A 288358-nucleotide genomic window follows, 5' to 3' on the forward strand; every position below is an offset into this window, starting at 1 on the left:
CTCAACACACACCATCAGCACCAAAGGCCCCCAAGGATGTGTTGTCTCTCTGCTCCTCTTCTCTCTCCACACAAACAGCTCCACCTCATCGCTCTCAGCTGTCAAACTCTTGAAATTGGCAGACAATTCCACAGTCATCGGCCTCATGAACAATGGGGACAAGCCTGCATCTTGACACAAAGTCGAGCGGCTCAGACTTTGGTGTGGCCAACAAAGACTTGTAGAGATGATTGTGAACTTCAGGTGACATCCTTCAGTCGGGTGGCATCCTAAGCTCCCATTAACGCTGTGCAAATGCCCTGTGCCAATCGTTGAGACCTTAAAGGTCCTGGGAATTACTGTCTCTCAGGAACTGAAGTGGGAGACTAACATCAACTCTATCTTGAAAAAGACACTGCAGAGGATGTACTTCTTGCAACTGTTGAGGAAGTATGGTCTGCCATAAGGCATGACAAAGAATTAGTCCTGAGCGTGTGTTAAAGACAGTTTTCCATTCATCTCCCTTTCTGATTTGAACCAGGTAATAAGCTTTTATCCCGTCTATCCATCCATCTATTGATTTACGAAAAAACGCTATTTTAAAGGTGGCCTCCCTGGTGAGGTGTTCTGGGCATGCCCTACTGGCAAGAGGCCCCGAGAATGACCCAGAACACGTTGACAAAGAATTACAGGCATAAACTTACAGTTCCTCTTTTCTGACAAAAATAAATCTAAACAGACAAGATTGTACACACAGTGATACACACATGAACCTATTCATCCATCTCAATATTCAAAGGTTTAGATACTTGAGTGGCTTTTTAATTCTGGGGAAATGTGTCTCCGGATAGATATCATCGATGTAAGGCTTTTTATCCACTTTTTCATAACTGCAGCATGAGTGAAAAGGGTTCATTTTACCTGAGACATGTCCTGCTCATTCTATGAAGAAAGCCTCCGCATGGCTCAAGGTTATGCTCTATTACCAGGAGAAATCATTGGAGGGAGACAAGGAGACACATCGATGGAGCCAAGTCCCTATTCCCCAACATCAAAGTCAATCTTTTTATTAGCTTTCCAAACAAGAGCAAATGGGTGTTTTCACAGCAAAGCAAGCCACCCCCCCCCAAAAAAAATAAAAAAAATAAAACAGCATCCCTCATTGACCAATCAGCTGTTCAACACAATTGGAGCACCTTTCAAAAATATGCTCGACAGTGCCCAAAAGTGCCCATTCCTGCATTGATGCACGACACATTGTTAAAGACGTATGTCCATCAAAATATTCCAAAGCATAACATCTAACAATAAAAATCAATATTTCTCTTCTTAAATGAAAAATGATCGAGGTCGTGTGTGCATGGGACATTATCAAATTTCACCTAATTGGCCCAAAAAGTATTTATTTATGACAAACAATGCATTTTTTTTTCATCGATCTATGTGTTTGTACTTTTGGAGACATTTTTGTTTGGTGGCGTGAAGTGAAATTTTACCAACTTCAAATGTATGCCTCGGCTCAATAAGGTTTGGAAATCAGTGAGAGGGATGGATGGATGGATGGATAGATAGATAGATGCAGTCATCTGATTGGTTGCCCTCTATATCAATCAAATAACGGGATTGATGAGAGGCTTACGAGCTTAGCGCCATTGTTTGCGCATGAGCGGTGATGCAGTCATCTGATTGGTTACCCTCTATGTCAATTAAGTAACGGGAACGATGATAGGCTGACGTAGTACGTTCTGTGTAGTTAGCGCCTTGTTTGAATGGCATCACCACTGCCGAGACGTTTTCGACGCTTGTCACGTGAAAGTCCGGAAGCCGCATTGAACCAGCCAAAGAGCCGCATGCAGCTCGCAAGCCGTGGGTTGGCCACACCTGTTATACAGTATATTTAATTCATTTGAAGTGCGTTCACTGCACTGGATAGGTTTTCTTGAATAGAATCATGAGAGCTGGGAGTTGAAAGGGCACAAATAAACTGCTCACCAAGATAGTTGTTGTTATGAATTGTTTTTTCTCGTGAAGAAAAAACATTCTCTTCACATAGAAGCAGGACTGGGAAAGCAGAAGCTTTCAATCACAATTTTGTGGTCCTTGAAACAAGTTGAATTTGTAGTAGCTTTCTCTATGTTAGGCATGTGCTGGAATTTTGAAGTAGAGATTAAATTCCTGATCATTTGGAATTTTTCTTAAATTTTATTAATCAATATGTGGTTGTTTTATTGCAGGCACGCAAGCCTCTCTTGTTTCAGAGAGGGAGCAGTCTGGTCCACATGACCTGAACTGCAAAGGGCTTTTTTGTTCACTGAAAAAATATGGAAATGTATATGCTGTATTTCCCGAAATAAAAGACAGATTGCTTGGGACAAGAATTATTTTTTTTTAATTTTCATCTGTGACATAAACAACTCTGATCTCTCTTTGGCAACTTCCTTGAATGTCTCCTGGCCACTGGCCACAATGAGTGCCTGCAACAAGATGTTCTAACTAGATTTGACTTTATGTTACGACTTTGTCTGTGTGAATTTTTGTATATTAAACCCTTTTGCTACGGAGACCTTGTTTGGTGTCTGCACTTCTGGGATCCAAACTTTATTTCGGCTTGTCCGAACGTGACAGAATACTCCAGCCAACATGTATCCCGCAGACCTCAACAAGATTATGACCGGCTTGACCAGCCAAGGACAACTGGTGGGTCAGCAGGAACAAGCGCTCGCGGAACTCCGGGGCACGGTCTCCCTGCTGGCCAATCGACTCGAAATTTTGGGTTCACCGGTGGAGCGGGAACCCGATATCGCACACCCACCGCGTTATGGTGGTAAACTTGGGCTCGGTGAACAATTTCTTCACCAATGCTCGTTGGTATTCGACCAACAACCCTACAGGTATGCCAAGGATAAAACCAAGGTGGCGTTCCTAATGAGTCTATTGACTGGTCAGGCGGCGTCATGGGCGTTGGAAGTGAGCAATGCTAAACCCGGCCTTCGGTCTTCCTTCCCTGATTTTGTGGCAGAGTTTCGACGGGTCTTCCACCATCCAGTGATGGGAAGAGAGGCCGAAGGTCGGTTACTAGAGTATCGGCAAGGAAAGCAATCAGTGGCCGAATACTCTATTTCGTTTCGCATTTTGGCAGCCCGTAGCGGTTACGGGGACCGCGCGCTGTGTGGTTTGTTTCGCCGCGGGTTAAGTGTTGCTTTAAAGGATGAACTGGCTACCCGCGATGATAGCACCAACCTGGAGGAGCTCATCAGTCTGGCCCTCGTCGTGGACAACCGCTTGCGGGAGCGTGAGAGGGAACGCATTCACGAACAAGGAACTACCCGTTTTCAACCCCGACGGGCGGGTAGTCGGCCTGCTGAACACGAGTCCAGGCGACCATCCGGACCCGAGCGTTATTCGTGTTCCAGCCCAGCCGACGCAGAGGAGGAGCCCCTGCAGCTGGTAGGAGGACGTGTGGGTCTCGAGGAGTCCAGGGCAGGACGTCCCAAGAGACTCGAGTTGGACGGTACTCTTTATGGTCTATCACTGGCTCTTCCGGTTCGGGCATTGGTGGATTCGGGGGTGGAGGGCTTCGAATAGCCGCCACCGCGGAAAGGCCTTCTCCCGCCAACCGGCTGAGCAATGTGGACAAGAAGTGGCTGGAGAGATGTCAGGTTTTTGCTGAGCTGGAAGCTGAAGGGAAGCCCGCGGCAGGAAACCAGGAGCGATGTCAGCCATTTTGTGGCGCGGGAAAATCTGAAGTGGTTTTTGCCCGCAAGCTCAATGAGGTCTTCGTTGTTCGCTACTATCACGCACGCATTTTATTTCACGATCACCCTTTAAAAACGTCTAAGGAACCATGTTAAACATGGCGGAATATGTCCCAAAGTGCATCTAATAGTTTAGACTAAAGCTTTTGGCCCTTTTATGGGTCGCTACGACGAGGTGAAAGTGTTGCTCAAAAGATGGGAACAGAGATTTGTCAAGGAGCACAAGAGGAAGCCATGCAAGGAAGACGTTGATCAAGCTTCAGAGCATACCAGGAATCTATACAAAGAGTACTATAGTTTGAAACTGGCCAAAGAGAAAAGCAGCATCAGCAGCAAAAGTAACGTTGCAAACAGAAATAACTGTGAACAATCTGATTCTGCCCTTCAGAAGGCCTGCTGGGGTTCTCATCTGAATCGCAGCACTTTTCCGGCGTCTTCGCCCAGACCGCTTAGTGCCCTGGACAGAGATGCTCTGAAGGCCTCTGCGCAATATTACGGCTTCAAGCTCAAGAAGAACCTGACAACGCTGACTCACAAGGAGAAACCCCTCTCATTGAAAAAACCCGGACGTGTGCCTGTGAACTCCTTAAAAAAAGATGCTCCAAGTGTTCAGAAAGATAACAGTCACCACAACCCCTGATGCGGAATCCAGCCCCCCCCAGGCGGGTGGAGCTGAACCCTGAAGAACCTCTCGAGCCATTTCAGCACATTCCAGAACCGGCCAAAGGTTCTGTGAGTCCTGGACTAAATGGAGTCGTGGACGCAATCGTCAGCCCCGTCTCCGTCAAGCTCCGGTTGCCGCCCACCATGAAGGTCCACCCAGTCTTCCACGTCTCCCTGCTTAAGCCGGTGGCCGCCAGTCCCTTGGCTCCGCCTCCCACCTCGCCTCTTCCTCCACGGATTATCGATGGTGACCCGGTGTACACGGTGCGGGAAATGTTCGACTCTCGGGGCAGGGGTAAGGGGTTCCAGTACCTGGTCGACTGGGAGGGCTACGGCCCGGAGGATCGGCAATGGGTACCCCGCTCCTGGATCTTGGACCCGTCCGTCCCTTCTCCGCGCTTTCCACGCTGCGCACCCATCGAAGCCGGGTGGCCCGCCAGGAGGCGTCCGTTGAGGGGGGGGGGGGGGGTACTGTCACGGTTATGTTTCAGTCTGGCCAGCAGGTGGCATTAGCGGACTTCTGTGCACACCTTCTGCCAATCTATGATTAGTCTCACTCTGTATTTAAGGAGCCCTCTGATATGCACATGTCGCTGGAGTATTGAATTTTGCCTTGCCACTTCCTTGCTTATTGAGTGCTATTGCTACAGACCTCGTCGTGTTTCGCTTTTTGAACTCTCGGTGCTCAGTATTTTGTAAGTATGGTTCTTAGTTTGTGATTTGGCTCTCGCTTGCGTGTGGTGGATACATTGTTTTTGGTTTGCCTTCGCGATTCTTATTTTCCCCCCTTGCCTTTTGTGCAAGCGCTTTTTGTTATTCGTTTTTGGGCCCTCTGGTCCTTGTTTTGACCAGCACTTTATGTTACGACTTTGTCGGTGTGAATTTTTGTATATTAAACCCTTTTGCTACGGAGACCTTGTTTGGTGTCTGCACTTCTGGGATCCAAACTTTATTTCGGCTTGTCCGAACGTGACAGAATACTCCAGCCAACATGTATCCCGCAGACCTCAACAAGATTATGACCGGCTTGACCAGCCAAGGACAACTGGTGGGTCAGCAGGAACAAGCGCTCGCGGAACTCCGGGGCACGGTCTCCCTGCTGGCCAATCGACTCGAAATTTTGGGTTCACCGGTGGAGCGGGAACCCGATATCGCACACCCACCGCGTTATGGTGGTAAACTTGGGCTCGGTGAACAATTTCTTCACCAATGCTCGTTGGTATTCTACCAACAACCCTACAGGTATGCCAAGGATAAAACCAAGGTGGCGTTCCTAATGAGTCTATTGACTGGTCAGGCGGCGTCATGGGCGTTGGAAGTGAGCAATGCTAAACCCGGCCTTCGGTCTTCCTTCCCTGATTTTGTGGCAGAGTTTCGACGGGTCTTCCACCATCCAGTGATGGGAAGAGAGGCCGAAGGTCGGTTACTAGAGTATCGGCAAGGAAAGCAATCAGTGGCCGAATACTCTATTTCGTTTCGCATTTTGGCAGCCCGTAGCGGTTACGGGGACCACGCGCTGTGTGGTTTGTTTCGCCGCGGGTTAAGTGTTGCTTTAAAGGATGAACTGGCTACCCGCGATGATAGCACCAACCTGGAGGAGCTCATCAGTCTGGCCCTCGTCGTGGACAACCGCTTGCGGGAGCGTGAGAGGGAACGCATGCACGAACAAGGAACTACCCGTTTTCAACCCCGACGGGCGGGTAGTCGGCCTGCTGAACACGAGTCCAGGCGACCATCCGGACCCGAGCGTTATTCGTGTTCCAGCCCAGCCGACGCAGAGGAGGAGCCCCTGCAGCTGGTAGGAGGATGTGTGGGTCTCGAGGAGTCCAGGGCAGGACGTCCCAAGAGACTCGAGTTGGACGGTACTCTTTATGGTCTATCACTGGCTCTTCCGGTTCGGGCATTGGTGGATTCGGGGGTGGAGGGCTTCGAATAGCCGCCACCGCGGAAAGGCCTTCTCCCGCCAACCGGCTGAGCAATGTGGACAAGAAGTGGCTGGAGAGATGTCAGGTTTTTGCTGAGCTGGAAGCTGAAGGGAAGCCCGCGGCAGGAAACCAGGAGCGATGTCAGCCATTTTGTGGCGCGGGAAAATCTGAAGTGGTTTTTGCCCGCAAGCTCAATGAGGTCTTCGTTGTTCGCTACTATCACGCACGCATTTTATTTCACGATCACCCTTTAAAAACGTCTAAGGAACCATGTTAAACATGGCGGAATATGTCCCAAAGTGCATCTAATAGTTTAGACTAAAGCTTTTGGCCCTTTTATGGGTCGCTACGACGAGGTGAAAGTGTTGCTCAAAAGATGGGAACAGAGATTTGTCAAGGAGCACAAGAGGAAGCCATGCAAGGAAGACGTTGATCAAGCTTCAGAGCATACCAGGAATCTATACAAAGAGTACTATAGTTTGAAACTGGCCAAAGAGAAAAGCAGCATCAGCAGCAAAAGTAACGTTGCAAACAGAAATAACTGTGAACAATCTGATTCTGCCCTTCAGAAGGCCTGCTGGGGTTCTCATCTGAATCGCAGCACTTTTCCGGCGTCTTCGCCCAGACCGCTTAGTGCCCTGAACAGAGATGCTCTGAAGGCCTCTGCGCAATATTACGGCTTCAAGCTCAAGAAGAACCTGACAACGCTGACTCACAAGGAGAAACCCCTCTCATTGAAAAAACCCGGACGTGTGCCTGTGAACTCCTTAAAAAAAGATGCTCCAAGTGTTCAGAAAGATAACAGTCACCACAACCCCTGATGCGGAATCCAGCCCCCCCCAGGCGGGTGGAGCTGAACCCTGAAGAACCTCTCGAGCCATTTCAGCACATTCCAGAACCGGCCAAAGGTTCTGTGAGTCCTGGACTAAATGGAGTCGTGGACGCAATCGTCAGCCCCGTCTCCGTCAAGCTCCGGTTGCCGCCCACCATGAAGGTCCACCCAGTCTTCCACGTCTCCCTGCTTAAGCCGGTGGCCGTCAGTCCCTTGGCTCCGCCTCCCACCTCGCCTCTTCCTCCACGGATTATCGATGGTGACCCGGTGTACACGGTGCGGGAAATGTTCGACTCTCGGGGCAGGGGTAAGGGATTCCAGTACCTGGTCGACTGGGAGGGCTACGGCCCGGAGGATCGGCAATGGGTACCCCGCTCCTGGATCTTGGACCCGTCCGTCCCTTCTCCGCGCTTTCCACGCTGCGCACCCATCGAAGCCGGGTGGCCCGCCAGGAGGCGTCCGTTGGGGGGGGGGGGGGGGGGGGGTACTGTCACGGTTATGTTTCAGTCTGGCCAGCAGGTGGCATTAGCGGACTTCTGTGCACACCTTCTGCCAATCTATGATTAGTCTCACTCTGTATTTAAGGAGCCCTCTGATATGCACATGTCGCTGGAGTATTGAATTTTGCCTTGCCACTTCCTTGCTTATTGAGTGCTATTGCTACAGACCTCGTCGTGTTTCGCTTTTTGAACTCTCGGTGCTCAGTATTTTGTAAGTATGGTTCTTAGTTTGTGATTTGGCTCTCGCTTGCGTGTGGTGGATACATTGTTTTTGGTTTGCCTTCGCGATTCTTATTTTCCCCCCTTGCCTTTTGTGCAAGCGCTTTTTGTTATTCGTTTTTGGGCCCTCTGGTCCTTGTTTTGACCAGCACTTTATGTTACGACTTTGTCGGTGTGAATTTTTGTATATTAAACCCTTTTGCTACGGAGACCTTGTTTGGTGTCTGCACTTCTGGGATCCAAACTTTATTTCGGCTTGTCCGAACGTGACAGAATACTCCAGCCAACATGTATCCCGCAGACCTCAACAAGATTATGACCGGCTTGACCAGCCAAGGACAACTGGTGGGTCAGCAGGAACAAGCGCTCGCGGAACTCCGGGGCACGGTCTCCCTGCTGGCCAATCGACTCGAAATTTTGGGTTCACCGGTGGAGCGGGAACCCGATATCGCACACCCACCGCGTTATGGTGGTAAACTTGGGCTCGGTGAACAATTTCTTCACCAATGCTCGTTGGTATTCTACCAACAACCCTACAGGTATGCCAAGGATAAAACCAAGGGGCGTTCCTAATGAGTCTATTGACTGGTCAGGCGGCGTCATGGGCGTTGGAAGTGAGCAATGCTAAACCCGGCCTTCGGTCTTCCTTCCCTGATTTTGTGGCAGAGTTTCGACGGGTCTTCCACCATCCAGTGATGGGAAGAGAGGCCGAAGGTCGGTTACTAGAGTATCGGCAAGGAAAGCAATCAGTGGCCGAATACTCTATTTCGTTTCGCATTTTGGCAGCCCGTAGCGGTTACGGGGACCACGCGCTGTGTGGTTTGTTTCGCCGCGGGTTAAGTGTTGCTTTAAAGGATGAACTGGCTACCCGCGATGATAGCACCAACCTGGAGGAGCTCATCAGTCTGGCCCTCGTCGTGGACAACCGCTTGCGGGAGCGTGAGAGGGAACGCATGCACGAACAAGGAACTACCCGTTTTCAACCCCGACGGGCGGGTAGTCGGCCTGCTGAACACGAGTCCAGGCGACCATCCGGACCCGAGCGTTATTCGTGTTCCAGCCCAGCCGACGCAGAGGAGGAGCCCCTGCAGCTGGTAGGAGGATGTGTGGGTCTCGAGGAGTCCAGGGCAGGACGTCCCAAGAGACTCGAGTTGGACGGTACTCTTTATGGTCTATCACTGGCTCTTCCGGTTCGGGCATTGGTGGATTCGGGGGTGGAGGGCTTCGAATAGCCGCCACCGCGGAAAGGCCTTCTCCCGCCAACCGGCTGAGCAATGTGGACAAGAAGTGGCTGGAGAGATGTCAGGTTTTTGCTGAGCTGGAAGCTGAAGGGAAGCCCGCGGCAGGAAACCAGGAGCGATGTCAGCCATTTTGTGGCGCGGGAAAATCTGAAGTGGTTTTTGCCCGCAAGCTCAATGAGGTCTTCGTTGTTCGCTACTATCACGCACGCATTTTATTTCACGATCACCCTTTAAAAACGTCTAAGGAACCATGTTAAACATGGCGGAATATGTCCCAAAGTGCATCTAATAGTTTAGACTAAAGCTTTTGGCCCTTTTATGGGTCGCTACGACGAGGTGAAAGTGTTGCTCAAAAGATGGGAACAGAGATTTGTCAAGGAGCACAAGAGGAAGCCATGCAAGGAAGACGTTGATCAAGCTTCAGAGCATACCAGGAATCTATACAAAGAGTACTATAGTTTGAAACTGGCCAAAGAGAAAAGCAGCATCAGCAGCAAAAGTAACGTTGCAAACAGAAATAACTGTGAACAATCTGATTCTGCCCTTCAGAAGGCCTGCTGGGGTTCTCATCTGAATCGCAGCACTTTTCCGGCGTCTTCGCCCAGACCGCTTAGTGCCCTGGACAGAGATGCTCTGAAGGCCTCTGCGCAATATTACGGCTTCAAGCTCAAGAAGAACCTGACAACGCTGACTCACAAGGAGAAACCCCTCTCATTGAAAAAACCCGGACGTGTGCCTGTGAACTCCTTAAAAAAAGATGCTCCAAGTGTTCAGAAAGATAACAGTCACCACAACCCCTGATGCGGAATCCAGCCCCCCCCCCCCCAGGCGGGTGGAGCTGAACCCTGAAGAACCTCTCGAGCCATTTCAGCACATTCCAGAACCGGCCAAAGGTTCTGTGAGTCCTGGACTAAATGGAGTCGTGGACGCAATCGTCAGCCCCGTCTCCGTCAAGCTCCGGTTGCCGCCCACCATGAAGGTCCACCCAGTCTTCCACGTCTCCCTGCTTAAGCCGGTGGCCGTCAGTCCCTTGGCTCCGCCTCCCACCTCGCCTCTTCCTCCACGGATTATCGATGGTGACCCGGTGTACACGGTGCGGGAAATGTTCGACTCTCGGGGCAGGGGTAAGGGGTTCCAGTACCTGGTCGACTGGGAGGGCTACGGCCCGGAGGATCGGCAATGGGTCCCCCGCTCCTGGATCTTGGACCCGTCCGTCCCTTCTCCGCGCTTTCCACGCTGCGCACCCATCGAAGCCGGGTGGCCCGCCAGGAGGCGTCCGTTGAGGGGGGGGGGGGGGGTACTGTCACGGTTATGTTTCAGTCTGGCCAGCAGGTGGCATTAGCGGACTTCTGTGCACACCTTCTGCCAATCTATGATTAGTCTCACTCTGTATTTAAGGAGCCCTCCGATATGCACATGTCGCTGGAGTATTGAATTTTGCCTTGCCACTTCCTTGCTTATTGAGTGCTATTGCTACAGACCTCGTCGTGTTTCGCTTTTTGAACTCTCGGTGCTCAGTATTTTGTAAGTATGGTTCTTAGTTTGTGATTTGGCTCTCGCTTGCGTGTGGTGGATACATTGTTTTTGGTTTGCCTTCGCGATTCTTATTTTCCCCCCTTGCCTTTTGTGCAAGCGCTTTTTGTTATTCGTTTTTGGGCCCTCTGGTCCTTGTTTTGACCAGCACTTTATGTTACGACTTTGTCGGTGTGAATTTTTGTATATTAAACCCTTTTGCTACGGAGACCTTGTTTGGTGTCTGCACTTCTGGGATCCAAACTTTATTTCGGCTTGTCCGAACGTGACAGAATACTCCAGCCAACATGTATCCCGCAGACCTCAACAAGATTATGACCGGCTTGACCAGCCAAGGACAACTGGTGGGTCAGCAGGAACAAGCGCTCGCGGAACTCCGGGGCACGGTCTCCCTGCTGGCCAATCGACTCGAAATTTTGGGTTCACCGGTGGAGCGGGAACCCGATATCGCACACCCACCGCGTTATGGTGGTAAACTTGGGCTCGGTGAACAATTTCTTCACCAATGCTCGTTGGTATTCTACCAACAACCCTACAGGTATGCCAAGGATAAAACCAAGGTGGCGTTCCTAATGAGTCTATTGACTGGTCAGGCGGCGTCATGGGCGTTGGAAGTGAGCAATGCTAAACCCGGCCTTCGGTCTTCCTTCCCTGATTTTGTGGCAGAGTTTCGACGGGTCTTCCACCATCCAGTGATGGGAAGAGAGGCCGAAGGTCGGTTACTAGAGTATCGGCAAGGAAAGCAATCAGTGGCCGAATACTCTATTTCGTTTCGCATTTTGGCAGCCCGTAGCGGTTACGGGGACCACGCGCTGTGTGGTTTGTTTCGCCGCGGGTTAAGTGTTGCTTTAAAGGATGAACTGGCTACCCGCGATGATAGCACCAACCTGGAGGAGCTCATCAGTCTGGCCCTCGTCGTGGACAACCGCTTGCGGGAGCGTGAGAGGGAACGCATGCACGAACAAGGAACTACCCGTTTTCAACCCCGACGGGCGGGTAGTCGGCCTGCTGAACACGAGTCCAGGCGACCATCCGGACCCGAGCGTTATTCGTGTTCCAGCCCAGTTGACGCAGAGGAGGAGCCCCTGCAGCTGGTAGGAGGATGTGTGGGTCTCGAGGAGTCCAGGGCAGGACGTCCCAAGAGACTCGAGTTGGACGGTACTCTTTATGGTCTATCACTGGCTCTTCCGGTTCCGGCATTGGTGGATTCGGGGGTGGAGGGCTTCGAATAGCCGCCACCGCGGAAAGGCCTTCTCCCGCCAACCGGCTGAGCAATGTGGACAAGAAGTGGCTGGAGAGATGTCAGGTTTTTGCTGAGCTGGAAGCTGAAGGGAAGCCCGCGGCAGGAAACCAGGAGCGATGTCAGCCATTTTGTGGCGCGGGAAAATCTGAAGTGGTTTTTGCCCGCAAGCTCAATGAGGTCTTCGTTGTTCGCTACTATCACGCACGCATTTTATTTCACGATCACCCTTTAAAAACGTCTAAGGAACCATGTTAAACATGGCGGAATATGTCCCAAAGTGCATCTAATAGTTTAGACTAAAGCTTTTGGCCCTTTTATGGGTCGCTACGACGAGGTGAAAGTGTTGCTCAAAAGATGGGAACAGAGATTTGTCAAGGAGCACAAGAGGAAGCCATGCAAGGAAGACGTTGATCAAGCTTCAGAGCATACCAGGAATCTATACAAAGAGTACTATAGTTTGAAACTGGCCAAAGAGAAAAGCAGCATCAGCAGCAAAAGTAACGTTGCAAACAGAAATAACTGTGAACAATCTGATTCTGCCCTTCAGAAGGCCTGCTGGGGTTCTCATCTGAATCGCAGCACTTTTCCGGCGTCTTCGCCCAGACCGCTTAGTGCCCTGGACAGAGATGCTCTGAAGGCCTCTGCGCAATATTACGGCTTCAAGCTCAAGAAGAACCTGACAACGCTGACTCACAAGGAGAAACCCCTCTCGTTGAAAAAACCCGGACGTGTGCCTGTGAACTCCTTAAAAAAAGATGCTCCAAGTTTTCAGAAAGATAACACTGTCACCACAACCCCTGATGCAGAATCGAGCCCCCCCAGGCGGGTGGAGCCGAACCCTGAAGAACCTCTCGAGCCATTTTAGCACATTCCAGAACCGGCCAAAGGTTCTGTGAGTCCTGGACTAAATGGAGTCGTGGACGCGATCGTCAGCCCCGTCTCCGTCAAGCTCCGGTTGCCGCCCACCATGAAGGTCCACCCAGTCTTCCACGTCTCCCTGCTTAAGCCGGTGGCCACCAGTCCCTTGGCTCCGCCTCCCACCTCGCGTCCTCCTCCACGGATTATCGATGGTGACCCGGTGTACACGGTGCGGGAAATGTTGGACTCTCGGCGCAGGGGTAAGGGGTTCCAGTACCTGGTCGACTGGGAGGGCTAAGGCCCGGAGGATCGGCAATGGGTCCCCCGCTCCTGGATCTTGGACCCGTCCGTCCCTTCTCCGCGCTTTCCACGCTGCGCACCCATCGAAGCCGGGTGGCCCGCCAGGAGGCGTCCGTTGAGGGGGGGGGGTACTGTCACGGTTATGTTTCAGTCTGGCCAGCAGGTGGCATTAGCGGACTTCTGTGCACACCTTCTGCCAATCTATGATTAGTCTCACTCTGTATTTAAGGAGCCCTCCGATATGCACATGTCGCTGGAGTATTGAATTTTGCCTTGCCACTTCCTTGCTTATTGAGTGCTATTGCTACAGACCTCGTCGTGTTTCGCTTTTTGAACTCTCGGTGCTCAGTATTTTGTAAGTATGGTTCTTAGTTTGTGATTTGGCTCTCGCTTGCGTGTGGTGGATACATTGTTTTTGGTTTGCCTTCGCGATTCTTATTTTCCCCCCTTGCCTTTTGTGCAAGCGCTTTTTGTTATTCGTTTTTGGGCCCTCTGGTCCTTGTTTTGACCAGCACTTTATGTTACGACTTTGTCGGTGTGAATTTTTGTATATGAAACCCTTTTGCTACGGAGACCTTGTTTGGTGTCTGCACTTCTGGGATCCAAACTTTATTTCGGCTTGTCCGAACGTGACAGAATACTCCAGCCAACATGTATCCCGCAGACCTCAACAAGATTATGACCGGCTTGACCAGCCAAGGACAACTGGTGGGTCAGCAGGAACAAGCGCTCGCGGAACTCCGGGGCACGGTCTCCCTGCTGGCCAATCGACTCGAAATTTTGGGTTCACCGGTGGAGCGGGAACCCGATATCGCACACCCACCGCGTTATGGTGGTAAACTTGGGCTCGGTGAACAATTTCTTCACCAATGCTCGTTGGTATTCTACCAACAACCCTACAGGTATGCCAAGGATAAAACCAAGGTGGCGTTCCTAATGAGTCTATTGACTGGTCAGGCGGCGTCATGGGCGTTGGAAGTGAGCAATGCTAAACCCGGCCTTCGGTCTTCCTTCGCTGATTTTGTGGCAGAGTTTCGACGGGTCTTCCACCATCCAGTGATGGGAAGAGAGGCCGAAGGTCGGTTACTAGAGTATCGGCAAGGAAAGCAATCAGTGGCCGAATACTCTATTTCGTTTCGCATTTTGGCAGCCCGTAGCGGTTACGGGGACCGCGCGCTGTGTGGTTTGTTTCGCCGCGGGTTAAGTGTTGCTTTAAAGGATGAACTGGCTACCCGCGATGATGGCACCAACCTGGAGGAGCTCATCAGTCTGGCCCTCGTCGTGGACAACCGCTTGCGGGAGCGTGAGAGGGAACGCATGCACGAACAAGGAACTACCCGTTTTCAACCCCGACGGGCGGGTAGTTGGCCTGCTGAACACGAGTCCAGGCGGCCATCCGGACCCGAGCGTTATTCGTGTTCCAGCCCAGCCGACGCAGAGGAGGAGCCCCTGCAGCTGGTAGGAGGATGTGTGGGTCTCGAGGAGTCCAGGGCAGGACGTCCCAAGAGACTCGAGTTGGACGGTACTCTTTATGGTCTATCACTGGCTCTTCCGGTTCGGGCATTGGTGGATTCGGGGGTGGAGGGCTTCGAATAGCCGCCACCGCGGGAAGGCCTTCTCCCGCCAACCGGCTGAGCAATGTGGACAAGAAGTGGCTGGAGAGATGTCAGGTTTTTGCTGAGCTGGAAGCTGAAGGGAAGCCCGCGGCAGGAAACCAGGAGCGATGTCAGCCATTTTGTGGCGCGGGAAAATCTGAAGTGGTTTGTGCCCGCAAGCTCAATGAGGTCTTCGTTGTTCGCTACTATGACGCACGCATTTTATTTCACGATCACCCTTTAAAAACGTCTATTGAACCGTGTTAAACATCGCGGAATATGTCCCAAAGTGCATCTAATAGTTTAGACTAAAGCTTTTGGTCCGATTATGGGTCGCTACGACGAGGTGAAAGTGTTGCTCAAAAGATGGGAACAGAGATTTGTCAAGGAGCACAAGAGGAAGCCCTGCAAGGAAGACGTTGATCAAGCTTCAGAGCATACCAGGAATCTATACAAAGAGTACTATAGTTTGAAACTGGCCAAAGAGAAAAGCAGCAGCAGCAGCACAAGTAACGTTGCAAACAGACATAACTGTGAACAATATGATTCTGCCCTTCAGAAGGCCTGCTAGGGTTCTCATCTGAATCGCAGCACTTTTCCGGCGTCTTCGCCCAGACCGCTTAGTGCCCTGGACAGAGATGCTCTGAAGGCCTCGACGCAATATTACGGCTTCAAGCTCAAGAACAACCTGACAACGCTGACTCACAAGGAGAAACCCCTCTCGTTGAAAAAACCCGGATGTGTGCCTGTGAACTCCTTAAAAAAAGATGCTCCAAGTTTTCAGAAAGATAACACTGTCACCACAACCCCTGATGCGGAATCGAGCCCCCCCAGGCGGGTGGAGCCGAACCCTGAAGAACCTCTCGAGCCATTTTAGCACATTCCAGAACCGGCCAAAGGTTCTGTGAGTCCTGGACTAAATGGAGTCGTGGACGCGATCGTCAGCCCCGTCTCCGTCAAGCTCCGGTTGCCGCCCACCATGAAGGTCCACCCAGTCTTCCACGTCTCCCTGCTTAAGCCGGTGGCCACCAGTCCCTTGGCTCCGCCTCCCACCTCGCCTCCTCCTCCACGGATTATCGATGGTGACCCGGTGTACACGGTGCGGGAAATGTTGGACTCTCGGCGCAGGGGTAAGGGGTTCCAGTACCTGGTCGACTGGGAGGGCTAATGCCCGGAGGATCGGCAATGGGTCCCCCGCTCCTGGATCTTGGACCCGTCCGTCCCTTCTCCGCGCTTTCCACGCTGCGCACCCATCGAAGCCGGGTGGCCCGCCAGGAGGCGTCCGTTGAGGGGGGGGGGGGGGGGGGTACTGTCACGGTTATGTTTCAGTCTGGCCAGCAGGTGGCATTAGCGGACTTCTGTGCACACCTTCTGCCAATCTATGATTAGTCTCACTCTGTATTTAAGGAGCCCTCTGATATGCACATGTCGCTGGAGTATTGAATTTTGCCTTGCCACTTCCTTGCTTATTGAGTGCTATTGCTACAGACCTCGTCGTGTTTCGCTTTTTGAACTCTCGGTGCTCAGTATTTTGTAAGTATGGTTCTTAGTTTGTGATTTGGCTCTCGCTTGCGTGTGGTGGATACATTGTTTTTGGTTTGCCTTCGCGATTCTTATTTTCCCCCCTTGCCTTTTGTGCAAGCGCTTTTTGTTATTCGTTTTTGGGCCTTCTGGTCCTTGTTTTGACCAGCACTTTATGTTACGACTTTGTCGGTGTGAATTTTTGTATATTAAACCCTTTTGCTACGGAGACCTTGTTTGGTGTCTGCACTTCTGGGATCCAAACTTTATTTCGGCTTGTCCGAACGTGACAGAATACTCCAGCCAACATGTATCCCGCAGACCTCAACAAGATTATGACCGGCTTGACCACCCAAGGACAACTGGTGGGTCAGCAGGAACAAGCGCTCGCGGAACTCCGGGGCACGGTCTCCCTGCTGGCCAATCGACTCGAAATTTTGGGTTCACCGGTGGAGCGGGAACCCGATATCCCACACGATATCAGTAAGGACCGAGCTCAGTCTCTGGTACGATTGTGCCATCAACTTGCTCGCTAACACCCCCCTTCCGAGTTCTCGCTTGTATCAAGTTTCACACAAGGAACAAGAAGCATTGAGGGAGTACATCGACAGCTCCCTCTCCGCTGGCCTTATTAGACCATCTAGATCTCCTTTGGGGGCCGGGTTCTTTTTTATAGAAAAGAAAGACAAGTCACTACGTCCTTGTGTAGACTATCGGGGGCTTAACAAAATCACCATAAAGAATAAATATCCAATTCCACTATTAGATTCTGCGTTTGCCCCTCTCCAATCTGCAACCATCTTCACTAAACTGGATCTACGTAGCGCCTACCATTTAGTCCGCATATGGGAGGGGGATGAATGGAAAACTGCATTCAAGACCCCACTGGGACATTTTGAGTATCTAGTCATGCCTTTTGGGTTGACCAACGCCCCCGCCGTTTTTCAGAGCCTTATTAATGACGTGTTGAGAGATTTATTGAATGTATTTTGCTTTGTGTACCTGGACGACATAATGATTTTTTCTCGTACGCCCCAAGAGCATCAACGCCACATCAGGCTCGTCTTGCAGCGTCTCTTGGAGAATTGACTATTCGTTAAAGCAGAGAAATGCGAGTTTCATGTGGAGTCAGTTTCGTTTCTTGGTTTTGTCATAGAGAAGGGTCAGCTGAGAGCAGATTCCGCCAAGACTAAGGCGGTGGTAGAGTGGCCTACACCCACCACTAGGAAACGGCTACAACGTATCTTGGGTTTCGCCAATTTCTACCGACGATTCATCAGGAACTATAGTCAGAGAGCCCTTCCGTTAACCTGGGTGGAATATGCCCATAACACTCTCGTCTCGTCAGCCACAGGTCGCTCTCCTTTCATGTCTGCCTATGGCTATCAGCCGCCGCTTTTTCCGTCACAAGAAGGGCAGGTGGAGGTCCCGTCAGTGCAGCGTCATCTGAGACGGGCTCATCGCATGTGGAAAGAGACCAGGGCCGCGTTGTCTCGCACCGCCTCCAGGAACCGGATGATCACAGATCGTCGTCGTCGCCCGGCGCCAGCCTATCAGGTGGGCCAGGAGGTGTGGCTGTCGACGAGGGATCTTCGTCTGGCCGGCACTTCGAGCAAGTTGGGGCCCCGCTTCACGGGACCGTTCGTGGTGGACGCGATCGTCAGCCCCGTCTCCGTCAAGCTCCGGTTGACGCCCACCATGAACCATGAAGGTCCACCCAGTCTTCCACGTCTCCCTGCTTAAGCCGGTGGCCACCAGTCCCTTGGCTCCGCCTCCCACCTCGCCTCCTCCACGGATTATCGATGGTGACCCGGTGTACACGGTGCGGGAAATGTTGGACTCTCGCCGCAGGGGTAAGGGGTTCCAGTACCTGGTCGACTGGGAGGGCTACGGCCCGGAGGATCGGCAATGGGTCCCCCGCTCCTGGATCTTGGACCCTTGTGCGCGCTTTCCACGCTGCGCACCCATCAAAGCCGGGTGGTCCGCCAGGAGGCGTCCGTTGAGCCTTGAAAACTTGATGTCATGCACTTGCACCATCAATTCCCAGCGCCTTTCACTTGATAGGCCAAGGCCTTCTTCGTCCTTCATTCCAGCAGAGAATTGCTGACGAGCAAAGGTCTTTAAAGCCAAACTGATTTATTCCCGGACTAATGGAATGGCAGGTGTTTGAAGTACACTTATGATAACCAAATGATAAGAGCAAAACTAATTATAGATGTAAGGGAGAAATTGGCACACCGAGTTGAGTCTGTTTGGAAAGTAGACTTCCCATCGAAACCTCCACAGCATTTGTGTTGGATTTATTATTTTTTAGTAATCATACATTCGCGTATTATTCGATCGTCAATTTATGCTCGCAAAGAAGAATGCTTCTGCCTGTCGTGATAGTTTAATTTTGCTTGCAAAGAAGAACGCTTATGCTTGCAATCATTAGTTGGCTTTGCCTGCAATGAAGAATGCTTATGCTTTCAATAAAGATATATCCTTTATTATTTACTCACATCTATAATCATTATATATTCTTCATTATACGATCACTTTTGCTTGCTGTACTGTGTGAAAGGTTAGGGTCGCAACGACCTTTCCGAGGACGTGGTTGGGAAGAGATAACTGTTAAGACTAAACAGTGAGCAAGGGTGAACATTGAATGGAGACATCAACACCAGCTGCAACGTGATGTTTATGTGACATTTGCACACATGTACGTAAATTGCACTCACATACACACACATAGTCAAACAAGTTCAGTGTGTGTTCAACAGCCCCCACCCTTTAGGTTGGACACACCTATGTAGTAGCTTTCCCAATAAATGAGGAGGTGAAGGGGGAGATCGTTAGGGTTACGTGCCGAGAACTGAAACCGAATGCTTCTCCTCATTCCCTCCTGGTACCAGAATCGAGTCTCCTGTCTCCTCCTTTTGGTTATTCCTGAGTGTCAAATTGGACCAACCTGACAATTTGTGTCCCACTTGACATCCTTGCACGTTGCTCCTGCACCACAATAATCCACCCCCAAATTGGAAAGTTTGAAATGGCAGCAATAAACAGGGGGAGGAAAACCAAAAAGAATGGGAAAACAAAAATTGAAAGAGTTGCTATCCGGCCAAGTGGCACCGGTGCTGCTGCACAGATGAAGGTGCCAAAGCCTGTCAAACACAAGGCACCCGCCCAATCCAGTGGCTGAGGGTAGACCTGACTGCCACTCATCCAAACCTACAGAGGAGAGACACAAAAAGGACCAACAATCACCACTGTGTACTGTAGAGGTGTACGCATTCCTAAAAATGTCCAATGCGCCACAAACTGGCTTTGAAGTGACGTGAACAGCACAAATAAATGGTCGTTTGTCAACTTTTTCAATTATAGGGGTGTATTTGGCTGAGGATACGCGCTAGCATTTTTAATAATTTTTCGACGAAGAGGCATTAATTCACCAAACCATATACGATTAAACGAGATGTTCTTCCCTATGTTACTTCTATTGCACCATATAGATCACTTTAAACATAGTTGTAAATGGAAAACGGAACAAACTGAAGACAAACACTCACACACTGATGTGTCGGCCCGGAGCCAGACCCCCACGCCTTCTCCCAGGGACCAGGGGCGCGCCGAGGCGTTCCCGGGCGTCAGCTGAAGGATCCAGTGGGCCGACACCAAAGAGGCGAGAATCAAAAGGTTTCTTAATCAATCCGCAGCTAAGAGGACACACCAGAAGTTTCAAAGTGCTTGAAGCCGAGATCGTTCGAAGTCCAAAAATAAACTAAGTCCAGAGGCCAAGGTGCAGGCTGGTCACAAACGAGTTTATTCAATCAAACTCGGAGAGGTACAGATGTGCACATCGGAAGAGCTCTCAAAAACTCCCCGGAACATACACAGGTTTTATAGCGATATGAGGGCAACCCCTCTAGCGATATGAGGGGCTGTCACGTCGCGTGTCCGCCAGCAGGTGGCGGGTTTTCTCCTCCGCCATCGGCACACCTGCCCGTAATTTCGGGGTGATTACCCCCCTTTATTTAGAGACTCCGGCAGTCATCTCACTGCCGGAGAATTCCACGCCGTGCCATATTGCTCTCGCGCTCGATTTCGCTATTTGTCGTTCGACCTGTTGCCTTTTTGCCTTACGGCCGATTACTCTTGTTATTCGCGTTTCGCTTCTAAATTTTGTATTCATTGTATTTCCGCCAATTCAGGCCCCCCTCGCGTCGTCTTGTTTTCCGCGAGCGTTTTCAGTTGTAGTTTCCTTCTTGTTATTCCTGGTCCTTATTTGACCAGCGTTTTGTGTTACCGTTTTTTCCCTGTCGGGCTCTTTCTGTTTTTGTCATTAAAGACACTCTTTTCGTTGACAAAGATTCTTTCGTTGTCTGTTTTCCGGGGATCCAACCCTTTATTTCCCTGTTCTGCACGGAGCGATCGTTATCGCTTCGGGCAGAACGTGACAGAATTCTCCGGCCACCATGGATCCCGCAGACTTCGAAAAAATTTTGTCCGCTCTTTCCCGACAAGAGCAACAGATGAGTCAGCAGGGCCAAGCCATTAAGGAACTCCGCGGCATGGTCTCCATGCTGGCTCATCGGTACTATGATTTAGAACCTCGGTTGGTCCGGGTGGAGGAGCGGGGACCATCTCCCCCCGGGGTTCGTTCTATCATTCCTGAAGCGCCCTCCTCATATCCCATTATGACGAGGGAGCCATCGCTTCCACACCCCCCTCGCTACGGGGGCGAGCACGGGCAGTGTGGACACTTCCTCCACCAGTGCTCTCTCATATTTGACCAACAGCCGTCTGCCTATGCTAATGACGCCGCCAAGGTGGCATTTGTCATGAGTCTGTTGACAGGTCCGGCGGCGTCGTGGGCGATTGCGACCAGTGACGCTAAGCCGAATCTCCGTACTTCGTTCCCCGATTTCGTGGCAGCGTTCCGCCGGGTGTTCCACCATCCCGTGCGGGGCAGAGAGGCAGAGGGCCGGTTACTCGCCCTCCACCAGGGAGAGCGATCGGTAGCAGACTACTCCATCGAGTTCCGGATCCTGGCCGCCCAGAGTGGATATGGTGATCGGCCGTTGTGTGGTCTGTTTCGCCGCGGACTAAACCCTCAACTCAAAGACGAGCTGGCGACCCGCGACCACAGCACCGACCTGGAGGAGTTAATCGACCTCTCCCTCCTCTTGGACAACCGCCTGAGGGAGCGAAGCCGGGAGCGTGGAGGTGATCGGTCCCAGTTCCGACGAACACCCACGGAGGAACAGATGCAGCTGGGAGGCAAGGACGTTGGTGCGGAGGAAAGAAAGCGTCGTTTCAGCGATCGAGCAACGACTGACGGCGTTCCACCATCTCCTCACGCCGCAACCAGCCATCCGGGGTCGTCACCCCCTGCCCACCATGAGTACTGTGAGTCACGACCTCGCGCGCCCCCCTTCGAGTCTAGGCGAGTCGACTCGCGGCCTGGACACCCCAACAGACTTGAGCTCGAGGGGGAGATATTTGGGGGGTCCCGGTCGTGGCGGGTTCGGGCTCTGGTAGACTCGGGGGCAGATGACTGTATTATGGACACCGATCTCGCATCCGAGCTGGGTTGTTCCGTGGAGAAGTTGATAGATAGGAAGCGGGTTTGTGATCTTGATGGGCGCCTCCTGGCGGTAGTTACGCATAGGACGGAGCCGTTGAAACTTCTACTGTGCGGCAACCATGTCGAACACCGCCGTTTTTACTTGATGCGGTCTCGCAACGCCCCGATCGTTCTCGGATTACCCTGGCTTAAGACACACAATCCCGTGATTTCCTGGGCGCGCCCAGCGATAGACAGCTGGAGCCAGTATTGTTACCAGCACTGTCTACAATCGGCCGTCGGGAAGCATGAACGTGTCACACCCCCCGAGGAGATCTGCCTTGACGGAGTGCCGGACTGCTATCGGGATCTTAAGGAGGTGTTCAGCGAGGATCGTGCCCGCTCTTTGCCTCCACACCGCCCCTACGATTGCGCTATAGACCTGCAGGCGGGCGCTCCGTTGCCGACCTCGCGGCTGTATCAGGTGTCCCAACCCGAGCGCGAGGCGTTGACGGAGTACATCAACAGCTCGCTCGCTGCAGGTCTTATTAGACCATCGCGTTCACCGTTAGGGGCGGGTTTTTTCTTCGTAGGGAAAAAAGACAAGACCCTGCGACCCTGCGTAGACTATCGGGGGTTAAACGAGATTACTATTAAGAATAGATACCCGCTACCCTTGCTGGACTCCGCCTTCGCCCCATTACAGTCAGCCACCATTTTCTCAAAATTAGACTTACGCAGCGCTTACCACTTGGTTTGCATCCGGGAGGGTGACGAGTGGAAGACGGCTTTTAAGACCCCTCTGGGTCATTTTGAATACTTGGTTATGCCTTTTGGGCTGACCAACGCTCCTGCCGTTTTCCAAAACCTAATCAATGACGTGTTAAGGGACATGATTAACATCTTTTGTTTCGTTTATCTTGACGATATTTTAATTTTTTCCCGGTCATTACACGAGCACCAGCAACACGTTAGGCTGGTGCTACAACGTCTACTGGAGAACCGGCTCTTCGTCAAGGCAGAAAAGTGTGAATTCCATGTCCCCGTCATCTCCTTCCTGGGGTTCATTATTGAACAGGGCAGGTTAAGGGCGGACCCCATTCAGACGCGTGCAGTCACTAACTGGCCGGTTCCTACCAATCGCAAGGAACTGCAGCGCTTTCTGGGGTTCGCCAACTTCTACCGACGCTTCATCCGCGGTTACAGTCAGAAGGCGCTCCCCTTAACCCGCCTTACGTCCATTAAAACCCCGTTTAAGTGGGATCCGACCGCGGATGCGGCGTTCGCAAACCTGAAGGCGGCGTTCACCAGTCCCCCCGTACTACAGCACCCTGATCCTGATATCCCCTTTATCGTGGAGGTGGACGCCTCGGATTCGGGGGTGGGGGCTGTGCTGTCCCAGCGCTCTCCGGTCGACCAGAAGCTACACCCCTGCGCCTTCTTCTCCCGTCGACTCAGTGCCGCCGAGTCCAATTACGACGTGGGCAACCGTGAACTGTTGGCAGTTGTGACCGCCTTGCAGGAGTGGCGGCACTGGCTCGAGGGGGCAAAGGAACCTTTTACGGTCTACACAGATCATAAGAACCTCGCCTACCTCCGCTACGCCAAAAGATTAAACGCCCGTCAGGCCCGGTGGGCCCTCTTCCTCACCAGGTTCGACTTCATCCTCACCTACTCCCCCGGGTCTAAGAACACTAAGCCCGACGCCCTTTCCCGTCTCCACGAGCCTGCGGGGAGGGATCGATCCCCGGAGACCATCCTCCCGACCCGGTGCATCGTGGGGGCCGTCCAGTGGGAGGTTGAGCAGCGGATCCAGGCAGCCCTGGAGGGGGTTCAGGTGCCGACGGAGTGCCCAGCAGGGAGGCTATTCGTACCTCCTTCCCTACGATCTGAGGTTCTGAAGTGGGGACATGGGTCCAAGGTGGCGTGTCATCCCGGGGTGAACCGGACTGTGCAACTAGTCGCCCAGCGTTTCTGGTGGCCGGAGCTCCGCAGCGACGTGACGGAGTTCATCAAGGCCTGCACCTCCTGCGCCTGCGGCAAGTCGTCCCATCAACCTCCGGCGGGACTGCTCCAGCTGTTGCCCATTCCTCCTCGCCCGTGGTCCCACATCGCCCTGGACTTCGTCACGGGTCTCCCGCCTTCCCGGGGTCGAACTGTCGTGCTCACGATCGTGGACCGCTTCTCCAAGGCGGCTCATTTTGTGCCTTTGTCCAGGTTGCCGTCGGCGCTGGAGATCGCCGACCTCCTCGTCGAACACGTCTTCCGTCTCCACGGCATTCCACTGGACATTGTCTCGGACCGGGGGCCCCAGTTCGTATCCCGCGTCTGGAAGCGGTTCTGCCGGTCCCTCGGGGCCACGGCCAGTCTGACCTCGGGGTACCACCCCCAGTCCAATGGACAAGCCGAGCGTGCCAACCAGGATCTGGGGGCGGCCCTCCGCTGTGTGTGCCTTCACCGTCCCTCATCCTGGGTCGACCACTTACCCTGGGTGGAGTACGCGCACAACACCCTCATCTCTTCTGCCACTGGTAGGTCCCCCTTCATGGCCGCCTACGGGTACCAGCCGCCGCTGTTCCCGTCCCAGGAGGGGCAGGTTGAGGTCCCCTCTGTGCAGCACCACCTCAAGCGGGCCCATCGCGTGTGGAAGGAGGCCCGGGCTGCGTTGTCCCGCACGGCGGCCAGGAACCAGCGGATCGCGGATCGTCGCCGGCGCCCGGCTCCTTCATACGTGGTGGGACAGAAGGTGTGGCTGGCAACGAGGGATCTTCGCCTGGCCGGCACGTCTGCGAAACTGGGACCCCGATTTACTGGACCATTCGAGGTCGAGGCCGTCATCAGTCCAGCTGCAGTCAGGCTCCGGCTGCCACCCACCATGAAGGTTCACCCCGTCTTCCACGTCTCCCTGCTCAAACCCGTGTCTTCCAGTGTCTTGGCTCCTCCTCCCACGCCGCCGCCCCCTCCGCGGGTCGTCGACGGTGACCCGGTGTACACGGTTCGTGCCATCCTGGACTCTCGGCGCAGGGGAAAGGGGTTCCAGTATCTGGTCGACTGGGAGGGCTACGGGCCTGAGGAGCGGCAGTGGGTGCCTCGCTCCTGGATCCTTGATCCGTCCCTTTTGCGCGACTTCCACACTGCACATCCATCCAAACCGGGTAGTCCGCCGGGAGGCGTCCATTGAGGGGGGGGTACTGTCACGTCGCGTGTCCGCCAGCAGGTGGCGGGTTTTCTCCTCCGCCATCGGCACACCTGCCCGTAATTTCGGGCTGATTACCCCCCTTTATTTAGAGACTCCGGCAGTCATCTCACTGCCGGAGAATTCCACGCCGTGCCATATTGCTCTCGCGCTCGATTTCGCTATTTGTCGTTCGACCTGTTGCCTTTTTGCCTTACGGCCGATTACTCTTGTTATTCGCGTTTCGCTTCTAAATTTTGTATTCATTGTATTTCCGCCAATTCAGGCCCCCCTCGCGTCGTCTTGTTTTCCGCGAGCGTTTTCAGTTGTAGTTTCCTTCTTGTTATTCCTGGTCCTTATTTGACCAGCGTTTTGTGTTACCGTTTTTTCCCTGTCGGGCTCTTTCTGTTTTTGTCATTAAAGACACTCTTTTCGTTGACAAAGATTCTTTCTTGTCTGTTTTCCGGGGGATCCAACCCTTTATTTCCCTGTTCTGCACGGAGCGATCGTTATCGCTTCGGGCAGAACGTGACAGGGGCAACCACTCTCTTTCCATTGGTTAGTTTCTAAGATCGTTTGTTAACTTAATGGTGTCATATTGCGTTGTGTATTCTGATTGGCTGTGGCTTTTCTTGTTATGTAGATTTTAATGGTATCTATAATTATTCCATAACTTACTTTGTAGATTATAATGGTAACACAGTTGTTCTGTTTATTAAAATATAATAGGAGCCCCTACTGGGCCTTTTTATGATTGCTTATGGTTTTTACCATGTCTGTGTGGCTGCCTAGTATTGATTCTTCCTGAGTAGACAATGACCGTTTTTTTTGTTTGCTGATCTCAGCAATGGCTTGTCGGGGTGATCTACGTGTTTTCGCCATGTTTTGCTTATCTTGTGCAGATGGTGCCTATAGATTTCCTCAGATGACGGACAACTTGTTTTTCTTTAAGGACGGGTACTATGCTTTGCTAGGTTCTGTTTTTTTCTTAACAATGACCTTTTAGGGGCGACCATCCTGTTTTGCTCTTGACAACCATACTTATTTTCCACTTGCTTCGTAGGAAAATGCAAGGTTTGCATTCTTCACTCACACCGTTTAACATAGGACGCATATTCTTATGTCCTTGCACTTCACCTTTTGCTAAGTAAGCCAAAGTCTCTGAAGATATTAAGAGAGTATTATGCCGGGAAAGGAAAACCACAGATAATAACTCTGTACACCACGCTCACATCGCTTCAAAAGAGGAACGATGAAAGCGTTACAGATTACATTATCAGAGCTGAGACCGCCATCACAGCACTGCGGAATGCAGGCGAGACTATGGGCGATGGACTACTTGTTGCCATGGTTTTAAAAGGACTACCAGAGAGTTTTAAACCATTCGCAATACATGTGACACATTCAGATGACCAAATCAAGTTTGCAGATTTCAAGAATAAATTACGAAGTTATGAAGCAACCGAGAAATTAAACACAGAGTCAGGTGACGGTGTGATGAAAACACAGGCCCAGGGTCGAAATGGGCGGCGACACACAAAGAACGGATCAAGGATGACATAGATATGATTTGTTTCAAGGGTGGAATCAAAGGCCACAGAGCAAAAGAATGTCGACAGAAAACTTGGTGCAGTCATTGTAAAAGCGACACACACAAAGATGACACATGTAGACGCAGGGACAAGGATAATAAGAACAGACGAGATGACGCCAGTAAAGCTTCAGAAGATGGTGACACCGACAACGAGTTCAAGATGAGAAACAGCGTGTCAGGTTGTAGATAGTACACACATCACTTCAATCCCCAAAACAAACCCAAATAAAAAAAGTTGTGCTCTTTTCTACCACTCATGGTGTGTTCACTTCTCCATTTTTATTTTTTATTTTCATAATGAGATCGACTACATCGATTGTAAATATAAATACTTTTGCCGCCAAAACAAAAAAAGTATACAACAATTTGTGCCGAAATGTGTTTTTCATTTCACTTCCCTAGATCATCTAGATCACAGGTGTCAAAGTCGAAATGCCCAAATTCTATATGAATAATGTCGAGATTTTGTGATAATTTTGATACCTGTTAAAACAATCAACAAAACAATAATCGAACAAAATATGACTGGCTTCAGAATTGGCAGAATTCATCCATATGTAGTTGTTAGCAAATAATTTCATCATTGTATTTCTGATATATCCACTCCATGTACATATCTTTGTATACAGCGATGGTTGATTCAAGTTGCTCTATAAACACAGTTGAGTTGTACCATTAATAAAATATAACCATTTAATCAAATTTCTCCGTCGTACCGGCCCATCGAAGGAAGGTGTAACCCCAAAGCAGCCTCGAAGATGAGTTTGACACCCCTGGTCTAGATCTATTCGCAAAATGTAGGTTATTATTAAAAAAATACATTCCCATTCACATGTGCTAAAGGAGAGCACAAATACCATATAAAAAAGAAGAACAGTCGACCATGTGTTGGTGTGATCATATAACAGGAAATGACATGCCACCACTGATATTCTAGCATGTCGACAGAAACACCCTAAATGAGTGCAAAGGTGTCTTGAAACTTCTTCCGCCGGTCGTTTGATGTTCCCAGTAACTAAAATACTGTGCCCATCGCGTCACCGGACTTCGCTCACCTTCCTCAGTGGATGTTTCTGTCGAGATTACCTTTTTACAATGTCCATCAAACGGTGTGGTCATCAACACTTCAAAGAAACACAATGTTTGTTTTTCATGTTTCGAATCAGAGCAATGTCTGCTGGAACCTGCTGTGAAAAAGCACAATCGTCCTACGGCAATCTCAATTCCTTTTTTTTTTTTTTCTAAACGTTCTCACATGTTGTCAACCGAATCAGCTTCATTTCCTTGTTCACAATTTTGTAGAAATTATCAATAATATATATAGTCTCCCAAACAATATTTCAAACAAAGAAGAAAACACCATTCTCGTAATAGTAACATATAAGTCAATTCAATTTATTTAATTGAATTTTAACCATATACCGTACTTTCAGACTTGCTACCAATCCTGCAGATTGTGGATGGCAGGAGCAATAGTGTCTCAAATAAAATGTGAAACATGCATTCCATTTTATCAATTTTCGACCCATTTTGGAAAAGCCTCAACCAAACCCCGGCAATATGGCATCCCCTCATTAATTCAACGAAAACCATCTACATTATCTGAAATGGAGATGTAGTTCAAAATGTACCGTATTCCAACATTGGTTAAAACCATAGGTTGTATCATGTTTCCGAACCAGAGACACCATTCCCCCTGCCAATGCGTGAGATAATCCTTGACACAAAAAAGAAGTTTGGGTTCACTGCCCAATTTGTTGCCGCATATAAAACAGAAGTGAACTGAACCCAAAACGTTAACATGTTGCTGTTAGTCAGCAAGTCCCCCCTAAAAAAAAATAAATCGCTGCCGTGTGAGCCGCGTAAATATCGCAACTTGATACAAAAACGAACAACATTCGTCACACTGAATTAACAATACTTCACGTGTTATACAACATACTCCACTTCAAAAGGCACATTCACAACAACCGCGACCTTAACAAAGAAAGTAAAAAGAAATTTTCTATGTCCTCGTCAAAAAGACCTTCAAGCATTAGAAAGAAAAGCCAAATGAGCTCCTGCTGCAGGCATCGCACGTCAAATCTCGAGTCGCTCGACAGTATGGACCCTGACGACTTGGACATCAAGATGGCCGTTGGCCACCATGCTGACCAGAAAATGTGCGACCCACCCGCTGTGTCCAAAAAGAGGTTCAAAAGCAAACCGCAAAATAACTATACAAATCAGTTTTAAGCCAATAAACTGATGAGATGCCGTAATGTAACGGGGCACCAATTTTGAAAAGCGACGCAAAAATATGCTCCCGTATATGCTCAAACAGTTCGTGCACAAACCGAAAGTCGCACAAACCTACCTAAATATAGCCCGCAAAACGTGCTTGTTTATATCTAGATTCCTCCCTTCGCCCGTTAAACCGAGATGTACCGGTACACAAAAAACGACCCAGTACTATATTAAGCAATTCACTCAATCATCCATTCCCCGATCCGCCGTACCCTCACGACGTTCGCGGGGGTGGGTGGAGCTTATTCCAGCCATCTCCGGGCAGTAGGAGGGGGACAACCTGAACCGGTCGCCAACCAATTACAGGGCACACAGACACAAGCACAACCACCCAAGCCCATGCTCACACCGAGGGACAATTTAGAGTTTCCAATCAGCCCGTCATGCATGTTATTGCAATATTAATATGAAACAAATCAACACACACACAAAACGGGAGATAAGATGAGATGAGTTTGTTGTACTTCCTCCTACAACCTCTCAAATCACTATTACCTGTTTACATTCCAACAAACAAACAAACACCCATCAGGAAGCAATAACAAAGTAGCACGGTTAAGCACTGTGCATTTTTCCAGCGTTAAAGGGGATCGGCATAACAACATAGACACACAAAATAAATGCCATCCAGGCGACAAAAAACGTCATGCTAGTGTGCAACAGCTCATCCCTTTTTTTTTTTCCTAGCACTCTTCCAGCATGCAGAGTTCGCACCATACACTGCTCAAGGCTGCCAAAAGGCTTATCTATGCCACAACTGTCTTTGGTAAACACCACCTAGGGTGCGTGATTCTCAAAAATGCCACTGTTGACCTTAAAACGTGCAGTCATACTAAGTTAACGAAGCCAATTGTAAATTATTCACACGTGACCCTGAAACATGCTGATTAAAGCTGGAAGATTTAGCTCTTGTGACGAACGAAATTAGAACTCCAGCCCGTGTATGCACAAATGAGACATGTCTTAAAATCTGACGTTTTTTTTAATGACTCAAACCAACAAGAATTTGTATGTTCGACGATAGCTTCAACTCTCGTCATTAAATTTCATAATGACGGAAGGCACAATCCACGGATAGTAAAGTTGTAACTGAATTTACAAAATTTCATGAGACAAGACCATAATTTCTCCCACATCAGGAGCCGTGATGGCTCTTCTCATGTTTCAAGAGAAATGTGCATCTTATGAACGTAATCTAAAAAAACATTGGAACATAATCGGAACATTCTGGCAATTAGCAGCATAACAGAAGCATTTATAAAACAAATAAGATAATTGAAACCCACAGACATTAACGTTCACAAATCATCCAGATCAAGGCCTTCACTGTGCATACTTACACATTCTAACTCCTCCCAGAAAGTCAATAACGTTCCACACACGTCCACTGACGACTACTCAACACAAACAAAAAATTGTGTTTACGACTTACAAACAACCATCTAAGCATCTCGTGACCTTATGGCCCTTTTCAACTTAAACACACGGTGACCTCCTCATTCGTAGCATCACTGTGTCAACCCTCACCTACCTGTGCCTTTCTTTATTCTCAACATACTCAACTTCCATCATCACCTTACGTCTCACCATCAATATTTTCACTTGCCTTTCACTCACTATAAGTATCCAAAACTCTCTGTGTCACCACACCCATACTCAACCATTTTATTTCTTTACCTGATTTACACATACTTCATGTAGCGCCGGTTGAAATAATGAAGCTGAAGTGGCGTTAGGAATTATAATAAAAACAGTTACAATTACAAGTAATTATAATAGATGCCATACAAACCTTCTACACTGCAAAAGCCAGAAAACAAAACAAACAAGACTCCATGAGTCGCGCCAAGAGTCACGCTTATCTACACACCCACACGCAAAGACTAATTCAACACATATTCGCAGACACAACCCTACAGACAAACCAAAATATTCACCTTGCTACCGCTCACAACCAAGTTAAGCACATCCAAACTTTAAATTTTGTCATCCGCGAGAAAACGTCGGCGGCCCGGTAGTCCAGTGGTTAGCACGTGGGCTTCACAGTGCAGAGGTACCGGGTTCGATTCCAGCTCCGGCCTCCCTGTGTGGAGTTTGCATGTTCTCCCCGGGGCTGCGTGGGTTTTCTCCGGGTGCTCCGGTTTCCTCCCACATTCCAAAAACATGCGTGGCAGGCTGTTTGAACACTCTAAATTGTCCCTAGGTGTGAGTGTGAGTGCGAATGGTTGTTCGTTTCTGTGTGCCCTGCGATTGGCTGGCAACCGATTCAGGGTGTCCCCCCGCCTACTGCTGAAGACAGCTGGGATAGGCTCCAGCACCCCCCGCGACCCTAGTGGGGATGAAGCGGCTCGGAAGATGAATGAATGAATGAATGAGAAAACGTCACCCCATCCAAATATCGCTATAGTATACACCATCAATTTACTGTCAAACAAGCCGCCATCACTTTCCGTGTTCCTTCAAAAGGAAACTTCCTTCCATCACAAAGTCAACAAGGAAAGTTGCTATCTTTTGCTGAGAAGCAGGAATGTCTTGTCGTGCACTTACAAATTTACTCTTGGGACAGTCACGGGAAATGTGGCCTTCTGCCCCACGACACCAACAAATAAGAATTATTATTAAAAAATAATGGTGGAAAAGGAGATGTCGGAAGATGATGGTGTAACAACAGTATTTGTGGATGCCATCTCCAACGCATTTTCTCTTTCTTCTTTCTGCTCCAATGCATTCTCTCTTTCTACTTTCTGTTTTTCCCCCTGTCAGTATACCTACCGGACCCGATTCATCTTCTTCTTTCCTGTGAAACATAACGTCTCCCTCATTCTTTTCAAACTCACTTACACAATCCCCTCTTTCCACTTTCTCTAAACCCCTCTTTACTTTCACTTTCCGCCTCTTTTCAGCCAAGGACACCCAGAAATCAATGTCTCCAAACCCATCTTTATCCATTTTCGTTTTGTCCTTCTTGCACATTGATCTAATATCATGCTGCAGGCGCATCAACGTTTGTATATTCAGCTGTCCAGCGAATTTGTATTTTTCTATCCACGTATCTAAATGTTTTATTTTCGAAGGACATTGGCTCTCTACGAATTTCCAGTCCTTACATGTTAACTTCTTTTTGGGATCACCTCTCTCCACGGTCTTACTATTATGAACCCCCATTGCGAATTTGGGGGTGGAACTTTGAGAATTTGAGAATTTTTGTTTAGAGTCAGCGATTTACCTAGGGTAACTAGGCTGACTATTCCCTTGAACAGGGTGGCAATTTCTCCGACTGAGGTAATTTCCAACCTTCTACCACCAAGGTGGCGGGAAATTCTTGCATCTGCTTCCTCAGACAGTTGCCACAACAAATGTCCTGTTCAGATGAGGTAGCGACCGTCCACTCACACAGTTACACAGTCATTCATTTATGCGCATTTAATTTGCTTTTATCCGACTACCTTGACCAGAGGTAACGCACTATATACACATTATTTATACCCGGAGTTTAATACACATTATTTACACACGGAGTTTAAGCACGTGCAGGACATCGTCGCCCTCACCAGTTTATGAGTGTCACGTTGAGCCCGAGGCGATGAGAAATCGCCTCGTGCACAACAGAAAAAACGAGGTGGATCCCCGGAGAAGCAGACAACGAAAAGATCTTGTGAGAACAAAGGGGTTTTAATAAAGAACAAAAGGAGCCCGAACAGGGAAAACGGTAACAGAAAACGCTGGTCAAATAAGGACCAGGAAAAAATAAGGAAGACAACCGAAAACGCTCGCGAAACGATAAAGGGCGAGGAACTACCGAGATAACAATCTGATCACAATAAGAAGTACGCGAAGATTGAGGCCGTAAGGCAATAGGGCAGCGAGAAATAGTCGAACGACGAGAATAGCAAATAGAGAGCAATGGCACGGTAAGGAATTCTCCGGCAGTGAGGTGACTGCCGGAGTCGCCTAATAAAGGCAGGTAATCAGCCCGAAATAACGGGCAGGTGTGCCGAACAGGCGGAGGGAAAAACCCGCCACCTGCTGGCGAGCACGCGACGTGACAGTACCCCCCCCTCAATGGACGCCTCCCGGCGGACTACCCGGCTTGGACGGATGAGCAGTGTGGAAGTCGCGCAGAAGGGACGGGTCAAGGATCCAGGAGCGAGGCACCCATTGCCGCTCCTCCGGCCCGTAGCCCTCCCAATCGACCAGGTACTGGAAGCCCTTGCCCCTGCGCCGAGAGTCCAGGATGGCACGAACCGTGTACACCGGGTCCCCGTCGACCACCCGCGGGGGCGGCGGCGGAGCGGGAGGGGGCGCCAAGGCGCTGGAAGACACCGGCTTGAGCAGGGAGACGTGGAACACGGGGTGGACCTTCATGGAGGCCGGCAGCCGGAGCCTGACCGCGACGGGGCTGATGACGGCCTCGACCTCGAACGGGCCAGCGAATCGGGGCCCCAGTTTGGCAGACGAGCCGGCCAGGCGAAGATCCCTCGTAGCCAGCCACACCTTCTCTCCCACCGCATATGAGGGCGCCGGGCGCCGACGACGATCAGCGATCTGCCGGTTCCGGGACGCAGTGCGGGACAACGCAGCCCGGGCCTCCCTCCACACGTGATGGGCCCGCTTAAGGTGGCGCTGCACGGAAGGGACCTCCACCTGCCCCTCCTGGGACGGGAACAGCGGTGGCTGGTAACCGTAGGCCGTCATGAACGGCGACCTGCCAGTAGCGGAGGAGACGAGAGTGTTGTGGGCATATTCCACCCAGGGCAGGTGGTCGGCCCAGGATGCCGGACGGTGGAGACAAACACAGCGGAGGGCCGCCCCCAGATCCTGGTTGGCGCGCTCAGCCTGTCCATTGGACTGAGGGTGGTATCCCGAGGTCAGGCTGGCCGTAGCTCCGAGGGACCGGCAGAACCGCTTCCAGACGCGGGACACAAACTGGGGCCCCCGATCCGAAACGATGTCCGCCGGAATGCCGTGGAGACGGAAGACGTGCTGGATGAGGAGGTTGGCGGTCTCCAGCGCCGACGGCAACCTGGACAAGGGCACAAAGTGAGCGGCCTTGGAGAAGCGGTCCACGATCGTGAGCACGACCGTCCGGCCCCGGGAAGGCGGTAGGCCCGTGACGAAGTCCACAGCGATGTGAGACCACGGGCGGGGAGGAATGGGCAGCGGCTGGAGCAGTCCTGCCGGAGGTTGACGTGACGACTTGCCGCAGGCGCAGGAGGTGCAGGCCTTGACGAACTCTGTCGCGTCGTGGCGGAGCTCCGGCCACCAGAAACGCTGGGCGACGAGCTGCACAGTCCGGTTCACCCCGGGATGACACGCCACCTTGGATCCGTGACCCCACTGCAGGACCTCCGAACGAAGGGCAGGAGGCACGAACAGCCTCCCCGCTGGGCACCCTGCCGGCACCTGCACCCCCACCAGGGCGGACTGGACCCGCTGCTCAACCTCCCACTGGACGGCCCCCACTATGCACTGGGTCGGGAGGATGGTCTCCGGGGAACGGTCCCTTCCCGCAGGTTCGTGGAGCCGGGAAAGGGCGTCAGGCTTAGTGTTTTTAGACCCGGGGGAGTAGGTGAGGACGAAGTCGAACCTGGTGAGGAAGAGGGCGCACCGGGCCTGACGGGCGTTAAGTCTTTTTGCGGAGCGGAGATATGCAAGGTTCTTATGATCGGTGTAAACAGTAAAGGGTTCCTTAGCCCCCTCGAGCCAGTGCCGCCACTCCTGTAAGGCGGTTACCACTGCCAACAGTTCCCGGTTGCCCACGTCGTAGTTGGACTCGGCGGCACTGAGTCGACGGGAGAAGAAGGCGCAGGGGTGCAGCTTCTGGTCGACTGGGGAGCGTTGGGACAGCACCGCACCCACCCCTGAATCCGAGGCGTCCACCTCTACGACGAAAGGGTGGTCAGGGTCAGGATGTTGCAGAACCGGGGGACTAGTGAACGCCGCCTTAAGACGAGCGAACGCCGCATCCGCGGCAGGGTCCCACTTAAAAGGGATCTTGGTCGAAGTAAGGCGGGTTAGGGGAAGCGCCATCTGGCTGTAACCACGGATGAAACGCCTATAGAAGTTGGCGAACCCCAAGAAGCGCTGCAGTTCCTTACGGTTGGACGGGACCGGCCATTCAGTGACCGCACGCGTCTTAATGGGGTCCGCCCGTAGCTTGCCCTGTTCTATAATGAACCCCAGGAAGGAGATGACGGGAACATGGAACTCACACTTTTCTGCCTTGACGAAGAGCCGGTTCTCGAGCAAACGTTGTAGCACCAGCCGAACATGTTGCCGGTGCTCATGCAGAGAACGAGAAAAAATTAAAATGTCGTCAAGATAAACGAAACAGAAGATGTTGATCATGTCCCGGAGCACGTCATTAATGAGGTTCTGAAAGACGGCAGGTGCGTTTGTGAGGCCAAAAGGCATGACGAGATATTCGAAATGGCCCAGGGGGGTCTTAAACGCGGTTTTCCACTCGTCGCCCTCTCGGATGCGAACCAAGTGGTAAGCGCTGCGTAAGTCTAATTTTGAGAATATTGTGGCTGATTGTAATGGAGCGAAGGCGGAGTCCAACAAGGGTAGCGGGTATCTATTTTTAATTGTAATTTCATTTAATCCACGATAGTCTACGCAGGGTCGTAGGGACTTATCCTTCTTCCCCACGAAGAAGAAACCCGCCCCTAACGGTGAGCGTGATGGTCTGATGAGACCTGCAGCGAGCGAGCTGTTAATATATTCCGTTAACGCCTCACGCTCGGGATGGGATACCTGATACAGACGCGAGGTTGGCAACGGAGCGCCCGCCTGCAGGTCTATCGCGCAATCGTAGGGGCGGTGTGGGGGCAAGGAGCGCGCGCGATCCTCGCTAAAGACCTCCCTAAGGTCCCGATAGCACTCCGGCACTCCGTCAAGGCAGATCTCCTCGGGGGGCGTGACGCGTTCGTGCTTCCCGACGGCTGACTGCAGGCAGTGCTGGTAACAATAAGGGCTCCAGCTATCGATAGCGGGGCGCGCCCATGAGATCACCGGGTTATGCGTCTGTAGCCAGGGTAGACCGAGGATGATCGGGGCGTTCCGGGACCGCATAACATAAAAACGGCGATGCTCAATATGATTACCGGATAACGAAAGCTTTAACGGCTCCGTTCGATGCGTTACCACCGCCAGGAGGCGCCCATCCAGATCACGCACCCGCTTCGCCACAACCAACTCCTCTAAAAAGCACCCCAGTTCGGACGCGAGATTAGTGTCCATTAAACAGTCATCTGCTCCCGAATCCACCAGGGCCCGAACCCGTCTTGACCGGGAACCGCCGAATACCTCCGCCTCGAGCTCGAGTCTATTGGGGTGTCCTGGTCGCTTGTCTACTCGCCTAGGCTCGGGGGGCGACGCGCGGGGCCGTGACTCACAGTACTCGGGAGGAGCGTGGAAAAACGATCCCGGATAGCTGGATGCGGCGCGGGGGGATGGTTGGGCGCCGTTTGTTGCAGCATGGTCGCGATGATGGCGCCTTCCTTCCTCCGCACCACCGTCCTTGCCGCCCAGCTGCATCGGCTCGTCCGTGGTTGCTGTCTCCCGGCCCCGGGAGTGATCACCGAACCCACGATGTTCCTCACGGTACGTGGTGCGGCGGGACGGATACCGATCACCTCCACGCTCCCGGCCTCGCTCCCTCAGGCGATTGTCCATAAGGAGGGCGAGGTCGATCAGCTCCTCCAAATCGGTGCTGTGGTCGCGGGTCGCCAGCTCGTCCTTGAGTAGTGAGTTCAGACCACGGCGAAACAGTCCACACAGGGCCCGATCGGCGTACCCGCTCTGCGCGGCCAGGATCCGGAACTTGATGGAGTAGTCAGCGACCGACCGCCCTCCCTGCTGCAGGGCGAGCAGCCGACCCTCCGCCTCTCTGCCCCGCACGGGATGGTGGAACACTCGACGGAAGGCTGCCACGAAGTCAGGATAGGAGGTGCGGAGATTCGGTTTAGCGTCACTGGTCGCGATAGCCCACGACGCTGCCGGACCTGTTAAAAGACTCATGACATAAGCCACCTTGGCGGCGTCAGTAGCGTAGGCGGACGGCTGTTGGTCAAATATTAGCGAGCAATTGTGTAGGAAGTGTCCACACTGCCCGTGCTCACCCCCGTAACGAGGGGGATGTGGAAGCGAGGGCTCCCTCGACATAGTAGGGTACGAAGAGGGAGCCTCCGGGGTGGTAGGACGAAGCCCGGAAGGTGGTCTTCGTTCCTCCACCCGAATAAGGCGAGGTTCGAGATCATCGAACCGATGGGCCAGCATGGAGACCGCGCCGTTGAGTTCCGTAAGGGCTTGGCTGTGCTGACTCATTTGCCGCTCTTGTCGAGCAAGAGCGGACAAGATCTTTTCGGCGTCTGCGGGATCCATGGTGGCCGGAGAATTCTGTCACGTTGAGCCCGAGGCGATGAGAAATCGCCTCGTGCACAACAGAAAAAACGAGGTGGATCCCCGGAGAAGCAGACAACGAAAAGATCTTGTGAGAACAAAGGGGTTTTAATAAAGAACAAAAGGAGCCCGAACAGGGAAAACGGTAACAGAAAACGCTGGTCAAATAAGGACCAGGAAAAAATAAGGAAGACAACCGAAAACGCTCGCGAAACGATAAAGGGCTAGGAACTACCGAGATAACAATCTGATCACAATAAGAAGTACGCGAAGATTGAGGCCGTAAGGCAATAGGGCAGCGAGAAATAGTCGAACGACGAGAATAGCAAATAGAGAGCAATGGCACGGTAAGGAATTCTCCGGCAGTGAGGTGACTGCCGGAGTCGCCTAATAAAGGCAGGTAATCAGCCCGAAATAACGGGCAGGTGTGCCGAACAGGCGGAGGGAAAAACCCGCCACCTGCTGGCGAGCACGCGACGTGACAATGAGACTTGCCGGTCTGTATGCCTGATAGGGACTAGTATGGCTCAGGGCTTTGCGGCTTAAAAAGACCACATCCTTTTTTTGCCGGCGCGCAAACACTCAATCACCGTTGAAAGAGTTCCTTCCCAACAAACACCTCTCAGGCTCAAATAGGTTCTCGAACCAGGTGTAGTCTAGGTATTCGGATGTTGCAGTTTGCGACATCCGAATACCTGTTCTGAGAGGGTTTCAATTAAAAACAGGTTTAAAGACCACCCTGACCTCCGTCTTTACAAACCCGGCGCGCAAACACTCACCTAGAGTGTTGATGCGGAGTTTAAGTACGTACAGGACACCGCCGCCCTACTTACCACCAAGAGTAGTCCTCTCTCCTCTGGGATTCGCTTCAACCCTCAGCCCCCAGACGAGGAGCCGAAACCCAGTCCCAGAAAGGGTGTCTTTGACCGTGGCCACGGTCTTCCTGGCTGTCGACTCAGCGTCTGGAGGCGTCAGGTATGTTGCGATCCCGGACGAGCCCCCAAAAATGTCATGTTGGTCCAAATTGACACTCAGGAATAACCAAAAGGAGGAGACAGGAGACTCGATTCTGGTACCAGGAGGGAACGAGGAGAAGCGTTCGGTTTCAGTTCTCGGCACGTAACCCTAACGATCTTCCCCTTCACCTCCTCATTTATTGGGAAAGCTACTACATAGGTGTGTCCAACCTAAAGGGTGGGGGCTGTTGAACACACACTGAACTTGTTTGACTATGTGTGTGTATGTGAGTGCAATTTATGTACATGTGTGCAAATGTCACATAAACATCACGTTGCAGCTGGTGTTGATGTCTCCATTCACTGTTCACCCTTGCTCACTGTTTAGTCTTAACAGTTATCTCTTCCCAACCACGTCCTCGGAAAGGTGGTTGCGACCCTAACATTTCACACAGTACAGCAAGCAAAAGTGAGCATATAATGAAGAATATATAATGATTATAGATGTGAGTAAATAATAAAGGATATATCTTTATTGAAAGCATAAGCGTTCTTCATTGCAGGCAAAGCCAACTAATGCAAGCAAAATCAAACTATCATGACAGGCAGAAGCATTCTTCTTTCCGAGCATAAATTGACAATCGAATAATACGCGAATGTATGATTACTAAAAAATAATAAATCCAACACAGCGACACCGGGTGCAGAGAGCGGTTGGACGCCGACATCCTGGAGAGAGGGCTGATGGTGGACACAGGGGCCACTTCTCACATCATCACAGACGTGACCATGTTTAAGGATTTCAACAGCACGTTCAGGCCAAAAAACACAGTGTGGAGCTGGCGGACGGCACGCGATGCAGCGGGGTCGCACAGAGGAGGGGGAATGCTGAGGTTTCTCTGATAGACAGCAAAGGACTGAGACACAAAACGACGCTGAGGGATGCTCTATACATTCCTTCATATCCCCAAGATATTTTCTCCGTGAAGAAGGCGACCACCAGCGGAGCTACAGTTGTATTCAAAGAAGGCAAAGATGGATTACAAAAGGAGGTACAAAATATGATATTCATGTGTATGGCAAGTTGTATTATTTGCATACTGAGAATGAGCCTAATGACAAATTAAAAAATACATGTCACAACATTCAGAAAAGGCACGAGATATTAGGCCACTGCAATTATGATGATATCCTTAAATTAAATATATGGCTCTAGCTTCAACAATACAAGAGTGCCTGTATCTAGAACAGTTGCTAGAGGCTATTGACAACTACCAATACACAAAAACAACGGTGTACGAGGACAACCAGGGGACAATTGCCTTTGCTAAAAATCCTGTTCATAGACAGAGGTGTAAGCATGTGGACATAAATTACCACTTTATCAGGTCCACAGTTAATGAGGGTAAAATAAATTTGCTGTACTGTCCTACTGAAGCTATGGTTGCTGACATTATGACGAAGCCAGCCACCAAGTCAAAGTTGATTGAGGTTGCACCTATTGTTTTTGGAATCTGAAATGTGTGAGAGGGTCCACATTGTTTTCTATTTTGGTGCATTTAATTTTGTTGACATTACAGCAAACTGAGTATAAGTGGGGGTGTTGGGAAACAATGTCTTGTATCCTCATTTTTGTAATGATGTGATGCGTTCTTTATTTTGAACGGATCTGGCAAGCCAAGACACTACGCCATATCCGGTCTGTACTCGCCGCGAAATACTTTTTTTTCTTCTTCCTGTTCAGTAGCGATGAGAAGCGGCTGCTCTCTGTGCAGACGGCAAATAAAACATGCCACTTGTTTGAACTAAACGAGTAAATTCATCTCTCGTCGTTATTCTCCCAAATACATCTGGAAGAAGCGCACACCTCAACAGACATTTAAAAAATAGTTAAAGTTAATGTTTGGAACACGATTTTGCTCTTACTGTTTGCTGCCTTAGTTCGTTTGAATTATTCGCTGCCTGCATTACATGAAGTACATTTTTTAATATTCACAAGACTGTAACTGTGCATTATAAATAATGTAACATTTGCACTGTGTTTTACTGGATCTCCAACTAAACTAAACTAGGTCCTGGGAGACCTATACTATTTCTGGGAGAGTCCACAGCACCTCCTGCATCACAACCATTCTGCCGGCACACCTTCAGCAGCACTATGTTTCTAACGGGAGCTGGAGGGTGATCAGGAGGCACAACATTTGTCATTTGTGATATGTTTTTAGACTTTTCTCCTCATTACAAAAACTGTATGTTTTGTTAATTTCTTGATATGGTTCTTGTATTTAAATATTTTAACAATCAAATATTTTTCAACTGTGTTTTCGATATGAATTGTATGAAATAAATCAGTGAAGCCCCAATCAAATTTTACTCCATCTAATTTGCTCGATCACACTGCTGTCAACCTGCTGTAAATCATGCCTTCATTCATGATTGTAGAAACCCCAGAACGGTAAACATGTGATTATTTTATTTTAAAATATAAGAAGCCTTTGTTTTTCAATTGTGCTCATTTTCGTTGTATTGCACGACAAATATAATAGATGAGCCGGTTTGGGGACATCATCAACTAAGCTGCTGCTCCAATTGCAATGCGATATATTGTCCTGCTCTCCTAAATTCGCATCTACACCACAAATTATAGCATCCTAACTGATTTAGCAACAACTGAAAATTCACATCATTATTTAGGGAGTTGCAGAACTGTTGCATTATTCATTCATTCATTCATCTTCATTATGCGCATTATACGGCCCCCTATTAATTTTATTTAGCATACATATATAAAAGTGGAAAGATACTGCAGAGCTGTACCATTACTCTTAATCTCTGTGTACATAATAAATAAACATCACCTACAGATACATTGACTGGTAAAAATTGCTTGATTCCTTCTGTATACTGTAGATATTACGCAAATGGTGGTAAATAATTGTGAAAGCTCAGCATCAGGGTTTAAAGGGTTACTTTTTTGCTGGGTGGAGCTCTTATCATGGAGCCAATAGGAGGTGTTCACTTCTGGCACTGTCCTGCCTCCTGATTAGCATTTAGCGTACTAGTGTGACCAGTGAGCCATTAGTGTTTCCCATGTTGTGCAAGTGAACATTTTGCCATCACTAGTTAAATCAAACGACCATTTAACTAGTTGACTAGTGAGTAGGGTGACATCCACTAGTTCCACTAGTGCAACATTTTGACTTCACTAGTTTGACTAGTGAAGTCAAAATGATGCACTAGTGGATATATGGGGCATCACTGGTGAGTAAGTAACATTTTTGGACTCACTAGTTGGATATCAAGGCTTTAACGGTCTTAAACTAGTGCACTATCAATGTTTTACCCTCCACTCGTTAACTAGTGGATATTTCAGCTCCCACTAGTTAACTAGTGCAGGAAATCATAGGCCACTAGTTAACATGTTAGAACAATCCATGTTTCACTAGTTAACATGTTAACACTTTTTAAACCTTACTAGTAAACTAGTAAGACTTTGAACCTCACTAGTTTGGTCTAGTGGGCCACTCGGGCATAAAAAAAGCTGACTAGCTGGGAAGTTCCTTCTGCTTGTGTGCTTCCAGGAGTCACTAGTTAGAATTTTGTCAGCACTAGTTGGACAAAAGTGGCACTAGTTGCCAACAATGAGTGGCTAGTGAGGATTTCTGTGCAACTAGTTCGACAAAGTGTGTCACTAGTGTGGCTGAGTGTCGAACATGTGCTGAAAGATATCGAACTAGTGTAACACACTCATGTTTGATATCAGGGATTTGGAATAAATGCTCAAATGGCTTGAAAATATGTACTGCAGATGTTGTCCAACTTGTAACAAGAGTCTGCTGGTGAAGACCTCCCCCCTAGCCCCCTCAACCCTCCATACTGGAAAAGTCACAAAATCTACGGAGCCCCTAAGGAGACATGGAAGGGAAAAAAAAACATCGTGAGATCTCGCAAAGAAAGATTGCGAGATCTCGCAAAGTAATGCGAGATCTCGCAATCTTTTCATGCGCGTTGATCTACTTCCGGGTCAGTTTGGCGAATGTTGACTGTCGTGCACAGCTAATTTGAGAGACTACACGACCTCGGAGGAGGAGAGAATCACGTGCGCGGCTCATTTGAGAGTCAACACTACCTCGGGGGAGGAGAGAATCATGGAGGAGGACTTGGAACACTTCTTGCGATCAAGAAAAGTCACTCAGGTGGACATTACACGCATGAAAAGAGACAAGGTGGGCATACAGCCATACACTAACATAATAAGCGTAACAAGAGCAAAATGGACGCTGGCTCCGACACGGTCACTTTCCCTACTGTTAATTTTCTGTTTTGTAAATACGCTACTGTAGTGCAAACCGTTTGATTCTTTTGAGAAGTAAGAAAAGCATTACATAAATTCTATTATTATTATTAATCGTAGTAGTAGTCATCGTAGTAGTAATTGGTCATGCAGACCTCCAAATACAGTGAGAAACTAACTTGGCGGGGAAAGTGAAGCTAGCATTTCTATCTACTCTACCTGTACTGTTGATGTTCTTAGTTCTTACAATAATGACTTTATGTCACACAATTTAAAAAAGACATCACAGTAAGTAAATGTGCTGCTGCTTCCTGATGTATTATTATTATTATATTATGTGATATTGAATACAAATAATGACTGCTCTGTACCATCACTCATGTTACATTTGTTAAAAGTTATTAAGTCAAAATTTCAAGTATTCATTCTCACAATTTATCTTTGCAGGTTGACATGGCAGTAATTTCTCTAATGACTGAAGAGCAAATGGGCAAATATACTTACCACTTATTCTCATGATGGTTTCAGGCAAGATGGGAGTTTTCAGTTTTACCCAAAGGTCTGAAGTTTTATATTCCATTTAAAATGTTGAGATTGATGTTTGTAAGAATTTGTCAATGTGAATAAAATTTGTTCCAAATCATTCTTAACAGTTTTTTTAAACACAACAAACCACCTGCTGACGAAAGTGAGGAGTGATGATTACGTAGTCATCATTTATAGGCAGGTGAAAATTCTATTGGGATGATGTACAATTATGCAGGAATACTCCTCAGCATCCACGTTGATTAAGTATTTGTGTATAAAGTCAGCAACCAAGAAAGAATGTTTATTTACACCAATAATGCTTTGACAAACATTTTATATTGTAGATCAAATATGTTGTCCATATACAGGTAGAAAAACAGCAGATAAACAATGCTTTTAATTATGATGGCTATATATTATTTGTCATCAAAAGTGTTTCAATTATCCTTTGAAGGTGAAGTGATCAAAGAAATGACAATGGTCAAATTCAGGCTTCAGTAAATGTTACCTCTCACACCAGTTGAGGAGCCGTAATATAGTTTGGTCCAAACACCAAGCAATACATAGATGGCTGTAATTTATAAAGTGTATGCAGAAAATTGGTGAAGATTGCACGGCTGTCTGTCCTATGTGTTGTGTTATTTTGACTTCAAAATGGCGCCGCGAGAGTGGCTGCCTTTACAGGCAGCTCCTATATTTTGTATATTTTATATTCTTCCCTTCATAAATTTGCTGCTGTGAATTGGGAATTTCTCCATTGCGAGACTAATAAAGGTTTTCTTATCTTATCTTAAAGAGTAGCGGTGAGGGGCTCTCTGAGGTGTAAATACAAGTTCACAGCCTGAAATGGGTCTTTTGGTGGCATTAGATCATACTGGGCCATTAAAAAAGCACACAATGCAAATACATCTGGATCACAAGGCATGGTCAAACGAAAGACACACTGGCATTTGCACAGTTGAACTTGTTCATTGTCAACTGGGGAGAGGAAGTCCCTTGTACCATAAAGTTCAGGTAACGTATACATCACGTTGGGCCGACCACTGGGGACATTCATGTTCTTTGAGGGCCTGATGAGATGGCTGTTCCAAACTAGGGCCGTGTCATCCAACTCATCCTGTTGAAAATAATATACAGACAGATTAAATAAGAGTTGCACAGTCATATAAGCTATTATGAGCAAGAAATTTTAGCATGAAGCTGCTTTTTTGTCTCACTCCTCCCCTCTCATATGTACCAGATCTCACCACTCCCCACTTTTCCTTCACCTTCACCACACACCATTATCTTCTTGGGTGTTCCTGTCCACTTTCCCATTAACTCACTCTCACATACAAAAATACACATTTAATTAATGAGTCTACCAGAATGTATGAACTCACCTGAATAAGTCCCATGCAACAAAATTGTAGTTGTATGTTTTTGTCCAGAAATCCACCATCAAAGAAGACATTGTCTCTGAGGTCTGTGAAGAGGGATAACCAGAACTCCATGCACTGGCTGCGAAGAAACCGCCACCAATATTCAATTCTTTGATTGGCGGTGCTGGCTCCATCCAAGTAACTGTCAAGAGTGCTGCCTGGTGGTATTGGCACCAGGAAACGCTGGAAGCCTTTAACGTGACCATTTTAAGTCCCAAGATCAGCTCAAACGATACGAGGACAACCCCCCCAAACGGTGCACAACGTTGATGTAGTAACCTCCAATCAACTTCGGGTCACTACTTGTTATGTCGGCATTGAGCCACATTATTTTCCTTGAAAAACCATCAATAGGTCCATTGATACAAATTCCAAATGGTTTCATTTTGTCATAGGAGTCAATGTGCCATATAAAATATGGCCCTTTGGAGGAGTAGTTTCGCCGTCTCAGACGTCTTGCTTGCCTTAACGACACTCCTCTCGGATCCAACTCTTTCAGGACCAGACGAACGTCCTTGTTGGGTGACAATGTATGCCACTGGTATTATTGCTTAATGTTTGGTGCTATTTTGTGTGGAGGGATACCGTGTTATGGGGTGTATATAAATAAAGGGGGTGGAGCTTCCCTGCAGTTCGCTTCTGGCAGTGACGATGCATTGAGGCACGTTGGGTGTTCAGCGACTCAGTGGTAGCGACCACAGAAAAATACGAAACGTCTCCAGTCTTGTGCCTAGAACATCGTGTAGTCACCAGTCATCGAACGTTTTCCGACGAAATAGTCCTCTTTGGTTCAGCACTCGCTTCAAATGTCTTTCACTTATTTGGAAACCGTACTTAACATCAAGAACAGATTTAATGTCTTTGTATTTCAAGCCAATTTCAAAGTAAAATTCTATTAAATTCACGAACGGTTGAACACGCTCCATAACTGTTGTGTGCGCTTACACGTACGATGACCCGGAAGCACGTACGATGACCCGGGAGCACGTCAACGACCATTAAAAATAAATAAAGTATTGTGAGATCTCGCAGTCTTTCTTTGCGAGATCTCGCAATCTTTCTTTGCGAGATCTCGCATTACTTTGCGAGATCTCGCAAAGTTTTTTTTTTCCTTCCATGTCCCCTTAGGGGCTCCGTACAAAATCAGACGCGCAGATGAAGGAAACATTTCTTATCATTAGTGATCGATGTATTCTGCTTATCTAAAATTGTTATAATATGTATCAAATACATAGAGATATAAAATAGATACAGTAGACTACATAGACAGATACACTAATATATATATATATATATATACATATACATTTTTTATATATATACATTTTTTTTTTCATTTTGAGTGGAATTTTTCTAAGGTCTTCTTGGTGGTGATCGTCTGGCGCCTACTGGCCAGCCACCAAACAAAATGCCATATTAGTCCTTGATGCATGGGTTTTGATACATTTGATACTAAGAACTGTTTCAAATTGGAAAAATAAGCAATGCAGATCACTCCTTTAAAATGTATAAATATAATTTTACATCTTTCCCAAGAGTAGAAGATGATGGGGCACTAAATACAAGTGTTATATCTCACAGAAGGAGTTAGTATTTCAACGTACATGGATGGGGAAAAAAAAATGTCACTGACTGATGATTACAGTTTGGTTTGGCTTGAAATAATGACGGACTGACGATGTTGAACAGGTGCCCAGGCCTCTGAGGAATGACACACTTTTGCAACTAGCCCACCTCTGCTACTTACTATTTGTTGCATTAAATACTCAAATACAAGTTCAGTGTGTTTTAATTTCATTGAATACAATACCAATGGTGTGCACGTCGACCTCACAGTTCAGAGGTATCAGGTTCAATTCCAGCTCCAGACTTCCTGTGTGGAGTTTGCATGTTCCCCACCAAGTCTGCATGGGTTTTCTCCCACATTCCAAAAACATGTATGGCAGGCTGATTGGACACTCTAAATTGTCCCTAGGTATGAGTGTGAGTGTGGATGCTTGTTCGTCTCTGTGTGCCCTGCGATTGGCTGACAACCGGTTCAGGGTGTTCCTCGCCTACTGCTCAAAGACAGCTGGGATAGGCTCCAGCACCCTCCGCAACCTTTGTGAGGAGAAGCGGATCAGAAAATGGATGGACAATATCACCTGTAAACATTTTAAGAACCAAGGTGTAGGAATTCCACTTTGGATACTTTTTTCTCTGCCAAGGCAGAAGGGCCTCTCGCCTGGTGGCCTCATCGAGGAATTCCTAACCCCTTTAGAAGCAAATGTTCTCCTTGAACCATCTCTGATGGACAAGACCTTTCTCCATCTGGACCAAAAAAAGCAATTTGGGGTGTTAGGCATCTGTTTGTAGATTACACATCTGTATTATTTGATCACCTTGTCCGAGAGTAAAAATGACTGGCCTCAAATTTTTTCTATTTGTACGTAGCACATTTCCATCGTACCCGTCCACACCGACTATTTGTCCTCTTGACTACTATCTAGCACAGGGCTGCTCATTAGGTAGATCCTGATCTACCGGTAGATCTAAGACAGGTCCGGAGTAGATCTGAAGAGTGTCGAGGAGAAAAAAAAACAAACAACCATTTGTGTGTCTTTGTACATGTTAGTAATATATTTTTTTGTGTCATGTATGCTGCACCCTAATCATCCTATCAGTCTCATTTTGACAAAATAAATATTTAAAAAATAAAATAAAGCAGGTAAATCTTGAATTTACGGTGGCGCCTGATTACATCACCGGAAGTTGTTAGCAGTCTGCAATTGCAGCTTGTGATAAGAGCTGTTGCGCTCTATCTTTTATCGTCATTCTTCTCATTCAGTTTGCTTCGTGTACAATTCACAGAGGGCACGGGCAAAGAATAGGAATCTAGGTTTGTCCAGGGAAGCACTTTAAAATGGTACTTGTGAGCTACGATAGTTAACAGGCTGCAGAAGTGCTTCGCATGCCTCAGTTTCAGGCTGTTTCTCATCATGGCGTGTGTGTGTGTGTGTGTGTGTGCGTGTGCGTGCGTGCGTGTGCGCGCGCACGTCGGTAAGGGTAGATCCCGTGAGGTTAGTCGATCGAAAAGTAGATCGTCGATCCGAAAAGTAGCGATCCGAAAAGTAGCGACTCTGCCTCACGTCGAGTGGAGTGCCTCAGCTCTATGCTGTTTGTTGTACAGTCCACCAAATATCCTTTGTTACTCCCACTTCAATGGGGGTGGATTTGAATATAGGAAGACCAGAAGAAATCTAGGTAAGAGCTGTTTGTATGATATGTACATCATCGCTATGCATTAGATCAGAACCCTTCATTCGTGACAAAAATAATATATGTTTTTTTAGAGCTGTCAGTTTAGCGCGTTTTTATTGGCATTAATTTAAATGAATTTTAACGGGATTACATTTTTCTCGCGAGATTAACGTGGGACACGTCACAAGCGGATGTTACGTTGCTCTATAAATACACCAGAACAAAACAACAAGCGCGCTGCAGAAGTCCACGCCCATGTCTTGCCAGCCATGGCAGCGCGAGACACCGAAAACGGATACTTAAAGAGTTTATGAATGCAAAGTTTACTTTTGAAAAGTTGCCAGATTGCTCCACTGACAAGATCAAAGTTACCTGTTCTTCTCTCTCTGTGTATCATACAGGTATACGGTGTATGCCACTGACGCGATTGTTACTTGTTTGGAACTATTTTGTGTGGAAGGTTACAGCGTTCCGTGTCCATATAAATAGAGCGGGTGGAGCTTCTCTGTGTTCGTCTGACATTGACGGTTCAGCGGTGCTGTGGTAGCGACGTAGCGAAAATAAAACGCTAGGTCGGGCCAAACCATTTTGAAAGAGGGGGGTTTCACTCCCCCTAACAAAGTCAGGCTATGTTGATTATGTTGGTACTTCTTTCGCGGAAGTCTCTCTACGGTTTTTGTGTCTACCTCATTTCGGACCACTGCACTTGGTTCGATGACAACACTGGAGACGTTTTATTTTCGCTAGGTCGCTACCACTGCACCGCTGAACCGTCACTGTCAGACGAACACAGAGAAGCTCCACCCGCTCTATTTATATGGACACGGCAGTTTTGAATACAGCGACACATAACGAACACTGGTGTCCAGGGTCTCGTTATTCTCCAACAAACATACAGAAACAGACTGCTGTCTTAAAAGCAAACTTGAGAAAAACGAAGTATGCAACTATGGTTTAAATCCACTATAGGCTGAGTACTAGTTTACCTTAGATGTGCACTTTATAATGTTATATTGCTTTGTTTTGATTTCATTAAAAAAACTGTTAAAGCAGCTGTTGTGTGACAAAATATTTTTTTCACTGTTGTTGATGGAAAGTAATATTGTATGAGAGATTATGTGTGAACAACTGCTCCAAGTGAAAAATGTTCATGTAAAATTGAAATTATTTCAGTAAATATTTGCATTTGGCACATAGAAAACTGATTCATGATTCCAAGTTGATCAGAATCAGAATCATCTTTATTGGCCAAGTATGTAGAACACACAAGGAATTTGTCTCCGGTATAACACGCTGCACTAGTATCATCGTAAACAACAAATTCATTGAACCATTTTAGAGTATATCAGTAGTTTTGAGATGAGAGCATTAAAATGGGGAAAAATAGGACAAAAAATGTAAAAGGAAATTCAGAAACGATAAAATAATGTGAGTAATCACGATTAATTTTTTAGTTCATTTGTGTTAATTATGACAATTGCATTTTTAATTAGATTAAATATTTTAATTGTTTGACAGCTCTAGTTTTTTTTACAAATTGAAGATCTTAAAAAATGCATTCATTAAACACAGGAAAAAAAGTGAATACATTTTCAAGAGATAAGTATACTTTTATTTTATTTTTTTAATTCTACGACATACTATCCCGACAGCCCCGCGACCCTAGTGAGGATCAAGCGGTTCGGAAGATGAAAAAAAACTGTCCCAACAGTCACACATTGACTCCTATTGATTCATTCATTTTCCGAACCGCTTAATCCTCACTAGGGTCGCGGGGGGTACTGGAGCCTATTCCAGCCGTCTTCGGGCAGTAGGCGGGGGACACCCTGAATTGGTTGCCAGCCGATCGCAGGGCACACAGAGACGAACATCCATGCGCACTCACACTCACACCTAGGGACAATTTAGCGTGTTCAATCAGCCTGCCATGCATGTTTTTTTTGGAATGTGGGAGGAAACCGGAGCACCCGGAGAAAACCCACGCAGGCCCGGGGAAAACATGCAATCTCCACACAGGGAGGCCGGAGCTGGAATCGAACCCGGTACCTCTGCACTGTGAAGCCGACGTGCTAACCACTGGACTACCGGGCCGCCCTCTTTCTTTTACTTACTTTTTAATTTTCCTTCCATAATTTTTGTTTGACTTGTCAATCTGTTATTGTGTGTACTATATATGCTCAATAATCAAACAAACAAACCTCTCTCCACTTTCAAGTCCCATCTAAAAACACACCTGTTCAGGACTGTCTACAACACATAATTCATTTCCTCTGTCTTGTGATTTTATGTCCTGTTTTTATACAATATTTCTCTTATTTATTTTTACATTGTATTGTCTGTACAGTGTCCTTGGGTGGCATGAAAGGCGGTTCTAAATAAAATGTATTATTATTATTTCATCCCACGGTTCAGTTTTTGAGTTAATAAATTCTTCTCTCTACTCTGCTTCCAATGATTCTGTCACGTTACGCACGAAGCAGGAAAAGGAATTGCTTCGTACGTAACAGAGCAAACGAGAATAAGTGGATCCCAGAAAGAGCAGACACCGACAAGGACTTCGTCAAAACAAAAATGTTTATTACAAACAAAACCCCCGCCAAATTAACAACAGAAAGCGCTGGTAAAAAACGAGAACCAGGAAATAAGGAAAACGCGACAACAGAAAACGCTTGCAAAAAACGGCAAGGAAGATATGTTTAATACAAATACTAGTTCACGCGTGCTAATATAATGATTCCCTTGGGATGGCGAAAATACAACTAACAACGAATGGTCTCGATTGATATTTACGATCATGGGCAACAGGAGTGGCATGGCATGCTGTTGAGGTGTGCGCTTCTTCCGGATGTATTTGGGAGAATAACGACGAGAGATGAATTTACTCGTTTAGTTCACACACGTGGCATGTTTGATTTGCCGTCTGCACAGAGAGCAGCCGCCTCTCATCGCTACTGAACAGGAATAAGAAAAGAAAAATATTTCGCGCCGAGTACAGACCGGATATGGCGTAGTGTCTTGGCTTGCCAGATCCGTTCAAAATAAAGAACACATCACATCATTACAAAAATGAGGATACAAGACATTGTTTCCCAACACATGCAATACACCGGCGATGAGTCGACCGCCGGAGCGCTTAGATATAGCAGGTGCAATCACGGACCAAATAGGCAGCAGGTGTGCAGGCGGCAGAAATGAAACACCTGCCACCTGGTGCCAAAAACGGAACATGGCAGATGCAAGGCTTTCTCAAAGTCAATTTATCGCAAAAAAACTATCCAACTTTAGCTGCTTCCTCTGCGATATCTCCGCAATAAACTTTCACAACACGTGTTCGCAACACTTGTTTCATCTTGGCAATCGTCTGCCGATCTCGCCAATCTCGTCTCGCGAGAACAGAAATCTCGTCACACAAGATTACTTAACGTGAGATCAAAACAACAATGGCGGCGATTGTCAAACTGCGATCATTGCTGGAAAAAAAATATTTTTTTGTTTTGATTGAGAAATTTCCTTGCGTTCCAAAATCGCACATTATTTGGAACTGTGCGTCCCGCAGGAAAATGATGCGTCTAGGACGCGGGTCGCAGAGATGGCTGGTCACTAAGCTCTCTTTTCTGGTTATGTGCAAGCTTTACATAACTAGTCCGAAATTCTTACCACGTTCTCTTACAAATGTAAGAAGGAAATCATCCTTACGCCTTTTGGAGTGGGACAAACTAGTGATGGGGGGGGGGGGGGGGTCTCAACCAGTCATTTGCACTTTGCATTTTCATCAATACTAGCTCACTGCTTCATTCCAGAACTGGAAGAACTACGGAGCCCCTAAGGGGACATGGAAGGAAAAAAAAAACTTTGCGAGATCTCGCAAAGTAATGCGAGATCTCGCAATGAAAGATTGCGAGATCTCGCAAAGAAGGATTGCGAGATCTCGCAATACTTTATTTATTTATTTTTAATGGTCGTTGACTTGCTTCCGGGTCATCGTACGTGCTTCCGGGTCATCGTACGTGTAAACACAGACAACAGTTATGGAGCGTGTTCTTTTCCTGCGCGTTGATCTACTTCCGGGTCAGCTTGGCGAATGTTGACTGTCGTGCGCGGCTAATTTGAGCGACTACACACGACATCGGAGGGGGAGAGAATAATGGAGGAGGACTTGGAAAACTTCTTGCGATCAAGAAATGTCGCTCAGGTGGACATTACGCGCATGAAAAGCGACAAGGTGGGCATACACCCATACACTAACATAATAAGCGTAGCAATAGCAAAATGGACACTGGCTCCGACACGCTCACTTTCTCTACTGTTAATTTTCTGTTTTGTAAATACACTACTGTAGTGCAAACCGTTTGATTCTTTTGAGAAGTAAGAAAAGCATTACATAAATTCTATTACTAGTAGTAGTCATCGTAGTAGTAATTTGTCATGCAGGCCTCCAAATACAGTGAGAAACTAACTTGGCAGGGAAAGTGAAGCTAGCATTTCAGGGAAAGTGAAGCTAGCATTTCTATATACTCTACCTGTACTGTTGATGTTCTTAGTTCTTACAATAATGACTTTATGTAACACAATTCTAAAAAGACATCACAGTTAGTAAATGTGCTGCTGCTTCCTGATGTATTATTATTATTATATTATGTAATATTGAATACAAATAATGACGACTGCTCTGTACCATCACTCATGTTACATTTGTTAAAAGTTATTATTAATCAAGTCAAACTTTCAAGTATTCATTCTCACAATTTATCTTTGCAGGTTGACATGGAGGTAATTTCTCTGATGACTGAAGAGCAAATGGGCAAATATATCACTTCCTATGGTGATCGAATAGCTGTCCTTTGCTTTTGTCAACAAAAAATGTCCAGGGGTGATAATGAAATGCTCCTCCAAAGATTGAGAGACAAAATAAGATCGAGGAAAAAAGGTGTACTGGGTGGATCTCCAAGTGTGCTCCAAAACCTTGATGAGAGAATGGCAAGATTTAAAAATTTTATTGGCTCTTGGCACTTTTGAGATGTAAAACATCTGGCATAGTTAACCACGTGAAGGGCAGTCTGCAATTGTTTTCCATTTGTGTATTGTGCATTATTAAAATGCAATCGATTCTGTGTTAGTTCTCCATTCATTCATTCATCTTCCGAGCCGCTTGATCCTCACTAGGGTCGCGGGGGGTGCTGGAGCCTATCCCAGCCGTCTCCGGGCAGTAGGCGGGGGACACCCTGAATCGGTTGCCAACCAATCGCAGGGCACACAGAGACAAACAACCATCCGCGCTCACACTCACACCTAGGGACAATTTAGAGTGTTCAATCAGCCTGCCATGCATATTTTTGGAATGTGGGAGGAAACCGGAGCACCCGGAGAAAACCCACGCAGGCCCGGAGAGAACATGCAAACTCTACACAGGGAGGCCGGAGCTGGAATCGAACCCGGTACCTCTGCACTGTGAAGCCGACGTGCTAACCACTGGACTACCGGGCCGCCGTGTTAGTTCTCCATTCCTTCCATTTTCTGCACCACTTATTCTCATGATGGTTTCAGGCAAGATGGGAGTTTTCAGTTTTACCCAAAGGTCTGAAGTTGTACATTCCATTTAAAATGTTGAGATTAATGTTTGTAAGATTTTGTCAATGTGAATAAAATTTGTTCCAAATCATTCTTAACAGTTTTTTTAAACACAAGAAACCACCTGCTGACGAAAGTGAGGAGTGACATTTACGCAGTCATCATTTACATGCAGGTGAAAATTCAATTGGGATGATGTACAATTGTGTAGGAATACTCCCCAGCATCCACGTTGGTTAAGTATTTGTGAATAAAGTCAGGAACCAAGAAAGAATGTTTATTTACACCAGTAATGCTTTGACAGACAAACATTTTATATTGTAGATCAAATATGTTGTCCTTATACTGTACAGGTAGAAAAACAGCAGATAAACAATGCTTTTAATTATGATGGGTATATATTATTTGTCATCAAAAGTGTTTCAATTATCCTTTGAAGGTGAAGTGATAAAAGAAATGACAATGGTCAAATTCAGGCTTCAATAAATGTTACTTCTCACACCAGTTGAGGAGCCGTAATATAGTTTGGTCCAAACACCAAGCAATACATAGATTGCTGTAATTTATAAAGTGTATGCAGAAAATTGGTGAAGATTGCACGGCTGTCTGTCCTATGTGTTGTGTTATTTTGACTTCAAAATGGCGCAGTGAGAGTGGCTGCCTTTCCAGCAGCCGTGAGAGTGGCCGCCTTTCCAGCAGCTCCTATATTTTGTATATTTTATATTCTTCCTTTCATAAATTTGCTGCTGTGAATTAGGAATTTCTCCATTGCGAGTCTAATAAAGGTTTTCTTATCTTAAAGAGTAGCGGTGAGGGCCTCTCTGAGGTGTAAATACAAGTTCACAGCCTGAAATGGATCTTTTGGTGGCATTAGATCGGACTGGGCCATTAAAAAAGCACACAATGCAAATACATCTGGATCACAAGGCATGGTCAAACGAAACACACACTGGCTTTTGCACAGTTGAACTTGTTCATTGTCAACCGGGGAGAGGAAGTCCGTTGTACCATAAAGTTCAGGTAACGTATACATCACGTTGGGCTGACCACTGGGGACATTCATGTTCTTTGAGGGCCTGATGAGATGGCTGTTCCAAACTAAGGCCGTGTCATCCAACTCATCCTGTTGAAAATAATATACAGCCAGATTAAATAAGAGTTGCACAGTCATATCGGCTTTTATGAGCAAGAACTTTTAGCGTGAAGCTGCTTTTTTGTCTCACTCCTCCCCTCTCATGTGTACCACATCTCCCCAACTTTTCCTTCACCTTCACCACACACCATTATCCTCTTGGGTGTTCCTGTCCACTTTCCCATCAACTCACTCTCACATACAAAAATACACATTTAATTAACGAGTCTATCAGAATGTATGAACTCACCTGAATAAGTCCCATGCAACAAAATTGTAGGATGTTTTTGTCCAGAAATCCACCATCAAAGAAGCCATTGTCTCTGAGGTCTGTGAAGAGGGATAACCAGAACTCCATGCACTGGCTGCGAAGAAACCGCCACCAATATTCAATTCTTTGATTGGCGGTGCTGGCTCCATCCAAGTAACTGTCAAGAGTGCTGCCTGGCGGTATTGGCACGAGGAAACGCTGAAAGCCTTTGACGTGACCATTTTCAGTCCCAAGATCAGCTCGAACGATTCGAGGACAACCCCCCAAACGGTGCACAACGTCGATGTAGTAACCCCCAATCAACTTCGGGTCACTACTAGTTATGTAGGCATTGAGCCACATTATTTTCCTTGAAAAACCATCAATAGCCCCATTGATACAAATTCCAAATGGTTTCAGTTTGTCATAGGAGTCAATGTGCCATATAAAATTGGGCCCTTTGGAGAAGTAGTTTCGCCGTCTCAAACGTCTTGCTTGCCTTAACGACACTCCTCTCGGATCCAACTCTTTCAGGACCAGACGAACGTCCTCTTTCCTGAGAAGAAGTCCATATTCTCTGCACTTACTGTACATCCACCTGTAACCGTGTAGTTGTCCGGAATGCTGCAGTTGGTTGCGAATGAAGTCAACCAGGACTGCCAAGTCATTGAACGTTTTCCGACGAAATAGTCCTCTTTGGTTCAGCACTCGCTTCAAATGTCTTTCACTTATTTGGAAACCGTACTTAACATCAAGAACAGATTTAATGTCTTTGTATTTCAAGCCGATTTCAAAGTAAAATTCTATTAAACTCACGAACGTTTGAACACGCTCCATAACTGTTGTCTGCGTTTACACGTACGATGACCCGGAAGCACGTACGATGACCCGGAAGCAAGTCAACGACCATTAAAAATAAATAAATAAAGTATTGCGAGATCTCGCAATCCTTCTTTGCGAGATCTCGCAAAGTAATGCGAGATCTCGCAATCCTTCTTTGCGAGATCTCGCATTACTTTGCGAGATCTCGCAATCTTTCATTGCGAGATCTCGCATTACTTTGCGAGATCTCGCAAAGAAGGATTGCGAGATCTCGCAAAGTTTTTTTTTTCCTTCCATGTCCCCTTAGGGGCTCCGTAAAGAACTGTACACCGCCTGCAAACACATTTTTTTTTCATCTCCAGAAAAGATTCATAGCTTAGGTCACAACTCACTTGAAAAATGTCATTGTTTTGGCAGGTCTTTTGGATATTTATGAAGAGGTATGTGATGCAAATGTATTCGGTTAATGTTTGTTTGGCGTTATCTCAAACAACCATTGCTCGATGCCCCTCCATTAATAGTCTTTTGTGTGTGTGTGTGTGTTTTATATTAATACTGTGTTAAACCACGTTAATAACCCATAGCTGATAGAGAAAAAACGGGCATACGGTTGTCAAACAGGGGAATTAATGTCAAGCAAGTGCAGAACCCAGGAGCTAATGGTATATTAACGAATTGTATTAGCTACCCGCTTTTGATCTCTTCTAATAGGTTTCATTCGGACAAAACACTCAATGCTGTCACGTCGCGTGCTCGCCAGCAGGTGGCGGGTTCTCCCGCCACCTGTTCGGCACACCTGCCCGTTATTTCGGGCTGATTACGTGCCTTTATTAGGCGACTCCGGCAGTCATCTCACTGCCGGAGAATTCCTTACCGTGCCATTGCTCGCTATTTGCTATTCTCGTCGTTCGACCATTTCTCGCTGCCCTATTGCCTTACGGCCCCAATCTTCGCGTACTTCACATTGTGATCTAATTGTTATCTCGGTAGTTCCTCGCCCTTTATCGTTTCGCGAGCGTTTTCGGTTATCTTCCTTATTTTTTCCTGGTTCTTATTTGACCAGCGCTTTCTGTTACCGTTTTCCCTGTTCGGGCTCCTTTTGTTATTTATTAAAATCCCTTTGTTCTCACAAGATCTTTTCGTTGTCTGCTTCTCCGGGGATCCACCTCGTTTTTTCTGTTGTGCACGAGGCGATTTCTCATCGCCTCGGGCTCAACGTGACAGAATTCTCCGGCCACCATGGATCCCGCAGACGCCGAAAAGATCTTGTCCGCTCTTGCTCGACAAGAGCGGCAAATGAGTCAGCACAGCCAAGCCCTTACGGAACTCAACGGCGCGGTCTCCATGCTGGCTCATCGGTTCGATGATCTCGAACCTCGCCTTATTCGGGTGGAGGAACGAAGACCACCTTCCGGGCTTCGTCCTACCATCCCGGAGGCTCCCTCCTCGTACCCTACTATGTCGAGGGAGCCCTCGCTTCCACATCCCCCTCGTTACGGGGGTGAGCACGGGCAGTGTGGACACTTCTTACACAACTGCTCGCTAGTTTTTGACCAACAGCCGTCCTCCTATGCCACTGACGCCGCCAAGGTGGCTTATGTCATGAGTCTCTTGACAGGTCCGGCGGCATCGTGGGCAATCGCGACCAGCGACGCTAAGCCGAATCTCCGCACCTCCTATCCGGATTTCGTGGCAGCCTTCCGTCGGGTGTTCCACCATCCCGTGCGGGGCAGAGAGGCGGAGGGGCGGCTGCTCGCCCTGCAGCAGGGAAGGCGTTCGGTCGCTGACTACTCCATCGAGTTCCGGATCCTGGCCGCGCAGAGCGGTTACGACGATCGGGCCCTGTGTGGACTGTTTCGCCGTGGCCTGAACTCATTACTCAAGGACGAGCTGGCGACCCGCGACCACAGCACCGATTTGGAGGAGCTGATCGACCTCGCCCTCCTTATGGACAATCGCCTGAGGGAGCGAGGCCGGGAGCGTGGAGGTGATCGGTATCCGTCCCGCCGCACCACGTACCGTGAGGAACATCGTGGGTTCGGTGATCACTCCCGGGACGAGCCGATGCAGCTGGGCGGCAAGGACGGTGGTGCGGAGGAAGAAAGGCGCCGTCATCGCGACCGTGCTACAACAAGCGGCGCCCAACCATCCCCCCGCGCCGCAACCAGCCATCCGGGATCGTCCTTCCACGCTCCTCCCGAGTACTGTGAGTCACGGCCCCGCGCGTCGCCCCCCGAGTCTAGGCGAGTCGATAAGCGACCAGGACATCCTAATAGACTCGAGCTCGAGGCGGAGGTATTCGGCGAGTCCCGGTCAAGACGGGTTCGGGCCCTGGTGGATTCGGGAGCCGATGATTGTTTAATGGACACTAATCTCGCGTCCGAACTGGGGTGCTTTTTAGAGGAGTTGGTTGTGGCGAAGCGGGTGCGTGATCTGGATGGGCGCCTCCTGGCGGTGGTAACGCATCGAACGGAGCCGTTAAAGCTTTCATTATCCGGGAATCATATTGAGCATCGTCGTTTTTATGTTATGCGGTCCCGGAACGCCCCGATCATCCTCGGTTTACCCTGGCTCCAGACGCATAACCAGGTGATCTCATGGGCGCGCCCCGCTATCGATAGCTGGAGCCCTTATTGTTACCAGCACTGCCTGCGGTCAGCCGTCGGGAGGCACGAACGCGTCACGCCCCCCGAGGAGATCTGCCTTGACGGAGTGCCGGAGTGCTATCGGGACCTTGGGGAGGTCTTTAGCGAGGATCGCGCGCGCTCCTTGCCCCCACACCGCCCCTACGATTGCGCGATAGACCTGCAGGCGGGCGCTCCGTTGCCAACCTCGCGTCTGTATCAGGTATCCCATCCCGAGCGTGAGGCGTTAACGGAGTATATTAACAGCTCGCTCGCTGCAGGTCTCATCAGACCATCACGCTCACCGTTAGGGGCGGGTTTCTTCTTCGTGGGGAAGAAGGATAAGTCCCTACGACCCTGCGTAGACTATCGTGGACTAAATGAAATTACAATTAAAAATAGATACCCGCTACCCTTGTTGGACTCCGCCTTCGCCCCATTGCAATCAGCCACCATCTTCTCAAAATTAGACTTACGCAGCGCGTACCACTTGGTTCGCATCCGAGAGGGCGACGAGTGGAAAACCGCGTTTAAGACCCCCCTGGGCCATTTCGAATATCTCGTCATGCCTTTTGGCCTCACAAACGCACCTGCCGTCTTCCAGAACCTCATTAATGACGTGCTCCGGGACATGATCAACATCTTCTGTTTTGTTTATCTTGACGACATTTTAATTTTTTCTCGTTCTCTGCATGAGCACCAGCAACATGTTCGGCTGGTGCTACAACGTTTGCTCGAGAACCGGCTCTTCGTCAAGGCAGAAAAGTGTGAGTTCCATGTTCCCGTCATCTCCTTCCTGGGGTTCATTATAGAACAGGGCAAGCTACGGGCGGACCCCATTAAGACGCGTGCGGTCACTAACTGGCCGGTCCCGTCCAACCGCAAGGAACTGCAGCGTTTCTTGGGGTTCGCCAACTTCTATAGACGCTTTATCCGGGGTTACAGCCAGATGGCGCTTCCCCTAACCCGCCTTACCTCGGTCAAAATCCCTTTTAAGTGGGACCCTGCCGCGGATGCGGCGTTCGCGCGTCTTAAGGCGGCGTTCACTAGTCCCCCGGTTCTGCAACATCCTGACCCTGACCACCCTTTCGTCGTAGAGGTGGACGCCTCGGACTCAGGGGTGGGTGCGGTGCTGTCCCAACGCTCCCCAGTCGACCAGAAGCTGCACCCCTGCGCCTTCTTCTCCCGCCGACTCAGTGCCGCCGAGTCCAACTACGACGTGGGCAACCGGGAACTGTTGGCTGTAGTAACCGCCTTACAGGAGTGGCGGCACTGGCTCGAGGGGGCTAAGGAACCCTTTACTGTTTACACCGACCATAAGAACCTTGCATATCTCCGCTCCGCAAAAAGACTTAACGCCCGTCAGGCCCGGTGGGCCCTCTTCCTCACCAGGTTCGACTTCGTCCTCACCTACTCCCCCGGGTCTAAGAACACTAAGCCTGACGCCCTTTCCCGGCTCCACGAACCTGCGGGGTGGGACCATTCCCCGGAGACCATCCTCCCGACCCAGTGCATAGTGGGGGCCGTCCAGTGGGAGGTTGAACAGCGGGTCCAGTCCGCCCTGGTGGGGGTGCAGGTGCCGGCAGGGTGCCCAGCGGGGAGGCTGTTCGTGCCTCCTGCCCTTCGTTCAGAGGTCCTGCAGTGGGGTCACGGATCCAAGGTGGCGTGTCATCCCGGGGTGAACCGGACTGTGCAGCTCGTCGCCCAGCGTTTCTGGTGGCCGGAGCTCCGCCACGACGCGACGGAGTTCGTCAAGGCCTGCACCTCCTGCGCCTGCGGCAAGTCGTCACATCAACCTCCGGCAGGACTGCTCCAGCCGCTGCCCATTCCTCCCCGCCCGTGGTCTCACATCGCCGTGGACTTCGTCACGGGCCTACCGCCTTCCCGGGGCCGGACGGTCGTGCTCACGATCGTGGACCGCTTCTCCAAGGCCGCTCACTTTGTGCCCTTGTCCAGGTTGCCGTCGGCGCTGGAGACCGCCAACCTCCTCATCCAGCACGTCTTCCGTCTCCACGGCATTCCGGCGGACATCGTATCGGATCGGGGGCCCCAGTTTGTGTCCCGCGTCTGGAAGCGGTTCTGCCGGTCCCTCGGAGCTACGGCCAGCCTGACCTCGGGATACCACCCTCAGTCCAATGGGCAGGCTGAGCGCGCCAACCAGGATCTGGGGGCGGCCCTCCGCTGTGTTTGTCTCCACCGTCCGGCATCCTGGGCCGACCACCTGCCCTGGGTGGAATACGCCCACAACACTCTCGTCTCCTCCGCTACAGGCAGGTCGCCGTTCATGACGGCCTACGGCTACCAGCCACCGCTGTTCCCGTCCCAGGAGGGGCTGGTGGAGGTCCCTTCCGTGCAGCGCCACCTTAAGCGGGCCCATCACGTGTGGAGGGAGGCCCGGGCTGCGTTGTCCCGCACGGCGTCCCGGAACCGGCGGATCGCTGATCGTCGTCGGCGCCCGGCGCCCTCATATGCGGTGGGAGAGAAGGTGTGGCTGGCTACGAGGGATCTTCGCCTGGCCGGCTCGTCTGCCAAACTGGGGCCCCGATTCGCTGGCCCGTTCGAGGTCGAGGCCGTCATCAGCCCCGTCGCGGTCAGGCTCCGGCTGCCGGCCTCCATGAAGGTCCACCCCGTGTTCCACGTCTCCCTGCTCAAGCCTGTGTCTTCCAGCGCCTTGGCGCCCCCTCCCGCTCCGCCGCCGCCCCCGCGGGTGGTCGACGGGGACCCGGTGTACACGGTTCGTGCCATCCTGGACTCTCGGCGCAGGGGCAAGGGCTTCCAGTACCTGGTCGACTGGGAGGGCTACGGGCCGGAGGAGCGGCAATGGGTGCCTCGCTCCTGGATCCTTGACCCGTCCCTTCTGCGCGACTTCCACACTGCTCATCCGTCCAAACCGGGTAGTCCGCCGGGAGGCGTCCATTGAGGGGGGGGTACTGTCACGTCGCGTGCTCGCCAGCAGGTGGCGGGTTCTCCCGCCACCTGTTCGGCACACCTGCCCGTTATTTCGGGCTGATTACGTGCCTTTATTAGGCGACTCCGGCAGTCATCTCACTGCCGGAGAATTCCTTACCGTGCCATTGCTCGCTATTTGCTATTCTCGTCGTTCGACCATTTCTCGCTGCCCTATTGCCTTACGGCCCCAATCTTCGCGTACTTCACATTGTGATCTAATTGTTATCTCGGTAGTTCCTCGCCCTTTATCGTTTCGCGAGCGTTTTCGGTTATCTTCCTTATTTTTTCCTGGTTCTTATTTGACCAGCGCTTTCTGTTACCGTTTTCCCTGTTCGGGCTCCTTTTGTTATTTATTAAAATCCCTTTGTTCTCACAAGATCTTTTCGTTGTCTGCTTCTCCGGGGATCCACCTCGTTTTTTCTGTTGTGCACGAGGCGATTTCTAATCGCCTCGGGCTCAACGTGACAAATGCATTGCTATATCATTTCACCAACGGCTTACTTAGCAAAAGGTGAAGTGCAAGGACATAAGAATATGCGTCCTATGTTAAACGGTGTGAGTGAAGAATGCAAACCTTGCATTTTCCTACGAAGCAAGTGGAAAATAAGTATGGTTGTCAAGAGCAAAACAGGATGGTCGCCCCTAAAAGGTCATTGTTAAGAAAAAAACAGAACCTAGCAAAGCATAGTACCCGTCCTTAAAGAAAAACAAGTTGTCCGTCATCTGAGGAAATCCACAGGCACCATCTGCACAAGATAAGCAAAACATGGCGAAAACAGGTAGATCACCCCGACAAGCTATTGCTGAGATCAGCAAACAAAAAAAACGGTCATTGTCTACTCAGGAAGGATCAATACTAGGCAGCCACACAGACATGGTAAAAACCATAAGCAATCATAAAAAGGCCCAGTAGGGGCTCCTATTATATTTTAATAAACAGAACAACTGTGTTACCATTATAATCTACAAAGTAAGTTATGGAATAATTATAGATACCATTAAAATCTACATAACAAGAAAAGCCACAGCCAATCAGAATACACAACGCAATATGACACCATTAAGTTAACAAACGATCTTGGAAACTAACCAATGGAAAGAGAGGGGTTGCCCCTCATATCGCTAGAGGGGTTGCCCTCATATCGCTATAAAACCTGTGTATGTTCCGGGGAGTTTTTGAGAGCTCTTCCGATGTGCACATCTGTACCTCTCCGAGTTTGATTGAATAAACTCGTTTGTGACCAGCCTGCACCTTGGCCTCTGGACTTAGTTTATTTTTGGACTTCGAACGATCTCGGCTTCAAGCACTTTGAAACTTCTGGTGTGTCCTCTTAGCTGCGGATTGATTAAGAAACCTTTTGATTCTCGCCTCTTTGGTGTCGGCCCACTGGATCCTTCAGCTGACGCCCGGGAACGCCTCGGCGCGCCCCTGGTCCCTGGGAGAAGGCGTGGGGGTCTGGCTCCGGGCCGACACATCAGTGTGTGTGTGTTTGTCTTCAGTTTGTTCCGTTTTCCATTTACAACTATGTTTAAAGTGATCTATATGGTGCAATAGAAGTAACATAGGGAAGAACATCTCGTTTAATCGTATATGGTTTGGTGAATTAATGCCTCTTCGTCGAAAAATTATTAAAAATGCTAGCGCTTATCCTCAGCCAAATACACCCCTATAATTGAAAAAGTTGACAAACGACCATTTATTTGTGCTGTTCAGGTCACTTCAAAGCCAGTTTGTGCCGCATTGGACATTTTTAGGAATGCGTACACCTCTACAGTACACAGTGGTGATTGTTGGTCCTTTTTGTGTCTCTCCTCTGTAGGTTTGGATGAGTGGCAGTCAGGTCTACCCTCAGCCACTGGATTGGGCGGGTGCCTTGTGTTTGACAGGCTTTGGCACCTTCATCTGTGCAGCAGCACCGGTGCCACTTGGCCGGATAGCAACTCTTTCAATTTTTGTTTTCCCATTCTTTTTTGTTTTCCTCCCCCTGTTTATTGCTGCCATTTCAAACTTTCCAATTTGGGGGTGGATTGTTGTGGTGCAGGAGCAACGTGCAAGGATGTCATGTGGGACACAAATTGTTAGGTTGGTCCAATTTGACACTCGGGAATAACCAAAAGGAGGAGACAGGAGACTCGATTCTGGTACCAGGAGGGAACGAGGAAAAGCGTTCGGTTTCAGTTCTCGGCACGTAACCCTAACGATCTCCCCCTTCACCTCCTCATTTATTGGGAAAGCTACTACATAGGTGTGTCCAACCTAAAGGGTGGGGGCTGTTGAACACACACTGAACTTGTTTGACTATGTGTGTGTATGTGAGTGCAATTTACGTACATGTGTGCAAATGTCACATGAACATCACGTTGCAGCTGGTGTTGATGTCTCCATTCACTGTTCACCCTTACTCACTGTTTAGTCTTAACAGTTATCTCTTCCCAACCACGTCCTCGGAAAGGTGGTTGCGACCCTAACCTTTCACACAGTACAGCAAGCAAAAGTGATCATATAATGAAGAATATATAATGATTATAGATGTGAGTAAATAATAAAGGATATATCTTTATTGAAAGCATTAGTTTTGCTCTTATCATTTGGTTATCATAAGTGTACTTCAAACACCTGCCATTCCATTAGTCCGGGAATAAATCAGTTTGGCTTTAAAGTCCTTTGCTCGTCAGCAATTCTCTGTTGGAATGAAGGACGAAGAAGGCCTTGGCCTATCAAGTGAAAGGCGCTGGGAATTGATGGTGCAAGTGCATGACATCAAGTTTTCAAGGCTCAACGGACGCCTCCTGGCGGACCACCCGGCTTCGATGGGTGCGCAGCGTGGAAAGCGCGGACAAGGGACGGGTCCAAGATCCAGGAGCGGGAGACCCATTGCCGATCCTCCGGGCCGTAGCCCTCCCAGTCGACCAGGTACTGGAACCCCTTACCCCTGCACCGCGAGTCCAATATTTCCCGCACCATGTACACCGGGTCACCATCGATAATCCGTGGAGGAGGAGGCGAGGTGGGAGGCGGAGCCAAGGGACTGGTGGCCACCGGCTTAAGCAGGGAGATGTGGAAGACTGGGTGGACCTTCATGGTGGGCGGCAACCGGAGCTTGACGGAGACGGGGCTGACGATCGCGTCCACCACGAACGGTCCCGTGAAGCGGGGCCCTAACTTGCTCGAAGTGCCGGCCAGACGCAGATCCCTCGTCGACAGCCACACCTCCTGGCCCACCTGATAGGCTGGCGCCGGGCGACGACGACGATCTGCGATCATCCGGTTCCTGGAGGCGGTGCGAGACAACGCGGCCCTGGTCTCTTTCCACATGCGATGAGCCCGTCTCAGATGACGCTGCACTGACGGGACCTCCACCTGCCCTTCTTGTGACGGAAAAAGCGGCGGCTGATAGCCACAGGCAGACATGAAAGGAGACCGACCTGTGGCTGACGAGACGAGAGTGTTATGGGCATATTCCACCCAGGTTAACGGAAGGGCTCTCTGACTATAGTTCCTGATGAATCGTCGGTAGAAATTGGCGAAACCCAAGATACGTTGTAGCTGTTTCCTAGTGGTGGGTGCAGGCCACTCTACCACCGCTGACCCTTCTCTATGACAAAACCAAGAAACGAAACTGACTCCACATGAAACTCGCATTTCTCTGCTTTAACGAAGAGTCGATTCTCCAAGAGACGCTGCAAGACGAGCCTGATGTGGCGTTGATGCTCTTGGGGCGTACGAGAAAAAATCATTATGTCGTCCAGGTACACAAAGCAAAATACATTCAATAAATCTCTCAACACGTCATTATAAGGCTCTGAAAAACGGCGGGGGCGTTGGTCAACCCAAAAGGCATGACTAGATACTCAAAATGTGCCAGTGGGGTCTTGAATGCAGTTTTCCATTCATCCCCCTCCCGTATGCGGACTAAATGGTAGGCGCTACGTAGATCCAGTTTAGTGAAGATGGTTGCAGATTGGAGAGGGGCAAACGCAGAATCTAATAGCGGAATTGGATATTTATTCTTTATGGTGATTTTGTTAAGCCCCCGATAGTCTACACAAGGACGTAGTGACTTGTCTTTCTTTTCTATAAAAAAGAACCCGGCCCCCAAAGGAGATCTAGATGGTCTAATAAGGCCAGCGGAGAGGCAGCTGTCGATGTACTCCCTCAATGCTTCTTGTTCCTTGTGTGAAACTTGATACAAGCGAGAACTCGGAAGGGGGGTGTTAGCGAGCAAGTTGATGGCACAATCGTACCAGAGACTGAGCTCGGTCCTTACTGAACACTTGTCGTAAATCATGATAGATACTCGGGACTTTATCGAAACAAATAGATTCCGGCGGGTCGTTACGAGGAAGCCCTCCAAAATCTGCAGGTCCAACTGCTCCAGGTAAAGTCTCTGAATCTTTTTCTACATCTCCACTGGACATAGGTGACACTTGCGTCCTACCAGGACTCACAGAACCTTTGGCCGGTTCTGGAATGTGCCGAAATGGCTCGAGAGGTTCTTCAGGGTTCGGCTCCACCCGCCCGGGGGGGCTGGATTCCGCTTCAGGGGTTGTGGTGACAGTGTTATCTTTCTGAACACTTGGAGCATCTTTTTTTAAGGAGTTCACAGGCACACGTCCGGGTTTTTTCAACGAGAGGGGTTTCTCCTTGTGAGTCAGCGTTGTCAGGTTGCTCTTGAGCTTGAAGCCGTAATATTGCGCAGAGGCCTTCAGAGCATCTCTGTCCAGGGCACTAAGCGGTCTGGGCGAAGACGCCGGAAAAGCACTGCGATTCAAGATGAGAACCCCAGCAGACCTTCTGAAGGGCAGAATCAGATTGTTCACTGTTATGTCTGGTTGCAACGTTACTTGTGCTGCTGCTGCTGCTGCTGCTTTTCTCTTTGGCCAGTTTCAAACTGTAGTACTCTTTGTATAGATTCCTGGTATCCTCTGAAGCTTAATCAACGTCTTCCTTGCAGGGCTTCCTCTTGTGGCGGCCATGTAGGAAAGCGTCTAAATTTGCACCACACAAAAACTCCCTCTGTGATAGACAGTGGTCTTGTCTGCATCAATAAACTTGGCAGCTCCTCTTCATCAACACTCTCCTCATCCTCCAGGAAAGAAAGAAGAGGCATCTGTTCCTTGTGGTCACTTAACTCAGTTGACAGATCTGACGACAGCAAAGACTCATCTTCCTTTAGTTCGAATCTTGGTCGTGAGGGTTCAGATGATGAAGGAGTGATAACCCTATTTTTCAGGTTCTTAGAACGGCGGCGTTTTGCTGGAGAAGATGTGGTTTGCGTCACTGGTAGTTTTTTTCTAAGTCGTCTGGATTCGGCAGCCTCTATGCTCCTCTTCCTGTTCTGAGACCTTGGCATGTCGCATGGTGACTCAACCTCTGATTTCTTATCCTTCCCATCCTCTTCTTCAGAGCGAATGTCACAAATGTTGGGCAGTCGTTCGGTGGACAACCTATGCAAAGGTGTGGATGTACGGAAGGCTTCCGGTGCTTTTCTTGGCCGTCCCATGCATTTTTTGGGGGTGCTTCCGAAGGAACACACAGTGGCCAGACTGTCGGTGTGGAATGCTTCTTGTGGTTTTTTTTGTCCCTCTCGTGCATCTTTTTGGGGTGCGTTGTAAAGAACATTAAGTGGATTGACAGTCGGGGTAGACATCACTGCCTGACACAGGACTCGCTTCTTCTGCAGCCTGGGGGAAATAGGGGATGGGTTCCGTTTTTGTCTTGATGTCATATTCGCTTTCTTTTTTTGTATTTTCCTTGGTCGACCTCTCATTGTTGTTAAACGATGGGGAAAAACTTCAAGCAAGTCGGGCGATCACTGTCACTTGTTGAACCGATTACGTGCCCAAGTGAGCCATAGCAAAACAGAGCCCGTTGGCTCACGTTCGCGAAGCTGGTGATGTCACCACAACGCGGTGGGTGTGGGATATTGGGTTCCCGCTCCACCGGTGAACCCAAAATCTCGAGTCGATGGGCCAGCAGGGAGACCGTGACCCGGAGTTCCGCGAGCGCTTGTTCCTGCTGACCCACCAGTTGTCCTTGGCTGGTCAAGGCGGTCATAACCTTGTTGAGGTCTACGGGTTCCATGTTGGTCGGGATATTCTGTCACGATTCGGTCTAACCGAATCAAGTTTTTGGAACCCAAAAGTGTAGACGCCAGACAAGGTCTCCGAAGCAAAAATATTTAATGTACAAAAATCGCACCGACAAAGTAGAAACATAAAGCGCTGGTCAAAACAAGGACCAGAGAGCACAAACAACGAACAACAAAAAGCGGTTGCACAAAAGGCAAGGGAGGATAATAAGGATGGCGAAGACAAACAAAAACAATGTATCCAAAACACACGTAAGAGAAAGCCAATTCCAAAAAAATAAAATCCAATACTCACAAAACCATTGGTACCGAGAGTTCAAGAGCGAAATACGACGACATCTATAGCATAGTGATGGGTCCAGCGACACCGATGCATTGACACATGCGCCGGGCTCACAGAGCAAACCACGTGTCGATGCATGTGCTGGCTCATTACGTCACGTGATTGACACGTGAACTGCGTTGACACAGTCCAGGCTTCTAATTGACACACCGGCTGCGTTGACACAGTCCAGGCTGCTAATTGACACATCGACTGTGTTGACACAGTCCAGGCTGCTAATTGACACATCGGCTGCGTTGACACAGTCCAGGCTGCTAATTGACACGTGAACTGCACCTGCATCGGCTGCTTGGCACAGTACAGGCTGCGCCACTTAGTCCAGGGGGCGTCGACTCAGTGCAGAGGGCGTTGACGCAGCAAAAGCCCGCCACACAGTGTTTATAAGGAACACCTGCCGAAACAAGCCAGACCTCACTCACGCTCGCTTGTCGAAGCTCGTGTCAGTGCAGACTTCGTGTTCGTGCCTTGCCTTCCTTGCCGATTATGGAGCAGAGACGCAAATCATCCGCCGTGTGGGACCATTTTGATGTCCTGGAGAATAAGGTATTATTTATTTATTTATTCAAATCGCCTTCTGTCGCCGAGAGCCTCTCGGCGAGAGGCACTCGCCGAGTGCCTCTCAGATTATTGACGTGTTGTACCATTCTAATCCGAATACACTTCAAGGTAACTCATAGTTACTTCTTATTCACATTTCATTACAGGTGAAATGTCGAATTTGCCAAGTCAATTCGCCAACAGAAGCACCTCCACCATGCTGAGGCATTATCGGGCCAAGCATGAGAATGAAGTTCGCGATACACCCGGTATTACGCCAGGTATACAAACGTTCACTCATCTTTTCACGGTTGCTATGTTGATGATTAATTGACAATCAGTAATTATTGGTTGACTCTCCACTCCATGTTTGACAATCAAGGTTCCAGGAAGCAGCTGTACTGGAAGGACCAACACACTTCTTTCCCAAACCTCTCCCACCTCGCAAAGGAGTTCCTTTGTACGCCAGCCACATCCATCCCTTGTGAGCGTGTGTTCTTCACAGCAGGAGAAATTGCTTGTAAAAGACTCAACAGGCTGAAGTTTAAAACATTGGAGCATCTTATTTTTCTCAATAAACATGTGAAATCAAAGCCCACAAGCATCCTCATTCAAATGATCTTCACATTATTTGAACACATTGAATGTTGCAAAATGAATGAATGCATGGATGTGAATGATATTGTATACACTTCATCAAATCGATGAATGACCTTATGAAAATGTCTTGGAACAGTTGTAGATGCAAAACCGTGCTGGCAGCTACATAATAGATAATAAAAGAAAAATATCCCAAACCATAGGGATCCTCCCAAAACTAAGGATGTGCTGAATAAGAAATCCTTGTACACACTTTTATTACTTCCATATTTGACCTATTGTGTGGAAATATGGGGAAATGCCAGTAAAACACTGTTCTGATAGCTTTGTATTGTAGTTTTAAAACAATCACTGGCTCCAAATAGACGGAACCCACAAATCCACTGTTTATCAAATTAAACAATGAAATCTCATGACCTGGTTGACTTCAAAATCGCCCAATCAATGTACAAAGCACACAATAACCTCCTTTGCCAAAACATCCAGAAGCTTTTTAAAATTCGAGAAAGTTGTCATAATTTAAGGGGTACTAACCTATACAGAAGAATCCAAAACACGAACAAACATCACGCAAAGGAGTGTATCTGTAATAGGTGTAAATCTGTGGAATGATTCTGAAACGGACCAGTAAAATGAGTAACTCTCTTGCTGAGATTAAAAATGAATTTGAGAGTAGTACAAGACAACTACACAAATCAGAATTAAGCTAATAAATTCGATACACCCATGAAATATAGCAATACATTGATGAGATTATTTAATATATTAATGAAATGTAGCATCCATTATGAATATGAGAAAATCGACATATACTTGTGCTCCAATGAGTATGTACTGTATATACAAACCTAAAGTTGTAAAAATGTATAAGTACAGCATACATAAGGGTAAAAGCATTTGTTGATATGTAGACTTTCTTTTCTATTTTGAAAAATGATCAATTCATATATAAGAAGGGGTAGGACTCTAGGGTTTTTTTTTACTTCTTTCTACTCCTTTGAACACATATTTGTGATGATGACTATTTTCTTTTCCTTTTTTTATATCTTACATTCACTTTTTGCCAATTTATTACCGAATTGTATATTATATTATATGTTCAATATACAAAAAAAATTATCAGTCAGTTCAGTCTGTTGAGTGGGTTGGATGCAGGGATCTTGAAGGTCCAGCAGGTGGCAGTGGTCAGTTACACAGTATCAGCACAGTATCAACACAGTGTGTCAGTGTGTCGACACGCCTCATGAGGCCTCATGGACCCATCACTACTATAGCAAAAAACAGTCTATGGGCAAGGAAGCATCAAGGCATAACAATATCGCGACAACCAGCAGACAGATTGTTGGTTCTTAAATACACAGTTCCTTGATTGAAAGATTGGCAGCAGGTGTGCAGCCAGAAAGTCTGCTCAGTCTGCCACCTGCTGGCCAGGCCAAGGACCGGAACATGACAGATGTTGGGGAATAGGGACTCGGCTCCATCGATGTGTCTCCTTGTCTCCCTCCAATGATTTCTCCTGGTAATAGAGCATAACCTTGAGCCATGTGGAGGCTTTCTTCATAGAATGAGCAGGACATGTCTCAGGTAAAATGAACCCTTTTCACTCATGCTGAAGTTGTCATGAAAAAGTGGATGAAAAACCCTTACATCGATGATATCTATCCGGAGACACATTTCCCCAGAATTAAAAAGCCATTCAAATATCTAAACCTTTGAATATTGAGATGGATTTCCTTCCCGGGAATACCGGTGAATAGGTTCATATGTGTATCACTGTGTGTACAATCTTGTCTGTTTAGATTTATTTTTGACAGAAAAGAGGAACTGTAAGTTTATGCCTGTAATTCTTTGTCAACGTGTTCTGGGTCTTTCTCGGGGCCTCTTGCCAGTAGGGCATGCCCAGAACACTTCACCAGGGAGGCGACCTTTAAAATAGCGTTTTTTTCGTAAATCAATAGATGGATGGATAGACGGGATAAAAGCTTATTACCTGGTTCAAATCAGAAAGGGAGATGAATGGAAAACTGTCTTTAACACACGCTCAGGACAAATTCTTTGTCATGCCTTATGGCAGACCATACTTCCTCAACAGTTGCAAGAAGTACATTCTCTGCTGTCTTTTTCAAGATAGAGTTGATGTTAGTCTCCCACTTCAGTTCCTGAGAGACAGTAATTCCCAGGACCTTTAAGGTCTCAACGATTGGCACAGGGCATTTGCACAGCGTTAGTGGGAGCTGAGGATGCCACCCGACTGAAGGATGTCACCTGAAGTTCACAATCATCTCTACAAGTCTTGAACATGTTCAGCCCTGAGTTGTGTTGGCCACACCAAAGCCTGAGCCGCTCCACTTTGTGTCAAGATGCAGGCTTGTCCCCATCGTTCATGAGGCCGATGACTGTGGAATTGTCTGCCAATTTCAGGAGTTTGACAGCTGAGAGCGATGAGGTGGAGCTGTTTGCGTGGAGAGAGAAGAGGAGCAGAGAGACAACACATCCTTGGGGGCCTTTGGTGCTGATGGTGTGTGTTGAGGATATCGCCCCGCCCACCCCTGCCTCACCTGTTATGTCTTGCCCGTCATGAAGCTGTCCTCCGCTGGCAGATGACAGGATACACACAGAGCCTTTGTCTTGGCGGAATCCGCTCTCAGCTGACCCTTCTCTATGACAAAACCAAGAAACGAAACTGACTCCACATGAAACTCGCATTTCTCTGCTTTAACGAAGAGTCGATTCTCCAAGAGACGCTGCAAGACGAGCCTGATGTGGCGTTGATGCTCTTGGGGCGTACGAGAAAAAAATCAATATGTCGTCCAGGTACACAAAGCAAAATACATTCAATAAATCTCTCAACACGTCATTAATAAGGCTCTGAAAAACGGCGGGGGCGTTGGTCAACCCAAAAGGCATGACTAGATACTCAAAATGTCCCAGTGGGGTCTTGAATGCAGTTTTCCATTCATCCCCCTCCCGTATGCGGACTAAATGGTAGGCGCTACGTAGATCCAGTTTAGTGAAGATGGTTGCAGATTGGAGAGGGGCAAACGCAGAATCTAATAGCGGAATTGGATATTTATTCTTTATGGTGATTTTGTTAAGCCCCCGATAGTCTACACAAGGACGTAGTGACTTGTCTTTCTTTTCTATAAAAAAGAACCCGGCCCCCAAAGGAGATCTAGATGGTCTAATAAGGCCAGCGGAGAGGCAGCTGTCGATGTACTCCCTCAATGCTTCTTGTTCCTTGTGTGAAACTTGATACAAGCGAGAACTCGGAAGGGGGGTGTTAGCGAGCAAGTTGATGGCACAATCGTACCAGAGACTGAGCTCGGTCCTTACTGAACACTTGTCATAAATCATGATAGATACTCGGGACTTTATCGAAACAAATAGATTCCGGCGGGTCGTTACGAGGAAGCCCTCCAAAATCTGCAGGTCCAACTGCTCCAGGTAAAGTCTCTGAATCTTTTTCTACATCTCCACTGGACATAGGTGACACTTGCGTCCTACCAGGACTCACAGAACCTTTGGCCGGTTCTGGAATGTGCCGAAATGGCTCGAGAGGTTCTTCAGGGTTCGGCTCCACCCGCCCGGGGGGGCTGGATTCCGCATCAGGGGTTGTGGTGACAGTGTTATCTTTCTGAACACTTGGAGCATCTTTTTTTAAGGAGTTCACAGGCACACGTCCGGGTTTTTTCAACGAGAGGGGTTTCTCCTTGTGAGTCAGCGTTGTCAGGTTGCTCTTGAGCTTGAAGCCGTAATATTGCGCAGAGGCCTTCAGAGCATCTCTGTCCAGGGCACTAAGCGGTCTGGGCGAAGACGGCGAAAAAGCACTGCGATTCAAGATGAGAACCCCAGCAGGCCTTCTGAAGGGCAGAATCAGATTGTTCACTGTTATGTCTGGTTGCAACGTTACTTGTGCTGCTGCTGCTGCTGCTGCTTTTCTCTTTGGCCAGTTTCAAACTGTAGTACTCTTTGTATAGATTCCTGGTATCCTCTGAAGCTTAATCAACGTCTTCCTTGCAGGGCTTCCTCTTGTGGCGGCCATGTAGGAAAGCGTCTAAATTTGCACCACACAAAAACTCCCTCTGTGATAGACAGTGGTCTTGTCTGCATCAATAAACTTGGCAGCTCCTCTTCATCAACACTCTCCTCATCCTCCAGGAAAGAAAGAAGAGGCATCTGTTCCTTGTGGTCACTTAACTCAGTTGACAGATCTGACGACAGCAAAGACTCATCTTCCTTTAGTTCGAATCTTGGTCGTGAGGGTTCAGATGATGAAGGAGTGATAACCCTATTTTTCAGGTTCTTAGAACGGCGGCGTTTTGCTGGAGAAGATGTGGTTTGCGTCACTGGTAGTTTTTTTCTAAGTCGTCTGGATTCGGCAGCCTCTATGCTCCTCTTCCTGTTCTGAGACCTTGGCGTGTCGCATGGTGACTCAACCTCTGATTTCTTATCCTTCCCATCCTCTTCTTCAGAGCGAATGTCACAAATGTTGGGCAGTCGTTCGGTGGACAACCTATGCAAAGGTGTGGATGTACGGAAGGCTTCCGGTGCTTTTCTTGGCCGTCCCATGCATTTTTTGGGGATGCTTCCGAAGGAACACACAGTGGCCAGACTGTCGGTGTGGAATGCTTCTTGTGGTTTTTTTTTGTCCCTCTCGTGCATCTTTTTGGGGTGCGTTTTTAAAGAACATTAAGTGGATTGACAGTCGGTGTAGACATCACTGCCTGACACAGGACTCGCTTCTTCTGCAGCCTGGGGGAAATAGGGGATGGGTTCCGTTTTTGTCTTGATGTCATATTCGCTTTCTTTTTTTGTATTTTCCTTGGTCGACCTCTCAATGTTGTTAAACGATGGGGAAAAACTTCAAGCAAGTCGGGCGATCACTGTCACTTGTTGAACCGATTACGTGCCCAAGTGAGCCATAGCAAAACAGAGCCCGTTGGCTCACGTTCGCAAAGCTGGGGATGTCACCACAACGCGGTGAATGTGGGATATTGGGTTCCCGCTCCACCGGTGAACCCAAAATCTCGAGTCGATGGGCCAGCAGGGAGACCGTGCCCCGGAGTTCCGCGAGCGCTTGTTCCTGCTGACCCACCAGTTGTCCTTGGCTGGTCAAGGCGGTCATAACCTTGTTGAGGTCTACGGGTTCCATGTTGGTCGGGATATTCTGTCACGATTCGGTCTAACCGAATCAAGTTTTTGGAACCCAAAAGTGTAGACGCCAGACAAGGTCTCCGAAGCAAAAATATTTAATGTACAAAAATCGCACCGAGAAAGTAGAAACATAAAGCGCTGGTCAAAACAAGGACCAGAGGGCACAAACAACGAACAACAAAAAGCGGTTGCACAAAAGGCAAGGGAGGATAATAAGGATGGCGAAGACAAACAAAAACAATGTATCAAAACACACGTAAGAGAAAGACAATTCTAAAAAAAAAAAATCCAATACTCACAAAACCATTGGTACCGAGAGTTCAAGAGCGAAACACGACGAGATCTATAGCAAAAAACAGTCTATGGGCAAGGAAGCATCAAGGCATAACAATATCGCGACAACCAGCAGACAGATTGTTGGTTCTTAAATACACAGTTCCTTGACTGAAAGATTGGCAGGAGGTGTGCAGCCAGAAAGTCTGCTCAGTCTGCCACCTGCTGGCCAGGCCCAGGACCGGAACATGACAGATTTTTGGGAATAGGGACTCGGCTCCATCGATGTGTCTCCTTGTCTCCCTCCAATGATTTCTCCTGGTAATAGAGCATAACCTTGAGCCATGCGGAGGCTTTCTTCATAGAATGAGCAGGACATGTCTCAGGTAAAATTAACCCTTTTGACTCATGCTGCAGTTGTTATGAAAAAGTGGATGAAAAAGCCTTACATCGATGATATCTATCCGGAGACACATTTCCCCAGAATTAAAAAGCCATTCAAGTATCTAAACCTTTGAATATTGAGATGGATTTCCTTCCCGGGAATACCGGTGAATAGGTTCATGTGTGGATCACTGTGTGTACAATCTTGTCTGTTTAGATTTATTTTTGACAGAAAAGAGGAACTGTAAGTTTATGCCTGTAATTCTTTGTCAACGTGTTCTGGGTCTTTCTCGGGGCCTCTTGCCAGTAGGGCATGCCCAGAACACTTCACCAGGGAGGCGACCTTTAAAATAGTGTTTTTTTCGTAAATCAATAGATGGATGGATAGACGGGATAAAAGCTTATTACCTGGTTCAAATCAGAAAGGGAGATGAATGGAAAACTGTCTTTAACACACGCTCAGGACAAATTCTTTGTCATGCCTTGTGGCAGACCATACTTCCTCAACAGTTGCAAGAAGTACATTCTCTGCTGTGTCTTTTTCAAGATAGAGTTGATGTTAGTCTCCCACTTCAGTTCCTGAGAGACAGTAATTCCCAGGACCTTTAAGGTCTCAACGATTGGCACAGGGCATTTGCACAGCGTTAGTGGGAGCTGAGGATGCCACCCGACTGAAGGATGTCACCTGAAGTTCACAATCATCTCTACAAGTCTTGAACATGTTCAGCCCTGAGTTGTGTTGGCCACACCAAAGCCTGAGCCGCTCCACTTTGTGTCAAGATGCAGGCTTGTCCCCATCGTTCATGAGGTCGATGACTGTGGAATTGTCTGCCAATTTCAGGAGTTTTACAGCTGAGAGCGATGAGGTGGAGCTGTTTGCGTGGAGAGAGAAGAGGAGCAGAGAGACAACACATCCTTGGGGGCCTTTGGTGCTGATGGTGTGTGTTGAGTATATCGCCCCGCCCACCCCCTGCCTCACCTGTTATGTCCTGCCTGTCATGAAGCTGTCCTCCGCTGGCAGATGACAGGATACACACAGAGCCTTAGTCTTGGCGGAATCCGCTCTCAGCTGACCCTTCTCTATGACAAAACCAAGAAACGAAACTGACTCCACATGAAACTCGCATTTCTCTGCTTTAACGAAGAGTCGATTCTCCAAGAGACGCTGCAAGACGAGCCTGATGTGGCGTTGATGCTCTTGGGGCGTACGAGAAAAAAATCAATATGTCGTCCAGGTACACAAACCAAAATACATTCAATAAATCTCTCAACACGTCATTAATAAGGCTCTGAAAAACGGCGGGGGCGTTGCTCAACCCAAAAGGCATGACTAGATACTCAAAACGTCCCAGTGGGGTCTTGAATGCAGTTTTCCATTCATCCCCCTCCCGTATGCGGACTAAATGGTAGGCGCTACGTAGATCCAGTTTAGTGAAGATGGTTGCAGATTGGAGAGGGGCAAACGCAGAATCTAATAGCGGAATTGGATATTTATTCTTTATGGTGATTTTGTTAAGCCCCCGATAGTCTACACAAGGACGTAGTGACTTGTCTTTCTTTTCTATAAAAAAGAACCCGGCCCCCAAAGGAGATCTAGATGGTCTAATAAGGCCAGCTGAGAGGCAGCTGTCGATGTACTCCCTCAATGCTTCTTGTTCCTTGTGTGAAACTTGATACAAGCGAGAACTCGGAAGGGGGGTGTTAGCGAGCAAGTTGATGGCACAATCGTACCAGAGACTGAGCTCGGTCCTTACTGAACACTTGTCGTAAATCATGATAGATACTCGGGACTTTATTGAAACAAATTGCTTCCGGCGGGTCGTTACGAGGAAGCCCTCCAAAATCTGCAGGTCCAAGTGCTCCAGGTAAAGTCTCTGAATCTTTTTCTACATCTCCACTGGACATAGGTGACACTTGCGTCCTACCAGGACTCACAGAACCTTTGGCCGGTTCTGGAATGTGCCGAAATGGCTCGAGAGGTTCTTCAGGGTTCGGCTCCACCCGCCCGGGGGGGCTGGATTCCGCATCAGGGGTTGTGGTGACAGTGTTATCTTTCTGAACACTTGGAGCATCTTTTTTTAAGGAGTTCACAGGCACACGTCCGGGTTTTTTCAACGAGAGGGGTTTCTCCTTGTGAGTCAGCGTTGTCAGGTTGCTCTTGAGCTTGAAGCCGTAATATTGCGCAGAGGCCTTCAGAGCATCTCTGTCCAGGGCACTAAGCGGTCTGGGCGAAGACGCCGGAAAAGCACTGCGATTCAAGATGAGAACCCCAGCAGGCCTTCTGAAGGGCAGAATCAGATTGTTCACTGTTATGTCTGGTTGCAACGTTACTTGTGCTGCTGCAGCTGCTGCTGCTTTTCTCTTTGGCCAGTTTCAAACTGTAGTACTCTTTGTATAGATTCCTGGTATCCTCTGAAGCTTAATCAACGTCTTCCTTGCAGGGCTTCCTCTTGTGGCGGCCATGTAGGAAAGCGTCTAAATTTGCACCACACAAAAACTCCCTCTGTGATAGACAGTGGTCTTGTCTGCATCAATAAACTTGGCAGCTCCTCTTCATCAACACTCTCCTCATCCTCCAGGAAAGAAAGAAGAGGCATCTGTTCCTTGTGGTCACTTAACTCAGTTGACAGATCTGACGACAGCAAAGACTCATCTTCCTTTAGTTCGAATCTTGGTCGTGAGGGTTCAGATGATGAAGGAGTGATAACCCTATTTTTCAGGTTCTTAGAACGGCGGCGTTTTGCTGGAGAAGATGTGGTTTGCGTCACTGGTAGTTTTTTTCTAAGTCGTCTGGATTCGGCAGCCTCTATGCTCCTCTTCCTGTTCTGAGACCTTGGCGTGTCGCATGGTGACTCAACCTCTGATTTCTTATCCTTCCCATCCTCTTCTTCAGAGCGGATGTCACAAATGTTGGGCAGTCGTTCGGTGGACAACCTATGCAAAGGTGTGGATGTACGGAAGGCTTCCGGTGTTTTTCTTGGCCGTCCCATGCATTTTTTGGGGGTGCTTCCGAAGGAACACACAGTGGCCAGACTGTCGGTGTGGAATGCTTCTTGTGGTTTTTTTTGTCCCTCTCGTGCATCTTTTTGGGGTGCGTTGTAAAGAACATTAAGTGGATTGACAGTCGGGGTAGACATCACTGCCTGACACAGGACTCGCTTCTTCTGCAGCCTGGGGGGAAATAGGGGATGGGTTCCGTTTTTGTCTTGATGTCATATTCGCTTTCTTTTTTTGTATTTTCCTTGGTCGACCTCTCAATGTTGTTAAACGATGGGGAAAAACTTCAAGCAAGTCGGGCGATCACTGTCACTTGTTGAACCGATTACGTGCCCAAGTGAGCCATAGCAAAACAGAGCCCGTTGGCTCACGTTCGCAAAGCTGGGGATGTCACCACAACGCGGTGAGTGTGGGATATTGGGTTCCCGCTCCACCGGTGAACCCAAAATCTCGAGTCGATGGGCCAGCAGGGAGACCGTGCCCCAGAGTTCCGCGAGCGCTTGTTCCTGCTGACCCACCAGTTGTCCTTGGCTGGTCAAGGCGGTCATAACCTTGTTGAGGTCTACGGGTTCCATGTTGGTCGGGATATTCTGTCACGATTCGGTCTAACCGAATCAAGTTTTTGGAACCCAAAAGTGTAGACGCCAGACAAGGTCTCCGAAGCAAAAATATTTAATGTACAAAAATCGCACCGACAAAGTAGAAACATAAAGCGCTGGTCAAAACAAGGACCAGAGGGCACAAACAACGAACAACAAAAAGCGGTTGCACAAAAGGCAAGGGAGGATAATAAGGATGGCGAAGACAAACAAAAACAATGTATCAAAACACACGTAAGAGAAAGACAATTCTAAAAAAAAAAAATCCAATACTCACAAAACCATTGGTACCGAGAGTTCAAGAGCGAAACACGACGAGATCTATAGCAAAAAACAGTCTATGGGCAAGGAAGCATCAAGGCATAACAATATCGCGACAACCAGCAGACAGATTGTTGGTTCTTAAATACACAGTTCCTTGACTGAAAGATTGGCAGGAGGTGTGCAGCCAGAAAGTCTGCTCAGTCTGCCACCTGCTGGCCAGGCCCAGGACCGGAACATGACAGATGTTGGGGAATAGGGACTCGGCTCCATCGATGTGTCTCCTTGTCTCCCTCCAATGATTTCTCCTGGTAATAGAGCATAACCTTGAGCCATGCGGAGGCTTTCTTCATAGAATGAGCAGGACATGTCTCAGGTAAAATTAACCCTTTTCACTCATGCTGCAGTTGTTATGAAAAAGTGGATGAAAAAGCCTTACATCGATGATATCTATCCGGAGACACATTTCCCCAGAATTAAAAAGCCATTCAAGTATCTAAACCTTTGAATATTGAGATGGATTTCCTTCCCGGGAATACCGGTGAATAGGTTCATGTGTGGATCACTGTGTGTACAATCTTGTCTGTTTAGATTTATTTTTGACAGAAAAGAGGAACTGTAAGTTTATGCCTGTAATTCTTTGTCAACGTGTTCTGGGTCTTTCTCGGGGCCTCTTGCCAGTAGGGCATGCCCAGAACACTTCACCAGGGAGGCGACCTTTAAAATAGTGTTTTTTTCGTAAATCAATAGATGGATGGATAGACGGGATAAAAGCTTATTACCTGGTTCAAATCAGAAAGGGAGATGAATGGAAAACTGTCTTTAACACACGCTCAGGACAAATTCTTTGTCATGCCTTGTGGCAGACCATACTTCCTCAACAGTTGCAAGAAGTACATTCTCTGCTGTGTCTTTTTCAAGATAGAGTTGATGTTAGTCTCCCACTTCAGTTCCTGAGAGACAGTAATTCCCAGGACCTTTAAGGTCTCAACGATTGGCACAGGGCATTTGCACAGCGTTAGTGGGAGCTGAGGATGCCACCCGACTGAAGGATGTCACCTGAAGTTCACAATCATCTCTACAAGTCTTGAACATGTTCAGCCCTGAGTTGTGTTGGCCACACCAAAGCCTGAGCCGCTCCACTTTGTGTCAAGATGCAGGCTTGTCCCCATCGTTCATGAGGTCGATGACTGTGGAATTGTCTGCCAATTTCAGGAGTTTTACAGCTGAGAGCGATGAGGTGGAGCTGTTTGCGTGGAGAGAGAAGAGGAGCAGAGAGACAACACATCCTTGGGGGCCTTTGGTGCTGATGGTGTGTGTTGAGTATATCGCCCCGCCCACCCCCTGCCTCACCTGTTATGTCCTGCCTGTCATGAAGCTGTCCTCCGCTGGCAGATGACAGGATACACACAGAGCCTTAGTCTTGGCGGAATCCGCTCTCAGCTGACCCTTCTCTATGACAAAACCAAGAAACGAAACTGACTCCACATGAAACTCGCATTTCTCTGCTTTAACGAAGAGTCGATTCTCCAAGAGACGCTGCAAGACGAGCCTGATGTGGCGTTGATGCTCTTGGGGCGTACGAGAAAAAAATCAATATGTCGTCCAGGTACACAAACCAAAATACATTCAATAAATCTCTCAACACGTCATTAATAAGGCTCTGAAAAACGGCGGGGGCGTTGCTCAACCCAAAAGGCATGACTAGATACTCAAAACGTCCCAGTGGGGTCTTGAATGCAGTTTTCCATTCATCCCCCTCCCGTATGCGGACTAAATGGTAGGCGCTACGTAGATCCAGTTTAGTGAAGATGGTTGCAGATTGGAGAGGGGCAAACGCAGAATCTAATAGCGGAATTGGATATTTATTCTTTATGGTGATTTTGTTAAGCCCCCGATAGTCTACACAAGGACGTAGTGACTTGTCTTTCTTTTCTATAAAAAAGAACCCGGCCCCCAAAGGAGATCTAGATGGTCTAATAAGGCCAGCTGAGAGGCAGCTGTCGATGTACTCCCTCAATGCTTCTTGTTCCTTGTGTGAAACTTGATACAAGCGAGAACTCGGAAGGGGGGTGTTAGCGAGCAAGTTGATGGCACAATCGTACCAGAGACTGAGCTCGGTCCTTACTGAACACTTGTCGTAAATCATGATAGATACTCGGGACTTTATTGAAACAAATTGCTTCCGGCGGGTCGTTACGAGGAAGCCCTCCAAAATCTGCAGGTCCAAGTGCTCCAGGTAAAGTCTCTGAATCTTTTTCTACATCTCCACTGGACATAGGTGACACTTGCGTCCTACCAGGACTCACAGAACCTTTGGCCGGTTCTGGAATGTGCCGAAATGGCTCGAGAGGTTCTTCAGGGTTCGGCTCCACCCGCCCGGGGGGGCTGGATTCCGCTTCAGGGGTTGTGGTGACAGTGTTATCTTTCTGAACACTTGGAGCATCTTTTTTTAAGGAGTTCACAGGCACACGTCCGGGTTTTTTCAACGAGAGGGGTTTCTCCTTGTGAGTCAGCGTTGTCAGGTTGCTCTTGAGCTTGAAGCCGTAATATTGCGCAGAGGCCTTCAGAGCATCTCTGTCCAGGGCACTAAGCGGTCTGGGCGAAGACGCCGGAAAAGCACTGCGATTCAAGATGAGAACCCCAGCAGGCCTTCTGAAGGGCAGAATCAGATTGTTCACTGTTATGTCTGGTTGCAACGTTACTTGTGCTGCTGCTGCTGCTGCTGCTTTTCTCTTTGGCCAGTTTCAAACTGTAGTACTCTTTGTATAGATTCCTGGTATCCTCTGAAGCTTAATCAACGTCTTCCTTGCAGGGCTTCCTCTTGTGGCGGCCATGTAGGAAAGCGTCTAAATTTGCACCACACAAAAACTCCCTCTGTGATAGACAGTGGTCTTGTCTGCATCAATAAACTTGGCAGCTCCTCTTCATCAACACTCTCCTCATCCTCCAGGAAAGAAAGAAGAGGCATCTGTTCCTTGTGGTCACTTAACTCAGTTGACAGATCTGACGACAGCAAAGACTCATCTTCCTTTAGTTCGAATCTTGGTCGTGAGGGTTCAGATGATGAAGGAGTGATAACCCTATTTTTCAGGTTCTTAGAACGGCGGCGTTTTGCTGGAGAAGATGTGGTTTGCGTCACTGGTAGTTTTTTTCTAAGTCGTCTGGATTCGGCAGCCTCTATGCTCCTCTTCCTGTTCTGAGACCTTGGCGTGTCGCATGGTGACTCAACCTCTGATTTCTTATCCTTCCCATCCTCTTCTTCAGAGCGGATGTCACAAATGTTGGGCAGTCGTTCGGTGGACAACCTATGCAAAGGTGTGGATGTACGGAAGGCTTCCGGTGTTTTTCTTGGCCGTCCCATGCATTTTTTGGGGGTGCTTCCGAAGGAACACACAGTGGCCAGACTGTCGGTGTGGAATGCTTCTTGTGGTTTTTTTTGTCCCTCTCGTGCATCTTTTTGGGGTGCGTTGTAAAGAACATTAAGTGGATTGACAGTCGGGGTAGACATCACTGCCTGACACAGGACTCGCTTCTTCTGCAGCCTGGGGGGAAATAGGGGATGGGTTCCGTTTTTGTCTTGATGTCATATTCGCTTTCTTTTTTTGTATTTTCCTTGGTCGACCTCTCAATGTTGTTAAACGATGGGGAAAAACTTCAAGCAAGTCGGGCGATCACTGTCACTTGTTGAACTGATTACGTGCCCAAGTGAGCCATAGCAAAACAGAGCCCGTTGGCTCACGTTCGCAAAGCTGGGGATGTCACCACAACGCGGTGAGTGTGGGATATTGGGTTCCCGCTCCACCGGTGAACCCAAAATCTCGAGTCGATGGGCCAGCAGGGAGACGGTGCCCCGGAGTTCCGCGAGCGCTTGTTCCTGCTGACCCACCAGTTGTCCTTGGCTGGTCAAGGCGGTCATAACCTTGTTGAGGTCTACGGGTTCCATGTTGGTCGGGATATTCTGTCACGATTCGGTCTAACCGAATCAAGTTTTTGGAACCCAAAAGTGTAGACGCCAGACAAGGTCTCCGAAGCAAAAATATTTAATGTACAAAAATCGCACCGACAAAGTAGAAACATAAAGCGCTGGTCAAAACAAGGACCAGAGGGCACAAACAACGAACAACAAAAAGCGGTTGCACAAAAGGCAAGGGAGGATAATAAGGATGGCGAAGACAAACAAAAACAATGTATCAAAACACACGTAAGAGAAAGACAATTCTAAAAAAAAAAAATCCAATACTCACAAAACCATTGGTACCGAGAGTTCAAGAGCGAAACACGACGAGATCTATAGCAAAAAACAGTCTATGGGCAAGGAAGCATCAAGGCATAACAATATCGCGACAACCAGCAGACAGATTGTTGGTTCTTAAATACACAGTTCCTTGACTGAAAGATTGGCAGGAGGTGTGCAGCCAGAAAGTCTGCTCAGTCTGCCACCTGCTGGCCAGGCCCAGGACCGGAACATGACAGATGTTGGGGAATAGGGACTCGGCTCCATCGATGTGTCTCCTTGTCTCCCTCCAATGATTTCTCCTGGTAATAGAGCATAACCTTGAGCCATGCGGAGGCTTTCTTCATAGAATGAGCAGGACATGTCTCAGGTAAAATTAACCCTTTTCACTCATGCTGCAGTTGTTATGAAAAAGTGGATGAAAAAGCCTTACATCGATGATATCTATCCGGAGACACATTTCCCCAGAATTAAAAAGCCATTCAAGTATCTAAACCTTTGAATATTGAGATGGATTTCCTTCCCGGGAATACCGGTGAATAGGTTCATGTGTGGATCACTGTGTGTACAATCTGGTCTGTTTAGATTTATTTTTGACAGAAAAGAGGAACTGTAAGTTTATGCCTGTAATTCTTTGTCAACGTGTTCTGGGTCTTTCTCGGGGCCTCTTGCCAGTAGGGCATGCCCAGAACACTTCACCAGGGAGGCGACCTTTAAAATAGTGTTTTTTTCGTAAATCAATAGATGGATGGATAGACGGGATAAAAGCTTATTACCTGGTTCAAATCAGAAAGGGAGATGAATGGAAAACTGTCTTTAACACACGCTCAGGACAAATTCTTTGTCATGCCTTGTGGCAGACCATACTTCCTCAACAGTTGCAAGAAGTACATTCTCTGCTGTGTCTTTTTCAAGATAGAGTTGATGTTAGTCTCCCACTTCAGTTCCTGAGAGACAGTAATTCCCAGGACCTTAAAGGTCTCAACGATTGGCACAGGGCATTTGCACAGCGTTAGTGGGAGCTGAGGATGCCACCCGACTGAAGGATGTCACCTGAAGTTCACAATCATCTCTACAAGTCTTGAACATGTTCAGCCCTGAGTTGTGTTGGCCACACCAAAGCCTGAGCCGCTCCACTTTGTGTCAAGATGCAGGCTTGTCCCCATCGTTCATGAGGCCGATGACTGTGGAATTGTCTGCCAATTTCAGGAGTTTGACAGCTGAGAGCGATGAGGTGGAGCTGTTTGCGTGGAGAGAGAAGAGGAGCAGAGAGACAACACATCCTTGGGGGCCTTTGGTGCTGATGGTGTGTGTTGAGGATATCGCCCCGCCCACCCCCTGCCTCACCTGTTATGTCCTGCCTGTCATGAAGCTGTCCTCCGCTGGCAGATGACAGGATACACACCGAGCTGGAGGTAGTTCAGGGATGATGGTGTTGAACGCAGATCTGAATTTCACAAACAGGATCTTTGCGTACATCCCTGCGCCCTTGTTCCCAGGGTTCCCGGATAATGTGCAGCCTCATGTTGACTGTGTCATCCACTGAACTGTGTTTGAAGCAAGCCGAGATTTCACACAGACACAAGGATCTGTTGAACATCTGTGTGAAGACTGGTGCAAACTGATCAGCGCAGACTTTCATTCAGGAGGGAGATAGTCCATTCAGCTCTGATGCCCTCTTGCTCTTTGGTTGCTTGAAGAGCCGTGTTATATCCGGTTCATGAATCGTCAAGATGGAAGGAGTCAGGGGTATATACACCGAAGTGTATGAAAGAGGAAAACCTACTTGGAAAATGTAAGTAACACGTTGTAAGCCTTGAGCAGAAGGCTTAACTGATTTAGATCAATTTGAGATATCATTACCCAACGAAAAAAAAAAAACATTATACCCATTATAAATCACATCGTGTTGAAATTTTAGAGCTTGTGAGCTTAACCCTTTCAGGGACAGCGGTTATTACAGTTATTATACAGCGGTTATTATACAGTTATTACATCAGGTTACAGGATGCATGAAAGGGTTAATGTAGATGTTTTGGCTGTTCACGAGTCGCTCTTGTGGCTTACGACAATTAAAGTTGCACTCAATTCAATTTTTAACTCAACTCAACTTTACATATAGCACTTTAAGTACGCTTTTTGTACAGTCACAGCTGTACAAAAGCACTCTTCACAAGACTAATAAATCCTTCCATCTATTTTCCGATCCACTTTAGCCTCAAGGGTCACGGGGGGTGCTGGAACCTCTCTCAGTCATCTTCGGGCAGGAGGCGGGGGACACCCTGAACCGGTTGTCCGCCAATCGCAGGGCACACATAGACGAACAACCATTATCACTCACACTCACACCTAGGGACAATTCAGAGACTTCAAATCAGACGCGCTAACCAGTCGACCACCGGGACGGAGACTAAGTAATGATCATAATAATAACAATACAACACCTTCACATTGGCATTTGGCATTGAGGAGGGGCAGTTTTTGTATTCATTTTTCCACACAGAATTGCAGTGTTTGTTGATTTGTTGCCCTTTGCTCACAATTCCCAAATAGCCTCCACCTGAGCACCCCCAACCCCAAAGACATGAATACAAATGGAACTTGACAATTCTCAGTATCATGGGTACCTGTATTGTATCTCACAGCGCCAATCGGTGCTTTGATTTATCCCCCCTTTCCCTCCAACTAGCATTAGACCTGTCTGCTATGATGACCATTAAGATTGGGCCAGCGGTGCCAGTGGGCCTTCTTCCCAGCTTCCATCCTCGTTGCACAAAAGTGAGCTTTCTGGCTTGGAGCGGCTAACAAGATGTGCATTTAGACAGTTGATGCTACAAATGGAGAGGCTTGGGGTGGGGGTGTTAAGTATTCAGACTATAAACCCATAATAATAATAATGATAATAATAATAATAATGTGACTTTTTAAAGGCTTTATGTCACTGCACTTGCTTAGGTTGCTGTTGCTTTCATGAATGAATTTGACAATAAAGTTGGACTTGACTCGACTTGACATTCCAAATCCAGCAATCAGAATAGACTCTCCCCATGACAGTGAACACGTAACTGTTGTACCTGACATCCAATAACCCTTTACAGTAGAAAGACTAATTGTACCACAGCAAATAAATCCAATCTCTGATTTCTTCAAATCTGGTTAGAACATCTTGTTGCAGGCTCTCATTTTGGCCAGTGGCCAGGAGACATTCAAGGAAGTTGCCAAAGAGAGATCAGAGTTGTTTATGTCAGAGATGAAAATTAAAAAAAATAATAATTCTTGTCCCAAGCAATCTGTCGTTTATTTCGGGAAATACAGCATGTACATTTCCATATTTTTTCAGTGAACAAAAAAGCCCTTTGCAGTTCAGGTCATGTGGACCCGACTGCTCCCTCTCTGAAACAAGAGAGGCTTGCGTGCCTGCAATAAAACAACCACATATTGATTAATAAAATTTATGAAAATTCCAAATTATCAGGAATTTAATCTCTACTTCAAAATTCCAGCACATGCCTAAGATAGAGAAAGCTACTACAAATTCAACTTGTTTCAAGGACCACAAAAACCACAAAATCTGCATGCGGCTCTTTGGCTGGTTCAATGCGGCTTCCGGACTTTCACGTGACAAGCGTCGAAAACGCCTCGGCAGTGGTGATGCCATTCAAACAAGGCGCTAACTATACAGAACGTACTACGTCAGCCTATCATCGTTCCCGTTACTTAATTGACATAGAGGGCAACCAATCAGATGACTGCATCACCGCTCCAGCGCAAACAATGGCGCTAAGCTCGTAAGCCTCTCATCAATCCCGTTATTTGATTGATATAGAGGGCAACCAATAAGATGACTGCATCTATCTATCAATCCATCCATCCATCCCTCTCACTGATTTCCAAACCTTATTGAGCCGAGGCATACATTTGAAGTTGGTAAAATTTCACTTCACGCCACCAAACAAAAATGTCTCCAAAAGTACAAACACATAGATCGATGAAAAAAAAATACATTGTTTGTCATAAATGAATACTTTTTGGGCCAATTAGGTGAAATTTGATAACATCCCATGCACACACGACCTCGATCATGTTTCATTTAAGAAGAGAAATATTGATTTTTATCGTTAGATGTTATGTTTTGGAATATTTTGATGGACATACCTCTTTAACAATGTGTCGTGCATCAATGCAGGAATGGGCACTGTTGAGCATATTTTTGAAATGTGCTCCAATTGTGTTAAACAGCTGATTGGTCAATGAGGGATGCTGTTTTTTTTTTTTTTTTGGGGGGGGGGGGTAGCTTGCTTTGCTGTGACAACACCCATTTGCTCTTGTTTGGAAAGCTAATAAAAAGATTGACTTTGATGTTGGGGAATAGGGACTCGGCTCCATCGATGTGTCTCCTTGTCTCCCTCCAGTGATTTCTCCTGGTAATAGAGCATAACCTTGAGCCATGCGGAGGCTTTCTTCATAGAATGAGCAGGACATGTCTCAGGTAAAATTAACCCTTTTCACTCATGCTGCAGTTGTTATGAAAAAGTGGATGAAAAAGCCTTACATCGATGATATCTATCCGGAGACACATTTCCCCAGAATTAAAAAGCCATTCAAGTATCTAAACCTTTGAATATTGAGATGGATTTCCTTCCCGGGAATACCGGTGAATAGGTTCATGTGTGGATCACTGTGTGTACAATCTTGTCTGTTTAGATTTATTCTTGACAGAAAAGAGGAACTGTAAGTTTATGCCTGTAATTCTTTGTCAACGTGTTCTGGGTCTTTCTCGGGGCCTCTTGCCAGTAGGGCATGCCCAGAACACTTCACCAGGGAGGCGACCTTTAAAATAGCGTTTTTTTCGTAAATCAATAGATGGATGGATAGACGGGATAAAAGCTTATTACCTGGTTCAAATCAGAAAGGGAGATGAATGGAAAACTGTCTTTAACACACGCTCAGGACAAATTCTTTGTCATGCCTTATGGCAGACCATACTTCCTCAACAGTTGCAAGAAGTACATTCTCTGCTGTGTCTTTTTCAAGATAGAGTTGATGTTAGTCTCCCACTTCAGTTCCTGAGAGACAGTAATTCCCAGGACATTTAAGGTCTCAACGATTGGCACAGGGCATTTGCACAGCGTTAGTGGGAGCTTAGGATGCCACCCGACTGAAGGATGTCACCTGAAGTTCACAATCATCTCTACAAGTCTTGAACATGTTCAGCCCTGAGTTGCGTTGGCCACACCAAAGCCTGAGCCGCTCCACTTTGTGTCAAGATGCAGGCTTGCCCCCATCGTTCATGAGGCCGATGACTGTGGAATTGTCTGCCAATTTCAGGAGTTTGACAGCTGAGAGCGATGAGGTGGAGCTGTTTGCGTGGAGACAGAAGAGGAGCAGAGAGACAACACATCCTTGGGGGCCTTTGGTGCTGATGGTGTGTGTTGAGGATATCGCCCCGCCCACCCCCTGCCTCACCTGTTATGTCCTGCCTGTCATGAAGCTGTCCTCCGCTGGCAGATGACAGGATACACACAGAGCCTTAGTCTTGGCAGAATCCGCTCTCAGCTGACCCTTCTCTATGACAAAACCAAGAAACGAAACTGACTCCACATGAAACTCGCATTTCTCTGCTTTAACGAAGAGTCGATTCTCCAAGAGACGCTGCAAGACGAGCCTGATGTGGCGTTGATGCTCTTGGGGCGTACGAGAAAAAATCATTATGTCGTCCAGGTACACAAAGCAAAATACATTCAATAAATCTCTCAACACGTCATTAATAAGGCTCTGAAAAACGGCGGGGGCGTTGGTCAACCCAAAAGGCATGACTAGATACTCAAAATGTGCCAGTGGGGTCTTGAATGCAGTTTTCCATTCATCCCCCTCCCGTATGCGGACTAAATGGTAGGCGCTACGTAGATCCAGTTTAGTGAAGATGGTTGCAGATTGGAGAGGGGCAAACGCAGAATCTAATAGCGGAATTGGATATTTATTCTTTATGGTGATTTTGTTAAGCCCCCGATAGTCTACACAAGGACGTAGTGACTTGTCTTTCTTTTCTATAAAAAAGAACCCGGCCCCCAAAGGAGATCTAGATGGTCTAATAAGGCCAGCGGAGAGGGAGCTGTCGATGTACTCCCTCAATGCTTCTTGTTCCTTGTGTGAAACTTGATACAAGCGAGAACTCGGAAGGGGGGTGTTAGCGAGCAAGTTGATGGCACAATCGTACCAGAGACTGAGCTCGGTCCTTACTGAACACTTGTCGTAAATCATGATAGATACTCGGGACTTTATCGAAACAAATAGATTCCGGCGGGTCGTTACGAGGAAGCCCTCCAAAATCTGCAGGTCCAACTGCTCCAGGTAAAGTCTCTGAATCTTTTTCTACATCTCCACTGGACATAGGTGACACTTGCGTCCTACCAGGACTCACAGAACCTTTGGCCGGTTCTGGAATGTGCCGAAATGGCTCGAGAGGTTCTTCAGGGTTCGGCTCCACCCGCCCGGGGGGGCTGGATTCCGCATCAGGGGTTGTGGTGACAGTGTTATCTTTCTGAACACTTGGAGCATCTTTTTTTAAGGAGTTCACAGGCACACGTCCGGGTTTTTTCAACGAGAGGGGTTTCTCCTTGTGAGTCAGCGTTGTCAGGTTGCTCTTGAGCTTGAAGCCGTAATATTGCGCAGAGGCCTTCAGAGCATCTCTGTCCAGGGCACTAAGCGGTCTGGGCGAAGACGCCGGAAAAGCACTGCGATTCAAGATGAGAACCCCAGCAGGCCTTCTGAAGGGCAGAATCAGATTGTTCACTGTTATGTCTGGTTGCAACGTTACTTGTGCTGCTGCTGCTGCTGCTGCTTTTCTCTTTGGCCAGTTTCAAACTGTAGTACTCTTTGTATAGATTCCTGGTATCCTCTGAAGCTTAATCAACGTCTTCCTTGCAGGGCTTCCTCTTGTGGCGGCCATGTAGGAAAGCGTCTAAATTTGCACCACACAAAAACTCCCTCTGTGATAGACAGTGGTCTTGTCTGCATCAATAAACTTGGCAGCTCCTCTTCATCAACACTCTCCTCATCCTCCAGGAAAGAAAGAAGAGGCATCTGTTCCTTGTGGTCACTTAACTCAGTTGACAGATCTGACGACAGCAAAGACTCATCTTCCTTTAGTTCGAATCTTGGTCGTGAGGGTTCAGATGATGAAGGAGTGATAACCCTATTTTTCAGGTTCTTAGAACGGCGGCGTTTTGCTGGAGAAGATGTGGTTTGCGTCACTGGTAGTTTTTTTCTAAGTCGTCTGGATTCGGCAGCCTCTATGCTCCTCTTCCTGTTCTGAGACCTTGGCGTGTCGCATGGTGACTCAACCTCTGATTTCTTATCCTTCCCATCCTCTTCTTCAGAGCGAATGTCACAAATGTTGGGCAGTCGTTCGGTGGACAACCTATGCAAAGGTGTGGATGTACGGAAGGCTTCCGGTGCTTTTCTTGGCCGTCCCATGCATTTTTTGGGGGTGCTTCCGAAGGAACACACAGTGGCCAGACTGTCGGTGTGGAATGCTTCTTGTGGTTTTTTTTGTCCCTCTCGTGCATCTTTTTGGGGTGCGTTGTAAAGAACATTAAGTGGATTGACAGTCGGGGTAGACATCACTGCCTGACACAGGACTCGCTTCTATTGCAGCCTGGGGGGAAATAGGGGATGGGTTCCGTTTTTGTCTTGATGTCATATTCGCTTTCTTTTTTTGTATTTTCCTTGGTCGACCTCTCATTGTTGTTAAACGATGGGGAAAAACTTCAAGCAAGTCGGGCGATCACTGTCACTTGTTGAACCGATTACGTGCCCAAGTGAGCCATAGCAAAACAGAGCCCGTTGGCTCACGTTCGCGAAGCTGGGGATGTCACCACAACGCGGTGGGTGTGGGATATTGGGTTCCCGCTCCACCGGTGAACCCAAAATCTCGAGTCGATGGGCCAGCAGGGAGACCGTGCCCCGGAGTTCCGCGAGCGCTTGTTCCTGCTGACCCACCAGTTGTCCTTGGCTGGTCAAGGCGGTCATAACCTTGTTGAGGTCTACGGGTTCCATGTTGGTCGGGATATTCTGTCACGATTCGGTCTAACCGAATCAAGTTTTTGGAACCCAAAAGTGTAGACGCCAGACAAGGTCTCCGAAGCAAAAATATTTAATGTACAAAAATCGCACCGACAAAGTAGAAACATAAAGCGCTGGTCAAAACAAGGACCAGAGAGCACAAACAACGAACAACAAAAAGCGGTTGCACAAAAGGCAAGGGAGGATAATAAGGATGGCGAAGACAAACAAAAACAATGTATCCAAAACACACGTAAGAGAAAGCCAATTCCAAAAAAATAAAATCCAATACTCACAAAACCATTGGTACCGAGAGTTCAAGAGCGAAACACGACGAGATCTATAGCAAAAAACAGTCTATGGGCAAGGAAGCATCAAGGCATAACAATATCGCGACAACCAGCAGACAGATTGTTGGTTCTTAAATACACAGTTCCTTGACTGAAAGATTGGCAGCAGGTCTGCAGCCAGAAAGTCTGCTCAGTCTGCCACCTGCTGGCCAGGCCAAGGACCGGAACATGACAGATGTTGGGGAATAGGGACTCGGCTCCATCGATGTGTCTCCTTGTCTCCCTCCAATGATTTCTCCTGGTAATAGAGCATAACCTTGAGCCATGCGGAGGCTTTCTTCATAGAATGAGCAGGACATGTCTCACGTAAAATGAACCCTTTTCACTTATGCTGCAGTTGTTATGATAAAGTGGATGAAAAAGCCTTACATCGATGATATCTATCCGGAGACACATTTCCCCAGAATTAAAAAGCCATTCAAGTATCTAAACCTTTGAATATTGAGATGGATTTCCTTCCCGGGAATACCGGTGAATAGGTTCATGTGTGGATCACTGTGTGTACAATCTTGTCTGTTTAGATTTATTCTTGACAGAAAAGAGGAACTGTAAGTTTATGCCTGTAATTCTTTGTCAACGTGTTCTAGGTCTTTCTCGGGGCCTCTTGCCAGTAGGGCATGCCCAGAACACTTCACCAGGGAGGCGACCTTTAAAATAGCGTTTTTTTCGTAAATCAATAGATGGATGGATAGACGGGATAAAAGCTTATTACCTGGTTCAAATCAGAAAGGGAGATGAATGGAAAACTGTCTTTAACACACGCTCAGGACAAATTCTTTGTCATGCCTTATGGCAGACCATACTTCCTCAACAGTTGCAAGAAGTACATTCTCTGCTGTGTCTTTTTCAAGATAGAGTTGATGTTAGTCTCCCACTTCAGTTCCTGAGAGACAGTAATTCCCAGGACCTTAAAGGTCTCAACGATTGGCACAGGGCATTTGCACAGCGTTAGTGGGAGCTGAGGATGCCACCCGACTGAAGGATGTCACCTGAAGTTCACAATCATCTCTACAAGTCTTGAACATGTTCAGCCCTGAGTTGTGTTGGCCACACCAAAGCCTGAGCCGCTCCACTTTGTGTCAAGATGCAGGCTTGTCCCCATCGTTCATGAGGCCGATGACTGTGGAATTGTCTGCCAATTTCAGGAGTTTGACAGCTGAGAGCGATGAGGTGGAGCTGTTTGCGTGGAGAGAGAAGAGGAGCAGAGAGACAACACATCCTTGGGGGCCTTTGGTGCTGATGGTGTGTGTTGAGGATATCGCCCCGCCCACCCCCTGCCTCACCTGTTATGTCCTGCCTGTCATGAAGCTGTCCTCCGCTGGCAGATGACAGGATACACACCGAGCTGGAGGTAGTTCAGGGATGATGGTGTTGAACGCAGATCTGAATTTCACAAACAGGATCTTTGCGTACATCCCTGCGCCCTTGTTCCCAGGGTTCCCGGATAATGTGCAGCCTCATGTTGACTGTGTCATCCACTGAACTGTGTTTGAAGCAAGCCGAGATTTCACACAGACACAAGGATCTGTTGAACATCTGTGTGAAGACTGGTGCAAACTGATCAGCGCAGACTTTCATTCAGGAGGGAGATAGTCCATTCAGCTCTGATGCCCTCTTGCTCTTTGGTTGCTTGAAGAGCCGTGTTATATCCGGTTCATGAATCGTCAAGATGGAAGGAGTCAGGGGTATATACACCGAAGTGTATGAAAGAGGAAAACCTACTTGGAAAATGTAAGTAACACGTTGTAAGCCTTGAGCAGAAGGCTTAACTGATTTAGATCAATTTGAGATATCATTACCCAACGAAAAAAAAAACCATTATACCCATTATAAATCACATCGTGTTGAAATTTTAGAGCTTGTGAGCTTAACCCTTTCAGGGACAGCGGTTATTACAGTTATTATACAGCGGTTATTCTACAGTTATTACATCAGGTTACAGGATGCATGAAAGGGTTAATATAGATGTTTTGGCTGTTCACGAGTCGCTCTTGTGGCTTACGACAATTAAAGTTGCACTCAATTCAATTTTTAACTCAACTCAACTTTACATATAGCACTTTAAGTACGCTTTTTGTACAGTCACAGCTGTACAAAAGCACTCTTCACAAGACTAATAAATCCTTCCATCTATTTTCCGATCCACTTTAGCCTCAAGGGTCACGGGGGGTGCTGGAACCTCTCTCAGTCATCTTCGGGCAGGAGGCGGGGGACACCCTGAACCGGTTGTCCGCCAATCGCAGGGCACACATAGACGAACAACCATTATCACTCACACCGAAGTGTATGAAAGAGGAAAACCTACTTGGAAAATGTAAGTAACACGTTGTAAGCCTTGAGCAGAAGGCTTAACTGATTTAGATCAATTTGAGATATCATTACCCAACGAAAAAAAAAACATTATACCCATTATAAATCACATCGTGTTGAAATTTTAGAGCTTGTGAGCTTAACCCTTTCAGGGACAGCGGTTATTACAGTTATTATACAGCGGTTATTCTACAGTTATTACATCAGGTTACAGGATGCATGAAAGGGTTAATGTAGATGTTTTGGCTGTTCACGAGTCGCTCTTGTGGCTTACGACAATTAAAGTTGCACTCAATTCAATTTTTAACTCAACTCAACTTTACATACAGCACTTTAAGTACGCTTTTTGTACAGTCACAGCTGTACAAAAGCACTCTTCACAAGACTAATAAATCCTTCCATCTATTTTCCGATCCACTTTAGCCTCAAGGGTCACGGGGGGTGCTGGAACCTCTCTCAGTCATCTTCGGGCAGGAGGCGGGGGACACCCTGAACCGGTTGTCCACCAATCGCAGGGCACACATAGACGAACAACCATTATCACTCACACTCACACCTAGGGACAATTCAGAGACTTCAAATCAGACGCGCTAACCAGTCGACCACCGGGACGGAGACTAAGTAATGATCATAATAATAATACAACACCTTCACATTGGCATTTGGCATTGAGGAGGGGAAGTTTTTGTATTCATTTTTCCACACAGAATTGCAGTGTTTGTTGATTTGTTGCCCTTTGCTCACAATTCCCAAATAGCCTGCACCTGAGCACCCCCAACCCCAAAGACATGAATACAAATGGAACTTGACAATTCTCAGTATCATGGGTACCTGTATTGTATCTCACAGCGCCAATCGGTGCTTTGATTTATCCCCCCTTTCCCTCCAACTAGCATTAGACCTGTCTGCTATGATGACCATTAAGATTGGGCCAGCGGTGCCAGTGGGCCTTCTTCCCAGCTTCCATCCTCATTGCACAAAAGTGAGCTTTCTGGCTTGGAGCGGCTAACAAGATGTGCATTTAGACAGTTGATGCTACAAATGGAGAGGCTTGGGGTGGGGGTGTTAAGTATTCAGACTATAAACCCATAATAATAATAATGATAATAATAATAATAATGTGACTTTTTAAAGGCTTTATGTCACTGCACTTGCTTCGGTTGCTGTTGCTTTCATGAATGAATTTGACAATAAAGTTGGACTTGACTTGACTTGACATTCCAAGTCCAGCAATCTGAATAGACTCTCCCAATGACAGTGAACACGTAACTGTTGTACCTGACATCCAATAACCCTTTACAGTAGAAAGACTAATTGTACCACAGCAAATAAATCCCATCTCTGATGTTCTGTCAGAACATCTTGTTGCAGGCTCTCATTGTGGCCAGTGGCCAGGAGACATTCAAGGAAGTTGCCAAAGAGAGATCAGAGTTGTTTATGTCAGAGATGAAAATTTAAAAAAAAATAATTCTTGTCCCAAGCAATCTGTCTTTTATTTCGGGAAATACAGCATATACATCTCCATATTTTTTCAGTGAACAAAAAAGCCCTTTGCAGTTCAGGTCATGTGGACCCGACTGCTCCCTCTCTGAAACGAGAGAGGCTTGCGTGCCTGCAATAAAACAACCACATATTGATTAATAAAATTTATGAAAATTCCAAATTATCAGGAATTTAATCTCTACTTCAAAATTCCAGCACATGCCTAAGATAGAGAAAGCTACTACAAATTCAACTTGTTTCAAGGACCACAAAAACCACAAAATCTGCATGCGGCTCTTTGGCTGGTTCAATGCGGCTTCCGGACTTTCACGTGACAAGCGTCGAAAACGCCTCGGCAGTGGTGATGCCATTCAAACAAGGCGCTAACTACACAGAACGTACTACGTCAGCCTATCATCGTTCCCGTTACTTAATTGACATAGAGGGCAACCAATCAGATGACTGCATCACCGCTCATGCGCAAACAACGGTTCTAAGCTCGCAAGCCTCTCATCAATCCCGTTATTTGATTGATATAGAGGGCAACCAATCAGATGACTGCATCTATCTATCTATCCATCCATCCATCCCTCTCACTGATTTCCAAACCTTATTGAGCCGAGGCATACATTTGAAGTTGGTAAAATTTCACTTCACGCCACCAAACAAAAATGTCTCCAAAAGTACAAACACATAGATCGATGAAAAAAATACATTGTTTGTTATAAATAAATACTTTTTGGGCCAATTAGGTGAAATTTGATAACGTCCCATGCACACACGACCTCGATCATTTTTCATTTAAGAGAAATATTGATTTTTATTGTTAGATGTTATGCTTTGGAATATTTTGATGGACATACCTCTTTAACAATATGTCGTGCATCAATGCAGGAATGGGCACTTTTGGGCACTGTCGAGCCATCCATCCATCCATCCATCATCTACCGCTTATCCGGGGCCGGGTCGCGGGGGCAACAGCTTTAGCAGGGAAGCCCAGACTTCCCTCTCCCTAGCTACTTCTTCCAGCTCTCCCCGGGGGATCCCGAGTCGTTCCCAGGCAAGCTGGGTGACATAGTCTCTCCAGCGTGTCCTGGGTTTTCCTCGGGGTCTCCTCCCGGTGGGACATGACCGGAACACCTCACCGGGGAGGCGCTCAGGAGGCATCCGAATCAGATGCCCAAGCCACCTCATCTGGCTCCTCTAGATGTGGAGGAGAAGTGGCTCGACTCTGAGCCCCTCCCGGATGACTGAGCTTCTCACCTTATCTCTAAGGGAGAGCCCGGACACCCTGCGGAGAAAACTCATTTCAGCCGCTTGTATCCGGGATCTCGTTCTTTCGGTCACGGCCCATAGCTCGTGACCATAGGTGAGGGTTGGGACGTAGATCGACCGGTAAATTGAGAGCTTCGCCCTTTGGCTCAGCTCCTTCTTCACCACGACAGACTGATACAACGTCCGCATCACAGCAGACGCTGCACCGATCCGCCTGTCGATCTTCCGCTCCCTCCTACCCCCACTCGTGAACAAGACCCCAAGATACTTGAACTCCTCCACTTGGGGTAAGATCTCCTCCCCGACCCGGAGGGGGCACTCCACCATTTTCTGACTGAGGACCATGGTTTCAGATTTGGAGGTGCTGATTTTCATCCCAACCGCTTCACACTCGGCTGCAAAAACGCTCCAGTGAGAGTTGGAGAGCCCCGTTTGAAGGAGCCAACAGCACCACATCATCTGCAAAAAGCAGGGATGTAATACTGAGGCCCCCAAAACGGACCCCCTCAACGCTTCGGCTGCGCCTAGAAATTCTGTCCATAAAGGTTATGAACAGAATCGGCGACAAAGGGCAGCCTTGGCGGAGTCCTACCGCCACTGGAAACGATTCCGACTTACTGCCGGCAATGCGAACCAAACTCTGACATCGGTGGTATAGTGACCGAACAGCCCGTATCAGGGGGTTCGGTACCCCATACCCACGAAGCACCCCCCACAGAACTCCCCGAGGGACACGGTCAAATGCCTTCTCCAAGTCCACAAAACACATGTAGACTGGTTGGGCGAATTCCCACATACCCTCAAGGACCCTGCTAAGGCCTGTTCCACGGCCGGGACAAAAACCACACTGCTCCTCCTCAATCTGAGGCTCGACTTCCTGACGGACCCTCCTCTCCAGCACCCCTGAATAGACCTTACCAGGGAGGCTGAGGAGTGTGATCCCTTTTTAAAAAGAGGGACTACCACCCCGGTCTGCCAATCCAGAGGCACTCTGCCTGTTGACCACGCGATGTTGAAGAGGCGTGTCAACCAGGACAGCCCCACAACATCCAGAGCCTTGAGGAACTCCGGGCGGATCTCATCCACCCCTGGGGCCTTGCCACCGAGGAGCTTTTTAACCACATCGGTGACTTCAGCCACAGAGATAGGAGAGCCCACCTCAGAGTCACCGGGCTCTGCATCCTCCAAGGAAGACGTGTTGGTGGAGTTGAGGAGGTCTTCGAAGTACTCTGCCCACCGGTTCACAACGTCCCGAGTCGAAGTCAGCAGCGCCCCATCCCCACTGTACACAGTGTTAGTGGTGCACTGCTTCCCCCTCCTGAGACGTCGGATGGTAGACCAGAATTTCCTCGAAGTCGTCCGGAAGTCGGCTTCCATGGCCTCACTGAACTCTTCCCATGCTCGGGTTTTTGCCTCGGCGACCACCGAAGCCGCGTTCCGCTTGGCCAGTCGATACCCGTCAGCTGCCTCTGGGGTCCCACAGGCCATAAAGGCTTACTGCTGGTGTCCACCAGCGAGTACGGGGGTTGCCACCACGACAGGCACCAACCACCTTACGGCCACAACTCAGATTGGCCGCCTCAACAATAGAGGCACGGTACATGGTCCACTCGGGCTCAATGTCCCCCGCCTCCCCCGGAACATGGGAAAAGCTCTGTCGAAGGTGGGAGTTGAAACTCTTTCTGACAGGGGATTCCGCCAGACCCTCCCAACAAACCCTCACAATACGTTTGGGTCTGCCAGGACGGACCGGCATCTTCCCCCACCATCGGAGCCTACTCACCACCAGGTGGTGATCAGTTGACAGCTCCGCCCCTCTCTTCACCCGAGTGTCCAGAACATGCGGCCGCAAATCCGATGATACAACTACAAAGTCGATCATCGAACTGCGGCCTAGGGTGTCCTGGTGCCAAGTGCACATATGGACACCCTTATGTTTGAACAAGGTGTTCGTTATGGACAATCCGTGGCGAGCACAGAAGTCCAATAACAAAACACCACTCGAGTTCTGATCGGGGGGGTCGTTCCTCCCAATCACGCCCCTCCAGGTCTCACTGTCGTTGCCCACGTGAGCATTGAAGTCCCCCAGCAGAACAAGGGAGTCCCCAGCAGGAGTACTCTCCAGTACACCCTCCAACGACTCCAAAAAGGGTGGGTATGCTGAGCTGCTGTTTGGTGCATATGCACAAACAACAGTCAGAACCCGTCCACCCACCCGAAGGCGGAGGGAGGCAACCCTCTCGTCTACTGGTGTGAACCCCAATGTACAGGCACTGAGCCGGGGGGCAATGAGTATGCCCACACCTGCTCTGCGCCTCTCACCGTGAGCAACTCCAGAGTGGAAGAGAGTCCAGCCCCTCTCGAGAGAAATGGTACCAGAACCCAGGCTGTGTGTGGAGGCAAGTCCGACTATATCCAGTCGGAAATTCTCTGCCTCACACACCAGCTCGGGCTCCTTCCCTGCCAGAGAGGTGACATTCCATGTCCCAAGAGCTAGCTTCTGCAGCCGAGGATCGGACCGCCAGGGTCCTCGCCTTTGGCTGCCGCCCAGCTCACTTTGCACCCGACCCCTTTGGCCCCTCTCATGGGTGGTGAGCCCATGGGAAGGGGGACCCACGTTGCCTCTTCGGGCTGTGCCCGGCCGGGCCCCATGGGTGTAGGCCCGGCCACCAAGCGCTTGCCAACGAGCCCCACCTCCAGGCCTGGCTCCAGAGTGGGGCCCCGGTGACCCGCGTCCGGGCAAGGGAAACCTTGGTCCATCTATTGTATTCATCATTAGGGTCTATGATACGTGCTTTGTCTGGCCCCTCACCTAGAACCTGTTTGCCATGGGTGACCCTGCCAGGGGCATAAAGCCCCAGACAACTTAGCTCCTAGGATCATTGGAACACGCAAACCCCTCCACCACGGTAAGGTGACGGCTTCCTGTGATTAATCATTGTTAAATCAAGGATAGGGAGGGAAATTTAAAGAATGCAGAAACATTCATTTTTCACTTTAGAGCAGTGTCTATCAAATAATAACATAACCCCAAATGTAAATAAAAATGTTTGCTCTAAACACATTATTTGAATGGGTTACCATGGCAGAAGACCGAAGTTGTGTGCTTTATATAACTGCAGTCGTGGTGCATGTGTTTGTTTGGTGGTTGGAATCCAGTCCTGCGGATTTTGGTGATGTCGGGTTGCCCTTTAGGCCCTACTGAAGTCAATTATTTATTGTTACTGAAACCTAACAGATCTGACCAAGTTAACCAGAGTTTGAAATTGATAGCATGTAATATTTTTCGATAAATATGTTTGGGATAATATGTTTTGACAATATTTGCTTCTTATATATATACATATATGTATATGTATATGTATATGTATATGTATATGTATATGTATATGTATATGTATATGTATATAAATTCTGTTGGCAAGCACTTGCACACACTACCTAGATACTAACAACTTTTTCTCTCAAATGTATGCCCATTAAAACAACCACAAACCTATTCCAAAGTCCTTGTAGGGAGAAAAAAAATGCATGATAAAACTGAATAAAAGAGCAAACCAAAATAATACCATCATAATGCCACTATTTAACTGAGGTATCACAGCAATTTCAATTACAAGGCGACCATATTTGTTTCCTTCCATGGTCGACATTGAGCACAACTGATGCTGCACATAGCCACCATTAAAAACACCAACTGATTAAAAAACATTTAATTTGATAACTAAATGGCGCTTACCCAATTTGAGAAGAGCCATTCATCATGGCACCAGACGCCCAAATGCAAAAAACAATTTACCTCCAATTGTTGTAAGTGTTGAATCACGCTGCGAGACATGCTAAAGCTAATTTGCCAGACACATTTGAAGTCTTTGAAGTCAAGATGGCGCCCGAGTAGGCAGCCGTCAGCAAGTGCTCTCATGAGCCTTGCTTTTTTTGTTGTTCTTGTGTTTCTTTTGTCACTTTGTGTTTGTTGTTACGTCGTGTGGACTTGATGTGGACCTTTTTCAGCATTTTTTGGCCACGACATACATCAAGGAGGAGATTCTGTGCTTGGTGGTTGCGCCTTCTCTGCAGCATGTGTATACCAGCACTGTTTTTGACTGGAGGAATGTCGGGGCCATTTGACTGTCGTTGCTGGACAGTCCCGGGGCGCTTGTGTCTTGCGCCTGTAATGGGCAGCATTTTTCACAGCCCCGCTTTGTTCAGTGGAGAGATCGGTGCTGTTGAACGGTCTGCGGCTGGATGGATGGAGGTCTTGAGGAGCCGACGATGAGAAGAAAGGAGCGTTGGCGCGGAGTGCCGATGCGGATTTGGAGCTGGGAGTCGCGGCTTGGAGTTTGAAGCGGATTATGTGGGACAGGAGAAGTGAACTAATCTCTTTTCGTCAATGGACGCTACAGCTTAGTGTTTGCTTTCAAAACTGTGCTTGTAGCAGACGTGTGCACATTTTTCAGCATGATGTCTCTGATCCACTGGTGAAAGGACACTTTGATCCTCTCCTCTTTCATCTATAACTGCTTCAGACAACAAAGTGTATGCAGAAAAGTGGTGAAGATTGCACGACTGTCTCTGTCCTATGTGTTGTCTTGTGTTATTTTTGTTATTTTGACTTCAAAATGGCGCCGCGAGAGTGGCTGCCTTTCCAGCAGCTCCTATTTTTTTGTTGTTCTACTTCTTCCTTTCATAACTTTGCTGCTGTGAATCTGGAATTTCTCCATTGCGAGACTAATAAAGGTTTTCTTAATCTTTTTCTTAATCTTAAATTTGTTGACTCGATCAAACTTCATCGCCAAAGTTATAAAACCAAGTATGGAAAGCAAGTGCTCTCACCGTACATTTCTTGTAATTGTTCCGTGTGAAGCCCACTGCAGGGGACATTTTAGATGCCCACCCTTGATGCCATTTTTAAAACACTGTGGCAGTCAAATGGCTTGACTTAGGATACCAACCATTACCAAGATAGCTCCTCCATTTCACTAATGGAGTCTTCCCTGTGATGCCAACACATGCCAAACCAGTTGCTGTATTGCATGTTTTGCCTAAAGCAGTCTTCCTCAACTGGCGGACCGCGATCCACGCCCGGACTGCCGACCTCCTCTGTCCGAGCCTTCTCTGTCCAGACCCTCGGCAAATTGTATCAAATAAAAAATTATCAAGTGATTTTTATGTTATACATTTTATATGTTTGGACTATAATCTGCGCATTACCGCGATCGCTTGTTAAAATTATCCGTTGTATTCTTTGCGTGCACTAACAGATGTAATGCAGAGGACCGCAGCAGCGCGACTGTGTGTATAATGTTTGACTAACTGGAGACCCTGTCTGAGGAGGGCATGTGGCGATAACGATGCGCTGATTGGCTCCTCTGAAATGAAGGTGTGCCCATACATAAGCGTCAGCATATACAATGCGCTGATTGGCTCATTTGAATTTAAGGTGTGCCCATACCTAAGCGTCAGCATATACGATGCGCTGATTGGCCCATTTGAATTTAAGGTGTGCCCATACCTAAGCGTCAGCATATACGATACGCTGATTGGCTCATTTGAATTTAAGGTGTGCCCATACATAACCGTCAGCACGCGTCTATCCCAATACACACACATTCAAAATGGAGGATTGTGTCAGGAAACAGACGCATGCGCGACGCCACAGTGTGCTCACAGCTTCAGCCCAAGAAAGCCGCACACAGACAATTAGAATCGCGGGAGGTTTCGATTGTGTGCAGTTCTGCTCCCGTCTACCCGGGGTTCTTTGCAGCTGTTTAACAGCAGAACACCGCAAGGTAAATGAACGTCACAATGGCATCCTCAAATAATATTTGCATGCCCCAGACAATGCATTCACTTACAGTGGAAGAACAGCACTGCACATTCCTGTGCTCCTTGTGTCAGTATTTAAAATGGTTCTTAACTCCTCTTCTGATATATTTTTAAGTGATTTCAGAGGGGATTTGAAAAGGGGAATTGTACACATGAAAAGGATATTTTTGGTTTCATGTTTAGTATTTATTTTGGTAAAATTAGTGTTTTGTTTTTGTTAAAGTAAGGGAACTACTGTTTAACAAAGTTAAAGTAAAAATGTCTTATTTCCCTAAAAGGGCTATTTGTATTATTAAGCAGGCACAACTTAACAAAATAAAAGAGTTCCTGTGCCTCAACACAATACCTCTCATTATTTGGTGTGTACTGGCAACGTGAATAATTGTTATTTTCATGCACCCCATTATTGATTGGTTGTGAGGAGTGTTGATTTGTATAAGCTTGGCTTTACCATACTAAATGGGCATATAAAGTAAGGTAACCATTAGATAATGCTGCAACAGCGGATAGAGGTAACCTTAAAAAAAAAAAAAACTTGAGTAACTTTTTCATGCCTTTGAAAATTATACATTTTTTTTTAAAGTATTTACAGTATGTGAACTGAATAAAAAAGTTACTCATTAAGGTCAAAGTAAAATTATATATAATATGTTGTGGTCACTTAACAGTCCTGAGGTGGGTTGTTAGAATCCGAGCTTGGGCCTCCTGAAGTTTGCATGCACTCTCCATGTTTGTTGGGATTTTATGCCAGTACTCTGGCTTCCTCCTGCATTCCAAAACCACACTTTTTGGGTTAATTGAAAACTAAAAGCAAATCCTTAGGTGTGAATGGATGTTTGTCGATAAGTGCCCTGCAATAGAGATGCGACCAGTCCAGGGTTTATCATGCCTATCATCGGGATTGAGCTGGGATAGGATCCAGGTCACCTGTGACTCTCATGAGCAATATAGAAAATAGATGAACAATGTTACAGTTGTTTCCTTCAATTTACACACCTTAGGCAAGTTATAAAAGTTATAAAATCATTTCCAGAACATTTAAAAAAAATGTTTTTACGGTGTTTTAACACAATTTTTAAATGATCAAACACAGTTAAAATGTATAATACAGTATATTAAGAGAGAAATATCAACAAAAATATTTGTACTCATAACGACTCACGACGACGATGCTGAAGCAGCCATAACACAGTACAGTCCTGTTACAAAGGCGTTTTCTTTGTAAAAAAAATATGACCAACCTGGTGTTGAAATTGACCATTGAAAATGTCAAGCATGCATGAGCATATAGTACGTCTGCATATAAACATAGTCTCCGTGCTTTTGCATCGGTGACTTTTTTGTTGTTATATTTCTCACAAACATCCTTTTGGGCAGGTGTTGGCTGCTTGTGGGTTTTTTTTTCTGTTGCAAACCCGGGTGGCTCCGCCATTGTTGTTTTGGAACTGCAGTGCATCACCATGTCAGCAAGCCACCACTCCGTTAACATTGCATTCCATAGGGAAAGGATGAACGCTGAAGTAATCAGCAATGTTTGTGCTGTATCTCAAGAAGACAACAGTCAATCAGGGACTGAATATACAAAATATTAAAAAAAAATCCTCGTCTCACCCACCCTCGGGTGGTGTCTGAAAGAAGCAATAAAAATTGAAAAGCCATGTAAAAAGTCCTTATTGTATTTAGGAGACAGATACAGCACTCCATTAACTTCTATACATCATGCCACTTCCTTTACACAACGTCATCTTACTCTGAGTATTGCACGGAGGCATCTCTTCATTTAGTTTAACAAAGTTAAGTAGCACTTGTGATCGGCCCAAGTTACACCTGCGCGATGTGAAAGCTTCCGGTGGACTGTGACAGAACCAGAAATTTTGTCCTCACAGAAACTGTGATGTACTGTTCGGTCAATAGCAAGTACAAAATGTTAGCCCCCTGATTTGGATAAAAACAAGTGAGATTTTCTGCATAATTCATATTCCACAAAGGTAAAATTAATCTGAATACCATGTTTAGACCAGTGTATGTGCATAGAATGTATGATTGTAAAGGCATTAAAAATACAAAAAAGACTTCCCCTTTAAATATTCCTGCTGCATAATATATCTCCTTTCCTTTCGGATGGTCAGAACCTTTCCAAAGCATTATTAAAATTTAGACGATCTTTGCTCCAGGTGCTACCGGCTCATCTCACTCGGTTACGATAGGAAAGGAAAGTTCCTATGCCAAAATGATAATCCAAAAAGGGCCACTGTTGGTAGATAATCAGGCCATGGGAGGTGTGAGTAAATTGTGAGGGGGTGTAATTTTGGTGTCTTGTCCCTGCAGTAGGTTCATTAAAAGAGCAACCAGTGTTTTCACCACCATGGTCTGATCTTACTCTGGAGGGTAACGCATACAGGCAGGTGGCTTGGACAAAATATTTCAACACTGTCAAAGCTGTGTCGTCTGTGCTGCAGTTGAGGTACGTTATTAGCCTGGAATTCCCATCAATGCCAGCATGTGTCACAAACCCCCACCTGTAAAACAAACATGAAAAGAATAATGATTAAATACAAGAAAACAATCAAGATTCATATCTTGTTTGAAATATCATCTCGGTAGAGGTGATATTGCTGTGCACTTAAGACTACATGGAGGCAATTTGGAGTTTGTGTAACTTGGATATACAAATGATAAAATTCAATTTAATCAGTGCTGTCCATACAATATGGCTTTCTGATGCTCCCACGAGTACAAATATAAGATGATCCCTTATTACCGAATGAGACGCATATGCCCATCTATGTGCCATAAACTATTGGGGAATGGCACATAGTATGTTCTTCTAGCCACAGTCTGGCTCCATCTCTGGGCTGCAGCAGCTGGGTGAATACGGTGGAGGATTTCCCGAACTCTTTTTGTTTGTAGTACAATACCATCAGCACGCAGGTATGCCCTCATCATCTGCAACAGGTTCATAAAACAACACAATAAAGAAAGCACACTTTCACAATGAATATAATGATATATACATGAAGGGACAAGAGTATGTAGCAGAACACTTGCTTCCGAGCCTGATCTGGGAAATTGGCTGTGCAGTCTTCTGACATGCTCCTCTAGGTCAACATCATGAATGGGAGTAAATCTATTTCTGGCTGAAATCTGAAAAAAACTTCATTTTTTTATGCAGGTATGAAGAGGAACAACCCAACATCCCCGTGATGGCTCTCACTGTAAAGCCCTGAGTGAGGAGCAGTTCAATTTGATCCCTTGTAATGTCAAGTGCTGGTCTTCCTCGTCTACCTAAAGTATGGAAATAAAAGGATTAAGGAATTCAAGCAAATGAATCACTACGTGTTTTTTATATACTGTATACAGTCCGTGTTTTTTTGTTATTGTAAAGTGTCCTTGGGTGTCTTGAAAGGCGCTTATAAATAAAATGTATTATTATTATTATTATTACAGGCATAGAGACACAGATGTACATAAAAGTATATGCAGCTTCAAAACCACGAGCAGCTATTTTCTCTAACCATTTTACTCAAGAAAAAAATAATTCAAACTTATAATTGAAAAACTAAAAGATCAGTAGTTATTGCTTAAAAGTGTATAGCCATCGCGTTACTTAATAGTCTACTCATTTGCAGGAAAACCACTGGTATAAAACGACGTTTGACAGGGTGATAGAAGGTAAGTCACAGCAAGTTGTCAGTAAAACCTGTGTGTAGTTCGAATAAAAATACATACAAAAAAGCAATGACAAAAAAATGGTACCCATTTTACCTGTGGGCAAACGATGTGCCACATGGGAACAAACACGTCCACCATTAGGAGCGGGTCCCGCAATGATGACAGATCGGAGATCTATTAGACTTTGAATCAAATTTTGAATAGTATCAGCGCTAAACTGGTCACTAACTCTTCTTAAATTAGCAATCGAAATGTTTATGGCGCGTGCTTCACTTTCACCGGCAGACCCTTGACGACAGGCATTCTCTATTGCCCTGCACCTTCGCCGAATACGTCTCAGGACGCTGTCCGCCATTGTTGTTGTAAAAAACTAAGTGGGCACACTAAGTGGGCTTACATGTTCACTAGTAAGCGTCAAAATGATCTTACTAGTGAACTAGTGGGCATGTTGTGGCTTACATGTTCACTAGTAAGCCTCAAAATGATCTTACTAGTGAACTAGTGGGCACATTTATGGCCTTACATGTTCACTAGTAAGCGTCAAAATGACCTTACTAGTGAATTTTGACGATTACTAGTGAACTAGTGGGCAATATGTAATAAATACACAAAGGGCTTGCCTGGAAAGCCCTTTGAGTATTTATTCATACGTGATGGTATTGTAGACCAATGAGAGCACGTCCGACAGACACGTGGACTTCGGGCAGCCAATCATGATGCATTTCGAGCCAAGCCCCAAAAAAACGGAGGAGAAAACTTTCAGACGCTTTGAAAGCTTTTGGGGTACATATTACTCTTGTTGTTACACAACATTTTGTTTTACGATTATTTTAGGCGGTAACATTATGGTGTAAATGTCAAATACGTGGTCAATTTATCAAGATGAAGCCTGCTTAAAAATTTGCTCCAACGATTTCGGAGATGTGTCTGACCATGACAGCAATGGCGGCAGTTCAACGCTGACAGTCGCAGTCGGGTGCAGATTTATTTCGGCAGGACTTTCTAAAATCTGCCGTTTGCTCTGACAGTCACATTTTGTCTTATTACTCACAAGCTAATTGACATTTAAAAAAGAGTTAAAGTTAATGTTTGGAACACAATTTTGCTCTTACTGTTTGCTGCCTTGGTTCGTTTGAATTATTCGCTGCCCGCATTACATGAAGTACATTTTTTAATATTCACAAGACTGTAACTGTGCATTATACAATACAATACATGCTGATTTATATAGCGCTTTCACAACAGCGGCAGCTGTAACAAAGCGCTTAACAAAACAGTAAACATCAAGTAAAACAATAAACACAACACATAACATAAAACACAGACAGTCATGCAGACATAACCACTTTTCCATCACACGCTTTGTTTGAAGCAGTTTGAGATGAAAGAGGAGAGAATCAATACAATAATAATAAATAATGTCACATTTGTCACATGTTTTACTGGATCTACAACTAAACTAAACTAGGTCCTCGTTTCTGGGAGAGTCCACAGCACCTCCTGTATCACAACCATTCTGCCGGCACACCTTCAGCAGCACAATGTTTCTAACGGGAGCTGGAGGGTGATCAGCTTCATTGAAGAACAGGAGGAGAGGCACGTTTGTCATTTGTGATATGTTTTTAGACTTTTCTCCTAATTAAAAAAACTGTATTTTTTGTTAATTTCTTGATATAGTTCTTGTATTTAAATATTGTATATAACAATCAAATATTTTTCAACTGTGTTTTAGATATGAATTGTATAAAATAAATCAGTGAAGCCCCATTCAAATTCTACTCCATCTAATCTGCTCGATCACACTGCTGTCAACCTACTGTAAATAATGCCTCCATTTATAATTGTAGAAACCCCAGAATGGTAAACATGTGATTATTTTATTTTAAAATATAAGAAGCCTATGTTTTGCAATTGTGCTCATTTTCGTTGTATTGCACGACAAATATAATAGATGAGCCGGTTTGGGGACATCATCAAACAAGCTGCTGCTCCAATTGCAATGCAATGGTCCTTCAGGCCAGGCCTCTCTAGCCACTGATAGGACTTCTTGATATCGGCCACTTCAGTTATGGTCCGGTGGTACATCCCGTGTAGGGGCTTTTCCTCCGATGATTATCCCTCTTCCAGCGCCTCATCCTCTGTTCCCCATTGCCTGAGACATTCTCTGAGTACGTCATCCGTTGGAGCCTTCTCCTTGATGTATTCATGGAGCTTGGATGTTTCATCCTGGACAGTGGCTCTCACACTCACTAGTCCCCGGCCTCCTTCCTTTCGGCTTGTGTACAGTCTCAGGGTGCTGGATTTGGGATGGAACCCTGCATGCATGGTTAGGAGCTTTCGGGTCTTAACGTCCGTGGTCTGAATCTCTTCCTTTGGCCACCTTATTATTCCTGAAGGGTATCTGATCACTGGCAGGGCATAGCTGTTTATTGCCCGGGTCTTATTCTTGCCATTGAGCTGGCTTCTTATGACTTGCCTCACTCGCTGGAGGTATTTAGCCGTAGCCGCTTTCCTTGTTGCCAGTTCGAGGTTGCCATTGGCTTGTGGTATACCAAGGTACTTGTAGCTGTCCTCAATGTCTGCTATTGTTCCTTCAGTGAAGGGAGTGAGACCCCTTCAGTGCGGACTACCTTTCCTCTCTTAGTCACCATCCGACTACATTTCTCAAGCCCGAATGACATCCCAATGTCGCTGCTGTAGATCCTGGTTGTGTGGATCAGGGAATCTATGTCCCTTTCGCTCTTAGCATACAGCTTTATGTCATCCATGTAGAGGAGGTTACTGATTGTAGCTCCATTTCTGAGGCGGTATCCATAGCCTGTCTTGGTGATTACTTGGCTTAGGGGGTTCAGTCCTATGCAGAACAGCAGTGGGGAGAGTGCATCACCTTGGTATATGCCACATTTGATGGACACTTGGGTAAGTGGCTTGCCATTGGCTTCAAGTGTGGTTTTCCACATCCTCATCGAGTTCGCAACGAAGGCTCTTACGGTCCTGTTCACCTTATACAACTCCAAGCATTCAGTGATCCATGTATGTGGCATCGAGTCATAGGCTTTCTTGTAATCAATCCAAGCTGTGCACAGGTTGGTACGTCGGGACCTGCAGTCTTGTGCGACTGTTCTGTCAACCAGGAGCTGATGTTTGGCTCCTTTGGTATCTCTACCAATGCCCTTCTGCGCTTCGTTCATGTATTGATCCATGTGTCCACTTATCTTAGCCGCAATGATGCCTGACATGAGCTTCCATGTTGTGGAGAGACATGTCATTGGTCGATAGTTGGATGGGGCTGCACCCTTCGAGGGATCCTTCATGATCAGGATCGTTCGCCTTTCGGTTAGCCATTCTGGGTGAGTCCCATCCCTCAGCAGCTGGTTCATTTGTACTGCTAGGTGCTCATGGAGTGCTGTGAGTTTCTTGATGTGAGTCAATTGACTCACATCTTTCCGGGCCGCCTTGATCTTAGCCTCCAACCGTCTTTTCCATGGTGGGTAACGTATCTCATTGCTTCCATGGTTGCTCTGATAGCCCAGAGTCTCCAGGATCACTGATGCTGAAGCGTATATCAGCTCATTGGTTTCTGTAATCGTTACGGTAGGGATCGTTAGCTTTCGGGTCTTAACATCCGTGGTCTGAATCTCTTCCTTTGGCCACCTTATTTTTCCTGCAGGGTATCTGATCACTGGCAGGGCATAGCTGTTTATTGCCCGGGTCTTATTCTTGCCATTGAGCTGGCTTCTTATGACTTGCCTCACTCGCTGGAGGTATTTGGCCGTAGCCGCTTTCCTTGTTGCCAGTTTGAGGTTGCCATTGGCTTGTGGTATACCAAGGTACTTGTAGCTGTCCTCAATGTCTGCTATTGTTCCTTCAGGGAGTGAGACCCCTTCAGTGCGGACTACCCTTCCTCTCTTAGTCACCATCCGACTACATTTCTCCAGCCCGAATGACATCGCGATGTCGCTGCTGTAGATCCTGATTGTATGGATCAGGGAGTCTATGTCCCTTTGGCTCTTAGCGAAAGGGACATATATATATATATATATATATATATATATATATATATATATATATATATATATATATATATATATATATATATATATATATTATGGGCGGCCCGGTAGCCCAGTGGTTAGCATGTCGGTTTCACAGTGCAGAGTTGCCGGGTTTGATTTCAGCTCCGGCCTCCCTGTGTGGAGTTTGCATGTTCTCCCCGGGCCTGCGTGGGTTTTCTCCGGGTGCTCCGGTTTCTTCCCACATTCCAAAAACATGCGTGGCAGGCTGATTGAACACTCTGAATTGTCCCTAGGTGTGAGTGTGAGTGTGAATGGTTGTTTGTTTCTGTGTGCCCAGCGATTGGCTGGCAACCGATTCAGGGTGTCCCTCGCCTACTGCCTGAAGACAGTTGGGATAGGCTCCAGCACCCCCCACGACCCTAGTGAGGATCAAGCGGCTCGGAAGATGAATGAATGAATTAATATTTATTTATTTATTTATTTATTTATTTATTTATTTATTTATTTCTCCTATCATTGGCTAGAGAGGGCTGGCCTGAATGACAGCACAGAGGCACTCATCCTGGCTGCTCAGGAGCAGGCCCTGAGCACCAGAGCCATTGCGGCCCAGATATACCACACCAGACAAGAACCAAGGTGTAGGTTGTGCAAAGAGGCACCTGAGACAATCCAACACATAACTGCAGGGTGTAAGATCCTGGCAGGCAAAGCCTACATGGAACACCATAACCAGGTGGCTGGCATAGTCTACTGAAACATCTGTGCGGAGTATGGACTGGAAACCCCAAGGACAAAATGGGAAACACCTCCAAAGGTGGTGGAGAACAACAGAGCGAAGATCCTGTGGGACTTCCAGATCCAGACTGACAAGATGGTAATGGCGAACCAACCAGATATCGTGATCATAGATAAAGGGCAGAGGAAAGCCGTTGTCGTGGATGTAGCGGTCCCAAGTGATGGAAACATCAGAAAGAAGGAACACGAGAAACTCGAGAAATACCAAGGGCTCAGAGAGAAGCTGGAGAGAGCCTGGAAGGTAAAGGTGACAGTCGTGGCAGTGGTGGTCGGAGCACTCGGGGCAGTGACCCCCAAACTAGATGAGTGGTTGCAACAGATCCCGGGAACAACATCGGACATCTCAGTCCAGAAATGTGCAGTGCTGGGAACAGCAAGGATACTGCACAGAACCCTCAAGCTTCCTGGCCTCTGGTAGAGGACCCGAGCTGAATGAGGGACGGACGGACACCACCCGAGGGGTGAGATGAGGATTTATTATTTTTTCTATCTCTCTCTCTATATGTATATATATTTTTTTTTTCTCCCACATGAACACAATCAAATTCAGTACAGATCAACAATTACAAATGGTCACCTTGCAGCCTGCCTATGCCTTGCAACCAGCCGTTTGTGGAAAATGAAAGTCATTTACAAGTATAGTTTTAGGAATGCATGCTAAAACTCTTCCTATGTTTTCATGTCCTTCAATGTCGAGGTCACATTTTAGAGAAAATATTATCTTCATCCTACACGATTTCCTTGAAATAAGGTCAATACTATGAAAAAAATTCTAAGTATTTTTGGGGTGATCAGAGTTCCTTGAACTTTCAACAAGTGATTTCCAGATTTTCCCTCAAAGTAGTTATAATAATGGATACATTTCAATCTCTTAACCATATTTCCAAAATCGATAGATGAATATGATGACAATAAAATCGGAGAATACAGAATAGGCATCATACAGTTTTGACCGCTTTTGTTCAAAATAGTATGCAAAGTGTGAGAGGTGAGCTTTGTTTTTCATGGGACCTGATTGGATCGCAAATACAATGCAAGTATCAAAAGCAAGGAAAGCAAGGCAGATAGTAAGATTGTTATAAAACAAATGAAGGTTATTGTCATGTAAAAATGATTGTTTAAAACATGAAAACGTCTCATTGCAACTACAGAAAGTGAATGGAAATTTACCGACAGAAGCAGTGGAGTTAATTAAAAAAAACAGCATGTCAGACAGCAAGAAGTTAGTCTTTGTTTTGAATGTTTAAATGAATTGTAGAATGTATCAGATTCTGGGGCCTGTGGTGGAGGATGTGGTGGAGACCGAAGTGTTGAGGATTAATCAAACCGAAATAGGACAAAGAACATGAGACCAAAATCAATATTTTAACTTTGATACTAAAAGACCACCGTGAATGTTGCAACATGGTCATTTAAATGTGGGGATGTTTCCCCTTCCATATACAGTTGATGTAGAAACTGTGAATTGAAGCTTTTTTTCCCAGAATTTGGGAGGAGGGGCTAATGGAATGATGGAAGAAAAAAAATTTCATGCTGGGCAAAATGTCTAATTTTATAATAGAAATGTGGAGAATGTCACCATCTCTCAAGACAATGCTCAAGAAGGATTACGGATGCCCAAAGTTTATTTTTCGATTTTTTTCCCATTGATATGAGTGGTCAAGGTCATCTTTATTGTCAAATATGCTTACCTCACCCGCTGGAGGTATTTGGCCGTAGCTGCTTTCCTTGTTGCCAGTTCGAGATTGCCATTGGCTTGTGGTATACCGAGGTACTTGTAGCTGTCCTCAATGTCTGCTATTGTTCCTTCAGGAAGTGAGACCCCTACAGTGCGGACTACCTTTCCTCTCTTAGTCACCATCCGACTACATTTCTCAAGCCTGAATGATATCCCGATGTCACCGCTGTAGATCCTGGTTGTGTGGATTAAGGAGTCTATGTCTCTCTCGCTCTTATCATACAGCTTTATGTCATCCATGTAGAAGAGGTGATGATCGTAGCTCCATTTCTGTGGCGGTATCCGTAGCCTGTCTTGGCGATTACTTGGCTTAGGGGGGTTCAGTCCTATGCAGAACAGCAGTGTGGAGAGTGCATCACCTTGGTATATGCAACTTTTGATGGACACTTGGGTAAGTGGCTTGCTATTGGCTTCAAGTGTGGTTTTCCACATCCTCATCGAGTTTGCAACGAAGGCTCTTACGGTCCTCGAGTCTCGTTATAAAATTACAGTTTGTCAGTCAACATTTCATTTTAGAGAATTCATATCTCACTTTTATAAAAAGGACATAATGACATACATTTGAAAACTGGACAGGTTGCATATTACAGATTCCTAAACAGAGCCACAACTATCGGGATGGTGGAGATGATGAGTGCTAAAATGTTGAGTCCTTGCGATCATACATAGGCTTGGAAGGTTACAAGTTGGGGCCGTCTGTATTTAGAGCACTCGTAGGGCATGTGGGGTATCCCATTTGGGCGGGCTGATGAGGACGCGGGCTCCATGGCATAGTGGAGTTTCAGCCTCGCTGTTGAGCGGGGACAAACAATGTTCACGTCCTCTTTGGTGCTAGAGAGCGACCCTCTGGCCGGAGGAGCTGTCCGCTCAAACGCCAGCACAAGGCCGGAAGGCAGGGAAACTTCAGATGCCGGGTCAATTCCACCTATCAACCAGCGAGGAGGTCACTTGGGGGTCATCAGGCGCCGACAGGTATGGCAGCCTCGGTCACACGCTCCCTAGTATTATCCCTGTTTTTGTCATTTTCGTTTGTTTTTGGCGACCCTGAGCGGCTTACATACACGAGGGAAAAGTTGCTGCGCATTGGGGAGTCTACGCTCGGTCTTTTTTCACCAGCACACGAAAATCCACAAGGTTTTTCGGAGCTAATCGCGAGCGGAGTGGCTGCGCTGTACGGAGAATGGGGGGAGGAGTGGGAAGCGAGCCGGCGTGCTCGTCAAGCTCTGGCAGCGCGGATTTCGAACCCCGCTCCCATCGATCCATCTTGCTAATCTACGATCTCTGCCAAACAAGATGGATGAACATCTTCTCCTCACAAAGACCAAAAAAACCTTTGCACGTTCTGCTGCGCTCTGCTTCACTGAAACCTGGCTCAGTGACCGCCACCCGGATTCCGCGCTACGTCTACCCGGCTTCCGCCTTCTCCGAGCCGACCGCGACACGGAGCTATCAGGGAAATCGAAAGGTGGTGGGATTTGCTTCTAAGATAAGATAAGATAAGATATCCTTTATTTGTCCCACAATGGGGAAATTTACAGCCTCCAGCAGCAAGAATGTATGTAAAAAGAAGAAGAGAAAAAAAACAACAACAAACATCTTTCAATTAAATACAATATGAACACAAATGGATAAATCGCAGTACTATTTACAATTTTCCTTCACATCATTTAATTATTATTATTATTATGATTGTTATTTTTTATTCATCAGCCTGACAGCAGTCGGTAGGAACGAGCGTCGGTATCTCTCCTTCTTGCAGCGCGGGTGTAACAGTCTCTGGCTGAAGGAGCTACCAAGTGCTGTCAGGGCGGGCTGGAGGGGGTGGGAGGGACTGGCCATCATAGCTTTTAGCTTAGTTAGCATCCTTCTGTTGCCCACCTCCTCCAGAGTGTCAAGGGAGCAACCCAGGACAGAACTGGCCTTCCTGACCAGTCGCTCCATTCTCTTTCTGTCCCGGGCCGAGATGCTGCCTGACCAGCAGACAATGCCATAATAGATGGCCGAGGCCACCACCGAGTTATAGAATGTCTTAAGGAGTGACCCCTGAACCCCAAAAGACCTCAGTTTCCTGAGTAGGAAGAGTCGGCTCTGTCCTTTCCTAATCAGGGTGTCCGTGTTTGTGGACCAGTCCAGTTTGTCGTTGAGAAGAACACCAAGGTACTTGTAGGAGGTCACCCTCTCTATGTCCATACCCTGGATGTTCATCGGTGCTGGTGAGGACTTTTCAATGGTGAGGACATTGGCAGACCGAGTTGAGCACGTTTTTAGACTTGGAATGTATCTTTTTAGAAATAAGTGGTGTAGTCAAACTAATGCTCATTTAGGCTTCATGGGGTCATCCTGAACAAAATACATGTTGAAGTGTGTGCATAAGTCCTCTGGTTTAGGCGTGACACTAAATTTGAGTTTTTATTGCTTTAAATGCATTTTCAGGCCGAGCCGAGCACGCTTTCTGACTTGGAATGTATCTTCATAGGAATGAGTTGTGTGATCAAATTAATGGTGATTTAGGCTTCAGGGGGTCATCCTGAACAAAATACATGTTGAAATGTGTGCATAAGTCCTTTGGTTTAGGCGTGACACTCAATTTGAGTTTTTATTGCTGTAAATGCATTTTCAGGGTGAGTTGAGCACGTTTTTTGAGTTTGAATGTATCTTCATCGGAATGAGTTGTGTAGTCAAATAAATAGTCATTTGGGCTTCAGGAGATCAACCTGAACTAAATACATGTTGAAGTGTGTGCATAAGTCCTTTGGTTTAGGCCTGACACTCAATTTGAGTTTTTATTGCTTTAAATGCATTTTCAGGCCGAGTTGAGCACATTTTTTGAGTTTGAATGTATCTTCATAGGAATTAGTTGTGTAGTCAAACTAATGCTCATTTAGGCTTCAGGAGGTCAACCTGAACTAAATTCATGTTGAAATGTGTGCATAAGTCCTTTGGTTTAAGCCTGATACTCAATTTGAGTTTTTATTGCTTTAAATGCATTTTCAGGCCGAGTTGAGCACGTTTTTTGAGTTTCAATGTATCTTCATAGGAATGAGTTGTGTGATCAAATTAATGGTGATTTAGGCTTCAGGGGGTCATCCTGAACAAAATACATGTTGAAGTGTGTGCATAAGTCCTTTGGTTTAGGCGTGACACTCAATTTGAGTTTTTATTGCTTTAAATGCATTTTCAGGCCGAGTTGAGCACGTTTTTTGAGTTTGAATGTACCTTCATAGGAATGAGTTGTGTAGTCAAATTAATGGTGATTTAAGCTTCAGGGGGTCATCCTGAACAAAATACATGTTGAAGTGTGTGCATAAGTCCTTTGGTTTAGGCGTGACACTCAATTTGAGTTTTTATTGCTGTAAATGCATTTTCAGGCCGAGTTGAGCACGTTTTTTGACTTTGAATGTATCTTAATCGGAATGAGTTGTGCAGTCAAATTAATGGTCATTTGGGCTTCAGGAGATCAACCTGAACAAAATACATGTTGAAGTGTGTGCATAAGTCCTTTGGTTTATGCCTGACACTCAATTTGAGTTTTTATTGCTTGAAATGCATTTTCAGGCCGAGTTGAGCATGTTTTTTGAGTTTGAATGTACCTTCATAGGAATGAGTTGTGTAGTCAAATTAATGGTGATTTAGGCTTCAGGGGGTCATCCTGAACAAAATACACGTTGAAGTGTGTGCATAAGTCCTTTGGTTTAGGCGTGACACTCAATTTGAGTTTTTATTGCTTTAAATGCATTTTCAGGCCGAGCCGAGCACGGTTTCTGTCTTGGAATGTATCTTCATAGGAATGAGTTGTGTGATCAAATTAATGGTGATTTAGGCTTCAGGGGGTCATCCTGAACAAAATACATGTTGACGTGTGTGCATAAGTCCTTTGGTTTAGGCGTGACACTCAATTTGAGTTTTTATTGCTTTAAATGCATTTTCAGGCCGAGTTGAGCACGTTTTTGGAGTTTGAATGTATCTTCATAGGAATGAGTTGTGTGATCAAATTAATTGTGATTTAGGCTTCAGGGGGTCATCCTGAACAAAATACATGTTGAAGTGTGTGCATAAGTCCTTTGGTTTAGGCGTGACACTCAATTTGAGTTTTTATTGCTTTAAATGCATTTTCAGGCCGAGCCGAGCACGCTTTCTGACTTGGAATGTATCTTCATAGGAATGAGTTGTGTGATCAAATTAATGGTGATTTAGGCTTCAGGGGGTCATCCTGAACAAAATACATGTTGAAGTGTGTGCATAAGTCCTTTGGTTTAGGCGTGACACTCAATTTGAGTTTTTATTGCTTTAAATGCATTTTCAGGCCGAGTTGAGCACATTTTTTGAGTTTGAATGTATCTTCATAGGAATGAGTTGTGTAGTCAAATTAATGCTCATTTAGGCTTCAGGAGGTCATCCTGAACTAAATACATGTTGAAGTGTGTGCATAAGTCCTTTGGTTTAGGCGTGACACTCAATTTGAGTTTTTATTGCTTTAAATGCATTTTCAGGCCGAATTGAGCATGTTTTTTGAGTTTGAATGTACCTTCATAGGAATGTGTTGTGTGATCAAATTAATGGTGATTTATGCTTCAGGGGGTCATCCTGAACAATATGTATGTTGAAGTGTGTGCATAAGTCCTTTGGTTTAGGTGTGACACTCAATTTGAGTTTTTATTGCTTTAAATGCATTTTCAGGCCGAGCTGAGCACGTTTTTTGAGTTTGAATTTATCTTCATAGGAATTAGTTGTGTAGTCAAACTAATGCTCATTTAGGCTTCAGGGTGTCAACCTGAACTAAATTCATGTTTAAATGTGTGCATAAGTCCTGTGGTTTAGGCGTGACACTCAATTTGAGTTATTATTGCTTTAAATGCATTTTCAGGCCGAGTTGAGCACGTTTTTTGAGTTTAAATGTACCTTCATAGGAATGAGTTGTGTAGTCTAATTAATGGTGATTTGGGCTTCAGGGGGTCATCCTGGACAAAATACACCTTGAAGTGTGTGCATAAGTCCTTTGGTTTAGGCGTGACACTCAATTTGAGTTTTTATTGCTTTAAATGCATTTTCAGGCCAAGCCGAGCACGGTTTCTGACTTGGAATGTATCTTCATAGGAATGAGTTGTGTGATCAAATTAGTGGTGATTTAGGCTTCAGGGGGTCATCCTGAACAAAATACATGTTGAAGTGTGTGCATAAGTACTTTGGTTTAGGCGTGACACACAATTTGAGTTTTTATTGCTTTAAATGCATTGGCAGACCGAGTTGAGCACGTTTTTAGACTTGGAATGTATCTTTTTAGAAATAAGTGGTGTAGTCAAACTAATGCTCATTTAGGCTTCATGGGGTCATCCTGAACAAAATACATGTTGAAGTGTGTGCATAAGTCCTCTGGTTTAGGCGTGACACTAAATTTGAGTTTTTATTGCTTTAAATGCATTTTCAGGCCGAGCCGAGCACGGTTTCTGACTTGGAATGTATCTTCATAGGAATGAGTTGTGTGATCAAATTAATGGTGATTTAGGCTTCAGGGGGTCATCCTGAACAAAATACATGTTGAAATGTGTGCATAAGTCCTTTGGTTTAGGCGTGACACTCAATTTGAGTTTTTATTGCTGTAAATGCATTTTCAGGGCGAGTTGAGCACGTTTTTTGAGTTTGAATGTATCTTCATCGGAATGAGTTGTGTAGTCAAATAAATAGTCATTTGGGCTTCAGGAGATCAACCTGAACTAAATACATGTTGAAGTGTGTGCATAAGTCCTTTGGTTTAGGCCTGACACTCAATTTGAGTTTTTATTGCTTTAAATGCATTTTCAGGCCGAGTTGAGCACATTTTTTGAGTTTGAATGTATCTTCATAGGAATTAGTTGTGTAGTCAAACTAATGCTCATTTAGGCTTCAGGAGGTCAACCTGAACTAAATTCATGTTGAAATGTGTGCATAAGTCCTTTGGTTTAAGCCTGATACTCAATTTGAGTTTTTATTGCTTTAAATGCATTTTCAGGCCGAGTTGAGCACGTTTTTTGAGTTTCAATGTATCTTCATAGGAATGAGTTGTGTGATCAAATTAATGGTGATTTAGGCTTCAGGGGGTCATCCTGAACAAAATACATGTTGAAGTGTGTGCATAAGTCCTTTGGTTTAGGCGTGACACTCAATTTGAGTTTTTATTGCTTTAAATGCATTTTCAGGCCGAGTTGAGCACGTTTTTTGAGTTTGAATGTACCTTCATAGGAATGAGTTGTGTAGTCAAATTAATGGTGATTTAAGCTTCAGGGGGTCATCCTGAACAAAATACATGTTGAAGTGTGTGCATAAGTCCTTTGGTTTAGGCGTGACACTCAATTTGAGTTTTTATTGCTGTAAATGCATTTTCAGGCCGAGTTGAGCACGTTTTTTGACTTTGAATGTATCTTCATCGGAATGAGTTGTGCAGTCAAATTAATGGTCATTTGGGCTTCAGGAGATCAACCTGAACAAAATACATGTTGAAGTGTGTGCATAAGTCCTTTGGTTTATGCCTGACACTCAATTTGAGTTTTTATTGCTTGAAATGCATTTTCAGGCCGAGTTGAGCATGTTTTTTGAGTTTGAATGTACCTTCATAGGAATGAGTTGTGTAGTCAAATTAATGGTGATTTAGGCTTCAGGGGGTCATCCTGAACAAAATACACGTTGAAGTGTGTGCATAAGTCCTTTGGTTTAGGCGTGACACTCAATTTGAGTTTTTATTGCTTTAAATGCATTTTCAGGCCGAGCCGAGCACGGTTTCTGTCTTGGAATGTATCTTCATAGGAATGAGTTGTGAGATCAAATTAATGGTGATTTAGGCTTCAGGGGGTCATCCTGAACAAAATACATGTTGACGTGTGTGCATAAGTCCTTTGGTTTAGGCGTGACACTCAATTTGAGTTTTTATTGCTTTAAATGCATTTTCAGGCCGAGTTGAGCACGTTTTTGGAGTTTGAATGTATCTTCATAGGAATGAGTTGTGTGATCAAATTAATTGTTATTTAGGCTTCAGGGGGTCATCCTGAACAAAATACATGTTGAAGTGTGTGCATAAGTCCTTTGGTTTAGGCGTGACACTCAATTTGAGTTTTTATTGCTTTAAATGCATTTTCAGGCCGAGCCGAGCACGCTTTCTGACTTGGAATGTATCTTCATAGGAATGAGTTGTGTGATCAAATTAATGGTGATTTAGGCTTCAGGGGGTCATCCTGAACAAAATACATGTTGAAGTGTGTGCATAAGTCCTTTGGTTTAGGCGTGACACTCAATTTGAGTTTTTATTGCTTTAAATGCATTTTCAGGCCGAGTTGAGCACATTTTTTGAGTTTGAATGTATCTTCATAGGAATGAGTTGTGTAGTCAAATTAATGCTCATTTAGGCTTCAGGAGGTCATCCTGAACTAAATACATGTTGAAGTGTGTGCATAAGTCCTTTGGTTTAGGCGTGACACTCAATTTGAGTTTTTATTGCTTTAAATGCATTTTCAGGCCGAATTGAGCATGTTTTTTGAGTTTGAATGTACCTTCATAGGAATGAGTTGTGTGATCAAATTAATGGTGATTTATGCTTCAGGGGGTCATCCTGAACAAAATACATTTTGAAGTGTGTGCATAAGTCCTTTGTTTTAGGTGTGACACTCAATTTGAGTTTTTATTGCTTTAAATGCATTTTCAGGCCGAGTTGAGCACGTTTTTTGAGTTTCAATGTACCTTCATAGGAATGAGTTGTGTAGTCAAATTAATGGTGGTTTAGGCTTCAGGGGGTCATCCTGAACAAAATACATGATGAAGTGTGTGCATAAGTCCTTTGGTTTAGGTGTGACACTCAATTTGAGTTTTTTCTGCTTTAAATGCATTTTCAGGCCGAGCCGAGCACGCTTTCTGACTTGGAATCTATCTTCATAGGAATGAGTTGTGTAGTCAAATTAATGGTGATTTAGGCTTCAGGGGGTCATCCTGAACAAAATACATGTTGAAGTGTGTGCATAAGTCCTTTGGTTTAGGCGTGACACTCAATTTGAGTTTTTATTGCTTTAAATGCATTTTCAGGCCGAGTTGAGAACGTTTTTTTGAGTTTGAATGTGTCTTCATAGGAACGAGTTGTGTAGTTAAATTAATGCTCATTTAGGCTTCAGGGGGTCATCCTGAACAAAATACATGTTGAAGTGTGTGCATAAGTCCTTTGGTTTAGGCGTGACACTCAATTTTAGTTTTTATTGCTTTAAATGCATTTTCAGGCCGAGTTGAGCATGTTTTTTAAGTTTGAATGTACCTTCATAGGAATGAGTTGTGTAGTCAAATTAATGCTCATTTAGGCTTCAGGAGGTCAACCTTAACTAAATACATGTTGAAGTGTGTGCATAAGTCCTTTGGTTTAGGCCTGACACTCAATTTGAGTTTTTATTGCTTTAAATGCATTTTCAGGCCGAGTTGAGCACGTTTTATGAGTTTCAATGTATCTTCATAGGAATCAGTTGTGTGATCAAATTAATGGTGATTTAGGCTTCAGGGAGTCATCCTGAACAAAATACACGTTGGAGTGTGTGCATAAGTCCTTTGGTTTAGGCGTGACACTCAATTTGAGTTTTTATTGCTTTAAATGCATTTTCAGGCCGAGTTGAGCACGTTTTTTTGAGTTTGAATGTATCTTCATAGGAATGAGTTGTGTAGTCAAATTAATGGTCATTTAGGCTTCAGGGGGTCATCCTGAACAAAATACATGTTGAAGTGTGTGCATAAGTCCTTTGGTTTAGGCCTGACACTCAATTTGAGTTTTTATTGCTTTAAATGCATTTTCAGGCCGAGTTGAGCACATTTTTTGAGTTTGAATGTATCTTCATAGGAATGAGTTGTGTAGTCAAACTAATGCTCATTTAGGCTTCAGGAGGTCAACCTGAACTAAATTCATGTTTAAATGTGTGCATAAATCCTTTGGTTTAGGCGTGACACTCAATTTGAGTTTTTATTGCTTTAAATGCATTTTCAGGCCGAGTTGAGCACGTTTTTTGAGTTTGAATGTACCTTCATAGGAATGAGTTGTGTAGTCAAATTAATGCTCATTTAGGCTTCAGGAGGTCAACCTGAACTAAATACATGTTGAAATGTGTGCATAAGTCCTTTGGTTTAGGCATGACACTCAATTTGAGTTTTTATTGCTTTAAATGCATTTTCAGGCCGGGGTGAGCACGTTTTTTGTCTTTGAATGTATCGTCATAGAAATGAGTTGTGTAGTCAAATTAATGCTCATTTAGGCTTCAGGACGTCAACCTGAACTAAATACATGTTGAAATGTGTGCATAGGTCCTTTGGTTTAGGCGTGACACTCAATTTGAGTTTTTATTGCTTTAAATGCATTTTCAGGCCGAATTTAGCATTTTTTTTGAGTTTGAATGTACCTTCATAGGAATGAGTTGTGTGATCAAATTAATGGTGATTTATGCTTCAGGGGGTCATCCTGAACAAAATACATGTTGAAGTGTGTGCACAAGTCCTTTGGTTTATGCCTGACACTCAATTTGAGTTTTTATTGCTTTAAATGCATTTTCAGGCCGAGTTGAGCACGTTTTTTTGAGTTTGAATGTACCTTCATAGGAATGAGTTGTGTAGTCAAATTAATGGTCATTTAGGCTTCAGGAGGTGAACCTGAACAAAATACATGTTGAAGTGTGTGCATAAGTCCTTTGGTTTAGGCCTGACACTCAATTTGAGTTTTTATTGCTTTAAATGCATTTTCAGGCCGAGTTGAGCACATTTTTTGAGTTTGAATGTATCTTCATAGGAATGAGTTGTGTAGTCAAACTAATGCTCATTTAGGCTTCAGGAGGTCAACCTGAACTAAATTCATGTTTAAATGTGTGCATAAATCCTTTGGTTTAGGCGTGACACTCAATTTGAGTTTTTATTGCTTTAAATGCATTTTCAGGCCGAGTTGAGCACGTTTTTTGAGTTTGAATGTACCTTCATAGGAATAAGTTGTGTAGTCAAATTAATGGTCATTTAGGCTTCAGGAGGTCAACCTGAACTAAATACATGTTGAAATGTGTGCATAAGGCCTTTGGTTTAGGCGTGACACTCAATTTGAGTTTTTATTGCTTTAAATGCATTTTCAGGCCGAGGTGAGCACGTTTTTTGTCTTTGAATGTATCTTCATAGGAATGAGTTGTGTAGTCAAATTAATGCTCATTTACGCTTCAGGACGTCAACCTGAACTAAATACATGTTGAAATGTGTGCATAGGTCCTTTGGTTTAGGCGTGACACTCAATTTGAGTTTTTGTTGCTTTAAATGCATTTTCAGGCCGAGTTGAGCACGTTTTTTGTCTTTGAATGTATCTTCATAGGAATGAGTTGTGTAGTCAAATTAATGCTCATTTAGGCTTCAGGAGGTCAACCTGAACTAAATACATGTTGAAATGTGTGCATAAGTCCTTTGGTTTAGGCGTGACACTCAATTTGAGTTTTTATTGCTTTAAATGCATTTTCAGGCCGGGGTGAGCACGTTTTTTGTCTTTGAATGTATCGTCATAGAAATTAGTTGTGTAGTCAAATTAATGCTCATTTAGGCTTCAGGACGTCAACCTGAACTAAATACATGTTGAAATGTGTGCATAGGTCCTTTGGTTTAGGCGTGACACTCAATTCGAGTTTTTATTGCATTAAATGCATTTTCAGGCCGAGCCGAGCACGTTTTTTGACTTTGAATGTATCTTCATAGGAATGAGTTGTGTAGTCAAATTAATGCTCATTTAGGCTTCAGGAGGTCAACCTGAACTAAATACATGTTGAAATGTGTGCATAAGCCCTTTGGTTTAGGCGTGACACTCAATTTGAGTTTTTATTGCTTGAAATGCATTTTCAGGCCGAGCCGAGCACGTTTTTTGCCTTTGAATGTATCTTCATAGCAATGAGGTGTGTAGTCAAATTAATGCTCATTTAGGCGTCAGGAGGTCAACCTGAACTAAATACATGTTGAAATGTGTGCATAAGCCCTTTGGTTTAGGCGTGACACTCAATTTGAGTTTTTATTGCTTTAAATGCATTTTCAGGCCCAGCCGAGCACGTTTTTTGACTTTGAATGTATCTTCATAGGAATGAGTTGTGTAGTCAAATTAATGCTCATTTAGGCTTCAGAAGGTCAACCTGAACTAAATACATGTTGAAATGTGTGCATAAGAACTTTGGTTTAGGTGTGGCACTCAATTTGAATTTTTATTGCTTTAAATGCATTTTCAGGCCGAGCCGAGCACGTTTTTTTAAATTGAATGTATCTTCATAGGAATGAGTTGTGTAGTCAAATTAATGCTCATTTAGGCTTCAGGAGGTCAACCTGAACTAAATACATGTTGAAATGTGTGCATAAGTCCTTTGGTTTAGGTGTGACACTCAATTTGAGTTTTTATTGCTTTAAATGCATTTTCAGGCCGAGCCGAGCACGTTTTTTGACTTTGAATGTATCTTCATAGGAATGAGTTGTGTAGTCAAATTAATGCTCATTTAGGCTTCAGGAGATCAACCTGAACTAAATACATGTTGAAATGTGTGCATAAGTCCTTTGGTTTAGGCGTGACACTCAATTTGAGTTTTTATTGCTTGAAATGCACTTTCAGGCTGAGTTGAGCACATTTTTTGACTTTGAATGTATCTTCATAGGAATGAGTTGTGTAGTCAAATTAATGCTCATTTAGGCATCAGGAGGTCAACCTGAACTAAATACATGTTGAAGTTTGTGCATAAGCCCTTTGGTTTAGGCGTGACACTCATTTTGAGTTTTTATTGCTTTAAATGCACTTTCAGGCCGATTTGAGCACGTTTTTTGACTTTGAAAATATCTTCATAGGAATGAGGTGTGTAGTCAAATTAATGCTCATTTAGGCTTCAGGAGGTCAACCTGAACTAAATACATGTTGAAATGTGTGCATAAGCCCTTTGGTTTAAGCGTGACACTCATTTTGAGTTTTTATTGCTTTAATTGCACTTTCAGGCCGATTTGAGCACATTTTTTGACTTTGAATGTATCTTCATCGGAATGAGTTGTGCAGTCAAATTAATGGTGATTTAGGCTTCAGGGGGTCATCCTGAACAAAATACATGTTGAAGTGTGTGCATAAGTCCTTTGGTTTAGGCGTGACACTCAATTTGAGTTTTTATTGCTTTAAATGCATTTTCAGGCCGAGTTGAGCACGTTTTTTGAGTTTGAATGTACCTTCATAGGAATGAGTTGTGTAGTCAAATTAATGGTGATTTAAGCTTCAGGGGGTCATCCTGAACAAAATACATGTTGAAGTGTGTGCATAAGTCCTTTGGTTTAGGCGTGACACTCAATTTGAGTTTTTATTGCTGTAAATGCATTTTCAGGCCGAGTTGAGCACGTTTTTTGACTTTGAATGTATCTTCATCGGAATGAGTTGTGCAGTCAAATTAATGGTCATTTGGGCTTCAGGAGATCAACCTGAACAAAATACATGTTGAAGTGTGTGCATAAGTCCTTTGGTTTATGCCTGACACTCAATTTGAGCTTTTATTGCTTGAAATGCATTTTCAGGCCGAGTTGAGCATGTTTTTTGAGTTTGAATGTACCTTCATAGGAATGAGTTGTGTAGTCAAATTAATGGTGATTTAGGCTTCAGGGGGTCATCCTGAACAAAATACACGTTGAAGTGTGTGCATAAGTCCTTTGGTTTAGGCGTGACACTCAATTTGAGTTTTTATTGCTTTAAATGCATTTTCAGGCCGAGCCGAGCACGGTTTCTGTCTTGGAATGTATCTTCATAGGAATGAGTTGTGAGATCAAATTAATGGTGATTTAGGCTTCAGGGGGTCATCCTGAACAAAATACATGTTGACGTGTGTGCATAAGTCCTTTGGTTTAGGCGTGACACTCAATTTGAGTTTTTATTGCTTTAAATGCATTTTCAGGCCGAGTTGAGCACGTTTTTGGAGTTTGAATGTATCTTCATAGGAATGAGTTGTGTGATCAAATTAATTGTGATTTAGGCTTCAGGGGGTCATCCTGAACAAAATACATGTTGAAGTGTGTGCATAAGTCCTTTGGTTTAGGCGTGACACTCAATTTGAGTTTTTATTGCTTTAAATGCATTTTCAGGCCGAGCCGAGCACGCTTTCTGACTTGGAATGTATCTTCATAGGAATGAGTTGTGTGATCAAATTAATGGTGATTTAGGCTTCAGGGGGTCATCCTGAACAAAATACATGTTGAAGTGTGTGCATAAGTCCTTTGGTTTAGGCGTGACACTCAATTTGAGTTTTTATTGCTTTAAATGCATTTTCAGGCCGAGTTGAGCACATTTTTTGAGTTTGAATGTATCTTCATAGGAATGAGTTGTGTAGTCAAATTAATGCTCATTTAGGCTTCAGGAGGTCATCCTGAACTAAATACATGTTGAAGTGTTTGCATAAGTCCTTTGGTTTAGGCGTGACACTCAATTTGAGTTTTTATTGCTTTAAATGCATTTTCAGGCCGAATTGAGCATGTTTTTTGAGTTTGAATGTACCTTCATAGGAATGAGTTGTGTGATCAAATTAATGGTGATTTATACTTCAGGGGGTCATCCTGAACAAAATACATTTTGAAGTGTGTGCATAAGTCCTTTGTTTTAGGTGTGACACTCAATTTGAGTTTTTATTGCTTTAAATGCATTTTCAGGCCGAGTTGAGCACGTTTTTTGAGTTTCAATGTACCTTCATAGGAATGAGTTGTGTAGTCAAATTAATGGTGGTTTAGGCTTCAGGGGGTCATCCTGAACAAAATACATGATGAAGTGTGTGCATAAGTCCTTTGGTTTAGGTGTGACACTCAATTTGAGTTTTTTCTGCTTTAAATGCATTTTCAGGCCGAGCCGAGCACGCTTTCTGACTTGGAATCTATCTTCATAGGAATGAGTTGTGTAGTCAAATTAATGGTGATTTAGGCTTCAGGGGGTCATCCTGAACAAAATACATGTTGAAGTTTGTGCATAAGTCCTTTGGTTTAGGCGTGACACTCAATTTGAGTTTTTATTGCTTTAAATGCATTTTCAGGCCGAGTTGAGAACGTTTTTTTGAGTTTGAATGTGTCTTCATAGGAACGAGTTGTGTAGTTAAATTAATGCTCATTTAGGCTTCAGGGGGTCATCCTGAACAAAATACATGTTGAAGTGTGTGCATAAGTCCTTTGGTTTAGACGTGACACTCAATTTTAGTTTTTATTGCTTTAAATGCATTTTCAGGCCGAGTTGAGCATGTTTTTTAAGTTTGAATGTACCTTCATAGGAATGAGTTGTGTAGTCAAATTAATGCTCATTTAGGCTTCAGGAGGTCAACCTTAACTAAATACATGTTGAAGTGTGTGCATAAGTCCTTTGGTTTAGGCCTGACACTCAATTTGAGTTTTTATTGCTTTAAATGCATTTTCAGGCCGAGTTGAGCACGTTTTATGAGTTTCAATGTATCTTCATAGGAATCAGTTGTGTGATCAAATTAATGGTGATTTAGGCTTCAGGGAGTCATCCTGAACAAAATACACGTTGGAGTGTGTGCATAAGTCCTTTGGTTTAGGCGTGACACTCAATTTGAGTTTTTATTGCTTTAAATGCATTTTCAGGCCGAGTTGAGCACGTTTTTTTGAGTTTGAATGTACCTTCATAGGAATGAGTTGTGTAGTCAAATTAATGGTCATTTAGGCTTCAGGAGGTGAACCTGAACAAAATACATGTTGAAGTGTGTGCATAAGTCCTTTGGTTTAGGCCTGACACTCAATTTGAGTTTTTATTGCTTTAAATGCATTTTCAGGCCGAGTTGAGCACATTTTTTGAGTTTGAATGTATCTTCATAGGAATGAGTTGTGTAGTCAAACTAATGCTCATTTAGGCTTCAGGAGGTCAACCTGAACTAAATTCATGTTTAAATGTGTGCATAAATCCTTTGGTTTAGGCGTGACACTCAATTTGAGTTTTTATTGCTTTAAATGCATTTTCAGGCCGAGTTGAGCACGTTTTTTGAGTTTGAATGTACCTTCATAGGAATGAGTTGTGTAGTCAAATTAATGGTCATTTAGGCTTCAGGAGGTCAACCTGAACTAAATACATGTTGAAATGTGTGCATAAGTCCTCTGGTTTAGGCGTGACACTCAATTTGAGTTTTTATTGCTTTAAATGCATTTTCAGGCCGAGGTGAGCACGTTTTTTGTCTTTGAATGTATCTTCATAGGAATGAGTTGTGTAGTCAAATTAATGCTCATTTACGCTTCAGGACGTCAACCTGAACTAAATACATGTTGAAATGTGTGCATAGGTCCTTTGGTTTAGGCGTGACACTCAATTTGAGTTTTTGTTGCTTTAAATGCATTTTCAGGCCGAGTTGAGCACGTTTTTTGTCTTTGAATGTATCTTCATAGGAATGAGTTGTGTAGTCAAATTAATGCTCATTTAGGCTTCAGGAGGTCAACCTGAACTAAATACATGTTGAAATGTGTGCATAAGTCCTTTGGTTTAGGCATGACACTCAATTTGAGTTTTTATTGCTTTAAATGCATTTTCAGGCCGAATTTAGCATGTTTTTTGAGTTTGAATGTACCTTCATAGGAATGAGTTGTGTGATCAAATTAATGGTGATTTATGCTTCAGGGGGTCATCCTGAACAAAATACATGTTGAAGTGTGTGCACAAGTCCTTTGGTTTATGCCTGACACTCAATTTGAGTTTTTATTGCTTTAAATGCATTTTCAGGCCGAGTTGAGCACGTTTTTTTGAGTTTGAATGTACCTTCATAGGAATGAGTTGTGTAGTCAAATTAATGGTCATTTAGGCTTCAGGAGGTGAACCTGAACAAAATACATGTTGAAGTGTGTGCATAAGTCCTTTGGTTTAGGCCTGACACTCAATTTGAGTTTTTATTGCTTTAAATGCATTTTCAGGCCGAGTTGAGCACATTTTTTGAGTTTGAATGTATCTTCATAGGAATGAGTTGTGTAGTCAAACTAATGCTCATTTAGGCTTCAGGAGGTCAACCTGAACTAAATTCATGTTTAAATGTGTGCATAAATCCTTTGGTTTAGGCGTGACACTCAATTTGAGTTTTTATTGCTTTAAATGCATTTTCAGGCCGAGTTGAGCACGTTTTTTGAGTTTGAATGTACCTTCATAGGAATAAGTTGTGTAGTCAAATTAATGGTCATTTAGGCTTCAGGAGGTCAACCTGAACTAAATACATGTTGAAATGTGTGCATAAGGCCTTTGGTTTAGGCGTGACACTCAATTTGAGTTTTTATTGCTTTAAATGCATTTTCAGGCCGAGGTGAGCACGTTTTTTGTCTTTGAATGTATCTTCATAGGAATGAGTTGTGTAGTCAAATTAATGCTCATTTACGCTTCAGGACGTCAACCTGAACTAAATACATGTTGAAATGTGTGCATAGGTCCTTTGGTTTAGGCGTGACACTCAATTTGAGTTTTTGTTGCTTTAAATGCATTTTCAGGCCGAGTTGAGCACGTTTTTTGTCTTTGAATGTATCTTCATAGGAATGAGTTGTGTAGTCAAATTAATGCTCATTTAGGCTTCAGGAGGTCAACCTGAACTAAATACATGTTGAAATGTGTGCATAAGTCCTTTGGTTTAGGCGTGACACTCAATTTGAGTTTTTATTGCTTTAAATGCATTTTCAGGCCGGGGTGAGCACGTTTTTTGTCTTTGAATGTATCGTCATAGAAATGAGTTGTGTAGTCAAATTAATGCTCATTTAGGCTTCAGGACGTCAACCTGAACTAAATACATGTTGAAATGTGTGCATAGGTCCTTTGGTTTAGGCGTGACACTCAATTCGAGTTTTTATTGCATTAAATGCATTTTCAGGCCGAGCCGAGCACGTTTTTTGACTTTGAATGTATCTTCATAGGAATGAGTTGTGTAGTCAAATTAATGCTCATTTAGGCTTCAGGAGGTCAACCTGAACTAAATACATGTTGAAATGTGTGCATAAGCCCTTTGGTTTAGGCGTGACACTCAATTTGAGTTTTTATTGCTTGAAATGCATTTTCAGGCCGAGCCGAGCACGTTTTTTGCCTTTGAATGTATCTTCATAGGAATGAGGTGTGTAGTCAAATTAATGCTCATTTAGGCGTCAGGAGGTCAACCTGAACTAAATACATGTTGAAATATGTGCATAAGCCCTTTGGTTTAGGCGTGACACTCAATTTGAGTTTTTATTGCTTTAAATGCATTTTCAGGCCCAGCCGAGCACGTTTTTTGACTTTGAATGTATCTTCATAGGAATGAGTTGTGTAGTCAAATTAATGCTCATTTAGGCTTCAGAAGGTCAACCTGAACTAAATACATGTTGAAATGTGTGCATAAGAACTTTGGTTTAGGTGTGGCACTCAATTTGAATTTTTATTGCTTTAAATGCATTTTCAGGCCGAGCCGAGCACGTTTTTTTAAATTGAATGTATCTTCATAGGAATGAGTTGTGTAGTCAAATTAATGCTCATTTAGGCTTCAGGAGGTCAACCTGAACTAAATACATGTTGAAATGTGTGCATAAGTCCTTTGGTTTAGGTGTGACACTCAATTTGAGTTTTTATTGCTTTAAATGCATTTTCAGGCCGAGCCGAGCACGTTTTTTGACTTTGAATGTATCTTCATAGGAATGAGTTGTGTAGTCAAATTAATGCTCATTTAGGCTTCAGGAGATCAACCTGAACTAAATACATGTTGAAATGTGTGCATAAGTCCTTTGGTTTAGGCGTGACACTCAATTTGAGTTTTTATTGCTTGAAATGCACTTTCAGGCTGAGTTGAGCACATTTTTTGAATTTGAATGTATCTTCATAGGAATGAGTTGTGTAGTCAAATTAATGCTCATTTAGGCATCAGGAGGTCAACCTGAACTAAATACATGTTGAAGTGTGTGCATAAGCCCTTTGGTTTAGGCGTGACACTCATTTTGAGTTTTTATTGCTTTAAATGCACTTTCAGGCCGATTTGAGCACGTTTTTTGACTTTGAAAATATCTTCATAGGAATGAGGTGTGTAGTCAAATTAATGCTCATTTAGGCTTCAGGAGGTCAACCTGAACTAAATACATGTTGAAATGTGTGCATAAGCCCTTTGGTTTAAGCGTGACACTCATTTTGAGTTTTTATTGCTTTAATTGCACTTTCAGGCCGATTTGAGCACATTTTTTGACTTTGAATGTATCTTCATCGGAATGAGTTGTGCAGTCAAATTAATGGTGATTTAGGCTTCAGAGGGTCATCCTGAACAAAATACATGTTGAAGTGTGTGCATAAGTCCTTTGGTTTAGGCGTGACACTCAATTTGAGTTTTTATTGCTTTAAATGCATTTTCAGGCCGAGTTGAGCACGTTTTTTGAGTTTGAATGTACCTTCATAGGAATGAGTTGTGTAGTCAAATTAATGGTGATTTAAGCTTCAGGGGGTCATCCTGAACAAAATACATGTTGAAGTGTGTGCATAAGTCCTTTGGTTTAGGCGTGACACTCACTTTGAGTTTTTATTGCTGTAAATGCATTTTCAGGCCGAGTTGAGCACGTTTTTTGACTTTGAATGTATCTTCATCGGAATGAGTTGTGCAGTCAAATTAATGGTCATTTGGGCTTCAGGAGATCAACCTGAACAAAATACATGTTGAAGTGTGTGCATAAGTCCTTTGGTTTATGCCTGACACTCAATTTGAGTTTTTATTGCTTGAAATGCATTTTCAGGCAGAGTTGAGCATGTTTTTTGAGTTTGAATGTACCTTCATAGGAATGAGTTGTGTAGTCAAATTAATGGTGATTTAGGCTTCAGGGGGTCATCCTGAACAAAATACACGTTGAAGTGTGTGCATAAGTCCTTTGGTTTAGGCGTGACACTCAATTTGAGTTTTTATTGCTTTAAATGCATTTTCAGGCCGAGCCGAGCACGGTTTCTGTCTTGGAATGTATCTTCATAGGAATGAGTTGTGTGATCAAATTAATGGTGATTTAGGCTTCAGGGGGTCATCCTGAACAAAATACATGTTGACGTGTGTGCATAAGTCCTTTGGTTTAGGCGTGACACTCAATTTGAGTTTTTATTGCTTTAAATGCATTTTCAGGCCGAGTTGAGCACGTTTTTGGAGTTTGAATGTATCTTCATAGGAATGAGTTGTGTGATCAAATTAATTGTGATTTAGCCTTCAGGGGGTCATCCTGAACAAAATACATGTTGAAGTGTGTGCATAAGTCCTTTGGTTTAGGCGTGACACTCAATTTGAGTTTTTATTGCTTTAAATGCATTTTCAGGCCGAGCCGAGCACGCTTTCTGACTTGGAATGTATCTTCATAGGAATGAGTTGTGTGATCAAATTAATGGTGATTTAGGCTTCAGGGGGTCATCCTGAACAAAATACATGTTGAAGTGTGTGCATAAGTCCTTTGGTTTAGGCGTGACACTCAATTTGAGTTTTTATTGCTTTAAATGCATTTTCAGGCCGAGTTGAGCACATTTTTTGAGTTTGAATGTATCTTCATAGGAATGAGTTGTGTAGTCAAATTAATGCTCATTTAGGCTTCAGGAGGTCATCCTGAACTAAATACATGTTGAAGTGTGTGCATAAGTCCTTTGGTTTAGGCGTGACACTCAATTTGAGTTTTTATTGCTTTAAATGCATTTTCAGGACGAATTGAGCATGTTTTTTGAGTTTGAATGTACCTTCATAGGAATGAGTTGTGTGATCAAATTAATGGTGATTTATGCTTCAGGGGGTCATCCTGAACAAAATACATTTTGAAGTGTGTGCATAAGTCCTTTGTTTTAGGTGTGACACTCAATTTGAGTTTTTATTGCTTTAAATGCATTTTCAGGCCGAGTTGAGCATGTTTTTTGTGTTTGAATGTATCTTCATAGGAATGAGTTGTGTAGTCAAATTAATGGTGATTTAGGCTTCAGGGGGTCATCCTGAACAAAATACACGTTGAAGTGTGTGCATAAGTCCTTTGGTTTAGGCGTGACACTCAATTTGAGTTTTTATTGCTTTAAATGCATTTTCAGGCAGAGCCGAGCACGGTTTCTGTCTTGGAATGTATCTTCATAGGAATGAGTTGTGTGATCAAATTAATGGTGATTTAGGCTTCAGGGGGTCATCCTGAACAAAATACATGTTGACGTGTGTGCATAAGTCCTTTGGTTTAGGCGTGACACTCAATTTGAGTTTTTATTGCTTTAAATGCATTTTCAGGCCGAGTTGAGCACGTTTTTGGAGTTTGAATGTATCTTCATAGGAATGAGTTGTGTGATCAAATTAATTGTGATTTAGCCTTCAGGGGGTCATCCTGAACAAAATACATGTTGAAGTGTGTGCATAAGTCCTTTGGTTTAGGCGTGACACTCAATTTGAGTTTTTATTGCTTTAAATGCATTTTCAGGCCGAGCCGAGCACGCTTTCTGACTTGGAATGTATCTTCATAGGAATGAGTTGTGTGATCAAATTAATGGTGATTTAGGCTTCAGGGGGTCATCCTGAACAAAATACATGTTGAAGTGTGTGCATAAGTCCTTTGGTTTAGGCGTGACACTCAATTTGAGTTTTTATTGCTTTAAATGCATTTTCAGGCCGAGTTGAGCACATTTTTTGAGTTTGAATGTATCTTCATAGGAATGAGTTGTGTAGTCAAATTAATGCTCATTTAGGCTTCAGGAGGTCATCCTGAACTAAATACATGTTGAAGTGTGTGCATAAGTCCTTTGGTTTAGGCGTGACACTCAATTTGAGTTTTTATTGCTTTAAATGCATTTTCAGGACGAATTGAGCATGTTTTTTGAGTTTGAATGTACCTTCATAGGAATGAGTTGTGTGATCAAATTAATGGTGATTTATGCTTCAGGGGGTCATCCTGAACAAAATACATTTTGAAGTGTGTGCATAAGTCCTTTGTTTTAGGTGTGACACTCAATTTGAGTTTTTATTGCTTTAAATGCATTTTCAGGCCGAGTTGAGCACGTTTTTTGAGTTTCAATGTACCTTCATAGGAATGAGTTGTGTAGTCAAATTAATGGTGGTTTAGGCTTCAGGGGGTCATCCTGAACAAAATACATGATGAAGTGTGTGCATAAGTCCTTTGGTTTAGGTGTGACACTCAATTTGAGTTTTTTCTGCTTTAAATGCATTTTCAGGCCGAGCCGAGCACGCTTTCTGACTTGGAATCTATCTTCATAGGAATGAGTTGTGTAGTCAAATTAATGGTGATTTAGGCTTCAGGGGGTCATCCTGAACAAAATACATGTTGAAGTGTGTGCATAAGTCCTTTGGTTTAGGCGTGACACTCAATTTGAGTTTTTATTGCTTTAAATGCATTTTCAGGCCGAGTTGAGAACGTTTTTTTGAGTTTGAATGTGTCTTCATAGGAACGAGTTGTGTAGTTAAATTAATGCTCATTTAGGCTTCAGGGGGTCATCCTGAACAAAATACATGTTGAAGTGTGTGCAAAAGTCCTTTGGTTTAGGCGTGACACTCAATTTTAGTTTTTATTGCTTTAAATGCATTTTCAGGCCGAGTTGAGCATGTTTTTTAAGTTTGAATGTACCTTCATAGGAATGAGTTGTGTAGTCAAATTAATGCTCATTTAGGCTTCAGGAGGTCAACCTTAACTAAATACATGTTGAAGTGTGTGCATAAGTCCTTTGGTTTAGGCCTGACACTCAATTTGAGTTTTTATTGCTTTAAATGCATTTTCAGGCCGAGTTGAGCACGTTTTATGAGTTTCAATGTATCTTCATAGGAATCAGTTGTGTGATCAAATTAATGGTGATTTAGGCTTCAGGGAGTCATCCTGAACAAAATACACGTTGGAGTGTGTGCATAAGTCCTTTGGTTTAGGCGTGACACTCAATTTGAGTTTTTATTGCTTTAAATGCATTTTCAGGCCGAGTTGAGCACGTTTTTTTGAGTTTGAATGTACCTTCATAGGAATGAGTTGTGTAGTCAAATTAATGGTCATTTAGGCTTCAGGAGGTGAACCTGAACAAAATACATGTTGAAGTGTGTGCATAAGTCCTTTGGTTTAGGCCTGACACTCAATTTGAGTTTTTATTGCTTTAAATGCATTTTCAGGCCGAGTTGAGCACATTTTTTGAGTTTGAATGTATCTTCATAGGAATGAGTTGTGTAGTCAAACTAATGCTCATTTAGGCTTCAGGAGGTCAACCTGAACTAAATTCATGTTTAAATGTGTGCATAAATCCTTTGGTTTAGGCGTGACACTCAATTTGAGTTTTTGTTGCTTTAAATGCATTTTCAGGCCGAGTTGAGCACGTTTTTTGAGTTTGAATGTACCTTCATAGGAATGAGTTGTGTAGTCAAATTAATGGTCATTTAGGCTTCAGGAGGTCAACCTGAACTAAATACATGTTGAAATGTGTGCATAAGTCCTTTGGTTTAGGTGTGACACTCAATTTGAGTTTTTATTGCTTGAAATGCACTTTCAGGCCGATTTGAGCACGTTTTTTGACTTTGAATGTATCTTCATAGGAATGAGGTGTGTAGTCAAATTAATGCTCATTTAGGCTTCAGAAGGTCAACCTGAACTAAATACATGTTGAAATGTGTGCATAAGAACTTTGGTTTAAGGTGTGGCACTCAATTTGAATTTTTATTGCTTTAAATGCATTTTCAGGCCGAGTTGAGAATGTTTTTTTGAGTTTGAATGTATCTTCATAGGAACGAGTTGTGTAGTCAAATTAATGCTCATTTAGGCTTCAGGGGGTCATCCTGAACAAAATACATGTTGAAGTGTGTGCATAAGTCCTTTGGTTTAGGCGTGACACTCAATTTGAGTTTTTATTGCTTTAAATGCATTTTCAGGCCGAGTTGAGCATGTTTTTTGAGTTTGAATGTACCTTCATAGGAATGAGTTGTGTAGTCAAATTAATGCTCATTTAGGCTTCAGGAGGTCAACCTGAACTAAATACATGTTGAAGTGTGTACATAAGTCCTTTGGTTTAGGCGTGACACTCAATTTGAATTTTTATTGCTGTAAATGCATTTTCAGGGCTAGTTGAGCATGTTTTTTGAGTTTGAATGTATCTTCATCGGAATGAGTTGTGTAGTCAAATTAATGGTCATTTGGGCTTCAGGAGATCAACCTGAACTAAATACATGTTGAAGTGTGTGCATAAGTCCTTTGGTTTAGGCGTGACACTCAATTTGAGTTTTTATTGCTTTAAATGCATTTTCAGACCGAGTTGAGCACGTTTTTTGAGTTTAAATGTACCTTCATAGGAATGAGTTGTGTAGTTAAATTAATGGTCATTTGGGCTTCAGGAGATCAACCTGAACTAAATACATGTTGAAGTGTGTGCATAAGTCCTTTGGTTTAGGCGTGACACTCAATTTGAGTTTTTATTGCTTTAAATGCATTTTCAGGCCGTTGTGAGCACGTTTTTGGAGTTTGAATGTACCTTCATAGGAATGAGTTGTGTAGTCAAATTAATGGTGATTTAGGCTTCAGGGGCTCATCCTGAACAAAATACATGTTGAAGTGTGGGCATAAGTCCTTTGGTTTAGGCGTGACACTCAATTTGAGTTTTTATTGCTTTAAATGCATTTTCAGGCCGTTGTGAGCACGTTTTTTGAGTTTCAATGTATCTTCATAGGAATGAGTTGTGTGATCAAATTAATGGTGATTTAGGCTTCAGGGGGTCATCCTGAACAATATGTATGTTGAAGTGTGTGCATAAGTCCTTTGGTTTAGGTGTGGCACTCAATTAGGTGTTTTTATTGCTTTAAATGCATTTTCAGGCCGAGCTGAGCACGTTTTTTGAGTTTGAATGTACCTTCATAGGAATGAGTTGTGTAGTCAAATTAATGGTGATTTAAGCTTCAGGGGGTCATCCTGAACAAAATACATGTTTAAATGTGTGCATAAGTCCTTTGGTTTAGGCGTGACACTCAATTTGGGTTTTTATTGCTTTAAATGCATTTTCAGGCCGAGTTGAGCACATTTTTTGAGTTTGAATGATCTTCATAGGAATTAGTTGTGTAGTCAAACTAATGCTCATTTAGGCTTCAGGAGGTCAACCTGAACTAAATTCATGTTTAAATGTGTGCATAAATCCTTTGGTTTAGGCGTGACACTCAATTTGAGTTTTTATTGCTTTAAATGCATTTTCAGGCCGAGTTGAGCACGTTTTTTGAGTTTGAATGTACCTTCATAGGAATGAGTTGTGTAGTCAAATTAATGGTCATTTAGGCTTCAGGAGGTGAACCTGAACAAAATACATGTTGAAGTGTGTGCATAAGTCCTTTGTTTTAGGCGTGACACTCAATTTGAGTTTTTATTGCTTTAAATGCATTGGCAGACCGAGTTGAGCACGTTTTTAGACTTGGAATGTATCTTCATAGGAATGAGTTGTGTGATCAAATTAATGGTGATTTAGGCTTCAGGGGGTCATCCTGAACAATATGTATGTTGAAGTGTGTGCATAAGTCCTTTGGTTTAGGTGTGACACTCAATTTGAGTTTTTATTGCTTTAAATGCATTTTCAGGCCGAGCTGAGCACGTTTTTTGAGTTTGAATTTATCTTCATAGGAATTAGTTGTGTAGTCAAACTAATGCTCATTTAGGCTTCAGGGTGTCAACCTGAACTAAATTCATGTTTAAATGTGTGCATAAGTCCTGTGGTTTAGGCGTGACGCTCAATTTGAGTTATTATTGCTTTAAATGCATTTTCAGGCCGAGTTGAGCACGTTTTTTGAGTTTAAATGTACCTTCATAGGAATGAGTTGTGTAGTCAAATTAATGGTGATTTGGGCTTCAGGGGGTCATCCTGAACAAAATACACGTTGAAGTGTGTGCATAAGTCCTTTGGTTTAGGCGTGACACTCAATTTGAGTTTTTATTGCTTTAAATGCATTTTCAGGCCAAGCCGAGCACGGTTTCTGACTTGGAATGTATCTTCATAGGAATGAGTTGTGTGATCAAATTAATGGTGATTTAGGCTTCAGGGGGTCATCCTGAACAAAATACATGTTGAAGTGTGTGCATAAGTACTTTGGTTTAGGCGTGACACACAATTTGAGTTTTTATTGCTTTAAATGCATTGGCAGACCGAGTTGAGCACGTTTTTAGACTTGGAATGTATCTTTTTAGAACTAAGTGGTGTAGTCAAACTAATGCTCATTTAGGCTTCAGGGGGTCATCCTGAACAAAATACATGTTGAAGTGTGTGCATAAGTACTTTGGTTTAGGCGTGACACACAATTTGAGTTTTTATTGCTTTAAATGCATTGGCAGACCGAGTTGAGCACGTTTTTAGACTTGGAATGTATCTTCATAGGAATGAGTTGTGTGATCAAATTAATGGTGATTTAGGCTTCAGGGGGTCATCCTGAACAATATGTATGTTGAAGTGTGTGCATAAGTCCTTTGGTTTAGGTGTGACACTCAATTTGAGTTTTTATTGCTTTAAATGCATTTTCAGGCCGAGCTGAGCACGTTTTTTGAGTTTGAATTTATCTTCATAGGAATTAGTTGTGTAGTCAAACTAATGCTCATTTAGGCTTCAGGGTGTCAACCTGAACTAAATTCATGTTTAAATGTGTGCATAAGTCCTGTGGTTTAGGCGTGACACTCAATTTGAGTTTTTATTGCTTTAAATGCATTTTCAGGCCAAGCCGAGCACGGTTTCTGACTTGGATTGTATCTTCATAGGAATGAGTTGTGTGATCAAATTAATGGTGATTTAGGCTTCAGGGGGTCATCCTGAACAAAATACATGTTGAAGTGTGTGCATAAGTACTTTGGTTTAGGCGTGACACACAATTTGAGTTTTTATTGCTTTAAATGCATTGGCAGACCGAGTTGAGCACGTTTTTAGACTTGGAATGTATCTTCATAGGAATGAGTTGTGTGATCAAATTAATGGTGATTTAGGCTTCAGGGGGTCATCCTGAACAATATGTATGTTGAAGTGTGTGCATAAGTCCTTTGGTTTAGGTGTGACACTCAATTTGAGTTTTTATTGCTTTAAATGCATTTTCAGGCCGAGCTGAGCAGGTTTTTTGAGTTTGAATTTATCTTCATAGGAATTAGTTGTGTAGTCAAACTAATGCTCATTTAGGCTTCAGGGTGTCAACCTGAACTAAATTCATGTTTAAATGTGTGCATAAGTCCTGTGGTTTAGGCGTGACACTCAATTTGAGTTTTTATTGCTTTAAATGCATTTTCAGGCCAAGCCGAGCACGGTTTCTGACTTGGAATGTATCTTCATAGGAATGAGTTGTGTGATCAAATTAATGGTGATTTAGGCTTCAGGGGGTCATCCTGAACAAAATACATGTTGAAGTGTGTGCATAAGTACTTTGGTTTAGGCGTGACACACAATTTGAGTTTTTATTGCTTTAAATGCATTGGCAGACCGAGTTGAGCACGTTTTTAGACTTGGAATGTATCTTCATAGGAATGAGTTGTGTGATCAAATTAATGGTGATTTAGGCTTCAGGGGGTCATCCTGAACAATATGTATGTTGAAGTGTGTGCATAAGTCCTTTGGTTTAGGTGTGACACTCAATTTGAGTTTTTATTGCTTTAAATGCATTTTCAGGCCGAGCTGAGCACGTTTTTTGAGTTTGAATTTATCTTCATAGGAATTAGTTGTGTAGTCAAACTAATGCTCATTTAGGCTTCAGGGTGTCAACCTGAACTAAATTCATGTTTAAATGTGTGCATAAGTCCTGTGGTTTAGGCGTGACACTCAATTTGAGTTATTATTGCTTTAAATGCATTTTCAGGCCGAGTTGAGCACGTTTTTGGAGTTTGAATGTATCTTCATAGGAATGAGTTGTGTGATCAAATTAATTGTGATTTAGGCTTCAGGGGGTCATCCTGAACAAAATACATGTTGAAGTGTGTGCATAAGTCCTTTGGTTTAGGCGTGACACTCAATTTGAGTTTTTATTGCTTTAAATGCATTTTCAGGCCGAGTTGAGCACATTTTTTGAGTTTGAATGTATCTTCATAGGAATGAGTTGTGTAGTCAAATTAATGCTCATTTAGGCTTCAGGAGGTCATCCTGAACTAAATACATGTTGAAGTGTGTGCATAAGTCCTTTGGTTTAGGCGTGACACACAATTTGAGTTTTTATTGCTTTAAATGCATTGGCATACCGAGTTGAGCACGTTTTTAGACTTGGAATGTATCTTTTTAGAACTAAGTGGTGTAGTCAAACTAATGCTCATTTAGGCTTCAGGGGGTCATCCTGAACAAAATACATGTTGAAGTGTGTGCATAAGTCCTTTGGTTTAGGCGTGACACTAAATTTGAGTTTTTATTGCTTTAAATGCATTTTCAGGCCGAGCCGAGCACGCTTTCTGACTTGGAATGTATCTTCATAGGAATGAGTTGTGTGATCAAATTAATGGTGATTTAGGCTTCAGGGGGTCATCCTGAACAAAATACATGTTGAAGTGTGTGCATAAGTACTTTGGTTTAGGCGTGACACACAATTTGAGTTTTAATTGCTTTAAATGCATTGGCAGACCGAGTTGAGCACGTTTTTAGACTTGGAATGTATCTTTTTAGAACTAAGTGGTGTAGTCAAACTAATGCTCATTTAGGCTTCAGGGGGTCATCCTGAACAAAATACATGTTGAAGTGTGTGCATAAGTCCTTTGGTTTAGGCGTGACACAAAATTTGAGTTTTTATTGCTTTAAATGCATTTTCAGGCCGAGCCGAGCACGCTTTCTGACTTGGAATGTATCTTCATAGGAATGAGTTGTGTGATCAAATTAATGGTGATTTAGGCTTCAGGGGGTCATCCTGAACTAAATACATGTTGAAGTGTGTGCATAAGTCCTTTGGTTTAGGCCTGACACTCAATTTGAGTTTTTATTGCTTTAAATGTATTTTCAGGCCGAGTTGAGCACATTTTTTGAGTTTGAATGTATCTTCATAGGAATTAGTTGTGTAGTCAAACTAATGCTCATTTAGGCTTCAGGAGGTCAACCTGAACTAAATTCATGTTTAAATGTGTGCATAACTCCTTTGGTTTAGGCGTGACACTCAATTTGAGTTTTTATTGCTTTAAATGCATTTTCAGGCCGAGTTGAGCACGTTTTTTGAGTTTGAATGTATCTTCATAGGAATGAGTTGTGTGATCAAATTAATGGTGATTTAGGCTTCAGAGGGTCATCCTGAACAAAATACATGTTGAAGTGTGTGCATAAGTCCTTTGGTTTAGGCGTGACACTCAATTTGAGTTTTTATTGCTTTAAATGCATTTTCAGGCCGAGTTGAGCACGTTTTTTGAGTTTGAATGTACCTTCATAGGAATGAGTTGTGTAGTCAAATTAATGGTGATTTAAGCTTCAGGGGGTCATCCTGAACAAAATACATGTTGAAGTGTGTGCATAAGTCCTTTGGTTTAGGCGTGACACTCAATTTGAATTTTTATTGCTGTAAATGCATTTTCAGGCCGAGTTGAGCACGTTTTTTGACTTTGAATGTATCTTCATCGGAATGAGTTGTGCAGTCAAATTCATGGTCATTTGGGCTTCAGGAGATCAACCTGAACAAAATACATGTTGAAGTGTGTGCATAAGTCCTTTGGTTTATGCCTGACACTCAATTTGAGTTTTTATTGCTTGAAATGCATTTTCAGGCCGAGTTGAGCATGTTTTTTGAGTTTGAATGTACCTTCATAGGAATGAGTTGTGTAGTCAAATTAATGGTGATTTAGGCTTCAGGGGGTCATCCTGAACAAAATACACGTTGAAGTGTGTGCATAAGTCCTTTGGTTTAGGCGTGACACTCAATTTGAGTTTTTATTGCTTTAAATGCATTTTCAGGCCGAGCCGAGCACGGTTTCTGTCTTGGAATGTATCTTCATAGGAATGAGTTGTGTGATCAAATTAATGGTGATTTAGGCTTCAGGGGGTCATCCTGAACAAAATACATGTTGACGTGTGTGCATAAGTCCTTTGGTTTAGGCGTGACACTCAATTTGAGTTTTTATTGCTTTAAATGCATTTTCAGGCCGAGTTGAGCACGTTTTTGGAGTTTGAATGTATCTTCATAGGAATGAGTTGTGTGATCAAATTAATTGTGATTTAGGCTTCAGGGGGTCATCCTGAACAAAATACATGTTGAAGTGTGTGCATAAGTCCTTTGGTTTAGGCGTGACACTCAATTTGAGTTTTTATTGCTTTAAATGCATTTTCAGGCCGAGTTGAGCACATTTTTTGAGTTTAAATGTATCTTCATAGGAATGAGTTGTGTAGTCAAATTAATGCTCATTTAGGCTTCAGGAGGTCATCCTGAACTAAATACATGTTGAAGTGTGTGCATAAGTCCTTTGTTTTAGGTGTGACACTCAATTTGAGTTTTTATTGCTTTAAATGCATTTTCAGGCCGAGTTGAGCATGTTTTTTGAGTTTGAATGTACCTTCATAGGAATGAGTTGTGTAGTCAAATTAATGGTGATTTAGGCTTCAGGGGGTCATCCTGAACAAAATACACGTTGAAGTGTGTGCATAAGTCCTTTGGTTTAGGCGTGACACTCAATTTGAGTTTTTATTGCTTTAAATGCATTTTCAGGCCGAGCCGAGCACGGTTTCTGTCTTGGAATGTATCTTCATAGGAATGAGTTGTGTGATCAAATTAATGGTGATTTAGGCTTCAGGGGGTCATCCTGAACAAAATACATGTTGACGTGTGTGCATAAGTCCTTTGGTTTAGGCGTGACACTCAATTTGAGTTTTTATTGCTTTAAATGCATTTTCAGGCCGAGTTGAGCACGTTTTTGGAGTTTGAATGTATCTTCATAGGAATGAGTTGTGTGATCAAATTAATTGTGATTTAGGCTTCAGGGGGTCATCCTGAACAAAATACATGTTGAAGTGTGTGCATAAGTCCTTTGGTTTAGGCGTGACACTCAATTTGAGTTTTTATTGCTTTAAATGCATTTTCAGGCCGAGTTGAGCACATTTTTTGAGTTTAAATGTATCTTCATAGGAATGAGTTGTGTAGTCAAATTAATGCTCATTTAGGCTTCAGGAGGTCATCCTGAACTAAATACATGTTGAAGTGTGTGCATAAGTCCTTTGTTTTAGGTGTGACACTCAATTTGAGTTTTTATTGCTTTAAATGCATTTTCAGGCCGAGTTGAGCATGTTTTTTGAGTTTGAATGTACCTTCATAGGAATGAGTTGTGTAGTCAAATTAATGGTGATTTAGGCTTCAGGGGGTCATCCTGAACAAAATACACGTTGAAGTGTGTGCATAAGTCCTTTGGTTTAGGCGTGACACTCAATTTGAGTTTTTATTGCTTTAAATGCATTTTCAGGCCGAGCCGAGCACGGTTTCTGTCTTGGAATGTATCTTCATAGGAATGAGTTGTGTGATCAAATTAATGGTGATTTAGGCTTCAGGGGGTCATCCTGAACAAAATACATGTTGACGTGTGTGCATAAGTCCTTTGGTTTAGGCGTGACACTCAATTTGAGTTTTTATTGCTTTAAATGCATTTTCAGGCCGAGTTGAGCACGTTTTTGGAGTTTGAATGTATCTTCATAGGAATGAGTTGTGTGATCAAATTAATTGTGATTTAGGCTTCAGGGGGTCATCCTGAACAAAATACATGTTGAAGTGTGTGCATAAGTCCTTTGGTTTAGGCGTGACACTCAATTTGAGTTTTTATTGCTTTAAATGCATTTTCAGGCCGAGTTGAGCACATTTTTTGAGTTTGAATGTATCTTCATAGGAATGAGTTGTGTAGTCAAATTAATGCTCATTTAGGCTTCAGGAGGTCATCCTGAACTAAATACATGTTGAAGTGTGTGCATAAGTCCTTTGGTTTAGGCGTGACACTCAATTTGAGTTTTTATTGCTTTAAATGCATTTTCAGGCCGAATTGAGCATGTTTTTTGAGTTTGAATGTATCTTCATAGGAACGAGTTGTGTAGTTAAATTAATGCTCATTTAGGCTTCAGGGGGTCATCCTGAACTAAATACATGTTGAAGTGTGTGCATAAGTCCTTTGGTTTAGGCGTGACACTCAATTTGAGTTTTTATTGCTTTAAATGCATTTTCAGGCCGAATTGAGCATGTTTTTTGAGTTTGAATGTACCTTCATAGGAATGAGTTGTGTGATCAAATTAATGGTGATTTATGCTTCAGGGGGTCATCCTGAACAAAATACATTTCGAAGTGTGTGCATAAGTCCTTTGTTTTAGGTGTGACACTCAATTTGAGTTTTTATTGCTTTAAATGCATTTTCAGGCCGAGTTGAGCACGTTTTTTGAGTTTCAATGTACCTTCATAGGAATGAGTTGTGTAGTCAAATTAATGGTGATTTATGCTTCAGGGGGTCATCCTGAACAAAATACATTTCGAAGTGTGTGCATAAGTCCTTTGTTTTAGGTGTGACACTCAATTTGAGTTTTTATTGCTTTAAATGCATTTTCAGGCCGAGTTGAGCACGTTTTTTGAGTTTCAATGTATCTTCATAGGAATGAGTTGTGTAGTCAAATTAATGGTGATTTAGGCTTCAGGGGGTCATCCTGAACAAAATACATGTTGAAGTGTGTGCATAAGTCCTTTGGTTTAGGCGTGACACTCAATTTGAGTTTTTATTGCTTTAAATGCATTTTCAGGCCGAGTTGAGAACGTTTTTTTGAGTTTGAATGTATCTTCATAGGAACGAGTTGTGTAGTTAAATTAATGCTCATTTAGGCTTCAGGGGGTCATCCTGAACAAAATACATGTTGAAGTGTGTGCATAAGTCCTTTGGTTTAGGCGTGACACTCAATTTTAGTTTTTATTGCTTTAAATGCATTTTCAGGCCGAGTTGAGCATGTTTTTTAAGTTTGAATGTACCTTCATAGGAATGAGTTGTGTAGTCAAATTAATGCTCATTTAGGCTTCAGGAGGTCAACCTTAACTAAATACATGTTGAAGTGTGTGCATAAGTCCTTTGGTTTAGGCCTGACACTCAATTTGAGTTTTTATTGCTTTAAATGCATTTTCAGGCTGAGTTGAGCACGTTTTATGAGTTTCAATGTATCTTCATAGGAATCAGTTGTGTGATCAAATTAATGGTGATTTAGGCTTCAGGGAGTCATCCTGAACAAAATACACGTTGGAGTGTGTGCATAAGTCCTTTGGTTTAGGCGTGACACTCAATTTGAGTTTTTATTGCTTTAAATGCATTTTCAGGCCGAATTGAGCATGTTTTTTGAGTTTGAATGTACCTTCATAGGAATGAGTTGTGTGATCAAATTAATGGTGATTGATGCTTCAGGGGGTCATCCTGAACAAAATACATGTTGAAGTGTGTGCATAAGTCCTTTGGTTTATGCCTGACACTCAATTTGAGTTTTTATTGCTTTAAATGCATTTTCAGGCCGAGTTGAGCACGTTTTTTTGAGTTTGAATGTACCTTCATAGGAATGAGTTGTGTAGTCAAATTAATGGTCATTTAGGCTTCAGGAGGTGAACCTGAACAAAATACATGTTGAAGTGTGTGCATAAGTCCTTTGGTTTAGGCCTGACACTCAATTTGAGTTTTTATTGCTTTAAATGCATTTTCAGGCCGAGTTGAGCACATTTTTTGAGTTTGAATGTATCTTCATAGGAATGAGTTGTGTAGTCAAATTAATGGTCATTTGTGCTTCAGGAGATCAACCTGAACAAAATACATGTTGAAGTGTGTGCATAAGTCTTTTGGTTTAGGTGTGACACTCAATTTGAGTTTTTATTGCTTTAAATGCATTTTCAGGCCGAGCCGAGCACGTTTTTTGACTTTGAATGTATCTTCATAGGAATGAGTTGTGTAGTCAAATTAATGCTCATTTAGGCTTCAGGAGGTCAACCTGAACTAAATACATGTTGAAATGTGTGCATAAATCCTTTGGTTTAGGCGTGACACTCAATTTGAGTTTTTATTGCTTTAAATGCATTTTCAGGCCGAGTTGAGCACGTTTTTTGCCTTTGAATGTGTCTTCATAGGAATGAGTTGTGTAGTCAAATTAATGCTCATTTCGGCTTCAGGAGGTCAACCTGAACTAAATACATGTTGAAATGTGTGCATAAGCCCTTTGGTTTAGGCGTGACACTCATTTTGAGTTTTTATTGCTTTAAATGCACTTTCAGGCCGATTTGAGCACGTTTTTTGACTTTGAATGTATCTTCATAGGAATGAGGTGTGTAGTCAAATTAATGCTCATTTAGGCTTCAGAAGGTCAACCTGAACTAAATACATGTTGAAATGTGTGCATAAGAACTTTGGTTTAGGTGTGGCACTCAATTTGAATTTTTATTGCTTTAAATGCATTTTCAGGCCGAGCCGAGCACGTTTTTTTAAATTGAATGTATCTTCATAGGAATGAGTTGTGTAGTCAAATTAATGCTCATTTAGGCTTCAGGGGGTCAACCTGAACTAAATACATGTTGAAGTGTGTGCATAAGCCCTTTGGTTTAGGCGTGACACTCATTTTGAGTTTTTATTGCTTTAAATGCACTTTCAGGCCGAGTTGAGCACGTTTTTTGACTTTGAATGTATCTTCATAGGAATGAGTTGTGTAGTCAAATTAATGCTCATTTAGACATCAGGAGGTCAACCTGAACAAAATACATGTTGAAGTGTTTGCATAAGTCCGTTGGTTTAGGCGTGACACTCAATTTGAGTTTTTATTGCTGTAAATGCATTTTCAGGCCGAGTTGAGCACGTTTTTTGACTTTGAATGTATCTTCATCGGAATGAGTTGTGCAGTCAAATTAATGGTCATTTGGGCTTCAGGAGATCAACCTGAACTAAATACATGTTGAAGTGTGTGCATAAGTCCTTTGGTTTAGGCGTGACACTCAATTTGAGTTTTTATTGCTTTAAATGCATTTTCAGGCCGAGTTGAGCATGTTTTTTGAGTTTGAATGTACCTTCATAGGAATGAGTTGTGTAGTCAAATTAATGCTCATTTAGGCTTCAGGAGGTCAACCTGAACTAAATACATGTTGAAGTGTGTGCATAAGTCCTTTGGTTTAGGCGTGACACTCAATTTGAGTTTTTATTGCTGTAAATGCATTTTCAGGGCTAGTTGAGCATGTTTTTTGAGTTTGAATGTATCTTCATCGGAATGAGTTGTGTAGTCAAATTAATGGTCATTTGTGCTTCAGGAGATCAACCTGAACTAAATACATGTTGAAGTGTGTGCATAAGTCCTTTGGTTTAGGTGTGACACTCAATTTGAGTTTTTATTGCTTTAAATGCATTTTCAGGCCGAGCCGAGCGCGTTTTCTGAGTTTCAATGTATCTTCATAGGAATGAGTTGTGTGATCAAATTAATGGTGATTTAGGCTTCAGGGGGTCATCCTGAACAATATGTATGTTGAAGTGTGTGCATAAGTCCTTTGGTTTAGGTGTGACACTCAATTTGAGTTTTTATTGCTTTAAATGCATTTTCAGGCCGAGCTCAGCACGTTTTTTGAGTTTGAATTTATCTTCATAGGAATTAGTTGTGTAGTCAAAGTAATGCTCATTTAGGCTTCAGGGTGTCAACCTGAACTAAATTCATGTTTAAATGTGTGCATAAGTCCTGTGATTTAGGCGTGACACTCAATTTGAGTTATTATTGCTTTAAATGCATTTTCAGGCCGAGTTGAGCACGTTTTTTGAGTTTAAATGTACCTTCATAGGAATGAGTTGTGTAGTCTAATTAATGGTGATTTGGGCTTCAGGGGGTCATCCTGGACAAAATACACCTTGAAGTGTGTGCATAAGTCCTTTGGTTTAGGCGTGACACTCAATTTGAGTTTTTATTGCTTTAAATGCATTTTCAGGCCAAGCCGAGCACGGTTTCTGACTTGGAATGTATCTTCATAGGAATGAGTTGTGTGATCAAATTAATGGTGATTTAGGCTTCAGGGGGTCATCCTGAACAAAATACATGTTGAAGTGTGTGCATAAGTACTTTGGTTTAGGCGTGACACACAATTTGAGTTTTTATTGCTTTAAATGCATTGGCAGACCGAGTTGAGCACGTTTTTAGACTTGGAATGTATCTTTTTAGAAATAAGTGGTGTAGTCAAACTAATGCTCATTTAGGCTTCATGGGGTCATCCTGAACAAAATACATGTTGAAGTGTGTGCATAAGTCCTCTGGTTTAGGCGTGACACTAAATTTGAGTTTTTATTGCTTTAAATGCATTTTCAGGCCGAGCCGAGCACGCTTTCTGACTTGGAATGTATCTTCATAGGAATGAGTTGTGTGATCAAATTAATGGTGATTTAGGCTTCAGGGGGTCATCCTGAACAAAATACATGTTGAAGTGTGTGCATAAGTCCTTTGGTTTAGGCGTGACACTCAATTTGAGTTTTTATTGCTTTAAATGCATTTTCAGGCCGAGTTGAGCACGTTTTTTGAGTTTGAATGTACCTTCATAGGAATGAGTTGTGTAGTCAAATTAATGGTGATTTAAGCTTCAGGGGGTCATCCTGAACAAAATACATGTTGAAGTGTGTGCATAAGTCCTTTGGTTTAGGCGTGACACTCAATTTGAGTTTTTATTGCTGTAAATGCATTTTCAGGCCGAGTTGAGCACGTTTTTTGACTTTGAATGTATCTTCATCGGAATGAGTTGTGCAGTCAAATTAATGGTCATTTGGGCTTCAGGAGATCAACCTGAACAAAATACATGTTGAAGTGTGTGCATAAGTCCTTTGGTTTATGCCTGACACTCAATTTGAGTTTTTATTGCTTGAAATGCATTTTCAGGCCGAGTTGAGCATGTTTTTTGAGTTTGAATGTACCTTCATAGGAATGAGTTGTGTAGTCAAATTAATGGTGATTTAGGCTTCAGGGGGTCATCCTGAACAAAATACACGTTGAAGTGTGTGCATAAGTCCTTTGGTTTAGGCGTGACACTCAATTTGAGTTTTTATTGCTTTAAATGCATTTTCAGGCCGAGCCGAGCACGGTTTCTGTCTTGGAATGTATCTTCATAGGAATGAGTTGTGTGATCAAATTAATGGTGATTTAGGCTTCAGGGGGTCATCCTGAACAAAATACATGTTGACGTGTGTGCATAAGTCCTTTGGTTTAGGCGTGACACTCAATTTGAGTTTTTATTGCTTTAAATGCATTTTCAGGCCGAGTTGAGCACGTTTTTGGAGTTTGAATGTATCTTCATAGGAATGAGTTGTGTGATCAAATTAATTGTGATTTAGGCTTCAGGGGGTCATCCTGAACAAAATACATGTTGAAGTGTGTGCATAAGTCCTTTGGTTTAGGCGTGACACTCAATTTGAGTTTTTATTGCTTTAAATGCATTTTCAGGCCGAGCCGAGCACGCTTTCTGACTTGGAATGTATCTTCATAGGAATGAGTTGTGTGATCAAATTAATGGTGATTTAGGCTTCAGGGGGTCATCCTGAACAAAATACATGTTGAAGTGTGTGCATAAGTACTTTGGTTTAGGCGTGACACTCAATTTGAGTTTTTATTGCTTTAAATGCATTTTCAGGCCGAGTTGAGCACATTTTTTGAGTTTGAATGTATCTTCATAGGAATGAGTTGTGTAGTCAAATTAATGCTCATTTAGGCTTCAGGAGGTCATCCTGAACTAAATACATGTTGAAGTGTGTGCATAAGTCCTTTGGTTTAGGCGTGACACTCAATTTGAGTTTTTATTGCTTTAAATGCATTTTCAGGCCGAATTGAGCATGTTTTTTGAGTTTGAATGTACCTTCATAGGAATGAGTTGTGTGATCAAATTAATGGTGATTTATGCTTCAGGGGGTCATCCTGAACAAAATACATTTTGAAGTGTGTGCATAAGTCCTTTGGTTTAGGTGTGACACTCAATTTGAGTTTTTTCTGCTTTAAATGCATTTTCAGGCCGAGCCGAGCACGCTTTCTGACTTGGAATCTATCTTCATAGGAATGAGTTGTGTAGTCAAATTAATGGTGATTTAGGCTTCAGGGGGTCATCCTGAACAAAATACATGTTGAAATGTGTGCATAAGTCCTTTGGTTTAGGTGTGACACTCAATTTGAGTTTTTATTGCTTTAAATGCATTTTCAGGCCGAGCTCAGCACGTTTTTTGAGTTTGAATTTATCTTCATAGGAATTAGTTGTGTAGTCAAACTAATGCTCATTTAGGCTTCAGGGTGTCAACCTGAACTAAATTCATGTTTAAATGTGTGCATAAGTCCTGTGGTTTAGGCGTGACACTCAATTTGAGTTATTATTGCTTTAAATGCATTTTCAGGCCGAGTTGAGCACGTTTTTTGAGTTTAAATGTACCTTCATAGGAATGAGTTGTGTAGTCTAATTAATGATGATTTGGGCTTCAGGGGGTCATCCTGGACAAAATACACCTTGAAGTGTGTGCATAAGTCCTTTGGTTTAGGCGTGACACTCAATTTGAGTTTTTATTGCTTTAAATGCATTTTCAGGCCAAGCCGAGCACGGTTTCTGACTTGGAATGTATCTTCATAGGAATGAGTTGTGTGATCAAATTAATGGTGATTTAGGCTTCAGGGGGTCATCCTGAACAAAATACATGTTGAAGTGTGTGCATAAGTACTTTGGTTTAGGCGTGACACACAATTTGAGTTTTTATTGCTTTAAATGCATTGGCAGACCGAGTTGAGCACGTTTTTAGACTTGGAATGTATCTTTTTAGAAATAAGTGGTGTAGTCAAACTAATGCTCATTTAGGCTTCATGGGGTCATCCTGAACAAAATACATGTTGAAGTGTGTGCATAAGTCCTCTGGTTTAGGCGTGACACTAAATTTGAGTTTTTATTGCTTTAAATGCATTTTCAGGCCGAGCCGAGCACGCTTTCTGACTTGGAATGTATCTTCATAGGAATGAGTTGTGTGATCAAATTAATGGTGATTTAGGCTTCAGGGGGTCATCCTGAACAAAATACATGTTGAAGTGTGTGCATAAGTCCTTTGGTTTAGGCGTGACACTCAATTTGAGTTTTTATTGCTTTAAATGCATTTTCAGGCCGAGTTGAGCACGTTTTTTGAGTTTGAATGTACCTTCATAGGAATGAGTTGTGTAGTCAAATTAATGGTGATTTAAGCTTCAGGGGGTCATCCTGAACAAAATACATGTTGAAGTGTGTGCATAAGTCCTTTGGTTTAGGCGTGACACTCAATTTGAGTTTTTATTGCTGTAAATGCATTTTCAGGCCGAGTTGAGCACGTTTTTTGACTTTGAATGTATCTTCATCGGAATGAGTTGTGCAGTCAAATTAATGGTCATTTGGGCTTCAGGAGATCAACCTGAACAAAATACATGTTGAAGTGTGTGCATAAGTCCTTTGGTTTATGCCTGACACTCAATTTGAGTTTTTATTGCTTGAAATGCATTTTCAGGCCGAGTTGAGCATGTTTTTTGAGTTTGAATGTACCTTCATAGGAATGAGTTGTGTAGTCAAATTAATGGTGATTTAGGCTTCAGGGGGTCATCCTGAACAAAATACACGTTGAAGTGTGTGCATAAGTCCTTTGGTTTAGGCGTGACACTCAATTTGAGTTTTTATTGCTTTAAATGCATTTTCAGGCCGAGTTGAGCATGTTTTTTGAGTTTGAATGTACCTTCATAGGAATGAGTTGTGTAGTCAAATTAATGCTCATTTAGGCTTCAGGAGGTCAACCTGAACTAAATACATGTTGAAGTGTGTGCATAAGTCCTTTGGTTTAGGCGTGACACTCAATTTGAGTTTTTATTGCTGTAAATGCATTTTCAGGGCTAGTTGAGCATGTTTTTTGAGTTTGAATGTATCTTCATCGGAATGAGTTGTGTAGTCAAATTAATGGTCATTTGTGCTTCAGGAGATCAACCTGAACTAAATACATGTTGAAGTGTGTGCATAAGTCCTTTGGTTTAGGTGTGACACTCAATTTGAGTTTTTATTGCTTTAAATGCATTTTCAGGCCGAGCTCAGCACGTTTTTTGAGTTTGAATTTATCTTCATAGGAATTAGTTGTGTAGTCAAACTAATGCTCATTTAGGCTTCAGGGTGTCAACCTGAACTAAATTCATGTTTAAATGTGTGCATAAGTCCTGTGGTTTAGGCGTGACACTCAATTTGAGTTATTATTGCTTTAAATGCATTTTCAGGCCGAGTTGAGCACGTTTTTTGAGTTTAAATGTACCTTCATAGGAATGAGTTGTGTAGTCTAATTAATGGTGATTTGGGCTTCAGGGGGTCATCCTGGACAAAATACACCTTGAAGTGTGTGCATAAGTCCTTTGGTTTAGGCGTGACACTCAATTTGAGTTTTTATTGCTTTAAATGCATTTTCAGGCCAAGCCGAGCACGGTTTCTGACTTGGAATGTATCTTCATAGGAATGAGTTGTGTGATCAAATTAATGGTGATTTAGGCTTCAGGGGGTCATCCTGAACAAAATACATGTTGAAGTGTGTGCATAAGTACTTTGGTTTAGGCGTGACACACAATTTGAGTTTTTATTGCTTTAAATGCATTGGCAGACCGAGTTGAGCACGTTTTTAGACTTGGAATGTATCTTTTTAGAAATAAGTGGTGTAGTCAAACTAATGCTCATTTAGGCTTCATGGGGTCATCCTGAACAAAATACATGTTGAAGTGTGTGCATAAGTCCTCTGGTTTAGGCGTGACACTAAATTTGAGTTTTTATTGCTTTAAATGCATTTTCAGGCCGAGCCGAGCACGCTTTCTGACTTGGAATGTATCTTCATAGGAATGAGTTGTGTGATCAAATTAATGGTGATTTAGGCTTCAGGGGGTCATCCTGAACAAAATACATGTTGAAGTGTGTGCATAAGTCCTTTGGTTTAGGCGTGACACTCAATTTGAGTTTTTATTGCTTTAAATGCATTTTCAGACCGAGTTGAGCACGTTTTTTGAGTTTGAATGTACCTTCATAGGAATGAGTTGTGTAGTCAAATTAATGGTGATTTAAGCTTCAGGGGGTCATCCTGAACAAAATACATGTTGAAGTGTGTGCATAAGTCCTTTGGTTTAGGCGTGACACTCAATTTGAGTTTTTATTGCTGTAAATGCATTTTCAGGCCGAGTTGAGCACGTTTTTTGACTTTGAATGTATCTTCATCGGAATGAGTTGTGCAGTCAAATTAATGGTCATTTGGGCTTCAGGAGATCAACCTGAACAAAATACATGTTGAAGTGTGTGCATAAGTCCTTTGGTTTATGCCTGACACTCAATTTGAGTTTTTATTGCTTGAAATGCATTTTCAGGCCGAGTTGAGCATGTTTTTTGAGTTTGAATGTACCTTCATAGGAATGAGTTGTGTAGTCAAATTAATGGTGATTTAGGCTTCAGGGGGTCATCCTGAACAAAATACACGTTGAAGTGTGTGCATAAGTCCTTTGGTTTAGGCGTGACACTCAATTTGAGTTTTTATTGCTTTAAATGCATTTTCAGGCCGAGCCGAGCACGGTTTCTGTCTTGGAATGTATCTTCATAGGAATGAGTTGTGTGATCAAATTAATGGTGATTTAGGCTTCAGGGGGTCATCCTGAACAAAATACATGTTGACGTGTGTGCATAAGTCCTTTGGTTTAGGCGTGACACTCAATTTGAGTTTTTATTGCTGTAAATGCATTTTCAGGCCGAGTTGAGCACGTTTTTTGACTTTGAATGTATCTTCATCGGAATGAGTTGTGCAGTCAAATTAATGGTCATTTGGGCTTCAGGAGATCAACCTGAACAAAATACATGTTGAAGTGTGTGCATAAGTCCTTTGGTTTATGCCTGACACTCAATTTGAGTTTTTATTGCTTGAAATGCATTTTCAGGCCGAGTTGAGCATGTTTTTTGAGTTTGAATGTACCTTCATAGGAATGAGTTGTGTAGTCAAATTAATGGTGATTTAGGCTTCAGGGGGTCATCCTGAACAAAATACACGTTGAAGTGTGTGCATAAGTCCTTTGGTTTAGGCGTGACACTCAATTTGAGTTTTTATTGCTTTAAATGCATTTTCAGGCCGAGCCGAGCACGGTTTCTGTCTTGGAATGTATCTTCATAGGAATGAGTTGTGTGATCAAATTAATGGTGATTTAGGCTTCAGGGGGTCATCCTGAACAAAATACATGTTGACGTGTGTGCATAAGTCCTTTGGTTTAGGCGTGACACTCAATTTGAGTTTTTATTGCTTTAAATGCATTTTCAGGCCGAGTTGAGCACGTTTTTGGAGTTTGAATGTATCTTCATAGGAATGAGTTGTGTGATCAAATTAATTGTGATTTAGGCTTCAGGGGGTCATCCTGAACAAAATACATGTTGAAGTGTGTGCATAAGTCCTTTGGTTTAGGCGTGACACTCAATTTGAGTTTTTATTGCTTTAAATGCATTTTCAGGCCGAGCCGAGCACGCTTTCTGACTTGGAATGTATCTTCATAGGAATGAGTTGTGTGATCAAATTAATGGTGATTTAGGCTTCAGGGGGTCATCCTGAACAAAATACATGTTGAAGTGTGTGCATAAGTACTTTGGTTTAGGCGTGACACTCAATTTGAGTTTTTATTGCTTTAAATGCATTTTCAGGCCGAGTTGAGCACATTTTTTGAGTTTGAATGTATCTTCATAGGAATGAGTTGTGTAGTCAAATTAATGCTCATTTAGGCTTCAGGAGGTCATCCTGAACTAAATACATGTTGAAGTGTGTGCATAAGTCCTTTGGTTTAGGCGTGACACTCAATTTGAGTTTTTATTGCTTTAAATGCATTTTCAGGCCGAATTGAGCATGTTTTTTGAGTTTGAATGTACCTTCATAGGAATGAGTTGTGTGATCAAATTAATGGTGATTTATGCTTCAGGGGGTCATCCTGAACAAAATACATTTTGAAGTAAGTGCATAAGTCCTTTGGTTTAGGTGTGACACTCAATTTGAGTTTTTTCTGCTTTAAATGCATTTTCAGGCCGAGCCGAGCACGCTTTCTGACTTGGAATCTATCTTCATAGGAATGAGTTGTGTAGTCAAATTAATGGTGATTTAGGCTTCAGGGGGTCATCCTGAACAAAATACATGTTGAAATGTGTGCATAAGTCCTTTGGTTTAGGTGTGACACTCAATTTGAGTTTTTATTGCTTTAAATGCATTTTCAGGCCGAGCTCAGCACGTTTTTTGAGTTTGAATTTATCTTCATAGGAATTAGTTGTGTAGTCAAACTAATGCTCATTTAGGCTTCAGGGTGTCAACCTGAACTAAATTCATGTTTAAATGTGTGCATAAGTCCTGTGGTTTAGGCGTGACACTCAATTTGAGTTATTATTGCTTTAAATGCATTTTCAGGCCGAGTTGAGCACGTTTTTTGAGTTTAAATGTACCTTCATAGGAATGAGTTGTGTAGTCTAATTAATGGTGATTTGGGCTTCAGGGGGTCATCCTGGACAAAATACACCTTGAAGTGTGTGCATAAGTCCTTTGGTTTAGGCGTGACACTCAATTTGAGTTTTTATTGCTTTAAATGCATTTTCAGGCCAAGCCGAGCACGGTTTCTGACTTGGAATGTATCTTCATAGGAATGAGTTGTGTGATCAAATTAATGGTGATTTAGGCTTCAGGGGGTCATCCTGAACAAAATACATGTTGAAGTGTGTGCATAAGTACTTTGGTTTAGGCGTGACACACAATTTGAGTTTTTATTGCTTTAAATGCATTGGCAGACCGAGTTGAGCACGTTTTTAGACTTGGAATGTATCTTTTTAGAAATAAGTGGTGTAGTCAAACTAATGCTCATTTAGGCTTCATGGGGTCATCCTGAACAAAATACATGTTGAAGTGTGTGCATAAGTCCTCTGGTTTAGGCGTGACACTAAATTTGAGTTTTTATTGCTTTAAATGCATTTTCAGGCCGAGCCGAGCACGCTTTCTGACTTGGAATGTATCTTCATAGGAATGAGTTGTGTGATCAAATTAATGGTGATTTAGGCTTCAGGGGGTCATCCTGAACAAAATACATGTTGAAATGTGTGCATAAGTCCTTTGGTTTAGGCGTGACACTCAATTTGAGTTTTTATTGCTGTAAATGCATTTTCAGGGCGAGTTGAGCACGTTTTTTGAGTTTGAATGTATCTTCATCGGAATGAGTTGTGTAGTCAAATAAATAGTCATTTGGGCTTCAGGAGATCAACCTGAACTAAATACATGTTGAAGTGTGTGCATAAGTCCTTTGGTTTAGGCCTGACACTCAATTTGAGTTTTTATTGCTTTAAATGCATTTTCAGGCCGAGTTGAGCACATTTTTTGAGTTTGAATGTATCTTCATAGGAATTAGTTGTGTAGTCAAACTAATGCTCATTTAGGCTTCAGGAGGTCAACCTGAACTAAATTCATGTTGAAATGTGTGCATAAGTCCTTTGGTTTAAGCCTGATACTCAATTTGAGTTTTTATTGCTTTAAATGCATTTTCAGGCCGAGTTGAGCACGTTTTATGAGTTTCAATGTATCTTCATAGGAATGAGTTGTGTGATCAAATTAATGGTGATTTAGGCTTCAGGGGGTCATCCTGAACAAAATACATGTTGAAGTGTGTGCATAAGTCCTTTGGTTTAGGCGTGACACTCAATTTGAGTTTTTATTGCTTTAAATGCATTTTCAGGCCGAGTTGAGCACGTTTTTTGAGTTTGAATGTACCTTCATAGGAATGAGTTGTGTAGTCAAATTAATGGTGATTTAAGCTTCAGGGGGTCATCCTGAACAAAATACATGTTGAAGTGTGTGCATAAGTCCTTTGGTTTAGGCGTGACACTCAATTTGAGTTTTTATTGCTTTAAATGCATTTTCAGGCCGAATTTAGCATGTTTTTTGAGTTTGAATGTACCTTCATAGGAATGAGTTGTGTGATCAAATTAATGGTGATTTATGCTTCAGGGGGTCATCCTGAACAAAATACATGTTGAAGTGTGTGCACAAGTCCTTTGGTTTATGCCTGACACTCAATTTGAGTTTTTATTGCTTTAAATGCATTTTCAGGCCGAGTTGAGCACGTTTTTTTGAGTTTGAATGTACCTTCATAGGAATGAGTTGTGTAGTCAAATTAATGGTCATTTAGGCTTCAGGAGGTGAACCTGAACAAAATACATGTTGAAGTGTGTGCATAAGTCCTTTGGTTTAGGCCTGACACTCAATTTGAGTTTGTATTGCTTTAAATGCATTTTCAGGCCGAGTTGAGCACATTTTTTGAGTTTGAATGTATCTTCATAGGAATGAGTTGTGTAGTCAAACTAATGCTCATTTAGGCTTCAGGAGGTCAACCTGAACTAAATTCATGTTTAAATGTGTGCATAAATCCTTTGGTTTAGGCGTGACACTCAATTTGAGGTTTTATTGCTTTAAATGCATTTTCAGGCCGAGTTGAGCACGTTTTTTGAGTTTGAATGTACCTTCATAGGAATGAGTTGTGTAGTCAAATTAATGGTCATTTAGGCTTCAGGAGGTCAACCTGAACTAAATACATGTTGAAATGTGTGCATAAGGCCTTTGGTTTAGGCGTGACACTCAATTTGAGTTTTTATTGCTTTAAATGCATTTTCAGGCCGAGGTGAGCATGTTTTTTGTGTTTGAATGTATCTTCATAGGAATGAGTTGTGTAGTCAAATTAATGCTCATTTACGCTTCAGGACGTCAACCTGAACTAAATACATGTTGAAATGTGTGCATAGGTCCTTTGGTTTAGGCGTGACACTCAATTTGAGTTTTTGTTGCTTTAAATGCATTTTCAGGCCGAGTTGAGCACGTTTTTTGTCTTTGAATGTATCTTCATAGGAATGAGTTGTGTAGTCAAATTAATGCTCATTTAGGCTTCAGGAGGTCAACCTGAACTAAATACATGTTGAAATGTGTGCATAAGTCCTTTGGTTTAGGCGTGACACTCAATTTGAGTTTTTATTGCTTTAAATGCATTTTCAGGCCGGGGTGAGCACGTTTTTTGTCTTTGAATGTATCGTCATAGAAATGAGTTGTGTAGTCAAATTAATGCTCATTTAGGCTTCAGGACGTCAACCTGAACTAAATACATGTTGAAATGTGTGCATAGGTCCTTTGGTTTAGGCGTGACACTCAATTCGAGTTTTTATTGCATTAAATGCATTTTCAGGCCGAGCCGAGCACGTTTTTTGACTTTGAATGTATCTTCATAGGAATGAGTTGTGTAGTCAAATTAATGCTCATTTAGGCTTCAGGAGGTCAACCTGAACTAAATACATGTTGAAATGTGTGCATAAGCCCTTTGGTTTAGGCGTGACACTCAATTTGAGTTTTTATTGCTTGAAATGCATTTTCAGGCCGAGCCGAGCACGTTTTTTGCCTTTGAATGTATCTTCATAGGAATGAGGTGTGTAGTCAAATTAATGCTCATTTAGGCGTCAGGAGGTCAACCTGAACTAAATACATGTTGAAATGTGTGCATAAGCCCTTTGGTTTAGGCGTGACACTCAATTTGAGTTTTTATTGCTTTAAATGCATTTTCAGGCCCAGCCGAGCACGTTTTTTGACTTTGAATGTATCTTCATAGGAATGAGTTGTGTAGTCAAATTAATGCTCATTTAGGCTTCAGAAGGTCAACCTGAACTAAATACATGTTGAAATGTGTGCATAAGAACTTTGGTTTAGGTGTGGCACTCAATTTGAATTTTTATTGCTTTAAATGCATTTTCAGGCCGAGCCGAGCACGTTTTTTTAAATTGAATGTATCTTCATAGGAATGAGGTGTGTAGTCAAATTAATGCTCATTTAGGCTTCAGGAGGTCAACCTGAACTAAATTCATGTTTAAATGTGTGCATAAATCCTTTGGTTTAGGCGTGACACTCAATTTGAGTTTTTATTGCTTTAAATGCATTTTCAGGCCGAGTTGAGCACGTTTTTTGAGTTTGAATGTACCTTCATAGGAATGAGTTGTGTAGTCAAATTAATGGTCATTTAGGCTTCAGGAGGTCAACCTGAACTAAATACATGTTGAAATGTGTGCATAAGGCCTTTGGTTTAGGCGTGACACTCAATTTGAGTTTTTATTGCTTTAAATGCATTTTCAGGCCGAGGTGAGCATGTTTTTTGTGTTTGAATGTATCTTCATAGGAATGAGTTGTGTAGTCAAATTAATGCTCATTTACGCTTCAGGACGTCAACCTGAACTAAATACATGTTGAAATGTGTGCATAGGTCCTTTGGTTTAGGCGTGACACTCAATTTGAGTTTTTGTTGCTTTAAATGCATTTTCAGGCCGAGTTGAGCACGTTTTTTGTCTTTGAATGTATCTTCATAGGAATGAGTTGTGTAGTCAAATTAATGCTCATTTAGGCTTCAGGAGGTCAACCTGAACTAAATACATGTTGAAATGTGTGCATAAGTCCTTTGGTTTAGGCGTGACACTCAATTTGAGTTTTTATTGCTTTAAATGCATTTTCAGGCCGGGGTGAGCACGTTTTTTGTCTTTGAATGTATCGTCATAGAAATGAGTTGTGTAGTCAAATTAATGCTCATTTAGGCTTCAGGACGTCAACCTGAACTAAATACATGTTGAAATGTGTGCATAGGTCCTTTGGTTTAGGCGTGACACTCAATTCGAGTTTTTATTGCATAAATGCATTTTCAGGCCGAGCCGAGCACGTTTTTTTAAATTGAATGTATCTTCATAGGAATGAGTTGTGTAGTCAAATTAATGCTCATTTAGGCTTCAGGAGGTCAACCTGAACTAAATACATGTTGAAATGTGTGCATAAGTCCTTTGGTTTAGGTGTGACACTCAATTTGAGTTTTTATTGCTTTAAATGCATTTTCAGGCCGAGCCGAGCACGTTTTTTGACTTTGAATGTATCTTCATAGGAATGAGTTGTGTAGTCAAATTAATGCTCATTTAGGCTTCAGGAGATCAACCTGAACTAAATACATGTTGAAATGTGTGCATAAGTCCTTTGGTTTAGGCGTGACACTCAATTTGAGTTTTTATTGCTTGAAATGCACTTTCAGGCTGAGTTGAGCACATTTTTTGACTTTGAATGTATCTTCATAGGAATGAGTTGTGTAGTCAAATTAATGCTCATTTAGGCATCAGGAGGTCAACCTGAACTAAATACATGTTGAAGTGTGTGCATAAGCCCTTTGGTTTAGGCGTGACACTCATTTTGAGTTTTTATTGCTTTAAATGCACTTTCAGGCCGATTTGAGCACGTTTTTTGACTTTGAAAATATCTTCATAGGAATGAGGTGTGTAGTCAAATTAATGCTCATTTAGGCTTCAGGAGGTCAACCTGAACTAAATACATGTTGAAATGTGTGCATAAGCCCTTTGGTTTGAGCGTGACACTCATTTTGAGTTTTTATTGCTTTAATTGCACTTTCAGGCCGATTTGAGCACATTTTTTGACTTTGAATGTATCTTCATAGGAATGAGGTGTGTAGTCAAATTAATGCTCATTTAGGCTTCAGGAGGTCAACCTGAACTAAATACATGTTGAAATGTGTGCATAAGTCCTTTGGTTTAGAACTGACACTCAATTTGAGTTTTTATTGCTTTAAATGCATTTTCAGGCCGAGCCGAGCACGTTTTTTGACTTTGAATGTATCTTCATAGGAATGAGTTGTGTAGTCAAATTAATGCTCATTTAGGCTTCAGGAGGTCAACCTGAACTAAATACATGTTGAAGTGTGTGCATAAGCCCTTTGGTTTAGGCGTGACACTCATTTTGAGTTTTTATTGCTTTAAATGCACTTTCAGGCCGATTTGAGCACGTTTTTTGACTTTGAAAATATCTTCATAGGAATGAGGTGTGTAGTCAAATTAATGCTCATTTAGGCTTCAGGAGGTCAACCTGAACTAAATACATGTTGAAATGTGTGCATAAGCCCTTTGGTTTAAGCGTGACACTCATTTTGAGTTTTTATTGCTTTAATTGCACTTTCAGGCCGATTTGAGCACGTTTTTTGACTTTGAATGTATCTTCATAGGAATGAGGTGTGTAGTCAAATTAATGCTCATTTAGGCTTCAGGAGGTCAACCTGAACAAAATACATGTTGAAATGTGTGCATAAGCCCTTTGGTTTAAGTGTGACACTCATTTTGAGTTTTTATTGCTTTAATTGCACTTTCAGGCCGATTTGAGCACGTTTTTTGACTTTGAAAATATCTTCATAGGAATGAGGTGTGTAGTCAAATTAATGCTCATTTAGGCTTCAGGAGGTCAACCTGAACAAAATACATGTTGAAATGTGTGCATAAATCCTTTGGCTTAGGCATGACACTCAATTCGAGTTTTTATTGCATTAAATGCATTTTCAGGCCGAGCCGAGCACGTTTTTTGACTTTGAATGTATCTTCATAGGAATGAGTTGTGTAGTCAAATTAATGCTCATTTAGGCTTCAGGAGGTCAACCTGAACTAAATACATGTTGAAATGTGTGCTTAAGTCCTTTGGTTTAGGTGTGACACTCAATTTGAGTTTTTCTTGCTTTAAATGCAATTTCAGCCCGAGCCGAGCACGTTTTTTGACTTTGAATGTATGTTCATAGGAATGAGTTGTGTAGTCAAATTAATGCTCATTTAGGCTTCAGGAGATCAACCTGAACTAAATACATGTTGAAATGTGTGCATAAGTCCTTTGGTTTAGGCGTGACACTCAATTTGAGTTTTTATTGCTTGAAATGCACTTTCAGGCCGAGCCGAGCACGTTTTTTGACTTTGAATGTATCTTCATAGGAATGAGTTGTGTAGTCAAATTAATGCTCATTTAGGCTTCAGGAGGTCAACCTGAACTAAATACATGTTGAAATGTGTGCTTAAGTCCTTTGGTTTAGGTGTGACACTCAATTTGAGTTTTTATTGCTTGAAATGCACTTTCAGGCCGATTTGAGCACGTTTTTTGACTTTGAATGTATCTTCATAGGAATGAGGTGTGTAGTCAAATTAATGCTCATTTAGGCTTCAGAAGGTCAACCTGAACTAAATACATGTTGAAATGTGTGCATAAGAACTTTGGTTTAAGGTGTGGCACTCAATTTGAATTTTTATTGCTTTAAATGCATTTTCAGGCCCAGTCGAGCACGTTTTTTTAAATTGAATGTATCTTCATAGGAATGAGTTGTGTAGTCAAATTAATGCTCATTTAGGCATCAGGAGGTCAACCTGAACTAAATACATGTTGAAGTGTGTGCATAAGCCCTTTGGTTTAGGCGTGACACTCATTTTGAGTTTTTATTGCTTTAAATGCATTTTCAGGCCGAGCCGAGCACGTTTTTTGACTTTGAATGTATCTTCATAGGAATGAGTTGTGTAGTCAAATTAATGCTCATTTAGGCTTCAGGAGGTCAACCTGAACTAAATACATGTTGAAGTGTGTGCATAAGCCCTTTGGTTTAGGCGTGACACTCATTTTGAGTTTTTATTGCTTTAAATGCACTTTCAGGCCGATTTGAGCACGTTTTTTGACTTTGAAAATATCTTCATAGGAATGAGGTGTGTAGTCAAATTAATGCTCATTTAGGCTTCAGGAGGTCAACCTGAACTAAATACATGTTGAAATGTGTGCATAAGCCCTTTGGTTTAAGCGTGACACTCATTTTGAGTTTTTATTGCTTTAAATGCATTTTCAGGCCGAGCCGAGCAAGTTTTTTGACATTAAATGTATCTTCATAGGAATGAGTTGTGTAGTCAAATTAATGCTCATTTAGGCTTCAGGAGGTCAACCTGAACTAAATACATGTTGAAGTGTGTGCATAATCCCTTTGGTTTAGGCGTGACACTCATTTTGAGTTTTTATTGCTTTAAATGCACTTTCAGGCCGATTTGAGCACGTTTTTTGACTTTGAAAATATCTTCATAGGAATGAGGTGTGTAGTCAAATTAATGCTCATTTAGGCTTCAGGAGGTCAACCTGAACTAAATACATGTTGAAATGTGTGCATAAGCCCTTTGGTTTAAGCGTGACACTCATTTTGAGTTTTTATTGCTTTAATTGCACTTTCAGGCCGATTTGAGCACGTTTTTTGACTTTGAATGTATCTTCATAGGAATGAGGTGTGTAGTCAAATTAATGCTCATTTAGGCTTCAGGAGGTCAACCTGAACAAAATACATGTTGAAATGTGTGCATAAATCCTTTGGTTTAGGCGTGACACTCAATTCGAGTTTTTATTGCTTTAAAGGCATTTTCAGGCCGATTTGAGCACGTTTTTTTACTTTGAATGTATCTTCATAGGAATGAGTTGTGTAGTCAAATTAATGCTCATTTAGGCTTCAGGAGGTCAACCTGAACTAAATACATGTTGAAGTGTGTGCATAAGCCCTTTGGTTTAGGCGTGACACTCATTTTGAGTTTTTATTGCTTTAAATGCACTTTCAGGCCGATTTGAGCACGTTTTTTGACTTTGAAAATATCTTCATAGGAATGAGGTGTGTAGTCAAATTAATGCTCATTTAGGCATCAGGAGGTCAACCTGAACTAAATACATGTTGAAATGTGTGCATAAGCCCTTTGGTTTAAGCGTGACACTCATTTTGAGTTTTTATTGCTTTAATTGCACTTTCAGGCCGATTTGAGCACGTTTTTTGACTTTGAATGTATCTTCATAGGAATGAGGTGTGTAGTCAAATTAATGCTCATTTAGGCTTCAGGAGGTCAACCTGAACAAAATACATGTTGAAATGTGTGCATAAATCCTTTGGTTTAGGCGTGACACTCATTTTGAGTTTTTATTGCTTTAAATGCACTTTCAGGCCGAGTTGAGCATGTTTTTTGCCTTTGAATGTATCTTCATAGGAATGAGGTGTGTAGTCAAATTAATGCTCATTTAGGCATCAGGAGGTCAACCTGAACTAAATACATGTTGAAATGTGTGCATAAGCCCTTTGGTTTAAGCGTGACACTCATTTTGAGTTTTTATTGCTTTAATTGCACTTTCAGGCCGATTTGAGCACGTTTTTTGACTTTGAATGTATCTTCATAGGAATGAGGTGTGTAGTCAAATTAATGCTCATTTAGGCATCAGGAGGTCAACCTGAACTAAATACATGTTGAAATGTGTGCATAAGTCCTTTGGTTTAGGCCTGACACTCAATTTGAGTTTTTATTGCTTTAAATGCATTTTCAGGCCGAGCCGAGCACGTTTTTTGACTTTGAATGTATCTTCATAGGAATGAGTTGTGTAGTCAAATTAATGCTCATTTAGGCTTCAGGAGGTCAACCTGAACTAAATACATGTTGAAGTGTGTGCATAAGCCCTTTGGTTTAGGCGTGACACTCATTTTGAGTTTTTATTGCTTTAAATGCACTTTCAGGCCGATTTGAGCACGTTTTTTGACTTTGAAAATATCTTCATAGGAATGAGGTGTGTAGTCAAATTAATGCTCATTTAGGCTTCAGGAGGTCAACCTGAACTAAATACATGTTGAAATGTGTGCATCAGTCCTTTGGTTTAGGCCTGACACTCAATTTGAGTTTTTATTGCTTTAAATGCATTTTCAGGCCGAGCCGAGCACGTTTTTTGACTTTGAATGTATCTTCATAGGAATGAGTTGTGTAGTCAAATTAATGCTCATTTAGGCTTCAGGAGGTCAACCTGAACTAAATACATGTTGAAGTGTGTGCATAAGCCCTTTGGTTTAGGCGTGACACTCATTTTGAGTTTTTATTGCTTTAAATGCACTTTCAGGCCGATTTGAGCACGTTTTTTGACTTTGAAAATATCTTCATAGGAATGAGGTGTGTAGTCAAATTAATGCTCATTTAGGCTTCAGGAGGTCAACCTGAACTAAATACATGTTGAAATGTGTGCATAAGCCCTTTGGTTTAAGCGTGACACTCATTTTGAGTTTTTATTGCTTTAAATGCATTTTCAGGCCGAGCCGAGCAAGTTTTTTGACATTAAATGTATCTTCATAGGAATGAGTTGTGTAGTCAAATTAATGCTCATTTAGGCTTCAGGAGGTCAACCTGAACTAAATACATGTTGAAGTGTGTGCATAAGCCCTTTGGTTTAGGCGTGACACTCATTTTGAGTTTTTATTGCTTTAAATGCACTTTCAGGCCGATTTGAGCACGTTTTTTGACTTTGAAAATATCTTCATAGGAATGAGGTGTGTAGTCAAATTAATGCTCATTTAGGCTTCAGGAGGTCAACCTGAACTAAATACATGTTGAAATGTGTGCATAAGCCCTTTGGTTTAAGCGTGACACTCATTTTGAGTTTTTATTGCTTGAAATGCACTTTCAGGCTGAGTTGAGCACGTTTTTTGACTTTGAATGTATCTTCATAGGAATGAGTTGTGTAGTCAAATTAATGCTCATTTAGGCTTCAGGAGATCAACCTGAACTAAATACATGTTGAAATGTGTGCATAAGTCCTTTGGTTTAGGCGTGACACTCAATTTGAGTTTTTATTGCTTGAAATGCACTTTCAGGCTGAGTTGAGCACGTTTTTTGACTTTGAATGTATCTTCATAGGAATGAGTTGTGTAGTCAAATTAATGCTCATTTAGGCATCAGGAGGTCAACCTGAACTAAATACATGTTAAAATGTGTGCATAAATCCTTTGGTTTAGGCGTGAAACTCATTTTGAGTTTTTATTGCTTTAAATGCACTTTCAGGTCGATTTGAGCACGTTTTTTACTTTGAATGTATCTTCATAGGAATGAGGTGTGTCGTCAAATTAATGCTCATTTAGGCTTCAAGAGGTCAACCTGAACTAAATACATGTTGAAATGTGTGCATAAGCCCTTTGGTTTAGGCGTGACACTCAATTTGAGTTTTTTTTGCTTTAAATGCATTTTCAGGCCCAGCCGAGCACGTTTTTTGACTTTGAATGTATCTTCATAGGAATGAGTTGTGTAGTAAAATTAATGCTCATTTAGGCTTCAGGAGGTCAACCTGAACTAAATACATGTTGAAATGTGTGCATAAGTCTTTTGGTTTAGGTGTGGCACTCAATTTGAGTTTTTATTGCTTTAAATGCATTTTCAGGCCCAGCCGAGCACGTTTTTTGACTTTGAATGTATCTTCATAGGAATGAGTTGTGTAGTCAAATTAATGCTCATTTAGGCTTCAGGAGGTCAACCTGAACTAAATACATGTTGAAATGTGTGCATAAATCCTTTGGTTTAGGCGTGACACTCAATTTGAGTTTTTATTGCTTTAAATGCATTTTCAGGCCGAGTTGAGCACGTTTTTTACCTTTGAATGTATCTTCATAGGAATGAGTTGTGTAGTCAAATTAATGCTCATTTAGGCTTCAGGAGGTCAACCTGAACTAAATACATGTTGAAATGTGTGCATAAGTCTTTTGGTTTAGGTGTGGCACTCAATTTGAGTTTTTATTGCTTCAAATGCATTTTCAGGCCCAGCCGAGCACGTTTTTTGACTTTGAATGTATCTTCATAGGAATGAGTTGTGTAGTCAAATTAATGCTCATTTAGGCTTCAGGAGGTCAACCTGAACTAAATACATGTTGAAATGTGTGCATAAATCCTTTGGTTTAGGCGTGACACTCAATTTGAGTTTTTATTGCTTTAAATGCATTTTCAGGCCGAGCCGAGCACGTTTTTTGACTTTGAATGTATCTTCATAGGAATGAGTTGTGTAGTCAAATTAATGCTCATTTAGGCTTCAGGAGGTCAACCTGAACTAAATACATGTTGAAGTGTGTGCATAAGCCCTTTGGTTTAGGCGTGATACTCATTTTGAGTTTTTATTGCTTTAAATGCACTTTCAGGCCGATTTGAGCACTTTTTTGGACTTTGAATGTATCTTCATAGGAATGAGGTGTGTAGTCAAATTAATGCTCATTTAGGCTTCAGGAGGTCAACCTGAACTAAATACATGTTGAAATGTGTGCATTAGCCCTTTGGTTTAAGCGTGACACTCATTTTGAGTTTTTATTGCTTTAAATGCACTTTCAGGCCGATTTGAGCACGTTTTTTAACTTTGAATGTATCTTCATAGGAATGAGGTGTGTAGTCAAATTAATGCTCATTTAGGCTTCAGGAGGTCAACCTGAACAAAATACATGTTGAAATGTGTGCACAAATCCTTTGGTTTAGGCGTGACACTCAATTTGAGTTTTTATTGCTTTAAATGCATTTTCAGGCCCAGCCGAGCACGTTTTTTGACTTTGAATGTATCTTCATAGGAATGAGTTGTGTAGTCAAATTAATGCTCATTTAGGCTTCAGGAGGTCAACCTGAACTAAATACATGTTGAAATGTGTGCATAAGTCTTTTGGTTTAGGTGTGACACTCAATTTGAGTTTTTATTGCTTTAAATGCATTTTCCGGCCGAGCCGAGCACGTTTTTTGACTTTGAATGTATCTTCATAGGAATGAGTTGTGTAATCAAATTAATGCTCATTTAGGCTTCAGGAGGTCAACCTGAACTAAATACATGTTGAAATGTGTGCATAAATCCTTTGGTTTAGGCGTGACACTCAATTTGAGTTTTTATTGCTTTAAATGCATTTTCAGGCCGAGTTGAGCACGTTTTTTGCCTTTGAATGTATCTTCATAGGAATGAGTTGTGTAGTCAAATTAATGCTCATTTAGGCTTCAGGAGGTCAACCTGAACTAAATACATGTTGAAATGTGTGCATAAGCCCTTTGGTTTAGGGGTGACACTCATTTTGAGTTTTTATTGCTTTAAATGCACTTTCAGGCCGATTTGAGCACGTTTTTTGACTTTGAATGTATCTTCATAGGAATGAGGTGTGTAGTCAAATTAATGCTCATTTAGGCTTCAGAAGGTCAACCTGAACTAAATACATGTTGAAATGTGTGCATCAGAACTTTGGTTTAAGGTGTGGCACTCAATTTGAATTTTTATTTTTTTAAATGCATTTTCAGGCCGAGCCGAGCACGTTTTTTTAAATTGAATGTATCTTCATAGGAATGAGTTGTGTAGTCAAATTAATGCTCATTTAGGCATCAGGAGGTCAACCTGAACTAAATACATGTTGAAGTGTGTGCATAAGCCCTTTGGTTTAGGCGTGACACTCATTTTGAGTTTTTATTGCTTTAAATGCACTTTCAGGCCGATTTGAGCACGTTTTTTGACTTTGAATGTATCTTCATAGGAATGAGTTGTGTAGTCAAATTAATGCTCATTTAGGCATCAGGAGGTCAACCTGAACTAAATACATGTTGAAGTGTGTGCATAAGCCCTTTGGTTTAGGCGTGACACTCATTTTGAGTTTTTATTGCTTTAATTGCACTTTCAGGCCGATTTGAGCACGTTTTTTGACTTTGAATGTATCTTCATAGGAATGAGGTGTGTAGTCAAATTAATGCTCATTTAGGCATCAGGAGGTCAACCTGAACTAAATACATGTTGAAATGTGTGCATAAATCCTTTGGTTTAGGCGTGACACTCATTTTGAGTTTTTATTGCTTTAAATGCACTTTCAGGCCGATTTGAGCACGTTTTTTGACTTTGAATTTATCTTCATAGGAATGAGGTGTGTAGTCAAATTAATGCTCATTTAGGCTTCAGGAGGTCAACCTGAACTAAATACATGTTGAAATGTGTGCATAAGCCCTTTGGTTTAGGCGTGACACTCAATTTGAGTTTTTATTGCTTTAAATGCACTTTCAGGCCGATTTGAGCACGTTTTTTTACTTTGAATGTATCTTCATAGGAATGAGTTGTGTAGTAAAATTAATAGTCATTTAGGCATCAGGAGGATAACCTGAACTAAATACATGTTGAAATGTGTGCATAAGCCCTTTGGTTTAGGCGTGACACTCAATTTGAGTTTTTATTGCTTTAAATGCATTTTCAGGCCGAGTTGAGCACGTTTTTTGCCTTTGAATGTATCTTCATAGGAATGAGGTGTGTAGTCAAATTAATGCTCATTTAGGCTTCAGAAGGTCAACCTGAACTAAATACATGTTGAAATGTGTGCATAAGCCCTTTGGTTTAGGTGTGACACTCATTTTGAACCATTGATGAAAATAAGATTTATTTTTAAAAAAGCCAAAAAATGTGAAAGGGACGAAATTACAAATGTCCTGTGTGTTTCACATAGAGTACATACAGGCTAGCGATCCTGCTCCCTCTCTTTCTCTGTGACACACACGCTTCCGAGCGCGCCAGCACGCAGCAAGCACACTCACACACGCACACACATTCACACAAATGTACGCACACTCTAGCACGTATCGTAAACAACACACAAACAATGATTAAGATCAAAGAAACATTCACACATGTATGGGCACACGCACACGCACACGCGCGCGCACACACACACACAAACACATGAGAGGCACACACATCACACGCTACGCATGTAAACAACACTTAGACACTGATTGAAGGTCAAAGACTAACCCACGTGGAAGACTGAAAGATGCACAGCCAATCAGCATGGCTTTGCATCTTTTCACCTCCCCCTGTCCTCACACCACGTGGGCTAGATCCACTCGGGCTGTCATTGGTGGACGTCGTCGGCGTCAGAACAAATATAGTGAAAGCCAAAGTTAAAACCTCTGAGTAATTCGTCATTTTTTTCTGAATACAGTACTTTTGGGGTGGGGGGGTGCGCACAACACTCACACACACACACACGGACACACACACAAGCACGCACACGCACGCACACACACACATACACACTCACACACACACTCACACGAGGCACCTGCACACGCACGCACACACACACTAGCGCACGCATCGGAAACAACATTTAGACGTTGAAATGTGTGCAGACGTCCTTTGGTTTAGGCATGACACTCAATTTTAGTTTTTATTCCTTGAAATGCACTTTCAGGCTGAGTTGAGCACGTTTTTTGACTTTGAATGTATCTTCATAGGAATGAGTTGTGTAGTCAAATTAATGCTCATTTAGGCTTCAGGAGGTCAACCTGAACTAAATACATGTTTAAATGTGTGCATAAGCCTTTTGGTTTAGGCGTGACACTCAATTTGAGTTTTTATTGCGTTAAATGCATTTTCAGGACGAGTTGAGCACGTTTTTTGTCTTCGAATGTCTCTTCACCGGAATGAGTTGTGTAGTCAAATTAATACTCATTTAGGCTTCAGGAGTTCAACCTGAACTAAATACATGTTGAAATGTGTGCATAAGTCCTTTGGTTTAGGCGTGACACTCAATTTGAGTTTTTATTGCTTTAAATGCATTTTCAGGCCGAGTTGAGCACGTTTTTTGTCTTTGAATGTATCTTCATAGGAATGAGTTGTGTAGTCAAATTAATGTTCATTTAGGCTTCAGGAGGTCAACCTGAACTAAATACATGTTGAAATGTGTGCATATGTCCTTTGGTTTAGGCGTGACACTCAATTTGAGTTTTTATTGCTTTAAATGCATTTTCAGGCCGTGCCGAGCAGGTTTTTTGAGTTTGAATGTATTTTCATAGGAATGAGTTGTGTAGTCAAATTAATGCTCATTTAGGCTTCAGGAGGTCAACCTGAACTAAATACATGTTGAGATGTGTGCATAAGTCCTTTGGTTTAGGCGTGACACTCAATTTGAGTTTTTATTCCTTTAAATGCATTTTCAGGCTGAGTTGAGCACGTTTTTTGACTTTGAATGTATCCACATTGGAATTAGTTGTGTTGTCAAATTAATGCTCATTTAGGCTTCAGGAGGTCAACCTGAACTAAATACATGTTGAAATGTGTGCATAAGTCTTTTGGTTTAGGTGTGGCACTCAATTTGAGTTTTTATTGCTTTAAATGCATTTTCAGGCCGAGTCGAGCACGCTTTCTGAGTTTGAATGTACCTTCATAGGAATGAGTTGTGTGGTCAAATTAATGCTCATTTAGGCTTCAGGAAGTCAACCTGAACTAAATAAATGTTGAAATGTGTGCATAAGTCATTTGGTCTAGGCGTGACACTCATTTTGAACCATTGATGAAAATAAGATTTATTTTTAAAAAAGCCAAAAAATGTGAAAGGGACGAAATTACAAATGTCCTGTGTGTTTCACATAGAGTACATACAGGCTAGCGATCCTGCTCCCTCTCTTTCTCTGTGACACACACGCTTCCGAGCGCGCCAGCACGCAGCAAGCACACTCACACACGCACACAAACACACGCACACACACTCACACAAACGTACGCACACTCTAGCACGTATCGTAAACAACACACCGACAATGATTAAGATCAAAGAAACATTCACACATGTATGGGCACACGCACACGCACACGCACACGCGCGCGCACACACACACACAAACACATGAGAGGCACACACATCACACGCTACGCATGTAAACAACACTTAGACACTGATTGAAGATCAAAGACTAACCCACGTGGAAGACTGAAAGATGCACAGCCAATCAGCATGGCTTTGCATCTTTTCACCTCCCCCTGCCCTCACACCACGTGGGCTAGATCCACTCGGGCTGTCATTGGTGGACGTCGTCGGCGTCACAACAAATATAGTGAAAGCCAAAGTTAAAACCTCTGAGTAATTCGTCATTTTTTTCTGAATACAGTACTTCTGGGGTGGGGGGTGCGCACAACACTCACACACACACACGGACACACACACAAGCACGCACACGCACGCACACACACACATACACACTCACACACACGAGGCACCTGCACACGCACGCACACACACTAGCGCACGCATCGAAAACAACATTTAGACGTTGAAATGTGTGCAGACGTCCTTTGGTTTAGGCATGACACTCAATTTTAGTTTTTATTGATTCAAATGCATTTTCAGACCGAGCTGAGCACTTACTGCCTTTGAATGTATCTTCATGGGAATGAGTTGTGTGATCAAATTAATGGTCATTTAAGCTTAAGGGGGTCAACCTGAACTAAATACATGTTGAAATGTGTGCATAAGTCCTTTGGTTTAGGCGTGACACGCAATTTGAGTTTTTATTGCTTTAAATGCATTTTCAGGCCGAGTTGAGCACGTTTTTTGACTTTGAATGTATCCTCATAGGAATGAGTTGTGTAGTCAAATGAATGGTCATTTAGGCTTCAGGAGGTCAACCTGAACTAAATACATGTTGAAATGTGTGCATAAGCCCTTTGGTTTAGGCGTGACACTCATTTTGAGTTTTTATTGCTTTAAATGTACTTTCAGGCCGATTTGAGCACGTTTTTTGACTTTAAATGTATCTTCATAGGAATGAGGTGTGTAGTCAAATTAATGCTCATTTAGGCTTCAGGAGGTCAACCTGAACAAAATACATGTTGAAGTGTGTGCATAAGTCCTTTGGTTTAGGCGTGACACTCAATTTGAGTTTTTATTGCTTTAAATGCATTTCAGGCCGAGTTGAGCACGTTTTTTGCCTTTGTATGTATCTTCATAGGAATGAGGTGTGTAGTCAAATTAATGCTCATTTAGGCTTCAGGAGGTCAACCTGAACAAAATACATGTTGAAATGTGTGCATAAATCCTTTGGTTTAGGCGTGACACTCAATTCGAGTTTTTATTGCATTAAATGCATTTTCAGGCAGAGCCGAGCACGTTTTTTGACTTTGAATATATCTTCATAGGAATGAGTTGTGTAGTCAAATTAATGCTCATTTAGGCTTCAGGAGGTCATCCTGAACTAAATACATGTTGAAATGTGTGCATAAGTCCTTTGGTTTAACCGTGACACTCAATTTGAGTTTTTATTGCTTTAAATGCATTTTCAGGCTGAGTTGAGCACGTTTTTTGACTTTGAATATATCTTCATAGGAATGAGTTGTGTAGTCAAATTAATGCTCATTTAGGCTTCAGGAGGTCAACCTGAACTAAATACATGTTGAAATGTGTGCATAAGTCCTTTGGTTTAGGCGTGACACTCAATTTGAGTTTTTATTGCTTTAAATGCATTTTCAGGCCGAATGGAGCACGTTTTTTGTCTTTGGATGTATGTTCACAGGAATGAGTTGTGTAGTCAAATTAATGCTCATTTAGGCTTCAGGAGGTCAACCTGAACTAAATACATGTTGAAATGTGTGCATAAGTCCTTTGGTTTAGGCCTGACACTCAATTTGAGTTTTTAATGCTTTAAATGCATTTTCAGGCCGAGCCGAGCATGTTTTTTGACTTTGAATGTATCTTCATAGGAATGAGTTGTGTAGTCAAATTAATGCTCATTTAGGCTTCAGGAGGTCAACCTGAACTAAATACATGTTGAAATGTGTGCATAAGCCCTTTGGTTTAGGCGTGACACTCATTTTGAGTTTTTATTGCTTTAAATGCACTTTCAGGCCGATTTGAGCATGTTTTTTGCCTTTGAATGTATCTTCATAGGAATGAGGTGTGTAGTCAAATTAATGCTCGTTTAGGCTTCAGGAGGTCAACCTGAACTAAATGCATGTTGAAATGTGTGCATAAATCCTTTGGTTTAGGCGTGACACTCAATTTGAGTTTTTATTGCTTTAAATGCATTTTCAGGCGGAGTTGAGCACGTTTTTTGCCTTTGAATGTATCTTCATAGGAATGAGGTGTGTAATCAAATTAATGCTCATTTAGGCTTCAGGAGGTCAACCTGAACAAAATACATGTTGAAATGTGTGCATAAATCCTTTGGTTTAGGCGTGACACTCAATTTGAGTTTTTATTGCTTTAAATGCATTTTCAGGCCGAGTTGAGCAAGTTTTTTGCCTTTGAATGTATCTTCATAGGAATGAGTTGTGTAGTCAAATTAATGCTCATTTAGGCTTCAGGAGGTCAACCTGAACTAAATACATGTTGAAATGTGTGCATAAGTCCTTTGGTTTAGGTGTGACACTCAATTTGAGTTTTTATTGCTTTAAATGCATTTTCAGGCCGAGCCGAGCACGTTTGTTGACTTTGAATGTATCTTCATAGGAATTAGTTGTGTAGTCAAATTACTGCTCATATACGCTTCAGGAGATCAACCTGAACTAAATACATGTTGAAATGTGTGCATAAGCCCTTTGGTTTAGGCGTGACACTCAATTTGAGTTTTTATTGCTTGAAATGCACTTTCAGGCTGAGTTGAGCATGTTTTTTGACTTTGAATGTATCTTCATAGGAATGAGTTGTGTAGTCAAATTAATGCTCATTTAGGCATCAGGAGGTCAACCTGAACTAAATACATGTTGAAATGTGTGCATGAATCCTTTGGTTTAGGCGTGACACTCATTTTGAGTTTTTATTGCTTTAAATGCACTTTCAGGCCGATTTGAGCACGTTTTTTGACTTTGAATGTATCTTCATAGGAATGAGGTGTGTAGTCAAATGAATGGTCATTTAGGCTTCAGGAGGTCAACCTGAACTAAATACATGTTGAAATGTGTGCATAAGCCCTTTGGTTTAGGCGTGACACTCATTTTGAGTTTTTATTGCTTTAAATGTACTTTCAGGGCGATTTGAGCACGTTTTTTGACTTTAAATGTATCTTCATAGGAATGAGGTGTGTAGTCAAATTAATGCTCATTTAGGCTTCAGGAGGTCAACCTGAACAAAATACATGTTGAAGTGTGTGCATAAGTCCTTTGGTTTAGGCGTGACACTCAATTTGAGTTTTTATTGCTTTAAATGCATTTCAGGCCGAGTTGAGCACGTTTTTTGCCTTTGTATGTATCTTCATAGGAATGAGGTGTGTAGTCAAATTAATGCTCATTTAGGCTTCAGGAGGTCAACCTGAACAAAATACATGTTGAAATGTGTGCATAAATCCTTTGGTTTAGGCGTGACACTCAATTCGAGTTTTTATTGCATTAAATGCATGTTCAGGCCGAGCCGAGCACGTTTTTTGACTTTGAATATATCTTCATAGGAATGAGTTGTGTAGTCAAATTAATGCTCATTTAGGCTTCAGGAGGTCATCCTGAACTAAATACATGTTGAAATGTGTGCATAAGTCCTTTGGTTTAACCGTGACACTCAATTTGAGTTTTTATTGCTTTAAATGCATTTTCAGGCTGAGTTGAGCACGTTTTTTGACTTTGAATATATCTTCATAGGAATGAGTTGTGTAGTCAAATTAATGCTCATTTAGGCTTCAGGAGGTCAACCTGAACTAAATACATGTTGAAATGTGTGCATAAGTCCTTTGGTTTAGGCGTGACACTCAATTTGAGTTTTTATTGCTTTAAATGCATTTTCAGGCCGAATAGAGCACGTTTTTTGTCTTTGGATGTATCTTCACAGGAATGAGTTGTGTAGTCAAATTAATGCTCATTTAGGCTTCAGGAGGTCAACCTGAACTAAATACATGTTGAAATGTGTGCATAAGTCCTTTGGTTTAGGCCTGACACTCAATTTGAGTTTTTAATGCTTTAAATGCATTTTCAGGCCGAGCCGAGCATGTTTTTTGACTTTGAATGTATCTTCATAGGAATGAGTTGTGTAGTCAAATTAATGCTCATTTAGGCTTCAGGAGGTCAACCTGAACTAAATACATGTTGAAATGTGTGCATAAGCCCTTTGGTTTAGGCGTGACACTCATTTTGAGTTTTTATTGCTTTAAATGCACTTTCAGGCCGATTTGAGCATGTTTTTTGCCTTTGAATGTATCTTCATAGGAATGAGGTGTGTAGTCAAATTAAGGCTCGTTTAGGCTTCAGGAGGTCAACCTGAACTAAATGCATGTTGAAATGTGTGCATAAATCCTTTGGTTTAGGCGTGACACTCAATTTGAGTTTTTATTGCTTTAAATGCATTTTCAGGCGGAGTTGAGCACGTTTTTTGCCTTTGAATGTATCTTCATAGGAATGAGGTGTGTAATCAAATTAATGTTCATTTAGGCTTCAGGAGGTCAACCTGAACAAAATACATGTTGAAATGTGTGCATAAATCCTTTGGTTTAGGCGTGACACTCAATTTGAGTTTTTATTGCTTTAAATGCATTTTCAGGCCGAGTTGAGCAAGTTTTTTGCCTTTGAATGTATCTTCATAGGAATGAGTTGTGTAGTCAAATTAATGCTCATTTAGGCTTCAGGAGGTCAACCTGAACTAAATACATGTTGAAATGTGTGCATAAGTCCTTTGGTTTAGGTGTGACACTCAATTTGAGTTTTTATTGCTTTAAATGCATTTTCAGGCCGAGCCGAGCACGTTTGTTGACTTTGAATGTATCTTCATAGGAATTAGTTGTGTAGTCAAATTACTGCTCATATACGCTTCAGGAGATCAACCTGAACTAAATACATGTTGAAATGTGTGCATGAATCCTTTGGTTTAGGCGTGACACTCATTTTGAGTTTTTATTGCTTTAAATGCACTTTCAGGCCGATTTGAGCACGTTTTTTGACTTTGAATGTATCTTCATAGGAATGAGGTGTGTAGTCAAATGAATGGTCATTTAGGCTTCAGGAGGTCAACCTGAACTAAATACATGTTGAAATGTGTGCATAAGCCCTTTGGTTTAGGCGTGACACTCAATTTGAGTTTTTATTGCTTGAAATGCACTTTCAGGCTGAGTTGAGCATGTTTTTTGACTTTGAATGTATCTTCATAGGAATGAGTTGTGTAGTCAAATTAATGCTCATTTAGGCATCAGGAGGTCAACCTGAACTAAATACATGTTGAAATGTGTGCATGAATCCTTTGGTTTAGGCGTGACACTCATTTTGAGTTTTTATTGCTTTAAATGCACTTTCAGGCCGATTTGAGCACGTTTTTTGACTTTGAATGTATCTTCATAGGAATGAGGTGTGTAGTCAAATTAATGCTCATTTAGGCTTCAGGAGGTCAACCTGAACTATATACATGTTGAAATGTGTGCATAAGCCCTTTGGTTTAGGCGTGACACTCATTTTGAGTTTTTATTGCTTTAAATGCATTTTCAGGCCGAGCCGAGCACGTTTTTTTTTACTTTGAATGTATCTTCATAGGAATGAGTTGTGTAGTCAAATTAATAGTCATTTAGGCGTCAGGAGGATAACCTGAACTAAATACATGTTGAAATGTGTGCATAAGCCCTTTGGTTTAAGCGTGACACTGAATTGGAGTTTTTATTGCTTGAAATGCATTTTCAGGCCCAGCCGAGCACGTTTTTTGACTTTGAATGTATCTTCATAGGAATGAGTTGTGTAGTCAAATTAATGCTCATTTAGGCTTCAGGAGGTCAACCTGAACTAAATACATGTTGAAATGTGTGCATGAATCCTTTGGTTTAGGCGTGAGACTCAATTTGAGTTTTTATTGCTTTAAATGCATTTTCAGGCCGAGTTGAGCACGTTTTTTGACTTTGAATGTATCTTCATAGGAATGAGTTGTGTAGTCAAATTAATGCTCATTTAGGCTTCAGGAGGTCAACCTGAACTAAATACATGTTGAAATGTGTGCATGAATCCTTTGGTTTAGGCGTGACACTCAATTTGAGTTTTTATTGCTTTAAATGCATTTTCAGGCCGAGTTGAGCACGTTTTTTGCCTTTGAATGTATCTTCATAGGAATGAGTTGTGTAGTCAAATTAATGCTCATTTAGGCTTCAGGAGGTCAACCTGAACTAAATACATGTTGAAATGTGTGCATAAGTCCTTTGGTTTCGGTGTGACACTCAATTTGAGTTTTTATTGCTTTAAATGCATTTTCAGGGCGAGCCGAGCACGTTTGTTGACTTTGAATGTATCTTCATAGGAATTAGTTGTGTAGTCAAATTACTGCTCATATACGCTTCAGGAGATCAACCTGAACTAAATACATGTTGAAATGTGTGCATAAGCCCTTTGGTTTAGGCGTGACACTCAATTTGAGTTTTTATTGCTTGAAATGCACTTTCAGGCTGAGTTGAGCATGTTTTTTGACTTTGAATGTATCTTCATAGGAATGAGTTGTGTAGTCAAATTAATGCTCATTTAGGCATCAGGAGGTCAACCTGAACTAAATACATGTTGAAATGTGTGCATGAATCCTTTGGTTTAGGCGTGACACTCATTTTGAGTTTTTATTGCTTTAAATGCACTTTCAGGCCGATTTGAGCACGTTTTTTGACTTTGAATGTATCTTCATAGGAATGAGGTGTGTAGTCAAATTAATGCTCATTTAGGCTTCAGGAGGTCAACCTGAACTATATACATGTTGAAATGTGTGCATAAGCCCTTTGGTTTAGGCGTGACACTCATTTTGAGTTTTTATTGCTTTAAATGCATTTTCAGGCCGAGCCGAGCACGTTTTTTTTTACTTTGAATGTATCTTCATAGGAATGAGTTGTGTAGTCAAATTAATAGTCATTTAGGCGTCAGGAGGATAACCTGAACTAAATACATGTTGAAATGTGTGCATAAGCCCTTTGGTTTAAGCGTGACACTGAATTGGAGTTTTTATTGCTTGAAATGCATTTTCAGGCCCAGCCGAGCACGTTTTTTGACTTTGAATGTATCTTCATAGGAATGAGTTGTGTAGTCAAATTAATGCTCATTTAGGCTTCAGGAGGTCAACCTGAACTAAATACATGTTGAAATGTGTGCATGAATCCTTTGGTTTAGGCGTGAGACTCAATTTGAGTTTTTATTGCTTTAAATGCATTTTCAGGCCGAGTTGAGCACGTTTTTTGACTTTGAATGTATCTTCATAGGAATGAGTTGTGTAGTCAAATTAATGCTCATTTAGGCTTCAGGAGGTCAACCTGAACTAAATACATGTTGAAATGTGTGCATGAATCCTTTGGTTTAGGCGTGACACTCAATTTGAGTTTTTATTGCTTTAAATGCATTTTCAGGCCGAGTTGAGCACGTTTTTTGCCTTTGAATGTATCTTCATAGGAATGAGGTGTGTAGTCAAATTAATGCTCATTTAGGCTTCAGAAGGTCAACCTGAACTAAATACATGTTGAAATGTGTGCATAAGCCCTTTGGTTTAGGTGTGGCACTCAATTTGAGTTTTTATTGCTTTAAATGCATTTTCAGGCCGAGCCGAGCACGTTTTTTGACTTTGAATGTATCTTCATAGGAATGAGTTGTGTAGTCAAATTAATGCTCATTAACGCTTCAGGAGGTCAACCTGAACTAAATACATGTTGAAATGTGTGCATAAGTCCTTTGGTTTAGGCCTGACACTCAATTTGAGTTTTTATTCCTTTCAATGCATTTTCAGGCCGAGTTGAGCACGTTTTTTGTCTTTGAATGTATCTTCATAGGAATGAGTTGTGTAGTCAAATTAATGTTCATTTAGGCTTCAGGAGGTCAACCTGAACTAAATACATGTTGAAATGTGTGCATAAGCCTTTTGGTTTAGGCGTGACACTCAATTTGAGTTTTTATTGCTTTAAATGCATTTTCAGGGCGAGTTGAGCACGTTTTTTGTCTTTGAATGTATCTTCACAGGAATGAGTTGTGTAGTCAAATTAATGCTCATTTAGGCTTCAGGAGGTCAACCTGAACTAAATACATGTTGAAATGTGTGCATAAGTCCTTTGGTTTAGGCGTGACACTCAATTTGAGTTTTTATTGCTTTAAATGCATTTTCAGGCCGAGTTGAGCACGTTTTTTGTCTTTGAATGTATCTTCATAGGAATGAGTTGTGTAGTCAAATTAATGTTCATTTAGGCTTCAGGAGGTCAACCTGAACTAAATACATGTTGAAATGTGTGCATATGTCCTTTGGTTTAGGCGTGACACTCAATTTGAGTTTTTATTGCTTTAAATGCATTTTCAGGCCGTGCCGAGCAGGTTTTTTGAGTTTGAATGTATTTTCATAGGAATGAGTTGTGTAGTCAAATTAATGCTCATTTAGGCTTCAGGAGGTCAACCTGAACTAAATACATGTTGAGATGTGTGCATAAGTCCTTTGGTTTAGGCGTGACACTCAATTTGAGTTTTTATTCCTTTAAATGCATTTTCAGGCTGAGTTGAGCACGTTTTTTGACTTTGAATGTATCCACATTGGAATTAGTTGTGTTGTCAAATTAATGCTCATTTAGGCTTCAGGAGGTCAACCTGAACTAAATACATGTTGAAATGTGTGCATAAGTCTTTTGGTTTAGGTGTGGCACTCAATTTGAGTTTTTATTGCTTTAAATGCATTTTCAGGCCGAGTCGAGCACGCTTTCTGAGTTTGAATGTACCTTCATAGGAATGAGTTGTGTGGTCAAATTAATGCTCATTTAGGCTTCAGGAAGTCAACCTGAACTAAATAAATGTTGAAATGTGTGCATAAGTCATTTGGTCTAGGCGTGACACTCATTTTGAACCATTGATGAAAATAAGATTTATTTTTAAAAAAGCCAAAAAATGTGAAAGGGACGAAATTACAAATGTCCTGTGTGTTTCACATAGAGTACATACAGGCTAGCGATCCTGCTCCCTCTCTTTCTCTGTGACACACACGCTTCCGAGCGCGCCAGCACGCAGCAAGCACACTCACACACGCACACAAACACACGCACACACACTCACACAAACGTACGCACACTCTAGCACGTATCGTAAACAACACACCGACAATGATTAAGATCAAAGAAACATTCACACATGTATGGGCACACGCACACGCACACGCACACGCGCGCGCACACAAACACACGCACACACACTCACACAAACGTACGCACACTCTAGCACGTATCGTAAACAACACACCGACAATGATTAAGATCAAAGAAACATTCACACATGTATGGGCACACGCACACGCACACGCACACGCGCGCGCACACACACACACAAACACATGAGAGGCACACACATCACACGCTACGCATGTAAACAACACTTAGACACTGATTGAAGATCAAAGACTAACCCACGTGGAAGACTGAAAGATGCACAGCCAATCAGCATGGCTTTGCATCTTTTCACCTCCCCCTGCCCTCACACCACGTGGGCTAGATCCACTCGGGCTGTCATTGGTGGACGTCGTCGGCGTCAGAACAAATATAGTGAAAGCCAAAGTTAAAACCTCTGAGTAATTCGTCATTTTTTTCTGAATACAGTACTTCTGGGGTGGGGGGTGCGCACAACACTCACACACACACACGGACACACACACAAGCACGCACACGCACGCACACACACACATACACACTCACACACACGAGGCACATGAAAACAAACGCACACACACTAGCGCACGCATCGAAAACAACATTTAGACGTTGAAATGTGTGCAGACGTCCTTTGGTTTAGGCATGACACTCAATTTTAGTTTTTATTGATTCAAATGCATTTTCAGACCGAGCTGAGCACTTACTGCCTTTGAATGTATCTTCATGGGAATGAGTTGTGTGATCAAATTAATGGTCATTTAAGCTTAAGGGGGTCAACCTGAACTAAATACATGTTGAAATGTGTGCATAAGTCCTTTGGTTTAGGCGTGACACGCAATTTGAGTTTTTATTGCTTTAAATGCATTTTCAGGCCGAGTTGAGCACGTTTTTTGACTTTGAATGTATCCTCATAGGAATGAGTTGTGTAGTCAAATGAATGGTCATTTAGGCTTCAGGAGGTCAACCTGAACTAAATACATGTTGAAATGTGTGCATAAGCCCTTTGGTTTAGGCGTGACACTCATTTTGAGTTTTTATTGCTTTAAATGTACTTTCAGGCCGATTTGAGCACGTTTTTTGACTTTAAATGTATCTTCATAGGAATGAGGTGTGTAGTCAAATTAATGCTCATTTAGGCTTCAGGAGGTCAACCTGAACTAAATACATGTTGAAATGTGTGCATAAGTCCTTTGGTTTAGGCCTGACACTCAATTTGAGTTTTTAATGCTTTAAATGCATTTTCAGGCCGAGCCGAGCATGTTTTTTGACTTTGAATGTATCTTCATAGGAATGAGTTGTGTAGTCAAATTAATGCTCATTTAGGCTTCAGGAGGTCAACCTGAACTAAATACATGTTGAAATGTGTGCATAAGCCCTTTGGTTTAGGCGTGACACTCATTTTGAGTTTTTATTGCTTTAAATGCACTTTCAGGCCGATTTGAGCATGTTTTTTGCCTTTGAATGTATCTTCATAGGAATGAGGTGTGTAGTCAAATTAAGGCTCGTTTAGGCTTCAGGAGGTCAACCTGAACTAAATGCATGTTGAAATGTGTGCATAAATCCTTTGGTTTAGGCGTGACACTCAATTTGAGTTTTTATTGCTTTAAATGCATTTTCAGGCGGAGTTGAGCACGTTTTTTGCCTTTGAATGTATCTTCATAGGAATGAGGTGTGTAATCAAATTAATGCTCATTTAGGCTTCAGGAGGTCAACCTGAACAAAATACATGTTGAAATGTGTGCATAAATCCTTTGGTTTAGGCGTGACACTCAATTTGAGTTTTTATTGCTTTAAATGCATTTTCAGGCCGAGTTGAGCAAGTTTTTTGCCTTTGAATGTATCTTCATAGGAATGAGTTGTGTAGTCAAATTAATGCTCATTTAGGCTTCAGGAGGTCAACCTGAACTAAATACATGTTGAAATGTGTGCATAAGTCCTTTGGTTTAGGTGTGACACTCAATTTGAGTTTTTATTGCTTTAAATGCATTTTCAGGCCGAGCCGAGCACGTTTGTTGACTTTGAATGTATCTTCATAGGAATTAGTTGTGTAGTCAAATTACTGCTCATATACGCTTCAGGAGATCAACCTGAACTAAATACATGTTGAAATGTGTGCATGAATCCTTTGGTTTAGGCGTGACACTCATTTTGAGTTTTTATTGCTTTAAATGCACTTTCAGGCCGATTTGAGCACGTTTTTTGACTTTGAATGTATCTTCATAGGAATGAGGTGTGTAGTCAAATGAATGGTCATTTAGGCTTCAGGAGGTCAACCTGAACTAAATACATGTTGAAATGTGTGCATAAGCCCTTTGGTTTAGGCGTGACACTCAATTTGAGTTTTTATTGCTTGAAATGCACTTTCAGGCTGAGTTGAGCATGTTTTTTGACTTTGAATGTATCTTCATAGGAATGAGTTGTGTAGTCAAATTAATGCTCATTTAGGCATCAGGAGGTCAACCTGAACTAAATACATGTTGAAATGTGTGCATGAATCCTTTGGTTTAGGCGTGACACTCATTTTGAGTTTTTATTGCTTTAAATGCACTTTCAGGCCGATTTGAGCACGTTTTTTGACTTTGAATGTATCTTCATAGGAATGAGGTGTGTAGTCAAATTAATGCTCATTTAGGCTTCAGGAGGTCAACCTGAACTATATACATGTTGAAATGTGTGCATAAGCCCTTTGGTTTAGGCGTGACACTCATTTTGAGTTTTTATTGCTTTAAATGCATTTTCAGGCCGAGCCGAGCACGTTTTTTTTTACTTTGAATGTATCTTCATAGGAATGAGTTGTGTAGTCAAATTAATAGTCATTTAGGCGTCAGGAGGATAACCTGAACTAAATACATGTTGAAATGTGTGCATAAGCCCTTTGGTTTAAGCGTGACACTGAATTGGAGTTTTTATTGCTTGAAATGCATTTTCAGGCCCAGCCGAGCACGTTTTTTGACTTTGAATGTATCTTCATAGGAATGAGTTGTGTAGTCAAATTAATGCTCATTTAGGCTTCAGGAGGTCAACCTGAACTAAATACATGTTGAAATGTGTGCATGAATCCTTTGGTTTAGGCGTGAGACTCAATTTGAGTTTTTATTGCTTTAAATGCATTTTCAGGCCGAGTTGAGCACGTTTTTTGACTTTGAATGTATCTTCATAGGAATGAGTTGTGTAGTCAAATTAATGCTCATTTAGGCTTCAGGAGGTCAACCTGAACTAAATACATGTTGAAATGTGTGCATGAATCCTTTGGTTTAGGCGTGACACTCAATTTGAGTTTTTATTGCTTTAAATGCATTTTCAGGCCGAGTTGAGCACGTTTTTTGCCTTTGAATGTATCTTCATAGGAATGAGTTGTGTAGTCAAATTAATGCTCATTTAGGCTTCAGGAGGTCAACCTGAACTAAATACATGTTGAAATGTGTGCATAAGTCCTTTGGTTTCGGTGTGACACTCAATTTGAGTTTTTATTGCTTTAAATGCATTTTCAGGGCGAGCCGAGCACGTTTGTTGACTTTGAATGTATCTTCATAGGAATTAGTTGTGTAGTCAAATTACTGCTCATATACGCTTCAGGAGATCAACCTGAACTAAATACATGTTGAAATGTGTGCATAAGCCCTTTGGTTTAGGCGTGACACTCAATTTGAGTTTTTATTGCTTGAAATGCACTTTCAGGCTGAGTTGAGCAAGTTTTTTGACTTTGAATGTATCTTCATAGGAATGAGTTGTGTAGTCAAATTAATGCTAATTTAGGCATCAGGAGGTCAACCTGAACTAAATACATGTTGAAATGTGTGCATGAATCCTTTGGTTTAGGCGTGACACTCAATTTGAGTTTTTATTGCTTTAAATGCATTTTCAGGCCGAGTTGAGCACGTTTTTTGCCTTTGAATGTATCTTCATAGGAATGAGTTGTGTAGTCAAATTAATGCTCATTTAGGCTTCAGGAGGTCAACCTGAACTAAATACATGTTGAAATGTGTGCATAAGTCCTTTGGTTTAGGTGTGACACTCAATTTGAGTTTTTATTGCTTTAAATGCATTTTCAGGGCGAGCCGAGCACATTTGTTGACTTTGAATGTATCTTCATAGGAATTAGTTGTGTAGTCAAATTACTGCTCATATACGCTTCAGGAGATCAACCTGAACTAAATACATGTTGAAATGTGTGCATAAGCCCTTTGGTTTAGGCGTGACACTCATTTTGAGTTTTTATTGCTTTAAATGCATTTTCAGGCCCAGCCGAGCACGTTTTTTTTTACTTTGAATGTATCTTCATAGGAATGAGTTGTGTAGTCAAATTAATAGTCATTTAGGCGCCAGGAGGATAACCTGAACTAAATACATGTTGAAATGTGTGCATAAGCCCTTTGGTTTAAGCGTGACACTGAATTGGAGTTTTTATTGCTTGAAATGCATTTTCAGGCCCAGCCGAGCACGTTTTTTGACTTTGAATGTATCTTCATAGGAATGAGTTGTGTAGTCAAATTAATGCTCATTTAGGCTTCAGGAGGTCAACCTGAACTAAATACATGTTGAAATGTGTGCATGAATCCTTTGGTTTAGGCGTGAGACTCAATTTGAGTTTTTATTGCTTTAAATGCATTTTCAGGCCGAGTTGAGCACGTTTTTTGACTTTGAATGTATCTTCATAGGAATGAGTTGTGTAGTCAAATTAATGCTCATTTAGGCTTCAGGAGGTCAACCTGAACTAAATACATGTTGAAATGTGTGCATAAGTCCTTTGGTTTAGGTGTGACACTCAATTTGAGTTTTTATTGCTTTAAATGCATTTTCAGGCCGAGCCGAGCACGTTTGTTGACTTTGAATGTATCTTCATAGGAATTAGTTGTGTAGTCAAATTACTGCTCATATACGCTTCAGGAGATCAACCTGAACTAAATACATGTTGAAATGTGTGCATGAATCCTTTGGTTTAGGCGTGACACTCATTTTGAGTTTTTATTGCTTTAAATGCACTTTCAGGCCGATTTGAGCACGTTTTTTGACTTTGAATGTATCTTCATAGGAATGAGGTGTGTAGTCAAATGAATGGTCATTTAGGCTTCAGGAGGTCAACCTGAACTAAATACATGTTGAAATGTGTGCATAAGCCCTTTGGTTTAGGCGTGACACTCAATTTGAGTTTTTATTGCTTGAAATGCACTTTCAGGCTGAGTTGAGCATGTTTTTTGACTTTGAATGTATCTTCATAGGAATGAGTTGTGTAGTCAAATTAATGCTCATTTAGGCATCAGGAGGTCAACCTGAACTAAATACATGTTGAAATGTGTGCATGAATCCTTTGGTTTAGGCGTGACACTCATTTTGAGTTTTTATTGCTTTAAATGCACTTTCAGGCCGATTTGAGCACGTTTTTTGACTTTGAATGTATCTTCATAGGAATGAGGTGTGTAGTCAAATTAATGCTCATTTAGGCTTCAGGAGGTCAACCTGAACTATATACATGTTGAAATGTGTGCATAAGCCCTTTGGTTTAGGCGTGACACTCATTTTGAGTTTTTATTGCTTTAAATGCATTTTCAGGCCGAGCCGAGCACGTTTTTTTTTACTTTGAATGTATCTTCATAGGAATGAGTTGTGTAGTCAAATTAATAGTCATTTAGGCGTCAGGAGGATAACCTGAACTAAATACATGTTGAAATGTGTGCATAAGCCCTTTGGTTTAAGCGTGACACTGAATTGGAGTTTTTATTGCTTGAAATGCATTTTCAGGCCCAGCCGAGCACGTTTTTTGACTTTGAATGTATCTTCATAGGAATGAGTTGTGTAGTCAAATTAATGCTCATTTAGGCTTCAGGAGGTCAACCTGAACTAAATACATGTTGAAATGTGTGCATGAATCCTTTGGTTTAGGCGTGAGACTCAATTTGAGTTTTTATTGCTTTAAATGCATTTTCAGGCCGAGTTGAGCACATTTTTTGACTTTGAATGTATCTTCATAGGAATGAGTTGTGTAGTCAAATTAATGCTCATTTAGGCTTCAGGAGGTCAACCTGAACTAAATACATGTTGAAATGTGTGCATGAATCCTTTGGTTTAGGCGTGACACTCAATTTGAGTTTTTATTGCTTTAAATGCATTTTCAGGCCGAGTTGAGCATGTTTTTTGCCTTTGAATGTATCTTCATAGGAATGAGTTGTGTAGTCAAATTAATGCTCATTTAGGCTTCAGGAGGTCAACCTGAACTAAATACATGTTGAAATGTGTGCATAAGTCCTTTGGTTTAGGTGTGACACTCAATTTGAGTTTTTATTGCTTTAAATGCATTTTCAGGGCGAGCCGAGCACGTTTGTTGACTTTGAATGTATCTTCATAGGAATTAGTTGTGTAGTCAAATTACTGCTCATATACGCTTCAGGAGATCAACCTGAACTAAATACATGTTGAAATGTGTGCATAAGCCCTTTGGTTTAGGCGTGACACTCAATTTGAGTTTTTATTGCTTGAAATGCACTTTCAGGCTGAGTTGAGCATGTTTTTTGACTTTGAATGTATCTTCATAGGAATGAGTTGTGTAGTCAAATTAATGCTCATTTAGGCATCAGGAGGTCAACCTGAACTAAATACATGTTGAAATGTGTGCATGAATCCTTTGGTTTAGGCGTGACACTCATTTTGAGTTTTTATTGCTTTAAATGCACTTTCAGGCCGATTTGAGCACGTTTTTTGACTTTGAATGTATCTTCATAGGAATGAGGTGTGTAGTCAAATTAATGCTCATTTAGGCTTCAGGAGGTCAACCTGAACTATATACATGTTGAAATGTGTGCATAAGCCCTTTGGTTTAGGCGTGACACTCATTTTGAGTTTTTATTGCTTTAAATGCATTTTCAGGCCGAGCCGAGCACGTTTTTTTTTACTTTGAATGTATCTTCATAGGAATGAGTTGTGTAGTCAAATTAATAGTCATTTAGGCGTCAGGAGGATAACCTGAACTAAATACATGTTGAAATGTGTGCATAAATCCTTTGGTTTAGGCGTGACACTCAATTTGAGTTTTTATTGCTTTAAATGCATTTTCAGGCCCAGCCGAGCACGTTTTTTGCCTTTGAATGTATCTTCATAGGAATGAGTTGTGTAGTCAAATTAATGCTCATTTAGGCTTCAGGAGGTCAACCTGAACTAAATACATGTTGAAATGTGTGCATAAGTCCTTTGGTTTAGGTGTGACACTCAATTTGAGTTTTTATTGCTTTAAATGCATTTTCAGGGCGAGCCGAGCACGTTTGTTGACTTTGAATGTATCTTCATAGGAATTAGTTGTGTAGTCAAATTACTGCTCATATACGCTTCAGGAGATCAACCTGAACTAAATACATGTTGAAATGTGTGCATAAGCCCTTTGGTTTAGGCGTGACACTCATTTTGAGTTTTTATTGCTTTAAATGCATTTTCAGGCCGAGCCGAGCACGTTTTTTTTTACTTTGAATGTATCTTCATAGGAATGAGTTGTGTAGTCAAATTAATAGTCATTTAGGCGTCAGGAGGATAACCTGAACTAAATACATGTTGAAATGGGTGCATAAGCCCTTTGGTTTAAGCGTGACACTGAATTGGAGTTTTTATTGCTTGAAATGCATTTTCAGGCCCAGCCGAGCACGTTTTTTGACTTTGAATGTATCTTCATAGGAATTAGTTGTGTAGTCAAATTACTGCTCATATACGCTTCAGGAGATCAACCTGAACTAAATACATGTTGAAATGTGTGCATAAGCCCTTTGGTTTAGGCGTGACACTCATTTTGAGTTTTTATTGCTTTAAATGCATTTTCAGGCCGAGCCGAGCACGTTTTTTTTTACTTTGAATGTATCTTCATAGGAATGAGTTGTGTAGTCAAATTAATAGTCATTTAGGCGTCAGGAGGATAACCTGAACTAAATACATGTTGAAATGGGTGCATAAGCCCTTTGGTTTAAGCGTGACACTGAATTGGAGTTTTTATTGCTTGAAATGCATTTTCAGGCCCAGCCGAGCACGTTTTTTGACTTTGAATGTATCTTCATAGGAATGAGTTGTGTAGTCAAATTAATGCTCATTTAGGCTTCAGGAGGTCAACCTGAACTAAATACATGTTGAAATGTGTGCATGAATCCTTTGGTTTAGGCGTGAGACTCAATTTGAGTTTTTATTGCTTTAAATGCATTTTCAGGCCGAGTTGAGCACGTTTTTTGACTTTGAATGTATCTTCATAGGAATGAGTTGTGTAGTCAAATTAATGCTCATTTAGGCTTCAGGAGGTCAACCTGAACTAAATACATGTTGAAATGTGTGCATGAATCCTTTGGTTTAGGCGTGACACTCAATTTGAGTTTTTATTGCTTTAAATGCATTTTCAGGCCGAGTTGAGCACGTTTTTTGCCTTTGAATGTATCTTCATAGGAATGAGTTGTGTAGTCAAATTAATGCTCATTTAGGCTTCAGGAGGTCAACCTGAACTAAATACATGTTGAAATGTGTGCATAAGTCCTTTGGTTTAGGTGTGACACTCAATTTGAGTTTTTATTGCTTTAAATGCATTTTCAGGGCGAGCCGAGCACGTTTGTTGACTTTGAATGTATCTTCATAGGAATTAGTTGTGTAGTCAAATTACTGCTCATATACGCTTCAGGAGATCAACCTGAATTAAATACATGTTGAAATGTGTGCATAAGCCCTTTGGTTTAGGCGTGACACTCAATTTGAGTTTTTATTGCTTGAAATGCACTTTCAGGCTGAGTTGAGCATGTTTTTTGACTTTGAATGTATCTTCATAGGAATGAGTTGTGTAGTCAAATTAATGCTCATTTAGGCATCAGGAGGTCAACCTGAACTAAATACATGTTGAAATGTGTGCATGAATCCTTTGGTTTAGGCGTGACACTCATTTTGAGTTTTTATTGCTTTAAATGCACTTTCAGGCCGATTTGAGCACGTTTTTTTACTTTGAATGTATCTTCATAGGAATGAGTTGTGTAGTCAAATTAATAGTCATTTAGGCGTCAGGAGGATAACCTGAACTAAATACATGTTGAAATGTGTGCATAAGCCCTTTGGTTTAAGCGTGACACTGAATTGGAGTTATTATTGCTTGAAATGCATTTTCAGGCCGAGCTGAGCACGTTTTTTGAGTTTGGATGTATCTTCATAGGAATGAGTTGTGTAGTCAAATTAATGCTCATTTAGGCTTCAGGAGGTCAACCTGAACTAAATACATGTTGAAATGTGTGCATGAATCCTTTGGTTTAGGCGTGAGACTCAATTTGAGTTTTTATTGCTTTAAATGCATTTTCAGGCCGAGTTGAGCACGTTTTTTGACTTTGAATGTATCTTCATAGGAATGAGTTGTGTAGTCAAATTAATGCTCATTTAGGCTTCAGGAGGTCAACCTGAACTAAATACATGTTGAAATGTGTGCATGAATCCTTTGGTTTAGGCGTGACACTCAATTTGAGTTTTTATTGCTTTAAATGCATTTTCAGGCCGAGTTGAGCACGTTTTTTGCCTTTGAATGTATCTTCATAGGAATGAGTTGTGTAGTCAAATTAATGCTCTTTTAGGCTTCAGAAGGTCAACCTGAACTAAATACATGTTGAAATGTGTGCATAAGTCCTTTGGTTTAGGTGTGACACTCAATTTGAGTTTTTATTGCTTTAAATGCATTTTCAGGGCGAGCCGAGCACGTTTGTTGACTTTGAATGTATCTTCATAGGAATTAGTTGTGTAGTCAAATTACTGCTCATATACGCTTCAGGAGATCAACCTGAACTAAATACATGTTGAAATGTGTGCATAAGCCCTTTGGTTTAGGCGTGACACTCAATTTGAGTTTTTATTGCTTGAAATGCACTTTCAGGCTGAGTTGAGCATGTTTTTTGACTTTGAATGTATCTTCATAGGAATGAGTTGTGTAGTCAAATTAATGCTCATTTAGGCATCAGGAGGTCAACCTGAACTAAATACATGTTGAAATGTGTGCATGAATCCTTTGGTTTAGGCGTGACACTCATTTTGAGTTTTTATTGCTTTAAATGCACTTTCAGGCCGATTTGAGCACGTTTTTTGACTTTGAATGTATCTTCATAGGAATGAGGTGTGTAGTCAAATTGATGCTCATTTAGGCTTCAGGAGGTCAACCTGAACTATATACATGTTGAAATGTGTGCATAAGCCCTTTGGTTTAGGCGTGACACTCATTTTGAGTTTTTATTGCTTTAAATGCATTTTCAGGCCGAGCCGAGCACGTTTTTTTTTACTTTGAATGTATCTTCATAGGAATGAGTTGTGTAGTCAAATTAATAGTCATTTAGGCTTCAGGAGGATAACCTGAACTAAATACATGTTGAAATGTGTGCATAAATCCTTTGGTTTAGGCGTGACACTCAATTTGAGTTTTTATTGCTTTAAATGCATTTTCAGGCCCAGCCGAGCACGTTTTTTGACTTTGAATGTATCTTCATAGGAATGAGTTGTGTAGTCAAATTAATGCTCATTTAGGCTTCAGGAGGTCAACCTGAACTAAATACATGTTGAAATGTGTGCATAAATCCTTTGGTTTAGGCGTGAGACTCAATTTGAGTTTTTATTGCTTTAAATGCACTTTCAGGCCGATTTGAGCACGTTTTTTGACTTTGAATGTATCTTCATAGGAATGCGGTGTGTAGTCAAATTAATGCTCATTTAGGCTTCAGGAGGTCAACCTGAACTAAATACATGTTGAAATGTGTGCATAAGTCCTTTGGTTTAAGCCTGATACTCAATTTGAGTTTTTATTGCTTTAAATGCATTTTCAGGCCGAGCCGAGCACGTTTTTTGACTTTGAATGTATCTTCATAGGAATGAGTTGTGTAGTCAAATTAATGCTCATTTACGCTTCAGGAGGTCAACCAGAACTAAATACATGTTGAAATGTGTGCATAAGTCCTTTGGTTTAGGCCTGACACTCAATTTGAGTTTTTATTGCTTTAAATGCATTTTCAGGCCCAGCCGAGCACGTTTTTTGACTTTGAATGTATCTTCATAGGAATGAGTTGTGTAGTCAAATTAATGCTCATTTAGGCTTCAGGAGGTCAACCTGAAGTAAATACATGTTGAAGTGTGTGCATAAGCCCTTTGGTTTAGGCGTGACACTCATTTTGAGTTTTTATTGCTTTAAATGCACTTTCAGGCCGATTTGAGCACATTTTTTGACTTTGAATGTATCTTCATAGGAATGAGGTGTGTAGTCAAATTAATGCTCATTTAGGCTTCAGGAGGTCAACCTGAACTAAATACATGTTGAAATGTGTGCATAAGTCCTTTGGTTTAAGCCTGATACTCAATTTGAGTTTTTATTGCTTTAAATGCATTTTCAGGCCGAGCCGAGCACGTTTTTTGACTTTGAATGTATCTTCATAGGAATGAGTTGTGTAGTCAAATTAATGCTCATTTACGCTTCAGGAGGTCAACCTGAACTAAATACATGTTGAAATGTGTGCATAAGTCCTTTGGTTTAGGCCTGACACTCAATTTGAGTTTTTATTGCTTTAAATGCATTTTCGGGCACAGCCGAGCACGTTTTTTGACTTTGAATGTATCTTAATAGGAATGAGTTGTGTAGTCAAATTAATGCTCATTTAGGCTTCAGGAGGTCAACCTGAACTAAATACATGTTGAAGTGTGTGCATAAGCCCTTTGGTTTAGGCGTGACACTCATTTTGAGTTTTTATTGCTTTAAATGCACTTTCAGGCCGATTTGAGCACGTTTTTTGACTTTGAATGTATCTTCATAGGAATGAGGTGTGTAGTCAAATTAATGCTCATTTAGGCTTCAGGAGATCAACCTGAACTAAATACATGTTGAAATGTGTGCATAAGCCCTTTGGTTTAAGCGTGACACTCATTTTGAGTTTTTATTGCTTTAAATGCACTTTCAGGCCGATTTGAGCACGTTTTTTGACTTTGAATGTATCTTCATAGGAATGAGGTGTGTAGTCAAATTAATGCTCATTTAGGCTTCAGGAGGTCAACCTGAACTAAATACATGTTGAAATGTGTGCATGAATCCTTTGGTTTAGGCGTGAAACACAATTTGAGTTTTTATTGCTTTAAATGCATTTTCAGGCCGAGTTGAGCAAGTTTTTTGCCTTTGAATGTATCTTCATAGGAATGAGTTGTGTAGTCAAATTAATGCTCATTTACGCTTCAGGAGGTCAACCTGAACTAAATACATGTTGAAATGTGTGCATAAGTCCTTTGGTTTAGGCCTGACACTCAATTTGAGTTTTTATTGCTTTAAATGCATTTTCAGGTCGAGTTGAGCATGTTTTTTGTCTTTGAATGTATCTTCATAGGAATGAGTTGTGTAGTCAAATTAATGTTCATTTAGGCTTCAGGAGGTCAACCTGAACTAAATACATGTTGAAATGTGTGCATAAATCCTTTGGTTTAGGCGTGACACTCATTTTGAGTTTTTATTGCTTTAAATGCACTTTCAGGCCGATTTGAGCACGTTTTTTGACTTTGAATTTATCTTCATAGGAATGAGGTGTGTAGTCAAATTAATGCTCATTTAGGCTTCAGGAGGTCAACCTGAACTAAATACATGTTGAAATGTGTGCATAAGCCCTTTGGTTTAGGCGTGACACTCATTTTGAGTTTTTATTGCTTTAAATGCATTTTCAGGCCGAGCCGAGCACGTTTTTTTACTTTGAATGTATCTTCATAGGAATGAGTTGTATAGTAAAATTAATAGTCATTTAGGCGTCAGGAGGATAACCTGAACTAAATACATGTTGAAATGTGTGCATAAGCCCTTTGGTTTAGGCGTGACACTCAATTTGAGTTTTTATTGCTTTAAATGCATTTTCAGGCCGAGTTGAGCACGTTTTTTGCCTTTGAATGTATCTTCATAGGAATGAGGTGTGTAGTCAAATTAATGCTCATTTAGGCTTCAGAAGGTCAACCTGAACTAAATACATGTTGAAATGTGTGCATAAGCCCTTTGGTTTAGGTGTGGCACTCAATTTGAGTTTTTATTGCTTTAAATGCATTTTCAGGCCGAGCCGAGCACGTTTTTTGACTTTGAATGTATCTTCATAGGAATGAGTTGTGTAGTCAAATTAATGCTCATTAACGCTTCAGGAGGTCAACCTGAACTAAATACATGTTGAAATGTGTGCATAAGTCCTTTGGTTTAGGCCTGACACTCAATTTGAGTTTTTATTCCTTTCAATGCATTTTCAGGCCGAGTTGAGCACGTTTTTTGTCTTTGAATGTATCTTCATAGGAATGAGTTGTGTAGTCAAATTAATGTTCATTTAGGCTTCAGGAGGTCAACCTGAACTAAATACATGTTGAAATGTGTGCATAAGCCTTTTGGTTTAGGCGTGACACTCAATTTGAGTTTTTATTGCTTTAAATGCATTTTCAGGGCGAGTTGAGCACGTTTTTTGTCTTTGAATGTATCTTCACAGGAATGAGTTGTGTAGTCAAATTAATGCTCATTTAGGCTTCAGGAGGTCAACCTGAACTAAATACATGTTGAAATGTGTGCATAAGTCCTTTGGTTTAGGCGTGACACTCAATTTGAGTTTTTATTGCTTTAAATGCATTTTCAGGCCGAGTTGAGCACGTTTTTTTGTCTTTGAATGTATCTTCATAGGAATGAGTTGTGTAGTCAAATTAATGTTCATTTAGGCTTCAGGAGGTCAACTTGAACTAAATACATGTTGAAATGTGTGCATATGTCCTTTGGTTTAGGCGTGACACTCAATTTGAGTTTTTATTGCTTTAAATGCATTTTCAGGCCGTGCCGAGCAGGTTTTTTGAGTTTGAATGTATTTTCATAGGAATGAGTTGTGTAGTCAAATTAATGCTCATTTAGGCTTCAGGAGGTCAACCTGAACTAAATACATGTTGAGATGTGTGCATAAGTCCTTTGGTTTAGGCGTGACACTCAATTTGAGTTTTTATTCCTTTAAATGCATTTTCAGGCTGAGTTGAGCACGTTTTTTGACTTTGAATGTATCCACATTGGAATTAGTTGTGTTGTCAAATTAATGCTCATTTAGGCTTCAGGAGGTCAACCTGAACTAAATACATGTTGAAATGTGTGCATAAGTCTTTTGGTTTAGGTGTGGCACTCAATTTGAGTTTTTATTGCTTTAAATGCATTTTCAGGCCGAGTCGAGCACGCTTTCTGAGTTTGAATGTACCTTCATAGGAATGAGTTGTGTGGTCAAATTAATGCTCATTTAGGCTTCAGGAAGTCAACCTGAACTAAATAAATGTTGAAATGTGTGCATAAGTCATTTGGTCTAGGCGTGACACTCATTTTGAACCATTGATGAAAATAAGATTTATTTTTAAAAAAGCCAAAAAATGTGAAAGGGACGAAATTACAAATGTCCTGTGTGTTTCACATAGAGTACATACAGGCTAGCGATCCTGCTCCCTCTCTTTCTCTGTGACACACACGCTTCCGAGCGCGCCAGCACGCAGCAAGCACACTCACACACGCACACAAACACACGCACACACACTCACACAAACGTACGCACACTCTAGCACGTATCGTAAACAACACACCGACAATGATTAAGATCAAAGAAACATTCACACATGTATGGGCACACGCACACGCACACGCACACGCGCGCGCACACACACACACAAACACATGAGAGGCACACACATCACACGCTACGCATGTAAACAACACTTAGACACTGATTGAAGATCAAAGACTAACCCACGTGGAAGACTGAAAGATGCACAGCCAATCAGCATGGCTTTGCATCTTTTCACCTCCCCCTGCCCTCACACCACGTGGGCTAGATCCACTCGGGCTGTCATTGGTGGACGTCGTCGGCGTCAGAACAAATATAGTGAAAGCCAAAGTTAAAACCTCTGAGTAATTCGTCATTTTTTTCTGAATACAGTACTTCTGGGGTGGGGGGTGCGCACAACACTCACACACACACACGGACACACACACAAGCACGCACACGCACGCACACACACACATACACACTCACACACACGAGGCACCTGCACACGCACGCACACACACTAGCGCACGCATCGAAAACAACATTTAGACGTTGAAATGTGTGCAGACGTCCTTTGGTTTAGGCATGACACTCAATTTTAGTTTTTATTGATTCAAATGCATTTTCAGACCGAGCTGAGCACTTACTGCCTTTGAATGTATCTTCATGGGAATGAGTTGTGTGATCAAATTAATGGTCATTTAAGCTTCAGGAGGTCAACCTGAACAAAATACATGTTGAAATGTGTGCATAAATCCTTTGGTTTATGCCCTTTGGTTTAGGTGTGGCACTCAATTTGAATTTTTATTGCTTTAAATGCATTTTCAGGCCGAGCCGAGCACGTTTTTTGACTTTGAATGTATCTTCATAGGAATGAGTTGTGTAGTCAAATTAATGCTCATTTACGCTTCAGGAGGTCAACCTGAACAAAATACATGTTGAAATGTGTGCATAAATCCTTTGGTTTAGGCGTGACACTCAATTTGATTTTTTATTGCTTTAAATGCATTTTCAGGCCGAGTTGAGCATGTTTTTTGCCTTTGAATGTATCTTCATAGGAATGAGTTGTGTAGTCAAATTAATGCTCATTTAGGCTTCAGGAGGTCAACCTGAACTAAATACATGTTGAAATGTGTGCATAAGTCCTTTGGTTTAGGTGTGACACTCAATTTGAGTTTTTATTGCTTTAAATGCATTTTCAGGCCGAGCCGAGCACGTTTTTTGACTTTGAATGTATCTTCATAGGAATGAGTTGTGTAGTCAAATTAATGCTCATTTAGGCTTCAGGAGATCAACCTGAACTAAATACATGTTTAAATGTGTGCATAAGTCTTTTGGTTTAGGCGTGACACTCAATTTGACTTTTTATTGCTTTAAATGCATTTTCAGGCCGAGTGGAGCACGTTTTTTGTCTTTGAATGTATCTTCACAGGAATGAGTTGTGTAGTCAAATTAATGCTCATTTAGGCTTCAGGAGGTCAACCTGAACTAAATACATGTTGAAATGTGTGCATAAGTCCTTTGGTTTAACCGTGACACTCAATTTGACTTTTTATTGCTTTAAATGCATTTTCAGGCTGAGTTGAGCAAGTTTTTTGACTTTGAATGTATCCACATAAGAATGAGTTGTGTAGTCAAATTAATGCTCATTTAGGCTTCAGGAGGTCACCCTGAACTAAATACATGTTTAAATGTGTGCATAAGTCTTTTGGTTTAGGCGTGACACTCAATTTGATTTTTTATTGCTTTAAATGCATTTTCTGGCCGAGTGGAGCACGTTTTTTGACTTTGAATGTATCTTCATAGGAATGAGTTGTGTAGTCAAATTAATGCTCATTTAGGCTTCAGGAGGTCAACCTGAACTAAATACATGTTTAAAGTGTGCATAAGTCTTTTGGTTTAGGCGTGACACTCAATTTGAGTTTTTATTGCTTTAAATGCATTTTCAGGCCGAGTGGAGCATGTTTTTTGTCTTTGAATGTATCTTCACAGGAATGAGTTGTGTAGTCAAATTAATGCTCATTTAGGCTTCAGGAGGTCAACCTGAACTAAATACATGTTGAAATGTATGCATAAGCCCTTTGGTTTATGCCCTTTGGTTTAGGTGTGGCACTCAATTTGAATTTTTATTGCTTTAAATGCATTTTCAGGCCGAGCCGAGCACGTTTTTTGACTTTGAATGTATCTTCATAGGAATGAGTTGTGTAGTCAAATTAATGCTCATTTACGCTTCAGGAGGTCAACCTGAACTAAATACATGTTGAAATGTGTGCATAAGCCCTTTGGTTTAGGTGTGGCACTCAATTTGAGTTTTTATTGCTTTAAATGCATTTTCAGGCCGAGCCGAGCACGTTTTTTGACTTTGAATGTATCTTCATAGGAATGAGTTGTGTAGTCAAATTAATGCTCATATACGCTTCAGTAGGTCAACCTGAACTAAATACATGTTGAGATGTGTGCATAAGTCCTTTGGTTTAGGCGTGACACTCAATTTGAGTTTTTATTCCTTTAAATGCATTTTCAGGCTGAGTTGAGCACGTTTTTTGACTTTGAATGTATCCACATTGGAATTAGTTGTGTTGTCAAATTAATGCTCATTTAGGCTTCAGGAGGTCAACCTGAACTAAATACATGTTGAAATGTGTGCATAAGTCTTTTGGTTTAGGTGTGGCACTCAATTTGAGTTTTTATTGCTTTAAATGCATTTTCAGGCCGAGTCGAGCACGCTTTCTGAGTTTGAATGTACCTTCATAGGAATGAGTTGTGTGGTCAAATTAATGCTCATTTAGGCTTCAGGAAGTCAACCTGAACTAAATAAATGTTGAAATGTGTGCATAAGTCATTTGGTCTAGGCGTGACACTCATTTTGAACCATTGATGAAAATAAGATTTATTTTTAAAAAAGCCAAAAAATATGAAAGGGACGAAATTACAAATGTCCTGTGTGTTTCACATAGAGTACATACAGGCTAGCGATCCTGCTCCCTCTCTTTCTCTGTGACACACACGCTTCCGAGCGCGCCAGCACGCAGCAAGCACACTCACACACGCACACAAACACACGCACACACACTCACACAAACGTACGCACACTCTAGCACGTATCGTAAACAACACACCGACAATGATTAAGATCAAAGAAACATTCACACATGTATGGGCACACGCACACGCACACGCACACGCGCGCGCACACACACACACAAACACATGAGAGGCACACACATCACACGCTACGCATGTAAACAACACTTAGACACTGATTGAAGATCAAAGACTAACCCACGTGGAAGACTGAAAGATGCACAGCCAATCAGCATGGCTTTGCATCTTTTCACCTCCCCCTGCCCTCACACCACGTGGGCTAGATCCACTCGGGCTGTCATTGGTGGACGTCGTCGGCGTCAGAACAAATATAGTGAAAGCCAAAGTTAAAACCTCTGAGTAATTCGTCATTTTTTTCTGAATACAGTACTTCTGGGGTGGGGGGTGCGCACAACACTCACACACACACACACGGACACACACACAAGCACGCACACGCACGCACACACACACATACACACTCACACACACGAGGCACCTGCACACGCACGCACACACACTAGCGCACGCATCGAAAACAACATTTAGACGTTGAAATGTGTGCAGACGTCCTTTGGTTTAGGCATGACACTCAATTTTAGTTTTTATTGATTCAAATGCATTTTCAGACCGAGCTGAGCACTTACTGCCTTTGAATGTATCTTCATGGGAATGAGTTGTGTGATCAAATTAATGGTCATTTAAGCTTCAGGAGGTCAACCTGAACAAAATACATGTTGAAATGTGTGCATAAATCCTTTGGTTTATGCCCTTTGGTTTAGGTGTGGCACTCAATTTGAATTTTTATTGCTTTAAATGCATTTTCAGGCCGAGCCGAGCACGTTTTTTGACTTTGAATGTATCTTCATAGGAATGAGTTGTGTAGTCAAATTAATGCTCATTTAGGCTTCAGGAGGTCAACCTGAACTAAATACATGTTGAAATGTGTGCATAAGTCCTTTGGTTTAGGTGTGACACTCAATTTGAGTTTTTATTGCTTTAAATGCATTTTCAGGCCGAGCCGAGCACGTTTTTTGACTTTGAATGTATCTTCATAGGAATGAGTTGTGTAGTCAAATTAATGCTCATTTAGGCTTCAGGAGATCAACCTGAACTAAATACATGTTTAAATGTGTGCATAAGTCTTTTGGTTTAGGCGTGACACTCAATTTGACTTTTTATTGCTTTAAATGCATTTTCAGGCCGAGTGGAGCACGTTTTTTGTCTTTGAATGTATCTTCACAGGAATGAGTTGTGTAGTCAAATTAATGCTCATTTAGGCTTCAGGAGGTCAACCTGAACTAAATACATGTTGAAATGTGTGCATAAGTCCTTTGGTTTAACCGTGACACTCAATTTGACTTTTTATTGCTTTAAATGCATTTTCAGGCTGAGTTGAGCAAGTTTTTTGACTTTGAATGTATCCACATAAGAATGAGTTGTGTAGTCAAATTAATGCTCATTTAGGCTTCAGGAGGTCACCCTGAACTAAATACATGTTTAAATGTGTGCATAAGTCTTTTGGTTTAGGCGTGACACTCAATTTGATTTTTTATTGCTTTAAATGCATTTTCTGGCCGAGTGGAGCACGTTTTTTGACTTTGAATGTATCTTCATAGGAATGAGTTGTGTAGTCAAATTAATGCTCATTTAGGCTTCAGGAGGTCAACCTGAACTAAATACATGTTTAAAGTGTGCATAAGTCTTTTGGTTTAGGCGTGACACTCAATTTGAGTTTTTATTGCTTTAAATGCATTTTCAGGCCGAGTGGAGCATGTTTTTTGTCTTTGAATGTATCTTCACAGGAATGAGTTGTGTAGTCAAATTAATGCTCATTTAGGCTTCAGGAGGTCAACCTGAACTAAATACATGTTGAAATGTGTGCATAAGTCCTTTGGTTTAACCGTGACACTCAATTTGAGTTTTTATTGCTTTAAATGCATTTTCAGGCTGAGTGGAGCACGTTTTTTGACTTTGAATGTATCCACATAGGAATGAGTTGTGTAGTCAAATTAATGCTCATTTAGGCTTCAGGAGGTCAACCTGAACTAAATACATGTTGAAATGTGTGCATAAGCCCTTTGGTTTAGGCGTGACACTCATTTTGAGTTTTTATTGCTTTAAATGCACTTTCAGGCCGATTTGAGCACGTTTTTTGACTTTGAATGTATCTTCATAGGAATGAGTTGTGTAGTCAAATTAATGTTCGTATAGGCTTCAGGAGGTCAACATGAACTAAATACATGTTGAAATGTGTGCATAAGTCCTTTGGTTTAGGTGTGGCACTCAATTTGAGTTTTTATTGCTTTAAATGCATTTTCAGGCCGAGCCGAGCACGTTTTTTTACTTTGAATGTATCTTCATAGGAATGAGTTGTGTAGTCAAATTAATGCTCATTTAGGCTTCAGGAGGTCAACCTGAACTAAATACATGTTGAAGTGTGTGGATAAATCCTTTGGTTTAGGCGTGACACTCAATTTGAGTTTTTATTGCTTTAAATGCATTTTCAGGCCGAGTTGAGCACGTTTTTTGCCTTTGAATGTATCTTCATAGGAATGAGTTGTGTAGTCAAATTAATGCTCATTTAGGCTTCAGGAGGTCAACCTGAACTAAATACATGTTGAAATGTGTGCATAAGCTCTTTGGTTTAGGCGTGACACTCATTTTGAGTTTTTATTGCTTTAAATGCACTTTCAGGCCGATTTGAGCACGTTTTTTGACTTTGAATGTATCTTCATAGGAATGAGGTGTGTAGTCAAATTAATGCTCATTTAGGCTTCAGAAGGTCAACCTGAACTAAATACATGTTGAAATGTATGCATAAGCCCTTTGGTTTATGCCCTTTGGTTTAGGTGTGGCACTCAATTTGAATTTTAATTGCTTTAAATGCATTTTCAGGCCGAGCCGAGCACGTTTTTTGACTTTGAATGTATCTTCATAGGAATGAGTTGTGTAGTCAAATTAATGCTCATTTACGCTTCAGGAGGTCAACCTGAACTAAATACATGTTGAAATGTGTGCATAAGCCCTTTGGTTTAGGTGTGGCACTCAATTTGAGTTTTTATTGCTTTAAATGCATTTTCAGGCCGAGCCGAGCACGTTTTTTGACTTTGAATGTATCTTCATAGGAATGAGTTGTGTAGTCAAATTAATGCTCATATACGCTTCAGTAGGTCAACCTGAACTAAATACATGTTGAAATTTGTGCATAAGTCCTTTGGTTTAGGCCTGACACTCAATGTGAGTTTTTATTGCTTTAAATGCATTTTCAGGCCGAGCCGAGCACGTTTTTTGACTTTGAATGTATCTTCATAGGAATGAGGTGTGTAGTCAAATTAATGCTCATTTAGGCTTCAGGAGGTCAACCTGAACTAAATACATGTTGAAATGTGTGTATAAGCCCTTTGGTTTAAGCGTGACACTCATTTTGAGTTTTTATTGCTTTAAATGCACTTTCAGGCCGATTTGAGCACGTTTTTTGACTTTGAATGTATCTTCATAGGAATGAGGTGTGTAGTCAAATTAATGCTCATTTAGGCTTCAGGAGGTCAACCTGAACAAAATACATGTTGAAATGTGTGGATAAATCCTTTGGTTTAGGCGTGACACTCAATTTGAGTTTTTATTGCTTTAAATGCATTTTCAGGCCGAGTTGAGCACGTTTTTTGCCTTTGAATGTATCTTCATAGGAATGAGTTGTGTAGTCAAATTAATGCTCATTTAGGCTTCAGGAGGTCAACCTGAACTAAATACATGTTGAAATGTGTGCATAAGCTCTTTGGTTTAGGCGTGACACTCATTTTGAGTTTTTATTGCTTTAAATGCACTTTCAGGCCGATTTGAGCACGTTTTTTGACTTTGAATGTATCTTCATAGGAATGAGGTGTGTAGTCAAATTAATGCTCATTTAGGCTTCAGGAGATCAGCCTGAACTAAATACATGTTGAAATGTGTGCATAAGTCCTTTGGTTTAGGCGTGACACTCAATTTGAGTTTTTATTGCTTGAAATGCACTTTCAGGCTGAGTTGAGCACGTTTTTTGACTTTGAATGTGTCTTCATAGGAATGAGTTGTGTAGTCAAATTAATGCTCATTTAGGCTTCAGAAGGTCAACCTGAACTAAATACATGTTGAAATGTGTGCATAAGCCCTTTGGTTTATGCCCTTTGGTTTAGGTGTGGCACTCAATTTGAGTTTTTATTGCTTTAAATGCATTTTCAGGCCGAGCCGAGCACGTTTTTTGACTTTGAATGTATCTTCATAGGAATGAGTTGTGTAGTCAAATTAATGCTCATTTACGCTTCAGGAGGTCAACCTGAACTACAGACATGTTGAAATGTGTGCATAAGTCCTTTGGTTTAGGCCTGACACTCAATTTGAGTTTTTATTGCTTTAAATGCCCTTTCAGGCCGATTTGAGCACGGTTTTTTACTTTGAATGTATCCACATAGGAATGAGTTGTGTAGTCAAATTAATGCTCATTTAGGCTTCAGGAGGTCAACCTGAACTAAATACATGTTGAAATGTGTGCATAAGTCTTTTGGTTTAGGCGTGACACTCAATTTGAGTTTTTATTGCTTTAAATGCATTTTCAGGCCGAGTGGAGCACGTTTTTTGTCTTTGGATGTATCTTCACAGGAATGAGTTGTGTAGTCAAATTAATGCTCATTTAGGCTTCAGGAGGTCAACCTGAACTAAATACATGTTGAAATGTGTGCATAAGTCCTTTGGTTTAACCGTGACACTCAATTTGAGTTTTTATTGCTTTAAATGCATTTTCAGGCCGAGTTGAGCACGTTTTTTGTCTTTGAATGTATCTTCATAGGAATGAGTTGTGTAGTCAAATTAATGCTCATTTAGGCTTCAGGAGGTCAACCTGAACTAAATACATGTTGTCATGTGTGCAGAAGTCCTTTGGTTTAGGCGTGACACACAATTTGAGTTTTTATTGCTTTAAATGCATTTTCAGGCCGAGCCGAGCACGTTTTTTGACTTTGAATGTATCTTCAGAGGAATGAGTTGTGTAGTCAAATTAATGCTCATTTATGCTTCAGGAGGTCAACCTGAACTAAATACATGTTGAAATGTGTGCATAAGCCCTTTGGTTTAGGCGTGACACTCATTTTGAGTTTTTATTGCTTTAAATGCACTTTCAGGCCGATTTGAGCACGTTTTTTGACTTTGAATGTATCTTCATAGAAATGAGGTGTGTAGTCAAATTAATGCTCATTTAGGCTTCAGGAGATCAGCCTGAACTAAATACATGTTGAAATGTGTGCATAAGTCCTTTGGTTTAGGCGTGACACTCAATTTGAGTTTTTATTGCTTGAAATGCACTTTCAGGCTGAGTTGAGCACGTTTTTTGACTTTGAATGTGTCTTCATAGGAATGAGTTGTGTAGTCAAATTAATGCTCATTCAGGCATCAGGAGGTCAACCTGAACTAAATACATGTTGAAATGTGTGCATTAATCCTTTGGTTTAGGCGTGACACTCATTTTGAGTTTTTATTGCTTTAAATGCACTTTCAGGCCGATTTGAGCACGTTTTTTGACTTTGAATGTATCTTCATAGGAATGAGTTGTGTAGTCAAATTAATGTTCGTATAGGCTTCAGGAGGTCAACATGAACTAAATACATGTTGAAATGTGTGCATAAGTCCTTTGGTTTAGGTGTGGCACTCAATTTGAGTTTTTATTGCTTTAAATGCATTTTCAGGCCGAGCCGAGCACGTTTTTTTACTTTGAATGTATCTTCATAGGAATGAGTTGTGTAGTCAAATTAATGCTCATTTAGGCTTCAGGAGGTCAACCTGAACTAAATACATGTTGAAGTGTGTGGATAAATCCTTTGGTTTAGGCGTGACACTCAATTTGAGTTTTTATTGCTTTAAATGCATTTTCAGGCCGAGTTGAGCACGTTTTTTGCCTTTGAATGTATCTTCATAGGAATGAGTTGTGTAGTCAAATTAATGCTCATTTAGGCTTCAGGAGGTCAACCTGAACTAAATACATGTTGAAATGTGTGCATAAGCTCTTTGGTTTAGGCGTGACACTCATTTTGAGTTTTTATTGCTTTAAATGCACTTTCAGGCCGATTTGAGCACGTTTTTTGACTTTGAATGTATCTTCATAGGAATGAGGTGTGTAGTCAAATTAATGCTCATTTAGGCTTCAGAAGGTCAACCTGAACTAAATACATGTTGAAATGTGTGCATAAGCCCTTTGGTTTATGCCCTTTGGTTTAGGTGTGGCACTCAATTTGAATTTTTATTGCTTTAAATGCATTTTCAGGCCGAGCCGAGCACGTTTTTTGACTTTGAATGTATCTTCATAGGAATGAGTTGTGTAGTCAAATTAATGCTCATTTACGCTTCAGGAGGTCAACCTGAACTAAATACATGTTGAAATGTGTGCATAAGCCCTTTGGTTTAGGTGTGGCACTCAATTTGAGTTTTTATTGCTTTAAATGCATTTTCAGGCCGAGCCGAGCACGTTTTTTGACTTTGAATGTATCTTCATAGGAATGAGTTGTGTAGTCAAATTAATGCTCATATACGCTTCAGGAGGTCAACCTGAACTAAATACATGTTGAAATTTGTGCATAAGTCCTTTGGTTTAGGCCTGACACTCAATGTGAGTTTTTATTGCTTTAAATGCATTTTCAGGCCGAGCCGAGCACGTTTTTTGACTTTGAATGTATCTTCATAGGAATGAGGTGTGTAGTCAAATTAATGCTCATTTAGGCTTCAGGAGGTCAACCTGAACTAAATACATGTTGAAATGTGTGTATAAGCCCTTTGGTTTAAGCGTGACACTCATTTTGAGTTTTTATTGCTTTAAATGCACTTTCAGGCCGATTTGAGCACGTTTTTTGACTTTGAATGTATCTTCATAGGAATGAGGTGTGTAGTCAAATTAATGCTCATTTAGGCTTCAGGAGGTCAACCTGAACAAAATACATGTTGAAATGTGTGGATAAATCCTTTGGTTTAGGCGTGACACTCAATTTGAGTTTTTATTGCTTTAAATGCATTTTCAGGCCGAGTTGAGCACGTTTTTTGCCTTTGAATGTATCTTCATAGGAATGAGTTGTGTAGTCAAATTAATGCTCATTTAGTCTTCAGGAGGTCAACCTGAACTAAATACATGTTGAAATGTGTGCATAAGCTCTTTGGTTTAGGCGTGACACTCATTTTGAGTTTTTATTGCTTTAAATGCACTTTCAGGCCGATTTGAGCACGTTTTTTGACTTTGAATGTATCTTCATAGGAATGAGGTGTGTAGTCAAATTAATGCTCATTTAGGCTTCAGAAGGTCAACCTGAACTAAATACATGTTGAAATGTGTGCATAAGCCCTTTGGTTTATGCCCTTTGGTTTAGGTGTGGCACTCAATTTGAGTTTTTATTGCTTTAAATGCATTTTCAGGCCGAGCCGAGCACGTTTTTTGACTTTGAATGTATCTTCATAGGAATGAGTTGTGTAGTCAAATTAATGCTCATTTACGCTTCAGGAGGTCAACCTGAACTACAGACATGTTGAAATGTGTGCATAAGTCCTTTGGTTTAGGCCTGACACTCAATTTGAGTTTTTATTGCTTTAAATGCCCTTTCAGGCCGATTTGAGCACGGTTTTTTACTTTGGATGTATCTTCACAGGAATGAGTTGTGTAGTCAAATTAATGCTCATTTAGGCTTCAGAAGGTCAACCTGAACTAAATACATGTTGAAATGTGTGCATAAGCCCTTTGGTTTAAGCGTGACACTGAATTGGAGTTTTTTTTGCTCTAAATGCATTTTCAGGCCCAGCCGAGCACGTTTTTTGACTTTGAATGTATCTTCATAGGAATGAGTTGTGTAGTCAAATTAATGCTCATTTAGGCTTCAGGAGGTCAACCTGAACTAAATACATGTTGAAATGTGTGCATGAATCCTTTGGTTTAGGCGTGAGACTCAATTTGAGTTTTTATTGCTTTAAATGCATTTTCAGGCCGAGTTGAGCACGTTTTTTGCCTTTGAATGTATCTTCATAGGAATGAGTTGTGTAGTCAAATTAATGTTCGTATAGGCTTCAGGAGGTCAACATGAACTAAATACATGTTGAAATGTGTGCATAAGCCCTTTGGTTTAGGTGTGGCACTCAATTTGAGTTTTTATTGCTTTAAATGCATTTTCAGGCCGAGCCGAGCACGTTTTTTGACTTTGAATGTATCTTCATAGGAATGAGTTGTGTAGTCAAATTAATGTTCGTATAGGCTTCAGGAGGTCAACATGAACTAAATACATGTTGAAATGTGTGCATGAATCCTTTGGTTTAGGCGTGACACACTATTTGAGTTTTTATTGCTTTAAATGCATTTTCAGGCCGAGCCGAGCACGTTTTTTGACTTTGAATGTATCTTCATAGGAATGAGTTGTGTAGTCAAATTAATGCTCATTTACGCTTCAGGAGGTCAACCTGAACTAAATACATGTTGAAATGTGTGCATAGGTCCTTTGGTTTAGGCCTGACACTCAATTTGAGTTTTTATTGCTTTAAATGCATTTTCAGGCCGACCCGAGCACGTTTTTTGACTTTGAATGTATGTTCATAGGAATGAGTTGTGTAGTCAAATTAATGCTCATTTAGGCTTCAGGAGGTCAACCTGAACTAAATACATGTTGAAATGTGTGCATGAATCCTTTGGTTTAGGCGTGACACTCATTTTGAGTTTTTATTGCTTTAAATGCACTTTCAGGCCGATTTGAGCACGTTTTTTGACTTTGAATGTATCTTCATAGGAATGAGGTGTGTAGTCAAATTAATGCTCATTTAGGCTTCAGGAGGTCAACCTGAACTAAATACATGTTGAAATGTGTGCATAAGCCCTTTGGTTTAAGCGTGACACTGAATTGGAGTTTTTATTGCTTGAAATGCATTTTCAGGCCCAGCCGAGCACGTTTTTTGACTTTGAATGTATCTTCATAGGAATGAGTTGTGTAGTCAAATTAATGCTCCTTTAGGCTTCAGGAGGTCAACCTGAACTAAATACATGTTGAAATGTGTGCAGGAATCCTTTGGTTTAGGCGTGAGACTCAATTTGAGTTTTTATTGCTTTAAATGCATTTTCAGGCCGAGTTGAGCACGTTTTTTGCCTTTGAATGTATCTTCATAGGAATGAGTTGTGTAGTCAAATTAATGTTCGTATAGGCTTCAGGAGGTCAACATGAACTAAATACATGTTGAAATGTGTGCATAAGCCCTTTGGTTTAGGTGTGGCACTCAATTTGAGTTTTTATTGCTTTAAATGCATTTTCAGGCCGAGCCGAGCACGTTTTTTGACTTTGAATGTATCTTCATACGAATGAGGTGTGTAGTCAAATTAATGCTCATTTACGCTTCAGGAGGTCAACCTGAACTAAATACATGTTGAAATGTGTGCATAAGTCCTTTGGTTTAGGCCTGACACTCAATTTGAGTTTTTATTGCTTTAAATGCATTTTCAGGCCGACCCGAGCACGTTTTTTGACTTTGAATGTATGTTCATAGGAATGAGTTGTGTAGTCAAATTAATGCTCATTTAGGCTTCAGGAGGTCAACCTGAACAAAATACATGTTGAAATGTGTGCATGAATCCTTTGGTTTAGGCGTGACACTCAATTCGAGTTTTTATTGCATTAAATGCATTTTCAGGCCGAGCCGAGCACGTTTTTTGACTTTGAATGTATCTTCATAGGAATGAGTTGTGTAGTCAAATTAATGCTCATTTAGGCTTCAGGAGGTCAACCTGAACTAAATACATGTTGAAATGTGTGCATAAGTCCTTTGGTTTAGGTGTGACACTCAATTTGAGTTTTTATTGCTTTAAATGCATTTTCAGGCCGAGCCGAGCACGTTTTTTGACTTTGAATGTATCTTCATAGGAATTAGTTGTGTAGTCAAATTACTGCTCATATATGCTTCAGGAGATCAACCTGAACTAAATACATGTTGAAATGTGTGCATAAGCCCTTTGGTTTAGGCGTGACACTCAATTTGAGTTTTTATTGCTTTAAATGCATTTTCAGGCTGAGTGGAGCACGTTTTTTGACTTTGAATGTATCCACATAGGAATGAGTTGTGTAGTCAAATTAATGCTCATTTAGGCTTCAGGAGGTCAACCTGAACTAAATACATGTTTAAATGTGTGCATAATTCTTTTGGTTTAGGCGTGACACTCAATTTGAGTTTTTATTGCTTTAAATGCATTTTCAGGCCGAGTGGAGCACGTTTTTTGTCTTTGGATGTATCTTCACAGGAATGAGTTGTGTAGTCAAATTAATGCTCATTTAGGCTTCAGGAGGTCAACTTGAACTAAATACATGTTGAAATGTGTGCATAAGTCCTTTGGTTTAACCGTGACACTCAATTTGAGTTTTTATTGCTTTAAATGCATTTTCAGGCCGAGTTGAGCACGTTTTTTGTCTTTGAATGTATCTTCATAGGAATGAGTTGTGTAGTCAAATTAATGCTCATTTAGGCTTCAGGAGGTCAACCTGAACTAAATACATGTTGTCATGTGTGCAAAAGTCCTTTGGTTTAGGCGTGACACTCAATTTGAGTTTTTATTGCTTTAAATGCATTTTCAGGCCGAGTTGAGCACGTTTTTTGTTTTTGAATGTATCGTCATAGGAATGGGTTGTGTAGTCAAATTAATGCTCATTTAGGCTTCAGGACGTCAACCTGAACTAAATACATGTTGAAATGTGTGCATAAGCCCTTTGGTTTAGGCGTGACACTCATTTTGAGTTTTTATTGCTTTAAATGCACTTTCAGGCCGATTTGAGCACGTTTTTTGACTTTGAATGTATCTTCATAGAAATGAGGTGTGTAGTCAAATTAATGCTCGTTTAGGCTTCAGGAGATCAGCCTGAACTAAATACATGTTGAAATGTGTGCATAAGTCCTTTGGTTTAGGCGTGACACTCAATTTGAGTTTTTATTGCTTGAAATGCACTTTCAGGCTGAGTTGAGTACGTTTTTTGACTTTGAATGTATCTTCATAGGAATGAGTTGTGTAGTCAAATTAATGCTCATTTAGGCATCAGGAGTTCAACCTGAACTAAATACATGTTGATATGTGTGCATTAATCCTTTGGTTTAGGCGTGACACTCATTTTGAGTTTTTATTGCTTTAAATGCACTTTCAGGCCGATTTGAGCACGTTTTTTGACTTTGAATGTCTCTTCATAGGAATGAGTTGTGTAGTCAAATTAATGTTCGTATAGGCTTCAGGAGGTCAACATGAACTAAATACATGTTGAAATGTGTGCATAAGTCCTTTGGTTTAGGTGTGGCACTCAATTTGAGTTTTTATTGCTTTAAATGCATTTTCAGGCCGAGCCGAGCACATTTTTTTACTTTGAATGTATCTTCATAGGAATGAGTTGTGTAGTCAAATTAATGCTCATTTAGGCTTCAGGAGGTCAACCTGAACTAAATACATGTTGAAATGTGTGCATAAGCTCTTTGGTTTAGGCGTGACACTCATTTTGAGTTTTTATTGCTTTAAATGCACTTTCAGGCCGATTTGAGCACGTTTTTTGACTTTGAATGTATCTTCATAGGAATGAGGTGTGTAGTCAAATTAATGCTCATTTAGGCTTCAGAAGGTCAACCTGAACTAAATACATGTTGAAATGTGTGCATAAGCCCTTTGGGTTATGCCCTTTGGTTTAGGTGTGGCACTCAATTTGAATTTTTATTGCTTTAAATGCATTTTCAGGCCGAGCCGAGCACGTTTTTTGACTTTGAATGTATCTTCATAGGAATGAGTTGTGTAGTCAAATTAATGCTCATTTACGCTTCAGGAGGTCAACCTGAACTAAATACATGTTGAAATGTGTGCATAAGTCCTTTGGTTTAGGCCTGACACTCAATTTGAGTTTTTATTGCTTTAAATGCATTTTCAGGCTGAGTTGAGCACGTTTTTTGACTTTGAATGTATCTTCATAGGAATGAGTTGTGTAGTCAAATTAATGCTCATTTAGGCTTCAGGAGGTCAACCTGAACTAAATACATGTTGAAATGTGTGCATAAGCCCTTTGGTTTAGGTGTGACACTCATTTTGAGTTTTTATTGCTTTAAATGCACTTTCAGGCCGATTTGAGCACGTTTTTTGACTTTGAATGTATCTTCATAGGAATGAGGTGTGTAGTCAAATTAATGCTCATTTAGGCTTCAGGAGGTCAACCTGAACTAAATACATGTTGAAATGTGTGCATAAGCCCTTTGGTTTATGCCCTTTGGTTTAGGTGTGGCACTCAATTTGAATTTTTATTGCTTTAAATGCATTTTCAGGCCGAGCCGAGCACGTTTTTTGACTTTGAATGTATCTTCATAGGAATGAGTTGTGTAGTCAAATTAATGCTCATTTACGCTTCAGGAGGTCAACCTGAACTAAATACATGTTGAAATGTGTGCATAAGTCCTTTGGTTTAGGCCTGACACTCAATTTGAGTTTTTATTGCTTTAAATGCATTTTCAGGCTGAGTTGAGCACGTTTTTTGACTTTGAATGTATCTTCATAGGAATGAGTTGTGTAGTCAAATTAATGCTCATTTAGGCTTCAGGAGGTCAACCTGAACTAAATACATGTTGAAATGTGTGCATAAGCCCTTTGGTTTAGGTGTGACACTCATTTTGAGTTTTTATTGCTTTAAATGCACTTTCAGGCCGATTTGAGCACGTTTTTTGACTTTGAATGTATCTTCATAGCAATGAGGTGTGTAGACAAATTAATGCTCATTTAGGCTTCAGGAGGTCAACCTGAACAAAATACATGTTGAAATGTGTGGATAAATCCTTTGGTTTAGGCGTGACACTCAATTTGAGTTTTTATTGCTTTAAATGCATTTTCAGGCCGAGTTGAGCACGTTTTTTGCCTTTGAATGTATCTTCATAGGAATGAGTTGTGTAGTCAAATTAATGCTCATTTAGGCTTCAGGAGGTCAACCTGAACTAAATACATGTTGAAATGTGTGCATAAGCTCTTTGGTTTAGGCGTGACACTCATTTTGAGTTTTTATTGCTTTAAATGCACTTTCAGGCCGATTTGAGCACGTTTTTTGACTTAGAATGTATCTTCATAGGAATGAGGTGTGTAGTCAAATTAATGCTCATTTAGGCTTCAGAAGGTCAACCTGAACTAAATACATGTTGAAATGTGTGCATAAGCCCTTTGGTTTATGCCCTTTGGTTTAGGTGTGGCACTCAATTTGAATTTTTATTGCTTTAAATGCATTTTCAGGCCGAGCCGAGCACGTTTTTTGACTTTGAATGTATCTTCATAGGAATGAGTTGTGTAGTCAAATTAATGCTCATTTACGCTTCAGGAGGTCAACCTGAACTAAATACATGTTGAAATGTGTGCATAAGTCCTTTGGTTTAGGCCTGACACTCAATTTGAGTTTTTATTGCTTTAAATGCATTTTCAGGCTGAGTTGAGCACGTTTTTTGACTTTGAATGTATCTTCATAGGAATGAGTTGTGTAGTCAAATTAATGCTCATTTAGGCTTCAGGAGGTCAACCTGAACTAAATACATGTTGAAATGTGTGCATAAGCCCTTTGGTTTAGGTGTGACACTCATTTTGAGTTTTTATTGCTTTAAATGCACTTTCAGGCCGATTTGAGCACGTTTTTTGACTTTGAATGTATCTTCATAGGAATGAGGTGTGTAGTCAAATTAATGCTCATTTAGGCTTCAGGAGGTCAACCTGAACTAAATACATGTTGAAATGTGTGCATAAGCCCTTTGGTTTAGGTGTGGCACTCAATTTGAGTTTTTATTGCTTTAAATGCACTTTCAGGCCGATTTGAGCACGTTTTTTGACTTTGAATGTATCTTCATAGGAATGAGGTGTGTAGTCAAATTAATGCTCATTTAGGCTTCAGGAGGTCAACCTGAACTAAATACATGTTGAAATGTGTGCATAAGCCCTTTGGTTTAAGCGTGACACTGAATTGGAGTTTTTATTGCTTGAAATGCATTTTCAGGCCCAGCCGAGCACGTTTTTTGACTTTGAATGTATCTTCATAGGAATGAGTTGTGTAGTCAAATTAATGCTCCTTTAGGCTTCAGGAGGTCAACCTGAACTAAATACATGTTGAAATGTGTGCAGGAATCCTTTGGTTTAGGCGTGAGACTCAATTTGAGTTTTTATTGCTTTAAATGCATTTTCAGGCCGAGTTGAGCACGTTTTTTGCCTTTGAATGTATCTTCATAGGAATGAGTTGTGTAGTCAAATTAATGTTCGTATAGGCTTCAGGAGGTCAACATGAACTAAATACATGTTGAAATGTGTGCATAAGCCCTTTGGTTTAGGTGTGGCACTCAATTTGAGTTTTTATTGCTTTAAATGCATTTTCAGGCCGAGCCGAGCACGTTTTTTGACTTTGAATGTATCTTCATACGAATGAGGTGTGTAGTCAAATTAATGCTCATTTACGCTTCAGGAGGTCAACCTGAACTAAATACATGTTGAAATGTGTGCATAAGTCCTTTGGTTTAGGCCTGACACTCAATTTGAGTTTTTATTGCTTTAAATGCATTTTCAGGCCGACCCGAGCACGTTTTTTGACTTTGAATGTATGTTCATAGGAATGAGTTGTGTAGTCAAATTAATGCTCATTTAGGCTTCAGGAGGTCAACCTGAACAAAATACATGTTGAAATGTGTGCATGAATCCTTTGGTTTAGGCGTGACACTCAATTCGAGTTTTTATTGCATTAAATGCATTTTCAGGCCGAGCCGAGCACGTTTTTTGACTTTGAATGTATCTTCATAGGAATGAGTTGTGTAGTCAAATTAATGCTCATTTAGGCTTCAGGAGGTCAACCTGAACTAAATACATGTTGAAATGTGTGCATAAGTCCTTTGGTTTAGGTGTGACACTCAATTTGAGTTTTTATTGCTTTAAATGCATTTTCAGGCCGAGCCGAGCACGTTTTTTGACTTTGAATGTATCTTCATAGGAATTAGTTGTGTAGTCAAATTACTGCTCATATATGCTTCAGGAGATCAACCTGAACTAAATACATGTTGAAATGTGTGCATAAGCCCTTTGGTTTAGGCGTGACACTCAATTTGAGTTTTTATTGCTTTAAATGCATTTTCAGGCTGAGTGGAGCACGTTTTTTGACTTTGAATGTATCCACATAGGAATGAGTTGTGTAGTCAAATTAATGCTCATTTAGGCTTCAGGAGGTCAACCTGAACTAAATACATGTTTAAATGTGTGCATAATTCTTTTGGTTTAGGCGTGACACTCAATTTGAGTTTTTATTGCTTTAAATGCATTTTCAGGCCGAGTGGAGCACGTTTTTTGTCTTTGGATGTATCTTCACAGGAATGAGTTGTGTAGTCAAATTAATGCTCATTTAGGCTTCAGGAGGTCAACTTGAACTAAATACATGTTGAAATGTGTGCATAAGTCCTTTGGTTTAACCGTGACACTCAATTTGAGTTTTTATTGCTTTAAATGCATTTTCAGGCCGAGTTGAGCACGTTTTTTGTCTTTGAATGTATCTTCATAGGAATGAGTTGTGTAGTCAAATTAATGCTCATTTAGGCTTCAGGAGGTCAACCTGAACTAAATACATGTTGTCATGTGTGCAAAAGTCCTTTGGTTTAGGCGTGACACTCAATTTGAGTTTTTATTGCTTTAAATGCATTTTCAGGCCGAGTTGAGCACGTTTTTTGTTTTTGAATGTATCGTCATAGGAATGGGTTGTGTAGTCAAATTAATGCTCATTTAGGCTTCAGGACGTCAACCTGAACTAAATACATGTTGAAATGTGTGCATAAGCCCTTTGGTTTAGGCGTGACACTCATTTTGAGTTTTTATTGCTTTAAATGCACTTTCAGGCCGATTTGAGCACGTTTTTTGACTTTGAATGTATCTTCATAGAAATGAGGTGTGTAGTCAAATTAATGCTCATTTAGGCTTCAGGAGATCAGCCTGAACTAAATACATGTTGAAATGTGTGCATAAGTCCTTTGGTTTAGGCGTGACACTCAATTTGAGTTTTTATTGCTTGAAATGCACTTTCAGGCTGAGTTGAGTACGTTTTTTGACTTTGAATGTATCTTCATAGGAATGAGTTGTGTAGTCAAATTAATGCTCATTTAGGCATCAGGAGTTCAACCTGAACTAAATACATGTTGATATGTGTGCATTAATCCTTTGGTTTAGGCGTGACACTCATTTTGAGTTTTTATTGCTTTAAATGCACTTTCAGGCCGATTTGAGCACGTTTTTTGACTTTGAATGTCTCTTCATAGGAATGAGTTGTGTAGTCAAATTAATGTTCGTATAGGCTTCAGGAGGTCAACATGAACTAAATACATGTTGAAATGTGTGCATAAGTCCTTTGGTTTAGGTGTGGCACTCAATTTGAGTTTTTATTGCTTTAAATGCATTTTCAGGCCGAGCCGAGCACATTTTTTTACTTTGAATGTATCTTCATAGGAATGAGTTGTGTAGTCAAATTAATGCTCATTTAGGCTTCAGGAGGTCAACCTGAACTAAATACATGTTGAAGTGTGTGCATAAGCCCTTTGGTTTAGGCGTGACACTCATTTTGAGTTTTTATTGCTTTAAATGCACTTTCAGGCCGATTTGAGCACGTTTTTTGACTTTGAATGTATCTTCATAGGAATGAGGTGTGTAGACAAATTAATGCTCATTTAGGCTTCAGGAGGTCAACCTGAACAAAATACATGTTGAAATGTGTGGATAAATCCTTTGGTTTAGGCGTGACACTCAATTTGAGTTTTTATTGCTTTAAATGCATTTTCAGGCCGAGTTGAGCACGTTTTTTGCCTTTGAATGTATCTTCATAGGAATGAGTTGTGTAGTCAAATTAATGCTCATTTAGGCTTCAGGAGGTCAACCTGAACTAAATACATGTTGAAATGTGTGCATAAGCTCTTTGGTTTAGGCGTGACACTCATTTTGAGTTTTTATTGCTTTAAATGCACTTTCAGGCCGATTTGAGCACGTTTTTTGACTTTGAATGTATCTTCATAGGAATGAGGTGTGTAGTCAAATTAATGCTCATTTAGGCTTCAGAAGGTCAACCTGAACTAAATACATGTTGAAATGTGTGCATAAGCCCTTTGGGTTATGCCCTTTGGTTTAGGTGTGGCACTCAATTTGAATTTTTATTGCTTTAAATGCATTTTCAGGCCGAGCCGAGCACGTTTTTTGACTTTGAATGTATCTTCATAGGAATGAGTTGTGTAGTCAAATTAATGCTCATTTACGCTTCAGGAGGTCAACCTGAACTAAATACATGTTGAAATGTGTGCATAAGTCCTTTGGTTTAGGCCTGACACTCAATTTGAGTTTTTATTGCTTTAAATGCATTTTCAGGCTGAGTTGAGCACGTTTTTTGACTTTGAATGTATCTTCATAGGAATGAGTTGTGTAGTCAAATTAATGCTCATTTAGGCTTCAGGAGGTCAACCTGAACTAAATACATGTTGAAATGTGTGCATAAGCCCTTTGGTTTAGGTGTGACACTCATTTTGAGTTTTTATTGCTTTAAATGCACTTTCAGGCCGATTTGAGCACGTTTTTTGACTTTGAATGTATCTTCATAGGAATGAGGTGTGTAGTCAAATTAATGCTCATTTAGGCTTCAGGAGGTCAACCTGAACTAAATACATGTTGAAATGTGTGCATAAGCCCTTTGGTTTATGCCCTTTGGTTTAGGTGTGGCACTCAATTTGAATTTTTATTGCTTTAAATGCATTTTCAGGCCGAGCCGAGCACGTTTTTTGACTTTGAATGTATCTTCATAGGAATGAGTTGTGTAGTCAAATTAATGCTCATTTACGCTTCAGGAGGTCAACCTGAACTAAATACATGTTGAAATGTGTGCATAAGTCCTTTGGTTTAGGCCTGACACTCAATTTGAGTTTTTATTGCTTTAAATGCATTTTCAGGCTGAGTTGAGCACGTTTTTTGACTTTGAATGTATCTTCATAGGAATGAGTTGTGTAGTCAAATTAATGCTCATTTAGGCTTCAGGAGGTCAACCTGAACTAAATACATGTTGAAATGTGTGCATAAGCCCTTTGGTTTAGGTGTGACACTCATTTTGAGTTTTTATTGCTTTAAATGCACTTTCAGGCCGATTTGAGCACGTTTTTTGACTTTGAATGTATCTTCATAGGAATGAGGTGTGTAGTCAAATTAATGCTCATTTAGGCTTCAGGAGGTCAACCTGAACTAAATACATGTTGAAATGTGTGCATAAGCCCTTTGGTTTAGGTGTGGCACTCAATTTGAGTTTTTATTGCTTTAAATGCATTTTCAGGCCGAGCCGAGCACGTTTTTTGACTTTGAATGTATCTTCATAGGAATGAGTTGTGTAGTCAAATTAATGCTCATATACGCTTCAGGAGGTCAACCTGAACTAAATACATGTTGAAATTTGTGCATAAGTCCTTTGGTTTAGGCCTGACACTCAATGTGAGTTTTTATTGCTTTAAATGCATTTTCAGGCCGAGCCGAGCACGTTTTTTGACTTTGAATGTATCTTCATAGGAATGAGGTGTGTAGTCAAATTAATGCTCATTTAGGCTTCAGGAGGTCAACCTGAACTAAATACATGTTGAAATGTGTGCATAAGCCCTTTGGTTTAAGCGTGACACTCATTTTGAGTTTTTATTGCTTTAAATGCACTTTCAGGCCGATTTGAGCACGTTTTTTGACTTTGAATGTATCTTCATAGGAATGAGGTGTGTAGTCAAATTAATGCTCATTTGGGCTTCAGGAGGTCAACCTGAACAAAATACATGTTGAAATGTGTGGATAAATCCTTTGGTTTAGGCGTGACACTCAATTTGAGTTTTTATTGCTTTAAATGCATTTTCAGGCCGAGTTGAGCACGTTTTTTGCCTTTGAATGTATCTTCATAGGTATGAGTTGTGTAGTCAAATTAATGCTCATTTAGGCTTCAGGAGGTCAACCTGAACTAAATACATGTTGAAATGTGTGCATAAGCTCTTTGGTTTAGGCGTGACACTCATTTTGAGTTTTTATTGCTTTAAATGCACTTTCAGGCCGATTTGAGCACGTTTTTTGACTTTGAATGTATCTTCATAGGAATGAGGTGTGTAGTCAAATTAATGCTCATTTAGGCTTCAGAAGGTCAACCTGAACTAAATACATGTTGAAATGTGTGCATAAGCCCTTTGGTTTATGCCCTTTGGTTTAGGTGTGGCACTCAATTTGAGTTTTTATTGCTTTAAATGCATTTTCAGGCCGAGCCGAGCACGTTTTTTGACTTTGAATGTATCTTCATAGGAATGAGTTGTGTAGTCAAATTAATGCTCATTTACGCTTCAGGAGGTCAACCTGAACTACAGACATGTTGAAATGTGTGCATAAGTCCTTTGGTTTAGGCCTGACACTCAATTTGAGTTTTTATTGCTTTAAATGCCCTTTCAGGCCGATTTGAGCACGGTTTTTTACTTTGGATGTATCTTCATAGGAATGAGTTGTGTAGTCAAATTAATGCTCATTTAGGCTTCAGGAGGTCAACCTGAACTAAATACATGTTGAAATGTGTGCATAAGCCCTTTGGTTTAAGCGTGACACTGAATTGGAGTTTTTTTTTGCTCTAAATGCATTTTCAGGCCCAGCCGAGGACGTTTTTTGACTTTGAATGTATCTTCATAGGAATGAGTTGTGTAGTCAAATTAATGCTCATTTAGGCTTCAGGAGGTCAACCTGAACTAAATACATGTTGAAATCTGTGCATGAATCCTTTGGTTTAGGCGTGACACTCATTTTGAGTTTTTATTGCTTTAAATGCACTTTCAGGCCGATTTGAGCACGTTTTTTGACTTTGAATGTATCTTCATAGGAATGAGTTGTGTAGTCAAATTAATGTTCGTATAGGCTTCAGGAGGTCAACATGAACTAAATACATGTTGAAATGTGTGCATAAGCCCTTTGGTTTAGGCGTGACACTCATTTTGAGTTTTTATTGCTTTAAATGCACTTTCAGGCCGATTTGAGCACGTTTTTTGACTTTGAATGTATCTTCATAGGAATGAGGTGTGTAGTCAAATTAAAGCTCATTTAGGCTTCAGGAGTTCAACCTGAACAAAATACATGTTGAAATGTGTGCATGAATCCTTTGGTTTAGGCGTGACACTCAATTCGAGTTTTTATTGCATTAAATGCATTTTCAGGCCGAGCCGAGCACGTTTTTTGACTTTGAATGTATCTTCATAGGAATGAGTTGTGTAGTCAAATTAATGCTCATTTAGGCTTCAGGAGGTCAACCTGAACTAAATACATGTTGAAATGTGTGCATAAGTCCTTTGGTTTAGGTGTGACACTCAATTTGAGTTTTTATTGCTTTAAATGCATTTTCAGGCCGAGCCGAGCACGTTTTTTGACTTTGAATGTATCTTCATAGGAATTAGTTGTGTAGTCAAATTACTGCTCATATACGCTTCAGGAGGTCAACCTGAACAAAATACATGTTGAAATGTGTGGATAAATCCTTTGGTTTAGGCGTGACACTCAATTTGAGTTTTTATTGCTTAAATGCATTTTCAGGCCGAGTTTAGCACGTTTTTTGACTTTGAATGTATCTTCATAGGAATGAGTTGTGTAGTCAAATTAATGCTCATTTAGGCTTCAGGAGGTCAACCTGAACTAAATACATGTTGAAATGTGTGCATAAGCTCTTTGGTTTAGGCGTGACACTCATTTTGAGTTTTTATTGCTTTAAATGCACTTTCAGGCCGATTTGAGCACGTTTTTTGACTTTGAATGTATCTTCATAGGAATGAGGTGTGTAGTCAAATTAATGCTCATTTAGGCTTCAGAAGGTCAACCTGAACTAAATACATGTTGAAATGTGTGCATAAGCCCTTTGGTTTATGCCCTTCGGTTTAGGTGTGGCACTCAATTTGAATTTTTATTGCTTTAAATGCATTTTCAGGCCGAGCCGAGCACGTTTTTTGACTTTGAATGTATCTTCATAGGAATGAGTTCTGTAGTCAAATGAATGCTCATTTACGCTTCAGGAGGTCAACCTGAACTAAATACATGTTGAAATGTGTGCATAAGTCCTTTGGTTTAGGCCTGACACTCAATTTGAGTTTTTATTGCTTTAAATGCATTTTCAGGCTGAGTTTAGCACGTTTTTTGACTTTGAATGTATCTTCATAGGAATGAGTTGTGCAGTCAAATTAATGCTCATTTAGGCTTCAGGAGGTCAACCTGAACTAAATACATGTTGAAATGTGTGCATAAGCCCTTTGGTTTAGGTGTGGCACTCAATTTGAGTTTTTATTGCTTTAAATGCATTTTCAGGCCGAGCCGAGCACGTTTTTTGACTTTGAATGTATCTTCATAGGAATGAGTTGTGTAGTCAAATTAATGCTCATATACGCTTCAGGAGGTCAACCTGAACTAAATACATGTTGAAATTTGTGCATAAGTCCTTTGGTTTAGGCCTGACACTCAATGTGAGTTTTTATTGCTTTAAATGCATTTTCAGGCCGAGCCGAGCACGTTTTTTGACTTTGAATGTATCTTCATAGGAATGAGGTGTGTAGTCAAATTAATGCTCATTTAGGCTTCAGGAGGTCAACCTGAACTAAATACATGTTGAAATGTGTGCATAAGCCCTTTGGTTTAAGCGTGACACTCATTTTGAGTTTTTATTGCTTTAAATGCACTTTCAGGCCGATTTGAGCACGTTTTTTGACTTTGAATGTATCTTCATAGGAATGAGGTGTGTAGTCAAATTAATGCTCATTTAGGCTTCAGGAGGTCAACCTGAACAAAATACATGTTGAAATGTGTGGATAAATCCTTTGGTTTAGGCGTGACACTCAATTTGAGTTTTTATTGCTTTAAATGCATTTTCAGGCCGAGTTGAGCACGTTTTTTGCCTTTGAATGTATCTTCATAGGAATGAGTTGTGTAGTCAAATTAATGCTCATTTAGGCTTCAGGAGGTCAACCTGAACTAAATACATGTTGAAATGTGTGCATAAGCTCTTTGGTTTAGGCGTGACACTCATTTTGAGTTTTTATTGCTTTAAATGCACTTTCAGGCCGATTTGAGCACGTTTTTTGACTTTGAATGTATCTTCATAGGAATGAGGTGTGTAGTCAAATTAATGCTCATTTAGGCTTCAGAAGGTCAACCTGAACTAAATACATGTTGAAATGTGTGCATAAGCCCTTTGGTTTATGCCCTTTGGTTTAGGTGTGGCACTCAATTTGAGTTTTTATTGCTTTAAATGCATTTTCAGGCTGAGCCGAGCACGTTTTTTGCCTTTGAATGTATCTTCATAGGAATGAGGTGTGTAGTCAAATTAATGCTCATTTAGGCTTCAGGAGGTCAACCTGAACTAAATACATGTTGAAATGTGTGCATAAGCCCTTTGGTTTAGGCGTGACACTCAATTTGAGTTTTTATTGCTTTAAATGCATTTTCAGGCCGAGCCGAGCACGTTTTTTGACTTTGAATGTATCTTCATAGAAATGAGGTGTGTAGTCAAATTAATGCTCATTTAGGCTTCAGGAGGTCAACCTGAACTAAATACATGTTGAAATGTGTGCATAAGCCCTTTGGTTTAGGCGTGACACTCATTTTGAGTTTTTATTGCTTTAAATGCATTTTCAGGCCGAGCCGAGCACGTTTTTTGACTTTGAATGTATCTTCATAGGAATGAGTTGTGTAGTCAAATTAATGCTCATTTAGGCTTCAGGAGGTCAACCTGAACTAAATGCATGTTGAAATGTGTGCATGAATCCTTTGGTTTAGGCGTGACACTCAATTTGAGTTTTTATTGCTTTAAATGCATTTTCAGGCCGAGTTGAGCACGTTTTTTGCCTTTGAATGTATCTTCATAGGAATGAGGTGTGTAGTCAAATTAATGCTCATTTAGGCTTCAGGAGGTCAACCTGAACTAAATACATGTTGAAATGTGTGCAAAAGTCCTTTGGTTTAGGCCTGATACTCAATTTGAGTTTTTATTGCTTTAAATGCATTTTCAGGCCGAGCCGAGCACGTTTTTTGCCTTTGAATGTATCTTCATAGGAATGAGGTGTGTAGTCAAATTAATGCTCATTTAGGCTTCAGGAGGTCAACCTGAACTAAATACATGTTGAAATGTGTGCATAAGCCCTTTGGTTTAGGCGTGACACTCATTTTGAGTTTTTATTGCTTTAAATGCATTTTCAGGCCGAGCCGAGCACGTTTTTTGACTTTGAATGTATCTTCATAGGAATGAGTTGTGTAGTCAAATTAAGGCTCATTTAGGCTTCAGGAGGTCATCCTGAACTAAATACATGTTGAAATGTGTGCATAAGCCCTTTGGTTTATGCCCTTTGGTTTAGGTGTGGCACTCAATTTGAATTTTTATTGCTTTAAATGCATTTTCAGGCCGAGCCGAGCACGTTTTTTGACTTTGAATGTATCTTCATAGGAATGAGTTGTGTAGTCAAATTAATGCTCATTTACGCTTCAGGAGGTCAACCTGAACTACAGACATGTTGAAATGTGTGCATAAGTCCTTTGGTTTAGGCCTGACACTCAATTTGAGTTTTTATTGCTTTAAATGCCCTTTCAGGCCGATTTGAGCACGGTTTTTTACTTTGGATGTATCTTCACAGGAATGAGTTGTGTAGTCAAATTAATGCTCATTTAGGCTTCAGGAGGTCAACCTGAACTAAATACATGTTGAAATGTGTGCATAAGCCCTTTGGTTTAAGCGTGACACTGAATTGGAGTTTTTTTTGCTCTAAATGCATTTTCAGGCCCAGCCGAGCACGTTTTTTGACTTTGAATGTATCTTCATAGGAATGAGTTGTGTAGTCAAATTAATGCTCATTTAGGCTTCAGGAGGTCAACCTGAACTAAATACATGTTGAAATCTGTGCATGAATCCTTTGGTTTAGGCGTGACACTCATTTTGAGTTTTTATTGCTTTAAATGCACTTTCAGGCCGATTTGAGCACGTTTTTTGACTTTGAATGTATCTTCATAGGAATGAGTTGTGTAGTCAAATTAATGTTCGTATAGGCTTCAGGAGGTCAACATGAACTAAATACATGTTGAAATGTGTGCCTAAGCCCTTTGGTTTAGGCCTGACACTCAATTTGAGTTTTTATTGCTTTAAATGCATTTTCAGGCCGACCCGAGCACGTTTTTTGACTTTGAATGTATGTTCATAGGAATGAGTTGTGTAGTCAAATTAATGCTCATTTAGGCTTCAGGAGGTCAACCTGAACTAAATACATGTTGAAATGTGTGCATAAGCCCTTTGGTTTAGGCGTGACACTCATTTTGAGTTTTTATTGCTTTAAATGCACTTTCAGGCCGATTTGAGCACGTTTTTTGACTTTGAATGTATCTTCATAGGAATTAGGTGTGTAGTCAAATTAAAGCTCATTTAGGCTTCAGGAGTTCAACCTGAACAAAATACATGTTGAAATGTGTGCATGAATCCTTTGGTTTAGGCGTGACACTCAATTCGAGTTTTTATTGCATTAAATGCATTTTCAGGCCGATTTGAGCACGTTTTTTGACTTTGAATGTATCTTCATAGGAATGAGTTGTGTAGTCAAATTAATGCTCATTTAGGCTTCAGGAGGTCAACCTGAACTAAATACATGTTGAAATGTGTGCATAAGTCCTTTGGTTTAGGTGTGACACTCAATTTGAGTTTTTATTGCTTTAAATGCATTTTCAGGCCGAGCCGAGCACGTTTTTTGACTTTGAATGTATCTTCATAGGAATTAGTTGTGTAGTCAAATTACTGCTCATATACGCTTCAGGAGATGAACCTGAACTAAATACATGTTGAAATGTGTGCATAAGCCCTTTGGTTTAGGCGTGACACTCAATTTGAGTTTTTATTGCTTTAAATGCACTTTCAGGCTGAGTTGAGCACGTTTTTTGACTTTGAATGTATCTTCATAGGAATGAGTTGTGTAGTCAAATTAATGCTCATTTAGGCATCAGGAGGTCAACCTGAACTAAATACATGTTGAAATGTGTGCATGAATCCTTTGGTTTAGGCGTGACACTCATTTTGAGTTTTTATTGCTTTAAATGCACTTTCAGGCCGATTTGAGCACGTTTTTTGACTTTGAATGTATCTTCATAGGAATGAGGTGTGTAGTCAAATTAATGCTCATTTAGGCTTCAGGAGGTCAACCTGAACTATATACATGTTGAAATGTGTGCATAAGCCCTTTGGTTTAGGCGTGACACTCATTTTGAGTTTTTATTGCTTTAAATGCATTTTCAGGCCGAGCCGAGCACGTTTTTTTTACTTTGAATGTATCTTCATAGGAATGAGTTGTGTAGTCAAATTAATAGTCATTTAGGCGTCAGGAGGATAACCTGAACTAAATACATGTTGAAATGTGTGCATAAGCCCTTTGGTTTAGGCGTGACACTCAATTTGAGTTTTTATTGCTTTAAATGCATTTTCAGGCCCAGCCGAGCACGTTTTTTGACTTTGAATGTATCTTCATAGGAATGAGTTGTGTAGTCAAATTAATGCTCATTTAGGCTTCAGGAGGTCAACCTGAACTAAATACATGTTGAAATGTGTGCATAAGCCCTTTGGTTTAGGTGTGGCACTCAATTTGAGTTTTTATTGCTTTAAATGCATTTTCAGGCCGAGCCGAGCACGTTTTTTGACTTTGAATGTATCTTCATAGGAATGAGTTGTGTAGTCAAATTAATGCTCATTTACGCTTCAGGAGGTCAACCTGAACTAAATACATGTTGAAATGGGTGCATAAGTCCTTTGGTTTAGGCGTGACACTCATTTTGAGTTTTTATTGCTTTAAATGCACTTTCAGGCCGATTTGAGGACGTTTTTTGACTTTGAATGTATCTTCATAGGAATGAGGTGTGTAGTCAAATTAATGCTCATTTAGGCTTCAGGAGGTCAACCTGAACAAAATACATGTTGAAATGTGTGCATAAATCCTTTGGTTTAGGCGTGACACTCAATTGGAGTTTATATTGCATTAAATGCATTTTCAGGCCGAGCCGAGCACGTTTTTTGACTTTGAATGTATCTTCATAGGAATGAGTTGTGTAGTCAAATTAATGCTCATTTAGGCTTCAGGAGGTCAACCTGAACAAAATACATGTTGAAATGTGTGCATAAATCCTTTGGTTTAGGCGTGACACTCAATTTGAGTTTTTATTGCTTTAAATGCATTTTCAGGCCGAGTGGAGCACGTTTTTTGTCTTTGAATGTATCTTCACAGGAATGAGTTGTGTAGTCAAATTAATGCTCATTTAGGCTTCAGGAGGTCAACCTGAACTAAATACATGTTGAAATGTGTGCATAAGTCCTTTGGTTTAACCGTGACACTCAATTTGACTTTTTATTGCTTTAAATGCATTTTCAGGCTGAGTTGAGCACGTTTTTTGACTTTGAATGTATCCACATAGGAATGAGTTGTGTAGTCAAATTAATGCTCATTTAGGCTTCAGGAGGTCAACCTGAACTAAATACATGTTTAAATGTGTGCATAAGTCTTTTGGTTTAGGCGTGACACTCAATTTGAGTTTTTATTGCTTTAAATGCATTTTCTGGCCGAGTGGAGCACGTTTTTTGACTTTGAATGTATCTTCATAGGAATGAGTTGTGTAGTCAAATTAATGCTCATTTAGGCTTCAGGAGGTCAACCTGAAGGTTTAGGTCCTTTGCTTTAGGTGTGGCACTCAATTTGAGTTTTTATTGCTTTAAATGCATTTTCAGGCCGAGTTGAGCACGTTTTTTGCCTTTGAATGTATCTTCATAGGAATGAGTTGTGTAGTCAAATTAATGCTCATTTACGCTTCAGGAGGTCAACCTGAACTAAATACATGTTGAAATGTGTGCATAAGTCCTTTGGTTTAGGCCTGACACTCAATTTGAGTTTTTATTGCTTTAAATGCATTTTCAGGCCGAGCCGAGCACGTTTTTTGACTTTGAATGTATCTTCATAGGAATGAGTTGTGTAGTCAAATTAATGCTCATTTAGGCTTCAGGAGGTCAACCTGAACTAAATACATGTTGAAATGTGTGCATAAGCCCTTTGGTTTAGGCGTGACACTCATTTTGAGTTTTGATTGCTTTAAATGCATTTTCAGGCCGAGCCGAGGACGTTTTTTAACTTTGAATGTATCTTCATAGGAATGAGTTGTGTAGTCAAATTAATAGTCATTTAGGCGTCAGGAGGATAACCTGAACTAAATACATGTTGAAATGTGTGCATAAGTCCTTTGGTTTAGGCCTGACACTCAATTTGAGTTTTTATTGCTTTAAATGCATTTTCAGGCCGAGCCGAGCACGTTTTTTGACTTTGAATGTATCTTCATAGGAATGAGGTGTGTAGTCAAATTAATGCTCATTTAGGCTTCAGGAGGTCAACCTGAACTAAATACATGTTGAAATGTGTGCATAAGCCCTTTGGTTTAGGCGTGACACTCATTTTGAGTTTTTATTGCTTTAAATGCACTTTAAGGCCGATTTGTGCACGTTTTTTCACTTTGAATGTATCTTCATAGGAATGAGGTGTGTAGTCAAATGAATGGTCATTTAGGCTTCAGGAGGTCAACCTGAACTAAATACATGTTGAAATGTGTGCATAAGCCCTTTGGTTTAGGCGTGACACTCATTTTGAGTTTTGATTGCTTTAAATGCATTTTCAGGCCGAGCCGAGCACGTTTTTTGACTTTGAATGTATATTCATAGGAATGAGTTGTGTAGTCAAATTAATGCTCATTTAGGCTTCAGGAGGTCAAGCTGAACTAAATACATGTTGAAATGTGTGCATAAGCCCTTTGGTTTAAGCGTGACACTCATTTTGAGTTTTTATTGCTTTAAATGCACTTTCAGGCCGATTTGAGCACGTTTTTTGACTTTGAATGTATCTTCATATGAATGAGGTGTGTAGTCAAATTAATGCTCATTTAGGCTTCAGGAGGTCAACCTGAACTAAATACATGTTGAAATGTGTGCATAAGTCCTTTGGTTTAGGCGTGGCACTCAATTTGAGTTTTTATTGCTTTAAATGGATTTTCAGGCCGAGCCGAGCACGTTTTTTGACTTTGAATGTATCTTCATAGGAATGAGTTGTGTAGTCAAATTAATGCTTATTTACGCTTCAGGAGGTCAACCTGAACTAAATACATGTTGAAATGTGTGCATAAGTCCTTTGGTTTAGGCCTGATACTCAATTTGAGTTTTTATTGCTTTAAATGCATTTTCAGGCCGAGCCGAGCACGTTTTTTTGACTTTGAATGTATCTTCATAGGAATGAGTTGTGTAGTCAAATTAATGCTCATTTAGGCTTCAGGAGGTCATCCTGAACTAAATACATGTTGAAATGTGTGCATAAGCCCTTTGGTTTAGGCGTGACACTCATTTTGAGTTTTTATTGCTTTAAATGCATTTTCAGGCCGAGCCGAGCACGTTTTTTTACTTTGAATATATCTTCATAGGCATGAGTTTTGTAGTCAAATTAATAGTCATTTAGGCGTCAGGAGGATAACCTGAACTAAATACATGTTGAAATGTGTGCATAAGCCCTTTGGTTTAGGCGTGACACTCATTTTGAGTTTTTATTGCTTTAAATGCATTTTCAGGCCGAGCCGAGCACATTTTTTTACTTTGAATGTATCTTCATAGGCATGAGTTGTGTAGTCAAATTAATAGTCATTTAGGCGTCAGGAGGATAACCTGAACTAAATACATGTTGAAATGTGTGCATAAGCCCTTTGGTTTAAGCGTGACACTCAATTTGAGTTTTTATTGCTTTAAATGCATTTTCAGGCCGAGTTGAGCACGTTTTTTGCCTTTGAATGTATCTTCATAGGAATGAGGTGTGTAGTCAAATTAATGCTCATTTAGGCTTCAGGAGGTCAACCTGAACTAAATACATGTTGAAATGTGTGCACAAATCCTTTGGTTTAGGCGTGGCACTCAATTTGAGTTTTTATTGCTTTAAATGCATTTTCAGGCCGAGCCGAGCTCGTTTTTTGACTTTGAATGTATCTTCATAGGAATGAGTTGTGTAGTCAAATTAATGCTCATTTAGGCTTCAGGAGGTCAACCTGAACTAAATACATGTTGAAGTGTGTGCATAAGCTCTTTGGTTTAGGCGTGACACTCAATTTGAGTTTTTATTGCTTTAAATGCATTTTCAGGACGAGCTGAGCACGTTTTTTGAGTTTGGATGCATCTTCATAGGAATGAGTTGTGTAGTCAAATTAATGCTCATTTAAGCTTCAGGAGGTCAACCTGAACTAAATACATGTTAAAATGTGTATATAAGTCCTTTAGTTCAGGTGTGACACTCAATTTGAGTTTTTATTGCTTTAAATGCATTTTCAGGCCAAGTTGAGCGCGTTTTTTGAGTTTGAATGTATCTTCATAGGAATGAGTTGTGTAGTCAAACTAATGGTCATTTAGGCTTCAGGACGTCTACCTGAACTAAATACATGTTGAAATGTGTGCATAAGTCCTTTGGTTTAGGCGTGACACACAATTTGAGTTTTTATTGCTTTAAATGCCTTTTCAGGCCGATTTGAGCACGTTTTTTGACTTTGAATGTATCTTCATAGGAATGAGTTGTGTAGTCAAATTAATGCTCATTTAGGCTTCAGGAGGTCAACCTGAACTAAATACATGTTGAAATGTGTGCATAAGCTCTTTGGTTTAGGCGTGACACTCATTTTGAGTTTTTATTGCTTTAAATGCACTTTCAGGCCGATTTGAGCACGTTTTTTGACTTTGAATGTATCTTCATAGGAATGAGGTGTGTAGTCAAATTAATGCTCATTTAGGCTTCAGAAGGTCAACCTGAACTAAATACATGTTGAAATGTGTGCATAAGCCCTTTGGTTTATGCCCTTTGGTTTAGGTATGGCACTCAATTTGAATTTTTATTGCTTTAAATGCATTTTCAGGCCGAGCCGAGCACGTTTTTTGAGTTTTGATGTATCTTCATAGGAATGAGTTGTGTAGTCAAATTAATGGTCAGTTAGGCTTCAGGAGGTCAACCTGAACTGAATTCATGTTGAAATGTGTGCATAAGTCCTTTGGTTTAGGCGTGACACACAATTTGAGTTTTTATTGCTTTAAATGCATTTTCAGGCCGAGTTGAGCGACGTTTTTTTAGTTTGAATGTATCTTCATGGGAATGAGTTGTGTGAGCAAATTAATGGTCATTTAAGTTTCAGGTGGTCAACCTGATCTAAATACATGTTGAAATGTGTGCATAAGTCCTTTGGTTTAGGCGTGACACACAATTTGAGTTTTTATTGCTTTAAATGCATTTTCAGGCCGAGTTGAGCACGTTTTTTGACTTGGAATGTGTCTTCATGGGAATGGGTTGTGTGGTCAAATTAATGCTCATTTAGGCTTCAGTGGGTCATCCTGAACAAAATAAATGTTGAAGTGTGTGCATAAGTCTTTTGGCCTAGAGGGACACTCAATTTGAGTTTTTATTGCTTTAAATGCATTTTCAGGCCGAGTTGAGCACCTTTTTTGAGTTTGAATGTATCTTCATAGGAATGAGTTGTGTAGTCAAATTAATGCTCATTTAGGCTTCAGGAGGTCTACCTGAACTAAATACATGTTGAAATGTGTGCATAAGTCCTTTGGTTTAGGCGTGACACTCAATTTGAGTTTTTATTGCTTTAAATGCATTTTCAGGCCAAGTTGAGAGCGTTTTTTGCGTTTGAATGTATCTTCATAGGAATGAGTTGTGTAGTCAAACTAACGGTCTTTTAGGCTTCAGGAGGTCAACCTGAACTACATACATGTTGAAATGTGTGCGTAAATCCTTTGGTTTAGGCGTGACACTCAATTTGAGTTTTTATTGCTTGAAATGCCTTTTCAGGCCGAGCTGAGCACGTTTTTTGATTTTGGATGTATCTTCATGGGAATGAGTTGTGTGATCAAATTAATGGTCATTTAAGCTTCAGATGGTCAACCTGAACTAAATACATGTTGAAATGTGTGCATAAGTCCTTTGGTCTAGGTGTGACACACGATTCGAGTTTTTATTGCTTTAAAAGGTTTTCAGGCCGAGCTGAGCATGTTTTTTGAGTTTGGATGTATCTTCATAGGAATGAGTTGTGTAGTCAAATTAATGCTCATTTAGGCTTCAGGAGGTCAACCTGAACAAAATACATGTTGAAATGTGTGCATAAATCCTTTGGTTTAGGCGTGACACTCAATTGGAGTTTATATTGCATTAAATGCATTTTCAGGCCGAGCCGAGCACGTTTTTTGACTTTGAATGTATCTTCATAGGAATGAGTTGTGTAGTCAAATTAATGCTCATTTAGGCTTCAGGAGGTCAACCTGAACAAAATACATGTTGAAATGTGTGCATAAATCCTTTGGTTTAGGCGTGACACTCAATTTGAGTTTTTATTGCTTTAAATGCATTTTCAGGCCGAGTGGAGCACGTTTTTTGTCTTTGAATGTATCTTCACAGGAATGAGTTGTGTAGTCAAATTAATGCTCATTTAGGCTTCAGGGGGTCAACCTGAACTAAATACATGTTGAAATGTGTGCATAAGTCCTTTGGTTTAACCGTGACACTCAATTTGACTTTTTATTGCTTTAAATGCATTTTCAGGCTGAGTTGAGCACGTTTTTTGACTTTGAATGTATCCACATAGGAATGAGTTGTGTAGTCAAATTAATGCTCATTTAGGCTTCAGGAGGTCAACCTGAACTAAATACATGTTTAAATGTGTGCATAAGTCTTTTGGTTTAGGCGTGACACTCAATTTGAGTTTTTATTGCTTTAAATGCATTTTCTGGCCGAGTGGAGCACGTTTTTTGACTTTGAATGTATCTTCATAGGAATGAGTTGTGTAGTCAAATTAATGCTCATTTAGGCTTCAGGAGGTCAACCTGAACTAAATACATGTTTAAAGTGTGCATAAGTCTTTTGGTTTAGGCGTGACACTCAATTTGAGTTTTTATTGCTTTAAATGCATTTTCAGGCCGAGTGGAGCATGTTTTTTGTCTTTGAATGTATCTTCACAGGAATGAGTTGTGTAGTCAAATTAATGCTCATTTAGGCTTCAGGAGGTCAACCTGAACTAAATACATGTTGAAATGTGTGCATAAGTCCTTTGGTTTAACCGTGACACTCAATTTGAGTTTTTATTGCTTTAAATGCATTTTCAGGCCGAGCCGAGCACGTTTTTTGACTTTGAATGTATCTTCATAGGAATGAGTTGTGTAGTCAAATTAATGCTCATTTACGCTTCAGGAGGTCAACCTGAACTAAATACATGTTGAAATGGGTACATAAGTCCTTTGGTTTAGGCGTGACACTCATTTTGAGTTTTTATTGCTTTAAATGCACTTTCAGGCCGATTTGAGGACGTTTTTTGACTTTGAATGTATCTTCATAGGAATGAGGTGTGTAGTCAAATTAATGCTCATTTAGGCTTCAGGGGGTCAACCTGAACTAAATACATGTTGAAATGTGTGCATAAGTCCTTTGGTTTAACCGTGACACTCAATTTGAGTTTTTATTGCTTTAAATGCATTTTCAGGCCGAGTTGAGCACGTTTTTTGTCTTTGAATGTATCTTCATAGGAATGAGTTGTGTAGTCAAATTAATGCTCATTTAGGCTTCAGGAGGTCAACCTGAACTAAATACATGTTGTCATGTGTGCAGAAGTCCTTTGGTTTAGGCGTGACACTCAATTTGAGTTTTTATTGCTTTAAATGCATTTTCAGGCCGAGTTGAGCACGTTTTTTGTTTTTGAATGTATCGTCATAGGAATGGGTTGTGTAGTCAAATTAATGCTCATTTAGGCTTCAGGACGTCAACCTGAACTAAATACATGTTGAAATGTGTGCATATGTCCTTTGGTTTAGGCGTGACACTCAATTTGAGTTTTTATTGCTTTAAATGCATTTTCAGGCCAAGCCGGGCACGTTTTTTGACTTTGAATGTATCTTCATAGGAATGAGTTGTGTAGTCAAATTAATGTTCATTTATGCTTCAGGAGGTCAACCTGAACTAAATACATGGTGAAATGTGTGCATAAGCCCTTTGGTTTAGGCGTGACACTCATTTTGAGTTTTTATTGCTTTAAATGCACTTTCAGGCCGATTTGAGCACGTTTTTTGACTTTGAATGTATCTTCATAGAAATGAGGTGTGTAGTCAAATTAATGCTCATTTAGGCTTCAGGAGATCAGCCTGAACTAAATACATGTTGAAATGTGTGCATAAGTCCTTTGGTTTAGGCGTGACACTCAATTTGAGTTTTTATTGCTTTAAATGCATTTTCAGGCTGAGTTGAGCACGTTTTTTGACTTTGAATGTATCTTCATAGGAATTAGTTGTGTAGTCAAATTAATGCTCATTTAGGCATCAGGAGCTCAACCTGAACTAAATACATGTTGAAATGTGTGGATAAATCCTTTGGTTTAGGCGTGACACTCAATTTGAGTTTTTATTGCTTAAATGCATTTTCAGGCCGAGGTTAGCACGTTTTTTGACTTTGAATGTATCTTCATAGGAATGAGTTGTGTAGTCAAATTAATGCTCATTTAGGCTTCAGGAGGTCAACCTGAACTAAATACATGTTGAAATGTGTGCATAAGCTCTTTGGTTTAGGCGTGACACTCAATTTGAGTTTTTATTGCTTAAATGCATTTTCAGGCCGAGTTTAGCACGTTTTTTGACTTTGAATGTATCTTCATAGGAATGAGTTGTGTAGTCAAATTAATGCTCATTTAGGCTTCAGGAGGTCAACCTGAACTAAATACATGTTGAAATGTGTGCATAAGCTCTTTGGTTTAGGCGTGACACTCATTTTGAGTTTTTATTGCTTTAAATGCACTTTCAGGCCGATTTGAGCACGTTTTTTGACTTTGAATGTATCTTCATAGGAATGAGGTGTGTAGTCAAATTAATGCTCATTTAGGCTTCAGAAGGTCAACCTGAACTAAATACATGTTGAAATGTGTGCATAAGCCCTTTGGTTTATGCCCTTTGGTTTAGGTGTGGCACTCAATTTGAATTTTTATTGCTTTAAATGCATTTTCAGGCCGAGCCGAGCACGTTTTTTGACTTTGAATGAATCTTCATAGGAATGAGTTCTGTAGTCAAATTAATGCTCATTTACGCTTCAGGAGGTCAACCTGAACTAAATACATGTTGAAATGTGTGCATTAGTCCTTTGGTTTAGGCCTGACACTCAATTTGAGTTTTTATTGCTTTAAATGCATTTTCAGGCCGAGACGAGCACGTTTTTTGACTTTGAATGTATCTTCATAGGAATGAGTTGTGTAGTCAAATTAATGCTCATATACGCTTCAGGAGGTCAACCTGAACTAAATACATGTTGAAATTTGTGCATAAGTCCTTTGGTTTAGGCCTGACACTCAATGTGAGTTTTTATTGCTTTAAATGCATTTTCAGGCCGAGCCGAGCACGTTTTTTGACTTTGAATGTATCTTCATAGGAATGAGGTGTGTAGTCAAATTAATGCTCATTTAGGCTTCAGGAGGTCAACCTGAACTAAATACATGTTGAAATGTGTGCATAAGTCCTTTGGTTTAGGCCTGACACTCAATTTGAGTTTTTATTGCTTTAAATGCATTTTCAGGCCGAGACGAGCACGTTTTTTGACTTTGAATGTATCTTCATAGGAATGAGTTGTGTAGTCAAATTAATGCTCATTTAGGCTTCAGGAGGTCAACCTGAAGGTTTAGGTCCTTTGCTTTAGGTGTGGCACTCAATTTGAGTTTTTATTGCTTTAAATGCATTTTCAGGCCGAGTTGAGCACGTTTTTTGCCTTTGAATGTATCTTCATAGGAATGAGTTGTGTAGTCAAATTAATGCTCATTTACGCTTCAGGAGGTCAACCTGAACTAAATACATGTTGAAATGTGTGCATAAGTCCTTTGGTTTAGGCCTGACACTCAATTTGAGTTTTTATTGCTTTAAATGCATTTTCAGGCCGAGCCGAGCACGTTTTTTGACTTTGAATGTATCTTCATAGGAATGAGTTGTGTAGTCAAATTAATGCTCATTTAGGCTTCAGGAGGTCAACCTGAACTAAATACATGTTGAAATGTGTGCATAAGCCCTTTGGTTTAGGCGTGACACTCATTTTGAGTTTTGATTGCTTTAAATGCATTTTCAGGCCGAGCCGAGGACGTTTTTTAACTTTGAATGTATCTTCATAGGAATGAGTTGTGTAGTCAAATTAATAGTCATTTAGGCGTCAGGAGGATAACCTGAACTAAATACATGTTGAAATGTGTGCATAAGTCCTTTGGTTTAGGCCTGACACTCAATTTGAGTTTTTATTGCTTTAAATGCATTTTCAGGCCGAGCCGAGCACGTTTTTTGACTTTGAATGTATCTTCATAGGAATGAGGTGTGTAGTCAAATTAATGCTCATTTAGGCTTCAGGAGGTCAACCTGAACTAAATACATGTTGAAATGTGTGCATAAGCCCTTTGGTTTAGGCGTGACACTCATTTTGAGTTTTTATTGCTTTAAATGCACTTTAAGGCCGATTTGTGCACGTTTTTTCACTTTGAATGTATCTTCATAGGAATGAGGTGTGTAGTCAAATGAATGGTCATTTAGGCTTCAGGAGGTCAACCTGAACTAAATACATGTTGAAATGTGTGCATAAGCCCTTTGGTTTAGGCGTGACACTCATTTTGAGTTTTGATTGCTTTAAATGCATTTTCAGGCCGAGCCGAGCACGTTTTTTGACTTTGAATGTATATTCATAGGAATGAGTTGTGTAGTCAAATTAATGCTCATTTAGGCTTCAGGAGGTCAAGCTGAACTAAATACATGTTGAAATGTGTGCATAAGCCCTTTGGTTTAAGCGTGACACTCATTTTGAGTTTTTATTGCTTTAAATGCACTTTCAGGCCGATTTGAGCACGTTTTTTGACTTTGAATGTATCTTCATATGAATGAGGTGTGTAGTCAAATTAATGCTCATTTAGGCTTCAGGAGGTCAACCTGAACTAAATACATGTTGAAATGTGTGCATAAGTCCTTTGGTTTAGGCGTGGCACTCAATTTAAGTTTTTATTGCTTTAAATGGATTTTCAGGCCGAGCCGAGCACGTTTTTTGACTTTGAATGTATCTTCATAGGAATGAGTTGTGTAGTCAAATTAATGCTTATTTACGCTTCAGGAGGTCAACCTGAACTAAATACATGTTGAAATGTGTGCATAAGTCCTTTGGTTTAGGCCTGATACTCAATTTGAGTTTTTATTGCTTTAAATGCATTTTCAGGCCGAGCCGAGCACGTTTTTTTGACTTTGAATGTATCTTCATAGGAATGAGTTGTGTAGTCAAATTAATGCTCATTTAGGCTTCAGGAGGTCATCCTGAACTAAATACATGTTGAAATGTGTGCATAAGCCCTTTGGTTTAGGCGTGACACTCATTTTGAGTTTTTATTGCTTTAAATGCATTTTCAGGCCGAGCCGAGCACGTTTTTTTACTTTGAATATATCTTCATAGGCATGAGTTTTGTAGTCAAATTAATAGTCATTTAGGCGTCAGGAGGATAACCTGAACTAAATACATGTTGAAATGTGTGCATAAGCCCTTTGGTTTAGGCGTGACACTCATTTTGAGTTTTTATTGCTTTAAATGCATTTTCAGGCCGAGCCGAGCACGTTTTTTTACTTTGAATGTATCTTCATAGGCATGAGTTGTGTAGTCAAATTAATAGTCATTTAGGCGTCAGGAGGATAACCTGAACTAAATACATGTTGAAATGTGTGCATAAGCCCTTTGGTTTAAGCGTGACACTCAATTTGAGTTTTTATTGCTTTAAATGCATTTTCAGGCCGAGTTGAGCACGTTTTTTGCCTTTGAATGTATCTTCATAGGAATGAGGTGTGTAGTCAAATTAATGCTCATTTAGGCTTCAGGAGGTCAACCTGAACTAAATACATGTTGAAATGTGTGCACAAATCCTTTGGTTTAGGCGTGGCACTCAATTTGAGTTTTTATTGCTTTAAATGCATTTTCAGGCCGAGCCGAGCTCGTTTTTTGACTTTGAATGTATCTTCATAGGAATGAGTTGTGTAGTCAAATTAATGCTCATTTAGGCTTCAGGAGGTCAACCTGAACTAAATACATGTTGAAGTGTGTGCATAAGCCCTTTGGTTTAGGCGTGACACTCAATTTGAGTTTTTATTGCTTTAAATGCATTTTCAGGACGAGCTGAGCACGTTTTTTGAGTTTGGATGCATCTTCATAGGAATGAGTTGTGTAGTCAAATTAATGCTCATTTAAGCTTCAGGAGGTCAACCTGAACTAAATACATGTTAAAATGTGTATATAAGTCCTTTAGTTCAGGTGTGACACTCAATTTGAGTTTTTATTGCTTTAAATGCATTTTCAGGCCAAGTTGAGCGCGTTTTTTGAGTTTGAATGTATCTTCATAGGAATGAGTTGTGTAGTCAAACTAATGGTCATTTAGGCTTCAGGACGTCTACCTGAACTAAATACATGTTGAAATGTGTGCATAAGTCCTTTGGTTTAGGCGTGACACACAATTTGAGTTTTTATTGCTTTAAATGCCTTTTCAGGCCGATTTGAGCACGTTTTTTGACTTTGAATGTATCTTCATAGGAATGAGTTGTGTAGTCAAATTAATGCTCATTTAGGCTTCAGGAGGTCAACCTGAACTAAATACATGTTGAAATGTGTGCATAAGCTCTTTGGTTTAGGCGTGACACTCATTTTGAGTTTTTATTGCTTTAAATGCACTTTCAGGCCGATTTGAGCACGTTTTTTGACTTTGAATGTATCTTCATAGGAATGAGGTGTTTAGTCAAATTAATGCTCATTTAGGCTTCAGAAGGTCAACCTGAACTAAATACATGTTGAAATGTGTGCATAAGCCCTTTGGTTTATGCCCTTTGGTTTAGGTGTGGCACTCAATTTGAATTTTTATTGCTTTAAATGCATTTTCAGGCCGAGCCGAGCACGTTTTTTGAGTTTTGATGTATCTTCATAGGAATGAGTTGTGTAGTCAAATTAATGGTCAGTTAGGCTTCAGGAGGTCAACCTGAACTGAATTCATGTTGAAATGTGTGCATAAGTCCTTTGGTTTAGGCGTGACACACAATTTGAGTTTTTATTGCTTTAAATGCATTTTCAGGCCGAGTTGAGCGACGTTTTTTTAGTTTGAATGTATCTTCATGGGAATGAGTTGTGTGAGCAAATTAATGGTCATTTAAGTTTCAGGTGGTCAACCTGATCTAAATACATGTTGAAATGTGTGCATAAGTCCTTTGGTTTAGGCGTGACACACAATTTGAGTTTTTATTGCTTTAAATGCATTTTCAGGCCGAGTTGAGCACGTTTTTTGACTTGGAATGTGTCTTCATGGGAATGGGTTGTGTGGTCAAATTAATGCTCATTTAGGCTTCAGTGGGTCATCCTGAACAAAATAAATGTTGAAGTGTGTGCATAAGTCTTTTGGCCTAGAGGGACACTCAATTTGAGTTTTTATTGCTTTAAATGCATTTTCAGGCCGAGTTGAGCACCTTTTTTGAGTTTGAATGTATCTTCATAGGAATGAGTTGTGTAGTCAAATTAATGCTCATTTAGGCTTCAGGAGGTCTACCTGAACTAAATACATGTTGAAATGTGTGCATAAGTCCTTTGGTTTAGGCGTGACACTCAATTTGAGTTTTTATTGCTTTAAATGCATTTTCAGGCCAAGTTGAGAGCGTTTTTTGCGTTTGAATGTATCTTCATAGGAATGAGTTGTGTAGTCAAACTAACGGTCTTTTAGGCTTCAGGAGGTCAACCTGAACTAAATACATGTTGAAATGTGTGCATAAGCTCTTTGGTTTAGGCGTGACACTCAATTTGAGTTTTTATTGCTTAAATGCATTTTCAGGCCGAGTTTAGCACGTTTTTTGACTTTGAATGTATCTTCATAGGAATGAGTTGTGTAGTCAAATTAATGCTCATTTAGGCTTCAGGAGGTCAACCTGAACTAAATACATGTTGAAATGTGTGCATAAGCTCTTTGGTTTAGGCGTGACACTCATTTTGAGTTTTTATTGCTTTAAATGCACTTTCAGGCCGATTTGAGCACGTTTTTTGACTTTGAATGTATCTTCATAGGAATGAGGTGTGTAGTCAAATTAATGCTCATTTAGGCTTCAGAAGGTCAACCTGAACTAAATACATGTTGAAATGTGTGCATAAGCCCTTTGGTTTATGCCCTTTGGTTTAGGTGTGGCACTCAATTTGAATTTTTATTGCTTTAAATGCATTTTCAGGCCGAGCCGAGCACGTTTTTTGACTTTGAATGAATCTTCATAGGAATGAGTTCTGTAGTCAAATTAATGCTCATTTACGCTTCAGGAGGTCAACCTGAACTAAATACATGTTGAAATGTGTGCATTAGTCCTTTGGTTTAGGCCTGACACTCAATTTGAGTTTTTATTGCTTTAAATGCATTTTCAGGCCGAGACGAGCACGTTTTTTGACTTTGAATGTATCTTCATAGGAATGAGTTGTGTAGTCAAATTAATGCTCATATACGCTTCAGGAGGTCAACCTGAACTAAATACATGTTGAAATTTGTGCATAAGTCCTTTGGTTTAGGCCTGACACTCAATGTGAGTTTTTATTGCTTTAAATGCATTTTCAGGCCGAGCCGAGCACGTTTTTTGACTTTGAATGTATCTTCATAGGAATGAGGTGTGTAGTCAAATTAATGCTCATTTAGGCTTCAGGAGGTCAACCTGAACTAAATACATGTTGAAATGTGTGCATAAGTCCTTTGGTTTAGGCCTGACACTCAATTTGAGTTTTTATTGCTTTAAATGCATTTTCAGGCCGAGACGAGCACGTTTTTTGACTTTGAATGTATCTTCATAGGAATGAGTTGTGTAGTCAAATTAATGCTCATTTAGGCTTCAGGAGGTCAACCTGAAGGTTTAGGTCCTTTGCTTTAGGTGTGGCACTCAATTTGAGTTTTTATTGCTTTAAATGCATTTTCAGGCCGAGTTGAGCACGTTTTTTGCCTTTGAATGTATCTTCATAGGAATGAGTTGTGTAGTCAAATTAATGCTCATTTACGCTTCAGGAGGTCAACCTGAACTAAATACATGTTGAAATGTGTGCATAAGTCCTTTGGTTTAGGCCTGACACTCAATTTGAGTTTTTATTGCTTTAAATGCATTTTCAGGCCGAGCCGAGCACGTTTTTTGACTTTGAATGTATCTTCATAGGAATGAGTTGTGTAGTCAAATTAATGCTCATTTAGGCTTCAGGAGGTCAACCTGAACTAAATACATGTTGAAATGTGTGCATAAGCCCTTTGGTTTAGGCGTGACACTCATTTTGAGTTTTGATTGCTTTAAATGCATTTTCAGGCCGAGCCGAGGACGTTTTTTAACTTTGAATGTATCTTCATAGGAATGAGTTGTGTAGTCAAATTAATAGTCATTTAGGCGTCAGGAGGATAACCTGAACTAAATACATGTTGAAATGTGTGCATAAGTCCTTTGGTTTAGGCCTGACACTCAATTTGAGTTTTTATTGCTTTAAATGCATTTTCAGGCCGAGCCGAGCACGTTTTTTGACTTTGAATGTATCTTCATAGGAATGAGGTGTGTAGTCAAATTAATGCTCATTTAGGCTTCAGGAGGTCAACCTGAACTAAATACATGTTGAAATGTGTGCATAAGCCCTTTGGTTTAGGCGTGACACTCATTTTGAGTTTTTATTGCTTTAAATGCACTTTAAGGCCGATTTGTGCACGTTTTTTCACTTTGAATGTATCTTCATAGGAATGAGGTGTGTAGTCAAATGAATGGTCATTTAGGCTTCAGGAGGTCAACCTGAACTAAATACATGTTGAAATGTGTGCATAAGCCCTTTGGTTTAGGCGTGACACTCATTTTGAGTTTTGATTGCTTTAAATGCATTTTCAGGCCGAGCCGAGCACGTTTTTTGACTTTGAATGTATATTCATAGGAATGAGTTGTGTAGTCAAATTAATGCTCATTTAGGCTTCAGGAGGTCAAGCTGAACTAAATACATGTTGAAATGTGTGCATAAGCCCTTTGGTTTAAGCGTGACACTCATTTTGAGTTTTTATTGCTTTAAATGCACTTTCAGGCCGATTTGAGCACGTTTTTTGACTTTGAATGTATCTTCATATGAATGAGGTGTGTAGTCAAATTAATGCTCATTTAGGCTTCAGGAGGTCAACCTGAACTAAATACATGTTGAAATGTGTGCATAAGTCCTTTGGTTTAGGCGTGGCACTCAATTTAAGTTTTTATTGCTTTAAATGGATTTTCAGGCCGAGCCGAGCACGTTTTTTGACTTTGAATGTATCTTCATAGGAATGAGTTGTGTAGTCAAATTAATGCTTATTTACGCTTCAGGAGGTCAACCTGAACTAAATACATGTTGAAATGTGTGCATAAGTCCTTTGGTTTAGGCCTGATACTCAATTTGAGTTTTTATTGCTTTAAATGCATTTTCAGGCCGAGCCGAGCACGTTTTTTTGACTTTGAATGTATCTTCATAGGAATGAGTTGTGTAGTCAAATTAATGCTCATTTAGGCTTCAGGAGGTCATCCTGAACTAAATACATGTTGAAATGTGTGCATAAGCCCTTTGGTTTAGGCGTGACACTCATTTTGAGTTTTTATTGCTTTAAATGCATTTTCAGGCCGAGCCGAGCACGTTTTTTTACTTTGAATATATCTTCATAGGCATGAGTTTTGTAGTCAAATTAATAGTCATTTAGGCGTCAGGAGGATAACCTGAACTAAATACATGTTGAAATGTGTGCATAAGCCCTTTGGTTTAGGCGTGACACTCATTTTGAGTTTTTATTGCTTTAAATGCATTTTCAGGCCGAGCCGAGCACGTTTTTTTACTTTGAATGTATCTTCATAGGCATGAGTTGTGTAGTCAAATTAATAGTCATTTAGGCGTCAGGAGGATAACCTGAACTAAATACATGTTGAAATGTGTGCATAAGCCCTTTGGTTTAAGCGTGACACTCAATTTGAGTTTTTATTGCTTTAAATGCATTTTCAGGCCGAGTTGAGCACGTTTTTTGCCTTTGAATGTATCTTCATAGGAATGAGGTGTGTAGTCAAATTAATGCTCATTTAGGCTTCAGGAGGTCAACCTGAACTAAATACATGTTGAAATGTGTGCACAAATCCTTTGGTTTAGGCGTGGCACTCAATTTGAGTTTTTATTGCTTTAAATGCATTTTCAGGCCGAGCCGAGCTCGTTTTTTGACTTTGAATGTATCTTCATAGGAATGAGTTGTGTAGTCAAATTAATGCTCATTTAGGCTTCAGGAGGTCAACCTGAACTAAATACATGTTGAAGTGTGTGCATAAGGCCTTTGGTTTAGGCGTGACACTCAATTTGAGTTTTTATTGCTTTAAATGCATTTTCAGGACGAGCTGAGCACGTTTTTTGAGTTTGGATGCATCTTCATAGGAATGAGTTGTGTAGTCAAATTAATGCTCATTTAAGCTTCAGGAGGTCAACCTGAACTAAATACATGTTAAAATGTGTATATAAGTCCTTTAGTTCAGGTGTGACACTCAATTTGAGTTTTTATTGCTTTAAATGCATTTTCAGGCCAAGTTGAGCGCGTTTTTTGAGTTTGAATGTATCTTCATAGGAATGAGTTGTGTAGTCAAACTAATGGTCATTTAGGCTTCAGGACGTCTACCTGAACTAAATACATGTTGAAATGTGTGCATAAGTCCTTTGGTTTAGGCGTGACACACAATTTGAGTTTTTATTGCTTTAAATGCCTTTTCAGGCCGATTTGAGCACGTTTTTTGACTTTGAATGTATCTTCATAGGAATGAGTTGTGTAGTCAAATTAATGCTCATTTAGGCTTCAGGAGGTCAACCTGAACTAAATACATGTTGAAATGTGTGCATAAGCTCTTTGGTTTAGGCGTGACACTCATTTTGAGTTTTTATTGCTTTAAATGCACTTTCAGGCCGATTTGAGCACGTTTTTTGACTTTGAATGTATCTTCATAGGAATGAGGTGTTTAGTCAAATTAATGCTCATTTAGGCTTTAGAAGGTCAACCTGAACTAAATACATGTTGAAATGTGTGCATAAGCCCTTTGGTTTATGCCCTTTGGTTTAGGTGTGGCACTCAATTTGAATTTTTATTGCTTTAAATGCATTTTCAGGCCGAGCCGAGCACGTTTTTTGAGTTTTGATGTATCTTCATAGGAATGAGTTGTGTAGTCAAATTAATGGTCAGTTAGGCTTCAGGAGGTCAACCTGAACTGAATTCATGTTGAAATGTGTGCATAAGTCCTTTGGTTTAGGCGTGACACACAATTTGAGTTTTTATTGCTTTAAATGCATTTTCAGGCCGAGTTGAGCGACGTTTTTTTAGTTTGAATGTATCTTCATGGGAATGAGTTGTGTGAGCAAATTAATGGTCATTTAAGTTTCAGGTGGTCAACCTGATCTAAATACATGTTGAAATGTGTGCATAAGTCCTTTGGTTTAGGCGTGACACACAATTTGAGTTTTTATTGCTTTAAATGCATTTTCAGGCCGAGTTGAGCACGTTTTTTGACTTGGAATGTGTCTTCATGGGAATGGGTTGTGTGGTCAAATTAATGCTCATTTAGGCTTCAGTGGGTCATCCTGAACAAAATAAATGTTGAAGTGTGTGCATAAGTCTTTTGGCCTAGAGGGACACTCAATTTGAGTTTTTATTGCTTTAAATGCATTTTCAGGCCGAGTTGAGCACCTTTTTTGAGTTTGAATGTATCTTCATAGGAATGAGTTGTGTAGTCAAATTAATGCTCATTTAGGCTTCAGGAGGTCTACCTGAACTAAATACATGTTGAAATGTGTGCATAAGTCCTTTGGTTTAGGCGTGACACTCAATTTGAGTTTTTATTGCTTTAAATGCATTTTCAGGCCAAGTTGAGAGCGTTTTTTGCGTTTGAATGTATCTTCATAGGAATGAGTTGTGTAGTCAAACTAACGGTCTTTTAGGCTTCAGGAGGTCAACCTGAACTACATACATGTTGAAATGTGTGCGTAAATCCTTTGGTTTAGGCGTGACACTCAATTTGAGTTTTTATTGCTTGAAATGCCTTTTCAGGCCGAGCTGAGCACGTTTTTTGATTTTGGATGTATCTTCATGGGAATGAGTTGTGTGATCAAATTAATGGTCATTTAAGCTTCAGATGGTCAACCTGAACTAAATACATGTTGAAATGTGTGCATAAGTCCTTTGGTCTAGGTGTGACACACGATTCGAGTTTTTATTGCTTTAAAAGGTTTTCAGGCCGAGCTGAGCATGTTTTTTGAGTTTGGATGTATCTTCATAGGAATGAGTTGTGTAGTCAAATTAATGCTCATTTAGGCTTTAGGAGGTCAACCTGAACTAAATACATGTTGAAATGTGTGCATTAGTCTTTTGGTTTAGGCGTGACCCTCAATTTGACTTTTTATTGCTTTAAATGCATTTTCAGGCGGAGCCGAGCACGTTTTTTGACTTTGAATGTATCTTCATAGGAATGAGTTGTGTAGTCAAACTAATGGTCATTTAGGCTTCAGGAGGTCAACCTGAACTAAATACATGTTGAAATGTGTGCATAAGTCCTTTGGTTTAGGCGTGACACTCAATTTGAGTTTTTATTGCTTTAAATGCATTTTCAGGCCGAGCTGAGCACGTTTTTTGAGTTTGGATGCATCTTCATAGGAATGAGTTGTGTAGTCAAATTAATGCTCATTTAGGCTTCAGGAGGTCTACCTGAACTAAATACGTGTTGAAATGTGTGCATAAGTCTTTTGGCCTAGAGGGACACTCAATTTGAGTTTTTATTGCTTTAAATGCATTTTCAGGCCGAGTTTAGCACCTTTTTTGAGTTTGAATGTATCTTCATAGGAATGAGTTGTGTAGTCAAATTAATGGTCATTTAGGCTTCAGGAGGTCTACCTGAACTAAATACATGTTGAAATGTGTGCATAAGTCCTTTGGTTTAGGCGTGACACTCAATTTGAGTTTTTATTGCTTTAAATGCATTTTCAGGCCAAGTTGAGAGCGTTTTTTGCGTTTGAATGTATCTTCATAGGAATGAGTTGTGTAGTCAAACTAACGGTCTTTTAGGCTTCAGGAGGTCAACCTGAACTACATACATGTTGAAATGTGTGCGTAAATCCTTTGGTTTAGGCGTGACACTCAATTTGAGTTTTTATTGCTTGAAATGCCTTTTCAGGCCGAGCTGAGCACGTTTTTTGATTTTGGATGTATCTTCATGGGAATGAGTTGTGTGATCAAATTAATGGTCATTTAAGCTTCAGATGGTCAACCTGAACTAAATACATGTTGAAATGTGTGCATAAGTCCTTTGGTCTAGGCGTGACACACGATTCGAGTTTTTATTGCTTTAAAAGGTTTTCAGGCCGAGCTGAGCATGTTTTTTGAGTTTGGATGTATCTTCATAGGAATGAGTTGTGTAGTCAAATTAATGCTCATTTAAGCTTCAGGAGGTCAACCTGAACTAAATACATGTTGAAATGTGTGCATAAGTCCTTTGGTTTAGGCGTGACACTCAATTTGACTTTTTATTGCTTTAAATGCATTTTCAGGCCGAGCTGAGCACGTTTTTTGCGTTTGAATGTATCTTCATAGGAATGAGTTGTGTAGTCAAACTAACGGTCTTTTAGGCTTCAGGAGATCAACCTGAACTAAATACATGTTGAAATGTGTGCATAAGTCCTTTGGTTTAGGCGTGACACTCATTTTGAGTTTTTATTGCTTTAAATGCACTTTCAGGCCGATTTGAGCACGTTTTTTGACTTTGAATGTATCTTCATAGGAATGAGGTGTGTAGTCAAATTAATGCTCATTTAGGCTTCAGAAGGTCAACCTGAACTAAATTCATGTTGAAATGTGTGCATAAGTCCTTTGCTTTAGGCGTGACACTCAATTTGAGTTTTTATTGCTTTAAATGCATTTTCAGGCCGAGCTGAGCACGTTTTTTGAGTTTGGATGTATCTTCATAGGAATGAGTTGTGTAGTCAAACTAATGGTCATTTAGGCTTCAGGAGGTCAACCTGAACTAAATACATGTTGAAATGTGTGCATAAGTCTTTTGGTTTAGGCGTGACCCTCAATTTGAGTTTTTATTGCTTAAATGCATTTTCAGGCCGAGTTTAGCACGTTTTTTGACTTTGAATGTATCTTCATAGGAATGAGTTGTGTAGTCAAATTAATGCTCATTTAGGCTTCAGTGGGTCAACCTGAACTAAATTCATGTTGAAATGTGTGCATAAGTCCTTTGGTTTAGTCGTGACACACAATTTGACTTTTTATTGCTGTAAATGCATTTTCAGGCCGAGTTGAGCAGGTTTTTTGAGTTTGAATGTATATTCATGGGAATGAGTTGTGTGATCAAATTAATGGTTATTTAAGCTTCAGGAGGTCAACCTGAACTAAATACATGTTGAAATGTGTGCATAAGTCCTTTGGTTTAGGCGTGACACTCAATTTGAGTTTTTATTGCTTTAAATGCATTTTCAGGCCGAGCTGAGCACGTTTTTTGAGTTTGGATGTATCTTCATATGAATGAGTTGTGTAGTCAAATTAATGCTCATTTAAGCTTCAGCAGGTCAACCTGAACTAAATACATGTTAAAATGTGTATATAAGTCCTTTGGTTGAGGTGTGACACTCAATTTGAGTTTTCATTGCTTTAAATGCATTTTCAGGCCAAGTTGAGCGCGTTTTTTGAGTTTGAATGTATCTTCATGGGAATGAGTTGTGTGAGCAAATTAATGGTCATTTAAGCTTCAGGAGGTCAACCTGAACTAAATACATGTTGAAATGTGTGCATAAGTCCTTTGGTTTAGGCGTGACACTCATTTTGAGTTTTTATTGCTTTAAATGCACTTTCAGGCCGATTTGAGCACGTTTTTTGACTTTGAATGTATCTTCATAGGAATGAGGTGTGTAGTCAAATTAATGCTCATTTAGGCTTCAGAAGGTCAACCTGAACTAAATTCATGTTGAAATGTGTGCATAAGTCCTTTGGTTTAGGCGTGACACACAATTTGACTTTTTATTGCTGTAAATGCATTTTCAGGCCAAGTTGAGCATGTTTTTTGAGTTTGAATGTATATTCATGGGAATGCGTTGTGTGATCAAATTAATGGTCATTTAAGCTTCAGGAGGTCAACCTGAACTAAATACATGTTGAAATGTGTGCATAAGTCCTTTGGTTTAGGCGTGACACTCATTTTGAGTTTTTATTGCTTTAAATGCACTTTCAGGCCGATTTGAGCACGTTTTTTGACTTTGAATGTATCTTCATAGGAATGAGGTGTGTAGTCAAATTAATGCTCATTTAGGCTTCAGAAGGTCAACCTGAACTAAATTCATGTTGAAATGTGTGCATAAGTCCTTTGGTTTAGGCGTGACACACAATTTGACTTTTTATTGCTGTAAATGCATTTTCAGGCCAAGTTGAGCATGTTTTTTGAGTTTGAATGTATATTCATGGGAATGAGTTGTGTGATCAAATTAATGGTTATTTAAGCTTCAGGAGGTCAACCTGAACTAAATACATGTTGAAATGTGTGCATAAGTCCTTTGGTTTAGGCGTGACACTCAAATTGAGTTTTTATTGCTTTAAATGCATTTTCAGGCCGAGCTGAGCACGTTTTTTGAGTTTGGATGTATCCACATAGGCATGAGTTGTGTAGTTAAATTAATGCTCATTTAAGCTTCAGGAGGTCAACCTGAACTAAATACATCTTAAAATGTGTATATAAGTCCTTTGGTTCAGGTGTGACACTCAATTTGAGTTTTTATTGTTTTAAATGCATTTTCAGGCCAAGTTGAGCGCGTTTTTTGAGTTTGAATGTATCTTCATAGGAATGAGTTGTGTAGTCAAACTAATGGTCATTTAGGCTTCAGGAGGTCAACCTGAACTAAATACATGTTGAAATGTGTGCATAAGTCTTTTGGTTTAGGCGTGACCCTCAATTTGAGTTTTTATTGCTTAAATGCATTTTCAGGCCGAGTTTAGCACGTTTTTTGACTTTGAATGTATCTTCATAGGAATGAGTTGTGTAGTCAAATTAATGCTCATTTAGGCTTCAGTGGGTCAACCTGAACTAAATTCATGTTGAAATGTGTGCATAAGTCCTTTGGTTTAGTCGTGACACACAATTTGACTTTTTATTGCTGTAAATGCATTTTCAGGCCGAGTTGAGCAGGTTTTTTGAGTTTGAATGTATATTCATGGGAATGAGTTGTGTGATCAAATTAATGGTTATTTAAGCTTCAGGAGGTCAACCTGAACTAAATACATGTTGAAATGTGTGCATAAGTCCTTTGGTTTAGGCGTGACACTCAATTTGAGTTTTTATTGCTTTAAATGCATTTTCAGGCCGAGCTGAGCACGTTTTTTGAGTTTGGATGTATCTTCATAGGAATGACTTGTGTAGTCAAATTAATGCTCATTTAAGCTTCAGCAGGTCAACCTGAACTAAATACATGTTAAAATGTGTATATAAGTCCTTTGGTTGAGGTGTGACACTCAATTTGAGTTTTCATTGCTTTAAATGCATTTTCAGGCCAAGTTGAGCGCGTTTTTTGAGTTTGAATGTATATTCATAGGAATGAGTTGTGTAGTCAAACTAATGGTCATTTAGGCTTCAGGACGTCTACCTGAACTAAATACATGTTGAAATGTGTGCATAAGTCCTTTGGTTTAGGCGTGACACACAATTTGAGTTTTTATTGCTTTAAATGCCTTTTCAGTCCGAGCTCAGCACGTTTTTTGAGTTTGGATGTATCTTCATAGGAATGAGTTGTGTAGTCAAATTAATGGTCAGTTAGGCTTCAGGAGGTCAACCTGAACTGAATTCATGTTGAAATGTGTGCATAAGTCCTTTGGTTTAGGCATGACACACAATTTGAGTTTTTATTGCTTTAAATGCATTTTCAGGCCGAGTTGAGCAGGTTTTTTTTAGTTTGAATGTATCTTCATGGGAATGAGTTGTGTGAGCAAATTAATGGTCATTTAAGCTTCAGGAGGTCAACCTGAACTAAATACATGTTGAAATGTGTGCATAAGTCCTTTGGTTTAGGCGTGACACTCATTTTGAGTTTTTATTGCTTTAAATGCACTTTCAGGCCGATTTGAGCACGTTTTTTGACTTTGAATGTATCTTCATAGGAATGAGGTGTGTAGTCAAATTAATGCTCATTTAGGCTTCAGAAGGTCAACCTGAACTAAATTCATGTTGAAATGTGTGCATAAGTCCTTTGCTTTAGGCGTGACACTCAATTTGAGTTTTTATTGCTTTAAATGCATTTTCAGGCCGAGCTGAGCACGTTTTTTGAGTTTGGATGTATCTTCATAGGAATGAGTTGTGTAGTCAAACTAATGGTCATTTAGGCTTCAGGAGGTCAACCTGAACTAAATACATGTTGAAATGTGTGCATAAGTCTTTTGGTTTAGGCGTGACCCTCAATTTGAGTTTTTATTGCTTAAATGCATTTTCAGGCCGAGTTTAGCACGTTTTTTGACTTTGAATGTATCTTCATAGGAATGAGTTGTGTAGTCAAATTAATGCTCATTTAGGCTTCAGTGGGTCAACCTGAACTAAATTCATGTTGAAATGTGTGCATAAGTCCTTTGGTTTAGTCGTGACACACAATTTGACTTTTTATTGCTGTAAATGCATTTTCAGGCCGAGTTGAGCAGGTTTTTTGAGTTTGAATGTATATTCATGGGAATGAGTTGTGTGATCAAATTAATGGTTATTTAAGCTTCAGGAGGTCAACCTGAACTAAATACATGTTGAAATGTGTGCATAAGTCCTTTGGTTTAGGCGTGACACTCAAATTGAGTTTTTATTGCTTTAAATGCATTTTCAGGCCGAGCTGAGCACGTTTTTTGAGTTTGGATGTATCCACATAGGCATGAGTTGTGTAGTTAAATTAATGCTCATTTAAGCTTCAGGAGGTCAACCTGAACTAAATACATGTTAAAATGTGTATATAAGTCCTTTGGTTCAGGTGTGACACTCAATTTGAGTTTTTATTGTTTTAAATGCATTTTCAGGCCAAGTTGAGCGCGTTTTTTGAGTTTGAATGTATCTTCATAGGAATGAGTTGTGTAGTCAAACTAATGGTCATTTAGGCTTCAGGACGTCTACCTGAACTAAATACATGTTGAAATGTTTGCATAAGTCCTTTTGTTTAGGCGTGACACACAATTTGAGTTTTTATTGCTTTAAATGCCTTTTCAGTCCGAGCTCAGCACGTTTTTTGAGTTTGGATGTATCTTCATAGGAATGAGTTGTGTAGTCAAATTAATGTTCAGTTAGGCTTCAGGAGGTCAACCTGAACTGAATTCATGTTGAAATGTGTGCATAAGTCGTTTGGTTTAGGCATGACACACAATTTGAGTTTTATTGCTTTAAATGCATTTTCAGGCCGAGTTGATCAGGTTTTTTTAGTTTGAATGTATCTTCATGGGAATGAGTTGTGTGAGCAAATTAATGGTCATTTAAGTTTCAGGTGGTAAACCTGATCTAAATACATGTTGAAATGTGTGCATAAGTCCTTTGGTTTAGGCGTGACACCCAATTTGAGTTTTTATTGCTTTAAATGCATTTTCAGGCCGAGTTGAGCACGTTTTTTGCCTTTGAATGTATCTTCATAGGAATGAGGTGTGTAGTCAAATTAATGCTCATTTAGGCTTCAGAAGGTCAACCTGAACTAAATTCATGTTGAAATGTGTGCATAAGTCCTTTGCTTTAGGCGTGACACTCAATTTGAGTTTTTATTGCTTTAAATGCATTTTCAGGCCGAGCTGAGCACGTTTTTTGAGTTTGGATGTATCTTCATAGGAATGAGTTGTGTAGTCAAACTAATGGTCATTTAGGCTTCAGGAGGTCAACCTGAACTAAATACATGTTGAAATGTGTGCATAAGTCTTTTGGTTTAGGCGTGACCCTCAATTTGAGTTTTTATTGCTTAAATGCATTTTCAGGCCGAGTTTAGCACGTTTTTTGACTTTGAATGTATCTTCATAGGAATGAGTTGTGTAGTCAAATTAATGCTCATTTAGGCTTCAGTGGGTCAACCTGAACTAAATTCATGTTGAAATGTGTGCATAAGTCCTTTGGTTTAGTCGTGACACACAATTTGACTTTTTATTGCTGTAAATGCATTTTCAGGCCGAGTTGAGCAGGTTTTTTGAGTTTGAATGTATATTCATGGGAATGAGTTGTGTGATCAAATTAATGGTTATTTAAGCTTCAGGAGGTCAACCTGAACTAAATACATGTTGAAATGTGTGCATAAGTCCTTTGGTTTAGGCGTGACACTCAATTTGAGTTTTTATTGCTTTAAATGCATTTTCAGGCCGAGCTGAGCACGTTTTTTGAGTTTGGATGTATCTTCATAGGAATGAGTTGTGTAGTCAAATTAATGCTCATTTAAGCTTCAGCAGGTCAACCTGAACTAAATACATGTTAAAATGTGTATATAAGTCCTTTGGTTGAGGTGTGACACTCAATTTGAGTTTTCATTGCTTTAAATGCATTTTCAGGCCAAGTTGAGCGCGTTTTTTGAGTTTGAATGTATCTTCATAGGAATGAGTTGTGTAGTCAAACTAATGGTCATTTAGGCTTCAGGACGTCTACCTGAACTAAATACATGTTGAAATGTGTGCATAAGTCCTTTGGTTTAGGCGTGACACACAATTTGAGTTTTTATTGCTTTAAATGCCTTTTCAGTCCGAGCTCAGCACGTTTTTTGAGTTTGGATGTATCTTCATAGGAATGAGTTGTGTAGTCAAATTAATGGTCAGTTAGGCTTCAGGAGGTCAACCTGAACTGAATTCATGTTGAAATGTGTGCATAAGTCCTTTGGTTTAGGCATGACACACAATTTGAGTTTTTATTGCTTTAAATGCATTTTCAGGCCGAGTTGATCAGGTTTTTTTAGTTTGAATGTATCTTCATGGGAATGAGTTGTGTGAGCAAATTAATGGTCATTTAAGTTTCAGGTGGTAAACCTGATCTAAATACATGTTGAAATGTGTGCATAAGTCCTTTGGTTTAGGCGTGACACACAATTCGAGTTTTTATTGCTTTAAATGCATTTTCAGGCCGAGCTGAGCACGTTTTTTGAGTTTGGATGTATCTTCAAAGGAATGAGTTGTGTAGTCAAATTAATGGTCATTTAGGCTTCAGGAGGTCAACCTGAACTACATACATGTTGAAATGTGTGCATAAGTCCTTTGGTTTAGGCGTGACACTCAATTTGAGTTTTTATTGCTTTAAATTCATTTTCAGGCCGAGTTGAGCACGTTTTTAGAGTTTGAATGTATCTTCATAGGAATGAGTTGTGTAGTCAAATTAATGGTCATTTAGGCTTCAGGAGGTCAACCTGAACTAAATACATGTTGAAATGTGTGCATAAGTCTTTTGGTTTAGGCGTGACCCTCAATTTGAGTTTTTATTGCTTAAATGCATTTTCAGGCCGAGTTTAGCACGTTTTTTGACTTTGAATGTATCTTCATAGGAATGAGGTGTGTAGTCAAATTAATGCTCATTTAGGCTTCAGAAGGTCAACCTGAACTAAATTCATGTTGAAATGTGTGCATAAGTCCTTTGCTTTAGGCGTGACACTCAATTTGAGTTTTTATTGCTTTAAATGCATTTTCAGGCCGAGCTGAGCACGTTTTTTGAGTTTGGATGTATCTTCATAGGAATGAGTTGTGTAGTCAAACTAATGGTCATTTAGGCTTCAGGAGGTCAACCTGAACTAAATACATGTTGAAATGTGTGCATAAGTCTTTTGGTTTAGGCGTGACCCTCAATTTGAGTTTTTATTGCTTAAATGCATTTTCAGGCCGAGTTTAGCACGTTTTTTGACTTTGAATGTATCTTCATAGGAATGAGTTGTGTAGTCAAATTAATGCTCATTTAGGCTTCAGTGGGTCAACCTGAACTAAATTCATGTTGAAATGTGTGCATAAGTCCTTTGGTTTAGTCGTGACACACAATTTGACTTTTTATTGCTGTAAATGCATTTTCAGGCCGAGTTGAGCAGGTTTTTTGAGTTTGAATGTATATTCATGGGAATGAGTTGTGTGATCAAATTAATGGTTATTTAAGCTTCAGGAGGTCAACCTGAACTAAATACATGTTGAAATGTGTGCATAAGTCCTTTGGTTTAGGCGTGACACTCAATTTGAGTTTTTATTGCTTTAAATGCATTTTCAGGCCGAGCTGAGCACGTTTTTTGAGTTTGGATGTATCTTCATAGGAATGAGTTGTGTAGTCAAATTAATGCTCATTTAAGCTTCAGCAGGTCAACCTGAACTAAATACATGTTAAAATGTGTATATAAGTCCTTTGGTTGAGGTGTGACACTCAATTTGAGTTTTCATTGCTTTAAATGCATTTTCAGGCCAAGTTGAGCGCGTTTTTTGAGTTTGAATGTATCTTCATAGGAATGAGTTGTGTAGTCAAACTAATGGTCATTTAGGCTTCAGGACGTCTACCTGAACTAAATACATGTTGAAATGTGTGCATAAGTCCTTTGGTTTAGGCGTGACACACAATTTGAGTTTTTATTGCTTTAAATGCCTTTTCAGTCCGAGCTCAGCACGTTTTTTGAGTTTGGATGTATCTTCATAGGAATGAGTTGTGTAGTCAAATTAATGGTCAGTTAGGCTTCAGGAGGTCAACCTGAACTGAATTCATGTTGAAATGTGTGCATAAGTCCTTTGGTTTAGGCATGACACACAATTTGAGTTTTTATTGCTTTAAATGCATTTTCAGGCCGAGTTGATCAGGTTTTTTTAGTTTGAATGTATCTTCATGGGAATGAGTTGTGTGAGCAAATTAATGGTCATTTAAGTTTCAGGTGGTAAACCTGATCTAAATACATGTTGAAATGTGTGCATAAGTCCTTTGGTTTAGGCGTGACACACAATTCGAGTTTTTATTGCTTTAAATGCATTTTCAGGCCGAGCTGAGCACGTTTTTTGAGTTTGGATGTATCTTCAAAGGAATGAGTTGTGTAGTCAAATTAATGGTCATTTAGGCTTCAGGAGGTCAACCTGAACTACATACATGTTGAAATGTGTGCATAAGTCCTTTGGTTTAGGCGTGACACTCAATTTGAGTTTTTATTGCTTTAAATTCATTTTCAGGCCGAGTTGAGCACGTTTTTAGAGTTTGAATGTATCTTCATAGGAATGAGTTGTGTAGTCAAATTAATGGTCATTTAGGCTTCAGGAGGTCAACCTGAACTAAATACATGTTGAAATGTGTGCATAAGTCTTTTGGTTTAGGCGTGACCCTCAATTTGAGTTTTTATTGCTTAAATGCATTTTCAGGCCGAGTTTAGCACGTTTTTTGACTTTGAATGTATCTTCATAGGAATGAGTTGTGTAGTCAAATTAATGCTCATTTAGGCTTCAGGAGGTCTACCTGAACTAAATACATGTTGAAATGTGTGCATAAGTCCTTTGGTTTAGGCGTGACACTCAATTTGAGTTTTTATTGCTTTAAATGCATTTTCAGGCCGAGCTGAGCACGTTTTTTGAGTTTGGATGTATCTTCATAGGAATGAGTTGTGTAGTCAAATTAATGCTCATTTAGGCTTCAGGAGGTCAACCTGAACTAAATACATGTTGAAATGTGTGCATAAGTCTTTTGGTTTAGGCGTGACACTCAATTTGAGTTTTTGTTGCTTTAAATGCATTTTCAGGCCGAGTTGAGCAGGTTTTTTGAGTTTGAATGTATCTTCATGGGAATGAGTTGTGTGATCAAATTAATGGTCATTTAAGCTTCAGGAGATCAACCTGAACTAAATACATGTTGAAATGTGTGCATAAGTCCTTTGGTTTAGGCGTGACACTCAATTTGAGTTTTTATTGCTTAAATGCATTTTCAGGCCGAGCTGAGCACGTTTTTTGAGTTTGGATGTATCCACATAGGCATGAGTTGTGTAGTTAAATTAATGCTCATTTAAGCTTCAGGAGGTCAACCTGAACTAAATACATGTTAAAATGTGTATATAAGTCCTTTGGTTCAGGTGTGACACTCAATTTGAGTTTTTATTGTTTTAAATGCATTTTCAGGCCAAGTTGAGCGCGTTTTTTGAGTTTGAATGTATCTTCATAGGAATGAGTTGTGTAGTCAAACTAATGGTCATTTAGGCTTCAGGAGGTCAACCTGAACTAAATACATGTTGAAATGTGTGCATAAGTCTTTTGGTTTAGGCGTGACCCTCAATTTGAGTTTTTATTGCTTAAATGCATTTTCAGGCCGAGTTTAGCACGTTTTTTGACTTTGAATGTATCTTCATAGGAATGAGTTGTGTAGTCAAATTAATGCTCATTTAGGCTTCAGTGGGTCAACCTGAACTAAATTCATGTTGAAATGTGTGCATAAGTCCTTTGGTTTAGTCGTGACACACAATTTGACTTTTTATTGCTGTAAATGCATTTTCAGGCCGAGTTGAGCAGGTTTTTTGAGTTTGAATGTATATTCATGGGAATGAGTTGTGTGATCAAATTAATGGTTATTTAAGCTTCAGGAGGTCAACCTGAACTAAATACATGTTGAAATGTGTGCATAAGTCCTTTGGTTTAGGCGTGACACTCAATTTGAGTTTTTATTGCTTTAAATGCATTTTCAGGCCGAGCTGAGCACGTTTTTTGAGTTTGGATGTATCTTCATAGGAATGAGTTGTGTAGTCAAATTAATGCTCATTTAAGCTTCAGCAGGTCAACCTGAACTAAATACATGTTAAAATGTGTATATAAGTCCTTTGGTTGAGGTGTGACACTCAATTTGAGTTTTCATTGCTTTAAATGCATTTTCAGGCCAAGTTGAGCGCGTTTTTTGAGTTTGAATGTATATTCATAGGAATGAGTTGTGTAGTCAAACTAATGGTCATTTAGGCTTCAGGACGTCTACCTGAACTAAATACATGTTGAAATGTGTGCATAAGTCCTTTGGTTTAGGCGTGACACACAATTTGAGTTTTTATTGCTTTAAATGCCTTTTCAGTCCGAGCTCAGCACGTTTTTTGAGTTTGGATGTATCTTCATAGGAATGAGTTGTGTAGTCAAATTAATGGTCAGTTAGGCTTCAGGAGGTCAACCTGAACTGAATTCATGTTGAAATGTGTGCATAAGTCCTTTGGTTTAGGCATGACACACAATTTGAGTTTTTATTGCTTTAAATGCATTTTCAGGCCGAGTTGAGCAGGTTTTTTTTAGTTTGAATGTATCTTCATGGGAATGAGTTGTGTGAGCAAATTAATGGTTATTTAAGCTTCAGGAGGTCAACCTGAACTAAATACATGTTGAAATGTGTGCATAAGTCCTTTGGTTTAGGCGTGACACTCATTTTGAGTTTTTATTGCTTTAAATGCACTTTCAGGCCGATTTGAGCACGTTTTTTGACTTTGAATGTATCTTCATAGGAATGAGGTGTGTAGTCAAATTAATGCTCATTTAGGCTTCAGAAGGTCAACCTGAACTAAATTCATGTTGAAATGTGTGCATAAGTCCTTTGCTTTAGGCGTGACACTCAATTTGAGTTTTTATTGCTTTAAATGCATTTTCAGGCCGAGCTGAGCACGTTTTTTGACTTTGAATGTATCTTCATAGGAATGAGTTGTGTAGTCAAATTAATGCTCATTTAGGCTTCAGTGGGTCAACCTGAACTAAATTCATGTTGAAATGTGTGCATAAGTCCTTTGGTTTAGTCGTGACACACAATTTGACTTTTTATTGCTGTAAATGCATTTTCAGGCCGAGTTGAGCAGGTTTTTTGAGTTTGAATGTATATTCATGGGAATGAGTTGTGTGATCAAATTAATGGTTATTTAAGCTTCAGGAGGTCAACCTGAACTAAATACATGTTGGAATGTGTGCATAAGTCCTTTGGTTTAGGCGTGACACTCAATTTGAGTTTTTATTGCTTTAAATGCATTTTCAGGCCGAGCTGAGCACGTTTTTTGAGTTTGGATGTATCTTCATAGGAATGAGTTGTGTAGTCAAATTAATGCTCATTTAAGCTTCAGCAGGTCAACCTGAACTAAATACATGTTAAAATGTGTATATAAGTCCTTTGGTTGAGGTGTGACACTCAATTTGAGTTTTCATTGCTTTAAATGCATTTTCAGGCCAAGTTGAGCGCGTTTTTTGAGTTTGAATGTATATTCATAGGAATGAGTTGTGTAGTCAAACTAATGGTCATTTAGGCTTCAGGACGTCTACCTGAACTAAATACATGTTGAAATGTGTGCATAAGTCCTTTGGTTTAGGCGTGACACACAATTTGAGTTTTTATTGCTTTAAATGCCTTTTCAGTCCGAGCTCAGCACGTTTTTTGAGTTTGGATGTATCTTCATAGGAATGAGTTGTGTAGTCAAATTAATGTTCAGTTAGGCTTCAGGAGGTCAACCTGAACTGAATTCATGTTGAAACGTGTGCATAAGTCGTTTGGTTTAGGCATGACACACAATTTGAGTTTTATTGCTTTAAATGCATTTTCAGGCCGAGTTGATCAGGTTTTTTTAGTTTGAATGTATCTTCATAGGAATGAGTTGTGTAGTCAAACTAATGGTCATTTAGGCTTCAGGAGGTCTACCTGAACTAAATACATGTTGAAATGTGTGCATAAGTCCTTTGGTTTAGGCGTGACACTCAATTTGAGTTTTTATTGCTTTAAATGCATTTTCAGGCCAAGTTGAGCGCGTTTTTTGAGTTTGAATGTATCTTCATAGGAATGAGTTGTGTAGTCAAACTAATGGTCATTTAGGCTTCAGGAGGTCAACCTGAACTAAATACATGTTGAAATGTGTGCATAAGTCTTTTGGTTTAGGCGTGACCCTCAATTTGAGTTTTTATTGCTTAAATGCATTTTCAGGCCGAGTTTAGCACGTTTTTTGACTTTGAATGTATCTTCATAGGAATGAGTTGTGTAGTCAAATTAATGCTCATTTAGGCTTCAGTGGGTCAACCTGAACTAAATTCATGTTGAAACGTGTGCATAAGTCGTTTGGTTTAGGCATGACACACAATTTGAGTTTTATTGCTTTAAATGCATTTTCAGGCCGAGTTGATCAGGTTTTTTTAGTTTGAATGTATCTTCATAGGAATGAGTTGTGTAGTCAAACTAATGGTCATTTAGGCTTCAGGAGGTCTACCTGAACTAAATACATGTTGAAATGTGTGCATAAGTCCTTTGGTTCAGGTGTGACACTCAATTTGAGTTTTTATTGTTTTAAATGCATTTTCAGGCCAAGTTGAGCGCGTTTTTTGAGTTTGAATGTATCTTCATAGGAATGAGTTGTGTAGTCAAACTAATGGTCATTTAGGCTTCAGGAGGTCAACCTGAACTAAATACATGTTGAAATGTGTGCATAAGTCCTTTGGTTCAGGTGTGACACTCAATTTGAGTTTTTATTGTTTTAAATGCATTTTCAGGCCAAGTTGAGCGCGTTTTTTGAGTTTGAATGTATCTTCATAGGAATGAGTTGTGTAGTCAAACTAATGGTCATTTAGGCTTCAGGAGGTCAACCTGAACTAAATACATGTTGAAATGTGTGCATAAGTCTTTTGGTTTAGGCGTGACCCTCAATTTGAGTTTTTATTGCTTAAATGCATTTTCAGGCCGAGTTTAGCACGTTTTTTGACTTTGAATGTATCTTCATAGGAATGAGTTGTGTAGTCAAATTAATGCTCATTTAGGCTTCAGTGGGTCAACCTGAACTAAATTCATGTTGAAATGTGTGCATAAGTCCTTTGGTTTAGTCGTGACACACAATTTGACTTTTTATTGCTGTAAATGCATTTTCAGGCCGAGTTGAGCAGGTTTTTTGAGTTTGAATGTATATTCATGGGAATGAGTTGTGTGATCAAATTAATGGTTATTTAAGCTTCAGGAGGTCAACCTGAACTAAATACATGTTGGAATGTGTGCATAAGTCCTTTGGTTTAGGCGTGACACTCAATTTGAGTTTTTATTGCTTTAAATGCATTTTCAGGCCGAGCTGAGCACGTTTTTTGAGTTTGGATGTATCTTCATAGGAATGAGTTGTGTAGTCAAATTAATGCTCATTTAAGCTTCAGCAGGTCAACCTGAACTAAATACATGTTAAAATGTGTATATAAGTCCTTTGGTTGAGGTGTGACACTCAATTTGAGTTTTCATTGCTTTAAATGCATTTTCAGGCCAAGTTGAGCGCGTTTTTTGAGTTTGAATGTATATTCATAGGAATGAGTTGTGTAGTCAAACTAATGGTCATTTAGGCTTCAGGACGTCTACCTGAACTAAATACATGTTGAAATGTGTGCATAAGTCCTTTGGTTTAGGCGTGACACACAATTTGAGTTTTTATTGCTTTAAATGCCTTTTCAGTCCGAGCTCAGCACGTTTTTTGAGTTTGGATGTATCTTCATAGGAATGAGTTGTGTAGTCAAATTAATGTTCAGTTAGGCTTCAGGAGGTCAACCTGAACTGAATTCATGTTGAAACGTGTGCATAAGTCGTTTGGTTTAGGCATGACACACAATTTGAGTTTTATTGCTTTAAATGCATTTTCAGGCCGAGTTGATCAGGTTTTTTTAGTTTGAATGTATCTTCATGGGAATGAGTTGTGTGAGCAAATTAATGGTCATTTAAGTTTCAGGTGGTAAACCTGATCTAAATACATGTTGAAATGTGTGCATAAGTCCTTTGGTTTAGGCGTGACACCCAATTTGAGTTTTTATTGCTTTAAATCCATTTTCAGGCCAAGTTGAGCGCGTTTTTTGAGTTTGAATGTATCTTCATAGGAATGAGGTGTGTAGTCAAATTAATGCTCATTTAGGCTTCAGAAGGTCAACCTGAGCTAAATTCATGTTGAAATGTGTGCATAAGTCCTTTGGTTTAGGCGTGACACACAATTTGACTTTTTATTGCTGTAAATGCATTTTCAGGCCAAGTTGAGCATGTTTTTTGAGTTTGAATGTATATTCATGGGAATGCGTTGTGTGATCAAATTAATGGTCATTTAAGCTTCAGGAGGTCAACCTGAACTAAATACATGTTGAAATGTGTGCATAAGTCCTTTGGTTTAGGCGTGACACTCATTTTGAGTTTTTATTGCTTTAAATGCACTTTCAGGCCGATTTGAGCACGTTTTTTGACTTTGAATGTATCTTCATAGGAATGAGGTGTGTAGTCAAATTAATGGTCATTTAGGCTTCAGAAGGTCAACCTGAACTAAATTCATGTTGAAATGTGTGCATAAGTCCTTTGGTTTAGGCGTGACACACAATTTGACTTTTTATTGCTTTAAATGCATTTTCAGGCCAAGTTGAGCATGTTTTTTGAGTTTGAATGTATATTCATGGGAATGAGTTGTGTGATCAAATTAATGGTTATTTAAGCTTCAGGAGGTCAACCTGAACTAAATACATGTTGAAATGTGTGCATAAGTCCTTTGGTTTAGGCGTGACACTCAAATTGAGTTTTTATTTGCTTTAAATGCATTTTCAGGCCGAGCTGAGCACGTTTTTTGAGTTTGGATGTATCCACATAGGCATGAGTTGTGTAGTTAAATTAATGCTCATTTAAGCTTCAGGAGGTCAACCTGAACTAAATACATGTTAAAATGTGTATATAAGTCCTTTGGTTCAGGTGTGACACTCAATTTGAGTTTTTATTGTTTTAAATGCATTTTCAGGCCAAGTTGAGCGCGTTTTTTGAGTTTGAATGTATCTTCATAGGAATGAGTTGTGTAGTCAAACTAATGGTCATTTAGGCTTCAGGACGTCTACCTGAACTAAATACATGTTGAAATGTTTGCATAAGTCCTTTTGTTTAGGCGTGACACACAATTTGAGTTTTTATTGCTTTAAATGCCTTTTCAGTCCGAGCTCAGCACGTTTTTTGAGTTTGGATGTATCTTCATAGGAATGAGTTGTGTAGTCAAATTAATGTTCAGTTAGGCTTCAGGAGGTCAACCTGAACTGAATTCATGTTGAAATGTGTGCATAAGTCGTTTGGTTTAGGCATGACACACAATTTGAGTTTTTATTGCTTTAAATGCATTTTCAGGCCGAGTTGATCAGGTTTTTTTAGTTTGAATGTATCTTCATGGGAATGAGTTGTGTGAGCAAATTAATGGTCATTTAAGTTTCAGGTGGTAAACCTGATCTAAATACATGTTGAAATGTGTGCATAAGTCCTTTGGTTTAGGCGTGACACCCAATTTGAGTTTTTATTGCTTTAAATCCATTTTCAGGCCAAGTTGAGCGCGTTTTTTGAGTTTGAATGTATCTTCATAGGAATGAGTTGTGTAGTCAAACTAATGGTCATTTAGGCTTCAGGACGTCTACCTGAACTAAATACATGTTGAAATGTTTGCATAAGTCCTTTTGTTTAGGCGTGACACCCAATTTGAGTTTTTATTGCTTTAAATCCATTTTCAGGCCAAGTTGAGCGCGTTTTTTGAGTTTGAATGTATCTTCATAGGAATGAGTTGTGTAGTCAAACTAATGGTCATTTAGGCTTCAGGACGTCTACCTGAACTAAATACATGTTGAAATGTTTGCATAAGTCCTTTTGTTTAGGCGTGACACACAATTTGAGTTTTTATTGCTTTAAATGCCTTTTCAGTCCGAGCTCAGCACGTTTTTTGAGTTTGGATGTATCTTCATAGGAATGAGTTGTGTAGTCAAATTAATGTTCAGTTAGGCTTCAGGAGGTCAACCTGAACTGAATTCATGTTGAAATGTGTGCATAAGTCGTTTGGTTTAGGCATGACACACAATTTGAGTTTTTATTGCTTTAAATGCATTTTCAGGCCGAGTTGATCAGGTTTTTTTAGTTTGAATGTATCTTCATGGGAATGAGTTGTGTGAGCAAATTAATGGTCATTTAAGTTTCAGGTGGTAAACCTGATCTAAATACATGTTGAAATGTGTGCATAAGTCCTTTGGTTTAGGCGTGACACACAATTCGAGTTTTTATTGCTTTAAATGCATTTTCAGGCCGAGCTGAGCACGTTTTTTGAGTTTGGATGTATCTTCAAAGGAATGAGTTGTGTAGTCAAATTAATGGTCATTTAGGCTTCAGGAGGTCAACCTGAACTACATACATGTTGAAATGTGTGCATAAGTCCTTTGGTTTAGGCGTGACACTCAATTTGAGTTTTTATTGCTTTAAATTCATTTTCAGGCCGAGTTGAGCACGTTTTTAGAGTTTGAATGTATCTTCATAGGAATGAGTTGTGTAGTCAAATTAATGGTCATTTAGGCTTCAGGAGGTCAACCTGAACTAAATACATGTTGAAATGTGTGCATAAGTCTTTTGGTTTAGGCGTGACCCTCAATTTGAGTTTTTATTGCTTAAATGCATTTTCAGGCCGAGTTTAGCACGTTTTTTGACTTTGAATGTATCTTCATAGGAATGAGTTGTGTAGTCAAATTAATGCTCATTTAGGCTTCAGGAGGTCAACCTGAACTAAATACATGTTGAAATGTGTGCATTAGTCTTTTGGTTTAGGCGTGACCCTCAATTTGAGTTTTTATTGCTTAAATGCATTTTCAGGCCGAGCCGAGCACGTTTTTTGACTTTGAATGTATCTTCATAGGAATGAGTTGTGTAGTCAAACTAATGGTCATTTAGGCTTCAGGAGGTCAACCTGAACTAAATACATGTTGAAATGTGTGCATAAGTCTTTTGGTTTAGGCGTGACCCTCAATTTGAGTTTTTATTGCTTAAATGCATTTTCAGGCCGAGTTTAGCACGTTTTTTGACTTTGAATGTATCTTCATAGGAATGAGTTGTGTAGTCAAATTAATGCTCATTTAGGCTTCAGTGGGTCAACCTGAACTAAATTCTTGTTGAAATGTGTGCATAAGTCCTTTGGTTTAGTCGTGACACACAATTTGACTTTTTATTGCTGTAAATGCATTTTCAGGCCGAGTTGAGCAGGTTTTTTGAGTTTGAATGTATATTCATGGGAATGAGTTGTGTGATCAAATTAATGGTTATTTAAGCTTCAGGAGGTCAACCTGAACTAAATACATGTTGAAATGTGTGCATAAGTCCTTTGGTTTAGGCGTGACACTCAATTTGAGTTTTTATTGCTTTAAATGCATTTTCAGGCCGAGCTGAGCACGTTTTTTGAGTTTGGATGTATCTTCATAGGAATGAGTTGTGTAGTCAAATTAATGCTCATTTAAGCTTCAGCAGGTCAACCTGAACTAAATACATGTTAAAATGTGTATATAAGTCCTTTGGTTGAGGTGTGACACTCAATTTGAGTTTTCATTGCTTTAAATGCATTTTCAGGCCAAGTTGAGCGCGTTTTTTGAGTTTGAATGTATCTTCATAGGAATGAGTTGTGTAGTCAAACTAATGGTCATTTAGGCTTCAGGACGTCTACCTGAACTAAATACATGTTGAAATGTGTGCATAAGTCCTTTGGTTTAGGCGTGACACACAATTTGAGTTTTTATTGCTTTAAATGCCTTTTCAGTCCGAGCTCAGCACGTTTTTTGAGTTTGGATGTATCTTCATAGGAATGAGTTGTGTAGTCAAATTAATGGTCAGTTAGGCTTCAGGAGGTCAACCTGAACTGAATTCATGTTGAAATGTGTGCATAAGTCCTTTGGTTTAGGCATGACACACAATTTGAGTTTTTATTGCTTTAAATGCATTTTCAGGCCGAGTTGAGCAGGTTTTTTTTAGTTTGAATGTATCTTCATGGGAATGAGTTGTGTGAGCAAATTAATGGTCATTTAAGCTTCAGGAGGTCAACCTGAACTAAATACATGTTGAAATGTGTGCATAAGTCCTTTGGTTTAGGCGTGACACTCATTTTGAGTTTTTATTGCTTTAAATGCACTTTCAGGCCGATTTGAGCACGTTTTTTGACTTTGAATGTATCTTCATAGGAATGAGGTGTGTAGTCAAATTAATGCTCATTTAGGCTTCAGAAGGTCAACCTGAACTAAATTCATGTTGAAATGTGTGCATAAGTCCTTTGCTTTAGGCGTGACACTCAATTTGAGTTTTTATTGCTTTAAATGCATTTTCAGGCCGAGCTGAGCACGTTTTTTGAGTTTGGATGTATCTTCATAGGAATGAGTTGTGTAGTCAAACTAATGGTCATTTAGGCTTCAGGAGGTCAACCTGAACTAAATACATGTTGAAATGTGTGCATAAGTCTTTTGGTTTAGGCGTGACCCTCAATTTGAGTTTTTATTGCTTAAATGCATTTTCAGGCCGAGTTTAGCACGTTTTTTGACTTTGAATGTATCTTCATAGGAATGAGTTGTGTAGTCAAATTAATGCTCATTTAGGCTTCAGTGGGTCAACCTGAACTAAATTCATGTTGAAATGTGTGCATAAGTCCTTTGGTTTAGTCGTGACACACAATTTGACTTTTTATTGCTGTAAATGCATTTTCAGGCCGAGTTGAGCAGGTTTTTTGAGTTTGAATGTATATTCATGGGAATGAGTTGTGTGATCAAATTAATGGTTATTTAAGCTTCAGGAGGTCAACCTGAACTAAATACATGTTGAAATGTGTGCATAAGTCCTTTGGTTTAGGCGTGACACTCAAATTGAGTTTTTATTGCTTTAAATGCATTTTCAGGCCGAGCTGAGCACGTTTTTTGAGTTTGGATGTATCCACATAGGCATGAGTTGTGTAGTTAAATTAATGCTCATTTAAGCTTCAGGAGGTCAACCTGAACTAAATACATGTTAAAATGTGTATATAAGTCCTTTGGTTCAGGTGTGACACTCAATTTGAGTTTTTATTGTTTTAAATGCATTTTCAGGCCAAGTTGAGCGCGTTTTTTGAGTTTGAATGTATCTTCATAGGAATGAGTTGTGTAGTCAAACTAATGGTCATTTAGGCTTCAGGACGTCTACCTGAACTAAATACATGTTGAAATGTTTGCATAAGTCCTTTTGTTTAGGCGTGACACACAATTTGAGTTTTTATTGCTTTAAATGCCTTTTCAGTCCGAGCTCAGCACGTTTTTTGAGTTTGGATGTATCTTCATAGGAATGAGTTGTGTAGTCAAATTAATGTTCAGTTAGGCTTCAGGAGGTCAACCTGAACTGAATTCATGTTGAAATGTGTGCATAAGTCGTTTGGTTTAGGCATGACACACAATTTGAGTTTTTATTGCTTTAAATGCATTTTCAGGCCGAGTTGATCAGGTTTTTTTAGTTTGAATGTATCTTCATGGGAATGAGTTGTGTGAGCAAATTAATGGTCATTTAAGTTTCAGGTGGTAAACCTGATCTAAATACATGTTGAAATGTGTGCATAAGTCCTTTGGTTTAGGCGTGACACCCAATTTGAGTTTTTATTGCTTTAAATGCATTTTCAGGCCGAGTTGATCAGGTTTTTTTAGTTTGAATGTATCTTCATGGGAATGAGTTGTGTGAGCAAATTAATGGTCATTTAAGTTTCAGGTGGTAAACCTGATCTAAATACATGTTGAAATGTGTGCATAAGTCCTTTGGTTTAGGCGTGACACACAATTCGAGTTTTTATTGCTTTAAATGCATTTTCAGGCCGAGCTGAGCACGTTTTTTGAGTTTGGATGTATCTTCAAAGGAATGAGTTGTGTAGTCAAATTAATGGTCATTTAGGCTTCAGGAGGTCAACCTGAACTACATACATGTTGAAATGTGTGCATAAGTCCTTTGGTTTAGGCGTGACACTCAATTTGAGTTTTTATTGCTTTAAATTCATTTTCAGGCCGAGTTGAGCACGTTTTTAGAGTTTGAATGTATCTTCATAGGAATGAGTTGTGTAGTCAAATTAATGGTCATTTAGGCTTCAGGAGGTCAACCTGAACTAAATACATGTTGAAATGTGTGCATAAGTCTTTTGGTTTAGGCGTGACCCTCAATTTGAGTTTTTATTGCTTAAATGCATTTTCAGGCCGAGCCGAGCACGTTTTTTGACTTTGAATGTATCTTCATAGGAATGAGTTGTGTAGTCAAACTAATGGTCATTTAGGCTTCAGGAGGTCAACCTGAACTAAATACATGTTGAAATGTGTGCATAAGTCTTTTGGTTTAGGCGTGACCCTCAATTTGAGTTTTTATTGCTTAAATGCATTTTCAGGCCGAGTTTAGCACGTTTTTTGACTTTGAATGTATCTTCATAGGAATGAGTTGTGTAGTCAAATTAATGCTCATTTAGGCTTCAGTGGGTCAACCTGAACTAAATTCTTGTTGAAATGTGTGCATAAGTCCTTTGGTTTAGTCGTGACACACAATTTGACTTTTTATTGCTGTAAATGCATTTTCAGGCCGAGTTGAGCAGGTTTTTTGAGTTTGAATGTATATTCATGGGAATGAGTTGTGTGATCAAATTAATGGTTATTTAAGCTTCAGGAGGTCAACCTGAACTAAATACATGTTGAAATGTGTGCATAAGTCCTTTGGTTTAGGCGTGACACTCAATTTGAGTTTTTATTGCTTTAAATGCATTTTCAGGCCGAGCTGAGCACGTTTTTTGAGTTTGGATGTATCTTCATAGGAATGAGTTGTGTAGTCAAATTAATGCTCATTTAAGCTTCAGCAGGTCAACCTGAACTAAATACATGTTAAAATGTGTATATAAGTCCTTTGGTTGAGGTGTGACACTCAATTTGAGTTTTCATTGCTTTAAATGCATTTTCAGGCCAAGTTGAGCGCGTTTTTTGAGTTTGAATGTATCTTCATAGGAATGAGTTGTGTAGTCAAACTAATGGTCATTTAGGCTTCAGGACGTCTACCTGAACTAAATACATGTTGAAATGTGTGCATAAGTCCTTTGGTTTAGGCGTGACACACAATTTGAGTTTTTATTGCTTTAAATGCCTTTTCAGTCCGAGCTCAGCACGTTTTTTGAGTTTGGATGTATCTTCATAGGAATGAGTTGTGTAGTCAAATTAATGGTCAGTTAGGCTTCAGGAGGTCAACCTGAACTGAATTCATGTTGAAATGTGTGCATAAGTCCTTTGGTTTAGGCATGACACACAATTTGAGTTTTTATTGCTTTAAATGCATTTTCAGGCCGAGTTGAGCAGGTTTTTTTTAGTTTGAATGTATCTTCATGGGAATGAGTTGTGTGAGCAAATTAATGGTCATTTAAGCTTCAGGAGGTCAACCTGAACTAAATACATGTTGAAATGTGTGCATAAGTCCTTTGGTTTAGGCGTGACACTCATTTTGAGTTTTTATTGCTTTAAATGCACTTTCAGGCCGATTTGAGCACGTTTTTTGACTTTGAATGTATCTTCATAGGAATGAGGTGTGTAGTCAAATTAATGCTCATTTAGGCTTCAGAAGGTCAACCTGAACTAAATTCATGTTGAAATGTGTGCATAAGTCCTTTGCTTTAGGCGTGACACTCAATTTGAGTTTTTATTGCTTTAAATGCATTTTCAGGCCGAGCTGAGCACGTTTTTTGAGTTTGGATGTATCTTCATAGGAATGAGTTGTGTAGTCAAACTAATGGTCATTTAGGCTTCAGGAGGTCAACCTGAACTAAATACATGTTGAAATGTGTGCATAAGTCTTTTGGTTTAGGCGTGACCCTCAATTTGAGTTTTTATTGCTTAAATGCATTTTCAGGCCGAGTTTAGCACGTTTTTTGACTTTGAATGTATCTTCATAGGAATGAGTTGTGTAGTCAAATTAATGCTCATTTAGGCTTCAGTGGGTCAACCTGAACTAAATTCATGTTGAAATGTGTGCATAAGTCCTTTGGTTTAGTCGTGACACACAATTTGACTTTTTATTGCTGTAAATGCATTTTCAGGCCGAGTTGAGCAGGTTTTTTGAGTTTGAATGTATATTCATGGGAATGAGTTGTGTGATCAAATTAATGGTTATTTAAGCTTCAGGAGGTCAACCTGAACTAAATACATGTTGAAATGTGTGCATAAGTCCTTTGGTTTAGGCGTGACACTCAAATTGAGTTTTTATTGCTTTAAATGCATTTTCAGGCCGAGCTGAGCACGTTTTTTGAGTTTGGATGTATCCACATAGGCATGAGTTGTGTAGTTAAATTAATGCTCATTTAAGCTTCAGGAGGTCAACCTGAACTAAATACATGTTAAAATGTGTATATAAGTCCTTTGGTTCAGGTGTGACACTCAATTTGAGTTTTTATTGTTTTAAATGCATTTTCAGGCCAAGTTGAGCGCGTTTTTTGAGTTTGAATGTATCTTCATAGGAATGAGTTGTGTAGTCAAACTAATGGTCATTTAGGCTTCAGGACGTCTACCTGAACTAAATACATGTTGAAATGTTTGCATAAGTCCTTTTGTTTAGGCGTGACACACAATTTGAGTTTTTATTGCTTTAAATGCCTTTTCAGTCCGAGCTCAGCACGTTTTTTGAGTTTGGATGTATCTTCATAGGAATGAGTTGTGTAGTCAAATTAATGTTCAGTTAGGCTTCAGGAGGTCAACCTGAACTGAATTCATGTTGAAATGTGTGCATAAGTCGTTTGGTTTAGGCATGACACACAATTTGAGTTTTTATTGCTTTAAATGCATTTTCAGGCCGAGTTGATCAGGTTTTTTTAGTTTGAATGTATCTTCATGGGAATGAGTTGTGTGAGCAAATTAATGGTCATTTAAGTTTCAGGTGGTAAACCTGATCTAAATACATGTTGAAATGTGTGCATAAGTCCTTTGGTTTAGGCGTGACACCCAATTTGAATTTTTATTGCTTTAAATCCATTTTCAGGCCAAGTTGAGCGCGTTTTTTGAGTTTGAATGTATCTTCATAGGAATGAGTTGTGTAGTCAAACTAATGGTCATTTAGGCTTCAGGAGGTCTACCTGAACTAAATACATGTTGAAATGTGTGCATAAGTCCTTTGTTTTAGGCGTGACACCCAATTTGAGTTTTTATTGCTTTAAATGCATTTTCAGGCCGAGCTGAGCACGTTTTTTGAGTTTGGATGTATCTTCAAAGGAATGAGTTGTGTAGTCAAATTAATGGTCATTTAGGCTTCAGGAGGTCAACCTGAACTACATACATGTTGAAATGTGTGCATAAGTCCTTTGGTTTAGGCGTGACACTCAATTTGAGTTTTTATTGCTTTAAATTCATTTTCAGGCCGAGTTGAGCACGTTTTTAGAGTTTGAATGTATCTTCATAGGAATGAGTTGTGTAGTCAAATTAATGGTCATTTAGGCTTCAGGAGGTCAACCTGAACTAAATACATGTTGAAATGTGTGCATAAGTCTTTTGGTTTAGGCGTGACCCTCAATTTGAGTTTTTATTGCTTAAATGCATTTTCAGGCCGAGTTTAGCACGTTTTTTGACTTTGAATGTATCTTCATAGGAATGAGTTGTGTAGTCAAATTAATGCTCATTTAGGCTTCAGGAGGTCTACCTGAACTAAATGCATGTTGAAATGTGTGCATAAGTCCTTTGGTTTAGGCGTGACACTCAATTTGAGTTTTTATTGCTTTAAATGCATTTTCAGGCCGAGCTGAGCACGTTTTTTGAGTTTGGATGTATCTTCATAGGAATGAGTTGTGTAGTCAAATTAATGCTCATTTAGGCTTCAGGAGGTCAACCTGAACTAAATACATGTTGAAATGTGTGCATAAGTCTTTTGGTTTAGGCGTGACACTCAATTTGAGTTTTTGTTGCTTTAAATGCATTTTCAGGCCGAGTTGAGCAGGTTTTTTGAGTTTGAATGTATCTTCATGGGAATGAGTTGTGTGATCAAATTAATGGTCATTTAAGCTTCAGGAGATCAACCTGAACTAAATACATGTTGAAATGTGTGCATAAGTCCTTTGGTTTAGGCGTGACACTCAATTTGAGTTTTTATTGCTTAAATGCATTTTCAGGCCGAGTTTAGCACGTTTTTTGACTTTGAATGTATCTTCATAGGAATGAGTTGTGTAGTCAAATTAATGCTCATTTAGGCTTCAGGAGGTCAACCTGAACTAAATACATGTTGAAATGTGTGCATTAGTCTTTTGGTTTAGGCGTGACCCTCAATTTGAGTTTTTATTGCTTAAATGCATTTTCAGGCCGAGCCGAGCACGTTTTTTGACTTTGAATGTATCTTCATAGGAATGAGTTGTGTAGTCAAACTAATGGTCATTTAGGCTTCAGGAGGTCAACCTGAACTAAATACATGTTGAAATGTGTGCATAAGTCTTTTGGTTTAGGCGTGACCCTCAATTTGAGTTTTTATTGCTTAAATGCATTTTCAGGCCGAGTTTAGCACGTTTTTTGACTTTGAATGTATCTTCATAGGAATGAGTTGTGTAGTCAAATTAATGCTCATTTAGGCTTCAGTGGGTCAACCTGAACTAAATTCATGTTGAAATGTGTGCATAAGTCCTTTGGTTTAGTCGTGACACACAATTTGACTTTTTATTGCTGTAAATGCATTTTCAGGCCGAGTTGAGCAGGTTTTTTGAGTTTGAATGTATATTCATGGGAATGAGTTGTGTGATCAAATTAATGGTTATTTAAGCTTCAGGAGGTCAACCTGAACTAAATACATGTTGAAATGTGTGCATAAGTCCTTTGGTTTAGGCGTGACACTCAATTTGAGTTTTTATTGCTTTAAATGCATTTTCAGGCCGAGCTGAGCACGTTTTTTGAGTTTGGATGTATCTTCATAGGAATGAGTTGTGTAGTCAAATTAATGCTCATTTAAGCTTCAGCAGGTCAACCTGAACTAAATACATGTTAAAATGTGTATATAAGTCCTTTGGTTGAGGTGTGACACTCAATTTGAGTTTTCATTGCTTTAAATGCATTTTCAGGCCAAGTTGAGCGCGTTTTTTGAGTTTGAATGTATCTTCATAGGAATGAGTTGTGTAGTCAAACTAATGGTCATTTAAGCTTCAGGAGGTCAACCTGAACTAAATACATGTTGAAATGTGTGCATAAGTCCTTTGGTTTAGGCATGACACACAATTTGAGTTTTTATTGCTTTAAATGCATTTTCAGGCCGAGTTGAGCAGGTTTTTTTTAGTTTGAATGTATCTTCATGGGAATGAGTTGTGTGAGCAAATTAATGGTCATTTAAGCTTCAGGAGGTCAACCTGAACTAAATACATGTTGAAATGTGTGCATAAGTCCTTTGGTTTAGGCGTGACACTCATTTTGAGTTTTTATTGCTTTAAATGCACTTTCAGGCCGATTTGAGCACGTTTTTTGACTTTGAATGTATCTTCATAGGAATGAGGTGTGTAGTCAAATTAATGCTCATTTAGGCTTCAGAAGGTCAACCTGAACTAAATTCATCTTGAAATGTGTGCATAAGTCCTTTGCTTTAGGCGTGACACTCAATTTGAGTTTTTATTGCTTTAAATGCATTTTCAGGCCGAGCTGAGCACGTTTTTTGAGTTTGGATGTATCTTCATAGGAATGAGTTGTGTAGTCAAACTAATGGTCATTTAGGCTTCAGGAGGTCAACCTGAACTAAATACATGTTGAAATGTGTGCATAAGTCTTTTGGTTTAGGCGTGACCCTCAATTTGAGTTTTTATTGCTTAAATGCATTTTCAGGCCGAGTTTAGCACGTTTTTTGACTTTGAATGTATCTTCATAGGAATGAGTTGTGTAGTCAAATTAATGCTCATTTAGGCTTCAGTGGGTCAACCTGAAATAAATTCATGTTGAAATGTGTGCATAAGTCCTTTGGTTTAGTCGTGACACACAATTTGACTTTTTATTGCTGTAAATGCATTTTCAGGCCGAGTTGAGCAGGTTTTTTGAGTTTGAATGTATATTCATGGGAATGAGTTGTGTGATCAAATTAATGGTTATTTAAGCTTCAGGAGGTCAACCTGAACTAAATACATGTTGAAATGTGTGCATAAGTCCTTTGGTTTAGGCGTGACACTCAATTTGAGTTTTTATTGCTTTAAATGCATTTTCAGGCCGAGCTGAGCACGTGTTTTGAGTTTGGATGTATCTTCATAGGAATGAGTTGTGTAGTCAAATTAATGCTCATTTAAGCTTCAGCAGGTCAACCTGAACTAAATACATGTTAAAATGTGTGCATAAGTCCTTTGGTTTAGTCGTGACACACAATTTGACTTTTTATTGCTGTAAATGCATTTTCAGGCCGAGTTGAGCAGGTTTTTTGAGTTTGAATGTATATTCATGGGAATGAGTTGTGTGATCAAATTAATGGTCATTTAAGCTTCAGGAGGTCAACCTGAACTAAATACATGTTGAAATGTGTGCATAAGTCCTTTGGTTTAGGCGTGACACACAATTTGAGTTTTTATTGCTTTAAATGCCTTTTCAGTCCGAGCTCAGCACGTTTTTTGAGTTTGGATGTATCTTCATAGGAATGAGTTGTGTAGTCAAATTAATGGTCAGTTAGGCTTCAGGAGGTCAACCTGAACTGAATTCATGTTGAAATGTGTGCATAAGTCCTTTGGTTTAGGCATGACACACAATTTGAGTTTTTATTGCTTTAAATGCATTTTCAGGCCGAGTTGAGCAGGTTTTTTTTAGTTTGAATGTATCTTCATTGGAATGAGTTGTGTGAGCAAATTAATGGTCATTTAAGCTTCAGGAGGTCAACCTGAACTAAATACATGTTGAAATGTGTGCATAAGTCCTTTGGTTTAGGCGTGACACTCATTTTGAGTTTTTATTGCTTTAAATGCACTTTCAGGCCGATTTGAGCACGTTTTTTGACTTTGAATGTATCTTCATAGGAATGAGGTGTGTAGTAAAATTAATGCTCATTTAGGCTTCAGAAGGTCAACCTGAACTAAATTCATGTTGAAATGTGTGCATAAGTCCTTTGGTTTAGTAGGCGTGACACACAATTTGACTTTTTATTGCTGTAAATGCATTTTCAGGCCAAGTTGAGCATGTTTTTTGAGTTTGAATGTATATTCATGGGAATGCGTTGTGTGATCAAATTAATGGTCATTTAAGCTTCAGGAGGTCAACCTGAACTAAATACATGTTGAAATGTGTGCATAAGTCCTTTGGTTTAGGCGTGACACTCATTTTGAGTTTTTATTGCTTTAAATGCACTTTCAGGCCGATTTGAGCACGTTTTTTGACTTTGAATGTATCTTCATAGGAATGAGGTGTGTAGTCAAATTAATGCTCATTTAGGCTTCAGAAGGTCAACCTGAACTAAATTCATGTTGAAATGTGTGCATAAGTCCTTTGGTTTAGGCGTGACACACAATTTGACTTTTTATTGCTGTAAATGCATTTTCAGGCCAAGTTGAGCATGTTTTTTGAGTTTGAATGTATATTCATGGGAATGAGTTGTGTGATCAAATTAATGGTTATTTAAGCTTCAGGAGGTCAACCTGAACTAAATACATGTTGAAATGTGTGCATAAGTCCTTTGGTTTAGGCGTGACACTCAAATTGAGTTTTTATTGCTTTAAATGCATTTTCAGGCCGAGCTGAGCACGTTTTTTGAGTTTGGATGTATCCACATAGGCATGAGTTGTGTAGTTAAATTAATGCTCATTTAAGCTTCAGGAGGTCAACCTGAACTAAATACATGTTAAAATGTGTATATAAGTCCTTTGGTTCAGGTGTGACACTCAATTTGAGTTTTTATTGTTTTAAATGCATTTTCAGGCCAAGTTGAGCGCGTTTTTTGAGTTTGAATGTATCTTCATAGGAATGAGTTGTGTAGTCAAACTAATGGTCATTTAGGCTTCAGGACGTCTACCTGAACTAAATACATGTTGAAATGTTTGCATAAGTCCTTTTGTTTAGGCGTGACACACAATTTGAGTTTTTATTGCTTTAAATGCCTTTTCAGTCCGAGCTCAGCACGTTTTTTGAGTTTGGATGTATCTTCATAGGAATGAGTTGTGTAGTCAAATTAATGTTCAGTTAGGCTTCAGGAGGTCAACCTGAACTGAATTCATGTTGAAATGTGTGCATAAGTCGTTTGGTTTAGGCATGACACACAATTTGAGTTTTTATTGCTTTAAATGCATTTTCAGGCCGAGTTGATCAGGTTTTTTTAGTTTGAATGTATCTTCATGGGAATGAGTTGTGTGAGCAAATTAATGGTCATTTAAGTTTCAGGTGGTAAACCTGATCTAAATACATGTTGAAATGTGTGCATAAGTCCTTTGGTTTAGGCGTGACACCCAATTTGAGTTTTTATTGCTTTAAATCCATTTTCAGGCCGAGTTGAGCACGTTTTTAGAGTTTGAATGTATCTTCATAGGAATGAGTTGTGTAGTCAAATTAATGGTCATTTAGGCTTCAGGAGGTCAACCTGAACTAAATACATGTTAAAATGTGTATATAAGTCCTTTGGTTCAGGTGTGACACTCAATTTGAGTTTTTATTGTTTTAAATGCATTTTCAGGCCAAGTTGAGCGCGTTTTTTGAGTTTGAATGTATCTTCATAGGAATGAGTTGTGTAGTCAAACTAATGGTCATTTAGGCTTCAGGAGGTCTACCTGAACTAAATACATGTTGAAATGTGTGCATAAGTCCTTTGGTTTAGGCGTGACACACAATTCGAGTTTTTATTGCTTTAAATGCATTTTCAGGCCGAGCTGAGCATGTTTTTTGAGTTTGGATGTATCTTCAAAGGAATGAGTTGTGTAGTCAAATTAATGGTCATTTAGGCTTCAGGAGGTCAACCTGAACTACATACATGTTGAAATGTATGCATAAGTCCTTTGGTTTAGGCGTGACACTCAATTTGAGTTTTTATTGCTTTAAATGCATTTTCAGGCCGAGTTGAGCACGTTTTTAGAGTTTGAATGTATCTTCATAGGAATGAGTTGTGTAGTCAAATTAATGGTCATTTAGGCTTCAGGAGGTCAACCTGAACTAAATACATGTTGAAATGTGTGCATAAGTCTTTTGGTTTAGGCGTGACCCTCAATTTGAGTTTTTATTGCTTAAATGCATTTTCAGGCCGAGTTTAGCACGTTTTTTGACTTTGAATGTATCTTCATAGGAATGAGTTGTGTAGTCAAATTAATGCTCATTTAGGCTTCAGGAGGTCTACCTGAACTAAATACATGTTGAAATGTGTGCATAAGTCCTTTGGTTTAGGCGTGACACTCAATTTGAGTTTTTATTGCTTTAAATGCATTTTCAGGCCGAGCTGAGCACGTTTTTTGAGTTTGGATGTATCTTCATAGGAATGAGTTGTGTAGTCAAATTAATGCTCATTTAGCCTTCAGGAGGTCAACCTGAACTAAATACATGTTGAAATGTGTGCATAAGTCTTTTGGTTTAGGCGTGACACTCAATTTGAGTTTTTATTGCTTGAAATGCCTTTTCAGGCCGAGTTGAGCACGTTTTTTGAGTTTGGATGTATCTTCATAGGAATGAGTTGTGTAGTCAAATTAATGCTCATTTAGGCTTCAGGAGGTCAACCTGAACTAAATACATGTTGAAATGTGTGCATAAGTCCTTTGGTTTAGGCGTGACACACAATTCGAGTTTTTATTGCTTTAAATGCATTTTCTGGCCGAGTTGAGCACGTTTTTTGAGTTTGGATGTATCTTCATAGGAATGAGTTGTGTAGTCAAATTAATGGTCATTTGGGCTTCAGGAGGTCAACCTGAACTAAATACATGTTGAAATGTGTGCATAAGTCTTTTGGTTTAGGCGTGACACTCAATTTGAGTTTTTGTTGCTTTAAATGCATTTTCAGGCCGAGTTGAGCAGGTTTTTTGAGTTTGAATGTATCTTCATGGGAATGAGTTGTGTGATCAAATTAATGGTCATTTAAGCTTCAGGTGGTCAACCTGAACTAAATACATGTTGAAATGTGTGCATAAGTCCTTTGGTTTAGGCGTGACACTCAATTTGAGTTTTTATTGCTTTAAATGCATTTTCAGGCCGAGTTGAGCACATTTTTAGAGTTTGAATGTATCTTCATAGGAATGAGTTGTGTAGTCAAATTAATGGTGATTTAGGCTTCAGGAGGTCAACCTGAACTAAATACATGTTGAAATGTGTGCATAAGTCTTTTGGTTTAGGCGTGACCCTCAATTTGAGTTTTAATGGCTTAAATGCATTTTCAGGCCGAGTTTAACACGTTTTTTGACTTTGAATGTATCTTCATAGGAATGAGTTGTGTAGTCAAATTAATGCTCATTTAGGCTTCAGGAGGTCTACCTGACCTAAATACATGTTGAAATGTGTGCATAAGTCCTTTGGTTTAGGCGTGACACTCAATTTGAGTTTTTATTGCTTTAAATGCATTTTCAGGCCAAGTTGAGCGCGTTTTTTGCGTTTGAATGTATCTTCATAGGAATGAGTTGTGTAGTCAAACTAATGGTCTTTTAGGCTTCAGGAGGTCAACCTGAACTACATACATGTTGAAATGTGTGCATAAATCCTTTGGTTTAGGCGTGACACTCAATTTGAGTTTTTATTGCTTGAAATGCCTTTTCAGGCCGAGCTGAGCACGTTTTTTGATTTTGGATGTATCTTCATGGGAATGAGTTGTGTGATCAAATTAATGGTCATTTACACTTCAGATGGTCAACCTGAACTAAATACATGTTGAAATGTGTGCATAAGTCCTTTGGTTTAGGCGTGACACTCAATTTGAGTTTTTATTGCTTTAAATGCATTTTCAGGCCGAGTTGAGCGCGTTTTTTGAGTTTGAATGTATCTTCATAGGAATGAGTTGTGTAGTCAAACTAATTGTCATTTAAGCTTCAGGAGGTCAACCTAAACTAAATACATGTTGAAATGTGTGCATAAGTCCTTTGGTTTAGGCGTGACACACAATTCGAGTTTTTATTGCTTTAAATGCATTTTCAGGCCGAGCTGAGCACGTTTTTTGAGTTTGGATGTATCTTCATAGGAATGAGTTGTGTAGTCAAATTAATGCTCATTTAGGCTTCAGGAGGTCAACCTGAACTAAATACATGTTGAAATGTGTGCATAAGTCTTTTGGTTTAGGCGTGACACTCAATTTGAGTTTTTGTTGCTTTAAATGCATTTTCAGGCCGAGTTGAGCAGGTTTTTTGAGTTTGAATGTATCTTCATGGGAATGAGTTGTGTGATCAAATTAATGGTCATTTAAGCTTCAGGTGGTCAACCTGAACTAAATACATGTTGAAATGTGTGCATAAGTCCTTTGGTTTAGGCATGACACTCAATTTGAGTTTTTATTGCTTAAATGCATTTTCAGGCCGAGTTTAGCACGTTTTTTGACTTTGAATGTATCTTCATAGGAATGAGTTGTGTAGTCAAATTAATGCTCATTTAGGCTTCAGGAGGTCAACCTGAACTACATACATGTTGAAATGTGTGCATAAGTCTTTTGGTTTAGGCGTGACACTCAATTTGAGTTTTTATTGCTTTAAATGCATTTTCAGGCCGAGTTGAGCACGTTTTTTGAGTTTGACTGTACCTTCATGGGAATGAGTTGTGTGATCAAATTAATGGTCATTTAAGCTTCAGGAGATCAACCTGAACTAAATACATGTTGAAATGTGTGCATAAGTCCTTTGGTTTAGGCGTGACAAACAATTCGAGTTTTTATTGCTTTAAATGCATTTTCAGGCCGAGCTGAGCACGTTTTTTGAGTTTGGATGTATCTTCATAGGAATGAGTTGTGTAGTCAAATTAATGCTCATTTAGGCTTCAGAAGGTCAACCTGAACTAAATTCATGTTGAAATGTGTGCATAAGTCCTTTGGTTTAGGCGTGACACACAATTTGACTTTTTATTGCTGTAAATGCATTTTCAGGCCAAGTTGAGCATGTTTTTTGAGTTTGAATGTATATTCATGGGAATGAGTTGTGTGATCAAATTAATGGTTATTTAAGCTTCAGGAGGTCAACCTGAACTAAATACATGTTGAAATGTGTGCATAAGTCCTTTGGTTTAGGCGTGACACTCAAATTGAGTTTTTATTGCTTTAAATGCATTTTCAGGCCGAGCTGAGCACGTTTTTTGAGTTTGGATGTATCCACATAGGCATGAGTTGTGTAGTTAAATTAATGCTCATTTAAGCTTCAGGAGGTCAACCTGAACTAAATACATGTTAAAATGTGTATATAAGTCCTTTGGTTCAGGTGTGACACTCAATTTGAGTTTTTATTGTTTTAAATGCATTTTCAGGCCAAGTTGAGCGCGTTTTTTGAGTTTGAATGTATCTTCATAGGAATGAGTTGTGTAGTCAAACTAATGGTCATTTAGGCTTCAGGACGTCTACCTGAACTAAATACATGTTGAAATGTTTGCATAAGTCCTTTTGTTTAGGCGTGACACACAATTTGAGTTTTTATTGCTTTAAATGCCTTTTCAGTCCGAGCTCAGCACGTTTTTTGAGTTTGGATGTATCTTCATAGGAATGAGTTGTGTAGTCAAATTAATGTTCAGTTAGGCTTCAGGAGGTCAACCTGAACTGAATTCATGTTGAAATGTGTGCATAAGTCGTTTGGTTTAGGCATGACACACAATTTGAGTTTTTATTGCTTTAAATGCATTTTCAGGCCGAGTTGATCAGGTTTTTTTAGTTTGAATGTATCTTCATGGGAATGAGTTGTGTGAGCAAATTAATGGTCATTTAAGTTTCAGGTGGTAAACCTGATCTAAATACATGTTGAAATGTGTGCATAAGTCCTTTGGTTTAGGCGTGACACCCAATTTGAGTTTTTATTGCTTTAAATCCATTTTCAGGCCGAGTTGAGCACGTTTTTAGAGTTTGAATGTATCTTCATAGGAATGAGTTGTGTAGTCAAATTAATGGTCATTTAGGCTTCAGGAGGTCAACCTGAACTAAATACATGTTAAAATGTGTATATAAGTCCTTTGGTTCAGGTGTGACACTCAATTTGAGTTTTTATTGTTTTAAATGCATTTTCAGGCCAAGTTGAGCGCGTTTTTTGAGTTTGAATGTATCTTCATAGGAATGAGTTGTGTAGTCAAACTAATGGTCATTTAGGCTTCAGGAGGTCTACCTGAACTAAATACATGTTGAAATGTGTGCATAAGTCCTTTGGTTTAGGCGTGACACACAATTCGAGTTTTTATTGCTTTAAATGCATTTTCAGGCCGAGCTGAGCATGTTTTTTGAGTTTGGATGTATCTTCAAAGGAATGAGTTGTGTAGTCAAATTAATGGTCATTTAGGCTTCAGGAGGTCAACCTGAACTACATACATGTTGAAATGTATGCATAAGTCCTTTGGTTTAGGCGTGACACTCAATTTGAGTTTTTATTGCTTTAAATGCATTTTCAGGCCGAGTTGAGCACGTTTTTAGAGTTTGAATGTATCTTCATAGGAATGAGTTGTGTAGTCAAATTAATGGTCATTTAGGCTTCAGGAGGTCAACCTGAACTAAATACATGTTGAAATGTGTGCATAAGTCTTTTGGTTTAGGCGTGACCCTCAATTTGAGTTTTTATTGCTTAAATGCATTTTCAGGCCGAGTTTAGCACGTTTTTTGACTTTGAATGTATCTTCATAGGAATGAGTTGTGTAGTCAAATTAATGCTCATTTAGGCTTCAGGAGGTCTACCTGAACTAAATACATGTTGAAATGTGTGCATAAGTCCTTTGGTTTAGGCGTGACACTCAATTTGAGTTTTTATTGCTTTAAATGCATTTTCAGGCCGAGCTGAGCACGTTTTTTGAGTTTGGATGTATCTTCATAGGAATGAGTTGTGTAGTCAAATTAATGCTCATTTAGCCTTCAGGAGGTCAACCTGAACTAAATACATGTTGAAATGTGTGCATAAGTCTTTTGGTTTAGGCGTGACACTCAATTTGAGTTTTTATTGCTTGAAATGCCTTTTCAGGCCGAGTTGAGCACGTTTTTTGAGTTTGGATGTATCTTCATAGGAATGAGTTGTGTAGTCAAATTAATGCTCATTTAGGCTTCAGGAGGTCAACCTGAACTAAATACATGTTGAAATGTGTGCATAAGTCCTTTGGTTTAGGCGTGACACACAATTCGAGTTTTTATTGCTTTAAATGCATTTTCTGGCCGAGTTGAGCACGTTTTTTGAGTTTGGATGTATCTTCATAGGAATGAGTTGTGTAGTCAAATTAATGGTCATTTGGGCTTCAGGAGGTCAACCTGAACTAAATACATGTTGAAATGTGTGCATAAGTCTTTTGGTTTAGGCGTGACACTCAATTTGAGTTTTTGTTGCTTTAAATGCATTTTCAGGCCGAGTTGAGCAGGTTTTTTGAGTTTGAATGTATCTTCATGGGAATGAGTTGTGTGATCAAATTAATGGTCATTTAAGCTTCAGGTGGTCAACCTGAACTAAATACATGTTGAAATGTGTGCATAAGTCCTTTGGTTTAGGCGTGACACTCAATTTGAGTTTTTATTGCTTTAAATGCATTTTCAGGCCGAGTTGAGCACATTTTTAGAGTTTGAATGTATCTTCATAGGAATGAGTTGTGTAGTCAAATTAATGGTGATTTAGGCTTCAGGAGGTCAACCTGAACTAAATACATGTTGAAATGTGTGCATAAGTCTTTTGGTTTAGGCGTGACCCTCAATTTGAGTTTTAATGGCTTAAATGCATTTTCAGGCCGAGTTTAACACGTTTTTTGACTTTGAATGTATCTTCATAGGAATGAGTTGTGTAGTCAAATTAATGCTCATTTAGGCTTCAGGAGGTCTACCTGACCTAAATACATGTTGAAATGTGTGCATAAGTCCTTTGGTTTAGGCGTGACACTCAATTTGAGTTTTTATTGCTTTAAATGCATTTTCAGGCCAAGTTGAGCGCGTTTTTTGCGTTTGAATGTATCTTCATAGGAATGAGTTGTGTAGTCAAACTAATGGTCTTTTAGGCTTCAGGAGGTCAACCTGAACTACATACATGTTGAAATGTGTGCATAAATCCTTTGGTTTAGGCGTGACACTCAATTTGAGTTTTTATTGCTTGAAATGCCTTTTCAGGCCGAGCTGAGCACGTTTTTTGATTTTGGATGTATCTTCATGGGAATGAGTTGTGTGATCAAATTAATGGTCATTTACACTTCAGATGGTCAACCTGAACTAAATACATGTTGAAATGTGTGCATAAGTCCTTTGGTTTAGGCGTGACACTCAATTTGAGTTTTTATTGCTTTAAATGCATTTTCAGGCCGAGTTGAGCGCGTTTTTTGAGTTTGAATGTATCTTCATAGGAATGAGTTGTGTAGTCAAACTAATTGTCATTTAAGCTTCAGGAGGTCAACCTAAACTAAATACATGTTGAAATGTGTGCATAAGTCCTTTGGTTTAGGCGTGACACACAATTCGAGTTTTTATTGCTTTAAATGCATTTTCAGGCCGAGCTGAGCACGTTTTTTGAGTTTGGATGTATCTTCATAGGAATGAGTTGTGTAGTCAAATTAATGCTCATTTAGGCTTCAGGAGGTCAACCTGAACTAAATACATGTTGAAATGTGTGCATAAGTCTTTTGGTTTAGGCGTGACACTCAATTTGAGTTTTTGTTGCTTTAAATGCATTTTCAGGCCGAGTTGAGCAGGTTTTTTGAGTTTGAATGTATCTTCATGGGAATGAGTTGTGTGATCAAATTAATGGTCATTTAAGCTTCAGGTGGTCAACCTGAACTAAATACATGTTGAAATGTGTGCATAAGTCCTTTGGTTTAGGCATGACACTCAATTTGAGTTTTTATTGCTTAAATGCATTTTCAGGCCGAGTTTAGCACGTTTTTTGACTTTGAATGTATCTTCATAGGAATGAGTTGTGTAGTCAAATTAATGCTCATTTAGGCTTCAGGAGGTCAACCTGAACTACATACATGTTGAAATGTGTGCATAAGTCTTTTGGTTTAGGCGTGACACTCAATTTGAGTTTTTATTGCTTTAAATGCATTTTCAGGCCGAGTTGAGCACGTTTTTTGAGTTTGACTGTACCTTCATGGGAATGAGTTGTGTGATCAAATTAATGGTCATTTAAGCTTCAGGAGATCAACCTGAACTAAATACATGTTGAAATGTGTGCATAAGTCCTTTGGTTTAGGCGTGACAAACAATTCGAGTTTTTATTGCTTTAAATGCATTTTCAGGCCGAGCTGAGCACGTTTTTTGAGTTTGGATGTATCTTCATAGGAATGAGTTGTGTAGTCAAACTAATGGTCATTTAGGCTTCAGGAGGTCAACCTGAACTAAATACATGTTGAAATGTGTGCATAAGTCCTTTGGTTTAGGCGTGACACACAATTCGAGTTTTTATTGCTTTAAATGCATTTTCAGGCCGAGCTGAGCACGTTTTTTGAGTTTGGATGTATCTTCAAAGGAATGAGTTGTGTAGTCAAATTAATGGTCATTTAGGCTTCAGGAGGTCAACCTGAACTACATACATGTTGAAATGTGTGCATAAGTCCTTTGGTTTAGGCGTGACACTCAATTTGAGTTTTTATTGCTTTAAATGCATTTTCAGGCCGAGTTGAGCACGTTTTTAGAGTTTGAATGTATCTTCATAGGAATGAGTTGTGTAGTCAAATTAATGGTCATTTAGGCTTCAGGAGGTCAACCTGAACTAAATACATGTTGAAATGTGTGCATAAGTCCTTTGGTTTAGGCGTGACACTCAATTTGAGTTTTTATTGCTTTAAATGCATTTTCAGGCCGAGCTGAGCACGTTTTTTGATTTTGGATGTATCTTCATGGGAATGAGTTGTGTGATCAAATTAATGGTCATTTAAGCTTCAGGTGGTCAACCTGAACTAAATACATGTTGAAATGTGTGCATAAGTCCTTTGGTTTAGGCGTGACACACAATTCGAGTTTTTACTGCTTTAAATGCATTTTCAGGCCGAGCTGAGCACGTTTTTTGAGTTTGGATGTATCTTCATAGGAATGAGTTGTGTAGTCAAATTAATGCTCATTTAGGCTTCAGTGGGTCAACCTGAACTAAATTCATGTTGAAATGTGTGCATAAGTCCTTTGGTTTAGGCGTGACACACAATTTGACTTTTTATTGCTTTAAATGCATTTTCAGGCCGAGTTGAGCGCGTTTTTTGAGTTTGAATGTATCTTCATAGGAATGCGTTGTGTAGTCAAATTAATGGTCATTTAGGCTTCAGGAGGTCAACCTGAACTAAAATACATGTTGAAATGTGTGCATAAGTCTTTTGGTTAAGGCGTGACACTCAATTTGAGTTTTTATTGCTTGAAATGCATTTTCAGGTCGAGTTGAGCACGTTTTTAGAGTTTGAATGTATCTTCATAGGAATGAGTTGTGTAGTCAAATTAATGGTGATTTAGGCTTCAGGAGGTCAACCTGAACTAAATACATGTTGAAATGTGTGCATAAGTCTTTTGGTTTAGGCGTGACCCTCAATTTGAGTTTTTATTGCTTAAATGCATTTTCAGGCCGAGCTGAGCACGTTTTTTGAGTTTGGATGTATCTTCAAAGGAATGAGTTGTGTAGTCAAATTAATGGTCATTTAGGCTTCAGGAGGTCAACCTGAACTACATACATGTTGAAATGTGTGCATAAGTCCTTTGGTTTAGGCGTGGCACTCAATTTGAGTTTTTATTGCTTTAAATGCTTTTTCAGGCCGAGTTGAGCACGTTTTTAGAGTTTGAATGTATCTTCATAGGAATGAGTTGTGTAGTCAAATTAATGGTCATTTAGGCTTCAGGAGGTCAACCTGACCTAAATACATGTTGAAATGTGTGCATAAGTCTTTTGGTTTAGGCGTGACCCTCAATTTGAGTTTTTATTGCTTAAATGCATTTTCAGGCCAAGTTGAGCGCGTTTTTTGCGTTTGAATGTATCTTCATAGGAATGAGTTGTGTAGTCAAACTAATGGTCTTTTAGGCTTCAGGAGGTCAACCTGAACTACATACATGTTGAAATGTGTGCATAAATCCTTTGGTTTAGGCGTGACACTCAATTTGAGTTTTTATTGCTTGAAATGCCTTTTCAGGCCGAGCTGAGCACGTTTTTTGATTTTGGATGTATCTTCATGGGAATGAGTTGTGTGATCAAATTAATGGTCATTTACACTTCAGATGGTCAACCTGAACTAAATACATGTTGAAATGTGTGCATAAGTCCTTTGGTTTAGGCGTGACACTCAATTTGAGTTTTTATTGCTTTAAATGTATTTTCAGGCCGAGTTGAGCGCGTTTTTTGAGTTTGAATGTATCTTCATAGGAATGAGTTGTGTAGTCAAACTAATTGTCATTTAAGCTTCAGGAGGTCAACCTAAACTAAATACATGTTGAAATGTGTGCATAAGTCCTTTGGTTTAGGCGTGACACACAATTCGAGTTTTTATTGCTTTAAATGCATTTTCAGGCCGAGCTGAGCACGTTTTTTGAGTTTGGATGTATCTTCATAGGAATGAGTTGTGTAGTCAAATTAATGCTCATTTAGGCTTCAGGAGGTCAACCTGAACTAAATACATGTTGAAATGTGTGCATAAGTCTTTTGGTTTAGGCGTGACACTCAATTTGAGTTTTTGTTGCTTTAAATGCATTTTCAGGCCGAGTTGAGCAGGTTTTTTGAGTTTGAATGTATCTTCATGGGAATGAGTTGTGTGATCAAATTAATGGTCATTTAAGCTTCAGGTGGTCAACCTGAACTAAATACATGTTGAAATGTGTGCATAAGTCCTTTGGTTTAGGCATGACACTCAATTTGAGTTTTTATTGCTTAAATGCATTTTCAGGCCGAGTTTAGCACGTTTTTTGACTTTGAATGTATCTTCATAGGAATGAGTTGTGTAGTCAAATTAATGCTCATTTAAGCTTCAGGAGATCAACCTGAACTAAATACATGTTGAAATGTGTGCATAAGTCCTTTGGTTTAGGCGTGACAAACAATTCGAGTTTTTATTGCTTTAAATGCATTTTCAGGCCGAGCTGAGCACGTTTTTTTGAGTTTGGATGTATCTTCATAGGAATGAGTTGTGTAGTCAAACTAATGGTCATTTAGGCTTCAGGAGGTCAACCTGAACTAAATACATGTTGAAATGTGTGCATAAGTCCTTTGGTTTAGGCGTGACACACAATTCGAGTTTTTATTGCTTTAAATGCATTTTCAGGCCGAGCTGAGCACGTTTTTTGAGTTTGGATGTATCTTCAAAGGAATGAGTTGTGTAGTCAAATTAATGGTCATTTAGGCTTCAGGAGGTCAACCTGAACTACATACATGTTGAAATGTGTGCATAAGTCCTTTGGTTTAGGCGTGACACTCAATTTGAGTTTTTATTGCTTTAAATGCATTTTCAGGCCGAGTTGAGCACGTTTTTAGAGTTTGAATGTATCTTCATAGGAATGAGTTGTGTAGTCAAATTAATGGTCATTTAGGCTTCAGGAGGTCAACCTGAACTAAATACATGTTGAAATGTGTGCATAAGTCCTTTGGTTTAGGCGTGACACTCAATTTGAGTTTTTATTGCTTTAAATGCATTTTCAGGCCGAGCTGAGCACGTTTTTTGATTTTGGATGTATCTTCATGGGAATGAGTTGTGTGATCAAATTAATGGTCATTTAAGCTTCAGGTGGTCAACCTGAACTAAATACATGTTGAAATGTGTGCATAAGTCCTTTGGTTTAGGCGTGACACACAATTCGAGTTTTTACTGCTTTAAATGCATTTTCAGGCCGAGCTGAGCACGTTTTTTGAGTTTGGATGTATCTTCATAGGAATGAGTTGTGTAGTCAAATTAATGCTCATTTAGGCTTCAGTGGGTCAACCTGAACTAAATTCATGTTGAAATGTGTGCATAAGTCCTTTGGTTTAGGCGTGACACACAATTTGACTTTTTATTGCTTTAAATGCATTTTCAGGCCGAGTTGAGCGCGTTTTTTGAGTTTGAATGTATCTTCATAGGAATGCGTTGTGTAGTCAAATTAATGGTCATTTAGGCTTCAGGAGGTCAACCTGAACTAAAATACATGTTGAAATGTGTGCATAAGTCTTTTGGTTAAGGCGTGACACTCAATTTGAGTTTTTATTGCTTGAAATGCATTTTCAGGTCGAGTTGAGCACGTTTTTAGAGTTTGAATGTATCTTCATAGGAATGAGTTGTGTAGTCAAATTAATGCTCATTTAGGCTTCAGGAGGTCAACCTGAACTAAATACATGTTGAAATGTGTGCATAAGTCTTTTGGTTTAGGCGTGACCCTCAATTTGAGTTTTTATTGCTTAAATGCATTTTCAGGCCGAGCTGAGCACGTTTTTTGAGTTTGGATGTATCTTCAAAGGAATGAGTTGTGTAGTCAAATTAATGGTCATTTAGGCTTCAGGAGGTCAACCTGAACTACATACATGTTGAAATGTGTGCATAAGTCCTTTGGTTTAGGCGTGGCACTCAATTTGAGTTTTTATTGCTTTAAATGCTTTTTCAGGCCGAGTTGAGCACGTTTTTAGAGTTTGAATGTATCTTCATAGGAATGAGTTGTGTAGTCAAATTAATGGTCATTTAGGCTTCAGGAGGTCAACCTGAACTAAATACATGTTGAAATGTGTGCATAAGTCTTTTGGTTTAGGCGTGACCCTCAATTTGAGTTTTTATTGCTTAAATGCATTTTCAGGCCGAGCTGAGCACGTTTTTTGAGTTTGGATGTATCTTCAAAGGAATGAATTTTGTAGTCAAATTAATGGTCATTTAGGCTTCAGGAGGTCAACCTGAACTACATACATGTTGAAATGTGTGCATAAGTCCTTTGGTTTAGGCGTGACACTCAATTTGAGTTTTTATTGCTTTAAATGCTTTTTCAGGCCGAGTTGAGCACGTTTTTAGAGTTTGAATGTATCTTCATAGGAATGAGAGTGTAGTCAAATTAATGGTCATTTAGGCTTCAGGAGGTCAACCTGAACTAAATACATGTTGAAATGTGTGCATAAGTCCTTTGGTTTAGGCGTGACACACAATTCGAGTTTTTATTGCTTTAAATGCATTTTCAGGCCGAGTTGAGCACGTTTTTAGAATTTGAATGTATCTTCATGGGAATGAGTTGTGTGATCAAATGAATGGTCATTTAAGCTTCAGGTGGTCATCCTGAACTAAATACATGTTGAAATGTGTGCATAAGTCCTTTGGTTTAGGCGTGACACACCATTCGAGTTTTTATTGCTTTAAATGCATTTTCTGGCCGAGTTGAGCACGTTTTTTGAGTTTGGATGTATCTTCATAGGAATGAGTTGTGTAGTCAAATTAATGGTCATTTGGGCTTCAGGAGGTCAACCTGAACTAAATACATGTTGAAATGTGTGCATAAGTCTTTTGGTTTAGGCGTGACCCTCAATTTGAGTTTTTATTGCATAAATGCATTTTCAGGCCGAGTTTAGCACGTTTTTTGACTTTGAATGTATCTTCATAGGAATGATTTGTGTAGTCAAACTAGTGGTCCTTTAGGCTTCAGGAGGTCAACCTGAACTACATACATGTTGAAATGTGTGCATAAGTCCTTTGGTTTAGGCGTGACACACAATTTGAGTTTTTATTGCTTGAAATGCCTTTTCAGGCCGAGCTGAGCACGTTTTTTGAGTTTGGATGTATCTTCATAGGAATGAGTTGTGTAGTCAAATTAATGGTCATTTAGGCTTCAGGAGGTCAACCTGAACTAAATTCATGTTGAAATGTGTGCATAAGTCCTTTGGTTTAGGCGTGACAAACAATTCGAGTTTTTATTGCTTTAAATGCATTTTCAGGCCGAGCCGAGCATGTTTTTTTGAGTTTGGATGTATCTTCATAGGAATGAGTTGTGTAGTCAAATTAATGCTCATTTAGGCTTCAGGAGGTCAACCTGAACTAAATACATGTTGAAATGTGTGCATTAGTCTTTTGGTTTAGGCGTGACCCTCAATTTGAGTTTTTATTGCTTAAATGCATTTTCAGGCCGAGCCGAGCACGTTTTTTGACTTTGAATGTATCTTCATAGGAATGAGTTGTGTAGTCAAATTAATGCTCATTTAGGCTTCAGGAGGTCTACCTGAACTAAATACATGTTGAAATGTGTGCATAAGTCCTTTGGTTTAGGCGTGACACTCAATTTGAGTTTTTATTGCTTTAAATGCATTTTCAGGCCAAGTTGAGCGCGTTTTTTGAGTTTGAATGTATCTTCATAGGAATGAGTTGTGTAGTCAAATTAATGCTCATTTAGGCTTCAGTGGGTCAACCTGAACTAAATTCATGTTGAAATGTGTGCATAAGTCCTTTGGTTTAGGCGTGACACACAATTCGAGTTTTTATTGCTTTAAATGCATTTTCAGGCCGAGCTGAGCACGTTTTTTGAGTTTGGATGTATCTTCAAAGGAATGAGTTGTGTAGTCAAATTAATGGTCATTTAGGCTTCAGGAGGTCAACCTGAACTACATACATGTTGAAATGTGTGCATAAATCCTTTGGTTTAGGCGTGACACTCAATTTGAGTTTTTATTGCTTTAAATGCATTTTCAGGCCGAGTTGAGCACGTTTTTAGAGTTTGAATGTATCTTCATAGGAATGAGTTGTGTAGTCAAATTAATGGTCATTTAGGCTTCAGGAGGTCAACCTGAACTAAATACATGTTGAAATGTGTGCATAAGTCTTTTGGTTTAGGCGTGACCCTCAATTTGAGTTTTTATTGCTTAAATGCATTTTCAGGCCGAGCCGAGCATGTTTTTTTGAGTTTGGATGTATCTTCATAGGAATGAGTTGTGTAGTCAAATTAATGCTCATTTAGGCTTCAGGAGGTCAACCTGAACTAAATACATGTTGAAATGTGTGCATTAGTCTTTTGGTTTAGGCGTGACCCTCAATTTGAGTTTTTATTGCTTAAATGCATTTTCAGGCCGAGCCGAGCACGTTTTTTGACTTTGAATGTATCTTCATAGGAATGAGTTGTGTAGTCAAATTAATGCTCATTTAGGCTTCAGGAGGTCTACCTGAACTAAATACATGTTGAAATGTGTGCATAAGTCCTTTGGTTTAGGCGTGACACTCAATTTGAGTTTTTATTGCTTTGAATGCATTTTCAGGCCAAGTTGAGCGCGTTTTTTGAGTTTGAATGTATCTTCATAGGAATGAGTTGTGTAGTCAAATTAATGCTCATTTAGGCTTCAGTGGGTCAACCTGAACTAAATTCATGTTGAAATGTGTGCATAAGTCTTTTGGTTTAGGCGTGACCCTCAATTTGAGTTTTTATTGCATAAATGCATTTTCAGGCCGAGTTTAGCACGTTTTTTGACTTTGAATGTATCTTCATAGGAATGATTTGTGTAGTCAAACTAGTGGTCCTTTAGGCTTCAGGAGGTCAACCTGAACTACATACATGTTGAAATGTGTGCATAAGTCCTTTGGTTTAGGCGTGACACACAATTCGAGTTTTTATTGCTTTAAATGCATTTTCAGGCCGAGTTGAGCAGGTTTTTTTAGTTTGAATGTATCTTCATGGGAATGAGTTGTGTGATCAAATGAATGGTCATTTAAGCTTCAGGTGGTCAACCTGAACTAAATACATGTTGAAATGTGTGCATAAGTCCTTTGGTTTAGGCATGACACACAATTTGAGTTTTTATTGCTTTAAATGCATTTTCTGGCCGAGTTGAGCACGTTTTTTGAGTTTGGATGTATCATCATAGGAATTAGTTGTGTAGTCAAATTAATGCTCATTTAGGCTTCAGTGGGTCGACCTGAACTAAATTCATGTTGAAATGTGTGCATAAGTCCTTTGGTTTAGGCGTGACACACAATTTGAGTTTTTATTGCTTGAAATGCCTTTTCAGGCCGAGCTGAGCACGTTTTTTGAGTTTGGATGTATCTTCATAGGAATGAGTTGTGTAGTCAAATTAATGGTCATTTAGGCTTCAGGAGGTCAACCTGAACTAAATTCATGTTGAAATGTGTGCATAAGTCCTTTGGTTTAGGCGTGACAAACAATTCGAGTTTTTATTGCTTTAAATGCATTTTCAGGCCGAGCCGAGCATGTTTTTTTGAGTTTGGATGTATCTTCATAGGAATGAGTTGTGTAGTCAAATTAATGCTCATTTAGGCTTCAGGAGGTCAACCTGAACTAAATACATGTTGAAATGTGTGCATTAGTCTTTTGGTTTAGGCGTGACCCTCAATTTGAGTTTTTATTGCTTAAATGCATTTTCAGGCCGAGCCGAGCACGTTTTTTGACTTTGAATGTATCTTCATAGGAATGAGTTGTGTAGTCAAATTAATGCTCATTTAGGCTTCAGGAGGTCTACCTGAACTAAATACATGTTGAAATGTGTGCATAAGTCCTTTGGTTTAGGCGTGACACTCAATTTGAGTTTTTATTGCTTTAAATGCATTTTCAGGCCAAGTTGAGCGCGTTTTTTGAGTTTGAATGTATCTTCATAGGAATGAGTTGTGTAGTCAAATTAATGCTCATTTAGGCTTCAGTGGGTCAACCTGAACTAAATTCATGTTGAAATGTGTGCATAAGTCCTTTGGTTTAGGCGTGACACACAATTCGAGTTTTTATTGCTTTAAATGCATTTTCAGGCCGAGCTGAGCACGTTTTTTGAGTTTGGATGTATCTTCAAAGGAATGAGTTGTGTAGTCAAATTAATGGTCATTTAGGCTTCAGGAGGTCAACCTGAACTACATACATGTTGAAATGTGTGCATAAATCCTTTGGTTTAGGCGTGACACTCAATTTGAGTTTTTATTGCTTTAAATGCATTTTCAGGCCGAGTTGAGCACGTTTTTAGAGTTTGAATGTATCTTCATAGGAATGAGTTGTGTAGTCAAATTAATGGTCATTTAGGCTTCAGGAGGTCAACCTGAACTAAATACATGTTGAAATGTGTGCATAAGTCTTTTGGTTTAGACGTGACCCTCAATTTGAGTTTTTATTGCTTAAATGCATTTTCAGGCCGAGCCGAGCATGTTTTTTTGAGTTTGGATGTATCTTCATAGGAATGAGTTGTGTAGTCAAATTAATGCTCATTTAGGCTTCAGGAGGTCAACCTGAACTAAATACATGTTGAAATGTGTGCATTAGTCTTTTGGTTTAGGCGTGACCCTCAATTTGAGTTTTTATTGCTTAAATGCATTTTCAGGCCGAGCCGAGCACGTTTTTTGACTTTGAATGTATCTTCATAGGAATGAGTTGTGTAGTCAAATTAATGCTCATTTAGGCTTCAGGAGGTCTACCTGAACTAAATACATGTTGAAATGTGTGCATAAGTCCTTTGGTTTAGGCGTGACACTCAATTTGAGTTTTTATTGCTTTAAATGCATTTTCAGGCCAAGTTGAGCGCGTTTTTTGAGTTTGAATGTATCTTCATAGGAATGAGTTGTGTAGTCAAATTAATGCTCATTTAGGCTTCAGTGGGTCAACCTGAACTAAATTCATGTTGAAATGTGTGCATA

Source organism: Hippocampus zosterae, unplaced genomic scaffold, assembly GCF_025434085.1.
Source record: "Hippocampus zosterae strain Florida unplaced genomic scaffold, ASM2543408v3 HiC_scaffold_22, whole genome shotgun sequence".
NCBI classification, from domain to species: Eukaryota; Metazoa; Chordata; class Actinopteri; order Syngnathiformes; family Syngnathidae; genus Hippocampus; species Hippocampus zosterae.